The sequence below is a fragment of the Convolutriloba macropyga genome, chromosome 5, assembly GCF_964194025.1.
Source record: "Convolutriloba macropyga chromosome 5, txConMacr16.3, whole genome shotgun sequence".
Taxonomy (NCBI): Eukaryota; Metazoa; Xenacoelomorpha; order Acoela; family Convolutidae; genus Convolutriloba; species Convolutriloba macropyga.
Genome location: NC_134472.1, coordinates 2,885,937 through 3,100,046, shown reverse-complemented (window position 1 = coordinate 3,100,046; position 214,110 = coordinate 2,885,937). Strand labels below are relative to the sequence as shown.

At 34.9% G+C, this 214,110-nt stretch overlaps 3 protein-coding genes across 6 annotated transcripts; 2 read left to right on the top strand and 1 right to left on the bottom strand.

The window, feature by feature from the left end:
- The first annotated feature begins 54,254 nt into the window (after window positions 1-54,254).
- LOC142339043 (glycine receptor subunit alphaZ1-like) lies at window positions 54,255-168,483 on the top strand. 3 transcript variants are annotated; one of them, XM_075388699.1, is made up of 9 exons: window positions 54,255-55,198; window positions 120,637-120,834; window positions 126,602-126,773; window positions 145,868-146,039; window positions 151,000-151,238; window positions 157,058-157,123; window positions 157,452-157,463; window positions 159,987-160,218; window positions 168,047-168,483. In XM_075388699.1, the coding sequence occupies exons 1-9, from the start codon at window positions 54,713-54,715 to the stop codon at window positions 168,183-168,185; spliced, it is 1,716 nt and encodes a 571-aa protein (XP_075244814.1). In that variant the 5' UTR covers window positions 54,255-54,712; the 3' UTR covers window positions 168,186-168,483. The 3 variants fall into 3 exon arrangements, with proteins under 3 accessions (XP_075244814.1, XP_075244815.1, XP_075244816.1); XM_075388700.1 differs by lacking the exon at window positions 157,058-157,123 and having other exon boundaries at window positions 54,256-55,198; window positions 168,047-168,482; XM_075388701.1 differs by lacking the exons at window positions 157,058-157,123; window positions 157,452-157,463 and having other exon boundaries at window positions 54,257-55,198; window positions 168,047-168,480.
- A 27,070-nt stretch (window positions 168,484-195,553) lies between these two features.
- Window positions 195,554-206,279, top strand: LOC142339042 (uncharacterized). Its single transcript, XM_075388698.1, has 2 exons — window positions 195,554-195,831; window positions 205,671-206,279. Exons 1-2 carry the CDS (start codon window positions 195,699-195,701, stop codon window positions 205,958-205,960), a joined length of 423 nt encoding a protein of 140 aa, XP_075244813.1. The 5' UTR covers window positions 195,554-195,698; the 3' UTR covers window positions 205,961-206,279.
- On the bottom strand, window positions 206,172-213,413 carry LOC142339041 (uncharacterized). Of its 2 annotated transcripts, none has more exons than XM_075388697.1 (4): window positions 212,830-213,413; window positions 210,685-210,911; window positions 208,842-209,110; window positions 206,172-206,566 (listed from the first exon to the last, which is right to left on the bottom strand). In XM_075388697.1, exons 2-4 carry the CDS (start codon window positions 210,839-210,841, stop codon window positions 206,273-206,275), a joined length of 720 nt encoding a protein of 239 aa, XP_075244812.1. In that variant the 5' UTR covers window positions 210,842-210,911; window positions 212,830-213,413; the 3' UTR covers window positions 206,172-206,272. The 2 variants fall into 2 exon arrangements, with proteins under 2 accessions (XP_075244812.1, XP_075244811.1); XM_075388696.1 differs by having other exon boundaries at window positions 211,425-213,409.
- Window positions 213,414-214,110: the final 697 nt, after the last annotated feature.

Here is a 214,110-nt window from a genome sequence, read left to right as displayed (position 1 = left end):
TAAAATCAAGTCTGACCTTTACATTTATCTACCAAAAAAAGCAATTGAATGTTTAATCTTGTGAAACTTTCTATGAAAAAATGAAAATGCTTTCATGTTGAATATGTTGCCTTATGAAAATAAGTAGCAATCTTTCAAAGCGACAATAATGGTCCAGGGCGAGCAATAATTATTCAACTTGGAACTTGATTCGGAAAAACCAGCAACATATGACTGCTCATATTAATTCTAGGACGGGGAAGAAAAGGATGCAGTAATTTTCCAAAGAAGAGAATGATCCGCCAAATGGTCTTCAAATTCAATCAATCATCTTCAACGGGTGTATAAATAAGAGCTTTAGAAACTGTCATATATTTTGATCTCGCAATCAAAAAAGAAAATGTCGCAATCAGAAAACTTCCACCTAATTGTGGATTAAAGAATCATTCTTCAAGAGTATATCGAATACCCAAAAAACTAAGGCAAGATAACTAAATATATGAGGATCCTGATGCTCGACAGATCCTGATGCAAGAACGGTAACTAAGCAAACATGTTGAGAGACTAAGACTATCTTCAAAATTATGACTCGAGCAAGGGTAGATCTGATGATAAAGTCGTGGCACCAATAGATGATGCAGCTTTTTAAAAAATGTGTGCGTTGGACATTTTCGAAGCACAAATGTGGATTAACCCTTGAAAAAATCAAAAGTTAAAACGTTTTTGAATGAACCTATTCGAGGTAATATCTACAACCCAGTTAAAAATACACCGACGGAGTTCCCAGTCGTATCCAATGCTCTAAGTCCTCTTAATGGAAGAGATTCCTTCGGTTAATCTGATTTTAATGTTACTGAGACAACTGCAGAATCTGAAAGAACTTTGAAACAGTGCTGAAAATCATTCATAAAATGCATTTGATAACCGGAAACGATTGAATGACAAAGAGTCACTGCAAAGAGGTTGCTCAAACGCCATTTTTCAGAAATCGATCACACTCTAAAAAAGTTCAGTTAAATTTGCCTAAAAAACACTTTAATTTACCTGAATCAAATTTACTTGAAATCAGAGTTGTTCATGTTTTTTTATTGGTTCTACTGCATGTCTGTTGTTTTTTTATAGTTTCACCTAAATTTTATTTGATATTCGAATTTTATGGCATTCGACCCTGAGTGAAAAATGCCCTTTCTTTTAGATTATAGCTCCTTTTTTATATTTTGTTGAATAAAATTATTCTTTTTCTTATTTTACTCAACAAATAGAAAAAAGCTATGTATTTTTGTTCACCAGTACCTCCGATTATTTTAACTTAAAAAATACTGCCCCATACGAAGGTCTCGTGGAAATTTTATAAATCCTAAAAATGTTTGAAAAATAGTGTATGATAAGAATTGTAAACTTATTTTTTTTCTTTCAAGCTCTAAAACATTTATAGATATGCCTCATGAAAACGCCTTTCTTGTATCAAATGACAAACTACAATTCAATGTTTTCAAAAACCACTTTTCAAGAAAAATGTTGCTTCAAATTTGTGCATTAAAATTTGAAAAATTTTGCAGGCAACTTACCTATAGTGTGCAGGTAAGCAATTGTGCAGGATCATTTTAACAGCGCATGGCTTTTTCTGCACAGCGATCAGGTAAAATTACATATACAGTTTTTAGAGTATAAAATAACAGTGCTAACGCTCATTAAAGCATGAGGAAAAAAATCGCTAGAAAACTGTTATCTTCACACCCAACATGGAATGTATGTCAAATTAGAAGATTAAAATTTATTTCCAGGGAAAGAATCAAAGCAAAAAAGGTGCTTGGTTTTCAGGGCTAACTGGATTATCTAGTCTCAAGGATAGCATACACGCACCAAACTCCAAGTCAATATCAGCACTAGGCAAGTCAAAAAACAAGTCTTGCAAATCTGGCAATTCTTATCTAAGGCTTGGATAACACTTGGAAGTTGTTTCCCAAGTCAGAACCAACTTTTCAAAAATTTGCAATAGAAATTTTCAAAATTCAAAAATTTTTATAACGTGCCACGATTTCGGGATTAAATTTTAATCACTTTCCCGAGGTGCTTTGGAAATAACCGAAAACATTTAACACTTTCAAGTAGCACCTCAGGGGTCAGAGTAGGCTATAATAAAGTGCTTTCATATGTTTATGGGCCGTTTTCCGCCGTTTCAAACTGACTTTTTTCTCTGAAAATCAGTACTTCTTGAGTTTTTTGATATTTAGCAAATGTCCAACAACATCACAAGAGGGCAAAATATTTAAATGAGGTATGGTAACTATTGAAATTGAACTGTGTTTTTGCAATGCGAATGTACTAAAACTCAGGAAAATGAAGAATCCGAGATTAAAAATCACTTAAACTAGTAATGATGTTTCTGTTCTACTGTAAACTCAGTTGCTTAGCAAGATTAAATGGCGCGACTTATCACGAAAAAGCAAAAAAACCAGGAATTTTCTGATGAAGAATGAGAAAAATGAACAAAGTAAAATTTGCAGGGAGCGAGAAGTTAATGAGGTAGGATTAAAGAGTATATTCGCTGGCGAATGAAATTTTTTTGCTAGTTTTATTAGTACTCAGAGAACAATTGAAATGAAATACTTATTTACAACATTTGCCTCATGCCAAGAAAATGAATAATGCAATTCAATTTACAATGTATTGAGCATATAACAGAGTATGAAGTAAATAACAAAATTGTAGATGACAAATAAAACAATTGCTGGTTATGATAGCTAAAAACTTATATTTGCTGATTATCATATCTAGTGATAAGTAGTAAATTAGAAAATCAATAAATCTTTTTATCGGAATTTCCTATGATTTAAATCCAGTTTTCGGCATCCCAATTTTGCTGTTTCCTTTCATAATCATAATCAGAGTAACTCTGATTAACACTGGCCAAGTAGCCTATTCATGTGTCTGGTAGAGATACTTGCCCAATCACCAATTTTGAAGAAAGGAGAGAACCCACAAGAACTTGTTCTTCATGAACATAATCAATAATTGATGTTTGACAGGACTGTCGTTGCGGTGCACTTGTAGTGTGCGTTTCAGCAATCTGTGTTTGCGGCGCAATTGAACGGTTTGGAGTCGTACAATGGATTTGCGTCGCAATTGTATTTGGATTTTCCACAATTTTTTGTCGGCACAGTTGATGAATTTCGCAAAATCGAAATGGGTCAGTTTTCTTAGATAAAATTGGTTGTCTGTTGTCTTCGGGGTCTTTTTGTTGCCTGCGTTCACACATTGTCAAACCCACAGAAAATTAGGGCATTCCGGCGTCTTTTAGAAATATATACGTCAGAAGCACTCGTGTCCCGAAATTATGGCTATTGAAGATTGTGAATTTATTGAAATTTTAGCTCTGTCGGTGTGGTTATCCTGTTCGATGTTTAACTGAACTCCGGCTCAGTTGATTCTCGCGACATGATTGAGCGTTGAAGATTTGAGTTTTTCGATGAGACCACGCAAACTGACTCTAAAATGCGTCGACAAGTTTTGTCTTCTCAAATTCACTTCTTCTTAAGTTCTTAAACAAGTTTCGTCACCTTGTGTTCGGTTGTTTAACCTAAGGGTATAGCTCGGCGTTGAGTATGTTAACATAGTGGAGTTGCGCGTTCTTTACTCGAGACGCATTGGCAACGTCACTGTTCCTCACTTTTACCAAATGTTTATCTAGCTCTGTGAGAGCCGAAGTAGTGGAGGAATCTTTTTCAAGCACAAATCTGGGTGTCAAAACTTTATACAAGCCGTCGAGTTTTTTCTTCGACCGCTTGTTGGCTGGTACCTTCCGTGCTAGTTTCACATGAAGGAAGAATTTGCTGCGCGCAAATAGATTAACTAAAATTGGAGGATAATGAACCAGCACGTCGGTTTTGTTACCCACCAACTATTTGAGCTTCATTCATGGCGATTTCAACTTTGTTGTCTTCTGTTTCGAGGCAAATTCATCCCTGATCAACAAGTTATTCTGCGGCCGGAACTGTTTTACTCTTTAAATAATGTTGTAAAACATTCCAGTATGTTAAATTTGAACTTTGATGAGAGATAGTTACGTTTTCTAAGAGAGTATGAGCTTATCTGCCAAAATGAGCTGCAAAGGGATTGACTTTAATCGTACGTTGTTTATATATACGCATTTAAAAAGATTGAGTTAATTGCATGTTTTATAATGAAGTCTTTATCTATGTTTAATTTGACACACGAAAGTGGGCATTAACCGTTGGTGTCATTCGCTCAAACAAATCAAAGGCTTTATAATAGTTAGCAGGCACCTCGCACATGTCAAATTTTTCTGATTAAAAAATGAATGCGGTGGTTCTCCAATTAAACAACGGGCTTGATCTAGTTGGTGGTACTCCATGAATAGTTACATAGTCTTGAAGAATTAATTACACTTCCTCCAGCAGATTTTTCAAATACTTCTGCAAACTGATATTTAGAATAGCGTTCAATACATGCCAAAAACATACTTCAGCTCCTTTTTAATTCATAAATGGCTCCAAAAATCAATTTGAATTTCCTCATCAGATTTTATGAAAAGCTTATGTTAGCCATATAGAAGCTGGTATTACAGTTTTCCATTTATTACCTAATTCAGTGCATTTTTGGCTTTTCAGAAAACGTTGAGTGACTTCTGCGAATGAAGGGACTGATTGAACGGCTCAGGTCCCATTCACAGTTGATTACAGTGTCTCAAAATTCCGTTAAACTGCGTCTCTGCACGTCAAAATTGCCATAAAAGACTACGTAAAGAAGTGAATCAAAATGGACTCGAATATCTCTTCACGAGATAGAGCGCATTCTTAAGTAATATTCCTCGTCGATGACATAAGGGTCGGTTGAAATGCTACTCTTGGTGAAGATTGGAGAGACACTATGCAGCCGTCGGTTTTTTTCAAATTGTGGAATAACGGAGTGAATATAGAGGCAGAATTGAGCAACTGTTTTGCAGCGTGATTGAAAACAGAAAGCAATGTTGAATTGAAATTGTGGGTGTGGGAGGTATACTAATGTGTCGGAATCTAATTGAATTAATTTATCTGCTGTTAATTATTATTTGGGGGTGCTGTTTTTAGTTGTTAACTTGTACAAAAATGTGAGGTATGATTGTCATGTGATCATAAGCTTGCACTTGCGTCACGTATGCGGGACACCATAAATGCTACGACAAATTCGGTGCCATTTTTGTTTTCCACGGGTGCTTTTTGATTCGGTTGGTGCTAAATACAGTCAAAAAGTCCATCTTCTGGCGTCAGGAATATGGTCAATGTGAAGGTCAAATCGTAAAAATCTATTAATCCAACGAGTCAGTCTGCTATTTTTGGATTTACTCGAACAGTGTTCTTTCATGATTGATGAAAGTGCTCTATGATCAGTTATAACGGTGAATGATTTTTCAAAAAGATAGATAGTTCAAAAAGAAATCTGTAATTCCAATTCATTTACATTATTTCGTTCTCTATTTTATTTAAGCGCAACTTGAAACTAATTGTTTTCCAGACATCTACCGTTTGATGGGGCTACCAAACCGGCGCGTGAATCTGTTTCTATAATGGAATGATAATGTGCTTTTCCTGTGCATTCTACTAATTGTTGTTTGATTTTTTCAAAGTGAATAACGTGTTCATATGTCGTGTTCAAATAAATTTGTTGCCTTTTTAAGTAATGTTCTGAATGGGTGACCCAGGGAGGCAATTTTCGGTAAAATTTTTTTAAATGACAAAAAAACTAAAATGGAGCGCAATTTCGTAAGAGTAGTTGTTGGAATAAGTGATAAAATTGCTGCGGTTTCGTTTTCGAGGGGCAAAATACCAGACTGATTGAAACGATACTCGAGCCATTCTGTTTCTGCCTTGCCGAAACGGCATTTTGCTATGTTGATCCTATAGTTATCGACATCTTTTTTTTGCAATCAATCGTACACTAGAATCATATGAATTTGTAAAGATCCACAGCTTATAATCAAGAAAATATCAACCAGAAAACAATGCGTAATCTTTAATCCCACGAACGTATAATCAAACGCTTTTTGAAACTCAGCAGGCATTTTAGTCAGTCCGTAAAAACCAGTTTTTATTGACCACTAAAAATTAAAAATTCGATGGCTTCCTCATCCGGGTTTGAATTTAGTTTACTGTACGCATTTTGCAAACTCAAACTGAAAAGTATATTATGTGAGATGAGTCAAGTTCAATTAAATTTTGTGTGATGCAGTTTATTAAATTGTCAATAATAGGCATTTGATAATTGTTTGTGTGCATGAAACTGTGTAAAATTTTGGAGTCACGAGCTAACTCTATTGATTGATCAAGTTTGATAGTTATGACATTTGATGAAAACAATTTTGATCCGAACAACTAGATAATATTTCAATATATCCATTAATAATTTTTTAATGATTTTTGCTGTTTCCTTTTGATTGTAGATTACTTGGGACTCTTTTTTCATTGTGGTGAGTAGTGGTTAAATGTTTATGAAATTTCGATTGAACTACAAACTTATTTGATTTACCAATGCGAGTCACCAATTCGGGAAGATCTTTGTGAATATGTTTTTTGTGCAGACATTTGTGTTGTAGAAGATCAACTGTATTAACATTTGTTTGTTAAATTGAAATTTTAGTTGACGAAATGCATTTCTCTCTAATAGATTTTCATGCCCGTCTCTGACAACAATAATATCAACTGGATACGCTTCGAGATCATTAATCGTATTTTAGGACTGTATCTTGCCTTTTTTTGCTTTTGGTTTAATTGAATACATTCATAACTCTCATGCATTTGCGCTGCGAATCCAAATAGAGGAACCATCCTTTGCGACTACACGGTAGATTAGGTTTTCATTTATGATTGTGCATACGCTACCTGAATCCACCATTATCATCGTTTCGATAGTTCCAATTGTTACTTTTTTATTGAAACGTTCAGCCATTTTTGATTCCGAAAGAATGTGGCTACACAATGATCATATGAAGAGTAATTTGAATCAAAGTCAGGTTCATAGATTTCGTGTAGTTTTGTTCCGTTTTTTTTCAATTTTGGAATCGTTCCTTAGCGTAGCTGGCCTTCACATACAACCCCCTGAGCTGTTCTTTTTGCGCATTTGCATGTCCAAACTGCTTTTAATTGGGCATTGCGAAGCTGACGGTCATGTTCAGCTTCAGCATTTGTGTGTTCTAACTCCTGTTCATAAATGAATTCCGGTGGCAAGTAACTGTGGTGGTTGTAGTAGTATGTCAGCTTCTATTCATTTTTTGGCCCAAATTGTCATTTTTAGACGTATTTTGCATGTTTCCCATCTCAATGGGAGTTCCACAGTTGTTTCTTCCCAAAAGAGTTCTACGTCATGGTGTAATTTTTCTGAACCACGCACTGCTGACTGCGCCATGTGGTGACTAATGAAATTGAACTATGTTTTCGTTATTCGAATGTACTAAAATTTTGGAAAGTGGGGATGCTGTGAGAATCCAAGATTGAAAATAACTTGATCTAGTGTTGATGTTTCTGATCTACTGAAAATTGTATTTCTTGGCAAGATTGAAATGCGCAACTTATCGCGAAGAGGGGAAAGAAAGGAATGATCGTCTGATGAACAATCAGGAAGGAATAAAGGAACAGGATAAAATTTAAAGACAGCGGGAAATTAGTGAAATACGATTGATGAGTGAAATTGGCGGCTAATGCAGTTGGTGCTAATGTTATTAGTATTCAGTGGATAATAGAACTAAATTAATTATATGCAGCATTTTCGTATCACAAGAGGAAACACCGTAAGGGTGCCCCTGTTGAGACCAAACCCTTACGTTTGATCCAGCTGGTTTTGATCCTTTACTACAAAATAGAGCAAAAATGAGAGGACAATTCGGCCTGGAGGAAGAATATTCCAGCCAAAACGACCAAAGTACTGCCCTAGCGCCTATTGATCTGCCCCATTATCAGCTTGCTCAGGAGCCAATGTTGCCTTCCATTAGTATTAGTGTGGTTTGTTATGATTTTGTGTGATAAACTAAGTTAGTACAAAGCATGAATTATTATGACGTTTTCCAGACCTGTTTTCGACTATAGACTTTGACGTGCCAACACTTGGTTTTAGACTTGCCAAGTCTGAAATCGGATATCAATTTAGAAATGCCAAGCCTGAATTCAGACTTGGAATTGGAATTGCCAAGTCTTAAATCAGAAATGGATTAGATTTGCCATGTCTTAGATCAGACACGGATTTAGACTAGCCAAGTCCTAAATCAGTCTTGAATAAGATTTGCAAAGTCTCCGCCAAGTCTTGGATTTAGACTTCCAAGTGTACAATTTGATATGATCTTGCTTCTGAATCAGTATTGAGACTTGTAATTAGATTTTCCCTGTACTGAAATTGACGAAGCATTGGGGACGGCTAGAAACTGCTGGTTTTGACATTGTTTAATGTAATAACTGACTGCACTACCAGTTCTCAAAGAACATTGGTCTATTTATTCATATAAGGAATACCCTCCTCACTTGTGTGCCCTATAACCATAATTTCCAACTGAAGAAATGTTAATTGCAAAAAATGTGCTGATAGAACACAAATTTTTTTACTTTTAGTATTTTTCGTAATCAATTCCGTATACTATGCATAATTTACCATATCCAAATCTTCCATTAGCAGCTACGCGAAAAAAATTTAGAACGTTAAAATGGCCACCAATTTTTGTGCTGCACTTAGCGAGAAATTAGATTCTCAAAACCATAGACATTTTTAATTCCACCTTTTAACGAGATAGATTTTTCTAGCGTTATAGAAAGTTGTTCTAATGGGTCAAAAATGTCTCAGTGGGACATATTTTAGAAAAATTATACCTCAATTGCGGAATTCCTGTTCATTCCATTAGAACAAGCACGTTCGTTTTTTGTCACAAAGTTTTTTTTAAATTATTATTTATTGCCAAGATCAGCTTTGTTATCAAAACTTTTGGCACCAAGGAGGAAAAAAACAACAAACCTTTTCGCAAGAAGCACGTAAATAATTTTTTCAAAGGTTTTTATTGACTTCTGAGATGGCCTAATGATGTTGTTTTTGAGCTTGCATGCGTTTGATTTCGCTCCGAATTATTAGTACACGATGGGTTTCTCATTATGGCTACACAATGATCATATGAAGAGTAATTTGAATCAAAGTCAGGTTCATAGATTTCGTGTAGTTTTGTTCCGTTTTTTTTTCAATTTTGGAATCGTTCCTTAGCGTAGCTGGCCTTCACATACAACCCCCTGAGCTGTTCTTTTTGCGCATTTGCATGTCCAAACTGCTTTTAATTGGGCATTGCGAAGCTGGCGGTCATGTTCAGCTTGAGCATTTGTGTGTTCTAACTCCTGTTCATAAATGAATTCCGGTAGCAAGGTAACTGTGGTGGTTGTAGTAAAATGTCAACTTCTGTTCATTTTTTGGCCCAAATTGTCATTTTTAGACGTATTTTGCATGTTTCCCATCTCAATGGGAGTTCCACAGTTGTTTCTTCCCAGAAGAGTTCTACGTCATGGTGTAATTTTTCTGAACCGCGCACTGCTGACATCGCCATGTGGTGACTATTGAAATTGAACTATGTTTTCGATATTCGAATGTACTAAAATTTTTGAAAGTGGGGATGCTGTGAGAATCCAAGGTTGAAAAAAACTTGATCTGGTATTGATGTTTCTGATCTACTGAAAATTGTATTTCTTGGCAAGATTGAAATGCGCAACTTATCACGAAGAGGGGAAAGAAAGGAATGATCGTCTGATGAACAATCAGGAATGAACAATTGAACAGGATAAAATTTAAAGACAGCGGGAAATTAGTGAAATATGATTGATGAGTAAAATTGGCGGCTAATGCAGTTGGTGCTAATGTTATTAGTACTCAGTAGATAATTGAACTAATTTAATTATATACAGCATTTTTGTATCACAAGAGGAAACACCGTAAGGGTGCCCCTGTTGAGACCAAGCCCTTACGTTTGATCCAGCTGGTTTTGATCCTTTACTACAAAATAGAACAAAAATGAGAGGACAAGTCGGCCTGGAGGAAAAACATTCCAGCCAAAACGCCCAAAGTACTGCCCTAGCGACTATTGATCTGCCCCATTATCAGCTTGCTCAGGAGCCAATGCTGCCTTCCATTAGTATTAGTGTGCTTTTTTATGACTTATTGTGATATACTAAATTAGTACAAAACATGAATTATTATGACGTTTTCGAGACCTGTTTTCGACTATTGACTTTGGTTATTTTTGTCGTTTTCCGAAACTTTTTTTTGACGTGCCAACACTTGGTTTTAGACTTAGCAAGTCTGAAATCGGATATGAATTTAGAAAAGCCAAGCCTGAATTCAGACTTGGAATTGGAATTGCCAAGTCTTAAGTCAGAATTGGATTAGATTTGCCATGTCTTAGATCAGACACGGATTTAGACTAGCCAAGTCCTAAATCAGTCTTGAATAAGATTTGCAAAGTCTCCGCCAAGTCTTGGATTTAGACTTCCAAGTGTACAATTTGATATGATCTTGCTTCTGAATTAGTATTGAGACTTGTAATTAGATTTTCCCTGTACTGAAATTGACGAAGCATTGGGGACGGCTAGAAACTGCTGGTTTTGACATTGTTTAATGTAATAACTGACTGCACTACCAGTTCTCAAAGAACATTGGTCTATTTATTCATATAAGGAATACCCTCCTCACTTGTGTGCCCTATAGCCGTATCAATTTCCAACTGAAGAATTGTCAATTGCAAAAAATGTGCTGATAGAACACAATTTTTTTTTACTTTTCGTATTTTTCGTAATCAATTTCGTTTTCTATGCATAATTTACCATATCCACATCTGCCATTAGCAGCTACGCAAAGGAAATTTGGAACGTTAAAATGGCCAACAATTTTTGTGCTGCACTTAGCGAGAAATTAGATTCTTAAAACCATAGACATTTTTCATTGCACCTTTTAATGAGATAGATTTTTCTAGCGTTATAGAAGGTTGTTCTAATGGGTCAAAAATGTCTCAGTGGGACATATTTTAGAAAAATTATACTTGCAATTGCGGAATTCCTGTTCATTCCACTACAACAAGCACGTTGTTTTTTTGTCACAAATTTTTTTTAATTAATATTTATTGCCAAGATCAGCTTTGTTATCAAAACTTTTGGCACCAAGGAGGAAAAAAACAACAAACCTTTTCGCAAGAAGCACGTAAATAATTTTTTCAAAGGTTTTTATTGACTTCTGAGATGGCCTAATGATGTTGTTTTTGAGCTTGCATGCGTTTGATTTCGCTCCGAATTATTAGTATACGATGAGTTTCTCAACCTTCTGTTTCTGATTTTTGTCCTTTGTCTTTTACTTAGCTCTTCGGTTTTTATTCCGCGCTCATCGGGTGAGAAAAAGTTTATGTATAAATAGTAAAATCCTCACAATAAATCTAGCAATTTCCCCCCTGTTTGAGCGTGTTTTAGTAGTCAATATTGCTACAATGGACCAGACTCCCTTCCGATTTGGTCTGTACTTAATACAAGAAATGGTCAACTAGAGAACTCCTGCTAATAAAGTTGCTGCCGATGCCCAAATAGGGGTAATTGACAAAAATTGTATGAGTATACTGAATGCTACAGTCATCCCTTTTGCCTGGAAAAAACACGGGGTGGTCACTTGTCTGGAATTCTGGAGTATGTCCAAAAGTCGCTTTTAATTTTCGGTCTTGAAGAAATTGAAGTTGCTCTAGGCGATCAGAGATGAACTTTAATGGCTTGCAGAATAAACCAAACAAAAATAAGTATGTCTGGCATTTTGTTGTTGACTACTTTTTTGGCTTGTTTTGCCGTTTAAAACACCTGTTTTGGACTGCTTTCGACCCACAATGTTATTGACTATTTTTTGGCTAGTTTTGCCGTTTTCCACACCTGTTTTCGACCTTTTAAGGCTAAATTTGTCGTTTTCGGGGCCTATTTTTAGCTATTTTTGACCATTTTTTTTGTTTTTTGAACCTCTTATTGACTGTTTTTTGGCTAAATTTGTCCGTTCTCCGGTCATAATTTTGACAATTTTTTGGCTAATTTTGACGTTTTCCGGACCCATTTTTGACTTGCCAGGACTTGGATTTACGCTTAACAAGCCTGAAATCAAACATGGATTTAGAATTGCCAAGACTTAAAGCAGACTTGGGTTAGACCTGCCAATTCTCAGCCCGAACATGAGTCTAGACTACCAAGTGTAAAATGTGACCTGATCAAGGTTCTGAGCTGACTCAGTAAAAAATGAGACTTGTTATCAGAGTTCCCCAGTTCTGAAATTGACTTAGCGTTAGATCCTCTTTGAAGTAGCTGGTTTTGATTTTGTTTTAATGTCAATACGAACTTCACTATCAATTCTCAAAGAAAATTGATCTATTTACCCATACAGGAAACTACTTCCTCACATGCACACCTTATAACCGTATCAATTTTCAACTGTCAATCGGAAGAACTGTGCTGATAGACTACAAATTTTGCTATTGTTGTATTTTTCGTAAAAAATTCCCTTTGCCACGAAAATTTTATCATAGGCACGTTTTCTGTTAGCATTTACGCAAAAATAATTACAATGAGAAATATGACAGCAATTTTTTTGCTGCTTATGGCGAAAAATTAGACTCGTTATTTGCTGAAAAATATTCTTCTTGTTGTTATGAACGCAAATATAATTCGGTGGTCTTTTTTATCGAGAAAGAATTTTCTAGCTTTCAGAAAAGTTTTCTTCTAATATGCACTTTTTGAAGTGAATGAAAAACATAGCTGTAGAGTAACAGTTTTCAATATTCCTACAATGGATCAAGCAATCTCCCCTACAATTGGGTGAGTTTTTATAATATGAAATTGTCATCTGTATAGCTCCTGCTAATAATACTGCTGCAGAATCCTGAATAGTAGTGGTTGACAATGATTATATGAAATTACTGAATGCTACAGACATTCAATGTGCCTGAAAGGAGCGATTGTCACTTTTCAGGAATATGTCAGATAGTAGCTAATATTTGCTAGTTTAGAAATCTTGAAGAAATTGAAGCTGCACTAAGCGATCAGAGAGCAATATCAGCTCAAATGGCTCGCAGATTAAACAAAACAAAAATAAAAGTGTCTGGCACTTTGTTCCGACCCACTTTAGTATGTAGTATATGTTTACTCAAAAGTGTTTTTTTGTTCGGTTAGTTTTGGCCGATCAATTTTTTCAACAAAGCAAGTTTTGTCAGTTTTGATGAACTTGTAGGAAACGTTTCATAAAGTGTTGTTGCTTTGTGTTCTAAAGGGTCTGAATAAAACTTCTCATCCAATTTTTGGCTCAGATTGTCGCTAGTATTTCGAAAAATTAGCCTTTTTCTCATCAAAAATTGCAAGAAATGAGTTTTTTCAATCAAAACTGCTTAAATTTGCCCGAAGTGAAGACCTGCAAATTGCTGACACAGTTTGCTTCAACTCAAGAGAGTTTGTTTCTCTGTTCCGTTTGAATATTTTCTGGGTTTCAAATTTTGTCGGTTTTTAGCTAATACAAATCAATAATTAAACAAACAGCATCATTTTCTTGTGCAATAAGTTTTTTTTGCCGAGTTGTCTATTTCCATTACATTGCGCATCATGACTTTTTCCTAATGAACAAACAGTAATAACAGGGCTAGTTTTGGTTGTTTTGAGGATTTCTATATTCCAAAAATATTCCCGAGTTCAGTGGTTGTCGCTTTTCTGAAACAAATTGTCGCTTTTTTGTGTTAATCACAGAAGAGAACAATTCCCATAAAAGTCGGCTTTGCAAGGTGGCTTAATAAACAATGATTAGCAATTGCCAGTTAATTTTTAACTATTTGGGCTGAATTTTATTGTCGTTTTGATTTTTAAGTTCCATTTCTTTCAGAAGAAACAATGGATTAAAGAGCTTTTCCACTGTTTTCCCATGTTTTGGTCGACTTGTAGCTTTATTTCAGCAAACACTGAATGCATATTCTTTATTTTTTAGTTTTAATTTTTGTTCCGGCTTTATGCTTTAAAGAACTGTTTTCTAGCTTTGATGCTACTAGTTTCACTGCCAATTTTGCATGTTTTTTGTCACAATACCACGTTTCTGATACGTCATTTTTCACTTTCTTAGTGTTCAGAACTTAGCCACAATTAAAATATGATTCTTTAAGGATTAGGATATGGTTTTATCGGCTTCCATACAGTTTTTCAGAAGAATTTAATGGATATTTAACAATTTTATCAAAAATTGTCCTTCGTAATGTAGTCGTATGAGAACGTCTGAGTTATAAAAAGTCGCAATGGGTTACAATGGAAAAATGCATGAGCTCGTTTACTGTTTTTAGTTGATTGCTGATGGTTTTCAAACCTTTAAATGTAATTTTTTTAAAAAAATTGTTTAAGACTTCTTTTTTAAACTTTTTTGTTTTGTATTGTAAATTTGTTACCTAGTCTCATTAATTATAGGTCACATAACACGCTGTTGGCGAGAAAGGCAAAGTTGAACATGTCTAAGATTTCAAGTGAGTTCATTATGGTAGAAACGGCTTCGACGCTGCTATTTCGAATAATTTTTTTAATTTTGTTTTTGACTGTGTTTGACGTTTTTTTAATCGTAGGACATGTTCTGATCAAAAATGTCCTCCTTACCTTTTTTAGAGGAATAAACAAACATTTTTTTTCCTGCAAAATATAGCTAATGATTTTTAATGACATTTAATCTAATTGTTTTCGAAAATTTCAAACGTTGTTTTTACTTTCTCCTTTTTTTCTTTTCTTATTACTCAATCTCATTATTGAGTAGCCGAATTTCACTTTTATGGCGTTCAAAGTACGCACAACCAAACGCATCTTATTTTCAGGTAAACATTATGGTTATAAGGGCTTGGACACCGTTTTATCGCAAAAATTAACTGAGTTTATATTTTTTCTGTATTTGTTGTTCTTTGGAGTCGTATGAAAAAAATCCTAATGACAACAAGACCCAATGTCCTATCTTCAGGAGTTATAGATAATTGTATAACAACGTATTTAGTGACATTGGTTCATATCTAATGGCTTTCAATACTTTGAAACCAATTGAATTTGAAAAAATAGTGTAACTTTTAAGTTAACCGCTCTTGTTGTTTTTGTCTACATGTTACCGAATCTCAAAAAGGACTGGTTCCTTGTTTTTAATAGTGAAAGAAAATGAGCTAGTTATTTCGTTTTAGAATTTACTGACGCCATTTAGTTTTTGTTAGTTAAAATTTCTACTGAGAATGAGTCGAATATGTTATTAATGTTTCTTATTGTTGTTGTTGTTTTGTTTTGTTGCTTTTCTTCTCTTGTATTCTTACTTACGGCAAATATCATCGGCCCATCAGTGTGGCAGTTTTTTAGTCCACTGAAGGATTTGAGTTGGACGCAGTTTTCATTCATACACCTTTTTTTTCGAAAAAAAAACTTGAAACTTTGAAAGTTTTCTTTCCCTTCCTCATTTGGTGACAATTAAGCTGAAAAAGTGGATGAGCCGGGTCTGAACATTACGTGCGAACGCAGATTACCGCGCCTCTTTGTTTGATTTCAAATCAGCTGAAAAATTATTTCTGTGCAGAAAATTTAATTCTATGAAAATTTTATTTTTATGCAGAAAACAAAAAAATTCCAGACACAACATTGTAGAAAATCGAATACTCCGCTTAGCATTAACAGTACTGAGTCAAATTATTTGAATTACTTACCTGAACATCATAATTTATTAGCTAGACAAAGGTTCAAATACTAAGATCAGCTGCCTCACGCAATTTTGAAAAATTTATAATTTTTGTACTTCAAATCAAGCGCGATTTCTATCTAAAAACACAATCTAAACTGAAATAGGACGGGTCTTATGAAGCTCTAATTATGCTCAGTGCTCAGCTCTAATTATGCTCTAATTATGCTCTTATGCTCAGTGCACGTCAAGAAGGAGTGAGTGGGATTGAAAATTGGAGACTCCGGAAAACAGGACATCTCTACCTTGAATTCATGAGCTCTCGAACGCGATTTGTGATCACCGTCAATTACCCGCGAGGAAAGGTGCGAAAGGAGATAAAAGATGAAGTTTAGAAAACAGGATTATACCACCGAGCAGTTGATCTTCTACCAGAACAAAACTTCAACGGGTTATTCGGGTTCCATTTCCTAAGCGCCTCATTTGTGAAGCAATTTTCCGTTTCCGCTAGCTAGCTCACTAACTCAACCTCAAAAATAATCTTCATCAGAAACACTGGCCTTACCAACATGTCCACAAGTGCTCGAACCTAGCCGTTCATGCATACAAATTTGTGGGGTTGGATATGATAGACCATAACTCAGGGAAATATAGCGTTTTATGGCTTCCATTTACTGAGAAAACTCGATTGTATAGACGGCCCGAGGAGACAAGCACACCCCTGTTGTTTCTCGCACCTCTACCGCCACTACACTTTTACATTGAATGCTCGTTTTCAATCAGTTTGTGATATCTCACCTAAGTTAGTATAAAGTAAATAGAATCCTGGAAAGCTGAAAAATTGGTACTGAATTGAACTAAAACTATAGCTTTAAAAACATTCAATTGCTTAATATCAATCAGTGAAATTATTTTAACCTTAGTTTTTGCTATGACAAACAGTTCCGAACATCTTTAGTAATGATATAACAGTAATTGTTTGGTAATTTCCTGATTTGGTAGCTTACGAAAAAAATAGTAATATTTTATATTGAAATAACATTTTTCTCCAAAAATGAGGAAATTTGAGAGCTGATCTAGAAAATAAAAAACTTATTTGTGGTTCCTGTAAAATTTATCTTTTAGTTTTGTTCAAGTTGCATGTTTTATGTCCCTTTATTCACTAAATCCTAGTTCACATTACTTTTACTGCCACCCGGCGCCCAGCGGGCATTAAGTGCTCTTAGAGCCTTTCAGCTCTGTTTGAGCTCAAACTGTTTTGGAGACATACTTATGGAGTGAAGGGCTGTTCTTAGAGTTTGAAGACATCCCCACTGTTGATCGCTCTGTTGCGTCCCCCCCCCCCCCCCCCCTACTGTTGCCAACTCCAGCCCCCTTCTCTCCATCAGCCCCCAATTTATAATAATTTTCTCAATTTTTTTCAAGCTTTTTGAAAATTTTTGTCATGTTTTGAATTTTTTCAGCCCTTGGTGTCAAGGAACCTCCTCTAGGGTTTTATAAGAGCTATCTGCATAGTTTCTAGTGGTAGTAGAATGGTTTCAAGACTTTAACATCACGAATTTTAGAGTTTTTTTGACAGAACGTGCAAATTTTTTAATTTTTTACATTTATTTTTCGTTTTTCACGTCTTTCCAGACACAGGATCCCGGAAACGTCCTTAAGCGTTTGTTAATTAGTTACTGAAAAAAATCTATTTGCCATGTAATGGCCTTCAATTTTTTAATATGACAAATTTTAGCAAATTTTTTCGACAAAATTTGCATTCTTTCACCTTTGATTATCAGAAATTTTAGCAATTTCTTTAGATGACTTGCCGTTTTTTCAAATTTTTTGAAGTTTTGTCATTTTTTAGGTTTCTCCAGCCTCAAGAGCCAAATAACATCCTCTAGGGTTTGATTATAGGTTACAACATAGCTTATTGGTGTAATGGAATGTTTTTCAAGATTTTAATATCTGCAATTTCAAAAAATATTTGCAATTTTTTCAAGTTTTTTGAATCTTTTCGAATTTTTTTAGCTTTTTTTTTCTGGCACTATTGTCCTAGAGACCACCTCCAAGTCTATTTCTTCTTATTGTCGGAAAATATTATCATGTTACAATTTTATGGATCTTTATGAACTAGTAAAACTTTTTAAAGCCTGAAATAGAGATACTGGATAGTCTCTTGAGACAATAAAAATGTTTTGAAGATTTTAATATTTTGAATTTTAGCAAGATTTTGTTAAAATTTGCGATTGCTTTCAATATTTTTGGTTTTCTGTCTTTTTCTGAGTTTGACGATCATTACTGGCCCACGAAGTATTTCAAGTTTTGCAGATGGGTTACTTAACATAACTCCAAAGAGAAAAATTAGTTTTGAACATTTTTACTGCGAAATCTGGAAACTTTGCTCTTAAATTTTGCATTTTTTTGCAAACATTTAAAATATCGTTTTTTATTTGATGTATTTACTAACAAGGCTCGAAAACTAAAGTTTGCAGAGGTTGAATCAAGCTAAAGCTAGCCTCACTAATCCGTGGCTAGCTACTGACGGAGACAACTGCTCGCCGGTCGTTTGAGACCAATTCGCCCGACTTTAGTCGGTTATGTTTTTTATATTAAAAATTGCTTTTGTAAACCAGTGTTGGATGACTTTTGGTGGTCCAGCCTTTTCTCCCAATTTTTCCTATCTGGCGGGCTGAGCAAGTACCGATGCATAGTTCAGCGCCTTAAACAAGTCGCTAAGACGAACAGTTTGCAAGATACAGAAAGAAGGAAAGGATTAATTTACTCGCTGAACAGTTGCATATGAACAAGCAACGTGGACAAATAACGAGATCAAAGTGACCTTACTTTTCAATTTGCCCAATAATTTAATGACAACCACGACTTGATACAAGTTTGTTAAATACATGCATGATATAGCAAACAAGTTATTCAATTAGGACATCAATTCAAAAAAATAGAGTACCAAATGTTGAACAATGTTCTTCGCTTCAGTTAACAACTAATCCAATCAGCCCATAAATTGACACCAGATATGATTTTTTCAATTTATAACAGAAACTTGTCACTTCAGCTTGGCTAGCATTCTCTAATTTGGCGGGAATTATCTGCATTATCTTTAATTTTTTTATTTAGTTTACCACCTCTAAAACGTATTGAATGGGGCTCCAATTTATTTTTACAAAACGGTTCCCTTAGCAAGTTAAGAATCCCACTTCTAGTTTTCCTGTGGTTCCATATTTGAGTGAAACAAATTGTTGTAAAAATATTGCTGGTGTAGACCATTGATTGATTTCAGAACAAATTTAATTTAATCGTATATGTGTAGCTCGTAGATAGTTAACAACAAGTGCCTCATAAAAATATCATCGCAGTGATTATTTTTTCAAAAATATTTTCGTTTTATAATTTTGTGCAATAGGTAGACGTTAGAAGCGCTGAGTAGGTACAGCAACCGTGAACCAATGCACCATTTTGAATAATTGGTGTCACATTTGAATATTAGTACGAAAGTATTTGATTCCGAGGAACATAATGTCTGAGTTTTGCTAGTATTCCACATTGTTTACTTAACTGATTTTGCACATGACCGATAGGAGCTCGAAAGGAAAACCTATTATGTAACTTTACACCAAGATATTTACAGGAAACTCCTCTAGGGTTTGGCAATAAGTTGCTGCATAAATTATAAACATAATGGAATGTTTTTTATGATTTCAACAACACGAATATTAGCTTTTTTTTCAAAAATTGCAATTTTTTTCAATTTTTTTTGACATTTTTGTCTTTACTCGTTTTTTTCAGCCGAACAGAAAATCTCCGTGAGGATTTGATAATAATTTACTGGAAAATGTTTTTTTTCTGTTTTATTATCACAAATTTTAGCAATTTATTTAGGCGATTTGCCATTTTTTCAAATTTTTCAAAGTTTTGTCATTTTTTAGGTTTCTTCAGCCTCAAGAGCCAAATAACCTTCTCTAGGGTTTGATTATAGGTTACTGCAAAGCTTCTAGGTGTACTGGAAGGTTTTTCAAGATTTTAATAACTGCAATTTTAAAAAACAATTGCAATTTTTACAAGTTTTTTGAATGTATTCGAATTTTTTTTCGTTTTTTCCGGCACCAGGGTCCAAGAGACCTCCTCCAAGTCTCTTTTCTTATTTTCGGAAAATTATTATCAATTTCCAAGTTTATGGATTTTTATGAGCCATTGAAATTTTTTGAAGCTTAAATTAGAGATTCTGGATAGTCTCTTGAGACAATGAAAAGGTTTTGAGGATTTTTTATTTTGAATTTTAGCAAAATCTGATTAAAATTTGCGATTGCTTTCAAAACTTTTGTTTCTTATGTCCTTTTAACGAGTTTAATGATCATTACTGGCCCACGAAGTTTTTCAAGTCTTGCAGATGAGTTACTTGACACAACTCTATTAACAAAAAATAGTTTTGAACATTTTTACTGCGAAATCTGGAAGCTTTGTTTGTAAATTTTGAGTTTTTTGCAAACTTTTATATTAACTTTTTTTATTTTGATATTTTTACTAACAAGGATAGAAAACTAAAAGTTGCGGATTCGAATCAAGCTAAAGCTAGCCTCGCTAATCGGTGGCTAGCTACTGGCGAAGACAACCACTCGCCGGTCGTTTAAGAGCAATTCGCCCGACTTTAGTTTTGTTTTTTAAATTAAAAATTGCTTTTGTAAACCAGTGTTTGATGACTTTTGGTGGTCCAGCCTTTTCTCCCGATTTTTCCTATCTGGCGGGCTCAGCGTGTACCGATGCATAAATCAGCGCCTTAAACAAGTGGCTAAGAAGAACAGTTTGCACGATTTGCAAAAGGTCAGCAGTTTCTGGATTAAGAAAAAAAGAAAGAAATAATTTACTTGCTGAATAGTTGTAAATGAACAAGCAACGTGTTCAAATAACGAGATCAGAGCGATCTTCTCTTTTAATTTGCCCAATAAATTTTTGACAACAATGACCTGATATACATTTGTTAAATACATGCATAATATAGCAAACAAATTATTCAAATCGGACATCAATTCAATGAACTAGAGTCGCACATGTTCAACATTGTGGTTCGCTTCAGTTGAAAATCCAATTAGCTCACAAAATGACACCAGATATGAGTCTTTCAATGGGAGAATAAATAGGTAGACGTTAGAAGCGCTGATGGGAGATAGGTAGACGTTAGAAGCGCTGATTACGTACCGCAACCGTGAACCAATGAACCATTTTGAATAATTGGTGTCACATTTGAATTGTAGTAAGAAAATAATTGATTCCTTGGAAGATAATTTCTGAGTTTTGCTAGTATACCACTTATAATGTAATTTTACACCTTGATTTTTGCAGTAACGCTCAACTTTGATGTCAGCTTTATTCAAATGGAAACCAAGATCGGCTGAACTTTTTTTCAAGTTTGAGTTGAACTGTTTTACTAAGAGTAAGCGCAAGCTTAATACTCTCAAGCCAAACATTTATGCTATCGTTTATGGTTCCAAAATTGATTGGACTGCACAGATAGTTCTCATAGCTCACACCCAGTCGCTCAAAAAAATGGCAGATCAACCATTTGTTTTTGCTTTACTTGATGCATTTACAATAGTTTGTACCTGAAATCTTTTGGTGTGATAATCAGGCAACGTCGCAAAACAAACAACAACGAGAGTTTTGCTGTTTTGCATCGAATTTTATGTAATATAGGCGGTCATTCACAATTACAATATCAAGAGTGCTGCAAGGCAGTTTTTTTTCAATCACAACACGGAAATCGGCTTCTTATGAAATCAAGATCACAGTGAATTGGTTTCGAAATGCTCATGAGACTCCAGATTAATTTCCTGTTCCTCAAATCTTGCCTCGTGGATTCCTAGAGTTTTCTGATGTCCATTTTCAATGTTTGCAAGCAACTGCATTAACTATACAAAGCAAGGTTCAATAATTTATAAATAGTATGTAGAAAAACGGCACACGTGCTTTTCACTCAGTTCAAGTAGTTACCTAGGTTGCCTAAACAGAGAAAATTGTTACTTTTAATCCAAATACAATTTTCACCATAGCTAAACTAAAATGGACTATATCCCTGAATAGTGGAAAGTGATAGCGGGACTACAACTTTCGAATTAAAAGTAACCCAATTCAAAAGTAATGTCAACCATTTATCTCACTACCACATCAAATGTCAACCATTTGTCTTAATAATTATTTTTTTCTATTAACAAAGACTTTACTACGAACAAATTCATGAGCGACTGAGGTCAACTGGGTCCCATTAAGCCAGGCTATATAGTTTAGGAGAAATACACAAAAAAGATCTACTTCTCCGAACTGTTCCTTCCATACGTGTTTGCAGTTTTAAAAGATTGATTTGATTGTTGGCACCGGTTGTCCAGAAGGCAACAGGCGCGAACAATGCTGGAGAAGTTTTAGATTCAATTCCTGTTGATGATAACGAGCAAATTGTATTCCTTGACGTAAAAATTTGTATGCCAATGTGCTGGTTGTAGAGGTTGTAAAAACTGTCATACAAGAAGACTACTCAAGCTCCCTGGCTGCAGAGATCCCACGAAGCGCAATGAAAAATTTGTCAAAGACAGTGAACACAAATGTAATTTTTTAATGTAATGAAGTCTTTTATGATCAATCAGATGGTCTAGTTACGGAAGTAGTTTTGACTGAAACACTAAAAAAGGTGTGTGTGAAATTTTGTGCAAAACACAGAATTAATTTAAAATCTGCTTGGACGTGATTAAAATTGGAATTGCAAAGACTGCAACTAGAGAGCACCTGTCCGAAGAAAATGAGTAGAAAGGGTTTTATGCAAAAAATAGTTTCATGAAATTGCTGAAAAAAACTTAAAAAACGAATATGACAATATGCAGGACGTTGTTTGGATTTGTACGTATTGTAGGATTAGGCAATCAGCGGGAGACAAAATTGTTGAACAGGTTTGTGCCTGAGTTTATTTGCACACTTATTGGCGAGCAGGACGAGTTCTCAATCGTTCTCAAGACGTTAGAAGCGCTGATGGGAGATAGGTAGACGTTAGAAGCGCTGATTAGGTACAGCAACCGTGAACCAATGAACCATTTTGAATAATTGGTGTCACATTTGAATTGTAGTAAGAAAATAATTGATTCCTTGGAAGATAATTTCTGAGTTTTGCTAGTATACCACTTATAATGTAATTTTACACCTTGATTTTTGCAGTAACGCTCAACTTTGATGTCAGCTTTATTCAAATGGAAACCAAGATCGGCTGAACTTTTTTTCAAGTTTGAGTTGAACTGTTTTACTAAGAGTAAGCGCAAGCTTAATACTCTCAAGCCAAACATTTATGCTATCGTTTATGGTTCCAAAATTGATTGGACTGCACAGATAGTTCTCATAGCTCACACCCAGTCGCTCAAAAAAATGGCAGATCAACCATTTGTTTTTGCTTTACTTGATGCATTTACAATAGTTTGTACCTGAAATCTTTTGGTGTGATAATCAGGCAACGTCGCAAAACAAACAACAACGAGAGTTTTGCTGTTTTGCATCGAATTTTATGTAATATAGGCGGTCATTCACAATTACAATATCAAGAGTGCTGCAAGGCAGTTTTTTTTCAATCACAACACGGAAATCGGCTTCTTATGAAATCAAGATCACAGTGAATTGGTTTCGAAATGCTCATGAGACTCCAGATTAATTTCCTGTTCCTCAAATCTTGCCTCGTGGATTCCTAGAGTTTTCTGATGTCCATTTTCAGTGTTTGCAAGCAACTGCATTAACTATACAAAGCAAGGTTCAATAATTTATAAATAGTATGTAGAAAAACGGCACACGTGCTTTTTACTCAGTTCAAGTAGTTACCTAGGTTGCCTAAACAGAGAAAATCGTTACTTTTAATCCAAATACAATTTTCACCATAGCTAAACTAAAATGGACTATATCCCTGAATAGTGGAAAGCGATAGCGGGACTACAACTTTCGAATTAAAAGTAACCCAATTCAAAAGTAATGTCAACCATTTATCTCACTACCACAACAAATGTCAACCATTTGTCTTAATAATTATTTTTTTCTATTAACAAAGACTTTACTACGAACAAATTCATGAGCGACTGAGGTCAACTGGGTCCCATTAAGCCAGGCTATATAGTTTAGGAGAAATACACAAAAAAGATCTACTTCTCCGAACTGTTCCTTCCATACGTGTTTGCAGTTTTAAAAGATTGATTTGATTGTTGGCACCGGTTGTCCAGAAGGCAACAGGCGCGAACAATGCTGGAGAAGTTTTAGATTCAATTCCTGTTGATGATAACGAGCAAATTGTATTCCTTGACGTAAAAATTTGTATGCCAATGTGCTGGTTGTAGAGGTTGTAAAAACTGTCATACAAGAAGACTACTCAAGCTCCGTGGCTGCAGAGATCCCACGAAGCGCAATGAAAAATTTGTCAAAGACAGTGAACACAAATGTAATTTTTTAATGTAATGAAGTCTTTTATGATCAATCAGATGGTCTAGTTACGGAAGTAGTTTTGACTGAAACACTAAAAAAGGTGTGTGTGAAATTTTGTGCAAAACACAGAATTAATTTAAAATCTGCTTGGACGTGATTAAAATTGGAATAGCAAAGACTGCAACTAGAGAGCACCTGTCCGAAGAAAATGAGTAGAAAGGGTTTTATGCAAAAAATAGTTTCATGAAATTGCTGAAAAAAACTTAAAAAACGAATATGACAATATGCAGGACGTTGTTTGGATTTGTACGTATTTTAGGATTAGGCAATCAGCGGGAGACAAAATTGTTGAACAGGTTTGTGCCTGAGTTTATTTGCACACTTATTGGCGAGCAGGACGAGTTCTCAAGATTTACAATTTCAAAATCCAAACTATGCAACATACGATAGAAAAAGTGAATGAAGAGGAAAATTTGGTTTTTCTTGATATCAACGTAATCATGAGCAACCGTAAGGAATTTACCTGTCATTGTTATCACAAACAAACTTACAGCGGAAAACAAAGAATTTTCTCAGTGGTGCACCACCTTAGCATAAAAACGTGATTCAAGGACGGTTCACGAGGTCTCGTACGCAACAATCACTTGGTTCCCCCAATCAGGTGCTTGGAAAGAACCAAATGTGCGGGATTAGAAAAGGGTTTCCAGTTGAATGGTCTTCAATAACTTCAATAACAGTGAACTAGATTTTGCATTAGATAATAACTGGAGGTAAACTTCAATAAATAACGAAACAAAAAAATGCATCAAAGAGAATGGCCAGATTAGATCTCATAAATAACAAACAATTTTTCCAGAATATACAAAACCATAAACAAATTTTTGCAAGCAAAATGAAAAAACAATGTGATTTACAAATTGTTTTCTCAACGGGAAAATTAAGACTATGCCTCCCCTGTTTGAAACTATCTTTCAGCAAAAAACTGAAACCTGACATGGTGTATAAAACAAGATATAACGGATGCGAATCCATGTAAAGTGAGCAAACATCTCGGAATGTTATCACTAGATATCACAACTTCTAAAGTAGGATTCAGGTGGCTCAACATCTTGATGAATGTTGTGGCTCCACGAGTGGCATTGAATGAAACATTCTGGATGCCTGTCGCACAGTAGAAGAACATGACCATCGAAGCTATTTACATCAGAAAATTCAAACGGCTATCAGTGGCCAAAACTTACGCTAAAAATTTGTTCAAATGAATTTTGACTCAATTATAGGGCGAGAAAAAAATATTAGCAAAAGTCAAAAAAAAATTGACAAAACGAAATTTACAAAACCCACACAAGAGGAATTGTTTGGGTCTGGGGCAAAATTCTGGACTACACTAGAAATACAGAAAGATGGCAGAAGTCGAAAAATCCGAAAGAGCTGATATAAATACGAAGTTCTAGAGAAATAAATTGTGGCTGTTTTTTTCGAAATGATTTAGATATCTCTTGATATTTAAAATTGTTTAAATTGTGGTCTCAGACAAATGTTGATATTTGATATTTTTAGTTGATCCCATAACAATTTGTGAAACGCCTTTACGTGATGATGAACGTAATGAGCGAAAACGTTCGTTTTAGAATTAAGATTTAACTTTTAGTTGACAAATGAGTATTTTGACCTGGATTTTTTCGCTATCCTATTGAAATATCGCTATCCTATTCAACCGAGTCAAAAACAGAAAAAGTTAGGCACAACAGAGACTCCGACCTACGAAAGATAAAACAGTTAGATATATACGTTTCCATATATAGACTGATGTGGAGAAAAAAATTATATAACATAACTCCACAAAATGGGAATATACAATACGTACGTGAGATTAATATTCTGTACAACTGCTCTACCTGGACATCCAACAAAACGATTGCAAACTCTGTGAACTCATTTCACAGAAATCAACTGAGACAGTGCCTGAAAATACACTGCCCGAAAATATTCTAAAATGAAGATTTGTACATCAAAACTAGAATATTACCCAATTCAGACATCATCGGAGCCCAAAGAAAGGATCATCTGGGACATATCTTTGCCGGAAAAACACCAAAAAGTGATATTATATTCCATCTCAACACCCTGGAGCCGAATTTAAGAAGCAACCACCTTGCAAAACTGCTTAAGACATATCAGAAGGATATCGGCTCCTCGAAATTTCACTACGGGTACACAGCGGCCGCAGCAAGACAACTGTGAAGACAGATTAAATTTGCAAAGAACTGAACTGAGCTATTCAAGGATCCTAAGAACTTTTTGTTTGCGACTCCCATTAGTTGCAGAAAAATCGAAATGAACAATATTGCTGATTGTTTCGCTGTCCTATTGAAAATTTGCTATCCTATCCAAACGAGTCAAAAACGGAAAAAATTAGGTAGAACAGAGATTCCGACCTCAGAAAGATAAAGAAGTTAGGCATCACACTTGACAAAGGCGCTGAAATCAACCCCGGAAAAAAGCTTTCCTGGCCATTTACAATATAGACGAATCTGGAAAAAAAAATATATAACATTACCCCACATAATCAGAATATAAAATACGTACATTAGATTAATATTCTGTACAACTGCTCTACCTGAATATCCAACGAAACGGTTGCAAACTCTGTGAACTCATTTCATAGAAGGCAACTGAGACAATGCCTGAATATATACTACCCAAAAATAATCTAAAATGAAGATTACTACAACAAAACCAGAAAATTGCCCATTTCGCACATCATTGAAGCCCAAAGAAAGGCTCATCTGGGACATATCTTTGGAAGAAAAACACCAACAATTGAAAATTTATACCACCTCAACACCTGGAGCCGAAATTAAGAAGCAACCACCTTGCAAACCTGCTAAAGACATATCAGAACGATCTCGGCTCCTCGAAACTTTACTACTGGTACACAGCGGCCGCTGCAAGACAAATGTGAAGACGGATTCGATTTTCAATTTACTGAACTGAGCTATTCAAGGATCCTAAGAAGCTTTTTGTGAGAGACTCCCAGCAGTTGCATAAAAAATTTATATGAACAATATTGCTGACTGTTTCGCTATCCTTTTGAAAATTCGCTACCCTATTCAAACGAGTCAAAAACGGAAAATGTTAGGTACAACAGAGACTTCGACCTCAGAAAGGTGAAGAAGTTAGGCACCACACTTGACGAAGGCGCTGAAGTCAACCCCCGGAAAAAAAAACAGCTTTCCTGGCCATTTACAAATATAGACGAATCTGGAGAAAAAATTGTATAACAATGCCCCACAGAATCAGAATAACAAATAAGTTCGTGAGATTAATATTCTGTACAACTGCTCTACCTGGATATCCAACAAAACAATTGCAAACTCTGTGAACGCATTTCACAGAAGGCAACTGAGACAATGTCTGAATATACACTACCCAAAACAATCTAAATCAAGATTAGTACAACAAAACTAGAAAATTGCGCATTTCAGACATCATTGAAGCCCAAAGAAAGGCTCATCTGGTACATATCTTTCAACAATCAACACCATTAAGTGATGTTTTATACTATCTCAACACCCTGGAGCCGAAATTAAGAAGCAACCACCTGGCAAACCTGCTAAAGACATATCAGAAGGATCTCGGCTCCTCGAAACTTCACTAGTGGTACACAGCGGCCGCGGCAAGACAAATTTGAAGACAGATTCAATTTTCAATGTACTGAACTGAGCTATTCAAGGATCCTAAAAGCTTTTGTGGGAGACTCCCAGCACATGAACAATATTGCTGATTGTTTCGCTATCCTATTGAAATTTATTGTCCTATTCAAACGAGTCAAAAACGGAAAAAAATTAGGTACAACAGAGACCTCGACTCAAGATGGACAAAGAAGTTAGGCACCACACTGGACAAAGACGTTGAAATCAACCACCGGAAAAATAGCTTTCGGGGCCATTTACAAATATAGACGAATCTGGAGAAAAAAATGTTGAACATTACCCCACAGAATCAGAATATAAAACACGTACGTAGATTAATTTTCTGTACAACTGCTCTACCTGGATCTCCAACAAAACAATTGCAAACTCTGTGAACGCATTTCACGGAAGGCAACTGAGATAATGCCTGAATATACACTACCCAAAAATAATCTAAAATGAAGATTAATACAACAAAACTAGAAAACTGCCCATTTCAGACATCATTGAAGCCTAAAGAAAGGCTGATCTGGCACATATCTTACGACAAACAACACCATTAAGTGATATTTTATACTATCTCAACACCCTGGGGCCGAACTTGTGAAGCAACCGCCTTGCAAACCTGCTAAAGACATATCAGAAGGATCTCGGCTCCTCGAAACTTCACTAGTGGTACACAGCGGCCGCGGAAAGACAAATTTGAAGACGAATTCAATTTGCAATGTACTGAACTGAGCTATTAAAGGATCCTAAAAGCTTTTGTGGGAGACTCCCAGCACATGAACAATATTGCTGATTGTTTTGCTATCCTATTGAAATTTATTATCCTATTCAAACGAGTCAAAAACGGAAAAAAATTAGGTACAACAGAGACCTCGACTCAAGATGGACAAAGAAGTTAGGCACCACACTGGACAAAGACGTTCAAATCAACCACCGGAAAAATAGCTTTCGGGGCCATTTACAAATATAGACGAATCTGGAGAAAAAAATGTTTAACATTACCCCACAGAATCAGAATATAAAACACGTACGTGAGATTAATTTTCTGTACAACTGCTCTACCTGGATCTCCAACAAAACAATTGCAAACTCTGTGAACGCATTTCACGGAAGGCAACTGAGATAATGCCTGAATATACACTACCCAAAAATAATCTAAAATGAAGATTAATACAACAAAACTAGAAAACTGCCCATTTCAGACATCATTGAAGCCTAAAGAAAGGCTGATCTGGCACATATCTTACGACAAACAACACCATTAAGTGATATTTTATACTATCTCAACACCCTCGGGCCGAACTTGTGAAGCAACCGCCTTGCACACCTGCTAAAGACATATCAGAGGGATCTCGACTCCTCGAAACCTCACTAGTGGTACACAGCGGCCGCGGAAAGACAAATTTGAAGACGAATTCAATTTGCAATGTACTGAACTGAGCTATTAAAGGATCCCAAGAAGCTTTTGTGGGACACTCCCAGCACATGAACAATATTGCTGATTGTTTCGCTATCCTATTGAAATTTCATTATCCTATTCAAACGAGTCAAAAACGGAAAAAATTAGGTACAACAGAGACTCCGACTCCAGAAAGATAAAGAATTGCGGCACCACACTGGACGAGGGCGTTCAAATCAACCACCGGAAAAAAATCTTTCCTGGCCATTTACAAATATAGACGAATCTGGTGAAAAAAATGTATAAAATTACCCCACAGAATCAGAATATAAAATACGTACGTGAGGTCAATATTCTTGTACAACTGCTGTACCTGGATATCCAACAAAACGATTGCTAACTCTCTGATTTCATTTAACAGAAGACAACTGAGACAATGCCTGTATATACCGTACCCAAAATAGTCCAAAATGAAGATTTGTGCAACAAAATTAGAATAATGCCCAATTCAGACATCATCGAAGCCCAAAGAAAGGATCATCTGGGACATGTCTCTACAGAAAAAACACCAACAGGTGATATTTTATACCATCTCAACACTCTGGAGCCGAACTTAAGAAGCAACTACCTTGCAAACGTGCTAAAGACATATCAGAAGGATCTCGGCTCCTCGAAACTTTACTACTGGTACACAGCGGCCGCTGCAAGACAAATGTGAAGACGGATTCGATTTTCAATGTACTGAACTGAGCTATTCAAGGATCCTAAGAAGCTTTTTGTGAGAGACTCCCAGCAGTTGCATAAAAAATTTATATGAACAATATTGCTGACTGTTTCGCTATCCTTTTGAAAATTCGCTACCCTATTCAAACGAGTCAAAAACGGAAAATGTTAGGTACAACAGAGACTTCGACCTCAGAAAGGTGAAGAAGTTAGGCACCACACTTGACGAAGGCGCTGAAGTCAACCCCCGGAAAAAAAACAGCTTTCCTGGCCATTTACAAATATAGACGAATCTGGAGAAAAAATTGTATAACAATGCCCCACAGAATCAGAATAACAAATCTGTACGTGAGATTAATATTCTGTACAACTGCTCTACCTGGATATCCAACAAAACAATTGCAAACTCTGTGAACGCATTTCACAGAAGGCAACTGAGACAATGTCTGAATATACACTACCCAAAACAATCTAAATCAAGATTAGTACAACAAAACTAGAAAATTGCCCATTTCAGACATCATTGAAGCCCAAAGAAAGGCTCATCTGGTACATATCTTTCAACAATCAACACCATTAAGTGATGTTTTATACTATCTCAACACCCTGGAGCCGAAATTAAGAAGCAACCACATGGCAAACCTGCTAAAGACATATCAGAAGGATCTCGGCTCCTCGAAACTTCACTAGTGGTAAACAGCGGCCGCGGCAAGACAAATTTGAAGACAGATTCAATTTTCAATGTACTGAACTGAGCTATTCAAGGATCCTAAAAGCTTTTGTGGGAGACTCCCAGCACATGAACAATATTGCTGATTGTTTCGCTATCCTATTGAAATTTATTATCCTATTCAAACGAGTCAAAAACGGAAAAAAATTAGGTACAACACAGACCTCGACTCAAGATGGACAAAGAAGTTAGGCACCACACTGGACAAAGACGTTCAAATCAACCACCGGAAAAATAGCTTTCGGGGCCATTTACAAATATAGACGAATCTGGAGAAAAAAATGTTTAACATTACCCCACAGAATCAGAATATAAAACACGTACGTGAGATTAATTTTCTGTACAACTGCTCTACCTGGATCTCCAACAAAACAATTGCAAACTCTGTGAAGGCATTTCACGGAAGGCAACTGAGATAATGCCTGAATATACACTACCCAAAACAATCTAAATCAAGATTAGTACAACAAAACTAGAAAATTGCCCATTTCAGACATCATTGAAGCCCAAAGAAAGGCTCATCTGGTACATATCTTTCAACAATCAACACCATTAAGTGATGTTTTATACTATCTCAACACCCTGGAGCCGAAATTAAGAAGCAACCACATGGCAAACCTGCTAAAGACATATCAGAAGGATCTCGGCTCCTCGAAACTTCACTAGTGGTAAACAGCGGCCGCGGCAAGACAAATTTGAAGACAGATTCAATTTTCAATGTACTGAACTGAGCTATTCAAGGATCCTAAAAGCTTTTGTGGGAGACTCCCAGCACATGAACAATATTGCTGATTGTTTCGCTATCCTATTGAAATTTATTATCCTATTCAAACGAGTCAAAAACGGAAAAAAATTAGGTACAACACAGACCTCGACTCAAGATGGACAAAGAAGTTAGGCACCACACTGGACAAAGACGTTCAAATCAACCACCGGAAAAATAGCTTTCGGGGCCATTTACAAATATAGACGAATCTGGAGAAAAAAATGTTTAACATTACCCCACAGAATCAGAATATAAAACACGTACGTGAGATTAATTTTCTGTACAACTGCTCTACCTGGATCTCCAACAAAACAATTGCAAACTCTGTGAAGGCATTTCACGGAAGGCAACTGAGATAATGCCTGAATATACACTACCCAAAAATAATCTAAAATGAAGATTAATACAACAAAACTAGAAAACTGCCCATTTCAGACATCATTGAAGCCTAAAGAAAGGCTGATCTGGCACATATCTTACGACAAACAACACCATTAAGTGATGTTTTATACTATCTCAACACCCTGGAGCCGAAATTAAGAAGCAACCACCTGGAAAACCTGCTAAAGACATATCAGAAGGATCTCGGCTCCTCGAAACTTCACTAGTGGTACACAGCGGCCGCGGAAAGACAAATTTGAAGACGAATTCAATTTGCAATGTACTGAACTGAGCTATTAAAGGATCCTAAGAAGCTTTTTTGGGACACTCCCTGCACATGAACAATATTGCTGATTGTTTCGCTATCCTATTGAAATTTCATTATCCTATTCAAACGAGTCAAAAACGGAAAAAATTAGGTACAACAGAGACTCCGACTCCAGAAAGATAAAGAATTGCGGCACCACACTGGACGAGGGCGTTCAAATCAACCACCGGAAAAAAATCTTTCCTGGCCATTTACAAATATAGACGAATCTGGTGAAAAAAATGTATAAAATTACCCCACAGAATCAGAATATAAAATACGTACGTGAGGTCAATATTCTTGTACAACTGCTGGATATCCAACAAAACGATTGCTAACTCTCTGATTTCATTTAACAGAAGACAACTGAGACAATGCCTGTATATACCGTACCCAAATAGTCCAAAATGAAGATTTGTGCAACAAAATTAGAATAATGCCCAATTCAGACATCATCGAAGCCCAAAGAAAGGATCATCTGGGACATGTCTCTACAGAAAAAACATCAACAGGTGATATTTTATACCATCTCAACACTCTGGAGCCGAACTTAAGAAGCAACTACCTTGCAAACGTGCTAAAGACATATCAGAAGGATCTCGGCTCCTCGAAACTTTACTACTGGTACACAGCGGCCGCTGCAAGACAAATGTGAAGACGGATTCGATTTTCAATGTACTGAACTGAGCTATTCAAGGATCCTAAGAAGCTTTTTGTGAGAGACTCCCAGCAGTTGCATAAAAAATTTATATGAACAATATTGCTGACTGTTTCGCTATCCTTTTGAAAATTCGCTACCCTATTCAAACGAGTCAAAAACGGAAAATGTTAGGTACAACAGAGACTTCGACCTCAGAAAGGTGAAGAAGTTAGGCACCACACTTGACGAAGGCGCTGAAGTCAACCCCCGGAAAAAAAACAGCTTTCCTGGCCATTTACAAATATAGACGAATCTGGAGAAAAAATTGTATAACAATGCCCCACAGAATCAGAATAACAAATCTGTACGTGAGATTAATATTCTGTACAACTGCTCTACCTGGATATCCAACAAAACAATTGCAAACTCTGTGAACGCATTTCACAGAAGGCAACTGAGACAATGCCTGAAAATACACTACCCAAAAATAATCTAAAATGAAGATTAGTACAACAAAACTAGAAAATTGCCCATTTCAGACATCATTGAAGCCCGATGAAAGGCTCATCTTGGACATATTTTTCGACGAACAACACCAATAATTGATATTATATACTATCTCAACAACCTGGAGCCGAAATTAAGATGCAACCACCTTCAAAAATGCTAAAGACATATCAGAAGGATCTCGGCTCCTCGAAACTTCACTATTGGTACACAGCGGCCGCGGCAAGAAAACTGTGCAGACAGATTCAATTTAAAATGAACTGAACTGAAATATTAAAGGATCCTAAGAAGCTTTTTTGATGAGCGGCTCCCAGCAGTTGCAGAAAAATTCCTATGAACAATATTGCTGGCTGTTTCGCTATCCTTTTGAAATTTCGCTACCCTATTCGCACGATTCAAAAACGGAAAAAGTTAGGTACAACAAAGACTCCGACCTAAGAAAGATAATGAAGTTAGGCACCACACTTGACGAAGGGGCTGAAATCAACCCCTGGAAAAATAGCTTTCTTGGCCATTTACAAATATAGACGAATCTGGAGAAAGAAATGTATAACCTTACCCCACAGAATCAGAATATAAAATACATACCTGAGATTAATATTCTGCACAACTTTGCTACCTGGATATCCAACAAAGCTATTGCAAACTCTGTGAACTCATCTCACAGAAGGCAACTGAGACAATGCCTGAAAATACACTACCTAAAAATAATCTAAAATGAAGATTAGTACAACAAAACTAGAAAATTGCCCATTTCAGACATCATTGAAGCCCAAGGAAAGGCTCATCTTGGACATATCTTCAACAAACAACACCATTAAGTGATATTATATACCATCTCAACACCCTGGAGCCGAATTTAAGAAGCAACCACCTTGCAAACCTGCTAAAGACATATCACAAAGATCTCGGCTCCTCGAAACTTCACTATTGGTACACAGCGGCCGCGGCAAGAAAACTGTGCAGACAGATTCAATTTAAAATGAACTGAACTGAAATATTAAAGGATCCTAAGAAGCTTTTTTTTGATGAGCGGCTCCCAGCAGTTGCAGAAAAATTCCTATGAACAATATTGCTGACTGTTTCGCTATCCTTTTGAAATTTCGCTACCCTATTCAAACGAGTCGAAAACGGAAAAAGTTAGGTACAACAGAGACTCCGACCTAAGAAAGATAAAGAAGTTAGGCACCACACTTGACGAAGGGGCTGAAATCAACCCCTGGAAAAATAGCTTTCTTGGCCATTTACAAGTATAGACGAATCTGGAGAAAGAAATGTATAACATTACCCCACAGAATCAGAACATGAAATAAATACGTGAGATTAAAATTCTGTACAACTATTCTACCTGATTATCCAACAAAACGTTTGCAAACTCTGTGAACTCATCTCACAGAAGGCAACTGAGACAATGCCTGAATATACACTACCCAAAAATAATCTAAAATGAAGATTAGTACAACAAAACTAGAAAATTGCCCATTTCAGACATCATTGAAGTCCAAGGAAAGGCTCATCTTGGACATATCTTTCGACGAACAACACCAATAAGTGATATTATATACTATCTCAACAACCTGGAGCCGAAAAATAAGATGCAACCACCTTCAAAATTGCTAAAGACATATAAGAAGGATCTCGGCTCCTCGAAACTTCACTATTGATACACAGCGGCCGCGGCAAGAAAACTGTGCAGACAGATTCAATTTAAAATGAACTGAACTGAAAAATTAAAGGATCCTAAGAAGCTTTTTTTGATGAGCGGCTCCCAGCAGTTGCAGAAAATTTCATATGAACAATATTGCTGATTATTTCGCTATCCTTTTGAATTTTCGCTACCCTATTCAAACGAGTCAAAAACGGAAAAAGTTAGGTACAACAGAGACTCCGACCCAAGAAAGATAAAGAAGTTAGGCAACACACTTGACGAAGGGGCTGAAATCAACCCCTGGAAAAATAGCTTTCTTGGCCATTTACAAATATAGACGAATCTGGAGAAAGAAATGTATAACATTACCCCACAGAATCAGCATAAGAAAAAAATACGTGAGATTAAAATTCTGTACAACTATTCTACCTGAATATCCAACAAAACGTTTGCAAACTCTGTGAACTCATCTCACAGAAGGCAACTGAGACAATGCCTGAATATACACTACCCAAAAATAATCTAAAATGAAGATTAGTACAACAAAACTAGAAAATTGCCCATTTCAGACATCATTGAAGCCCAAGGAAAGGCTCATCTTGGACATATCTTTCGACGAACAACACCAATAAGTGATATTATATACTATCTCAACAACCTGGAGCCGAAATTAAGATGCAACCACCTTCAAAATTGCTAAAGACATATCAGAAGGGTCTCGGCTCCTCGAAACTTCACTATTGGTACACAGCGGCCGCGGCAAGAAAACTGTGCAGACAGATTCAATTTAAAATGAACTGAACTGAAATATTAAAGGATCCTAAGAAGCTTTTTTTTGATGAGCGGCTCCCAGCAGTTGCAGAAAAATTCCTATGAACAATATTGCTGACTGTTTCGCTATCCTTTTGAAATTTCGCTACCCTATTCAAACGAGTCAAAAACGGAAAAAGTTAGGTACAACAGAGACTCCGACCTAAGAAAGATAAAGAAGTTAGGCACCACACTTGACGAAGGGACTGAAATCAACCCCTGGAAAAATAGCTTTCTTGGCCATTTACAAATATAGACGAATCTGTAGAAAAAAATGTAAAACATTACCCCACAGAATCAGAAAATAAAATACATACCTGAGATTAATATTCTGTACAACTATGCTACCCGGATATCCAACAAAACTATTGCAAACTCTGTGAACTCATCTCACAGAAGGCAACTGAGACAATGCCTGAATATACACTACCTAAAAATAATCTAAAATGAAGATTAGTACAACAAAACTAGAAAATTGCCCATTTCAGACATCATTGAAGCCCAAGGAAAGGCTCATCTTGGACATATCTTCAACAAACAACACCATTAAGTGATATTATATACCATCTCAACACCCTGGAGCCGAATTTAAGAAGCAACCACCTTGCAAACCTGCTAAAGACATATCACAAAGATCTCGGCTCCTCGAAACTTCACTATTGGTACACAGCGGCCGCGGCAAGAAAACTGTGCAGACAGATTCAATTTAAAATGAACTGAACTGAAATATTAAAGGATCCTAAGAAGCTTTTTTTTGATGAGCGGCTCCCAGCAGTTGCAGAAAAATTCCTATGAACAATATTGCTGACTGTTTCGCTATCCTTTTGAAATTTCGCTACCCTATTCAAACGAGTCAAAAACGGAAAAAGTTAGGTACAACAGAGACTCCGACCCAAGAAAGATAAAGAAGTTAGGCAACACACTTGACGAAGGGGCTGAAATCAACCCCTGGAAAAATAGCTTTCTTGGCCATTTACAAATATAGACGAATCTGGAGAAAGAAATGTATAACATTACCCCACAGAATCAGCATAAGAAAAAAATACGTGAGATTAAAATTCTGTACAACTATTCTATCTGAATATCCAACAAAACGTTTGCAAACTCTGTGAACTCATCTCACAGAAGGCAACTGAGACAATGCCTGAATATACACTACCCAAAAATAATCTAAAATGAAGATTAGTACAACAAAACTAGAAAATTGCCCATTTCAGACATCATTGAAGCCCAAGGAAAGGCTCATCTTGGACATATCTTTCGACGAACAACACCAATAAGTGATATTATATACTATCTCAACAACCTGGAGCCGAAATTAAGATGCAACCACCTTAAAATTGCTAAAGACATATCAGAAGGGTCTCGGCTCCTCGAAACTTCACTATTGGTACACAGCGGCCGCGGCAAGAAAACTGTGCAGACAGATTCAATTTAAAATGAACTGAACTGAAATATTAAAGGATCCTAAGAAGCTTTTTTTTGATGAGCGGCTCCCAGCAGTTGCAGAAAAATTCCTATCAACAATATTGCTGACTGTTTCGCTATCCTTTTGAAATTTCGCTACCCTATTCAAACGAGTCAAAAACGGAAAAAGTTAGGTACAACAGAGACTCCGACCTAAGAAAGATAAAGAAGTTAGGCACCACACTTGACGAAGGGACTGAAATCAACCCCTGGAAAAATAGCTTTCTTGGCCATTTACAAATATAGACGAATCTGTAGAAAAAAATGTAAAACATTACCCCACAGAATCAGAAAATAAAATACATACCTGAGATTAATATTCTGTACAACTATGCTACCCGGATATCCAACAAAACTATTGCAAACTCTGTGAACTCATCTCACAGAAGGCAACTGAGACAATGCCTGAATATACACTACCTAAAAATAATCTAAAATGAAGATTAGTACAACAAAACTAGAAAATTGCCCATTTCAGACATCATTGATGCCCAAGGAAAGGCTCATCTTGGACATATCTTCAACAAACAACACCATTAAGTGATATTATATACCATCTCAACACCCTGGAGCCGAATTTAAGAAGCAACCACCTTGCAAACCTGCTAAAGACATATCACAAAGATCTCGGCTCCTCGAAACTTCACTACTGGTACACAGCGGCCGTGGCAAGACAATTGTGAAGACAGGTTCAATAGCATCATCAGGTTAGAAAGTTTTTACAACTTAAATATTGAGTATTTACATTTAAAATGATTTAAACTTATCATTGAGCTTGTCACCGCGGCAAGGCAACTGTGAAGACAGATTCATTTTTATTTGAACTGAACTGAACTATTCGAGGATCCTACGAAGCTTTTTTTGAGCGACTCCCAGCAGTTGCACAAAAATTCCTATGAACAATATTGCTGACTGTTTCGCTATCCTTTTGAAATTTCGCTACCCTATTCAAACGAGTCAAAAACGGAAAATGTTAGATACAACAGAGACTCTGACCTAAGAAAGGTAAAGAAGTTAGGCACCACACTTGACGAAGGGGCTGAAATCAACCCCCGGAAAAATAGCTTTCTTGGCCATTTACAAATATAGACGAATCTGTAGAAAAAAATGTATAACCTTACCCCACAGAATCAGAATATAAAATACATACCTGAGATTAATATTCTGCACAACTATGCTACCTGGATATCCAACAAAGCTATTGCAAACTCTGTGAACTCATCTCACAGAAGGCAACTGAGACAATGCCTGAAAATACACTACCTAAAAATAATCTAAAATGAAGATTAGTACAACAAAACTCCTATGAACAATATTGCTGACTGTTTCGCTATCCTTTTGAAATTTCGCTACCCTATTCAAACGAGTCAAAAACGGAAAATGTTAGATACAACAGAGACTCTGACCTAAGAAAGGTAAAGAAGTTAGGCACCACACTTGACGAAGGGGCTGAAATCAACCCCCGGAAAAATAGCTTTCTTGGCCATTTACAAATATAGACGAATCTGTAGAAAAAATGTATAACCTTACCCCACAGAATCAGAATATAAAATACATACCTGAGATTAATATTCTGCACAACTTTGCTACCTGGATATCCAACAAAGCTATTGCAAACTCTGTGAACTCATCTCACAGAAGGCAACTGAGACAATGCCTGAAAACACACTACCTAAAAATAATCTAAAATGAAGATTAGTACAACAAAACTAGAAAATTGCCCATTTCAGACATCATTGAAGCCCAAGGAAAGGCTCATCTTGGACATATCTTCAACAAACAACACCATTAAGTGATATTATATACCATCTCAACACCCTGGAGCCGAATTTAAGAAGCAACCACCTTGCAAACCTGCTAAAGACATATCACAAAGATCTCGGCTCCTCGAAACTTCACTACTGGTACACAGCGGCCGTGGCAAGACAATTGTGAAGACAGGTTCAATAGCATCATCAGGTTAGAAAGTTTTTACAACTTAAATATTGAGTATTTACATTTAAAATGATTTAAACTTATCATTGAGCTTGTCACCGCGGCAAGGCAACTGTGAAGACAGATTCATTTTTATTTGAACTGAACTGAACTATTCGAGGATCCCACGAAGCTTTTTTTGAGCGACTCCCAGCAGTTGCACAAAAATTCCTATGAACAATATTGCTGACTGTTTCGCTATCCTTTTGAAATTTCGCTACCCTATTCAAACGAGTCAAAAACGGAAAATGTTAGATACAACAGAGACTCTGACCTAAGAAAGGTAAAGAAGTTAGGCACCACACTTGACGAAGGGGCTGAAATTAACCCCCGGAAAAATAGCTTTCTTGGCCATTTACAAATATAGACGAATCTGTAGAAAAAAATGTATAACCTTACCCCACAGAATCAGAATATAAAATACATACCTGAGATTAATATTCTGCACAACTATGCTACCTGGATATCCAAAAAAGCTATTGCAAACTCTGTAGACTCATCTCACAGAAGGCAACTGAGACAATGCCTGAAAATACACTACCTAAAAATAATCTAAAATGAAGATTAGTACAACAAAACTAGAAAATTGCCCATTTCAGACATCATTGAAGCCCAAGGAAAGGCTCATCTTGGACATATCTTCAACAAACAACACCATTAAGTGATATTATATACCATCTCAACACCCTGGAGCCGAATTTAAGAAGCAACCACCTTGCAAACCTGCTAAAGACTTATCACAAAGATCTCGGCTCCTCGAAACTTCACTACTGGTACACAGCGGCCGCGGCAAGACAATTGTGAAGACAGGTTCAATAGCATCATCAGGTTAGAAAGTTTTTACAACTTAAATATTGAGTATTTACATTTAAAATGATTTAAACTTATCGTTGAGCTTGTCACCGCGGCAAGGCAACTGTGAAGACAGATTCACTTTTATTTGAACTGAACTGAACTATTCGAGTATCCTACGAAGCTTTTTTTGAGCGACTCCCAGCAGTTGCAGAAAAATTCATATGAACAATATTGCTGGTTATTTCGCTATCCTTTTCAAGTTTCGCTATCCTATTCACATGAGTCAAAAACGGATAAAGTTAGATACACCAGAGACTCCGACCTCAGAAAGATAAAAAAAAGTTAGGCACCACACTTGACGAAGGCGCTGAAATCAACAGCCGGAAGCAAATAGCTTCCTTGGCCATATCCAAATATAGACGAATCTGGATAAAAATTTTATAACGTTACCCCACAGAATCAGAATATAAAATACGTATGTGAGGTCAATATTCCTGTACAACTGCTGTACCTGGATATCAATCAAAACGATTGCAAACTCTGTGAACTCATTTCGCAGAAGGCAACTGAGACAATGCTTGAATATGCACTACCATAAAATAATCAAGAATGAAGATTTGTGCAACAAAATTAGAATAATGCCCAATTCAGACATCATCGAAGCCCAAAGAAAGGATCATCTGGGACATGTCTCTACAGAAAAAACACCAACAGGTGATATTTTATACCATCTCAACACCCTGGAGCCGAACTTAAGAAGCAACCACTTTGCAGTTCTGCTAAAGACATATCAGAAGGACATCGGCGCCTCGGAACTTCACTACTGGTACACAGTGGCCGCAGCAAGACTACTGCGAGGACAGATTCAAATTGCAATGAACTGAACTTAATTATTCAATGATCCTAATAAGCTTTTTGTGGGTGACTCCCAGCAGTTGCAGAAAAATTCATATGAACAATATTGCTGGTTATTTCGCTATCCTTTTCAAGTTTCGCTATCCTATTCACATGAGTCAAAAACGGATAAAGTTAGATACACCAGAGACTCCGACCTCAGAAAGATAAAAAAGTTAGGCACCACACTTGACGAAGGCGCTGAAATCAACAGCCGGAAGCAAATAGCTTCCTTGGCCATATTCAAATATAGACGAATCTGGATAAAAATTTATAACGTTACCCCACAGAATCAGAATCCAAAATACGTATGTGAGGTCAATATTCCTGTACAACTGCTGTACCTGGATATCAATCAAAACGATTGCAAACTCTATGAACTCATTTCGCAGAATGCAACTGAGACAATGCTTGAATATGCACTACCATAAAATAATCAAGAATGAAGATTTTTACAACAAAATTAGAAAATTTCCCATTTCAGACATCATGGAAGCCCAAAAATCTCATCTTGGACATATCTTTCGACGAACAACACCAATAAGTGATATTACATACCATCTCAACAACCTGGAGCCGAAATTAAGAGGCAACCACCTTCAAACATGCTAAAGACATATCAGAAGGATCTCGGCTCCTCGAAACTTCACTACTGGTACACAGCGGCCGCGGCAAGACAAATGTGAAGACAGACTCAAATTGCAGTGAACTGAACTTAACTTTTCAAGGATCCTAAGAAGATTTTTGTGAGCATCTCCCAGCAGTTGCAGAAAAATTCATATGAACAATATTGCTGGTTATTTCGCTATCCTTTTCAAGTTTCGCTATCCTATTCACATGAGTCAAAAACGGATAAAGTTAGATACACCAGAGACTCCGACCTCAGAAAGATAAAAAAAAGTTAGGCACCACACTTGACGAAGGCGCTGAAATCAACAGCCGGAAGCAAATAGCTTCCTTGGCCATATCCAAATATAGACGAATCTGGATAAAAATTTTATAACGTTACCCCACAGAATCAGAATATAAAATACGTACGTGAGGTCAATATTCCTGTACAACTGCTGTACCTGGATATCAATCAAAACGATTGCAAACTCTGTGATCTCATTTCGCAGAAGGCAACTGAGACAATGCTTGAATATGCACTACCATAAAATAATCAAGAATGAAGATTTTTACAACAAAATTAGAAAATTGCCCATTTCAGACATCATGGAAGCCCAAAAATCTCATTTTGGACATATCTTTCGACGAACAACACCAATAAGTGATATTATATACCATCTCAACACCCTGGAGCCGAATTTAAGAAGCAACCACCTTGCAAACCTGCTAAAGACATATCACAAAGACCTCGGCTCCTCGAAACTTCACTACTGGTACACAGCGGCCGCGGCAAGACAATTGTGAAGACAGGTTCAATAGCATCATCAGGTTAGAAAGTTTTTACAACTTAAATATTGAGTATTTACATTTAAAATGATTTAAACTTATCATTTGAGCTTGTCACGATTTCATATGTACAAAAGTTGAAATTTATATTAAACGAAATTTTGCTCTCAGTTCGTTTCCCGTTTTGTAAATTTTTTCACTGTTTTCCATTTCTTATACTATTTTGTTCCATCTCTTAGAATGGCACTTTTAAAATTTAGCAAGCGACGCGAATTCGGTTCCATGGACAAGTAAGTTTCGAAACAAAGCCACATGTGTGCGTGTAGACTTTTATTTGAGTGTTAGCTCTCTGCTCCTGTATTCATCCCGACTGTTAAGTGCCGGCTTTCACTGCGCAATATAAATGGGTTCCAGTGTCATTAATTTTGCGAGTCGTTGCAGTGATCAATGGCACGCAAAAGTTCGTGAAGAGCCACAACATTCACTCACATGTCCATCTGGGAAGTCTTTTTTTGATGCTCCGAAATCCTTGTGGCGATATGTCTGCAGGTAGTATTTATATTTGCCCGTTTTGGTTCGGGTTGCTCTGAAAAAATAAAAAAAGGTAAATTAAGAGAATGCCCCTCCCCTAAAAGGGTAGTCGGTCAACTCGGGGGCAGCACGTCAACTCCGATGTGGTTTTTTATATCCTGACAGTAGTTAAAAATTAAAGCATCAGATGCAAAAGATAGAGAAATTAAGCATCAAAATAGATATGGTAAATAGTCATCAAAGTATGTGTAGTGATTTTGAATCAAGATAAATGTAAAACATTATTATTATTATTATTATTATTATGACTTCGTGGATATGCCACTGGAATGTTATTTCCGCTGTTAGGTTCTAGGATGTGCACGACAGTTTTCACAGATACAAATGAATGTCCATGTGCAAGGATTCTGCTCATTCCACATTCAGGACAACAGTCTTCCTTCCTCTACAATGGTTCCTATTGACGCTTCTAATGCAGGGCGCATAGACCGTGCGCCACGGAGGCAGAGTTTGGAGCTACGCAAAAGAACTTATTTTGTTTCTAATGTACGTGATCACGTGCGAATATGAATCTTGTTTCTTATCGCTGATCCTGGAAGCCAATCTCGGTATGGCTTTTGATGACGGACCAGCTCCTTCTGTACATGAACAGAGGGCAGAAGGTGCTGTGTAATAATAATATTTGATTTGGAGCTGTTGTTGAAAAAGGGAGTTATTATTTTCATTTTGATAGATTTGAACCAAACGAAATGCTTTATGAAGACGGTGCTGGGAGGGCCCCGGATCAGCCAATTTTCACCCAGTGTTCTCGAGGAGCATTTCCTAATTAACTTTTTGTGTTTTAAAGAGTGCCAGATCAAATGAGTTTGTCAATGTGTAATGAGAAGGAGCCTGAAGCATTACCTGCGCATAGGTGCATTTAAACAAGGAGGGTTGACGCATTTGGTAAACCGCTAAAATCGAAAACCAACAAAATTTATGTTCATAGGCATTTAATTTTCTTGGTCTCAAAGTAAGTAATAAAGTAATATAAATAAAGTTCCATTGTAATGAAATGTTCAATTTTATTGTACATCAATGCTTTATGTTGCATTATAGTGTCAGGTCTTTCAACAGAATAAAATTTGGGTTGAATTGGTTTCACAATAACCAGTTGCAAATATTGAAAAGAGCCCCAGTGACTACTTTTTCTTGGGCGGTGGTTTCTTCTGATTATAAACTATCTTCTGCTCAAAGATTTTGTTTTGACCTCCGCCTGGCTTGTGTTTGACATTGTCGAGGCTTCCACACTTTGACTGAACAGTCACTTCTTTTCTGACGGGAGTGTCGCTGTCTTCGCCATAATGCTCCTTAACAACCGTTGGTCCCGAAGGATTAGCAGCATCTTTCTTAGGGTTCTGATGCAATGCTGGCATCTCCTTCGGTTTCTGCTGGGTAGGATGGTTGCCCGCGTTATTTTGACCATGAAATCCACTAGACAAAGGCATTTTCTGTAGCGGTCTGAATAATTTTTGTGCGTAGTTCACTATTTTTTGTTTGTCAATTTCTTGAGTTAAGTATTTCAATGGCACTTATTCAACGTGCGTGAAAAGTCGGAAGTCACATTGATCGGAAATGCTGGCGGGTTTTTGTACATAAGTCAATATTACCCTTGTCTAAATTGCGAAAGGAAAAGTGCATATGTTTTGCAGAACTCTTCGAATCTTTTCTGCTTTGACCACCAGCTCAGTGGGTATATAAATATGCCAGTAAAAACAAAGGGATTGAAAGTGATTTATGATGTTCAAAAAGTTTTACGTTATTCTGAAGGATCTTTTCCATTTGTGCGACCCAGTACGTTATGCACCCCCAGTTACAGAGCACGTGTCATTACATTGTAAATCATTATGTAAAAATATGGCACGCTCGCCTGTGGGGTGGAAAAGATCCATTCTGAAAAGAATACTGCTCTCGTCAATTAATTTTAACGTTTGTGCCCCCCACCCCAATAATTATGCCCCCCCCCCAGTTGCAGAGCACGTAACATTACACGGATAATCTTTATATAAAAATATCTGGGGGTGTGCCAATAATGAAATGGAAAAGATCCCCTCAGAAGTTATTTTTTTGGATTTATTCTGTTTTTACCCCACCCAAAGCTTAGTGGGCATATAACTCTTATGCTCCTCAGACGAACGTGCTTTTGTTGCAGTGTAATGTGCTTTATAACAACACAGTTTCTTATGGATTAAAATTCCTTTTTTATTGCGCTTTTACGTTTTAAGTAAGGGTTTTTTTGGCCTTGATACTACAAGTTTTCGCAAAATTTTTTGATTTTTGGAAAGTTTCACATCTTTGAGGTTCTTTTCCTTGTCTTGTCAGTATTGAAAAGTCAGATATCAATTTTTTAGCGTTCAAAATTGAGGATATCAGTTTTTAATTGAATAAATTTCTGATTGTTTTAATGGCACTTCTTCTAGCAGCAATCATTAGAATTTTTTATTTTTGTCTTTCGTTTTCTTCTTTTGATAGTTGTATGAAAATTTCTGGATAATTGCAGGTCTTATTGTTTTTCAATGGTTGAAAAAATGAACGTGTTTTACTCTTTTTGTTTGGTAGCTATTTTTTTAATGTCTTTGCAAGCAAAATTAAAAAAAAAGTTAAAAGTTTGTTTCAACTTTTCAATATGCTGTTCTTTATTGTCTACTTTCTGCCTAGTCTCATTAATTACAGGCTGAATATCGATTTATTGGTGTTAGAAAGGAACGATTGAACATATCTAATGTTTTCACTGCGTTGCATAATGTTTTGTTTATCTTTTTTTTGCTTTATAGTCGCACAGTTTGTTTCATATCTAATGGTTTGTTTGGAACTTTCGACCTATTAAATAGTTTGTTTCATATTTAATGGAGTGCTTTGGAACTTTCATCCCCTAATATGAATTTTCGGAGCAAAGCACTTCAAATCATCAAGTCTGAGGAACCTGATAGCCGACTCACAAGGAAGGCGATTGATATTCCCCAACTTCAACATCCTGTCTGTGCCCGGAGCAAGAATACACGAGAATAACTTCATACCTGCTTGCAACGATTAGATTTCATCGTATTATTAATTGGAGGCAACGACTTGTTCAACGAAAATCACTCCTCTAAGGCATCCTCCCAGGAATTAGCAGACTAGCTGTCCCTACTTGCAAATAGTCTCCATGAACGAGCCTGAAAAGTTTGATTCGAATCCCCCACCGTCTCAACAATCACTCACGAAGCAAAGGAGTGAACGAAATCCTGAACAAGAAGGGGGAACTTCAACATCCATCTTCACACCCACTACCTTGTCTGGAATCCAGAAAATTCTGGAAAAAAAAGATTATAAGGAAGAAGTACTGCATCACAACTGATAATAGGGGACACTTACGAGACGCAGAGTGTAAAGGACGTTGTATTTGCTGCTCGACCAATTCCTAACCACCGATGCCCCCATTGGGTTCTACAGGTAATACTTTTTTCTCACACATTGCCGGTGCCTGCTTGGGTTCCACAGGTGTTTACTTCCTTTGTACCTCTAAACGCAGGTGCCCGTTTTTGGTTCCAACTGTTTAGAGATCCTCCCACGTAATATGACCGCCGGTGCCTCATTGGTTTCTATAGGCTATGGAAATCAGTAGCTGCAAAACGTGCCGCACAAATATCGGCCTGAGAGAACCAGCTTATCACTGTATTATGTGAAGCAGACATGCATCTAACGGTGGGTTGCACTGGACTTAAACCAGTGAGAATCAATGGCTTCAAAGCTCTTGGAAATCATGCTATTCTTTTCTGTGATGACTGCATGAATCGGAAAGAAGACTTCATCAAGATGTCAAAATTGAACAAAGTCTCCCAAGAATTATCTGAAAAGCTAGAGAGCCTCGACAACGTCGAAACTGCAATTCAGCAAAGAGTCGACCAAGCGCTCGACAACTACGAACAAAAAAAATTGTGAACAAAGCAGTTGAGAAACGATTTAAGCCGGAACTCTCACACCAAGCTTTACGAATATCAATCATGTAAATGGAATTAACATCCTAGCGCAACAAAATAATCAAACAATTCATCCCCTGAAAAACTGCACATCGTCAGAATCTTCCCGTTATGTTCTCCAGCAGCACCTCTTTTCACGTAAAGAAAGTTCATACCCACAAGAAACTGTGGAAAGAGAAACCTACGTCCTACAGAACAAAACTGCACCAAACCGAACAAAACTCTTAGATGAAGCGGAAAAAGACAAAGTTGACTACCAAAACCGTTTATTCAAGTCGAGAAATTCTAGTATAATATAAACACCTGAAGAGCATGACGAGGACGTCGTTGTTTCCCAACCAGCTCGAGCTCGACAGGAAAGTAGCAGTTGAACTCAAAGACAGAGTAGATCTACTGAACCGATATTTTCAATCAGTTTACTCAGATAGAACACCACACTATGTAGAGATCGAAGGGAAGGAAAATGCGGATCCCGAGGAATCAACTACCTCAGCGTCTCGAAGAAGAGAAAACAAGAAGCTCTAGTGATGCTCGACGTCCTTAAATCACGGGGCCCTGATGGAATCCCCCTCAGTTCCTGCAAAAATTTTCGAAGCCAATGGGAATAAACCTCAACCTTTCGGACAGTCAAACGACTCGGAAGGCTCAGTCAGGTGGCAGATAGAAGCGTTCTCGCCAATTCACAAAGCTGAATCAAAAACATCTGCAACTTTTTACAGGCCAGTCACACTCTTAAACGTCATCAGTAAAGTTTTCAAAAATGCGTACATGAATCTCTGAACATCTTCTTCATGGAGAAAGTTGCACCCCAGCGATCCGGTTTCATCAAGAAGAAATCAGTATACACTAACTTGCTAAACAACCTGAACAAATTGTTTGCTGCAGTCGACGACACTGGCACCAACGAAGTAACTTCTTTCTACACAGATTTTGTGAAACCATTTGATAAAGTGCCCCACGCGGGACTAATTGTCAAATTGCAGAGATTGGGTGTAAGTGGATGCCTTCTTCAAATACTGACAGACTATCTCAAAGAAGGAAAATACTTTGTCAGAATAGGCAATAAAAAGTATATGACACTGAACATCAAAAGCGGTGTTCCGCAAGAATCCATTCTTGGGCCTCTGCTTTTCTTTATCTTCATAAATGACCTCACTGGCGTCTTCAAAAGCTCTTACTGCCTGATGTTTACAGACAATTTGAAATTCCTCAGCATAAACGCTTCGAAGTTGGAAGTGATCTTGGATCTAAAGACACTACAAAAAATGGACCACTGAAAATTGCATGGAATTTGCAAAAATGAAGAACAACTTCAAAGGATCGCACTCTACATCTGCCCCTCAATGATGAAGAACTTTTACCGGCTGCAAATGCAGTATAGGAACTTGGAGTATATTTCTGTCCAGAACTATCACGTCAACGAGAAAATAAAAAACGAATAAAATCCTGTATTTCATACGGAGGAACGGGGCTGCAAACACGAAGACATCCCCAAATTGAATCTGTACAAGACAATGATATTGCTGGTGCTAAGTTATGCTCCCGCTTTCATACGCTATCAAGAAGCATTAATAGCAGTTTAGAAAATTTGAAGAAAAGAGTACTCGGCTGGGCATTCAACGACAAGTCAGCCAACTGCCATTTTATCTTGGTGAAAGCGAATATACTACCAATACTATTGTACCTCCTGTTACTAAACCTGCCTTTACCCTCAGGCGTGTTCCACGATAGCGAGAAAAGGAAGGAGATCATGACTCCTGCAACCAAAGCCATAGCGAGGGCAACACAAATTCGATTTGCCCACGTCCAGAACAGAGAGAATGCGAACCGAATTTTCGTTTAGAACCTGCAGAATAGCGAACCAACTGCCAAGAGAAGTAGACTTCTTCAACCCCATTGGACTCAAAAGAAGACTCTCGCAATTCCTTTGGTAAATATTTCAAATGCATATACTACGAATTGGATCCCTGTACGTGGCAGTTTGCCTGTGACCGTCAGACGTGCAGACTAAGATGGAGAAGATTCTGAATGAACGGGAGAGATCCCTCCAGCTAACCTGGGATTCCACTACAACAACAACATTGATAGTCTAAATATAACATCCCAGCCTTTAATGAAAAAACTTTTTTCGTCTTTCTTGTAATATATCTTTGGTATTGCAGATCTAGAAAACGAATGCGGCTATTTTCTGGCAATCTGCCAACTATGTTAATTGACTAGTTGGTGCCCACCAGTACGGTATGCTCCTCCCACGTGGATCTAGGGAATGAAAATAATATGCACCCACTAAGCTGGGGGGACAAAGGGAAAAGATCCGAAATTCGAATATTCCAGGTCGAACCTGAATATTATCAATAATCGTTTTCACCAAGAATTTAGTCCTTTATAGCGTGATTCTTAATAACGCACTCAAAATCGGTGTCTGAATTCAACAATATGGTTGTTGGATCATGTGTTTTACTCTCCTTATCGTAGTCTAGCAAAGAAAATCCATAGGCACGGTAACCACCGGTGATCAAAAACTGATAGGCACGGAGACGACCGGAGATCAAAAACTGATCATTTTTAATTATCATAATGTAATAGTTGATTTTATTATTCCGATCGCTTTTTAACTTTCATGAGCCTTCAAGATAACAAGTGTAGCATTGCGAACAGCAATTAACTGATGGGGTGAAATTATCACAACTTAACAAAACCAAAAATATGGAGGGATTTTGATAAAATAAAAGTTGGTATCTTCATTGAATGGACAAATGCAATTCAAGCCAAAATTAAAGCAGAAGATCTAATGTGATTGCCTTCAAAGTTTGCGGTACTTCCACTTTTTGTATATGTTAGGTGATACCCTCGAAAATGACGTTGAGCTAGTATTTTTTCTATTCTGCTTTAGCGTTGCAGATGGTAACCACCCTCTTTAACAAGGGGTTTTCTTTTAACTGACACAAGAAAACTAAGTTATCGATGTCTACTTCGAGTGTAGCAAATGAAAGAGCAGTGCGAGACTCTAACAAACAATTATACCAAAAACGAGACTGTGCAAACGCAATCTTATTTGGGTGAGAATGACGATGTTATGCCTATGCAACATTTTTTTAAGCAAATTTGACAAATTGAGTCCTTTGACAAATTGAGACAAGTTTAAAGTATAAGTTGAAAAATGACTTCCTTACTCTGAAATTGACTTTTTGAATTTAATTCAAAGAGGTCAAGTGAGTGTGCGACACTATTTGTAGGTTATTTAAGAGCAGCTAATAGAAGCAGCAATAAGTTTTTCAGATTCATAATCAAAATATAACATCTCAGCATTTAATGAACAATCTTTTTTCGTCTTTCTTTGAATCTCTTTGATATTGCAGATCTACAAAGCTAATGCGGCTATTTTCTGGCAATCTTTCAGCTATGTTTCATATTGTATTGTCTGTGTATGTGGTTCCTTCCGAAGACGTATGATATTGTGAATAATTACAGATCTCAATGGTTTTTTTTCGGTGAAATAAACGAACCTATTAAATGATAAATGATTCCATTTGATAGTCAATGTTTTCATATCACACTATTCTTGATCAGTGACGGGGCGATGTTGATGTTATTTTTTTTACGCACAAGAAAATTAAAGAACAAGAAAATGGGTCTTTCCCATTATAGCCCCCCATGAAATTATAGCCCCCCATTATGGTATAATTACCATGTTTGGGGGGGGGGGGGCTATAGGTTATCTGACCACTAAGCGGGGGGGGGCTATAATGGGAAAGACCCAAGAAAATTAAGTCGAACGAAAACATCGAAAAGATCATAATGCATTTGGTCTAAAAGAAAACTAGTTGTCTTGGAGATTTTGATGTGAAAAACAAGCATTATCAAAAAAATTCTCATAAACAATCAGTATTGTTTCAAAGTGGCCTCAGAGGAGTGCCAATCGGTATAGCATATGATCATACAGAAAAACTCTTGATGTACCACCGCCAAAAGAGTATTAAGGGTTAAATGTTTTGAAATTATCTGTTCGCATAGCATATCTGGACATCTGTAGTAGTAAGTCAGATGGAAATTCTTACAATGCAAAAAAATTGATCCCGGTTTTTGTTTTTGAATATTGAATATTTATTCTTGTTTTGCATGGTTTTGAGCTTTAATTATGATTGTGGTTAAAGTTAATGTTTTTCGCTTCTATGATTTGATACTCAGAGCTCGAAAAAGTAGAAAATTCATTGAAATTTTTATCTGCAGTTTTTCTGTTACTGATAGTATTTTTCATCACAAATTTTAGTAGGAGTTTTTCGTGTGATGTAAATCGATTCCATTCAGTATTGAAGAATATGAACTTTGTTTATCAGCAAAAAGTTATTTTGAAAATTGAAATCAAAGCGTCCTACAGTGTTAATAGCCGCCCTATCTTCTCAGCCGGCTATTATAGCGCTCCTTTTTTTTACGACTCGAAGAGGAGTATTGGAGAACTCCTTTTTTAAAATCAATTTTATTGGAGTGATTTTTAAAGCGGGAAATGAAACGCGTGAAAAAATATGGAGTGATTTTGGCGCTGAACAAAAGTGAAGAGCGGAGCAAAAAGAGAGTGGTTTTTGTTCATAACGCTGTTTTTGAGAGAGCGAGAAATTGATGTGCGAAAAAATTTTCTCTAAGTGAGCGAAGTTTTTTTTGTTCACATGCGGCATTTTAAAGCAATTTTTTTTATTTATTTTGGTTAAGAGGTTTGGTTATGATTTTGTTTTGATTTTAGGCTGGTTTCGGTAGTGGTTTGATGGTTTCTGGAAATTCATATTAATTTTATGATAATTCGGAGGTTTTTAATGTATTTTGCTGATTTTCGGGCTAATTTTTGCGTTTTTTTGACGATTATTTTGTTTTACTGGCTCAAATGGGTATTGAAGAAACCCCTTCTATTTGAGCAATTTTATGATAACAATTGGTTACAGTTTTGTGGGTAAGAATTATTTTTTGTTGAGAAATTTGACAAAAAAATGGCGAAAATTGGAACTATTTTTCTTAATTTTTTGCAGTTTTTCGTTTTTTTTTCTGTTTTTAGCTAAGTTTCTTTTCCTATTATGACTTGCCTATTGTTTTGCGAGCATCTGGATACCCTATTGGCTGAAGGGATTTTTTTTGGATTGATATGTTTTTTGAAATATTAAAAAATTTAGTAAACTTTTTCCAGTTTTTCAGTGAAAGTTGTTTTTAAGAGCTTTTTTTTCATAATTTAGCCTAAAGTATTTTTTCAAAATTCACATAAGTGGTTTTTTTAGTACTTGTTGTTTTGATGAAGTTATTTCCACTGAGATAGTTTTTTCGGGATCTCAATTTATAACAAAATTGGATCAGAATTTTTATCATATTTTAACAGATTTGATTTTATTGTTTTTACTTTTTTGTTTCATGACTTTGTTTCAAGATAATCATAAGTTAGTGAAGGCACGTTTTGTTTGATGAGTAGTTGGATGGCGTTCAAATGGATTTTCACTTCGAGTCGTTTCCGGAATTCTTCCACTTCGTCGAATAAAAAAATGTTTCGCTTTACCTCATTTTGCCGCCTTTTCAACATTTTGCGTGAAATCTTTTTGACTTCTCTAGGCTAGTTTCTCTCTTCTCTCATTCTGCTAAAAGTGATTTTGAACATCAGTTGCTCAGCAAAGCAATTCAAAATGAACAGAGATAGTACAAAAATGGATGTCAGAAATAGAAACGGGATAAACCCATAAAGCCCAATTTTAGATGCCCGCTATTTGAACGTCGTTCCTATAAGTCTTATTTACCATCTCTAATGCTTATTGTTATTGATAGTAGCCCCTGTAGCCTCTCTCTAAGAAACAGAAGTATGTTCAACTACGAAATGCCATCAAAATAAATCGGACTTAAAAAATGTTTTTGTACAAAAATCTTTTTTTTCAATATCTTCTGTTATTTCAATCCCAATCATGCTTATTGGAATCAACGGCGGCTATTTTCCGGCAATCTGCTGGGTATGTTTTTCTTAGAAGACAATCTTGCTGCTCTTAAAAGAAACACAAAAGCTGAGCTAGTTCATTTTTCATGAATTGCTCTTTCAAGAAATTATGAAGATAATGTTTTCCACGTTTTCAAACATGTTGAAAAGCTGTAAGCTTCTTTATCTGAAAAAAAAACTGAATATAATTTCTAGGAATCTTGTACTATTCGAGCTCAGTCTCGGGAACAAATGGTATTGGATCTGAGCTCTCCTTACATTTACTTATACATTACTCATTATGATTTTTTTCTGAATTATAAACATAAATACCTTCATTTTGAGCCTTGAAAGTACCGTAGATAAGCAAAGGCCCTGTTCACTCATGATTAACGTGGTTACCGTTCAAATCCATCGCGCTTTAAGATCAATTCAGCTAGCCTTAGTTCATGTATTGGGTTGAGCTTTATATTCGGGTTAGATTTCAATCAGTTTAAATAAAAGGGCTTCGACGATCATCCATTAGTACTTTAATAAAAGGTGATGTAAGGGATAGTTCAGTCACTAATCGTGACAATGAGTAATTATAAGACAAAAGCATGGAGGTAGTAATAACTTTGTCTGTGAATTCCTTTATTTTGTTTTCGTTAGTTGCAAAAAAATAAAAATTGTGCATTGTTTTTAATTCTTGAAATGAATTATTGTATCATGTTTCAGATGGTATGTATTCATTTAATAATCGGTTGAGTGATGACCGATTTGCTTTCTACCATGCTTCAGTTCGGAGGTGGAATGACTGGATGAAAATACATTCAGAGTCTTATTGGAGAACTTCAAACTTGGTCGCCTCACAAAATGCTCTAAATGACAGCTTATCAAGTAATTCACAATATACTGATGTTGATTACGATGATCAATTATCAGTTGATTACGCGGCTTTCGAAGCCTTGAGGAAATTTCGTGAAGAACATCAAAAAGGAAATCAACAACGTAATTCAGAAGCTGACGTTCGTTTAATCGATATTCGACATGCTAATGATAGCGTGACAAAAGCGTCAGAGAAAGCGCCTTCGGAAGATACACAATACAAGTTGAGACAAAAGAGGGCGGAGGAAACGTACGGTGCTGTTAATAGTATGAAAATATTAGTGATGGAAAATGAAATTGCACATAATTTTCAGTCATTTGTTGATCGACATAAGCCACATTACTGGCCCGTGATACCTTTCAATTTGTAACTTGTGGTTTTCAAGTTTAGAATAGTTGCTTTTACTTCAAACTCTTTTAAGATTTTTGAGCTATTTCAGGTTAAGGACCGCACAGCAGTTTCGAAAACGAGATGGCTAATAGCTTTTCGTTTTTGTTTTTTTTTTTCATTTTGGTTTGGATCTGTTTTGTTTTGGTCACCATTTTTATTTACGCCTCCAATTACAATTGATATTGTATATATCATGTTACTATGTAACAAATAGCGCATGGGCCCGGGGAGCGTGAAAGTTATATGCCTACTAAGCTTGGGGGCAGAATAGATCATTTGGTTCTTGTAAATGTAACTATTTTCAAAGACTTGCTGCGGTTGCACACAGCGGAAAGAGTTCATATGTCAAATTGAAAGGGAATAGGAGAACCTGTCTAATAATCTAATTTTTATTAATGGAATTTTTCCACAAAGTAAATCCCGCAGTTCATTCAAGTACGTGCTTTCAGTTTTAGGTTGAACTAAAACAAACTCAAAACGCTATTTTGGACATTTCATTTTGTAAAAAGCTCAATATCGAAATTTCTGTTATTTTAGTTCCTTTTAAAGAGCAAGTGGAATTGAATTATTTTTCCAACTTGAATACGCGTTGAATTTTAGCCAATCAGAAAATGCATTAGACAATGTTGCTTTTTGAAGTAAACTTGTCCCCACCAAATTCAATACCATTGGAAAATATTCAAATGTCCCTTTTTTTTCTTGTTTCGCTTCTTTTTTTCCTAATGAAAGTTTAACTTGAGCCATGAAGGTCGTTTACTGGTTTTGCGAAGTTGCCATTACTTTTCTATGGCTCTCGTGCATAAAAACAGAAGAATCGGAACTGTTAGGAGAGATAATTAAATCAGCAATTCACCCGAACTTATCTAAATACGACAGTAAAAGAGTCCCGTGTGCCCCTACCCCTTTGAACATTTCTGTTAATATTTTTATTGAAAGTTTGCGAGACATCACGTCTCAATGCACCATTGATTTCTACTTGCGGCAGTTTTGGGTTGATTGTTTTATCGCTAATTCTGTCAATTCCAAAAGTACAGTCCAAACAGATGATAGTTTTGATATGAACCAAGCCCTGCATCCCGCTGATTTTACAAGTTTCAACTCCCAAGAGCAGACCGTTTGGCTTCCTGATTCTTACTTTTACCAGGTTCGAGAGTCAGAGTTTGGACTTGGTCAGATGCAGCATTTTATTCGGGTTGATTCTTTTGGTGGAGTGCTTTTGAGCCAAAAGGTTAGATTTTATTTAGAATAACTTTTGAAGAACCGGAAGCGTCCAACATTCAATTTTGTTGAATCGAAGTCAGCGTTTTTTTTTCAGCAAAAAAGGATACTAAATTCCAAGAACTTGGTGTTAAATAAATCATGGTTATCATAGCACTTTCTAATATATCATTCTTCAGTTGCAAATAGATTTATACAGGGTACGAACCTGTTCATACTGGTTCAATGATTCGACTTCAAGACGGCTTATGACTTCAAAGATTAGGGACAGTTTTAGATTCCCGCTCATTTAATTTATCGATGAAAAGTTGTTTGGCTGAGTTGATTCTATACGTCTTTTCGGAACCGTGTGAGATTTTAATAAAATAACTTGGAAGAATTGGTTTAAAAATCCAATTTGGTGATCTGAATGCACGACGAGATTTAAGAACAGCCAAATTTAAGAAACTCCAGCTTCAGATAAACAAACAAATGATGAGTGTTCAATTGCTGAATCGTAGTTTGAGGCAATTTTTGTGGGGGATCAGATATTAGGCGAAAACTCAATTAGGAAAACGAAATTTTTGTAGCCAGTAGACAAAAATCATGAGCTGAAGTTTTGTAGAAATTTGGCGAATAGCAATTAAAACACATAAAAGAGGTACTTCAGGATCGACTCGATGTTATAAAATTGTCAAGTGCCTCTAACCGTTGTCTTAACAAGTAAAAGAGTTGTTAAAAGTACATGCAAAATGTATAATTCTGTTCAATGTCTTGCATCTCTTTCTGTATTCTGTGTCATCACGGCCAATGATTTTGGTCTTTAAAAAGTAACAGCGAACGAATTGGGAATGTTTGAAATACTTCTTTCAATAGCAGAATGTAGATAATTTCGGTTGCAGAAAAAGCACAAAAAAATTTGAGGAGTTTTGGTTGAACAACATCTTCTTGAAAACAATCTTTTTTGATAGAAACTGTTCTTTTTTGATAATTTTCTAATCACATTTTCTACGAAGCCAGTTGTTAGTCACTCAATTTCATTATATTACCGAGCGAATATTCCAGTACCTTTCTTTTAGTTTTAATTGGTATTCGCTTTAATTCCACAAAACCTTAGTCCAGAATTTTACCTAATGGCCACAAAATAATCTTTCGCTTTATCGAATTTTTGCCTAATGTCCTACGTCCCAATTATTGTAAACGTTTGTCTTTTCAATGCACAATTTTTTCTTCACCGTTTTTGCGCTTTTCTAGAACATTTTTCTCAAAATAACTTTTTCACGCTTGACTTCTTAATTTTTCATGATCTCATTGCTTTTATTGCAAGAAATTTTGTTGCTAACATAAAGGGTTTTTTAGCGGTAAAAATGCAAAGATGTATTTTAGTAGATAAGTCGTCAGTGTGTTATCATGGAGGCGATGGACTCGAAACCTTTGGGTGACGGGCTTGTGGTGACCATGAAAAACGTCTAAGCAACTCTCCCTCTAAATTAAATTGCCCCGCCTGTCGTTCGGGGTCAATTCACCCTGTTCATGTTTTAACCGTGATAGCGACTTTAAATAGCGCTATAAGAGCAATTACAATTTTAATTAAACTAAAACTGTAAAGGTTTTACTTTATTAATTATAGATGCTCATATTTTATTGACAGGAGGGGAAGCAATGAAAGAAATGTGAATTTGGAGGTTGAAAGCAATAAAACAAAGCAGCATGAATTGTTATTTTAAATTTTTTTGGGGGTGTAAAAGTTCTATGCCCACTAATGGGGGGGGACAGAATAGGTCCAATTTTTGGGGGACTATCGAGAATTTGTGTGGCATAACATTCTTCATTAAATGCATTTGCACTAGATTTTGAACATTTGATCTCTTCTGATGCTCGAAAGGTATTCCTGTAGATAATTGAAGCTAGACAAAGTTTTTGCTCGAGCGCTTTGAGTTTCCAACCTCCACAACTGCTGTTTTGTGGATATTGCTGAACCAGTTTAATTTTAAAGCGGCTGAATTACCTGTGCCGAAATTTCAATTTAATTTTTTGGGTTTATAAGCTGTAATGAAGCAATTTGAAACTCCAGTAATTTTTTGTGCCTCTTGCAAAGATTACATTCGGACCGTCTGCTGAATGTGGGCTGTAAAAAGCTCGCGGTCCGCTTTTTTGATTCCAAATAGTCAGATGCATAGAGATTGTAAACTCAGTCAAGGATATGACTTTGAATCGAAGATTTATCGAAAATAAGTTTTCAAGCATTTCACTTACCTCAATAAACCTCAATGTATTTTTTCTGGTGCCCTCTGTTGAATCTTGGCCCGTTATGTATCCTTTAGCATCGAACGGTCGCTTGCCGTTGCTGTGGGGCTACTTAGATGCAGGTTGCCGTCAGTAGCCGCAGAGGGCGTTACCAGGATTTTGGAATTGAAACTTATAAAAAGTGCCAGAATGTTCCGATTTTCAGCTAATTTTTCTGAATCTTTTGAGCTTGTACTCATATCAGGTTAATCCCGTTTTCTGCAACGTCAAGGTAACTACCAGCCATACAACTTAGCTTAAATGTTACTGAACGTTAGTGCTGCAGCGCTTCGCTTAAAAAACGTTTTTGTGTTTTTACTGTTCAGCTGCAAGTATTTGATCTCAATTCTATATTTCGGGTCAAATGTGTTTTTTTTCGAAGAGTACTTTGAAATATGCAATGAATAAATAGGACGTTGTGAGGGCCCTAGGGCCCGTTGCCTGTTCTTTCCGAGTATCAATTGTATTTGTTTCCTGTTTTACTGTCAGTTTGTGTTTTATGATAAAGGATAAATACATCTTCTTTTTCCGTTTGATACAAGTTTATGGATACCGAAAGTATACAATGCGATTTAAGTTAATTGTCGTTATTGCATTGGCAATCATTTTGTGTCTCAAACAGTGTGTGTCAGTAACCAATAAATTTTAGTTGTTTTTCAACGTTTACGTTTGCAAAAGTGGTTGTGGTGTTTACTGTTCAGCTAAGCAAGTTTTAAAAGCGAAGTGCATCCATTATATCAACTTTGCGTTGTTTTTGAAATGCCGAAGTCTTGATGTGTTCATGTTCCAAATCTCAGAGCAGTGTCGTGCGCTGCTTATTCATTCATGTCGCTTAGTAAAAGTCAATGCGTGACTGCATAAAGTCAATGCGTGACTGCTAATCAAATTTTCTACGAAGTCAGTTTTTAGTTACTCAATTTCATTATATTACCGAGCGAATATTCCAGTAACTTTCTTTCAGTTTTAATTGGTATTCGCTTTAATTCCACAAAACCGTAGTCCAGAATTTCCCCTAATGGCCACAAAGTAATCTTTCGCGTTATCGACTTTTACCTAATGTCCTGCGTCCCAATTATTGTAAACGTGTGTCTTTTTAATGCCAAATTTTTGCTTCACTGTTTTTGCGATTTTCTAGAACATTTTTCTCAAAACTTTTTCACGCTTGACTTCTTAATTTTTCTTGATCTCATTGCTTTTATTGCAAGAAATTTTGTTGCTAACATAAAGGGTTTTTTGGCGGTAAAAATGCAAAGATGTATTTTAGTAGATAAGTCGTCAGTGTGTTATCATGGAGGCCATGGACTCGAAACCCTGGGGTGACCGGCTTGTGGCGACCATGAAAGACGTCTAAGCAACTCTCCCTCTAAATTAAATTGCCCCGCCTGTCGTTCGGGGTCAATTCACCCTGTTCATGTTTTAACCGTGATAGCGACTTTAAATAGCGCTATAAGAGCAATTACAGTTTTATTGAACTTCATTGCTGCAGCTCTTCGCTTTAAAAGCGTTTTTGTGTTTTTACTGTTCAGCTGCAAGTATTTGATCTCAATTCTGTATTTCGGGTAAAATGTACTGTGTCTTTTTTTTCGAAGAGTACTTTAAAATATGCAATGAATAAATAGGAGGTTGTGAGGGCCCTAGGGCAAGTTGCCTGTTCTTTCCGAGTATCAATTATATTTTTTTCCTGTTTTACTGTCAGTTTGTGTTTTATGATAAAGGATAAATACATCTTCTTTTTCCGTTTGATACAAGTTTATGGATACGGAAAGTATACAATGCGATTTAAGTTAATTGTGGTTATTGCATTGGCAATCATTTTGTGTCTCAAACAGTGTGTGTCAGTAACCAATAAATTTTAGTTGTTTTTCAACGTTTACGTTTGCAAAAGTGGTTGTGGTGTTTACTGTTCAGCTAAGCAAGTTTTAAAAGCGAAGTGCATCCATTATACGAACTTTGCGTTTTTTTTTGAAATGCCGAAGTCTTGATGTGTTCATGTTCCAAAACTCAGAGAAGTATCGTGCGCTGCTTATTCATTCATGTCGCGTAGTAAAAGTCAATGCGTGACTGCATAAATTGGCGTTTTCGTTTTTATTGCTCTTCGGGAAAGTGCCTGTAACCTATTTAAATAGATGCTGATGAAGTAATTGGGTCTTTCTCTATATTCATTTTTTTCTATACGAAGTATTTCGTTCAGTGTGCGATGAAAGTTCTTAAAGAAGGGTGTCCATTCACAAACTACCATTAGCTGGATTTTATGCGATTTTTCGCTAGAGATTTTGCCTTAACAATTGGACTTCTCGTGTACTCTTTTCGCGGTTGGTCTCGCGATTTTTACATCTAAATTGCTTTCATTCAAAAATTTGAACGGCTTACCGCGATTACCGGCACTTTTTTTTCTAATAGTCAAACCAAAATTGCGAAGAATTCCCATTTCGTTTTTCGACTTAAAGCTTAATTCTTAAGTCCCTCTGTGAAGTTATTATAGCAGTCCATGACTCAAGCTGGCAACATTAGTTTAACGAGGCTTTCAGTGTGTCAGGCCTTCTGTGATACCCTAGTGAAAAATCACCACCTATGTATTTTGAAATATATCATCTTTTAGAGTCTTTTGTCCATCATCTTTTGCTTGATTTAATTGTGGCTTTTCTAATTGAATTGATGGAGCAGATGCTTTCGTAGTCCATTTAATTACAAAGATAATACAAAAAATTGAAGTACGTTGCTAGCCTTAGTTTTGGATCAAACACTGGAGAATTATACATTCTTCAAATGGCAGTCTGAGCTTAGAAATTACTGCCCTTTTTGCGCAACGACAGATACTGATTCGATTTGTCTAGATTTCTTGGAACATGAAAAGTATAAAAAAATTCAAAGTTTCAGTAATTACACTTATGTAATTTTTTGTAGCAAAACAACGTCGTCAAATATTTTCATGGCTAGTTTTTTTCAGGTTTCTGTTGGTTGTGTTATAATCAATTGTCCACCACTGGCATCTATTATTGACAACAGTGCTTGTAAAGTGTTTAAAATTTCAAACCTTCATTATTATGTCTTTTTAAAACTGGATGTGCGAGTTCAATAATTGCCGCTTTGATACAAATTTTTAATGAACCTTCGTGTCACCGTCGATTTTTTTTCAAACTTTCTTTTTTTCAGACTTTGCCGAGCGAGGAAATTAATATTGCATGAAAGTAGTCTGCACGTTATTGATTAAATTGTATTGTCAACTTTTGTCTACCTTTTGTGCTCGGTATAGATCTTTTTTAAGGAAGCTCAGGAAATCGAATTACATGTGATTGTTGCATAATAGATTTATTGCATATATTTAAGCGGCATTTTGAAAGATTAACTAATTGTCAAATTTTTCACAAATTTTGTGATTCGTTTTGCCTCATTAATTGTTGCTTGCATTATCAGAGCTGGGTTAGGCATAAGTTAACGAACCATGCTAGTTCGGGACTAGGAAATTGACTGCCATGATGGAATTTCCATTTTCTGCTGTTGTTGATTACATGTAAAAAGAGGATTTTTTTGGTGGTATATCGCCGCTTGAGCGAGTTTTTTTTTTATAACGAACTATGTAGCGCAGCCTTGATCATGCAGCATTTTTCTCATTTGTTTTTGAAATACTCATTGAAAAAAGGTACAGAAGCTGTAATGTATTTTAATGGCGATTTGCATGCGATTATTTGGAAGGCTTGAAGTAGAAATTTTAAGTATTTGAATGCTTTTAAAAAGTAGTGCTAGACTATCCTAATTTTTACGGAGGTATTTGGTTTTAAAAATTACAGGAAAGAATTCCAATGCTAACTTGGTTTCAGGAAAAGGACAAGGTTAATTGACGTTTTTAAGATATTTGACCATTCTTCTAAGCGATGAGAAAAAGGAAATAAACTAATCAATAAAAATTTCAAAGTTTAAGTTATAGGATAAATTTGTCCCATCAATCTAAATGCTTGCGCGTTTTATCTTTGGCAGCTTTGTATGGAAATATTTCTGTTCAAAAATTTTGAGGCTTCATGAAAATGTGAGCAACATTTGACTGGCCGTCTTTTTTCATCAGTAAAGTTCGCATTTTGGATCATATCAGAGGTAGGATATGAAAGCTCTCAAGAGTAAATTCCATTATGAAAAGAGAAAATTAAAAACTTACAAATAATCTGTCCCTCATACATACATAAATACATGCCTAACATACAAGAGCGCAAAGCATAGACACACGCCATACCTGCACAACTTTTCGAAACGTAGTAATATGCAGACCTCACCTCAAATTTCACATCCCGAGGCATGCTGAGACCATTCCCAGTACTACTCTTTCACTGGCATTTTCTCCCATCAGTTTAAAATTTGGAATATTGATACCACGCTGCTTTTTTCAACGAACCTCCTCGCCACTTTTAAGCATTTTATTAAAATCTTAAAATGCCATAAAGATGCCCTTAGAATAAGGACCTGATTAGTCAATTTTTTTGAGATCAAACTTTTGGACATCCCCGCACTTATTTTGTTGAATCTAGAGTTTATGCTAATTTCATTTGGTTTGTTGATTTGTTCTTAATACAAGCTTCAATTCACTTGTTGAACAATTTAAAGGATTCGCTAACCGTTAATTCTACCTCTTCTTTGAAACAATTTGTATATATTTTGATTTAGGAAGCTCAAAATTTGGGGCTCATTAAGTTTTCTGAAATTTGCTTGTTTTATTCTGAAGTACCATATAAAAGTGTCTATACTTTCTTTGATCTTTCAGCAACTCATAATTATTTAGCATTACATTTATCAGCCATTCTGCTTTTTTTTGTTTTTGTCAATTTTTGTCAAAAGTTTGCTACTAGAGATTCTCTGTTTTCATTTCTGTTAGTTGCTCACGGCGCCTGCTGGGGCAGATGTTAGATAGATGTGTGAAATATTTTTTGAAGAGATGGCGACATCTGACAAAATGCTTCCCCTTATTTGCAAGTGAAAAACTTGCCATTTTCGTTTCTGCATTTTTTTTTTGGTTTCACTTTTCTTGATTAGTTCTTCAAAGACTGGATACAAATTTTTCTAGATGTTTTTTTTCACTGGACAAATAAATTTCTTTATTCGCAATATATGATATCTTAGGCTCTAAGAGTGGCGTGCGTTTTTGAGCAATATATTTTTTAAGAGATGCTGACTTTTTAGTTAGGCTGATGTCTTTTAGCTGTTTAAGTTTGGCTAGATTTAGTGAGGATAGGTTTGCGGATGAGAATTCTCTGTTGTATTACAATAGCATCTTATTGACCCTTTCAATTATTGAATCAACAGTTTTCCAAAAACTAGACAAAAAGGAATATTGTATATTATTTTTCATGTTTTTCTTTGTAAATTACTTTAAAATCGGATAAAATTATAATTGTGACTATAATACGCATTAATTGGGAATTTGTTATTGTCATATGACAATGAAATTTGTGAATGTTTTGTTGTATCAGTTAAAATTGGCATAGATTGTTTTCGTTCTTTTTTTCGGGGGAATTTTTAAAAATTAAAATTTAAAAACGAGTTTTGTTCTAGCTTTAAAAATGTATGGGATAAGGTGTAGGGTAGTTCTTATGAAATGTTGATGCCAAGAAGTAAGGAAGTCGAGGGGTCTAGGTTTGTTTTTCACATACAGATGATAGATGAAATGATGTTCGTAATGCTGTACTCCAGCATAGTGCTGTTCTTCATATATTTAGATAGGATATTTTATTGTTCCGACCCTCTTGAGGGGGGAGGAACTATATACTCAACTGGTTTTTTTTTTGTTCCGTGAATTTTCGCCGCTCGATATATTCATCGTAGAGAGTTGAGACTGGTATCATTAGAAAGCTCGTCCAGCGTAGAATATGGAATTAAAAAGATTTTTTTAATTTTCGTTTTCTACAGGGAGTTATCGAGGCTTAAACTTCTGAGAAAAGAAGAGTGAATTCACGTTGTTTTTCACATTTTCCGGAATTTTTGCCTAAATTTTCGTCAATTTTGCTAAAATTTGTTATAATTTTTAAGAATAGAGTCGTTGATTTTATTTTTGAAGACGAACAAGCATTTTTGATTGTTTTGATTTAATTTTTTGGTCAAAAAATCTGGATAAACATTTCAAAATTTAGCCTTTTTCATCAACAACAGCACGAAATAAGCTACTTTAGTCCACTTTGATTAAATTTGCCTACAGTACACCCCCAAACAACACTCATACAATCTTTTTAGACTCAGAGGGGGGCTATTTCTACTTCAGAGTCCGCAGAGAGTGCCTTGTAGTTAAAACTTTGCCGTTTTTTGCTAACTTCACTCGTTGATTATCAAAAATGCAAAATTTATTTTGAGTTTCAACTCAGAAATTATCTATATCTACAACATTCGAAAAATCAATTGTTCTTAACGGACAATAAGTATTAACAGGGGTAGTTTTGGGCCATTCTTGGACTTTTACAATAAAAAAAAATCGGGTTGTAATCAGTCGGTCTTTTTTTTTTTTAAAAAAAAAGACTTTTTTTTAATAATAAAGAACAGAACATATCAAATCAAAGCTCAGGAGTGATAGGTCCAACCAATTCGCTTGCTAAACAGCTCCAGGCTAATGCATTTAGTTTTTTAATTGAAAAAAGTTTATGGTCGTTTCTTTTTTAAAAATAATTGACTTTTCAATAAATAATGGCTTAATTAACTTTTCCTCTATTTTTTTCTTAATTTGTTCAACTTCCAGCTTAGTGTCAGCAAAAAAAGACTGCTTCTTCTTTCTACTGAGTTAACATTTATTCTCGGTTGCAGTTTTAAGCCTGAAATTATTGTTTTCTGGCTTTGATACTACAAGATTTTAGATTTTTGTTTGTTTTGATATTTGCCAGTTTTTCACGTTTTCTAATTTTGTCACATTATCACATTATTGACAGTTCTCATGTCACCTTATTAGCATTCAAATTAAAGCACAATTGAACATATTAAAATCCTGAAAGATATAAATAATCGTTTTAATGGCCTCGACGCCTCTTTCTTGAAGAAATCAATTGAATTTTTTAATTTTGTCTTAACTGTCATTTATACTTTGTCGTTTCGGTCGTATGAAGTTTCCTGTATAGTGATAGCTTTCATTGGCTTTTCATGGAAGAATAGAAAAACCGATATTCTGATATTAGCAGATAGCTGATGGCTTTTATGACTTTCAAACCCATCGTTTTCCAAAATTAAAAAAAAAACTTTTTTAACTTCGCAATTTTGTTCTTTTTATGTTTCTTTTTGTTACCTAATCTCGTTAGTTGATTACAGGTCAAATATGACATTATGGGTGTCAAGGGAATAAAAGGGATTGGTGTCCCAAAATCTTTTTGTTAAAGATTTTGTTATGACCTTACTGGCTTCGACACCGCTTTTTCACAAAAAAAAATTAAATTAATTTGATTTTTGTCATATTTGACGTTCTTTTTGCAGATGCAAGAAATATTCTGGATAATTACAGGTCTCGAGGGTTTCCTTTTCATGAAAAAACGACGATATTTAAATAGCTCTTTTTGTAATTAATGCCTTTCATGACATTGAATGTAATTTTGTTTCGAAAAAAAAATTAAAAGTATTACATACTTTAGCACTTCGCTTTTTTGTCTACTTGTTACCTAGTCTTACTAATGAATGGCCACGTACTACATTATAGCTGTTTGAAGAAGGCGCAATCAAATATATTTTGAGTGCCAAAATTTGGCTTGACGGTTTTGACAGCGTTTTCTGGCAAGTTTCAATTGAAATTTTGTTTGTTCTTTGTTGTTCTTTTTAGCCGCTCTAAAAAATGAATAAGGTCAGGTCCTAATGCCCTTCTATAGAAGCAGTGGTAATCGCAAATTTGTGGTAATATTAATTTATTCCTAATGGTATTTATTACTTTGAAGTTAATTGTTTCAAAAAAATAAGTTAATTTTTTTTTACTTTTCTGTTTGTTCTTTTTTGTTTAATTGTTACCAAACCTTTTTATGGACTGGTCGCATATGTTTTCTGGTGATTTATAAGTTATTTTTGTTTAGTTTCAGGTTTATCTGACGGTATGTTGACTTTTTTATTAAATTTAGTTTTTAAGAGGGACATAAATTTTTTGATGTAATTAATGTTTGTTGTTGTTGTTGTTTGATTTTGCTGTTCGTTTTGACTCGCTTTCTTAATATTGACATATTACAGCAATCTAATGCATCAATTTTTACTCCACTGAGTTATTTGTTTTGGAGGTTATCTTATCGTTCATACAGAATTTTTTGAAAAAGACTTGGGCTTTTTTGGGATTCGCAAAAAATAATTTTTGGGTTTTTCTATCTGTTCCTCATTTGGTAGACAATTATGCCAAAATTGTGGATGGGCGGGGTCGGAACCTTATGTGCCATTGCACATTACCGAGCCGCCTTGTTGACCTTTATGTATCAATGTCATGACGTTAAGATTTTTTTTGGAAATGTGAGTAGATTGTTATCTGCATTTTTTATTACAATGCGGAGGCCCTAGTTGATTTGCTTTTCTACCTTACACAAATCTAAAAATTCAGTAGTGCATCGACCGACAAACTTTTCAGCAGTAAATGAAGTCTCCGTTTCCCGATTCTCTTTTGAAAACGCGTGATAGTTTGATTTCGAACTGCTAATATTCTTGACAATGTTGAACTTTTTCTCAAAAGATAATTTTTGGTCCTGAAAAACAAGCAGAAACTTGGCTCAGCTATTGTGATCTATGCTCTTATTTTTTCAGCATGAAGTTTAAATATTGTTCAACTCTTTGAGTCTGAAATTTTTGAATGGCTTTTTTTGAATAATCAATTCATTTGCTTCAAAGTAATCAGTATGTTTTGATAGAAACTTTTGAATATTTTTATATACCAGTTTTTATTTTTTGTGACTGGAAATTCAGGTCGAGAGTTCCAGCGGAGGGTAAAACAGTGGTGTAAAATGAAGGGCAACTTTTTAAAATTAAGTGTTGTGGAGCGCTTTATGGTAGCATTTTTTCCAAATCGAGTTTTTTTTTGTAGTAAAGTTGAATTATTATAACATTTTTGGTTAATACTCTGTCGGAGGATCTTTTCCGTTCATGCCGCTCAACGTTTTGTGTGCATATTATTTGCACCCCCAGGCGCACGTTCCATTATTTTATATCGTTTAAAATGAAGTGACATGTCCTGTAAATTGGGGCGGATAACGTACTGGGGGGGGGGGGGGGGGGGGCACAAACGGAAAAATTCTTGTAGGCGATCAACTTAAAACTCTCTACTATATTAGTAAACTATGTACTCTATGTGTAGAGAACACGTTTCTAGTAATGTAAATTCAGTAAGATAGAGTTATGCTCAGTCTATTTTATCGGAGAGTTACTGTTTAGCACGTGTTATTTGGACAAAGTCAAGTTCCCACTTTTTTGGCGGGAAGAGTTTCAACTTTTCTAATATTGGCTTTGACCATCTTGAATTGATGCATCATCAACAATTAGCAACAATGACACATAACTGAAACTTTGTAAAGCTTTCCCGTTCAATGCTTCATATGCAGGTATCTATTTGATAGGTGGTTTTTAATTTCAAGAACTTGGTTTTTCTATCCATGTCTCGGTTAATCTATCTTTTTTTTTATCTTGACAAGATCTTGTTTCTTGATACACATGCAGCTAATACAAGATTCGAGGTTAGAGTTCGTTTGGCACAGTTTAAGAATACAAATTATGGTTTTTGGTGAATCCAGGTAGGTATACACTTTGTTTCTCTCTAGTCTCACCGACCTCGAAAGACTTATTAAAGTTGAAAACGGCTAGTAATTTTTATACAAAAATTTTTATAATTTATTAATTTTTTCGGAAAGGGTAATTTTAAATGTATTGTTGTTTTATTCCTTTGGTTTGTAAATACAAAAATGAGTGGAATTTTTTGCCTGAAAAATGTTTAGTACTGTGTTCAAGAACAAAGAGCAGACTTGTGGCGTCAGATAGAATGCTCTTAGTGGCCCTTTTAAATTATGCCCTAATTATTTAGAAGTTGATCAACATAAAAGACTCACCTTGGTAATCAAATTTTAAAAACACAGAAGCTGCAAAATAGTTTTCGAATTGATATTTCTGGGAGAAAAGCCTTGCTATTTGAAAAGAATTAACTTTTATTCATCAAACTAAATTCAATATACCGAAATGCTGTTTGATGTCGGTTTTTCCCAAGGAGCTGGTTCTGTTATCAATTAAATATTAACTGCTTTTGTCAAACTTCTTGTCGTTAGCTTGGGCTTGAGTTTTGTCAAAGAGATACCCTAAAAAACAATTGCATGCAGAAATTAGTATCATGCGATGTTATGCGTGTTTTGTACGAACCTTCTTTTGAATTCTGTTTTGTTAATCACGTTTTCTTTGCCTTCATTCAAATTTCGTTTAATACAATTTACCTTTTATTGAATTCTCTCAGCTTGCTCGAATCTTGCAGAAAAGGACTAAAAACTGATACCCCTTTGGCCAGAGGTTATTTTCAAATGTACGTTTATCCATGTACGTTCACATGTACGTTTTCGTTGTAAGTTTTATCATAATTTCTTCTTAGCTAAACTAACTGCCGTAAAAAGCTTATTGACTAAAGCAAGCTGTCAGAAGAAAATTTTCCTCACATTTTAGCCATAATCAATTTAAGCTGGAGCTGGAACCGCTAATCAATTACTCTGAAAAGACTTTGTATTGGTCAATCGGAGACTGCTAAGTGAATTTTTCATCGAAACAGATGAAAGTGTCTTCATATTCATTATTGTGTATGGTGTTGAGATTAAATTTGTTTCATTTAAAATGGGGAAACTTAAAATGTCATCTTGGAATCGGACGCGTCTATGGTTCTGCGTATAAAATCCGACTTTTCAAATCAATTCATCTCTTAACATCGGTCACATTGATACACGGTGAGTTAGCTCTCTACGCAAAAATGTTATGATGAGAAATTTTTTAATTTCGAGTTTTAATATCATTGTTCCGTTTCATGAAATGAAAACGTTAAGTATACACGATTTTCAGCTTTTAGGATTAATAGCTTATCGAAATTTATAATTATATCAAATGTGACTGACGGCAAGAATTTGCATCCGGTAATCGCGAATTTCATTTCCTGATAAGTGACTTCCTGAATAAAAATCTGCAATTACCGGCTTGCAAGATGGTATTGGGATTTTGGAAACCAATGGAATGCCGGAGGCTCAAAATGGACAGAAGTTACACATTTATGTAGAAATGGATTAATATATATGCAATGCTGGCTTTTTCTTCTCTTAAGGGTAAATCGAAAATTTTTCCTGTTAGAATATCGATCAAACTATAGTCTTAGACTTAGTGAGAATTAGAAAGAAAGTTTTACTTACCAGATTAGAAAGACAAGCAACATGACTTCGATCAAAGAAATTATATAAATGAATCGTCAAGAAATGGTGCTGAGAATCAATATTCGGTTCAATTTGGTGAATCTAGATAACTATTATTAGAGTTAGATCAAGTGATGTAAAATCTTCCCAGCATGTATTAAATGATGATGATATCTCCGGAAGTGTGAATGAATTCTTAGAAAAGTGCAAATGCATTCCATTTATGGTTCCCTTTGCGACTGATTTGCAGAAGCAAACCATATTGGGTAACCCTTGCGACCCCCACTATAAATCACGGTGCTAAGATTAGTTTTGTATCTTGACTTTTTCACACTGATAATGGGTAAATATACAGCTGATTTTTGAGTCCTTTTTCATCCCCAAATTCAAATCACCATCTTGATCTAATAATCAGATCTCTCCTGTAAATCTCTAAATTCTTCTGTAAAATATCATTTTGTTATTCTCTCATTTTTGAGAAATTAATTCTTTTACTTAGTTAAAAACGCTTTTATTCCGCTTGCGAAAGTCCATAACCCAACAGGTTATGGGCCCAGCAATTTTCTAAGTCATAAAATTAATTTCCAAAACAAAACTAATTTGTTGTTGACAGTCATAATCCTTTTCTGCTTAGTACCTTTTCTTTTCACAACTGTTTTGCCTGCTCAAACTTCAATGGATCAACAGACAGTGAAGCTGCTGACCTACACAGGAAAGGCACAGGACTTTCCAATCTGGAGCACAAGATTTGTGGCGATGATGCAGACGAAGGGACTCTACAAATCACTACTGGGGACAGAGGAGCAAACCAATGAGCCTGCGCCACTGGCCAATGGGGCAACCAATGATGAGAAGAAGAACCACAAGGTGCTGAAGGATGCATATGAGAAGGAAGTTGCAGACATCAAGGAGAAACGGAACAATCTGTGGTGCCATCTGGCACTGACTCTAGATGCAACAACCCTCATGCTGATGAGACATGACTGTGTGGGAGATGACGGCATTGGAGATGGAGCAAAGGCTTGGAAGCTTTTGCAAGAGATTTCAGAGTGTGGAGACGCCGACAGTGGTGACTTTAGTGGCACAGCTTGCTCGACTGCAGCTCGAGGATTCTGAGGATTTGGACAGCTTCTTCATCAGAGGACAGGAGTTGCTCACAAGGCAAAAGAAGCAGGGGAAGCTTCTCCGAGACCCTCTTCAACGCCTTGGTCCTCAATGGTCTGCCAATGAGGTATGAAAGTTTTGTTATACAGGAAAGCTTCAACCCGGCAACGAACTTCACAGAGTTGAGGAAAAGGCTGCAGAACTTTCATGAGAGCACGGTGCAGAGACACAAGGGACAAAGTGGTTCAGTGGCACTGGCAGTGAAGCGTGACTTCAAGAAGGGACCCACGAAAGGAAACTGCTTTGTGTGTGGGATCCCTGGACACTTTGCCAAGGACTGCAGGAAGAAGGAGACAGCACAATGCAGCAAGTGTGGTGAGAAGGGTCACCTAGACAGGGCATGCAAGAGACAAACAGATGGAGGCAAACATGAGTCAGTGGCAATGGGTCAAACATTGGCTACACCAGACGAGGAATGCTGGGCAGCTCTTACCCAGTGGAAGACAGCAGGCATGCTAGTGGACAGTGGTTGTACAGATCAAATAATTACGAACATCGATGCGTTCCTGGACTTTTTGCCCATTCAATCAGTGGTCAGAAATCCCAACGGAGAGGCTTCCAGAGTGGTGGGCAGAGGCTAAGTGAGGATCAGCATACCCTCAAACAAAGGGGAATTCCAATGCGAACTCATAAATGTTCTGTGTGTGCCGGACTATTCTTCAAACCTCCTATCAGTCTCAAGATGCACGGAGTGGGGACATAGCTTCACTTTCGAGAGAGGAAACAGCTGCATGAAACTCCAGAAGGGAACTCGGTTAAAACTAACACAAGAAAATAATTTGTTTTACTTACCCTGCAGCGTTCTAAAATTCAAGATGAGTTCCAACAGCGTGAAACTTGACAGTGGAAGGAAGTGGCACAGACGATTGGGTCATTTGAATCAAGCGGATGTGGTCAGGAATGCACCAGAGACAGTGGGGGAACTCGATGATGTATGCAAACTCGATGATGTATGCAATGTGTGTGCATTGGCCAAGATCACAAAGACTCCAGTACCAAGAGTGGCAGAGACCCAAGCAGAAGAGAAGCTGGAGAGGGTGTTCACAGACGTGATGGGACCTTTCAGAGTAGAGTCACTGTCAGGGTTCCGGTTCTGCATAGTGTTTGCAGACCAGTACGCGAAGTTTGCGTTTGTGGACTTGCTTAAGGCAAAGAGTGAAGCACTGGCCAGCCTGAAGAAATTTGTTCTCAGTGTGGGGACGCCCAAGAAGCTGAGGCAAGACAATGCGAAGGAGTTTCTCTGAGCAGTTCAAGACGTACTGCTAAGATGCAGGCATTCTACAGGAAAAGACCATACCAGAGACGCCACAACAGAATGGGTTAGCTGAGAGGTGCAACAGGACACTGCTGGAGATGGCAAGATGTTTGCTCATTGACTCAGGACTTCCCAAGATGATGTGGGGAGCAGCAATTCTTCACGCAGCAAGGATCAGAAACTTGGTTGTGAGACGAGAAGAAAAATGACCAGCAGAGCTGATGAGAGGTATAAAACCTAGGCTTTCAATTAGTAAATTATCTATTTTTGGTTGCACAGTCTTCATGAGGAAGAGGGACAGAGAAGTCAGCAAACTTGAACCCAAGGCACTGGAAGGAAAGTTTGTGGGTTACACTGAAGGAGAAAACGGATACCTGGTGTACATACCCAACACACGCAAGGTGATGGCTGTTCGAGATGTGATCATCAAGGAGTCTGAAGTGGGCTCAATCCCTGACAACAAAGAAACGGCTGACCTACTAGATGATGGGTCGGAACTGGGAATCTGGCACCCAGATGATGGTCATCAAGATGATGACAACAGAGAACGACAGGACACATCTACTGCAATAAAGGAAGAGTGGCATGACGCAGGGAGCGTAAATACTCAAGAAACAACACTGAGACCAGAGGCCTCAGATGGAGAAACAGCACTAGATGAAGGATCTACTGCAACAAGAGGGAGTTACAGAGACTCAGAGTCACTGGAAGACAGTGACACAGAAGACTTCTCACAGTTAGAGACAGTTGGCTTCAATGAAGATGCACTAGAACACGCGGACAGAGCAGAGCCCAGACGAGGGACACGAGCAAGGAATGTTCCGCAATTTTTTGGAGAAGTCAGGACCCATCTTGCTGTGACTGAGGGCGACTATGTGGAACCCAAAACAGTCTACGAAGCCAAGCAAGGTGACGATTGGGACCAGTGGCACCGGGCAATGAAGGACGAGGTCAAGGCACTCCAAGACAACGAGACTTGGAACCTAGTGAGACCACCCACAGACAGGGACGTCATACCGGGCAAATGGGTCTACAAAGTGAAATTGGGACCCAGTGGTCAAGTGGACAAATACAAAGCGCGCTATGTGGCAAAAGGCTTCAAACAAGTGGAAGGACTGGACTACTTTGAGACTTTTGCGCCTACCTGTAAGCCAGAGACATTCAGGATTCTACTTCAGCTATCAGCGAAGCAGGGCCATGTGATGCACCAGTTTGATGTCAAGACTGCTTTCCTGCACTCACCAATCGAGGAAGAAGTATCTGGAACAGCCACAGGAGTTTGTAAAACGCGGATCAGATGGGGAGAAGTTATTATGTCGACTAAATAAATCAATTTATGGTTTGAAACAGGCTGCTAATAACTGGTACAAAGAGCTGGCAAACTTCCTACTGAGACAGGGGTTCACCAGAAGCAGGAACGATCACTGCTTGTTCGCAAAATCAGAGGCAGAGGATCACACCTTCATCTTGGTCTGGGTTGACGACATCATAGTAGCATCAAGAAGTATGACAGTGGTCTCTGATGTCAAGAAGGCACTAGAAGCAACCTTTCACATGGAAGACAGAGGGAGACTACACTGGTTTCTGGGTCTAAGAATCAGACGAGAAGAGGGCAAAGTCACAGTCGACCAAGAACGCTACATAGAAACAATGCTTGAGCGGTTTCAAATGGATCAATGCATACCCTCAAGAACTCCAGCTGATTTGAATTTGAAACTTCAGACAGCACAGAACGGAGACGAAGACGTGGACCAGAGGATCTACAGAAGCTTGGTTGGATCACTTCTGTATCTGGCCAAACAGACGAGGCCAGACATCATGTTCACAGTCAACATTCTGTCCAGACACATGAATGCACCTACCAATCAACACTGGATGTGCGGAAAACGACTTCTGCGATATCTTCAAGGTTCAAAAGGTTTAAAACTTACGTACACAAAAGAGGCTAGTTATGATTTAGTGGGGGAAAGTGATGCAGACTGGTCTGGAGACGTGAACGACAGAAAATCAACAACGGGCTATTACTTCAAGCTCAACGGACGTGGCGCAGCACTCAGCGGGGGTGTCAAGAAGCAGGCCACAGTTGCTCTTTCTTCATCAGAAGCAGAATATCAGGGCATGGCAGCAGCAGTTCAGGAAGCACTCTACCTGAAACAACTTCTAGAGGATTTTGGCATCCAACAGAAACGTCCAATAGCAATTGGAGAGGACAACCAAAGTTGTATCAGACTTTGCCAAAACCCAGTCATGCACAAAAGGAGCAAGCACATCGAAACAAAGTTTCACTTCATTCGTGACAAGACGGAGGATGGGACTATTTCAATTCATTACGTTCCTATAGACAAAATGGCAGCGGACATCTTCACGAAGTCCTTACCCGTTTCGAAAGTGGAAACATTCAGAGCAGTTTTAATGGGAACAGACTCTACGCAATCAGCTCAAGTCTGAGTGGGGGTGTTAGAATATCGATCAAACTATAGTCTTAAACTTAGTGAGAATTATAAAGAAAGTTTGACTTACCAGATTAGAAAGACAAGCAATATGACTTCGATCAAAGAAATTATATAAATGAATCGTCAAGAAATGGTGCTGAGAATCAATATTCGGTTCAAATTGGTGAATCTAGATAACTATTATTTGAGTTAGATTAAGTGATGTAAAATCTTCCCAGCATGTATTAAATGATGATGATATCTCCGGAAGTGTGAATGAATTCTTTGAAAATTGCAAATGCATTCCATTTATGGTTCCCTTTGCGACTGATTTGCAGAAGCAAACCATATTGGGTAACCCTTGCGACCCCCACTATAAATCACGGTGCTAAGATTAGTTTTGTATCTTGACTTTTTCACACTGATAATGGGTATATATACAGCTGATTTTTGAGTCCTTTTTCATCCCCAAATTCAAATCACCATCTTGATCTAATAATCAGATCTCTTCTGTAAATCTCTAAATTCTTCTGTAAAATATCATTTTGTTATTCTCTCATTTTTTGAGAAATTAATTCTTTTACTTAGTTAAAAACGCTTTTATTCCGCTTGCGAAAGTCCATAACCCAACATTTCCTACGCCTCCTAGATAGAAAGGGGTGGTACCATATTACAGTTCTCGAAAAGTAGTTTTGGTCCACATAACTTAATTTTTTTCCAAAACTGAAATCCCTGAAAATTTTATAATAATAATTCAATTCGTTGAGTCATTATTGTCAATCAACAATTGTCATTGCCAGTTTATACATCAACAAGAACCGCAATTAAGGCTCAATAGCCTTTACAAATCTGAGGTCCTCGAAAGTCTTCAAAGAAAAATTCATTCAAGCAGGCATTTTCGAAAATGTAGTTTTCAGAGAAACTGCGGGAAGAAGTTTGAAAAAAGATTTTGATAATATCTCTTGAAAAGTAATCTATGCTGATAGGTATAATGGAGCATGAAATTGTGCAAAAAATGCGACGAACAACTACACAAACAAAACCGTTTTAAAGATTCTAAAAGAATTGATTCTTTTGTAATGGATAATCAATAGCTACTAAACGAAATAAGACAAAATCTCTTTAGGTCACAAAAATATTAACTAAAGAAATTGCAGACGTTGAACAGAATACTATTCTCTAATCAAAATCTATAAAACACGTTTACTAGCTGGAAGAAAAGACCTAACGAATCTGCAACCTAACACAACCCCTTTATGGCCATTAAGAGTTAAACAGAAGAAACACAAAAATTTTCTCAAAATTGGAATTTAACGACAAAAATAACAATAATTATGACGCTAGTGTATTGAAAACCAGTAACTTCTATCAATAAAACATGAGAACAGAAAGGAATCTATCAGAAATTTTCTGAGAAGCTTGACCAGACAGACGAAGAAAAGTAGGAACAAATCAGGAAATTTTAGAAATTTTAAAAATTTTAATGAAATCAGGAAATTTAAAATTTAAAAAAATTTCAACATAGTGGTTTTCAATGTAAACATACCAACACTGGCAAATTATTACCCAATTGTAATAGATTTTTGTTCCGAGCCATTTTTTGTTTTCTTCTGTTTTGGTTTTTTGTCGTGAGTTTCCGGCGAAGTGTACTAAATACCATGATTTGTTTTAGTGGTGAATTTATCCTGTTGTATGAGTTGGTACATGGGCAACTGATACTTTTGTTGACTTTAATACTAAAAATTTTCATTAAAGTTCATTTGTTTCATTAATTCGTTTTTTGGTCTTCATGGTGTTTTGTTACTGAGTTGCAATAATGATATATCTCACTGAAGTTCTCACAAGTACTTATTGTATGTAAATAATTTTTAGAGTTCATAGCTCATGGTATTGATTTCTTTGAAACTATTTGTTTTAGTAACAACTTAATGTTTTTATCAAACTTTTGTAAATATTATCAACTTTTTACTTATATTGTATGGCTACTGAGCAGTAAAACTGACAGGTCCACTGGCGTTCTTATGTGTTCTATTTGATAATAAAAATGCTGAAAAGTTTATGTTTAATGGCATTGATTACTTGGAAACTATTCGTTTTAGTAAAAGTTTCTTGTTATCAATAAAATTTTGAGAGTTTTGTCCATTTATTGTTCTTTTGTTTATCTACTTAGTCCCAATACTGATAGATTCATTGATGTTCTCACCAGTTTCAATAAAACTCAGGATTGTCTCTTTCCCATTGTTTATGGTGTTGATTAATTACTTTGAATCTATTTTTTCAGTAAAAACTTTTGTAAATTCTTAGCCAATGTTTTTTTATGATTAAATGTTTTTTGAATAAGTAAATTTTGAGTTCTGACAGTGTTTTTTTGTTGCGTTGATCTTCAATATCATTTACTAAAGTCGACATAAGTGAAAACAGGTATATCTGAATCCCAATTTCCTCTTTAAGTGATAGCTAATCATAGTTATAAAATTTAATTTCTTTAAAATCTGATTTTTGTCTTCATTTAGACTTATCAGTTATTCTGGTTGATAACAGGACTGATTTTCGTGTCTAAGGAATTATAATTTTAGTTTATGACCAAATGGTTTTTAATAGCCGCACAGCGATAGCTGGGGCTATTATTGGCCTTCTCTTGGTTTTTTACAATTCAAAGAATTTGAATTGTATTGGGGCGCTGTCTTTTTTTTAAGATCTGTTCACACAATTTCATGATTTTTGAAGTCAAATTGGAGTAAGGATTTTGGTCACGCCGAAACAGGAAACGGAGTGAAAAAGCGAGTGGTTTCGCGGCGTGAAATTTTTTTGCTCTAATTTTAAAGTAGAGTGAGAATACGGTGTTTGAACAAAAATGCGCTTTATCGGTAGTGGTTTTTTTTCACATGCGGCAATTTCTCTTTGATTTTTACTGTTTTTTTTCGATTTTTTGGATCGGATTTTTTTCTAAATGGTTTTTCCAATCCATTCATCGTCCGTTCTAGGTCTAGTTTTCTGTTTAGTCAATGAAAATTCTTTGAATTGTACGTCAGGACTTGTCCTGCTATGTTTTTTTTTTGTTACGACCATATGACGTCACAGCCACTTTTTGTTCATTCGTTCATGCAATTTCAACTGAATTGCATGTGTGACGTCATTTTTTGCTCTTAATGGAGTGAGTTTTTTTTGTTCATGCGCGTGATTAAATTTTTGGTCACACTTGACTTACCTCACTCTCAAAAATGACTCCCTCACTTTGAAGTTGACTTTTATTTACTTTAATTCAAAGAGATAAGGTCAAATGGGTGTGTCACTCTAAATGAAGGTTATTTGAGATCAGCTAATAGAGGCAGCAATAACTTATACAGATTTTTAATCAAAATTTAACAGATCAGCCTTCAATGAAAAGACGAGTTGTTTTTGGTCTGTATTTTTTACTGTTTTTTTTAGACTGCCGATCTTACGAATCTATTGCGGCTATTTTCTGGCAATCTGCCAGCTATGTTATAATTTTTTCGAAAAATATTAATATATTTTGAAAAAAAACTTGCCCATCATTTTGTTTTGTCAACTTGTTTATTTTCTCATTTCACAAGAGGTTCTAGTTGCTTCATACTGAAAGATATACTTGTTCATTTTTATCTATGCGTCAGTTATTAAACAACCGAGACAAGACTGTGCATGAGCGGGGTCGGAACATTGTGTCATTGCACATTAATGAGCCTCCATGTTGCTTATTAGGTAATAGTGAGTCAAACAACAAAAATTCTTTCAAATTAAATTAAATTAATTTGTTCCTTCAGGCATCAAATGGTACCTGAAGAGGACAGCTGAAGAGCGGGAAAGCTCATCTAGCAGCTGCCCCAAGAAGTATGAAATCAAACAAAGACAAGGAAACAAATAAAGACACGATAAATACAATGAATTGCGGAGTTCAGATTCAATTTAAAACCGTCAAAAAAAGTTTAAGTAGATACTACCTTATATAACTTATATATTGGTGCAACCCCCGACGGCATGCAGGGCGCCTCACAGCGCTGCCGACTTGAGAGTCTAAGTACATTCTGAAATGATTAGAATGACTTTCGAGTGCTCAATTAAGGCCACCTCGTGAAGAGAGGTTCAGTTCCACACCTTTGAGCACTGAAAGACACCCCGCACAAGCCAGAGGTTGCACCAACTCAAGAACAAAAGCAATACACTTTATGAGACTGTAGGGTTTATATTAAGGAAGTAACAAAAATTTTAAAACTATTTGAAAACTAAATCCACAAGTTGTGTATCGAAGAGTAGAATATTATCTATAAAATTATAAACAAAAAGGTCTATTTGCGATGTTGTCATAGGCTTATCTACATTTAAGCCAAAAGAGAGCAAAACGTTATACAACTTTCCACCTCTACACTTTAAAGAGTTTTTTGGAGCGAGTTCTTAGCTCTGAAAGACTTTAAAACACCAGCTGCTGATGCGCGCGTATTTCTGCTTATGCTGCAGCAATTAAAGTAATCCTTAAAAATATATGGACAGTATCCATTTTTAGATCTTAGCACAAATTTAAGTAAATCATAAATATGAAGCTTGAAGACATCGAGAACGCCTTCTTGGCAAAACAAATCCTCAGCGGAATCAAATTTCCTTTTGAAGTTTATCAGTCTCAAAAACTTCTTTTGCAAAAACTTAATTCTATTAAGTTTAACTTTGCTGCTGCAACCATATACCAGGCAGCCATATTGTATTTTTGGTTTAATATAGTAATCATAAAACTTTAGAAGAACGTGTTTCGGTAGAAAGTATCTCAGTCGGCTGACTAATCCTACTAGTTTTGAAACCTTTTTACATACAACGTCTATATGTTTTTCAAAAGTTAGGCTATTATCAATCTGAACTCCGAGGTATTTTCCACAAACTTTTGGAGCCCAGTGTAATCTTGAAACTGGTGCCAATATCATGTCGATATGTCTTCAATTTGCGATATAGAATTACAGAGTTTAAAATCGAATTCCATGCTCGACCGATTCAGCTTTTGAAAACTTAGGCGTAATTTAATTTCAAACGCGTGAATGTTATGTTGCAAAGGAGAAAAAAAGACTTCGCGCAAGAGCTCTGTTTGTAGACATAATTGTCTTTCTATTCAACTCTTGGTTTGAATTGATGAAGCGAAGTCAACTAATTTTAATGGATTACCTGAATACATTTAAAGGTTGTCTAGTTTAGAATATTGCCAAAGTCACGTTTCTTTTTTGGTCCCTCACCACATCCAAAGATTGACCGCTTTGATATGACAGGATATTGTTGTCTCCAGTCTAATATATGCTGACTTAAATATTGAGTTAATATTAATACGTCAGTTACTTACTTTGTTTTTATTTGCTGGCGGCGCATATTCGCGTCTCATTTATTTCTTATTCAACCTTGAATATGTTCTGACTGTCTTCAAGTATCTCAAGGAAATTGTTGAGACATTTTTAATTCCTCTGAATCTTGATTGCGACTGGCACAATTGGTGAGGTATAAAGACGTCACTCCCTAAGTGTCAGCCTGGAATTTGACCCTTAGAATTGCGTGCTCAAAATTCGAAAAAAATTAAGTGAGGTACTGGTATAGAATAAGTGATGTGACGTTTTGAGAATTATAATGCACGTAACACATCGCATTCTTGGCCCCCAAAGTCCTGTTATGTTTATCAATTCGATCTGAGTTATGTTGATCAAGGCCTAGTTTATGTGCTAGAAATATTTCGTTTTTAGTCACTTTGTCATCGATGCCGTCTTGTGGTTGGAATTGATATTTAGAGAAGTAATCAGTTCCAATTGTAACTAGTTTAAATTCAATCTGAGTTGAACTAAAGATTGCTATCGTTTAACGATTGAATGAATGATCTTTGACCTTTTTGAATGTTTTTGGCGGTGGAATTGAAATGTTGCGAGTATCACACGAAGAACAGGTTGAGTATTTGAATGACGCAAAATGTACGCTCATTAAACTTGAAAACACAGAATTCCCCAAAAGCATAAGAGTACTGCAAGCACCCCTAAATTTAATCCAACTTGTTCCTGCTCTTGGTCTATAAAATAACGATTCACTCCCATCCTAATTTCATTAGTAGTTTAATTTAATAATATTTGGATAGACAATTTGTTTACCTTATGAATAGATTCTTTAATCTAATATTGAAAAGACCTTATTTTTGTAAATTAAACTCTTTTTTGTTGTTTATCATACAAGCAAGCCGATAGAAGTTCTTGACGGGATCGCTATCCGTCCGCGTGTTTTCTTTTCGGTCTCAAATGGTTCCGTTTGGCGCAGAAAACAAGACCAAATACGATTTAAATTCTTCCCTTCATTGAATGTGGAGGCACTAAAAATATTGTCGGAAAGGAACTATGTTGAAAGACAATGTTTTTTAAATTGATCAAAAATGTAAAAAATGGTTGTGTACAGACAACATGACATCTACATTCATCGATATATCCATTTTTCAATATCGGATTTATTCAGGACTGTTATTAAAAAGTAGCAAGTGAATTCCAGTTGTCCTTAGCTTTGAAAAGAATTGTTTTGAAAAAATTATCTATTTTTTATTCTATTTCTATTCATAGTCCTTTTTGACGGCTTCCAGGATTATCATCAATAATAACAATTCGTTTTGAAAGGCATTTTTTGGGCATTCAGTTTCATTAGGACTCATGCCCTACCTTCTCAGAAACTACGGTTTTTCAAAACATTTTACTTTTCAAAATTTGTTCCGATATGTATTTCTCTGACATTTTGCTCTGTTTTCCTTCACGTTGTTTATAGATTTTTTTAACTTGCAGCAATTATAGCAAATCTGGACTTCACCTGTTCCGTCTCTTTATGTTTTTAATAATTAAATCGTCATTTTTTCAGGAAACAAATGTTACAACTGTATTTGAAAATAAATTAATTTGTTAATTCCTTGTTGATGAACGGTCGTGTTTCTGTCCAAAACACGAAAAAAAGAGGTCTTAAATGTTGTGTAGTAAAGTATATCGTCCTCAGTTTGACCCTTATTGTACGTAGCTTATCGTTATATCAAATTCGATATTTTTTGAGAATTTGATTTTCAGCTGTGATGCTCATACTTTAAGTATATTCTTTCTTGGAGTGTTAAAAAGAAAACTACATCATAAAACTATCACTGTTTTTAATGTGCCCCAAAGAGATTTATTAAAATAAGTTCACAGTTATATAAGTTAGCACAAAGTGTTGTAATCAAGAAAAAAATCTCAAGATGTAAAGAATGCTGATCCCTTCATTATTTCAATCGCATATTTTTTACTGCTATTTTGTCATAAATTCTTGTACGCATTTTTTATGCTTTTTGTTTTGTTTTTATTTGTTTGGTATAGAATAAGTGATGTGACGTTTTGAGAATTATAATGCACGTAACACATCGCATTCTTGGCCCCCAAAGTCCTGTTATGTTTATCAATTCGATCTGAGTTATGTTGATCAAGGCCTAGTTTATGTGCTAGAAATATTTCGTTTTTAGTCACTTTGTCATCGATGCCGTCTTGTGGTTGGAATTGATATTTAGAGAAGTAATCAGTTCCAATTGTAACTAGTTTAAATTCAATCTGAGTTGAACTAAAGATTGCTATCGTTTAACGATTGAATGAATGATCTTTGACCTTTTTGAATGTTTTTGGCGGTGGAATTGAAATGTTGCGAGTATCACACGAAGAACAGGTTGAGTATTTGAATGACGCAAAATGTACGCTCATTAAACTTGAAAACACAGAATTCCCCAAAAGCATAAGAGTACTGCAAGCACCCCTAAATTTAATCCAACTTGTTCCTGCTCTTGGTCTATAAAATAACGATTCACTCCCATCCTAATTTCATTAGTAGTTTAATTTAATAATATTTGGATAGACAATTTGTTTACCTTATGAATAGATTCTTTAATCTAATATTGAAAAGACCTTATTTTTGTAAATTAAACTCTTTTTTGTTGTTTATCATACAAGCAAGCCGATAGAAGAATTTTCAAAATTTGTTCCGATATGTATTTCTCTGACATTTTGCTCTGTTTTCCTTCACGTTGTTTATAGATTTTTTTAACTTGCAGCAATTATAGCAAATCTGGACTTCACCTGTTCCGTCTCTTTATGTTTTTAATAATTAAATCGTCATTTTTTCAGGAAACAAATGTTACAACTGTATTTGAAAATAAATTAATTTGTTAATTCCTTGTTGATGAACGGTCGTGTTTCTGTCCAAAACACGAAAAAAAGAGGTCTTAAATGTTGTGTAGTAAAGTATATCGTCCTCAGTTTGACCCTTATTGTACGTAGCTTATCGTTATATCAAATTCGATATTTTTTGAGAATTTGATTTTCAGCTGTGATGCTCATACTTTAAGTATATTCTTTCTTGGAGTGTTAAAAAGAAAACTACATCATAAAACTATCACTGTTTTTAATGTGCCCCAAAGAGATTTATTAAAATAAGTTCACAGTTATATAAGTTAGCACAAAGTGTTGTAATCAAGAAAAAAATCTCAAGATGTAAAGAATGCTGATCCCTTCATTATTTCAATCGCATATTTTTTACTGCTATTTTGTCATAAATTATTCTTGTACGCATTTTTTATGCTTTTTGTTTTGTTTTTTGTTTGCAATCAGTTGTCACGAAATTCCTCAGTTAGTCACAAATTCCTTTTGACTAAACATGATGTTAATTTTGCTCGCAAACGAAGTTAGCATTTATATTAGTCCTGTCCGTCTTTTTTATGCTACTTTTCGTCTGATTTTTTGTGCGAAGAGATAACACAGGTAGCGTACAGCGGGCATTAAGAGCTCTTTGAGCCTTTCAGCTCACTAGTCTCCAGGTATGCGATTCTCAGCGGTTCTTAGAGGTTGAAGAACCCCCCCCCCCCCCCCCCCCACGGTTGCCCCCCCCCCACCCACCATCAGCCCACTGTGCACCCCCCCCCTTGTCTAGCTATTGACGAAGCCAACCGCTCGCAGGGTGTTTCAGAGCAATTCGCCCGACGTTAGTCGATTATGTTTAATTACTTACTTCATTTTACTGAAAAACAGTTTAGTGCATACTTGAGACAATTTTGTCCCATTGATAATGTAAGCCACATAATCGAAATAATTGACAATTATTTTAAAAAATTGATTCGGTTTTCAGTCTTTTGCTTTTTTGAAACAAAGTGGTAATGCTATGAATAGCTTCAACTGAGAATGGATTCTCTGAATGCACGTGACGTGGAGTCGCCTTTTCCTTAATTATTTTTTGGTTTGTATTCGATTATCTAGATAAAACATGAAAACGTTTGTTTTAAAAACTATTGTAACTCTACAGCCACCTTTATCAAGGTTTTTGACTAAAATGTTCTTGCTGAGAAAATTAGAGATTTTGAAAACAGTTATTTTTGAATCGGAAATCGTCAATTTGAATTTAGAATCGTTTTAAAAAATCTTTAATTTCTGAAAGAGAAGATAGATGACGCTCAATAGAAAAAGATTCAAGACGCTCAATCAAAATCGCCAGTCATGCAAAAGAATTCAAACTTAAAGGGTTCGTTATTAGATACAACACGTTTTTTAAAACCTATTTTGTTAATATTTATAATTTAAGTGCGACTAATTATTTCCTAATTAAAGGTTACTCCGTTTTTTGGTTCCTCTGAAATCTCAAGTATTTTTAACTGTTGTTTCTGTTTCAAACTTCAGCTTTTCCGTAGCAGCTTGATCAAAACAGTGTTTGGTGCTTAAACAAACGTTTCTGAAATATCATTTTCGATATATTGATTTGATATATGTTATGCTTTTAAATGCGAATGTGGGAACATTCTGTGCCACGAACAGAACAAGCGATCCTTCTTGTTTGATTCTGTGCTCATATTCTTTCGCGTAATTTTCATCTTCCGTTACTGAAAGATCAAGGGGCATGCATAGTTCGAAATGAACCAATTAGAGCATAGCGCAGCAGCTTTTTGAGGGTTACGTCTCATCCTACGTCTGGCAGTTTTAGGACAGCTGCGAAGTTTGGCCTTTCAAGTATATTCAACCAATTTTTTCTTTAAAATTTTAAGATTTTGCATTAAGACTTTCAGTGCGAATTTTTCAGTGTGATGGTGGAGCTGCGATCGGATGTACGAGAGCCAAGCTAATCAGCTTGCTTCGCTGACAGTGTTTGCGTTGTTTACAAAAACTCGGCGTTGTAGTTGCTTTTGGCGCAATATGTGGAGGCTACTTTTTGCCTATCGTTGTTCCTTGGCAACAGTTCTTAAGTTTTTGTAACATTTGATTCACAAATCTTCTGCTGTCAAGATAATTCAGTGAATTCATCGACCTTCTCGTACTGAGATCACATTATTATTTAGTTTATGGTTAATAGTTTTTTGTTACACCGGTTGCATGTGATTTGCCGGTACAACATTTATTATATTAGACACAGTTAATTTTAATTTTCTGGTCGGAAAAGGATTGAAGTTATAAGTTTCAATTTTGTGTTTGTAGGACTTTTTAAAGATCAAACAGTCCGTTTTTCCGTGAGAATATTTCTATTTCTTAGTGAATAAGTCCGTGTGAATTATTTTGAAACAATCCGTATGTATTCCAACTGTGTAGCATATTGACGTTGTTGTGTGCTGAGCTATACAGAGCAAAATTGGCACTGTTTCTTTCAATTTTTTGACATGTTATAGCTGCGAGTTATCAGCTGGACATAAACAGTCACTAAAACAAGATATTAAAGATTTCAGAGTGGTGACGTAGATAGCAGAGAAGGTATGTTGGGGGTGGGGTGGGGGGTGGGGGGGGGGGGGGTTGATGGGTGCCTGGGTCGACGCGTACGTAATTTGTCATTTCAAAAACGGATAATGTTCATTTTCACTTGTGGTGAAATTTTCCTTTGAGTAAAAGAGTTCTTTGTAACATCATTTCAAAGCCCGAAGTAATGAACAGTGATTATTGTTGCCTCCTGATGATTCTACTTCAGGCCTTTGTTCGATTTTTCCATTTTCCACCTTTCAAAGAGATACCAGCCATAGCTGCCCAAATTGGAAATATGCGGCCAAATTTTCAGGGTTGTAGACTGCTGATCAAATAAAAGTCTAATAATCTGCCAAGGATAATAAATATGAAGGAATTGTTTGTAGGAATTTGTCCACATTCTGCTGTGTTTCTGAAATAGTTATGGAATTATACCCCCTCCCTTTGGGGACAATTTAAGGGCCACCCTAACGTTTGTGGATATCGCTGATTAACAAATTGCTTCCGTTGCTCTATTGACCTTGTTTTTGTGTTCTCTCCCCTCGGTCCTCTGTTCCACAATTGTCTGACTGAAGGAGTTTGCAGAAAAAATTGGTAAGAAATAGTTCTAGTTGTCAAAGTATTTTGCACGAAGTAACTGTTCTTCATTTGCTAGATTGAAATATCGAAGCAATATTTTTCCATGTGCAGACTAACCTAGGCCGTCTAAGTACACTAAGTACATGCTTTCAAGATAAGTAGCACGTTTTTTCAAGGTAATTTAACGACTTTCCACCCATTCTTATAGATTAGAGGCAACACTAGTGCTCTTACATTTATGTTCTCTTTTGTCGTTTTTTAACCAACCTCTATCTTCAACTGTTTCTAACTGGTAGAACTGTTTAACTGAAAACATATCGTGGTATTACTGAAAACATATCGCAAAACTGAATCTCGATTGTTTCTGGAATGCTTTATTTAACACTGCTCAGACACTTCCAGTTCTTGCTGTCCTTTTGCATGCATTTTCTGCCATCAATTGAAAACTGTTTTGATGTTTTTGACATAAAAATCTTAATTAATTCCGTGGGAGCATTGTCTAAATTCTGAAATAAAAGCTGAGCAGAGCATGGTTTCCACTGTTTGAGCTAACTTTATCTCTGTTTGATTAATAATAAAGCGTCAAAATTTAACTGAATTTAGATATTTCTTCAGCTCTTTTTTTGCCACCAATTTTGTAGCCTTGATAGGAGGATAAAAAAGTGGGCGAATAGCAGAATAGATCGAAAAGTGGGCGACACAGACTAATCTTTTGTCCCAAAACGAGGGAGTGTTTTTTCCAGACTCAATTTTTGAGCATGAAAAATTAATTAGCAGCTGGTACAGTTGAATTTGGAGTCATAAAGAGGACAGTTAGGTTTGCAGTTGACTGTTTTATACTCTGGAGTTGATCTCCTCACTTGGATGTATATGAATTGAGGAATGACATGGCTCCTCCGCCTACCAATACTCATGTATCCTAAGACGGATTGGTTTTGAATCGGACCCTGGATTGGATGTTTACGCCCTAATTGATTGTGGCGTTTAATGCTATTATGACAAATGGGTCACTTTTATCTGGTCACTTTTCCCATAACCAGTACAAGTTTAGAGTCTTTCCCAATATAGCCCCCCTCTCAAGCTTAGGGTTAATTTAACGCATATCCCCCCACTACCGTAAATATGTCATAATAGGGAGGAGGCTACGTATTTCGTGAAGTGGGGAATTTAAAGGGTTTTTTGTACATACAATTAGCCGAATAGATGATGCTTATAGATGCTATAGAAAACACACAAGAATAATAGATGTTGGTTGTTTCTTAAAATTTATGTTTTTCTTGCCAGTTGAGCTAGAGCCAGTTGAGATTCTAATTTTAGTTTTCTTTGAATACTTTGATAATATTACTTATTTTGCTTGGAGTATGTGTAGAAATCGCCAAAGTTTTAAGGTGCTTGCATGCGATATTGAAAATAAAAGCTTTTTCAAGTTCTAGAAATTGGCCTAGAAGAACTATTGACCTTTTTCGGCTGCCAGAATGGCGGTTTGATTTCTGTTATTGTTAACAATGCTAAAGTGCGCATCGTAGCCACCTGCATTGTTTATCAATTAGAAAACCTCGAGATCGAAAAAACAGAATTTCTGATGAAGTGTGACATAAAAACACTTTTACTGGGAATGGAAATGAAGACCGCTAAAAGAACAAATATATGGATTTGTTTGACGCGAGTGCAAAACGAATTAAACGGTACACATTTGTAAACTTTGATTTATTTCAACGTTAGCAAAAATTGTTCATAGTTCAGGGAGTTAAAAAATAGGGTCATGGTTGTTGTACTCTAATTGTTGTTCACTCTCCTGGCAAAGGCGCTACAAATGTTTCTCCTCTTTTTTGTAGCATGTGTTGCGATGCAAGGCAACTTAACCGTGACCAACCCCAAGAGATTTCACGCTTTTCTGTTTTCTTTTCCGTCTTACATGTACGGCCATTGATTCTGTGCATCGTAGTGTGAAAACAACTTTGACGACAGGATTTTTTGGCGGATTCCGGGAGGAAATTAGCCCCAATTTTCCTTCTCTTCATCTGTGGTCTCACTTTCGATGTCATATCTGTAATTGAACAGTGCTTATCAGAGACCCCATTAACGCTTGAGCGATAAAGATAGCATGTAGAAAATCGATGTTGGTGTATTTAGTCTAATTTGGACTGATATATTTGACTTTGACTTTCGCTTACTACCGCTTTTGCCTTTTGACCAATTCCCCGATACCTGTTGAACAAAATATTTTCACTTCATTGACATGTGAACTAACAATGTGCGTTTATTTTTCAATAAAAAGTTGTTTTGGTTAAAGCCATCTTACAATCCCTAATACTGCTTGCGTAGAGTGAATATAGTCCTTATATACCATTTCAAGTGTGTAGAATATCAATAATAGATGGGCATGTTCTATGAGGGAGGGTGCGGGGGTCCTTGTTTTCGGTCCCACCGAGACGTAAATGAACTATCAGTTATTTAGGGCTACTGCATTTCACTTAGGGAAAGCCGGGGTGGGAGTGGGGGGATGGGTGATTCTAAAGTGAAAAGAAGTGAAAGTACAAATGAGATATGAGCAGTAGTGATTTTGAACTGTCAAGTGTGCTGTAAATTATTGGCAAGTCTAGACAAAAAGTAATGATGTTGAATTTGCCACAGAGTTTAGTGCGGTTTACTTTATAGGGTACATGTCCCTCTTTTGTTTTGTTTGTGTTACTTACCTCAACAATATTTGGGTATAATTTGGCAGGTTTATTTCCTGCAAATTTGCGGTGGCTATTTAAATGGTATTAGCAGAATTGTTTTTTGGTTAGATTTTGAGCAGGGTTTAATCTCTACAGCTTTATTTTTAAAAATACATACAACTTTTCTGATAGATTTTCATTGTCAACAGTTTGTGGACGCGTTTTGGAAGGAAAACTTAGTTGACGTTTCCATAATGTGGTTCCGTCTTTACGAAGTGTTTGATTTCATTTAACATTTTAAAAAATCATTTGGCCTATTGCAAGTCCAAATATTTTAGTTGAGTTGCACCTATATTTCATTGCTGAAATATTGACGCTGTTTCAGGCGACGCTGTGTCAGCCGAGATAAAAAACTAATTTGACATCAAAGCCAACCGAGAAATAATGATATTTTTGTAGTTAGCCTTTATTGCGTTGGTTAATAAACGTGTATGATTGTGGAGAAAGGTATATGCATGACTGTAGTGGCCATTAACGGAGAAATGCTCTCAGACACGTCTCGCTTTCCAATTTAGAATGTCAGCCTCAAACTAATGAATGCGCACGCACTGTGAATTTTTCCCCTTATTTGCGAGTTTCTATGATTTGCGAGCTTGTTTTAGTGTGACCAAGAAACCACTTATTTAACTTTTTAAAATCAATCGTCGAGCGCTGCTTAAGAACTGTGATTTTAAAATTTTGGATGTTTTATTGAGAATTTTGCTTAATTGCTCTTACACGATGTTTGATGCTATTGTAGTAAATGTGTCTTTATGAAAAATTTTAGCTTGAAAAATTTTTTGCCCTTTTCATGAACTTTCTTCGCTCTCAAATTACTTTTCCACGCTTGACTTCTTAATGTTTGCGGAGTTTCGGACCCTTCTGGTGTCTGGCTTTTGCACCTGTTATCTTTTCTTTAGTCTGATCCGCTTTCAGAGACAACGACTGATTTTCAAGAGTTTATTTTGCTGTGTGTCCTTCTATAAGCTTGTATGATTGTTAAATAAGAGCTTACAAAAGTGTGGTTTATACCCGCATTTATGATCAAAGCTAAATGTGGCACGATGAAACTCATGTATGATAATGAATGAAAAGGTTTGGCATTGAAAGTTATGAAAAATCAAAGTTAGAGATATGACTTTTACAGCGATTATGAATATGAACTTTATAAATTTGAACTAAATAACAAGGGGAAGGATTGGGGGGCTAAACGGTTACGGACCGTTTACACTCCGGCAAGCAAATACTCCTATATTTGTATAGCTTGTCCTCTAAGCTTACATATATAAGATGTTTTTTTTACACTTTAGAGAAAGCTTTGCAACAGTATGAGGTTTTTCGTTTTCAAAAGCATGCAACATAGTTCACATGTTCCCTGTTCTTTGTAGCTTAATTTAAAACAGGTAAATAAAAAACTATATAACGAGATACTCGGGGAGGGAGAAGTCTTGTGCTAACGTTTTAATGTTGCAGGTATGGAAACTTTGGTTAGCTGATTGTTTTTATTCAATCCTTGGGCTCGAAAGCAAATTTTACTCTGTTCTTTAAGTCTCTCAAAAAAGACTGACGCAAATCCTTCGCGGTCATGTCTGTCTCCCTTTGGAATACAATTTGTCGTGTGACCGATGAAAACAGCACAATGAATTGAGATGCAGGCATTCGGGGCTTGGATCGTCTCGGCTAGGGACCCTGCTTCGTTTCCCACCCCATTAATACATTTTTTAAACATACTATAAGTTAGGCAAGTATATAAATTTGCAATGCGAACGATATGCATTTATTAAAAGCTAGCGCAGCTTTGGTTGGAAATTATTACGTAGATCAACGAAAATTTGTTGCATATAATCCAATCATCAATAATTTGTGTATTGTATCATTTTTAGTGTTATCAGCTACATTAAGGGCTCGGTATTTAAAATTTGGCAAAAACTTATATTTTGGTAGAGCTAGCAGAAACGATTGTTGGGCTTAACTGTTGTAACGAGATCACAGTGCTCTGAAATTGTTACCATTTCTTAAATGCGTTTTTGGTTTAATAAAGTTTTGTTTTGAATTTGTTTTGAAATGCTTGACTTCTTGTTTTCAAGCGATTTAATTGGTACCATATTAATTGCTCTTGAACGAAGTTCATAACAATTATTGTAAACGTGTGTGTCTTTTTATGCAAAATTTTCGCTTGAAAATTTTGGCTTTTCGGGTGACTTTTACGCCCTTGACTTTTTGCGTTTCGCGTGATCTAAAATTCTCTCTCAATCACAATTTCAAGCAGCTGAACTCAATTGGTGGCAATTTAATGCTAAAAGTCAAATGAAAAATGCGCCGAAAGTGGTGCCATTTTTTACTTTAAATTTTAATGGTGGTATATGTTAACCTCTAATGTGGTTATTTGAAGCCCACTATTGAACTTCTTAGTCCCGTATAGGCTCCCCTTCCCTCCGACGTTTAGTGGGTTATGTTTTTGATCAGAAATCTCATCAAAAATGCCCGATATAGTTTAAATACACTCAAAGCAATTAAGTGGACTGTAATGATGTGTAGTCCTTTTTTGAATTGTAATCCACAGAGAACTATTAATGAGCACACTGTTACATCCAATTGACGGAAATTTAAGCGTGACATGACGCCTGTTGTTCATAAAAGTTTGGTCCACCTAAGGATTAAAACTTGTTGGGACTTTCAGTGCATATTTTCCCTAAGTTTGAGCTCGACATAATCCGCCTTTTTCGAACGGACTCTGGCGCTTGTGGGGGCACAATTGTGATGTCGCTTTTCCTGCGATTTTGTCTGGAGCTGTTCTAAATCGAGAACAAATGGTATCTGCTCTATTTCAGTCATAAATTTGGATAATCCAGGAAAACTGGTTACGTGTGACGCGTTTATTGGTTTTGTCCTTTCTTGTGAATGAGGGAATAAATTGTGGACTTAATGCAGCCTCGAGGTCAATTGTGGTATATAACTTAACATAATTTTTTGCGGTGACCATAAAAAGCTCAGTTACTAATATGAAGTTGGTATCATTATTTTGGGCTTTAGTTTTGTATTTCATGTCGGCGTAGGATGATTATGAAAATATTTTTAGCGGTCAAATTGTAGTTTTATAAAGGCACAAAGTGCATTAACTGACATTGAGTAGACTTGTTTTCTTTTTAGTTGTATGCAAATCCTCTTATTTTTCTTGAGCTGTAGAATGTGAAAATTATGCTAATAATTTTTATCGTGAAATTAGAAGCTCTTTGTGCGTGTATGTGTCAAAATACTAGCCAAAACGGGAAATATAAAATTAAATCGGCAGATTTCTGTGTTACGGGATATTTTTGCGGGTAACAATGATTTTCCTTAAAAAGTACCTTCTCAGCTACAGTAAAACTTATATGCATTTTGCTCTCATAGTTATGATGCCAAAATCCAATTAAAAAGGATACATGACTTTGGACACGAGGTATTTTTCAACTGTAATGGGTGCTTTTTAACTTTCAGAACCCTATGTTAGGCGCCTAAAATGTTCTCGCGACTTTCCCTCATGCGACAAGCGGCCTCTAGAGGCATGCAAAAGACGCTTAAGAGAAGGATGGGAGGTCTACACACGTTCCCCGAAAGAATCCAGAGTCTAGAACCGGGAGTGACCGAGGCCTGGAAACGAGCCACCATTCCCCCCCACGAGCGGGCATTCATGCTGGGAATGATTGTGATCTCTTTGATGGGACCTTACTGGGGATTTATTTTGCTCACAGACCCTAACTGGGGCCCACTGCCATTCAAAGATAACCCTGAAGGATGGAAAGGGAACCATATTCTTGAAGACCCGGGAGTTACAGACGAGTAATGGTCAACCAATGGGGGGAAATTTGTAAAACTAAAAAGAAGATGGATAACCACTTACTAATGAGCAGAAAGACCTGTTTGTTAGGTAACATGTTTTGGAGACTGCTGAAATTGTATACTTATTATCGCTCAATTAATTCACTATTACAACTGAATTCTTTCTTTCAAACCGGATATTGATTTGATTAGCAGTTTCTGTTCTTCAGCGAAGCACTAGTTTTCAGGCGACAATTTTCCGCAAGAAATGATTACGTACTTGTTTACGCGAGGAATTTACATACTTGATTCGTTGCTGAGATTGTCATAAGTGCAATAGAAATTATATAAAGAATATCAGAACTGGGATTTGATGACCTTCTAATGATACTCAGTAATGCCTTAGAGCAAGGCGAATCATCTTTTCACAAGAGGCTTTGCGAAGAAGACTGTCTTTATCACGTGTCCCTCATTGTGCCTGCCCCTAGCGTCGCCCAAAATTTTAAAGTGCACATTTTGAAACAAATTGAAGAATTTGATTTTCAGAGAAATTGTGAAGGAGAATTGAAACGGACAATTAAATAGAGGTAACCTCGTAATTGTACAATTGTCTATGAAATATTATGAACAGAAAAACATAAAGATGACACCTTTTTTCGCTTTTTTTTTCATAATATCTTACTTATCCACCCGAATATTCGTCAGTTTGAAAAAATTCAAACAATTGTTGACACGAAACGTAAAGTGGTTGCAGTCATGTAAATGAAACTGATTATATAGAATCAATCAAAAGTGAATATTGTTTTTATAGCAGTCTGGGTGGTTAAATAGAGTATTGATGTAACACAGGGTAATTGCGAGAGAGTACTGGTGCAGAAAAAACCCAACGCAGTCTAAAAAGGATCGTATCCAGTTTTTTTGTCTTAAAACTTCTAGAATTATTTTGTGTTCACTTAATCTCCTTGGTCTCTTAGCGTCTGAGTTAACATTTATGTTATTCTCTATGCTGAATTACCTCCCAAGCGTATCTCCCCAGACCGTGAGTTCTTGCTGTGCGATCATTTTGAAATATGTCGGACTCTTTTTTCTGGAAGATAATTTTAGCGCATTCTGGAAATCACCAGAAGTATGTTAAGTAATTGCTCTCGAACGAAATTTGAAGCAATCATTGTTGTTTTGTGTGTATTTTGCTGCAAATATATCCTCGAGTATTTCTTTCTAGAATATTCTTTCGCTCGCGCGAGTGATTTGACTTTTTCTAGATTACTTTTGTAAAAGAGGAAGTACACTCTTTAGTTGGTTAATTGAAATCGGTGATGAATCGGAGCTGCGTAAAACTATTGAAGATAGCATCGAAAAGTCGATGAACAAGTTCTTTCCAAAAATATTGGACACTCTGAGAAAAGAGCTGAGATCAACCATCAATAGAATTGTTGACAATAAAATCAAGAATCTGGAGATTAAACCAAATGCAAAGATTTTTTGAGACCGAAAAAGTTTCGGTGAGAAATTTTTCTGAAAAAGAACTTCTCGACTGCTACAGCAGATTTGAGAACTAAGTTTTTTAGCAACTGAGGGAGTCATATGAGGAAAGTTCTTCATTAGTCAGAAATCTAGCACGGCCTGTAGGAGTTGAAATCGATGAAAGAGATCTCTATAGCTCATAGAATACCCTCCAACAATTCAAGTAAACCACTAATTGCAAGATTTTTCCTCGAAGAGCAATTTACTCAAATGAATTGCTGGAAAAAAAGCGAATAGAAAAGCTCAGTAATATCAAAATGTGAAAGTTTTGAAGATAACAGCAGGGCCAGGGTGTAAACTTCTTAATGTTGATGAAAAAGGATTGTCATTTTCTGATGTGTGGCTGAGAGAAGGAACGCTATTCTGTTATTGGATAACTGACTCTAAGGTGATTAGAATATACGGCACCTCTTTAAGGGTTTAATCGATCTATGCTACAATCTACAAACAGTATTGAATTGTTTTCGGAATCAGAGATCGAAGTTTTTAGGCATAAAGAAGACAACTTTGGGACTTTCGGCATCAGCACATGAACAAAGATCCTCTATTGGATTTCTGTAAATGCAAATGACCAGGAATCATCAAATTTCTAATTTCAACAATCTCGTCGCGAATTCCCAAACGAAACAATAATTTTCGTAATACCCAAACTATTCATACCCAAACGTTGTATCTGTCCAAAATGTAATTTTTAGGCTACTTAAATGACTTCTTTGTGTGACTAAAATGTGACTCACAGTGATTTGAGTGAAAGTGTTCTTGTTACTGGTCATTCTGAATTCATGGTACAGAGCCGTGAAAGCTTAGGCGTGGTGCTTTGATCCAAAAACTTATTCTTAAATGAAAAGCTGATCCACGAATATCGATGAAGCTATCTTTACAGAAATCTTTAACTTTGAAATAGTGTTTAACTTTGGGGTTAGTGTTTGTTTATAATAAACCCTGAAACAACAAGTTGGAGTTTAAAGTTTTGAGGTTTTTTGGAAGCGAATAATTCAGTATCAAAATCTACAGTAACAGTAATTTATTTGGTGAAATGAACCTCGACTTTTCTATTAATAACCTGATAGTTCGCAGCTATAGAAGTACAATACTTGTTAAAGGTTTTGACTGTTGTTTTTTGGAGTTTAACAGGTCATTTCTTGAGGTGGCTGCATTTTTTGCTCCTTGGAATAATCCCAATCTAAATGGTTAAATGATAGGTTGAAAGTTTTAAGAACAGAAAGTTAGGGTTGCATGGTCATTGAAAATAAATTTGGTCATTTTTGACTGTCTAGCGCGAAATAATTGAACGAATAATAGACAACCGGTTATGAAAGTCAAAAACTGTTTGTTGAAAAGTTTTGTTTTAGATCCAAGCAGTTTTATTGATGCCTTAATTGAATTGACAGGAAGGGTAAGACTAAATAGCCAACGGAATATCGCAACAAATGTCTTCCTAGACTTAAAGGCATTTGGTGCCCTAAATCATGATTTTCTGCCTTTGAAATTAGAAAGATATGGCATGTGGTAGACTTTTGGAATTGTTTAAATTTTTAAATTTACCTTCTTATATACATAAATGATCTACCTAATATATGTGAAAGTGTAAGGATGTTGCTCTTTGCTGACGACACAAATGTTGAAGCTATAGGATGCAGGCTGGAAACTATAAAATCGATGAAAGTAAATAACTGGCTTGTAATTAACTAGACAGTGCTCAATCTTGAGAAATCTTGCAATTGAGCACTGGGACTACTAAGTCCATTGCTGTTGAATTAGATCATAAGCTTATACCATTGAAGTCAGTATGTAAATATCTTGGTATACGTCTAGATAGTAAGCTCTCATTCCAAAGTCATTTAGATTTTTGCGAGCAAAACTAAAAAAAGTATGTGGTGTTATCTGATTTGTCCTTTTTTCCCAGGAGGCACTTGATGGATAAATACTTCAATACCAATATTACCACAACTATTCAATTTGGCGCTTTAATTTTTTGGTGCCGTAGCTAATCTGCTCTCCAAGTCATCTATGGATATCAAAAGAAAATTTTTATTTCAGAAGAAAACATTTGATGAATGCGAAGAATTGTTCATAAACAATTCGATCAATCGTTTGAAAATTTTGAAATTTCAAAGATTTCCCTTGATTTTTGAAAAAGTGTCAAATCACTCAGTTCTTCCATAATCTGAAATTTTATCATGGATATAAATGGCAACTAATAAAGCTAGTTCTGATTCAATGAGTAAAGTGTAGAATTCTCATCCTTATTTTTGGTTTGTTTTCATTGAAATTAATGTCATTGTTGTAAATTGGCAGTTTGAAACAGAAGCTTAATCAGCCTCTTACACTGTCCCTGTAGTTGGCTTGTTTATCTGTAACAAAATGAACTCTTTCTCACCTGATGTTGCGGGATCAAAATTGTTCTTTTATAGTTGGAGCAGCAAACTATTCGCGGCAGTTTACTACTGAAGTTGATCTCAGAAGAGGTCAGCAGGAGATTCTCTTTTCACTTGTTTTTTTTCGTGTAGGTCTATGGTATTTTTTACAAAACTCGTTGAAAGTTGTCTTAGTGGTCTGTGTGGCTTTCGGTGTTCAGAGATTCCTTCATTCTTGTGTTTCTTTGTGGTTTTTGAGCGGATGGTTACGGCTTCAAAAAGTAGAAAATCAATTCTTGCCAATATTGTCGCAAGTTTTTTGTCTGCTTTTTCTCGGACTGCTTAAGATCAAGCAATGTTTCTCGTAGCTATTTAAGTTTTTTGTCTTTTTCAGTTGTCATATTTTTCTAGTGGAACGGAGCAGATCTGGTCACGCTGGCGAGCTAAATCAATATTTTTTGTAAATTTTACCGAATACTGCTAATCTTCTGTATTTGAATTCTGCAGTTGTTCTGCAGTCATATGGGAAAGATGAAAATTATGTTGATTATTCAAGCTACCAATAACTTTGAGATCCTAACCTGAAGGCCGAGATTTTTCCCCATAATTGAAAATTGTGGGACGAATACTCTCAAGCAGTTACCTGCGACTCCTGGAAAAAGAATAATGAATTGGAAAAAATTCAAAAGTATTTTAGATATCCTTTTTTTGTTCTCTGATAACTGTAGCCAATATGATGCGATAACTGTTCAGTTAAGTGTCTGGAACCTAGACTTCAGTTATTTCATTGGCCATTTTTATTTTAAAGACAACAAGTTAATCTAAAATTAATTCTGTGATGTTCTAGTTTTGAAAAACAAAAGTCGATGCTGCAAATTCATGTTGAATATTTTGCAAAAGCCTATTTTTAAATCTATGTTTTGGATCATTTATGATTCTGATGACGTAGTTTACAACGCACTCTTACCGCTTTATCTGCGCTCTGATCAAAAATTGAATAATTACTGATTATGAGTGGCTTCAATAGTCTTCCTTTTGTTCGAGTTTTTGATCCGGTGATCTTAGTTCAATCAACTTGTTTGGTGGGGGAAGGAATTTTAAATTTCAGTGGTCGAAAATCAAATGTGGGTTATGAATATTTATTAAAACGGAAAAAGCTCTTAACTTGAAGAGGAGCTTTTATGACATTTTCCCCTTCTGAGGACATGTGCTAGAAACTTTTATGGATGAGCGAATCTTATCTAAAAAGAACGGATAAACGTTGTGAAGTGGCCGTAAGATTATCCTCATAAAATCTGTTACGCCCTTGCAAAAAATGGATGGTATTGTGTATGCTCTTTCTTCATCAAAGGATGAGAGGCAAAACAACATGTTTGTTTTATCACGGATATAATTAAATATTAAATGGTATAAATATATGGTATTAATTATATAATTATATGGTATTAATTGTATAGTTATATGGTATTAAATGATATATTAAATGGTAAGTAATAATTGATGCATGAAGTTGAATATAAATCTAAAGATTTAAGGTAAAATCTTTTGGAGAAGTTACTTTGTACGAATATACTTTATACAACAATTAATAATAAAGATAGCTCAGGAAATTTAAATACTCGAAATTGTTGGTGCTCTGCAAGCATAGAACTAAACATAGTCGTCGAGCGATGTCAATGAAAATGTCGGTAAAAATTGAATACTTTGTTGAACGATTGAAGTATTTTTGTCTCAACCTTGTAAATATCTACGATTAAAGAGTTTGAAAGAATTATAAATTCCGCCTGTGCTTGCTTTCAACTCATTTTACCCAAAAAAGTTGCATATGTGCGGTTAAATCTACATGTAGTTTTATTTTTAATGAATCGGTTTCAATATCCATTATCTTTCGCTTAAAAGCTGCCGGAATTTGTGGCGTATGTAGAAAGGTTACAAGTTATGAAGGCGGGTGGATGTTAAGTTTTTTATGCAAAGTCGAGACTGAAAGTAGAACTGGGAATTTAAGCGCCGATTTGAAGAGAATAGCGATACTCTAATTTGCGTCATTTCATGTAAATAATTGGGTCGTAAATGGGAACAAAAGTCGGAGGTAAAAATAATCATTATACCTAAGTGCAGATGTGTCTGCTTACGATGAAAATTAGTCTACTGCTCTTGAACAACAGGAGCGATTTGCACACAAATTATGGCGCTGAAACTAAATTAGACGCAGTTTTTTGGGCTCGTTATCGCTAATGCTCAAATCCCAATTTCTTGTTGTGGTAATTAGTGCACCGTGTTCTGTTTTAGTTTTGAGAGCCAATTTAAATTTTTGGCGAGCTTTTAGAAAAAAGTCAACTAAAAACCAAACATCTAAACCATGCTAGATTATTTTTGCGACTTTTTGTTGTTTTTGGTCTTCGAAAAAAAAAACTGTTTGAAAAGTGACTAATTGTTCATATCAATGAAAAAAAACTAGTTCGCCAAAGTTTCGTGGGAGGGGTATGGGTATGCGAGCAAACTTTTGATCTTGACATTTTGTGAGTTTTTTCTCTTTAACTGCTGACGTCTGTAATTTTGGGTTTCTTCTACGGCAACTTTTTTTGCAACAATTATCTCAAGCATTGTTTGTAGCTATGAGTAAACTCAGTTAGCATTTTTTAACTGTTCAGTTTTTTTTGGTTCATTTATCTTAACTCTGATTCTGTTTTTGTTCCGACCCCTCTTGAGAGGGGAGGAACTGTATACTCATAAGGGTTTTTGTTCAGACAATTTTGACCGATCGATATATTCATCATAGAGTGTTGTGAGTGGTATCATTAGAAAACCCTTCCGTAGAATAAGAAAATGATTTTTTTATTTTTGGTTTTTACAGGGAGTTATCTAGGTTTAAAGCTTTGTGAATAGTAGACCATGTTTCCTTTTTAATTCACCTTTTCCTTTTTTCAATTTTTCGTTATTTTGGTAAAATATGTTAAAATTGTTAAAGGTATTGTTATTGATTTTATATTTAAAGATAGAGGAGGGTTGCTGAATTGTTTGATCCGTGTTTTTTTTCTTAAATTTAAGCTAAATTTATGCATACAGCTACTTTTACTCCCGCTGGCTCTAAGGTCTTCGAATTTTAATGTTGCAGTTTTGGCAAATTTAAACTCGATAATTATACGAAATGCATGATTTATTTTGACATATTGAAAAATTGTTTTTAAAAATTGATCTATGTCGCAACCATTTAAGCAATTCATCGTTTCTGTAGCTGTGCAGCAATATCAGGGCTATCTTGATCAAACTTCCATATATATATTGAGAGTGCTCTGTAATTAGCATTTTGCCGTTTTTTGCTACCTTTGCATGTTGATTATCAAAACGCAGTTTTTATTTTTGAGTTTTTAACTAAGAAATTATCTATATCTTTAACATTCGAAAAAATTGGTGTTCCTAATGGCTGAACAGTATTAGCAGGGCTAGTTTTGGACCAATCTTGCACTCTTACAATCCGAAAAAAATTCGGATTGTAATCAGTCGGTTGTTTTAAAAAAAGTTTGATCATTTTTTATTTGATTAGAGAACAGAACATTTCTAATCAAAGCTTACTGGTGATAGGTCCGATTGGCTCTCTGAGTGGCCCCAAATTACTGTATATAGTTTCTTACTTGACAGCTTATAGTCGTTTGGACTTTTAAAAATATGTGATTTTTGAGTAAATAATCGCTTATTGAACTTTGCCTCTATTTTTTTCTTAATTTTGGTAAACTTGTAGCGTAGTGTCAGCAAGGAAAAAATGTTTCATCTTTCTACTGTAAAAAAATTTAACCTTTATTGCGGTTTTAGGCCTTAGGTCAGGGTTTTCTGGCTTTGATACTTCTAGAGTTCACAATTTTGTCAATCAACTGTCATTTTTTCAACTTTCAATTTTGTCGTCAACTGTCAATTTTGTCTTCAACTGTCATTTTTACTCTGTCTTTTTAGTCGTATAAAATTTTCTTAAGACTTTAAGGATAATTAAGACATAATCTGGATAATTAAAGGCATCAAAGGCTTCATTTGGACGAATAAACGAACCTATTTAATTAATTCATTTTGTAGCTAACGGCTTTCATGACCTTGTAAATAATTTTTTTCTGAAAATACAAAAGTATTACTTAAGTTTGCTTTTATTCTTTTTTGTCTACTTGTTTCCTAGTATCATTAGTGAGAGGTCACATACCAAATTATTGTTGTTCGCAAAAGCACAGTCGAACATATTTTGACGGGCAAAGTATGTCTTTATGGCTTCGACAATGTTTTCTGGCAAGTTTTCATTGAATTTTTGTTTGCTGTCTATTTTGTTGTTCTTTTTGGTAACCGCAGAAAAATTTGAGTAATGACAGATCTTAATGTCCTCCTATAGAAACATAGGTAATCATAAAACTGTGGGATGTTTTCAGTTGGTTTTTATTGGTTTTTGTTGCTTTGAAATTAATTGTTTTTTTTTTAAAAATGTGACCGAATTTTTCAAATTATATGTTTTTTTTGTTCTGTTTTTGTCCAATTGTTACCGAGCCTTATTATGGACTGGTCCCATATTTTTTGTGAAGTTCAGGTTATGTTGTTTTGTTTCAGTTTCATCTGACGCTATTTTGCCTTTGTTATCAATTCTTTTTTAAATTGACATAATTTTTCGGATGTAATTAATGTTTGTTATTGATGTTTGATTTTGCTGTTCGTCTTGACTCGCTTTCATAATAATGGCAGTTCTCATCAATCTAATCTGGCATTTTTTTACTCCACTGAAGTGTTTGCTTTGGAGGCGAGTTTTGGGGTTCTCTGTCTGTTCCTCATTTGTTAGACAGTTATGCCAAAATTGAGTATGAGCGGGGTCGGAACCTTATGTGCGATCGCACATTACCGACCCTCCTTTTTTGAATAAAGCTCCAAGAAAGATTCTTAAAAAATTTTCCCGATCGATCTCATTAACTCGCTTAACATTGCGGTGGGTTACTACGAAAAGTTGTGTTTACATGAAAGTTAAGGAACACGTAAATGCTTAGCCAAAAAGTATTCGATAGATTTTAATTTTCAAAACAGCTTCTCAGCCTTATCGACATAATTTTGTCATTTTTGCGTCCTAATTTGTAATATGGAATATTGGAATTTGATAATTTCTTTCAGTAGCATTAAATCTGAACAAATCAAGGTTCTGAATGAGATCCAAAAAACTAGTTTATGGGACAAATTACTGTTTTATCATTAGTAATAACGGCTTGTACTTCTAAGAAGGAACGAAATCGAATTGATATTCACCAGGGGAAAGAAATATAACGACAATTCAATGAAAAAGTGTAGAAAGTTAAGCTAGAAAAAAGTTTTTTTAGCTAAGAATGAAAACTGAAATAGCTCAAGAAAGTTTAATAACAAATAAAGTAATTTTGATTGATAATTGCATCATTGGCAATCGACATCACTTTTTCTTCAACCATTTGATCGCACCTCAGTTATTAATTTTAATAATATCTAAAATAAATTGTACAAATTGAGATCAGAACTTTTTTGCATTTTTTATGTTGAACAATTGCAAAACGAGTTATAATTTCCAAATTAAAACGTGATTATTTTAAATGTTTTCAAACCGTGCCAAAAGGATATGTTTTTCAAAAAAAAAATCGTTTGCTGAGAAAATATAATGATGTTCGAGAACATATTTTTTGCTTATGCAGAGTTTTCAGTGCTGAAATTGTGAGGTGTTTCAGGATGAAAAATGGACACTGTAATAATAAAGAACTTCTCGAAGCAAGCGAAAGGTTTCGGTGTGTGGCAATTTCAAATGTGATATTTGTATAGCTTTTATTTTGTTCCGACTAAGGGCCAAGACATTTAAATTCAACCGATACTGAAAACGTATTTTGATTTTTGGTTGTCGCGATTTTATTATGCTGATTTGAAAGTTTTCACCTCTTCGCTGTTTTAGTGATTTCCAAAATTTTTTAATGTTTCTTCCTTCGCAATTTTTGTCTTTTTTAAAGAGTATTGTTCAGCACAACAATGCCGAAATACTTAAACCCAATTAAACTGTCTTGACTGCTATCATAGGTTGAATGATTTTATAACGCTCCAGAAGATGACTTTTTTCGAGTCTTTCATTGTTCCGACCCCTCTTGAGGGGGGAGGAACTATATACTCAACTGGTTTTGTTCAGTGAATTTTTGCCGATCGATATATTCATCGTAGAGAGTTGAGACTGGTATCATTAGAAAGCTCGTCCAGCGTAGAATATGGAATTAAAAAGATTTTTTCAATTTCTGTTTTCTTCAGGGAGTTATCGAGGTTTAAACTTCTGAAAAAAGTAGAGTGAATTCACGTTGTTTTATTCACATTTTCCGAAATTTTTGCCTAATTTTGCGTCAATTTTGCTAAAATTTGTTGAAATTTTTAAGAATAGTGATTGATTTTATTTTTAAGGACAAAAAAGCCTTGTTAATTATTCTAATTTAATTTTTTTGTCAAAAACTCTGGATACATTTTTCAAAATTCAGCCTTTTTCATAAAAAACAGCACGAAATAAGCTACTTTAGTCCACTTTGATAAAATTTGCGGGCACTACACCCCCAAACAATACCAATACAATCTTTGTAGACTCAGATGGGGGCTATTCCTACCTCAACTTCCGCTGAGAGTGCTCTGTAATTAAAACTTTGCCGTTTTTTGCTAGCTTTACTTGTTTATAAAAATGCAGAATTTTTTTTTGTTCTCAACTAACAAATTATCTATATCTACAATATTCGAAAAATCAATAGTTCCTAACGGACAATAAGCATTAGCAGGGCTAGTTTTCGGCCAATCTTGGACTGTTACAATCCAAAAAGAATTCGGATTGCAATCAGTCGGTCTTTTTTTGAAAAAAGACCTTTTTTTTTAATAATAAAGAACAGAACATATCAGAAGAACATATCAAATGAAAGCTCAGGAGTGATAGGTCCAATTGGCTTCCTAAGCAGCTCCAAGCTAATGCATTTAGTTTTTTACTCGAAAGTTTATGATCGTTTCGACTTTTAAAAATAATTGATTTTTAAACAAATAATGGCTTAATGAACTTTTCCTCCATTTTTTTTTCTTAATTTGGTCAACTTGCAGCTTAGTGTCAGCAGAGAAAGAATGCTTCTTCATTCTACTGATTTGAAATTTATTCTCGATTGCGTTTTCAAGCCTGAAGTTATTGTTTTCTGGCTTTGATACTACTAGATTTCAGATTTTTTTTGTTTTTAGAAATTTGCCAGTTTTTCGTTTTCTAGTCACATTATTGCATTACTGACAGTTCTCATATCACATTATTAGCGTTCAAAATGAAACACAATTTAACACATTAAAATCCCTTAAAATTGGATTATCGTTTTGACGGCCTCGACACTTCTTTCTTCAAGAAGTTAATTGAATTTTTTAATTTTGTCTTTAACTGTCATTTTTACTTTGTCATTTCCTGAAATTATGATAGTTATAAAGTTATGAAATTTCCTGTATAGTGATGCGTTTCGCTGGCTTTTTATGGAAGAAAAGATGAGCCGGTATTCTGATATTAGTAGATAGCTGATGGCTTTCATGACTTTGAAAACAATCGTTTTCCAAAACTAAAAATAAAAAACTTTTTAACTGCGCAAGCTTGTTCTTTTTGTTTTTCTTTTTGGTACCTAATCTCGTTAATTACAGGTCAAATATGACATTATGGGTGTCAAGGTAAGGTGTCAAAAGGGATTGATGTCCCAAAATATGTTTTTTTAAAGAATGCGCTATGACCTTACTGACTTCGACACTGGTTTTTCATAAAAAAGTAAATTAATTTGATTTTTGTCATGTTTGACGTTCTTTTTGTAGACGCAAGAATTATTCTGGAAAATTGCAGGTCTCAAAGAATTCCTTTGGATGAATAAATGACCCTATTTAAATATTTCATTTTGTAATTAATGTTTTTCATGACTTTGGATATAGTTTTATTTCGAAAAAAAATCAAAATTATTAGATACTTTTGCCGTTTTCTCTTTTTTGTCTACTTGTTACCTAGTCTCACTAATAAATGGCCCAATACTACATTATCGGTGTTTGAACAGGGCGCAAACGAATATTTTTGAGGGCCGAAATAGGGCTTGACGGTTTTGACAGCGTTTTCTGGCAAGTTTCAATTGAATTTTTGTTTGTTGTTTTTTTGTTCTTTTTAGCCGCTTAAGGAAATTAATAAGGACAGGTCCTAATGCCCTTCTATAGAAGCATTGGTAATCGTAATCCTTTGGGATATTTTACTTGATTTCTAATGGTTTTAATTACTTTGAAGTTAATTGTTTTAAAAAAATAAGCGAATTTTGTAACTTTACAGTTTTTGTTCTTTTTTGTCAAATTGTTACTCAGCCTTTTTATGGACCGGTCCATATCTTGTCTGGTGATTTATAAGTTATTTTGTTTGGTTTTAGGTTCATCGGACGGTATGTTAACTTTGGGCTTTTTTGGGTTTTTTGGGCTTTTTTGGGCTTTTTGGGAATACTTGGGTTTTTTGGGTTTTTTGGGATTCCCCAAAAATAATTTTTTGGGTTTTCTATCTGTTCCTCATTTGGTAGACAATTATGCCAAAATTGTGGATGGGCGGGGTCGGAACCTTATGTGCCATCGCACATTGCTGAGCCGCCTTGTTATTTTCTCGTTTCTTGTATCTCTTTTTTTGGAAACATTGTATTCCTCGTTGATTGTGTGGAGAGAGTTTCGATGTTCTCTGTTTTTGGAATTCAACGAAAAACGTAAGAAACGTATGAAAAACGTAAGTTTTTCTTTAATTTGAATCAAAATTTCGCATAGTTTTTCTCTGATTCTCTTTAAATAATGCTCTTTTGGTTGGAACGTAAAGGAAGCAAAAATGATTTTTCCGTGATTCTCGAGAATATATAAAAATGAATTTGTTTTTCCTATCAAACTAGTTCTCAAATTCAGATTTTGTTTTGAAAAAAATATCTTTTAATTAGTTGAGGTGCAGATTAAATCAGAAGACATTTTAGATGCATGTGAAAAAATGCGGGTCTTTCCCATTATAGCCCGCCCCCATGAAATTAAAGCCCCCATTATGGTATAACTATCATGATTGTGGGGGCGAGGGGCTATAGGTCATTTGACCCCTAAGATGGGGGGTATAATGGGAAAGACCTAAAAATGCAATGGCATTGCGCATCAACAGAGCTGGTAAACTGCTCCCAACTGAAAATAACTTTTCTTAAAAGCTGAAGGTTAGAGAGCTTTTGTAAAGTGCATTGTTTTAATAAATAAGTTTCCTAGCATCCACCTCATTAACGTGTTTATGCCCTCTTAACGCGTGGAAGTATTCTTTGTTAATGTAATATGCGTCGAAAGACCGTTTTGAAGGTTGCTTTTAATAATTTTTGAAGTTCCAACAATCCCATTGAGTTCGTCATTCAAGATACAGACTTCATTTTGCACTGCCTCAGGCTGTGAAATTGAAGAGACTCTTATATCGATGTTTTAAATCCTCAAATTATGAATACATATTGGAAACTTGATTCCCGGTATTGTAATTTTGGTCTTAGCTGAAATGATTGTTTTTTATCCCCTATGAGGTTTATATGAGCTCATAATGTTAACGACTGATCATATACTATTTAAACGGATAATAATGTGCTCTGTATATATAAAACACATAATTTGCTTTTGGGGGTACATAAACATAAACGGTACGGGTGGTTGTGTTTTTTTTGGGGGGGGGCGGTGTCGAATATATTTATATTTTGATAAGCAAAAATAAACTACACGTTAAGCTGTCTGAAATTATTAAGGTATAGATAGATGGGTACTATTATATGGTATAGCGTGCATGTAAACTGTCTGCTATAAATAATACACATTTTCTATAATTTTTCGCTAGCCCATAAGAAAATAACCTTTTGAAAAATGATAAACAAATGAATAATTTAATCGCATCTTTCCCTTAATCTTGCTTTTCTTAAGCGTGAAATACAGCCTTTCAAAATAGAGGGGGTTTATTTATCTTAGGTGGAAAGAACATTTACATCAAAAATGGATTCAAATCGATTCCCTTGGAAGGTGTTTGCGTCAATGCTCGAGAAGCTCTTCATTTTTGGGAGAAATAATGCCAAAAGTTCGTGAATATCGATTACAGGGGTAAATTTCAGGGCAAACACAAGCTTCCTTCCTTGTCAACCTCTGAATTAATACACACCGAGTGTCCAGTAGCTAACGTTGAAGTGGGTTTATAGGTCAGGTGGACATGAACAACCCGTTTTCAGGGCACAGTAAATTGTGCAGTCCCAGAAGAAGCGCTCGATAACTTCGTATTTGAATCCAGTTTTTATGTCAGTTCGTGTTTATTCGTGTCAAATGTCACATAAACTTAACTTGGTCTAGTTGTAAGAACTTCATATTCTTTTAATATTCTTCTCAGTTTTTTGAAACTGGTTATATAAGAAGCAAAGAGTCTTCTAAACATTTACTGAAAATTGGAGTAGCTGTCAATCTTGCTGTATTTGTCGAATTTCGTGAAGCTATAGGGTGCTAACTTAAGTTAGTTCAGTATAGTTTATCGTTGATAAAAACCCAAAACTACCTACTCAGAAATTTCTCCTGAGATATCTTAACAAAAGAGTCAAAAACATTATAGCACTTCTGTCATCTAAGTTATATGCGTGTAAATTGTTTTCTTCAGGATTCATTTAGAATAATCGAACTCTATTAAAAGTTGCGTGCTATTAAAAGTTGCGTTGACTTAAATTTTTTCTGAGCAAGTTAGAACGAATGATTTGCTACATTTCTAGATCAACTATAACTTTTCTAGTTCAAGTTAACGGTACCCTAAAACCAATACTAGATAATTTGTGGAACATTTTCGGTAGACTTTCCAAATTTTGTTTCAATGTTTAAGGCAAATGTAAATTCAGTCGCTGTTGAACAAGCGCAAAAGATACACTCATTGACAAAAATAACTACAATAAGTGCAATTTGCATGATAAAATGCTTGTTTCTGAAGTTAATTTCTGTTTAATAAGTTTTTTAAGTTGTTATCAATTGGCGCACAATTATCAGAAGTCTGATAGAACAAAATTGGCAAGCATAATTACTCATAAAGCCCAGATAGATGATAGCCATTTTTTGGTATGTGGTGGTAAGATCCGTCCTGCGTGAGATCTCTTCAACTTGACGATGCCTTCATAAACTTCAGCAAGATAAAAATTATTTAAAAAAGGGTCCTTTTACCTTTTGAAATTGGACTATGTTTTTTGAAAGTGTGTATCCTATTTTGATACAATTATAGTTTGACTGTGTAGGTTATAATTTTTCTTCTTTTTTGCCTTAAAGTATGTTAGTCAACGTTGCTTTTTGTTTCAAAACCACACGTAGGCAGGCAAGATAACAAGCGTAGAGGAGCAAAGTTGTAAACGCATCTTCTAACACGTGCTGAAATATGACGTATCTGTCGAACTTAAGTTTATTGGATCTTTTCCGTTTGTGCCCCCCCCCCCAGTACGTTATGCTCCCCCCAGTTACAGAGCACGTGCCATTACATAGTAAATCATTATGTGAAAATATGGCACGTGCGTCTGGGGGGTGCAAATAATATGCGCCCACTAAGCTGGGGGGGGGGGCACAAACGGAAAAGATCCAGTTTATTTGTCGAATTTCTGACAACTATAGGGTGCTAACTTACGTTAGCTACTTATAATTTCATCTATAATTATAAAATAATCGAAAAGTTTTTTGTTTTGATGGAAATTAGCAATTTTTTTTTTAGGGAAACCACTTCTAAAACATTAAGCGTAGTAATAGTATTCTGTAAGATCTTTTAACTTTATTGGATTTGAAGATTTTCTATTTCCCTATAAAGGATAAGGCGCGAAAACTTGTGATCCATTTTTGTTTGCGAGTTGAACAGTTCTTTATATTATTTACTATATAGTTTGTTTAAACGCAAAGCACGCTTATTCATTAATCATATTAATTGATACATTCCGGATACAATACACATCATATTTAAGTTATATTCCAATTGTTTTCGACCACAAAAGAAAACAATCAATGATTGCAATCTAAAACTGTTTTCATATTCTAGCCATTCCAGCTATTTTCAAATGTGATTTCCAGAAGCATTCTGAAATCATTTCGTAATCTCCAATATACACTTTTATGAAGTTGATTTTTTTGTCGCTCTTGTGTTCTTCTCTAACTTTATTCTTTCTAAAATTGTTGTCATTCCTCGCAGTTAATTGTACTCACAGCAATCAAACAAAGGTATTTTAAAAAGATGTTTTTTGACAACACGGCATCGATTTTCCGATTTCAAGATTCCGATTGTTGTTAAATTTCTGTGAAATCGTTATTATAGCTCATCGAAGAGGATTTTAAGGCTAAAAGGGAACAAAAAAATTGATATTTATGAATTTTTAACCGCAGCCGCTAGTTATATCCCAAATAATGAGCACAAAATTATGAGTGCTCTATACGTTTCCCTATTTCTCTCACAGCATTTGATGAAAATCGTGATCAAATGCTGATTTTTTGCAGGAAACTTACTATGGGTGTAGTTGATCTACCAACTGGAATGGCAACGGTTGCCTGTTGTACTTAGAACTGTTGGTGGTTTTAAACATATCCCAGGAATATATCCTACTTGAAAATATTGTCTGTTGATTAAATAAGAAATCATATGCGTAGTTTCAAGTCTAGTTTAAAAGATCTTGTCAAAATTGATCGAGCTCATCATTCTTATGAGAACCGGTCTTGATTAATGAGAGGCTTTTGTTGGGGTTTACACATTTTCAAAACCCTCATTTTTGGAAAAAGTTTAACAAGAGCAGGAAAAGGGGATCTGATCTGTTTTGCCCCCCCCCCCCACCTCCCAGCTTAGTGGGATAAAACCTTTACGCCCCCAAGCGCACGAGCTAATTTTTACATAGTAACGTGCTAAATAACAACATATGAATTGTAATTGGGGGCATAAGAAACACTGGGGAGGCCAGAATAGATCTGAAACTGATTGTTGGGTCTACGTTCATTTGAGTAAAATTCGCCAAAATCCTATGCGGTGTGATCTTGTCAAAAGTTATTTTTGATTAATGAATGCGAGAGAAGTTTTGAAGACCAATTAAAAAACCAAAAGGCTCTTTATCCCATTGTAATCCAAACGTGTTCCGAGAAGGCAGAACATTTAGGTTGGTTGATTCGTGCAAATAAAGTGGAGAAAATTTTTTATGCAAAGCAAGAATGCTTCACATTATGGATACCAAGCTGTGTCTTGTCATAGGAGAAATATTGAAGTTTGAGATTGCCAGAGACTACAAAGTGTGTCATAGAACAATTGCCGCTTTTCTTCAACTAATTTGTGTCGATTATTTGTTTTGAAGAACTTGCTGCTCACTTTCGGGGAAATATATTTTTTTACTGTGTTGAGTGCAGTTAAAGTAGCTGTATTTGAAAGAGCTGTAACTTCACATTTTATTAGACGCAATGCATTCCCATGATTTAATTGTTCTTGCGGATCCTGATATGAGTAGTTGCAAAACTGCTAATTGTCTCCTTACTTTCAATTAGTAGGGCGAGGGATTTTCAGACGTTGATCGCCAATAAGGCTTTCCTTCATTTCACTCTAACTGGCACGTTGCTAGCTATCGTGGTGGATCTTTCCCGTTTCTGTTTTTGAGCAAGCACGGAAAACACTGACAAGTTTTCGTCACTTTTGTCGGTTCCCTCCGTCAACTTTGTCTAGACTATTACTGTTGCGCTTGGGCACAATGTCTAACTGCCACCATGGATCTTTTCCGTTTCTGCCCCCCAGCTTTGTGGGGGCATATTATTTTCACCCCCAGACGCACGTGCCATATTTTTACATAATGATTTACAATGTAATGGCACGTGCTCTGTAACCTGGAGGGGGGGGGGGGGGGGGGGGGGGGCATAACGTACTGGGGGGTCACAAACGGAAAAGATCCATGGTGGCAGTTAGATATTGTGCCCAAGCGCAACAGTAATAGTCTAGACAAAGTGGACGGTGGGAACCGACAAAAGTGACGAAAACTTGTCAGTGTTGTCTGTGCTTGCTCAAAAACTGACATCGTAGACAAATCCGACATAAATTTTTAATTTTGAAGCATATCTGATATAGTTTTGTACACGGTCACTTGTTCGCACACGTTTACAACTCTAATCATTAACCTTGATTTTGAAAAACAATGAATTTTTCGAATGAATTTACTCGATAAAATATATTTTTTGCAACGCAATGAGATTCACAACATTATTTGTTCCAGTTGTCAACAATTTTCATTAAAATTTTGTGCTCGTCAGACAAACTAATGAATGTGATGTTCATAACTGATAGGCAGTAAATTATCACGTTCGCATTGATTTCATTAAAATAAAGTTATAAATTTTTTAATACTATAGTTTTTAATTTTAGTCCAAATAAATTTTGTACATATTCTACCTGTTAAGTTTTGTAATTTTACGTACCATTATTGAACTATATTGTTTAGTAAGCGATATTTTTATGTAGCTCAGCAAGCATGTTCCCTCTCTCTCTCTCTCTAACCTAATTTGAAAAGGAAAATCTTAAACCTTTGATGTTGATTTAGAACTTAGAACAAGCTCTGTGGTAGAAACGACCAAGAGATGAAAGTCTATAACGAGAGGAGAAAGTGTTTAAAGTGGCTATTAAGTATCCTTTTGGCAGATGCTATTCATTCGTTTATTTGTTTACTTTGACAGGCCCTTTGAAAGTGGCTTTATTGATGATCAAGACACCACCTGGTGCAGATTCTTTTGAACTTGGTACCAGTCTCCAGTACCTTTTGATTGGTCACATTTTATTGTACCATAGAGAGTAAGAACAATGAGCGCATTTATGTTCAGGGGTTATTATGGAGTGTACTTCACACCTTTATATTGTCTTCCTTTGTTTTCCTTCTGCCTTTCAATCAGTTCTTAAGCTGCTTGTATGTCTTGATTTGTCGCTTATGCAAAAGTAGACAGCAAAAACATGTTTTATTCTTTCATGCTGTGATGAAGGTTTTCGTCTATTTTGTTTTGTGCTGCATATGTGTCATATGAATGATTTGTACGCTTTGTAATGTAAGTAAACTTGCAGCGATTATCGACAAGAATTCACTTTTGGATTGTATATGATTATTTTCTAACTCTGCCAAAATTTTCACAAAGATAACTATGGACGTTTTAGATAACGAATTTTGTTGAAAAAATTGACGGACACAGCGAATTTTGTAAAATAATTCACACTTTTTTTGGAAAATTTTTTTCTGGTTGCAAAATCCAAAACACGTAAAAATTGTAACTTATTTGCTTTAAAGGTATAAGTGCGGACCATAATTAGTTCCTTTCCCAGGCCTTTTAGAGTCTGAATGGGGCACTGATGAGGTTAATCAAACGTTAGAGTTACTGCTGGGTTCTGTCGCTGGATGCTTGTTTTACCCACTAGTCTGTCTAATGAAAAATAATCTTGGATAGCGCACCCTAGCCTAGGTTTTTTTTCTGAGATTAGATTTGATTAGAATTGAATTTCCAAACGCTGTATAAAAAATTACAATACAGTACAATCAGCGTTTGAGAGACATTCAAATAGGCCGGAACCTGTCGAGTAGTGTCCTTACAATAAAATTGAACAAAATGAAGCAAAACCTGAAGAGCTAATTTACTACATGGCCTCTAGCAGATTGTTTTAAAAAGGAATTGGTTTCTTTGTATCTAATTATCCCTAAGTTTATTTAGAAAAAGTAAGAAATTCTGTATCGGATAGCGTTAACATTTTTTTGTTACTTTGATGTCCATTTTTGCGAAAGCATTAAATATTTTACGCAGTCGTGAAAGATTTCCTTCAGAGATCTTTCCTTCAGAGGCAGTTTTTTTTGACAAACCTCAAAGCAAATTATGTTCCAGAAATAAAATTGACAGATTTGTTTTCATAACGCCCGTTTGGGTTAGTACCACAGGTGTCAATTGATGGGCTTAAAATAATAAGCTAAACTATTTTAGAGCAAAATTTTTGCTGTTGAGAATGAACAGGTCTTCAGTTCATAAATCAGAGTTCCAATTTTTAGTCCTTGTCCCTGCGTTTATGTTGTCATCTCAGCGTAAATTGTAGTAAAAACAGTATCCTCGAGAAAAATCAATGCTTGCGCATTATCAAATCTGACATCTCAAAAATGAGAAAGAAATTCTTATCAAAAACTTATTAGTGAACGATGAGTAAATAATTAGTGCTGATGTCGTCTAGTCTATATAACTTAAACTGAAAATTTAAAAAGCAACTGCTATTTGATCGTAGGTGTCAGATTCTTCCACAAGTTATTCTTGCAAGGTTTCTACAAGTATTTTTTAAGATTAAATGTCTTGCCAGATATTGCAAAAATAACTCGGCCTTGTATTTTTTTTGCAAAAATCTTACAAGGTTAACTTTTGTGTTCGAATATGGTGCACAAAGAAGATTCTCATTACAACAATAATATGAACAACTCCTATAGTCAGTATCTTTTTAAGATAATTTTTCATAAATGTCAAACAGGTCATGAAGAGTTGTTGTTGATAAATAATATGAAAAAACCAAAATGTTAGTAATTACTTGTATGTTAGAAAGGTACTATAGATTGATCTTCATTTTACACCTATGCCAAAATGTAAGTAATGACTTGTATGTTAGAAAGGTACTATAGATTGATCTTCATTTTACGCCTATGAGTAAGCCATTCGAGATTAGTTAACCTTTAAGAGTTGTACAAACTCCTACAAAATGGTCAAGCAAGATTGTATATTGTGAAAATTTCGTGCAAGTTTAAGCTAGAACATAAATCTGAGTATAGCTCAAAAAAGGGGACTTGTCAAATGCAGTCAAAAACCAAAAACTTCGATTTAAGAGGATATTAAGCAATAAACTGTCATAAAAAACACATTTTTTAGTTGCTTCTTCTTTTTCAGCCAGTTTCTCCATGTCAATGGAGAAACTGCTAAAGGGACAGGACAACAAAAAATCTCTCAAATAGGTAGAAATAAAGAAAAAAACAATTTTCCTTGAGACTGTTAGTATCATCAGCTATCATTGAGACGCTATAATGATTTTTGTTTTCACCAGAAAATGTATAAGACCTGTTTTTAACTGACACTATGTTACAATAGGTTGTGCAGAAGAAAAAATATTTTAAAAATGGCAGACTGCCGAAAAATCATTCATACTTGTTAAAAATATATAATCAAATCCATAAGAGCCATTAGTGATCAATTGAAAGCTTTACATGTGCTTATTTATAATACTTCAGTAAGCGAATGTTGCCTTTGATCAGTGAGACTTCGTCATGCAGTCGAAAAAAGACAACTAATTCAGGCTAAACACACGAACTCAATAAAAGTTATGAAAACACTTTGTGGAGGGGAAAAAACTTCAGCTTCCCTCTGAAAACATAATATATAATAATTCGACTTCATTCCTACGTGAATGGGATCTGTCACTGAGAGAATCTTAATGTGAAAAATTTCTGTTTTGTATTAATCATTGAAAAAGAGCGAAAAACGCAACAATTTGTTTTGAAAGACAAGAAGGGGTCACAATAACATACGAATTATTCGACAAAAGAAAAGTAGCTATGCTATTGCTTCGCGGCTCACAAAAACACGTAATTTCAGATGTTTGGAGTTTCAAATGTTAGCCAAATTGATTTTTTGGGAATAATACATCTAAAAAAAGATACCTTGCTGATAATTGTTGATTTAAATTATCGAAAAGACGCAAAATTTTATTTCCAGAATGCTCTCATAGGAAACGGAAGTTAAACAAACTAGACCTCTTCTGAGTTTACAAAGATTGTGTCAGCAATTATTAGATCTGTAATTCCGGCTAAAAGTGGACCAAAGAAGCATATTGGGTGCCATTTTGTATTAGAAAAGACAAATTTTGTAAAATTCAGCAAAAAATTTTAGCAAAATAAATCAGACCAAACATTTCAGCAGCAGTCCTGTGTTTTTAAAAGTTAAATTAATAATACAAACGCATACAGTTTCAGCAAACGAAAATTTGGGTTAACACTGCGGAAAATATGAGAAAAGACAACGAAACTCAGTCAAATGTTCACAAAATTTAAACCTCGATATCTCCTTTGAAAAAACGAAATTAAAAAAATATTTTTTTTAAATTATATTATCTACGCTCCACGGGACTTCTATTTATAAGACGACCACCTTTGATGAATATATCGATCGGCAAAATTGTTGAACTAGTTGAGCATGTAGTTCCCTCACAAAGGTGGCGTGGGAACAACAATTAATTCTTTTTTTTGGAAATTCACCCGAATCAGAAATAATTCGTGCATAATAGTACGATTTAGCAATACCAAAAAGTTGCTACTGGCTAAAACTCAAGTTACTAAAAGCTCACTCTCACATAACCCCAAGAGCATGGCGACAATTACCTCTGTCAGGGAACAAAATTTTGACTTTTTTCCGACTAAGGAGGAGTCAGGCAAAAACGGCCTTCTTATGATAATTAACAACTTTTTGCATTGTTGTAATAAAAAACTGAACTTCGATTATTTTTGTTGAAAATAGAATTTTGTTGAAAATAGAAAGAAAATAGAAATTAGAAAGAAAATGAAATGCCAAAACTCTATTTTCAACAAAAATAACCAAAGTTTATTTTTCTTTTGGCCGATCGGTATAATCATCGTAGAGTTGCTTACGAAGCTACCTTTTTCAGAATTAATGAAACTTTAGATAATATGTAAAATTGTCGATTAAAGCTATTGTCACCAAAAAATTCAATCACTTTGTATTTGAAACAATGTTCTTTCCCGTACCTTGCTAACAGTGAGTTTCAGCGTTGTACCATCGACTTTCAATAGTAACCATTACTGAACCAGTCAAATAGGAGTGTAAATACTTCTGCCAGTCTGCCCATAGTCGATTAAGAAACATTCCAGTCTTTCCTTCTTCGCAGCCTAATTTACATTATTGGACAAAACTGCACAGAATGTTTCACATCAGACTGTACATACAAAGACCTGACAGACTGTACATAGCAAATTTTGAAACTTTCGAATAACTCGATGTCATGCATGAATATTTTAAAATGGCGATACCCTCACGAGCTATTTTATAGCTATTTCTACTAACTACACCACAACTACATCACTACACCACAACTAACTCGCACATCGACCTCCGCCGACCTCCACCAACCTCAGCCACCGAATTCCGCCACCGACCTCCGACGACCTCAACCGTTTCCACCTGAAAAATGTGAATGCACCAATGTATATATTTAAGTAGTTCAAGCTTCGGGCTACGGGTTGTTAATCCAAGTGTTAATCAGTCTTTTTATGTTTATCTTTTTCCAGTGTTTGAATAGTAGACTCAATGGTCTTCATATGTTGTGTATTTCAGATCTGATTGAAACTTGTTTTAACTGTTTACCCCTGTTGCCACTGTTTACACCTGTTGACTGAATTTGATTATTGTAAGGATGGAAGTTATCGTTGAACTGCATGAGTCTTTGATTGAATGTGAAGATAGAGAACTAGTGTTATTAATTGCGGATACGGAGCCGAGAAATTGCCACGGAACTTTGACGTTGAGGAAGATCGATGATGAAAGGAAACATCGTAAAAGACGGTCGCCCAGTTATGAGAATGTTGTGGTGAGTGAAAGGAAAGAAAAACGTTTTCAGTGCGCGCATTGTGATTACGTGTCACGTGCGCAATATATAACTGCACGACATGTAGCCAGAATCCATCACAATATTATCAAACCCATGAAATGTGACCTGTGCGAATTCAAGACAATTTAAAAATCTAATCTCAAGAGACATCATGAACGTATGCATAACAAGTTGAAGTCGGAGTCATCAGAATCGGAGTCAAAGATTAAGTTGGAGTTTAAGTCGGAATTTAAGTCGGAGTTAAAGTCAGAGTTTAAGGTGAAGTCGAAGTCGTCGGATTCTTCCATTGTTCCTTTAAATTAAGTTAAATCCAGTCTTCATTGTTTATAGTTTGAATGATACTTGTTTTAGTTTTTACTTTGTTTATTATAGTTTGTTTACCTATTGGACAGTGGATTATTAAACCCAAATTAAACAGTGGATTATTGGATAGTTACCCAAATTAAACAGTGATAACTTATAGACTGTTGAAATTCAGAGAACGAAGAGCTAAATTATGTGATTGCCGGCCTTCCGGAGCGCCATTTGGCCTACAGAGGTCAGATTTGCAGGACACATGAGAAGGAAGGACCTAGCATTCGATCTTGTGTCTAAAAACAATATGTTTTACAGAAACCAGTTAGGGTTTCATCTAAAAAACACGCGAATGATTCGTCGAGAGGATTTCAGTGATGTCTGTCCCTACCATTTTGGTAAAAACGGTGAAGGTTTTCGGCATATGGCTGCCTTTGTGTTTAAAGTTTGCAAAGAGTTCTTTGATGATTGCTCAAAAATTGTTTACTTTAAATTGTTTACTGTGACGGTCGAATTAAAAATTTCCAGTCCCATCGCTCTCTTACTTTATGCTTTAACTTATTTGACCTGTGTTCGTTATTCTTAACAAATCAACGTTTAAACAACAGATCCCTTCTTTGCTTTTGTATTTTTCAGGTCTACGTTAATGTATTGATCCTTTTCCTTGATATTCTGTATCATCTTCAATATGGAAAAGATGAGCAACGGTTTGTGAAGACAGGGAAACGTCGGCTTCGTCTTTGGCGGGTCTGCAGTGATTATAGTGGGGAAAATTCTGAAGTTCACCCGCCACCGACCTTCGACGATCTCCACCTACCGCCGCCACCGACCTCAGTCAGCGACCTCCTCCACCGACCTGCACCGACCTCCGTGATTAGTGGGAATATTCTGAAGTGCGTTTCGTTACTTGAAGCAGATACATTTCGAAAACTTAGAACTTCGAAAACATTTATAGAACTTCGAAAACATTTATAGAACTTTGAAATCAGTTAGTGAAGTCCATTTTGATGCATTTATTATCCATTTCTTGTGTGTCAGTGAGCATGAATATGAGCATAATTCAATTTCCATCTCGTTTGTTTCGTTTCTATTAAGTGCAAACAAATACAGTAGTGAACGTTTCTATATTAGGTAGTAGTGAAAATGCAGTAGCAACAAATGCAGTAGTGAAAATTTAATTGCCTCTTGAGACGGAAAATAAAAGCGGGTAAATTGATACGCGCCTTTATGCGCAGATAATTGTCAGCTGTTAATTAATGCTACACAGGCAAACGGAAGAATAAACTTAGTCATGCCCAGACAGATAACAGAGGCTGAAAACTTTCATGCTCAGAAACAAGTCAGTTTAATGACTCATTGACCTCCAAAAACCAGACTGTAAGTTTAATAGTGGGACATGAAAAGAGCAATGGGCCGGACAAACTCCAGTATGGTTTTTGCTCTGAATCAGCAATGAATTGCACTGCTAGAGTGGTCCGGGTTCCCAACCATTAGCTTTAACTCGGAGGCCATATCAGAAAGTTAAAAATTTTGTCATGAATTCAAAACTTTTCGCAATTAGCCTCACAATCTCTTCTTTTGCTACCAATGTCTTACGGTTTTGGTACTTTCGGAAAAAATTAGTACAAATTAGTGAGTGAATACTAATCTCGAGTTCTTGTGAGCTCTTACCAGATAACTATCTTGAACGACAGAGCTGTATTTTAAGGTGGGCATTAAATCTCGCTTATTTAACCATTTAGCACAAGTTAGTACGAATATTGCAAGATAACTATTGTTTAATATCTGGGGAGTCTGTTTTCAGGGAAAGCTATTATTTAGCCAGGCAGTCAACAAAATTTTCAAATAGCCAAATTTTTGTATTCAATTGTCAAAGAATTTGACCATCGCCAGAATTACATTTTAATACACCCCTAATTGAAAGGTTCAAATTTTCGTCTATAAAATTTTTGCTTGCCAGCGGAACGTATGTAGCTAAATTTGACCAGTCAGAAGTTGTAATCTGCAAGCTGGACATAAATAGCCCACGTGAAAAGAACGTGAATAAACTCTGTGAAAATGAATATTTTGTTTATTTGGTTCATTACAACACTATTTCAATTTTATCACATGGTCGTGTAGGCTTTCAAACCTTTGATCATAACCCCATTGCGGCCTCGCACTCAGGGATTTCGATAAACATAAAATGACTTTGCTTCAAGTCCCTCTATATCGCAAATTATTAAGTTTCGAATGGTCGTTTTGCAATTTAGACCTAATTTTCATGTCTGTGAAAAAGGCGTCATACTACACACCTAAGTTCAACCTAACGTTTAAATGCATAAATTTTCGTCGGCTGCTAGTTTTGACTTTATTTTGGCTTCATTTTGATTACTCCTTAATAGCAACACCTGCACAAGGCAAAATGTTAAACTTAAACCAATGTTATACCCCCAGCAAATGTATTTAGGTAGTTATCTAGTTTGCTAACTTCCAGGTATACTTTAACAGAGTTAAGACCATAACGTGAGCACAAAAGCGCCCGAAGAAAGAAACCCCCATATTCCACACAGGAAAAGCTGATAAAATTTTGACATTGGTATAGGAATGAAGTTTACTGAATGTGCGAAATCTTCTGACTAGAAAACAATTGTTTCGCTCCTGATTAAAACTGAAATCAGCAGTAAAGTTGAATGCAAGGATTTTAGCAATGATAAATTAGGAATATAATGTTATTAGAATATGATTATTGACTCAATTTTGAGTTAAATTGAATATTTTGTCAGAAGGTGAACAATGATTATGCATTTTAAACTACATATTTCGAAGTTGCTTGATTACTGAATGATGACTTGAATCATCAAAGCTTGCGCACATTAAAAACATGTGGAAATGAAAAAAGCAATGTAAGTCCTCGATAACTCAACCATTAATGTCAAACTTTTTGCGACACTACGCCGCAACACGTACATTTGGCACTTTTCGTCCAAAAAATCGTGGAAAAAAGTAGCACTACTTCGTCACTTTTGTCTATGATTCATGTCACTACCTTCCATGGTCTTTTTTGAATTCATTTTTCCTATAGCTACAGTTCTTCTTTTAAACTAATTACTTAAGACATATTTCAGAAACTAAATTTTGTTATCATATTATGATTACGTTCTCATGATCTCATTAAAAATCAATTAGTTATTCTTTGATTTGTGCTGTTCAAAATTTTTCTTCAAAGTCTACTCACAATGTCCCGGTGTGCTCTGCCTCCGGCTTGGAATCAACTCAGCTGCTTAAAAGTAAATTGAGTTAATTCGATAGAATAGATAAACAAGTACAGGAATAAATTAATTGAACAACAGAAATTAATTCAAGGTACTAAGTTGAAATTATCAAAAGATCCCAATCTCTCTAAGCCAATTTGAACAAGCAAAATTGTCTATTCTAATATCAGCCTCACGAATATCTCGTTCTTGGCTCTCGACGTTCTTTATGAAAGTCTTTCTTCTATTAAGAAAGACCAAATTTACTCGACAACAACTACTTTCTCTCTCTCTCTCTCTCTCTCTCTCTCTCTCTCTCTCTCCCTCCCTCCCTCCCTCCCTCCCTCTCTGATTTTGTTACTCAAGTTGAACTCCTCTACAGTATCAGAGTTATTTTGAGCCTTCTATATTTCTGCTGCCAAAGCAAACCACCGCGGTGTTTTACTCTTCCTTAGCAACTTTTCGAATCACCGCGTATTAGAACGAGTGATCAAACAACTTTATTCAAACCGCTGCTATGGAATATATCAAATGCGTCTGCCTTACGTGAAGTTTGTTATGACTTCAAATGAACAATTGAATGATCTGAACGCCTTCTTTATACATTGCTGACTACTACTCAAGCTATTCAAACTAAAACAAAATGGGTATCAGACTTATGACGCTACCAATTAATCAATCAGTCAAACTATGAACTCAAGATTTAATTCTTATTTTGGGAAGTTTAGTGTCCCCCTATGGATGCTATCTCACAGATTCCCCAAAAATGACAACAATGGAACTTGCCCCGAGGATTGTACTAACTCGCTATCAAGTTTGACCACGATAAGGTAAAAACTGGGTGATAAATAGCTTTTATAAACTTGCCCCCCCCCCCAGAAAATCCATGTTGCTTCCCATCAACTTCTACCTGCACCCGTTTTTGTTCCACATAAATCTGGATCTCGAAATGGCGTTAAATTGCAAGCCAACAGTCTTACTAACAATTTGTAGGAAACTGATTTTCGAGACTCACTTTCTATCACTTTCAATTGGGACACTTTTTTTGATAAAAGTAGGATTCCCCAAATTCTACATCTGCTTAATTGACAATTTGTTAGCAGTTTTCGTTCGATGATAGCCCAAAAAACAAATCATGGACATATTTAATGAATATTTTCAAACCTTCTCAATTTAAAACTAAGTTCATCTTACTGTCACTGTTTTCCACTCTCGTTTGTTACTCTAATCTCAAAACATGAGACGTGAAAAGCGCTGACAAAATCGAACAAATTTGCTTGTTTTCGGAAACGTTTTGCGGCGTAATGTAGTTACAATAAGTCAACAACGCATGTACATGTACATAAACAAACATTTTGCAGTAACAGCAAAAGAAGATCTGAACAAAAGAATTTTCTCCTAATGTTAATGAACTATTGAAAATACGTCCTCAACTATTGGCAATAGGCCAGATTAAATGATCTATACTAATAGTTACTAGTTAAATTACTTTTCGAACAAAAATTTTTTTCAACGGCTTACAAATCATTGTAAACGATAGGGGACAAAACAATGAAATAAAAAAAGAACAAAAATGTAGACAAATATGGAAAAGAGGAGAAAATAATATACTGAAACTATGTAGTGGACTATAAAACGTTAAAAAACATAATTTTTCTGATTATGATTCAACTTAGTGAAAGGACAGGAAAATGTTAAAAATACGGCAAAACTGGCCAACTCGCGAATCTTTTTTGATAATGGAGTAATCAAACTATAAAAACCGTTAGTTGATCATTTTACAATTCGAGAGTTGCAAACAGGAACTTTAAGAGCAATTGCGAAAAATAAGGTCGATAAGGGAGAAAACTTTGAAAGACAATGTGCCGCATGTGAACAAAAAACTTAAGATAATCTAAGAAATGTTTCCAAAGTTAAAGTGTCTGAACTACTTGTTTGTGAGTAGCCGCTTTTAATTTTGTCTAACTCAAGTCAATGCCTAAATTAGACTGATGATTAACTTGAGAAACCATCCTAAATGTGTGAACATGTGTAACAAAAATCGAAACAAGAGAGGTTCTACAATACCAAAAATGGGCCCGAGTTCTAATCAAATTTGATTTTTGTTCAGGTGAAACTAGTGACCCCCTGTGTGATAAACGTGGCCTACTTCCCCTTTGACGTGACTCACTGTACTATAATGATAGCTTCATATGGACACACCGATGCCTCTCTTGTGTATTCGTGGGACGAGAAGGGAGTCGCCCTCTTCAGAGAGAACCTGGATGACAATGGATTCCACTATCTCTACGCACATCTCACCACAAAGGTTCGGAACACTTTTCTTAATCTATAAAATGTAAATTCAAAATTTTAATAACCATAACAAAAAAGCCTACAGTTTAAAAATCATTTTATAAACATGAATAGTTTGATCCTTAAAACTACTAGTAGAAGCATGTTCTAAAACATTGCCCTTGTCTGTCTGCACCTAAGTTGAGCTATTTTTTTATAAGTTGAGCTATAAATTTATTCTGAATCTATTGGAACAATTGTTTTAACAGGTCGCCGAAAAAAAACAGGCAATAAAAACTGTTTGCCCTCTTTTTTGAAACAGATGATTCTTTTTACATTTATAATGCCATTTCAAGATAAAATCTTTAGAAGAAACAACACTGGGCGTCTGATTGAAAGAAACTAATATTTCAAAACCAAAAGATGTATTTTTTTATTCGTTTTAAAATTTGCGTTTCGAGCAGTGTTTCTCAAAGAGATGTTTTATGAGTGTCCAATATCTCGTTGCAGTTGTAATTGAAACAATCTGACTAGATATTCAGTAAAAGCAGCGCGGCTAAATTACTGGCTTCAATTATTTACTTTTTCAGTGGTCGTTTTATGATATTTGTTCTAAAAGTCCAGACAATATGTTAGAATTAATTTTGAAGATTGACTATACTTTGTCCATAATTTTTGACGACCTTTTTTAATATCTTCGGTTGCATTTTTTGAACTGACAGCTATCGAACTAATATATATTCTGATTTACATTTAGGCTCCGTTTGCAATCAAAATTGTTTTTAATTCTTTTCAATTTTTTGTTCAAAAATTTAAATTGTTTCAAGAGTTATGAAATGTTAGACGGCTGCGAGAATACAATCTAATGTATATTGTGCATAAGATAAGCTTGACATAGGTCAACAAAAAGCTGTACCCATTCAACGTAAGGAAATGAAGCCTTGAGATAAAAAAAAACATGACAAGGAGTTATTAGAGATGCGCAAGTGCGAGAGCTTAAAACCAGTTTGTGTAAAGGTAAGCACACTAGACTTGCAAGCAAGAGATGCTGGTTAGATTCAAATAGTATCAGTCCATTTTCACGCTAGTTGCGACAGTTTAGACCCCCTAACATGAAATAATAGATAAATGATATGCAAAAAGACTTTTGATCCTTCAAAACACTTCTGAAAATAAAATTATTGATTAACTTAAAATTATTTCAAAGATCTTCTATCATAGAAAGTTGTGAACTTGCTCAAGATATGCCGAAATAACAGATAAATGACATTCGACAAGACTTTTGATCATTAAAAACACTTCTGAAAATGAAACTAATTTTTTCTCTTTTTTTCTCATTGATTCATGGTTAACTATTTAAACGTCAAAGTATTTTAAAACAACTCAGACTGCAGAAAGTTTTTTTTATTGAGTCATGATATCCAAAAATCCGGTATTTCAGTGAAAGGCTAATTTTGTTTTTCGGATAAAGTGATAAAAATATGTGTCTCTCCTGTTTATCATTCTTGTCATATATCAATTTTGCTCCCAATTTTGCCAGTTTACTTTTCTTTTGTTTTGTTTTGACAGTTTTGTTCTGATTTTCGCATTAAATGGAACAAAAATTGGATGATAGAATTTAATTTTCAAACCCATATTACCGAGTACCTTTGTGTTTTACGAGAATATCCACAGAATTGGTTTTGTTCCTTAAATTAGATTTAATTCAATCGAGATATGTTTCTTTGTTGTTTCATTTCCTATCGTCCTTGGAGGATTTTTTAAGTTTTTAAGTTGTGTTTTCCTCCCAGAAGCGAAATTTCTACCGAGGGCAGAGAAACAAAAAAATGAAATCTTAGTTTACCCTCAGAAGTCTTCAAAAATTGATAAACAAAACTAAGTCACATGCTGCAAATTAACAAATTTTTTATCGAATTCTGATTCTGACCTTTTAGCCTACTTTCTATATAATCTAAGTGACTTTTTGGAGTAAATTGATTGGTTATCATCGCGATAAGTCTCGAAGGAAAAAAAGTAAAAGATACCCTATCTCTAATTAGACGGTTTTTAAAAATATTTTGGATCAAAGACAGACAAATTCGATTAAATTATTGTTCCAAATCCTATTAATCTTTTGTTGGCTATTTTTGAAGCCTTCTGTTGGCTTTTATCATATCCGGTTTCCTAAAAGAAGCGGAAAATAGAAGCTCCATTTTCAGTTATTTCTGTTTTTACTTAATAAGGGAAACCTGAGAACCTGTTGTAAACTGATTTAGATTTCCAAGGTGCGGTGATGGAGGCGGAAACATAAAGTGACTATTTTGAACTTATTTCTTATTCTAAAGGATTTTCTTTCAGTGCTTATTTGTAAAGAACAAAAGTGCTTATATAGTGCAAAACCACCACAAGATAGAACCATTAATAGTTCTTCAAAATTTAGAACGAAGGAGTTTTATTGCATAATAGGAAGGTGAATTTTGACTCAAGACATGAACTTTAAATTCACTCGATTTTTGTGTCGCATTTTTTATTTCTTGCTCGACAATAAAAGTAAAAGTATAGCCGCTTTTCTCCTTCAATATTTTGAGCGATAACAAGAAAAACAAAACATGATGCTAAGCAAAAAGGAAATTCTTGCTTAGATATTTTAGATTTGAATTTACGCCCACTGCAGCAGATAATGAAAAAATCAAATTTTGCAACCTTAATTAACATCGTGAGCAAAATTAAACCAACCCAACCTGATAGAAACAAAAAGTCCTATTCATACATACTGGCAAGCATATTAATTTCAGTACAGACTTGATATCTGCTGGAAAGTTCGAAACAACTATGGAAAATTAAAATTGTATTGCAGTGTTCCACGAAATGAAATTGGTTTGGGACATGGTCTGAGTTAAAAGTCTCATTGAAGATGATGTGGGGTCAGAAACATGCATTCGCACATAAAACTCGTGTCACATAAATCTCACCTTGACATGCCGAAAAAAACTTGACATGCCGAAAAAAAATCGGTGGTTTGGTGTCAGTTTAATTTTAAAAAATCATTTTGAAACCGCGCCAAATTGACGTTTCAATCTAATTTTTGTAATTTTGAAAAATGAGCGCTGATAACGTTAATTGGTGCTCTTTAGGTAACACCCCCGCTGAAGCAATTTCTAATTGATCCCCCAACCGCCGGTTGTTTAAAAGTAATTAATCCAACGTTGATTTAAATCTATTCTGCCCCCCCCCCCGGGTTATAGTGGGCATATAAGTTTTACACAGCCCCGGGTACACTCTTACATAGGTGTCATTTTCGTACATATTAACGTGCTCTGTAGCAGCATTCAATTTGTCGGTGGGGTCTTTAAAACAAAACACGGAGGGGGATCAGAATAGATCTCATAAATCATTCAAGATTGCTTTTCTATAGAATATTTATTTCGCAGCCTATATGAGAAATATCCCAAATCGTCAAAATAATTTCCTTAGAAACAGCTAAAATCTACGAAAATAGCATTTCAAATCTTGATAGGGGTGTTTTTGAGTAAACTTTTAACGGAAAAACGTTTTCGGAGTTTTGGAGTGCACAAGCAAACTTTATACATTTTGACTGTAACTATATTTTCAGGTTTTCAAAAGGCTGCATGAATTTTATTTTCGTTGGCTTTCCGATACGACTGTGATTATTTTCTATCAATTTAGACGAGAAAATGACGTGTCTATGATAACGGTTTTCTGGAACCACGAATTTTTCCCAGTAGTTTCGAAAAAACTAACTATTTTTGGTCACTGATAAATCTCGCTCTGTTACATTGATTTAGCAAAAGGGCGCCCGCTTTGCAGCAAACCGTAACCCTTTCAAAGGCATCAAAGGTAATTAACTACTTGCCATATGTTAATTTTAAATTTTTAGAGTAGCATTTTTAACAACTCTATGCGTATTCAAACATCGGGTTTTTCCTATTATAGCCCCCAGCTTAGTGAACAGATGCTTTTAGCGCCTCCAATCATGGTAAATATACTATAATGAAGGGCTATAATTAAAAAGACCCTAAAAATAGTTTACTTCTCTACAACTTTTTATAAGTGTAAAAACTGGAGTGGGTTTGTTGGCATAGACTGTTGAAAACAATTTTTTTTCGCGGATAGGGAATTAGCGCCCAGTTTTTATAGAACAACCTCACGAGATTTTACTCAGCTCCTTTCATCTTTGTATTAGTTCAAATAATTCCTGAAGGAGCTGACAGTTAAAAATTGCGTAGAGATTCTTCAATAGATGAAAAAATTTGAGTTCTCTTGATTTTATCATTTTGAAGAAAAAGCCGAACAAAAAATGAGAATTATTTTCAAAAAAGTGCCGTTGGTAAAACAAAATTCGACACTTTGAAAAACTTTTTCTGGTTTGATTTGCTGAGGAATAAGTACTTATCTAGTTTAAATGCACCACAAGGTCGTTAACAATTCTCCAAAAACTGGAGCAAAGTACTTTAATTGCCTTAAAGAATGACAATAAGAGCTCTAATTTAACTGAATTGCGCGTTTTTTCCGTTGCTAAGTCGGGAAATATGCCTCGTGTGAACAGGACTCAAACCACTCAAGACAATCGTTGAGGTCAAAACGTTTGTTAACAATGAAACAATGAAGCAATCGGCACCAGGAACTTTTATTCTGTTTGCTGTAAATTCTGTACATAAACATTGGTCAATCTCAGTTTGAGCTCTAAACTTTTTGTTTTACTCACAACTGCTAGTTACATCCAGTTCCCAGTTGGGACCCAAAGTTTTTCTTTGCAAAATTTTATGGAACTCCTGAAAAATTGAAATCTGTTATCCGGAATGATTAGCTTGAGGGAAACATGCTTTACATCTTCCGCATTTTACATAAAATTATAAGAATGTGTCTCAAGAAAAAATAAACATACTTTTTTGAAACAAATTCAGATTGTCTATTTCCACTGAGCATGAAGTCACTATCATTCTTGGCAAGGAGGTAGAAAGGATTGGTTTCTCATTTACTGATAGGTAGTTTACTATTTTACACTACCTACTCACCCAGCCACAGGGAGATTGTTTGAATCATTGTCACCTGAGGAAGGGGGTGTTGATAAATTTTACATAATTTTTTTCTCAGACAATGAGCGGGGAGTAAAAATTAGAAACAATGAGCGGGGAGTAAAAATATTGAAAAACAATACAACTGACGGAAATTGGAAAGACGATACGTATCACTCCTTCGTTAACTAAATATTCGAAGAGAGGTCAACCGTATGTATGGTCAATATACAGCATCAAGGCTCATTTTATGAATGGTTTGTTGTTCTTTTTCATCTGATTGGCCAAAATTTTGATAACCAAGCTGATTTAAATTGAATTTGAATCGCCCAAAAATTTACCGATGTACTTAATTTGATAATGTTTTTTAAAGGAACTGTACCATTTGTGCACTCATATTGGAATCGTTTTTAAGCGAAATGTGTTAAATTTTGTCTCGAAAAATGCTGCTAATTCAACGTGTAACTACTAGGCATGTAAATAACTTAACTTGTGTACTTTTCAAAACCAACTAGAATATAAAAAGGTCAGTTTAGTCGAGGAAAAAAGGTTGTTTGGGACCATTTTCAATTTAACTCTTTTTTTGTTCCGAATTCATCCAGCATTTTGCTAATGCTAACAACGATCCGAAGATGAGATGAACATTGCCAGTGCCTCAAAACAATCATTGCATGATAATATACGAGAAAAATTTAGCCGCACAAACTGAACTTCAAACGCACAAAAAATTGAGTTAAAATTTTGATATTATTTCATAAATTCCGGAAGTCTTTTGTTTTATTTTAGACTGGAGTGTTCGACACTGGCAACTTCTCCACAATAGAGGCGAGGCTTTTCTTCGAGAGGAGATACAAAGTGTTCTTTGTCCAAGTGTACATCCCAGCTGCTCTCATAGTGTTGCTGTCTTGGATTGGATTCTACATCCAGAGAAATGCAACCCCAGCCAGAGCTTCGATCGGTTAGTTTGACCACCCATTTGAATGCTCGAATTGAAAAAGCCAGTCTTTCCCATCTGCCACATTATAACTCCCCGCGAAATTATAGCCTCCTCCCTCCCTTTGTGGTATGTTTGCGGCAATGGGGGTGTCGAACGATACGTATGTTATATGACAATAACTAACTGATCTCATGTATAGTGTGTATCTCATGTATAGTGTAGAAATTGAAACTTAAGAATAACAGAAAAACGAAAGTTAAAGAAATTTGAACTAATCTTTAAATTTTCTCGATGAACCGTAAAAACCGAAACCGAAATTAGACCAAAGAAAAATATCGTTATTTTTACAGATCAAAATTAGAGTTACGATTTGATTCTCTCAAACTAAGTTGGTACCAAATTTAAAATAAAGATATTATTCGGACCTGATAATCTTAGTAAACGAAACACCTTGAAAGTACACTAAAATTATTATTTGAAGATTTAGGCATGAACAAATGACCTGGAACGCATTTTTCGGACCTTACATAATACGTACGGATATCCAAAAAGCCTAGAAACCAGGCCACATTTAGGGCCCTTAAAAGGTATTTTCTCAAATGATTAGGCTAAATTAAGCCCGCAGGACACAATTATCTCAGGATATGAAAAGATAACCAAGTATAAATAGAGCTAATTTTTAAGCCTTTTTCTTAACCCAATTTCCTGATTCTAAATTCACTTGATTGTTATACAACCTTCGTTATTCTCAGTAATAGTCTTTCCTTAGTTCGATTTTTCTAACTTCTTAGGATTATTCGATAGAGTCGGTGTAGACTCGGAAAACAAAACAAATAGATAAATAGAAAATTGTTAGGAGACCTTTTTGTAGTACACTCAGTTTGATTCTAGCATAGTCTAGTAATTTCTTTATTTAGAGTTTGGCTTTAATTCAAAACATAACATAGCTACTTAGGAACATAGGTGGTTTTCCAGAGATCAATGACTATTAGGTTAGGTTAAGATCTCCTGGGACTTGGACATCGAGAGAGCGACTGCAGACACCTTCAAGAAGAGAGTTTATAAGAGTATCAATTGCCGCGCTCCTTTGGAGACTGAATAAGTGAAGTCACTCTGAGGATGCGAGTAAGACTAACCCATATAGTATTGATGGGCGAACCAAGTAGACATTTAACACGGTCTACAGTAACTCTGAATTACCTGATGGGCAATAGATCTTGCATTCTTTTTTCAAGTGGTTGATACTCGTCTGGTTGGGTTGTGGAGTGAACTACGACGAACTTCGCTTCATCTGCAATTTTAGTAGTGTTTGGGGTCACAGGTTGATCTCTTAGTATAACTTAGTTGCATTGAGAACTTGGTATACTTCTCAATCACAGTACCACCTATTTTATAATTGTTTTCTTTTGTCCATACACTTAGCTCGTAGTTGAGGCTCGTGAACTCTGAATCCAACTTTATCATTACTTTTTTAAAGATACTGCTGCCTCCAATCTGAATCTTAGGAGTAATAGAAGGGCCTGGTATAACCCTCTCTGTTATATAGGATAATAGGCTTGCGAAGTTACTACTACTCTAGTTCTCTGTTTTTTTGAATATTTAAGTATATACAAATTGTTGGGATTTGATTAGGGAATCTCCCCAACCCAGTTTTTCAAATTTTACATATAGGTGCTTACCAACCATTAACCGATAGTCAAAAATCGAGCTGGACTTTCAAAATAAGGACTAGTAGGCCGAAGAAACTTCATCATACCTATCCAAAGTTAATAGTTATCAGACTTTGGCTTTATTCAAAATCAATTATAATCAGATTTTTATGATCAAAGTGCGTTCTTAGATCCTGTAGTGGTCTGTGTAATTTTGAAAGCACATCATCCTTGGTGCGTTTTTGGTGACCTGATCATGAGTAATTTTGAAACGAGGACCTCGAACTGGGAAATAATGCTGTACGTGTATAATAACGGCATTTCGCCTTTATGTATATGCTTTGGCGAGCGACAAAGTTGTCAAGGGTAGCTTTGTTGACTTTCGACCGTTGAGCTTTTGAAGTATATTGCTTTCTGAGCTTGACAGCGACCTAAGCACTCTATTATTGTAAAATCTCTTTTCAAACGTTCTAAATTGAAGTGTCACATTCTATATTTAACACCGCTTTGAAAGGCTTAAGAACTGCTTTGAATTTGAATGCAGTTTTAATAGCGTTCACACTTTCACACGCGAGAATTAAACATATTGTACATTAATTTTTGCTATGTTCCCAAAGTGTCAAGAACAATTTTAAAAATCCATTTTGCGGCAAAATGCTGTCTGTGCTTGAGTTAAATAGGTAGCTGTAGAATAACATGTCTAAATATACTAATTGGTGAAATTCGATTTAAAGCAGACCCAACCGTGAATTAGATCACGGTTGTGACTAGCAAGAGTTGACCTAAATTTGGCAGGAATGATTTTAATAGCGCTCGTTAATGTGGGTTTGTACATAAATTTCCGACCCTCTCATCCATTAAGTTTTGATGCCAAAAATTGTCTTAATCACTAGTTGAATATTAAAGTTTGATAGGCTTCTAAAACTGACATAAGTCTCCGCAGAATTTTATGAATTAAACCAGGTTCGAATTTTTCAGCTCAAGAGGATATAAGAGTGGGTCTGCAATTGAGGGATTTTTTTTTACAAATTCTCACCATTGCAGCCACTTTCATTATTTTACCAACTTAGTAGTCCACTTTTACGTATCACGATATAGGACAGGAGTGGGGGTGGAGAACTCTTAAGTCGCCTTTGAAGTCCTCCCATTGCTGTCTTCAGCCAACTTATATCACAGTTTTGGCCTGGGAGATGGGCTCATTCCTCAAAAATCCATCAGTTGAAAACCGACCCATACAATATTATATACCCTCCGAATAAATTGACCACCCTCACCTCAACGCCCTTATTACAAAATTTAAACCCGCTCCCAGATAAAAACCCCCTTTGGCAACAAGATGGAAAAGCGTTTTGGGAGACCACTTGACCCGGAAACATGAACCAATAATTGTTAACGGAAGTTTTCATTATATTAATCACCAAATTTTTTCTCCAAATAATCGCCAAATAGAGATCTGAAAAAATGGAAGTCTAAAGGGAAGTAAAGCCGAAACAAACAGTGGGAAAGTTATTAATTAGAAACTTTTTAACTTGTCAGAAGTAGCTCTCAATCTAGTTTTACAGTTCCGAAAAAAAACTCATCATTGAACAATATAACCTCAGAACATCCATCTCCCAAAACTGTCTGAGCAATAGAACGATTTTAATCGTTCCGTTGTGATAAGATCTGAAAACAACATGATATGGACTGAAGCTACAGCAAAAAATTATTCAGTCATCATGTATTTTTAAACAAATTATTTTGTTCAGAACACCAATATCAGTTCACGCAACGATGGGAACACAAAATAAAATTAAAAAAAATAATAAGTCAAAATAATTAGACTGGGCAGCATGACAGGAATTAGTAGAAAAATTTGTACTAGATAGTCTGTCTATGTTCTATTGCCAACAGATTTGTTGGGGTTAGCAACTTTGTCTGATAGTTTCATTGACATCGGTTTCGAGAAGCAATCTTCTATGTGCTTGAGTTTCAGCCTCTTTAAGACATTTTAGAGTTCTCTAATTCAACTTTTAGAGCATGTAGCTCTTGGAAAGTAAAGATAGCTCGGGGACTTTTCAGGCTCACACAAAGATGAACTATACTGAACAATGTGTTGGTCTCTTGGTCCATCAAAGGAACTCCTTCGCTGAACTCCTTAACTCACACCAAATTTGGTCATTTTTGCTTATGGCCACTTGATGTGTTTTTCTAAGCAATGCACTCAATGTCTCTAGCTGAGATTTGTTTTGTGATGCTTGTTTCAAGGGCATGCAATAAATTAAGTTTAATAATGACTTCTTTCGGTCGACATTCTGTTATCACTCTGAATGTTCCACTGACTAAGGTTGCCCTGAGTTTTAATATTTCCAGTCTTGCTTTTTTGCGATTACTTAGGATTACCTTACTTAGACCCGATTCAAGGGTTATAACACTGTCGAATACTTTGAAAAATGTCAGGGATGGTAGCGGAGAACTCCTATATCCATCAAGGGCCTCCCTTTGCATCTTTGCAGACCACTATAACATCAGAATTTTGTTCAGGGATAGAGTTGCAATTCTCCGAATCCTATGGCTTGAAGATCGACGCTAACAACTTTTTGGTCCTCTTAGTTATTTTCCACCCGTTAATAATACAATTTTAGTACAAACGATTTAAAAAATCAACAATTAGATAGTTTTTCATTGGTTACAAAGACCATTGAATCTACAGTTTTACGTTTCTGAAAACAGCAACTCATCATTCAAAAATATCACCTCAGATGACTCATCTCCCAAAAATGTTGAAGCGAGAGAGCGATTTTAATCATATGGATAACAGGATATGAACTGAAGCTGTAGCAAATTGTGTGTTTAGTTGTCATGTATTCCTAAAAACACTGTTATGCATAGAATACCCATATCAAGTCAAGCAACAGTAAGAACACAAAAGTAAATGAAAAGTTGATTAATCGAATAAACTAGAAATTTTTTGGGTTTTGTTCCTATAAATGTTGATATTTTTTTTACTTGACAGCTGTATTCTCTATGGTCTAACGCAAAAAAATTTTACAGTATGAATCTTATGTGGGAATTTCAATTTTTTCGGTTTTCGACCCCTTCTATTTTTTTGACTTTCAGCTTCTTCAAGTCATTTTTGATTGGCCTACCTCAACCTGCGAAGTACGTTTTTTTTTGGTTTTGCAGGGTAAAAGGACCTTGGTTTTTTAGTATTTAAGTATCACGCAAGTATTAGCTCTTCTGACAGCCAATTTGGTCTCTATTGGTCTTTAATAAATTCCTCTATATCAGACTTTCTTGTAATGATTGTCTCAAGTGCATAAAAAAAGACTGCTTTTATAATGACTTCCATCGGTCGATACTTTGTTGTCAGTCTGAGTATTACACTGACTATTGATTGGTTTTTTGATAACCGAATCAGTGGTTATGAAACTGAAGCGATTTTTAAACTGAACTCAAACAGCACACTTCATTCTTCCTGGCCGTTTATAAAAGAGCCTCGACAGATTTTGTTAGAAATCATTATAAAGAATTTCGGGCCAAAACGCGGCTTTTTTGACCACTATTTTGAGAACAAACTTAGAGTTTTGTTACATTTCGCCTCCGTGGCACGGTGTATATTCCGGGTAAAGACTTTTCCTAGACGAAAGATAAGATCCATTGTTTATAGGTGTACTCTACAAGATGGTAGGCAGGTGTTTTTTACAAAATTAAAAACCCGCTCTCAGACAAAAACCCACTTTTGCAACAAGATGGAAAACGTTTTGGGAGACCACTTGAACCAATAATACTTAATGGAACTTTTCTTTATATCAATCGCCAACTATTTTCAAGATCTGACAGAAAATGGAAGTCTAACAGGAAGTAAAGCCAAACAAACCATTGGAAAATTAAATAATTAGAAAAATTTTTTTTGTTAGAAGTAGAACTAATTCTACAGTTTAGCATTTCTGAAAAAAACAACTCATCATTGAACATATTACCTCAGAACAATCATTATCTCAAACTGTCAGAACAATAGAACGATTTTAATATTTCCGTTGAGATAAGAACTGAAAACAACACATTATGAACTTAAGCAACAGCAAAAAAGTGTATAGTCATTGTGTATTCTTGAACAATTTATTTTGTTCAGAACACTAATATCAGTTCAAGCAACAAGGGGAACACAGAATGAAATGAAATTTTATTAAGTCAAGATAGTTAGACTGGGAAGCACGGCGAGAAATAGTTCTATAATTTGTACTAGTTAGTTAGTTGTCGCTGTTCTATCGCCAACAGATTTTTTGGTGTTAGAAACTTTGTCTGAGAGTTTCATCGGAATCAGTTTCGAGAAGAAAACTTTTATGTGTTTGAGTTTCAGTCTCTTCAAATCAGTTTAGAGTTCTCTCTTTCATCTTTTAGAGCATGTTGCTCTCTTTTTGGAAGGTAAAAGTAGCTCGGACAAATTTCCGGCTCACACAAAGATAACCTATTTTTATTAATATTTCAGTCTCTTTGTCCTTCAGAAGAACTCTTTTGCTGAATACCTCAACCCGTGTCATTTGTTGGTCATTTTCGTTTCTGGCCATTTGATGTGTTTTGCTAAGCAATGCACTCATTGTTTCTAGATGAGATTTTTTTGTGATGCTTTTTTCAAAGACATGCAATGATTTTGGTTTAAAAATAACTTCATTTGGTAGTTTTTTTTGTTTTTATTCTGAATTTTTCATTTACTAAGGCTGCCCTGAGTTTTAGTATTTCCAGTCTCACTTTTCTGCTGTTACTTAGGATTGCTTTTGTTATACCCGATTCAAGAGATATAACACTGTCGAAGTATTTTGAAATAGGTCAAGGATATCCCTTAAAGGCCAACTTTTGCGCCATTAAAGACATCTTTTGCATCAGAACTCTGATCATTGATAGAGTTGTTTTTCTCAAAATCCCATGGTTTGAAGTCCAACTCATAGAAAATTTTATGCTTTCTTAGCAATTTGCCACCTCAGTTAATGAAACAATATTGTCACAAACGGTTGAAGAAAACTACAATTAGATAGTTTTTTAATTTGTTAGAAGTAGCACTCAATCCATGAATTAACGTTTGTGAAAAAAAACAAGTCATCATTGAAAAATATCACCTCAGATATTTCATCTCCCAAAAATGTTGAAGTATGAGAACGATTTTAGTCTTTCCGCTGGTAAAAGAACTGTAGGCAACAGTATACAAACTAAAACTGTAGCAAAAACTGTGTTGAGTTGTCATGTATGTTAAACAAGTTGTTATTCATAGAACACCCGTATCAAGTCAAGGATCAATAAGAGCACAAAACTAAATAGAAAGTTGATGAATAAAATAAACTGGAAAAAATTTTTAAGGTCTCGTTTCCATAGATGTGGATTTTTTTAACTTGATAACTTTACTTTTTATGGTTTACCGGAAACAAGTTTTCTAGTATGAACCTTTGCTGGGAATTTCACTTTTTTCGGTTTGCTATCACTTCATCTATTTTTTGATTTTAAGCTTTTTCAAGTAATTTTTGATTGGTCCCACTCAACCTTCGGATCAGAATTTTTTGTATTCGTAACGCAAAATTAGCTGGGTTTTTAAAACTTTTGAGTATTGCGCACACGCAGGGATTAGCTTTTCTGACCACTATGTCAGTCAGCGGAACTGCTTCAGCAAATTCTTTTCTCGCATATTTTTTTCGATTGATTTTTTGACCATTCGAAGTGCTTTATTGACGGCTGCGCTCGGTTTCTCCGTATTAGTTTTTCTTGTATTGTTTGTTTCGATTGCAGACGACATGATTGGTTTCATAATGACTTCTTTTGGTCGACATTTCTTTGTCAATCTGAGTGTTACACTGACTAACGATTGTTTTATTGATACCCGAATCAGTGGTTAATAAACTGCAGCAATTTTTGAACTGAACTCAAACAGCATTTCTTTCCTCCTTGTCATTTATGAACTAGCCTCGACAGATTTTGCTGGAAGTTAATATAAAGAATTTAGGCCAAAACGCGGCTTTTACTGATCACTATTTCGAAAACAAACTTGTAATTTTGCGCCATTTTGCGGTCTGTATAGCAGTGTAAAGATTATTACTGTGTGAAAGATCCAATTTTTGGTAATTATATTTTTCAAGACGGTAGGCAGGTGGTTATCACAAAATTGAAACCCGCTCACAGAAAAGAAACTTTTTTTTGGCAGCAAGATGGAAAGCGTTTTGGGACTCGGAAACATGAACCAATACTATTTTGATGGAAGTTTTTGTTATTTTACTCTCTAATTGTTTTAAAGTTTTAACAGACCGTAGAGACCTAACCTGAAGTAAAACCAAAACAAAATATTGGAAAATTGAATATTTAGAAACTTTTGAAATTGTTAGAAGTAGCACTCAATCTTCAGTTTTACGTTTAAAAAAAATCATCATTAAGCAATATCACCTCAGAACATTCATCACCCAAAACTATCGAAGCAAGAGAACGATTCTAATCCTACTGTTGAAATAACTGAAAACAACCCGATATGAACTGAAGCTCTAGCAAAAATTATTCAGTCGTCATTTATTGTTAAACAAATTGTTTTGTTCAAAACACCAATATCAGTTCGAGCAACAATGCCAGCACAGAAAAAATTGGAAACTTAGTAAATCAAGATGATTAGAACGGAAATCATAACGGGAAATAGTTGTATAACTTGTACTAGATAGTTTTTGTCTATGTTCTATTGCCAACAGATTTTTCGGTGTTAGCAACTTTGTCTGAGATCCTCATCGACATCAATTTCGAGAAGCACTTTTCTATGTTTTTCACTTGGAGCCTCTTCAAATCAGTTTAAAGTTCTTTTGCTCAACTTTTAGAGCATGTATTTATGTTTTTGGAAAGTGGTGGTAGCCGTTTTTGGAAAGTGAAGGAAAGTAAAGGCTCACACAAAGATTACATATTCTTACCAATACCTCGGTCTCTTTATCCTTCAGAGGAACTGCTTTGCTGAAATCCTTAACTAGCATCATTTTTGGGTCATTTTTGTTTCTGCCAATTTGATGTGTTTTGTTAAGCAATGCACTCAAGGTCTCTAGGGGAGATTTGTTTGGTGATGCTCGTTCCAAGGGCATAGAACAATTTTGTTTTAATAATGACTTGTTTTGTTCAACATTTTGTTATCTGTCTGAATTTTCCATTGACTAAGGCTACCCTGAGTTTTAGTACTTCCAGTCTTGCTTTTCTGCTGTTACATAGGATTGCTTTACTTATACCCAAGTCAAGGTTATAACGTTGTCGAAGAATTTTGAAATAGGTCAAGGATACACCTTGAAGGCCTCTTTTTGCGCCTTTGCAGGTCACTATTAAATCAAAATTTTGATCAGGTATAGATTTGCAGTTCTCGAAAGTCCATAGTTTGAAGATTGACTCAATCAAGTATTTATGCCCTCATAGCAATTTGCCACCCAAAGTTGTTAGTACAATTTTGGTAATAACGATTGAAAAAAATAATAATTAGATAATTTTAACTTGCTAGAATTAGCACTCGATTTACCATTTCACGTTTCTGAAAAAAAGGACTCTTCATTGAAAACTGTCACCTCAGATGATTCATGTTGAAGCAAAGAACGATTTGTTGGAAAAAGAACCGAAGAGAACAGTATTTGAACGGTAAGTATAACAAGAAATTGAGTTGAATTGTTACGTATTCTTAAACAAACTGATATGCATAGAACACCCATATCAAGTCAAGCAAAAACAGGAACAAAAAATAAATAACAAGTTGATGAATCAAACAATCTGGAAAAATTTTAAAGGTCCCGTTCCTATAAATGTGGAAAAGTTTTTACTTTAAATCTGAAATGTCTGTGGTCTACTGCGAACAGATTTTACAGTATAAAATCTGTCTGGGAATTTCTTCTTTTTCAGTTTGCATTCCCTCTTCTACAACGTGTTTGACTTTAAGCTTTTTTATGTCATTTTCGATTGGTCCCACTCAACATCGGAGTAGGTTTTTTGGATTTTGTATAGAAAAAGAAGCTTGTTTTTTTTATTTTTGAGTATCCCACAACGATTAGCTGTTCTGACAGCTAATGTCTCTATGTCTTTCAGTGGAACTGCTACAGTAAATTCTTTTCCCGCATCATTGTTTTGCCATTGATTTTTTGAGCAATCGAAGTGTTCTATGAAGCACTGCACTCAGTTTCTCTAAAACAGATTTTCTTGTAATGCTTGTCTCAAGTGTACACAACAAGATTAGTTTTATAATGACTTCTGTAGGCCGACACTTCGTTGTCAGTCTGTGTTACACTTACTCGAGATTTTTTATTGATACCGAAATCAGTGGTTAAAAAACTGCAGTAATTTTTATACTGAACTCCAACAACACTTCATTATTGCTTCTCGTTGATGAAAGAGCCTCGACAGATTTTGTTGAAAATCAATATAGAGAGTATTGGGTCAAAGCACGGTTTTTCTGATGACTATTTCGAGAACGATCTTGTGGTTTTGCTCCGTTTTGCATTCTGTAGCACAGTGTATATTCCAGGTAGGGACTATTGTCGGGTGAAAGATCCGGTTTTTGATAAGTGTACTCCACAAGACAATAGGCAGGTGGTAAACTTTCCAGAAAAAGCTCATTCACAATCATAGCGGAAGATGATCAACAAAAATGCTGGATAACAAGTACTGAGACATCTAAATCCCGCACACAATCGCAGTTACGACTGTAGACAGCAGCAACCAATTGTTTCAATGTCCGAAAATTGCAGGAAAAACTCGAAAGAAGGCTGGGTAATGTTTGCTACAAGAGGCATGGTCGGTCGGTCCTACGTTAAATGCAGGAGGGTTGGTAGTTAATATACTAGAGTAATTAATTTATCTTTTCAGTCTCCTGTCACAGACAAACAAATTTCTATGACTAAACTCGGTTTTCGTGTATCTAAAGATACTTACGAATTGAAGATTTCACGACATGATAACCAATGTGGAGGTGATCAGAAATTGTGACTGCTAAAAACTATTCAATGTCACGTATGCGAAAATGCTAATGATTTTAATGTCAACAAGGAGGCTCGGTAATGTGCGTTTGCACATTAAGTTCCGACCCCGCTCATCTACATTTTTCACTTAATTGTCTACCAAATGAGGAAGAGATAAAAAAATTTAACATATCAACATATCGTTCAACAAACTACTAAAAGAATAAAACAATCTACTCTAGAGGGCCTCTGGGACCTGTGGCTACCATAATATGACTACCAGAAAAGACGGCAATAAAAATCTAATAGTTACAAATATTAATTACGACCAAAACTCCTTGTCCATTTTTGAAAACCACTAATAACCAAATCAAAATGGCATCAGATAAAATTTATACTCCGAAGATTAACGGGCACTTTTTTGAAACAAAGTATGGGACTTTTTCTCAATGCAATTTGGCAACAAGTCGACTAGAAATGAGCAAAAGGGGTAAAGTTTTTTAAAATATTGTTGTTTTTTTTTTTAAAAAAGAATTAAAGTCGAACTGATTAGAAACATTACACGCCAAATGAAATTATTGAGAGAGTCTTTTATACCTCAATAGAGAACGACTGAGGCCTTTCATTATCCAGGATATGTCATACGACTACAAAAAGAACGGCAAAAACAGGCAAAACTAAAATTTTTCACGAAAAATTATGCACAAAAATGATGTCCCCCCAATCAATTAAATATTAAGCTGATCACTAAAAACAATAAAGATCTTCGTTAGGATTGTTTGAAAGTAACAACATTTGTAAATCAAATGACGCCCAATATGGTGATACTATGAAAAGAATACAAAAACCTACAAAAAAGGGTCAAATATGCAAAAATTACGAAAATTGGTTTTTATGAAAACTGGTTGTTCGAAGAAGAAAGACCATTTGAGGAAAACAAAACCGTTATGAGAACCAAATTGTTTTTCAATAGATAAATGATGTGAATTGTATATGGAGATGCTTGGCTAAAATTTAACAGAATAAAAATTGGCAGATCTCAAAAATCTATCTCTTTTTTTTTTTAAAAACAAATATTTTCAAAACTCATAGCCAACAAATCTTTCGACTAAAAGAGTAGACAGTTTGTCTTGCAACTACTAAATAAGACTGTTGTTGATGAAACTAAATCATAAAACTGTAAAATAACATTAAATACAAGCTGAACTGATAAGTTTTACAAACAAATTTACGAAACCACAGTTTTGAAGCCATTAAACTTCTAAGATATTAACCGCGAGAATAGAACGTCTTCATTTGCGTCTCCTTTGACCATCATAACATCTTTTTGTAAAACGAATATCACAAAATGACAACAAAAAGAAGCACAAAAACTGAAAAGTATCTAAACTTCACAAAATTCTTCTGAAACAAATTGTCTAAGCCCTGAAGACACGAAAATTTTGTATGAAAACTCGTAGTACCAAAAGCAAGAAAACCTTCTGTAAAAACAATCGGCTACAAAATTAGTTTGTATTCTATACGGAGGATAGGTTGACCTGTTTTTGCTGAGAATAAGCAATATGTTGACTAAAATAGTATAAAAAATTGACAAGTTCAAAAAACCACAGAAGTTACCTTAAAACAAATACATTGAATAACATAAGAGACATTGGGTAACAACCGAATGAATAGAAAAGGTTAACTTGCTTCTCTTGAGGAAGAATTTTAGAACTTTGTGTTGTTGAACTTAAAAATCAGACTGCTAAAAGAATAACAGTTGAAAGCAAAAGACAAGAATTCAGTTAAATTTTACTAAAACTCTTCCTCAAAGCCATAAAAACCCTTTGGTTCTCAAAAAACAGACTGTATCTACGTTTGGCCTCAAATTTACGTAAATGGGAGTTGTGATTAACGGAGCCGTGAAAAAAAATATTGTCAGTGATTAACATTAAAAAAACAAAAGCAAAATATTGTGAAAAATGGCAGCATGAAAAAAAAACCAAAAAGTCTTTGATTCTAGGAATCCATGATATTGTCGAACCTCTCCCTGATTTTGTTGCGCGCCCAACAAACAGACCAAGTGTTCCAAGTGTTTGCGAATTAGAACAATTGTTGATTGGAATTCTTCAAATACTAAAAAAAAGAAGGATGCATTTTGTATAATTATCGAGTTAAATCTGCAAAAAACGTCAAAGTTTTAATTCCAGAAGACTTTCATACGGCGCCTAATTGGAGCTAGCGCTCTTTTTCTGATTAGGGAGTCTGTTTTTTGGTTTCTAGGTCACTAAGTCTGGCAAACTTTGACAAAGCGGGCCAAAAATTGCATTTTTCGTGCCATTTTTGATATTTTATTGTGATTTTTGAAAATTTGATCAAAAATTTTAGCCAAAAAAAAACTTCAATCAAACAATTCAGCAACGCTATTCTATCTCTAATGGTAACAACAAAACTATGCCGTTAAAAATTTTAACTTATTTTGAACTATATTAGCGAAATTGTGCCAAATTTTAGCAAAAATTTTTGAAAATGTGAACAAAAACAGTCGAATGTTCACAAAACTTTAAACCTCGATAACTCCCTGTACGAAACGAAAATCAAAAAAATCTTTTTAGTTCCGTATTTTACGCTGGATGAGCTTTTCAATGATACCACTCACAATTCACTACGATGAATATATCGATCGGCCAAAATTGACTGAACAAAACAAAAACCAGTTGAGTGTATAGTTCCTCCCTCCCCACTAAAGTGGGGGTTGGAACAAAAAGCGAATACCGCAGCGTAACTATACGCTATATCGCTATATGTTCACAAGGTGTGGGTTTGCTTTCCGGCGTAATTTTTACACAGGAACGATTGTTTGGATACATGTCTTCTAAAATGTAGTTAATTTTCCAGTGAAGAAGTTAGACAAATAAATTTGAACTCAATGAAAATTTATTTATCTTTTTTTTTATAAACTCAAGGATTTTTGTAGGGTACTTAGAGGACAAATTTCAAAAGATGCAATAGATCGCAGAGGTTTTGAATAATTACAGATTATTGTAAAAACTTTTTACGCTCAAACAATGAGTAATCGCAGCGGATGGAGTTTTATTTTGGCCCAAATTTTGGAATTAATCTTTCCCTACTTTTGCAGCAGATACGGATTAAACTTTTTTGACAGATTTAAAATTTTTGTGAAGCCTGTAAAACTTTCTACTAGATATTTCTTTTTCTTATTCAAGTTCCAACAACCCAAGGGCTCAAAATAAAGTGTAGTTTGATAACTTTTTTTAAATCCGATTACCATGGCTTCAAAAATTTCAAAAATAGGAAAATCAAAACTCTGATAATTTTGAAGCCTTTGAACATTCTGATTTTCCAGGTTACGTTTTTTTATGATTTAAACATCTTTCAGCAAAATTAAAGTTTCTATACACTTTTTCTACGTCAAATTTTTCGTTGAGAAGAAAAAATCCTGTTGAGCATGTATTCCCCTCACAAATGTTGATAGCAACAAATATTTTTAATAAAAATCAAGATTTTACACTGAATATGGACGGGCAGACTATAATTCGGGTGAATATGCATTTCTGGGATCTAGAAAATATTAACGTCTAAATCGATCAAATGGGGCATCAATATTTAAGGTGAAAATATTAACCGTTCAAAATATCCCTCCCAACTTCTTTGATTACCAATAGTCGCATTGTTTTTAGTTGTGCCCATTTATTTCAATAAACCATTCAAAAATGGTACTAGAGTAAACAAAACGTTTTAAAATTCTTTTGAACTCAGTTTACTTTTTTGTTTTATCTTTCAATCATTTTTTCTCTTTTGCAAAACAGGTGCTGTGATTGGAATTCTACTTCACTTTTCTTTGATAATTTATGCTCAAAGAAAATTTTATGTGATACGGATATTCATATTTCACCAAAGTTTTATCTGTGATCAATCGCAAGAAATGTTGAAAGTGCTGACCATTTTTGATTTATTCACGCGGCGAAATTGTGTTCTTCGGTCTTTTCATGCGGAAAGTTTCCTTAACCGCGGTCGTTTATTGATACAATTAATATAAAATACCGGAAATGTTTTTGTTTTCATGTCGACCAACTTTGAAGCTACGATTAATGAAATCAAACAGAATATATAGCTTAATATGTACTAATAGCGTGCATTTCTCTACTTTTTAAAGTAGTCAACAGGTCAGGGACTTTGAAAGTTTTCTTATCTCAAAAGAGTACTCCAATTGAGGCCCTGTTTCTTATGGCGAGATTCTGAAAACTGAAATGGGCAATTTTTTTCGAAAATTTACAACTTTTGTAATAAAATAATTCATATTTTGCAATTAGAAATTTGCAAACTGTTTACAAATTAATGTAAAAATGCAAATATTTATAGATAATGTTATAAATTAGTTAATTAGTTTTCAAATGGGTTATAAAATATTCCAAAAAATTTGCAAATTGTTTACAAATTTAAGTAAAAAATTGCAAATTTTTACAAATTAATGCTAAAATTGGGTAATTACTTGCTAAAATTACGTTGATATAAAGCATCTTTTGCCAAAAACTTGCGTTTGTAAATTTTTTCAACATATCCATTAAATTTTGACTGGAGTGTAACAAGGGGGAGGGGGGGGGGGGGGGACATCGCCCAAGGTTAATTCAGCTGTCAACTTCAACTCACTGAATAATACATTCTGCCTTATTCATGAAGTCACTTCAATGAAATAATTGATCTGAAATTTGATGGTTTACCTGAAGTTCTCCCTGAATTTTCGATGCACCGCATTCAGATGTTAATGAATAGTTATGCGAGCGCAGGTTATTAGAGTTAATCCACCTAAGAGGCAGGGTAAAATATCAGAGTCAGTTTTGTAACTTTTGGCGTTGCTTAATTCCGATATGAACTTGACCGCTAAATTAGTTGCAAATCTCTACATGAATTATCTGATTATATGTTTCATTTCAAGAAATATTTGTCATGTCATGTTAAAAAATCCGTTTGTCTTTTACTACTGCGACTGACTATGGTTGACTTAGTTATTTTTCGGGACAATATCCAAAAATATCCGATCGAATTTCACGATCGTATTTTCGTAGCGCATTCCTTTAATACATGCAGTGATACAAAAATTGATAGAAGGATGAAAGAGGACAACCTAATGTTATTTGAGCATAAGATAAGCTTGACATGGCTCGGCAAGAAGCTCTTCTTGTTGAGATCACCAATTTCGAGATCTTAAGACCAGTATTCGTGTAATGGTTAGCACAATGGGCTTGCACATAAGAGACGATGGTTCGAATCTAGAACTTGTCCATTTTCACGAAAAGGCGCCGGCTTCAACCCTCCCCTCCCCTCCTCTAACAAAAAGAAAGTAATTCCAAAACTTCTTTCAAAACATAGTGCAAATTTGATACGCAAAGTAGTGATTTGTTCTCAACTTAGATTAAAATTACATTAATAGTACACGATTAAGATATTATGATTATGAAATTTTTCGATGACTGTAAAAAAGAGGGACAATCAGTTCCATGTACTCAGGTTACAGATGTCTAAGCCAGCAAATGAGTTTCGAGATTATATTTATTAAATCCTTTAAACCGTCTCAGGGAATATAACTGCAAGTCAAAAACAAATTATTTGTGTGAAAAGATAATTCAAAGATAAATGAATGCTACCGAGTTTAAGTAAAATTTGTTCGTGCTGGAAGCATTATTTTTCTAATACATCGGCATAATCAAATATTGAAAAATTCTAATAAAGGACCCTGTGATCACCGTTTATTGGAAGACGAAATATAATCATATCTCCAACAAAATTGCGTCTGTGATTGGGAATAAACTCATATAGGTGGACAAAAATATACTTTCTATCATTTCCGTTTTCTTTATTGCAAAATTGTTATTTTGTCAAATAGAGGCAGATCACAGCTAATATGGTGTCAGAATTTTGATGCAACAATAAAAGAATACAAAAGCGTTCGGTTTTGACCAGTGGCAACGAAAGTTTACAGAATAAGACTCCAAATACAGTTCGAAAAGCGGAAAATTCTTATATTTTATCTGAACGTAAAATAATTTATTCTAAGCTAAAGCGTTTTTTTGCACTCTTAACTCCTCTTCCTCATAACCTCATTTTCTGTTTTTTTTTTAAAAAAAATCTTCAATTTAGCTGGAACTACGAACTACATGTTTGATGTCGTTTTTTGCTCTGTCAATATTGAATATCAGTACGTGGCCAACGTCTGAAAAATTGAGTATATATACTTGATTTTGTCACTTATTGTCACGACCCATAGCCTAAGATCAGAGTTGTACGCGTGTGTGGAAAGCAGTTACACTAAGCCCTCTTAGTTCACAATTTGCTTACAAATCACCCTTATTCCATGATACAGTTCCTAATTAACAAAATGAAGAGAACTTAATTGTCGAAAGGGTTTTTTTTCTGAAAATTCTTCGATTGTAGGATAGCAATAAGTTTTCTAAAAATTTTTGTGCTTAGTGTGCCGTTTGCTTAATATGCGAAATGCTCTGTTTTCTGATTTTCTGAATTGCACTTTTGGTTTTACTAATTTTTCCCCTGTTTTTATTATTTTTTCATCAAGTAAACCCTATGCAAAATTTTCTGATAAATCATATTATTAAATAATAAACAAGAGAACATTCGCTAATAGTAAAAATGCGCGTAGATGCACAGTATAATTGCGGTTTTTATTTTCTAAAACCAGCAAATTATTGATAAGTATAAGATAATCAATTACAAATTTTCGGCTAACAAATTGAGCAAAAATCAATCAAGAAAAAAAAAGAATCCAAAATTTCACTTCTCCCATGCCCCTTTTGAGAGGCAATTCAATCCCTACCCCTTTGAAACCACTGGGTGTTCAAATTTTTTTTTATCGAAATGCGAAGACTTGAATGTACTTTTTTCATGAGGACGAAAGGGATAACTGTTAATCAACGGAGAAAAAAAACGTACATGTAAATCGAGCCCCTCTGTGGATACCTGCTCTAAAAACTTTTTATAGCTCTTCAAATTTTTTGTTGGTTTTGCAAGTTACAGTTTTTTCTGCAATTTTTCTTCCTAATTTCATCAATAGGAGAAGGTAGAAGCTCCACAATTTGAACTTTCAGCAGTTTTTCATTTATAACTGCTTGCAACTGTTTTTCTTTTACAGCTCATACAGCAGTTAAATGATTTTTCCAAGCTTGGGAATGGTTGATATCGTTTGCGAAAATTTTTGATTAGATTTTTGGAGATTCAGTACTTACCAATTTAATCAAATTTGTTTTCATTTTGTTTCAAAAAGCATATTTGCGCGATTGTATATTCTGTCATCTTGTACTTTCTTTGCAAAAATGTACTTTCTTTGCAAAAATGTCAATGTACTTTCTGTCAATGTACTTGTATCAATGTACTTTCTTTGCAAAAATGAAAATTGTAAAATAATTCTCTACAAAACCTTTTTTTTCGAAGTTTGTTCGGACGGTTCAAATTTGTTTTAACTATTTTTTTTAAAAATTGTTTTCAACAGACTCTCACGAACTTTTGATCAGAATCACTGAATTATGCAATAGCATTGATCAAAGTAATTAATAGTCACATTCTTCAACATTACGGTTGGGTTGAAAAAAACTTATTGCAAAGATTTGTTTCAGTTACTATTTACAAAGTAATCCAAAAGTCGCCACTTTTAATTTAGTTAATAAATACTAAAGAAATTGAATGTAGGTTCTACCCGGGTCAACGATCATACAACTTTCTTTGATTTCGTACTAGGTCATATATGATTCTTAGTTATCATACTAGGTCATATTTGATTTGTATGAATTATTGGTAGTCATACAAGGACCATATATGATTTCCTGGAAATCATACAGGGATCATACAGAAATTTTCAAAGACTAAAATCTGAAGTTGAAAAAATTTCTTGGAAATCATACAAGGTCATATATGACACATAAAACATTGACTGGTGCCACAAATTCTCGTATAATGTAGTCAGAGGACTTATTAAATTATTATATCGCATTTGCAAGCCACATTTGATTCTTTGTGTGCGCTAAAAGAATAACTTTACGGTTCGAACCTATCCAGAAAACAAATTTGAGGTTATATGAAAATTTTTTTGTGATTATTTTTTAGAAATTAGCATTTATAAGTATAAACTGGCTTCAGAGTATGTCAAAAATTTTGTTATCTATTTGGACTTACTCTTTTATTTAGCGCCCAACTTTGCAAATGATATTGTACGTTAGGGTCTTATGGCGGATCACAATGTGATGACGGGGTATCACGTAAGTGATGCCCTTTCGAATTAAAACAAAAAAAACCAAATTGTAACTTGGTATTCGTACTAGGATCATATATGATTTCTTGGTAATCATACAAGGATCATATATGATTTCTTTGGCTTCATACAAGGATCGTACTAAGAAATCAAGTATGGACAGTATGAAATCATATATGATCCTTGTATGAAACCAAAGAACTTCAACCCGGGTATATATTCAATTTGTAGCTCGTGCACTGAGTTACTTCATGCTTGGGTTTTACAACAACTGACTTTGTTCAGGTATCACGACAGTGCTGACAATGTTGACTTTGGCGAGTGAGAGCAGTAACAAGTACGACAAGAACATCTCCAACACCATCAACGCCATCAACATCTACGTCTGGGTCTGCTTTGCATTCGTCATCCTCGCCATGGTCGAGTTCGCTCTCGCCGACTACTTCAACAAACCAAGGTCTGTCTCCTCATTCTCTTTCAAAAATAATCAATAATAATACCCGTGTTGAGAAAAAAACGACAAAACCGAAAAAGAAGCGTCGTTTTCTGGTCGGTTTTTGGTCGGTCTCGTTAGTTCTTTTTTTGTATGAACTGTTGGTTTTTGTCGTTTTTGATGTTTTTGTCGGTAATTTATGTAATAAGTGTCTTCTATTGTCGTTATTGTCGGTAATTTAAGAAAGTGTCCACAATTTGACGTTTTTGTCATTACCAAAGAGCAGTATTGGACTTCAGTAGTTTAACCTCACAATTTATTTATTTTCAAATTGACAAGTTAATTATTTTTATAACCAGCTGGTTAAAGTTAACCATTCAAATAAGGATATTTAAAATCTTATAATTTAAAAAATATTTCAAATTAAGATACAGAGTCCACGTTTTCTGCTAAGCATAAAGTATGTTTTTGAATAAGCTAATATTTCGTTTGAATGGTACAAGCTTAAATTATTGAAGCAGATGATGTTTCAACTTTCATTTAAGTTTTGTTTGAGATCTTATCTTCACCATAATGATGTCAGATTAGCACACAAAAGTGACACTGTCTGTCTCTCATTCCTATGGGTAAAAATTCTTCAAAAATCTTTAAGAAAACTTTGAAATAAAATTTCAGTTTTGAGTTATATTTTTAACATATCCCAGATGCCAGACATGCGTGCATTTTTGGTCTGGACTTACTTCATTCCTTCTGGGACCTCAACGTGGATCTGATAATTCAAAAATCAACTCAAAAGATGCTGTATGTTTGAGATTATGTTGAATGTATAAAGTTTCATGTGTTGACTGATAAATTTTGATCTAACCCGTTATTCAGTAGTTTTTAGAGGGTTAAAATTTTGAGGTGTTGATCTGACATAATTATGGCCAATTAAAATTTCAGGCAAATGTTTTTGACAGCATTCAGAAATAATCACTATTGAAACTTTAATTCACCATAATTAAATAATAAAATCTTAACAAGGAGGCTCGGTAATGTGCGTACGCACATAATGTTCCGACCGCGCTCATCCACATTCTTAACTTAATTGGCTACCAAATGATGAAGATCGTTCAACAACATAGATATCGTTCAATAAACAACCAATGGAAAATAATAATGCCACTTTAGAGGGCCGATGACAGTTTTTGATAGTAGAACTACTAAAAAGGACCCATAAAAAATAAAAAAAAATAAACATTATTAACGACCACAACTCGATGTCTACAATAAAAAAATCATAACAAAATTAAACTCGCGTCAGATAAAATCTAAACAAAACAGTTTAACCTAAACTTCATTAGAAAAAAATATTCGGCCGGTTCTCAATGCGACTGGTTAACAGGTCGACAAAAAATGAAAACATAGCAAAGAGGTGCAAAGTTAAAAATACGTTTCTATTTTTGAAAAGAATTAACTTCACAGTTATTAATGTCATTAGATATCATCTGAAATCACTGAATTTTTCATTTATATCTCCATAGGAAGCAATTGAGACCTACCAGAATCCAATCTCCAATTGCGCAAAACTTTAAAGCCAATCGGATTTACGATTATTGTTATAAACCAAAAAGAAAACAAAAACCCTCTAAAATGTTTAAATATAGAAAAATCTCAAACATCTTATGAAGTCTCGTAGTAAAAGTAGTAAAAAAGCCAAGGAACGAAAGTTTGAAGCTAAATCTGTTACAAGGGTTAATTTATAGCTCACTGCAAACGCGTCGTGACCTGTGTTTACCAAGACTGAACTATAATTTGACCAGAAAACTATTTTAAAAAATGACAAAGCTCAATAACCCAAATTTGTTTTGGAAACAAATACTTGCAAAAGCACAACAGATTTAAGATTTTAACAAAAAGCAATGGATTAAGTTTCAGCACCTCAGGACAGGAAGCCAATTTGGCCTATTAATAATGAAACAACGCCACGACCCCCACGAAATAACAAATACATAACAAACACACAAAGAAGCCAAAACTTCAAACAATTTTACGACATCACACTATTTAAGGCACTATACTTATAAGATGATACCCGCAAGAACTGTAAATAATCTTTTTCTTCTCACCCGAACATCAACGAGCCTTCCCTATAACAGGACAACGTAGACACTACAACAAAAAGAAACCCAAAAATTGAACAGTATATAAATCTCGAAAACATTTTTTCTGAAAAAAGGTGGAAAAAATCAGTCACAACGTATAAAAAAGCGCAATGAAAGTTGATAAATCATCAAACGTCATTGAGACTGATAATCAGTGAGATTAATTTACATGGTGACCAAATTGAAAGCAAAAAAGGACAGTTAAAAACAACTGTTTTAAAAATTGTAATTTGTAAGTCATTAAAACAAACAGCTATGAACTGAAATCTTTATCTAGTTGGAGTTATACTTCCTGGAGAAGCAATTGAGACCTATCGTTATCAGTTATATGGTGGACAAAAAGAAAAGGAAAGACAAACATAGAAAAAACAACAAAAAATCGTCGAAATTTTGCGAGATAATTTGGTCTCAGCCCAAAAAGCATAAACTATTCAACAGAAACAGTTAATATATACAGATACGCATTTTTGCAACGCCGTTCCGGTTTCCTAATAAACTTTCTTACAATTAGATTTGCCATTAATGTGATAATTCGAGAAGGAAACGAAAAAAAAATGCGATTATGCTCAAAAATGAAATTGAAAAAAAATATTTGAAAACGCGTAGTATCAAAACAAGGAAAACATAAGTTGAATAAAAAAACCGTTTCCAACAATAAAATTTTACTCACACGGAATTGGTATTTGCCTGTTTTTACAGAGGCTGCGCGCGAAGTTGAAAGAAATAGGATAAAATAATTACCGATCTTTTCTCAAAACAAATATATTCAAAGTCATAAGAGACATTAGATAACAACTGAAAGAATTCTCTAGGTTCACCTATAACTCCTAAAAAATTAATTGCATCTTTGATTGGGGCCACTATGTCGTTGGGCTGCAAAAAGTATCACAAATGAAAGCAAAACTCAAGAAGTTTATAAAATTTTTACGAAAACAATTGGTCAAAGCCATAAAAACCATGAGCTTAACTCTTAAACCATGTTATAATTTAGTTGGACATCGTTTTTGAAAATATTATCTGTCATTAATTGAGCCCTGATTTGAGGTTCTTGTCAGTTATTTACATAAAAACATTTACATAGCGGAAATGCTTTGAAAAAAGGTCGCGCCCCATTTAAATCTAAAAGTTTTTTATCGTAAGGATCAAGATCAGCCTAGATATTGATGTGTGTCAAACAAAACTTTAAATTGTTCAATTGATTGCGAAAAAGATCAATTTTAATTGAAATTTTCAGTTTGTCAAAAAATAAATAATGTTTTTTTTTGTAATTATCGAGTTTAAATTTGCAAAAAACTCATAAGCCAGCGCGATTACAACTAGCTGGTTTCTGAGCTTAAAGTATTTCGACAGCAGTTTTAAGGTGTCTTTTTCCAGCAAATTTTAAAAGTGTGGGCTAAAAAAAGCAAATGTGGTCCTATTTTTCTCTGAAAAAAGTCTGGTTTTTGAAAAATTTAGCATAAATTATAGCCAAAAAACTAGGATGGAACATGTCAGCAACCCTCTGTTATCTTTAGAGATGAAATAAAAGGCGAAAAAAAGCAGTATAGTTAACAATTTTTACATTTTTTTAGTAAAATTGACAAAAGTTTGGTCAAAAATTACTGAAAATGTGAATAAAAACAGCAATTATTCACAAAACTTTAAGCCTCGATAACTCCCTATAGAAAGCGAAAAATGAAAAAATCTTTTTAATTCTTTATTCTACGCTGGATGTCTTTCTAATGATACCACTCACAACTCTCTACGATGATTATATCGATCGGCCAATATTGACTGAACAAAAAAAACCCATTTGAGTATATAGTTCCTCCCTCCCCACTAAAGTGGGGGTCAGAACAATTTTTTATGATGAAATAAATTTTCCGCTATTTATCTCTAAATGCATTCAAAAATGAACGCTTTAAGTTTTATTTCAACATAAATAAAATATGTTTGTTTTTGCGTAATTGCAGCCGAGCAGCCTTTGGTTTTAGTCTGCAGTGCATTAACAGTAAATTGTTCTCAACTGTCCTTTTCTGCTATTCCTAACATTTCAGACTGTTCATTTTGAGAGCTTGAATGCTCTTTTTGGCAACCTTGGCCACGTTTTTGCGTCTGAAACTTTCAAGTGGTACCATCATTGCAGCCAAGAGTGATCAGGTTCAGGTTAAACTGAAGATATGGTTAAGTGAGAGCTCATCCTCACCCAATCAGAATCAAGCAAGTAATTGATCGAAATATCAATTATAGGCGTGTCAATAACACACCTTACCTCTCGGCTATCACTTCACTCTCGGCTAGCACGCCACACTCTCTCGGTTGTTATTGCTGATTAACAAATGAAAAATTAGAATCCTCTAAAAAAACCCTGAATTTCCAGTTAGAGCAACAAGTAATCAGTTGAAACAGTAAGACAGCAGTGCCAACGTTAACCAGTCACAATTAAACTTAATGTTGTAGTCAAAACTATTTAATCGACCCCACAATCGTCTGTTTTTTTTTAATAAATTTAATTCCAAGTCACTTCTACAGGCTCCAAAATATACAAATATGTCCAAACCTATCATTTTTAGCTCAATTTTGTATTTCGTTTTTTCCCTAAAGTTTTGTGAACGATAAGGCCTAGAACAGGCGATTGAAATGCGAAATACTTTTAAGCGGTCATTTGGTTATATCTTTTTTGTAGTCTGAAATTTTTTGATTCCACTAAAATACCGACATACTCATAAACAAAATATTTTTTTTATAAAAGCAAAGTTTCATTTCACATTTTTTTTAAATAAAAGTAATGCTTTTCCTGAGAAAATGTTGTTGAACTGAATCCCAGAAGTGAATGCAAGTGAATGAAAACAATTTTCCAGGTACAACAAGACAAACAAGCAGCGAAAAGATAGCACCGCAGCCACCCAAGGCTCAGCCAATGACAATAACAGGAAAGAGAGTTTGAGTAACAGTAGCAGCAGCAACAGCAATAACAGCACTGCTCTCAAACTGTCAACTGTGGGTTCAGTCTACAGTAACCCCTCTTCAATCACCCGCAGACCCAAAACAGGAGCAGCTGCCACTGGATTCCTCTCCGATAATTCAGCACCCAGAGTTTGTAAGTGCCAGAAAACTTCTCTATTATTCCCATCAGGAGGGAACCCGGGTCGAATCTCCGCTCTAAAATCTTACTATTTCGTTGGAAGAGGGAGAGCGAGAGGTGGGATGGGGGTCTAATGGGTTGAAAAGATGTACGATTGGGGCTGCAATGGGGGATTCTTGAGGAATTGTGGGCCAGATATGGGCTATGAAAGGATGTAAATGTAAGGCTGCCGATAGGAGTAAAATTGGGTAAGCGTAAGGGTAATTTGTACACTCACACTATTTTATACCCCTTCGTAGCTAGCCCATTGCAGTGCCAGAAAATGTACGAGTTTTTTTTTCTGCACTTTCCTAAAAACACCTCCCAGTGCAGCCCCACTCTTACATACTTTTTTTTTGGGGGGGGGGGGGATAGTTCGACTCGGAAGTGAATTTTAATTTTAAAAAAAATTAGCTATAACTGGACTTTTGAGCTACTTTTGGGGATTGTTTTTAGATTGAGGATTATCCATCATTCATACAACAGCTTGTTCACTAAATTTGTTCAACGTGTTTTTGTTTTCCAAAAGAACTTATAAAATGCGGTTGATTCTCAAAAAGTGTTAAATGTCACAAGACCTGCGAGGTTTTGAAAGATTAAATTGCGCCTTCATTAATTTGATATTTTTCGAAAAAATATAATATTTGCCGGTTACTTTGGGTTACTTAAGACTTGTTATACGTTATTGAAACAAAAAATTATCAAAGCTCTGCTGAAAGCAAGTGGCATCATTAATTTGAGTTTGCCAAGGCATCACTAACTCTACTTAATATTAAAGGGTAAAAAAATGTTTTTGAAGTTGGAAGGCGCATACTTTTTTTAAAAAAAGCTGAGAGGTTAAAACTACTGTAAACACGTGGCATCAGTAATTTGCCTCTGCCGAAAATTAAATTTAACTGCTTGAACTTTAAGGAAGAATCAACGTCACTGAAGTTCCTAAGCAAAGACTTCATTGCATAAATGCCGAGCGGTACAAGAATTTTCTATCGGCCTAACCAAGGTTCTAAATTTCAATAAGAACATTTGTTGTAGAATTTGTTCACATTGGAAGTGATAAAAGACTCAAGGTGACCACAGCTCAAAACAGCGGAGTAGAGAAAAACATTTTTATTTATCTAAATTTTGTTAAACCATATAATTCAAAAAGTCCAGCCAAAATATCAATTACCTACCAAAGCGCTGATTTTTCCACTGAATCTAGGTTAAAAAATGGCGAGGATCGAGAATATAAATGCAGAAATTTTATTTTAAAGTGAAAAGAATTTACCTATGAGATACCTTTTCATAATGAACAACGTTATATAAGCATTAGTGGAAACCGATTCATTGATTAAAATATTGTGTTAACAATGTCATCACTCTGTTCATGTGAATTGTGATTAAATCGGCCAACAATTTGTTTCAGAACTATATACAAAATTATGAGCAACATGTTTCATTTTTGTTTCAAAACTTTGACAAGCTTGATATCTCAAATCTCGAACAGCATGGAAAAAGAGATAAAATGAATAGAAGAAAACAGAAAAAAGTAATAAATATAATTTTGATAATCTTTTGATCGAAAAACAGAATTGACTTACGCCTGTCTGGCAAAACTTGATTGATATTCAAACACGCTCTACTATGACTATGATCTATTGTCAATCGAAAAAAAATCTAAATAAATTTTTCGAAAGCAATTCAATTAAAATTGAAATTTTCAAGCCTTTGACGGTTTTTAAAGTCCCTTGAAATTTAACTCTTAATTTTATAAGATTTAAAAAACGGTATCTGTTTCATATTTGTCACTGGGTTAAATGGGTGATGAGGAGAAAATTATTAAATAATGATAGATTAAATGAAACTGTCATACCGATATTTTTTGTTTTGTACCTCAATTTCATTTGAAAATTTTTGATTTATTTGGTTTTTCATATACTCAAACATCTACAAACAGTTTACTAGAAAGCTAGTGGTTGATAAATTGTCCTCTTAAAAGTAAAATATGCCATTAAAATTGTGCTGTTGAAGTCCGAATTTAGAAGAAACAGTTTCACATCAGGATTGAGATCGAGATTTCTTGATCCAAAAGCTAGTAAAATTTATACTGTTGCTTTGCTTTTTCCACAATGAGCCATACAAAATAAAAAGTTTCTGCTTTGATTTTACCAATAGTATTACTTGGTGCGTCCATTTAAATGTGCTTAACAATAGCTTCACAAAAAGGTTTTGAAGTTTTTAACGAATTCCCAACGCAATAGATTGAGCGGTGATCGTGCCGTTATTATAGTGATGGAAACTAATTCAATTCGACCCAAATCTGACTATTTAAACACTTGGTATAAGTAAATCTGTTTTTTTTCGAGGAATCATGTAGTTTAACAAACATAACCGTTTGGTTAAATACTTACATACTCAAAATTATCAATTGACCAATCATCGTGAGTTACTTATTAGATATTAAATAAATTACTCATAATGAGTGGTCATTTATTTGTAAGTATTTAACGTAACGATTATGCGTGATATTTTTGCTTGTTTCAACTCGGAAATTTTAGCCTTTAACGGAACGGTATTTTTAATTGCGGTATTCGAAAAAAGACATATTTGTGAGATCGTGCTAACAATCTTGCAATGACATGTTAATCTTGCTAATGAACAAATATATTGCAAATTACTCCACGATAAAGTTAATTTTATACGGTCTACGAGGTTAAATTTTGTGTTCAGCTCCCCTTCTCAAATAGTTTTATTGATGAAAGATCATTCTTTCAGCTATTCGTCTCTCGAAGAACAAATATTTTTTCGTATCGAGTTTATTGCAAACCATCAATTAATTAATTATGGAAATCTATCTTGGCCATGAATTCAAGTTATCTTGATACAATTGATGTATAAAAAACGTTCTGTTCGCGTCTATTTGTAATTAACTTAATATTTGTTCCGACCCACTTTAGTGGGAGAGGACCTATATACTCAAATGGGTTTTTTGTTCAGTCAATTTTTACCAATCGATATAATTTCCGCAGAGTTGCGAGTGGTATCATAAGAAAACCCGTCATGAGAATATGAAATTTAAAATACTTTTTATGAATTTCGTTTTTTACAGGAAGTTTTCGACATTTTAAGTTTTGTGAACATTCGTCCGAATTACGATGCTTTTGTTCAATTTTTTCGTAATTTTTTCCCAATTTTCGTGAACTCTGCTAAATGTTGTAAAATTTGTTCAAAATTGTTAACAGTAGTGCTATTGGTTTAATCTTTAAAGATAGAGGAGAGTTGCTGAATTGTTTGATCCGAGGTTTGTACCTAACTTATTCTAAATTTTTCAAAGTTCGGACTTTTTTTCGTCAAAAATGGAACCAAATATGCTTTTTTAACCCCTTTCTTAAAAATTTAAATTTTAAATCAGTGCTCAATTATTGACAGATAATATTTGATAATAAAAAGGCCGAGAAACATATGTTATGGTTACAGAATTAAGCTCATGGTTTTTATGACTTTGACCAAATCTTTTCCAAAAGTTCTATGGAATTCTCATGTTTCTCTTAAATTTGTTACACTTTCTGTAGTCCAATTACTCAGTATCCCCAAAGTAAGATTCAATTAGCTTCTTTAAGAATTATGAATCAGCCCAGATAATGGTTTCATTTGTTATCTAGTGTCTCTTTTGACTTTGAAGATTTTTGTTTTAAGTAAATGTAGGTAAAATTTTGACAGCTGCCACTATTTTATCTTGTTTCCTTCAATGTCTAGCGTAGTCTCAGTAAAAACCTGTTTTCTTTGAGTTTTATTTTAATATCTGCAACTGTTTTTTTTAGTAATGGTTTCTTGGTTTTGATAATTTTCTGTGTTTTCAAAAAATTGACTTATGGTTATAGTTGCAGGATTTGTGGGATCATTTAGATTCCTTGTCGAATCTCTCTAAATCAAATTGAAAGAATGCAGTGTTGGAAGATTGCAGGGGTGTCACAAAGGCACAAATGAAGATTTTATTTGTTTTTGTTTAATAGTTTTTGCTTTCTAAAGCTGAGGCACAACTCTTTCGCAAAAATTAGTGATTTTTTTTAATTTTAACAATTTTTGTCTCTTTTTTGTTTTTTTTTACGAGATAGACCTGAAAATGATAGGTCTTTGAATTCCCCAGGTTGTGAAATTGAACCTATTTAACGATTTTAGTTTAGAGCTAATTGTTTTAATTGGCTTTCAAATGAACTTTTAAAAAGTAAAAAGGTTTTTTTCAACTCTCTTATTTTCGCTCTCTTTTTCGTCACCATGTAACTCAACTTTAATAATGAAGAGTCTCGACTTTTTTCAAACGTTTCTTGATTGATGGCTTCGACCTTTTGTTTTCATAAGGTTTCTTTTTTTCGATACTGTTTAGTTTTTGTGTTTGTTTTTGTTGTCATTTCTACGTAGTTTTTTTATAAAGAAAACCCGCTGACAATGAAGCAAGTGATGGTTTACAGTTCTTGCAGATATCATCTCATCATTATAAAGCCTTCAACACTGAAGTCGTGAAATTGTTTGTGAAGTTTTGGTTTCTGTCTCTATGCCTCTATTTTTTTGTTATTTTGTAGTAGTACAAGTTAAACTCCATTATAACAAACGGAATTCGCTTGCTGAAGGGTTGCAAGGTAAATCATTTTTTTTAACTGAATTTTTTTTCTGTTATCGCTGTTTTTGAAAATATTTGTTTTCAAAAATATATTTGGATTTTCGAGCTTCGCCATTTTTTGAAATCAAATTTCGGTCGATTTGTAGCCTGTTATCTGTGAAGGCAGGTCTCAAACAGTTGCCCTTTGAGCAATAGTTTAATCTTCATAGCAATTCTAAATTCAGCCATTTGTTTTTTGGCGTTGTTACCACAAGATTTCATAAAACCGTTTTGATTTTCTTATATTTGTACATTTATAACAATAAAAATAAGTCATATCTACTAGCTTTGAAAACTTTTGCATGTGAATGTTTTCAATGTTTTTAGTGACAAAAGTATGATTTTAGCGGTTTCACTGCCATTTTCGCGAAAAGTTTGATTATTCTTATTTTGCCGATCCTTCTTTTTGTAGTGGTGTGACGTAAAATTAATAATGAGACGTCTGAATTGCTTTTTGTGGATGTATAAATGAACATTTTTGTGATTTCAGTTAATTCATAATGATTTTAATCATTTTGAAATTAATTGTTTTCAATAAAAGAATCGTATTTTTAGTCTTGGCCCCCATTTTGCTCTTTTTCGTCGACCTGTTACCGAGTCGCATTGAGGACAGGTACCATATGTTTTCTAATGAAGTATAGGTTGATTTGTATCGTGATGGTTTTAGCTGATGCGAGCTTGATTTTAATTTTTTTTCGAATTATAACGTCGAGTTTTGGTTGTATTTAAGGTTTATTATTTGGTTTTTATGAATGTCTTTTCTGTTACTCTTATTAACAACAAAATTCATCCGCAGTCCGAAGTGGCATTATTTTATTGCATTACTGGTTCGTTGAACAATATATATTTTTTGAAAGTTTTCTATCTCTTCCGCATTTAATGGCCAAACAAGTCAAGAATATGGATGAGCTGGGTCGGGACACTATGTGCAACACTCATTTCCAAGCCTCCTTGTTTCGTTTCTATACTTAATTAAGCAACGTTGTGTTTCAGTGATTAAAAAGTTAAAGTTCATACATTGCCTCTAACTGTTCATTTCATTACTAAAAGTTCATAAAATTCGGTGTTCTTTTTTAAAAGCGGATCAGTACAGTGGTTTCTGGGTTTTCTGTAGCATGCACAAAAAAGTGCTTGACTGTTATATTTTTCTGTTCTTCAGTGCCTCACTTTAATGAGGGCATATTATATGCTGCCCCCAATCACACCTGCTTTTCTACAATAACAAGTAAGTATTTGTTTGACTCCTGACCTTTGTCATTTTGAGACTTTTGCAGAAATCACATTACACATAAAATAAATAAATTACACCAATATATGACAGTCTATTCCCCATCCCGGGTCGTCATTCCTTTCTAGTCATATAAGGATCTAATTGTAAAATACTTATCATAACTTATTTCCTAAAATGAGCCTTTTATGAAACGTACGAAGTCATTTATGACCCTCATATGACCGTGTATGCCCCCAAATTTTAGAGACAACTTCAGCAAATTATGTTTCATAACCGGGTGTTTGTTAATTTATAAAAAAAGCTGTTGTTTGTTTTGAATTAGATTTCAACACTGGTGAGTTACGCGTGTTCTATACACGACACCATTTGATATCACACACCTATTTCTGTGAATAGTATAATTGAACAGTTTTGTTTACTCCATTTCGTACAGTATATTTTCCCCCTGATTATGATAGATTTAATACACATGTGTAACAAGCCCTGCCTTCCTCAAAAATGATTGCTTATATATTTAGTTTGTAGCTTTCTATGTTGTGCAAAGTTTCATTGTTGTGCCAAACTTTTGGATTCAGTCCCGGAACGACAATTAAATAATAAACGAATAAACAATTTCAACAAAAAATTTACAAATGAACAATGTCAACAAAAATTACGAAAGTCAATCAATCCAACACATTTTAGGTGTTAGAATGAAAAACGATAAGCTTTTTGTTCCAACCATCCATGTTTCTTCGGGGGATTAGGAATTTTTTTAACACCCAGGTCGAAACCTCCACTTATGAAGAGACCTATAATGCCTGAGGGGAGGTACAAAAAGACTTGTCGAGGACCCGGTTTAAATCGAGGTAATTTCTTTTCGTAAGTCCAGTCAAATTCTCTCCATATAGAAAAATGAGTTAAACTACAGAGTTCCGCCAACACCTGGGTTCGATCTCGTGACTTTGTTCAACCGTAAGCATTGGTTAGAGCTACATGTCCTTTGATTTGAAGGGAGCTAAAAACAAAACATTGCTACGGTTGCGAGCGTAATTCCAGGAAACATTTTTTTGTCAAGCAAAGATTCCAGGACACGTTTAATTGTCCAGCCAAATTCCAGGACACGTTTTAATGTCCAACCAAACAACAGAACACGTTTTACTGTCCTGGCAAAATCTAGGACACGTTTTTTTACCAGCTAAATTCCATAACACGTCTTTTTTGTCTAGCCATATTCAAAGACGGTTGTTTTAGTTCCAGCTAATTTCAAGGACATCTTTTATTTTGGATCCAGCCGAAGTTGAGGACATCACAAATTATTTTCATGCCAAAAATTTATCCAGAACTGTCTTTTCATGCCTTATAACGGTCGTTCCAAGTCTCGGCTAGGGCACACCTAGTTTTTGTCAAACCATTTTGGCCGATCGATATAATTTGCGTAGAATTACATTAAGTTATTATAACCTGAAACTGTCGTTATAGAGATTTTTTCAAACTTTAATTTTATATAGAAAATTTGATGCTTGAAAATTTCAAAATTGTCCACAGTTTGCAGATTTTCACGCTTCCTCTATGAATTGAGCGGAAGTTAAGTAGAGGTATTGGACTCTTGAAAACTTGAACATCCTCTTCTGCAAAACGCATTCAAATGTTTTCTATTTTTTTTAAAAAAAACTTGAGTTATCTAAATGACCTTCAGAATTCTTTGGGCCTTCTGTGTCATTATTTCGGTGCGACAAAACCGCTTTAATATGTCCACATCAGCAAACCCACAATAAATTGGTCGAACAACTCAGTTTTTAATGGCAACTCCTGACCTTATATTTGGAGAAGTTTCTCAAGATGATATTTGGAATCCAGTTTGTGAGCTAATGAGAATGTCGGGCTTCGACAGCCGAAAATATCAAGAGCAACTCACGGTTTGCTCGTATGTTTGCTCGTTATAATAATCATTAATTTGGTTTATCTTTATGCGGAAACAGAATGTAAAAATTTATCTGATCGGTTTCAAAGGCTTGAAATCTTTTGGTCTTTCAAAACATAGACAAGAGGAGTTCAAGAGTATAAAGATAAAAGAGATGTTCGACAATTTGAACAAAAATCTGCAACGTTTGCAAGAAGAAAAGTGAAATTTCTGTCGTTGTATCTGCCTGAGTCACTAGCACGCTTTTTCACCTGCACAGCCAATCACTCAATCTATGTTTTAGAACTTCGTTTTCCCAAATAAACTTCGGGTCATCTTTAAAATCTTTACAATCTTTAAATCAGATTCAGAGTTGAACTGTGTGACTGTGTGCTTCAGTGTCCTTTTTTGTAACCACGCAGTGGTTTCCTCTCCACAACGCGCTTTTCACAACTGGGGAACATGTGCAAGGGCGAGGTTATCTCCGGCGAATGAGGAAATTCATTCGTTGTGGTTTATTTAATAAGCGATCGAAAAATCTCAATTGCATCTCTGTAGATGAGCAGCATGATCATCTACATTATCTATTGGCGAAAACCTCAAAAAAATTTAAAATTTATGAGAAAATGCCAATCTGAGCTGAAAATTAAACAAAAAGATAAACAAACTCAATCGTGCGAAGCTTTTGTATTTTCCATGAGAAAACTTTGCTGTAATTTCATATCGCCATTTCATTTTGTTTTTAGGGTCAACGTCGTTCTCCGCGTAGCTTTTTGTGTCTTATCATAGAATTTATATTTCGACTGGGGTGAACTCAGGCTTTTGCGCAGCAATGCTTAAAAAAATGAAAAGACCCAGTTCAGTTTTGGGTTGGCAAAAGAGTTACGATTTTATTTACACTACTCGTGTATATGTACCTGGCACTATTTTAAAATATAATGTGTACGATTTTGTTCACCAACCGTATCAATTCAGGTGTGACCAAAGGCCGTAACAACGCCACCACTCTCTTTCCCTCCACTCCAGTTGTGAACGAAGTGCTGCCAGAGGGAGAACCCCTGAATGGGACAACGCCCCGTGGAGGAACCCCCCGCACCCCCTCGAGTAGAACCCAGTTTGGGCGCAAGCTGACTATTGCTAGTATTGCACATAGTCTGAGAGAAATTAAGGAGACGGAAGTGCCACGTACTGTAGATAAAGTGTCCAGGTTTGCAGTACCGAGTATAAAATATTATATTATTATATATGATTTCATACAAATCAGAAATCATTTCCTGGCTCTGGAACAAAACTTCGCGGAAAAAAATTTTACCCCTTCCAGATAGAAAAACCTCAAAAACTATCAAAAAGGAAAAAAATCCTCATGGAAATAAACGCTCAATTGACCAAGATAACTAAAAATTGAGCAGCGCTTTTGGCCATGCATTAGTGGACCGTGAGACTTGATATGTAGATGCCAAACAACCAAAGTTTTAATAATTTCTCGTTGCAATAACAACAGTTGCATACAAGACATAAATGAAAGGCATAAACGTGTTTAAAACAAACATGTAAAATATTCAGATTATAACCCTAAGGATAGATATCTACATGCTTTCAAATGTTAAATAAATTAATCAGTTTTGTTATTAATATAATAACAATAAATATGTGGCTGTTCGTTCTCATAGGTATAAATAGGATTTGAAGGCTCCTATTTGTCTTTTAAAGAGTACTTTCTTGTGCTGATCGATCAAAAACTCGGTTAAAACATTTTTAAAGCAAATTTTACTGTTAAAAGTTCGTATTGAAGAAGGTAATTTGTTCCTTTTACGCTTTTCAAAGATTTGTTACTCCACTTCGTTTTTGTTCTCTTTTTTTGTAATAATTTGATTTGTTCTCTTGTTCTGTCTAGCGTTTTGGCGACTAATAAACCTTTTAAAAATTTCGGATGTTTCCCAGTGTCTTATATCTGTTTGTAGCTTCATTAGGCTCATTTTGAGGTAAACAATTCGGCTGACATGATACGAACCTTAATGAGAAGATCAGTGGAGTGGAAATTTTTTTGTCGAAAAAAAGCAAACTTTTATTCTTCAGTTAATTTGCCTATTTATGCGGTTTATGTTTTTTTTTGCGGTAAGAGTTTGAAGAAATATTCCACTGAAAGAATTACGAGACTACAACATTAGAAAGATGAGTTTCGTCATTAGAATACGAGTTTATTACTATCTTTCTATCGTCACTGATACTATATAAACAGTGGCGATAAAAGAGTGTAGTAAACTTTTAGTCTAATCACGGCCAGAGTGCGATAGAGTTATTTAACTCGTATAATCGAATTGAAAGTTGATTTAAGCCCTACTACACGGTTGTTATCGCCCTCTGTAAGTTATTCAACAACTCCACTTTACCTCGAAGTTTGATAACTTCTAAATGACAGTAAAAACCGTGGGGTAATATTCATTATGACTTGTGTAAATGTTTCCAATAAAATCCTATGGCCTTGAATTCACTGTTAACGTGGGGCTTGTTCAGTGGAGTTTTCTACCCACGGTTTTCTTTGCTTTTACAATCAGTCTGTTTTTTTTTTCGTGGAGGTTATTTTCCTAAACCCTTGTATTTGATTTTACTGGAGGCTTTATCGAACTATGATTTCAAACAATTCTTAGCTATTCATACTATGCTCGTACCGAATCCAAGTTTGAATCAGTACCATGCACGTCCAAATGCAATTCTTTATCAGTACTGATTCCTGCCATTTTTTTAATTTGCAAAACGTGCGTTCATACTGATTTTACAGTAGTCAAACTTGCGTCAATTCTGATTTTTCTCGTGCCAGACTGGAGCAATTCTCAAACAGCCCGGAAATAGACAGAAATTAGTCAAGAAGTCGCTGAATATGGCCAGGTTGAGAATTTTTTCATAAGTGAATTGGCCTCAAGCGATCCAAAAATTACAAAACACCAACAAACGTCTTTTGTAAAATTCAAAATAATGACATCGTATTGAAATCAGAATTGAAATAGTCGTTTTTGACTTCAAACATGATAGTGTTAGTTTTTGAAGACCAATTTGACTATGAGTTAAGGTTTTTGGGGTCAAAACAAAAAAAAACCTTAGAAAAAGCGAACACATCGAAGAAACATATGAGCATCGTATTTGAAAATAAAGTTATCAGTGTTGATTTTGTTCCGTTTTGGACCCCAAACACATTATGAGCACTGTAAAATACTTAACAAAAATCAGTATTTTACTATAATTTTTAGACTGTAGCTTTACTTTATCCCGAAAATGAAAACTCAAAAGGCTTGTGGTGAGTCAGATATTCTCTAAGAATCTTTTTCTTAATCGTTTTCTTGAGTAAAAAAATGTTTCTAAATTTCTAATTGATGGCAAAAATGTATATATAAAATGCACTTTTAAAGCGGTTTAATTCCCCCAAACTTTTCTCTTTATGTTTTTGTAGAAAGATGTTTTCATTTCAACTTCGCTTTTTTATTCAAAATGGATTTAAATTTAAAAGGAATGAGAATGCATTTTCGAACTCAACGAGGTGCCTTTATTGGAAATAAACTTTTTGTCACTGACATCCAGATTTTTTTCATCTGAGATCCAGTTTATTGTCTTAAGATTATTGCCAATATATTGCTTATATATATATGACCCAACTTAACCTTTCAATAACTGTGCTGGCTCCAACCACTTTTCCTAGTGGACACAAAGTGGGGGAGGTTTACTTTGACTTCACAAACACAATTTGCTAATCACCTCTTCAAAGCTAAATTGTTTCGTAAATTTCCTAAACATCACATGTATTGGATGCTGCATCGCTTCCACCGGCCTTTCCACCGGCTGCCTCGCTTGAATTCTCCAGTCGAGTAAAGCTGGGTTGCGCCTACTGGCTTTAAGCAAGATATCGGTTGTATGCAAACTGAACATATTAAGCGTGAGGAACAAAATAAGAGGTAAGATACATGATAATGAGTACGCGAATTGATGCAAATAGACTTGTTATAGATCCCAAGCCTATATCAATAAACTAAAACTCTAAAGCAAAATTAGTCAACCATTTTCTTCTCTTCTCAATTTTATGAAAAGACTTAATAATTCCAGGCAGGGACATGAAGGGACAGTCCTTTTGAGGTCTTTGAATCAAAAACAGTATTTGAGAATTTTAAAACAGTTCTTTCAAACAAAAAATTTGAGAAACAGTCAACCAGCCCAGACTTAATCTATCATATCTACTGAGCTTACTTAAAACGTACAATTTGGAAAACAGTATACAATGAATAACTTACAGATTTTCAGATTCTAGTTTTATCTGATCCCGGAAATGAAAACTCGAGGACAGTTTTTGTTTCGAAGGCAATGTCTAGGACGTGTTTATTGTCTAGCCAAAATGAAAGAGGGTCATTTATGTTCCAGTTAAAGTCGAGCCAAAGTTCTTTTCATACCCATACCGAACTCCAAGTGTAAACCAATGCTGTGTAAATGCAAGTCTCCCATGAAATATGATTTGCTCGCATTCTCGGTTGAAATTTGCTTCTTTCAAGCCATATTATCAGGGCAAATGAGAACTTTTCAACAGTCATGGTGGCACAGAAAAGGGAACAAACGTCTAGGTAGCGGTAGAGCGTGGGTTCGATCACCGTACAGACCTTTATTTTTGCAATTGGTCCAAGTCTAACCATTGTAAAATCAGACTGAACGCAAGACTGATCAGTCAAAAAAGCGACATGAATCAATCTATGATTCAATATTGATCAAGAATTGCAATTATACTGGCCCAGTACTGAAACGCACTTGGAGTTAGGTACGGGTACGCAATATCTTTCGAGCGTCCGAGGTCTTTAGTAATGGTCGAGGATTTTGTTATTATAAGCCGAAATACAGACTAGGGAAGCTCAACCTAATCAAGTTAACCCAAAAACTTATACATAAAAAACTCAAGCCAACAAACAATTAGGGCAAAACTGGGGTGTCAAAAATACTGATTTTTTGTCTCAATCAGAAAACTTCTACTGTAGCTTATTGTGTCTAACAGTGTTCTGTCTAAAAAGAAATCTGATGATCATTTGCAGTGTTCAAAGTGTGTCAAACATTACAATAAACTGATATAATTTGTCACATACAATTGAAACAATGCAGATTATAATCAATGTGTTAGTTTGCAGGATTTTGGGACATTCTATATCATGTAAAACTGCCATTTGGTGTGATTTTATTATAACCGCGCTAAGTTCTAAAATTTTACAACCACTAGCAGAAGTGTAGTCTGTTCCGTGGAGGTCAAACCAACCGAATGTTCAAATAACATTATTTTTCAACTGATAGCCAATATTCGATCACCATTCATTTCTTTCTGTCCAGCAGCTTCAAGACTTTTGATCGCATTGTTGAACGAACCCTCAATGATATTTATTTTAAAAAAATTCCAACAGGGTCCTAAAGCAGAACAAATGAAGGCTTAGCTTAACAAAATGCTGTGCTCAACCAAACTGTGGTTTATGCGTACGATTTATGTAAACCACAATCTATGCTTTTTAATTTTGTTTTGATGAAAAATGCTTTTGTTCACCTTAAGCTTCACCAAAAAAGTTTAGTTTGTTCAGGGCTATAAATTGACTGATAACAGACCCATGAAAAGATTATAGATTAAAGCAGAAAAAAATAGAAGATTTCAAGTGAACTCGAAGAAAAGACTATTGCTCGGTCAATAGCATAGATTCAATTTTTGCTTGAAACATAGTGTTATTAGCATTTTTTGTCAATATGTTGTCAGCAAGAATCGAATTAAATAGCTGAGACTTCTTGTAAGAAGCTATTTGCGAAAAATAATTTTTGCATGCTGCATTTAGAAAACAAACATTGAGAATAGGTAATATGCGTTCGTGTTTGATGTTCCCACCCTTCAAATGGTAAACAATGTCTATAGTTTCGTTACAAAAAAACTTGCTGTGGCCTCTGACACTGATCTCAGTTAATTAAACTACAAAATGCTGTGAAAAATTCTCAGAGACTAATGCTCGGTCTAATGCTCAGAAATCCACTTTTTCAATAAAGTAATCAGCTTTGTTCTTGTTCCAACCCCCCAACAGATGAGGCTAGAAACTTTTTACCAGCTCTAATTGTCATTTGATCAGTGAAATATTGCGCAGGGAAAACAAAAGTTTTATTTTTGAAATTTTTTTTCAAAAACTGAATAAATTTATGAAGAGAACTTTTCAATCATTTTGTTTCTCAAAGAAAAAGAGGCTCAAAATTTTCAAAATATTTAACTAATTGTTCCTTTTCAGGCAATCAGATTGCGTTTTCTTCGATTTCTCCTATTTTCCTAGGTGCATTTACTCTAAATTTTATTAATATCCGTCATCATCCTCCAGTCGGCTGACATTGCGTTGCTATTATTTCTCATTTAATCCAATTTGGATTTTGGCGTTTTTGTCTGCTAATTTTTATTTGCTGTCCTGAACAGGTCAGAATCTTCCCATTTTCATTCAGAGTTTTGGATTGTACGTCAAAAGTTTTCCTGTTAAGCTTTTTGTTCCGCGTCAAACAAAAAAATTTTTCAGCTGTACCCAATTTTGTTCTTTTATAGGCATTTAGGTTTATTTGGTTTCAGCTCACTCTGCTCAATGTGCTTCTCATTAGTAGTCGCTCAACAAAAACATCTAAAGTTAAAAAAATGCAATGTCGAAAAACAAAATCAATAATGGAAATGAGACCATCCACTCAAACCCAATTTTAGATGCCCATGATTTGACCTTCTCCGAAATAGTTATTGTTACCATGTTTAACGCTTATTGGTAGCAATACTGAGCCTCTAATTCTCTCATCAAGAATTGAAACCACAGATTTCGTAAAGAAATTTAAAACTTCTGTTTTTTTTTCAGAAAATAATTATAAACCTTCAAATAGTTTATTCTACTGATTTATTTTTGTTTCAAGTATTCAAACTTGTGAAAATGAAGACACGCTCTAAATTTGCGAAAACATTTTTTGCGACAATACTACATGAAAATACAAAAAAAACTAAAAGGAAAGTAACCACTCCTGGTTGTTTGCCACAGTTACAATAATCAATCAATGGGATTGGTCCTCTGAAACAAACTGACCACAAATAACTTTGGCAACGACTTCAACTAATTCGTTTTAATTTTGCCTATTTCCGTCAGAAAATTTTGACATTCAATTTGAGAAAAAGCTCCTGTGAGAGAGAGAGAGAGAGAGAGAGAGAGAGAGAGAGAGAGAGAGAGAGAGAGAGAGAGAGAGAGAGAGAGAGAGAGAGAGAGATGTCAAAGAAAGTTTACCACAGAATTCTTGACAAACAATTTAAAGTTTCATTTTGGACAAACTAAGTCAATAAAATGTAGTTTTCTTGTTCTTTCTAAACTTCTCAACTTATTTTTGAGCTATTTTTAAATAATGAATTGTCTTCATTTATTTATTTTTTTCTATTTTTTCTCTCATATAGTAAAAGGAAGACCTTTGTCATATAATTGGCAACAAAAAAATTAGAGATATAGTGAATTTCATTTGAATGCTGTTATTTGTTTTTCCAAAAAGACCACTACAATCATTCTGGAAACAAACAGACCGTCTTTCTTAACAATCCCTAGGATTTGATCTCTTAGACCTATCATTTATTCTTGAGTAAAAGTGCTTGAAAAAACAGTGAAAAATTTTACCTTGAATGATTCAGACTAACTTTTACTGTAACTGATGTCAATTAATTAATTAGATGGTTGTCATAGTCATATTGATAATCAGAAAGACTAGATGTTGGCTTATACAGATAGAAGTATTTGATCACCTGAGATAAAATTGTGTTCACAATTTGCTTTCGACCGGTAGTTTGAGAGAAAAAAGCGCGTAGAACCCCATGTTTCTTCGACCCGTATAATCGTTTTTGATCATTTTTAAAATTAATAAAATATTGTTTTTAAACAATATTTTTAGATATTGACACTTTGACCGTTTTTGAACATAATATAATCGTTTTTGATCATTTTTAAAATTAATAAGATATTGTTTTTGAACAATATTTTGAGATATTGACACTTTGACCGTTTTTGAACATAAGATAATCGTTTTTGATCATTCTTAAAATTAATAAGATATTGTTTTTTGAACAATATTTTTAGATATTGACACTTTGACCGTTTTTGAACATAATATAATCGTTTTTGATCATTTTTAAAATTAATAAAATATTGTTTTTGAACAATATTTTCAGATATTGACACTTTGACCGTTTTTGAACATAATATAATCGTTTTTGATCATTTTTAAAATTAATAAGATATTGTTTTTGAACAATATTTTGAGATATTGACACTTTGACCGTTTTTGAACAAAAGATAATCGTTTTTGATCATTTTTAAAATTAATAAGATATTGTTTTTGAACAATATTTTGAGATATTGACACTTTGACCGTTTTTGAGCATCATAAGATAATCGTTTTTGACCAGCTTTTTTAGGATATTTCTGGGTTTTTACAAACAGAGTTGAAAATAACCCTGTCTGACAATTTCTAATTAACGTATCTTTTTAGGAAACAAAGACACTGAATAGCTGCACTTTGTGTGATTTGCTAATTAGTTATGATAATTTTATACTATAAAAAATAAAAGTCATCTAGATGCTCGATATATCTTTAAATTAAAAATTGAGAAAACATTGAATTCAAAAATATTGTCTTTCATCATTAATGTGATTTTCAGGAAATTGAGACGACATTTTGTTCTTTATACGAAATAAATTTTTCAATTAGGTAATTTAAGGCCTTTTTGAAACACTCCTAAAAATAGCGATCAAAACTGACAACAAACTCAAAAACCTAAAAATACCTTTGTTTACTAAAAGTTACCAATGAAAGACAGTCAATACCGATCGTTTCCTGCAAGAAATTGACCGGTCTTGTCAAGCTGAGAATATTTGAATAATTTGTGTGGCGAAATCGCTCCCACGTCGACTTTGGTGGTTTTTTCCGTACAAAGACAAAGCGTCGCTTCTTGTGTACAAAAGTATGACAATTGCGCTTTGTTTCTGCAGGTACTTGTTCCCAATTGCATTTTTGATATTCAACGTGCTCTATGCTACCTACTACGCTATCAGCATACAGATTTACAGAACACGCCTCGGTGAAGACATCATGGCAGGTGTGAACAACTCAGACAGCCAGACAGAGTGACCTTGAATGACCTCTGCAAACGTGCACCTTTTCAAGCAGCATTGTCGTTTGACCTTGAATTCAACGCTGCTGTTTCATTTGACCTTGAACTTCAGTTGACCTTCAGCATCATCCTCAGTTCAAGCTCTGTATATAAATTGAAAGCGAACTGTTCAATGTTTTTGCGATTGTTTGTTTCCTTTTTCGGCGTGACAAAATTATGAATTGCTATGCATGTTGAGACAGCATTTTATATTGCGTTATGACAGTTGAAATCGGTTTATTAAAAAGAATACTTTTTATACCTCAAAAACTATTTCCATTTGTCACTTCTAATGTAGCACAAAGAAAAATTATAATCCGCGGCAAGATAGTCCAAAATAAATGAAGTTCACACGGAAGTATGAACGAAAATTGGAGGAAAAGGAAACAAATCCAAATCTTTCCATATCTGTGTCTCTATTCCCGTTTTGCTACATAATTTTATTCAAGATACAAGCTTCGGATGTTCTATGAACAACAAATAAGAATAAAAACCTTGATTTGCCCCCGAAAATGCGGTGAAACAATATTTCTAATCAGAAAAAAATATTGTATACTTATCAGTTCCGCCGTGATTTATGTTTAAGCACTTACAATGATGTGTTCATATCGGAAGCATATCACGTTAGTTGAAAAAATTGGCTAATCCATTGTCAGTAGATAGAACTGTGTCGCGTATTTCACACCTATTTCTTTCACCCCTATTTTTGAACCTCGATTATCTAACCCCTCTGTCATTTCATCCCTCTATCATTATTTCACGCCAAAATCTGTAATAAAAAACTGGTACAATTACCATTTAAAATTAGGGACACATCGCGTTTGGGTAAGGAGATTAAAACCCCGTGAGATTCGGGATTAATATTGAACATAAGAGATTCCTTTGTTTTGGAGAAATATCTTGGGGTAAAATGCTTGCGGCCTGAATGATACAGGGCTGAACACATATTTTGTTGAAATATTGGGGGTTAATTGAATTGGGGATTGAAAAAAGAACCTAGGTGAACATCTGAAGTTTGCGGAAGTATTTGCTATGAACAACTATGTCATTACCTCACACCCTCACTCCCCACTCGCGAAACCAAATAATGGTTCTGTAGATATCTAGCATGAAATTTTTATAGATTCAATCGAATGTTTTCAGTTCAATTCAAAATAATTTTAGCTTAGCTTTTAATTCACTAGAGACAGTAAGCGTCAAAGAACTTAAGTCTTTTTAACCTTAAATTCTTAATTCAGACAAATTATTTTGAGACATACAAATAGCGACATATGGTAAAAAAATTACCATAAGATTTTATAAAACCAGTTCAGCACAGTTCATCCAGCACTAAATTTGTCGAAAAACAAAAGCAATTTATGCTGATGTTGCGCAAAAGAGTTAATGCAAAATCAGGCATTAGTTGAAAACCGACGGTTATGGTGCAAGATCTTGCTTAATCAAAGCATGAATTTTTCAAAAATCTTGAATGGTCTTCAAGATAAACGTCATGAGCAAGAATTTCAAAAGATAATCGTCGAAGTCGGACTAAGGGTAAAGCTTTGATTGGTGGATAGTATCCACTCGAGGGATAAGAAGAAATCTGTCAACTCTACCAAAGATGATGAAAAGTTGAAGACTCATTATTGCATAAATACCCAAAAATCTCTCAAAGATATTGAATCACACTTTATAAAGTACAAAATTAGAAAACGCTACTATTGGAAAATCCCAAATTTTGCACTTGTTTTTTTTGTAAAGAACGTAATTAACTGTGCTAGTTGAGAGGAAAGGCGTACGAGTCGCACACCAATGATTGAGAGTTCAATCACCTGCCTCCATGAAGCTGTATGTGTGAGTATGGGTTCTCACTCAAACATAGCTGCAGGTTGCCATGAGGCTTCATCTTTTTCATTTTTGTGGGCTAGGGGCTCCATATAGATGCCATATTTACAGCTACCTAAATGTAATCTAATGTTTAGCTATATTCTTTAAAGCTAACAAAAGATTCTCTAAAATTGAAATTGTACAACTACATAGTCTCTCTTCTATTTGATTGTTCGACTACTTGGACATAGAGGTGTTAGAAAAAAAATCTGAGCAAATACATAGCCAACAGATTTTTGCTTGCTTTTATTCTTTTATTTAACTTTGTTTTATGAAAAGACTACACAATAATTATCGCGTAACTATACGTCTTATAAAATTGTTTTCGTTCCTTAAATACTTTTCCATCGACTTTTCTTTCCATTGTTGCTTTTTAGATTAATTAGGTTCATTTTTTTCAATTTGTTTAAACTTCTTCAAAAATTTTAGAACAACCACATTGAGTATCAGGTTGTACAGAAATCTGACTATAGTAGTAATAGGGTGAGCAAGGCTCCCCGGGGGGGGGGGTGTAGACCCCATGTATTAAGATAGGGTATAGGAGCAATTTATGAGAGAGGGTCTACACTAAATGTATTAAGATAGGGTATAGGTTACATGTATTAAGATAGGTTATAGCGGCGCCACGTATTAAGGTTAGCGGGCGCCACGTATTAGTAATAGCGGCCGCCACGTATTAAGATTAGCGGCCGCCACGTATTAAGATTAGTTATAGCGGACGCCACGTATTAAGATTAGGAATATGCTCCGCAACGTATTAAGATTAGGAATAGCCGCCGCATCGTATTAAGATTAGGAATAGCTGCCGCAACGTATTAAGATTAGGAATAGCCGCCGCAACGTGTTAAGATTGGGAATAGCCGCCGCAACTTATTAAGATTAGGAATAGCCGCCGCAACGTATTAAGATTAAGTATAGGGACCAGGGTATTAGTAGTATAGTGTGAGCAGATCAGGGTCCATTTTCGGAGCCGGTCATTGGCCTTTCCGCGCAGGGAATTGTACAGGCGGGGAATTGTACAGGCAGCGCGCACGGGAATTGTACAGGCGGGAAATTGTACAGGCAGCGGGAATTAACGGATAATTCCCCTCGCAGTAAATTTCAACATGTTTATTGGTATAACCAGCGCAATGTATTAAGATTAGGTATAGCCGCCGCAATGTATTAAGATTAGGTATAGCCGCCGCAATGTATTAAGGTTAGTTATATCCACTAAAATTGAGAGAATTGAAAATTTTTAAAACAATGAATTATGAAAGTACAAAAAGACAGACACAATATTAATCAAGTACATTATAAGTAATTTTAAACACAACAGAGAGCGCTCACAATATGAAAATTGATTAAATAAATTACAAGTTCCGGGGTACAGTATAAATTCCATCAGATAACACTTTTCGTTTAGGATAAAAATATGAGAGTCCTTTCTTTGTTTGTTCATAGGTTGCGACGCAGTGGTTAATTGTCCGAAATTCACTATTTGTAGATGTTAAATTGATGATTTCTTCCATCACCCGCCGATATTTTTCCAATGGTCCATCTCCGGTCTCTTCCAATGTTCGTTTGTTTAGTCCTTTGCTGCTGAATTTGTACTTATCCGATTTGACATCGTAGCAACAATAAGTTTTGCTACAGAGACAACTCATTTCAGTACATCTAAAGTCTTCCTTGAAAAGACCTGGTTCACGCTTATCGTGCTTTTTATGTTTATCACAACAAGTTCTAGGGAAGAAATTTTGTACAGCATCAGCTTTGAAGGAATCATCACAATGGTGTTCCCTCAGAGCTTCCCACTCTGCTTTTTTAGATGAGCGAATGCAATCGTACAAATTATCTTGCGCTAGAGGTAAGTATAAGGAGTCAGTGTCCATTTCTAACTCTTCTAACGTGTCGACATCGCAAAATTTATCAAAAAAAATTGTAATAAAGCTCCAACATACGTAATTTTGCGTACTGAAGTATAAAAAAGCCGACTATTATCGGTTCACGGTGCTCAGTTTTTGATTTTACAAGTTCAACTTCGTGTAGTTCTTTTGACACACTGTTAAGTCTCTTAAACAATTTCCCGTTGATAGCTTTGTGTGTCTTTTCATCGTTCAAGTATTTTGTCTCTGTATGTCTGCTTCTGTCCATGATTTGGTAACCATAGGAACTATTCCCTAACAACTTCATTGTTTCTGCTACAACGCTTGATTCAGGATTTTCATCTCCAACTCTTCTAGCATCAACAACCGATTGGACAAAATTGTTGAAGCATTTTTTGGGTGTGTACTGAACGAAGCGATAAATTTTGGTGCATTTTAGCCCAAGACTAAGGTAAAAGTTGAGTAAAGGTGTTATGACTGTTCCATTCTCCCACTTGAAGCTTGAAATTAACATGCGTTGCGGTTGCTTGAGTAAATCGTTATCAATTGCATAATCCCTCATATAATCACCAATATCTGCTCGACTAATATTAAAGTTTTTAAAGATTGGTGGAAAGTTCGAGAACTTGTATTTCAACCCATCTGGAACTTCGAGATCACACTGAACGTAACCAAATAGTTTATCTTCTCTTATCTTTGTAAGTAGAGATTCTTGAGTCAGAGGTAGCTTGAATGGGAAATTGTTTCTCACCTGAATTTTTACAGATTCATCACCTTTGACAGTTTCCCACCAGTTACATTCCCATATCTCAACAACTTTATATCCTTTGTTTCGCAAATAGTCTCGTCTTAGTTCATCGTATTCCCGTTTCTTTAATCCTTTCTGAGTCTCTTCCTCTGACATGCTTGCTCTTGCTTCCTGACATGCACAAAAGTCAAAGTAACAACCCATTGGTTCAAAAATAGTTTTACAGTGAGCACAAAATCTGTTTACATTAAAACAATCAATCTTTTTCTGAGTTCCAGTTGTGTAGTAGCTTTCAATAGTGCAGTTAGGACGCTGAGATTGTAGGTACGACATAACCATGTTCTCAAATTTCTTCGATTTTTTTTGTCTAGCTTTAAACTTCTGAGAGTCTGAATCAAACTCCCATCTAGTGTAAAGCCAAGTGGGCATTTCTTGACACATTGAGAAGGGGTAAAGTTGACTGGCGTCTATACCCACAATTGATTTGCAAAGGTTTTCTGTGTTTCGAATATAGGTTTGATCCACAATCGCTTTTCTAGTAAACACAATAGAGGGATCACCGGTCATATCTTCGCGTATTTTATCACGTAAATCTTTGTCTGCTTCAACGAAAGGATAGAATTTGCTAATAGTTGATTTGTGTAGACAAATATTTGCTAAATTAGGTAGTGTGCAACCCAGTTTTAACATATCAATCCCTTTGTTATGATAGAATTCCATCATTTTCTGCATCGCTTCTAGTGTCGGGACAACATCTTTGTTATTATACCACCTGACAGAGTCTTGAAAAGTTGTCATTTGTTCGTGCTCCCACACAATTTCCAGGTAATTGTAGTTGTCGAATCCCGAGGGGGGCACTACCTTCAACCTAAGGTTTTTCAGAGCCTCCTGTTGGGAAAGTCATCTATTCAACAATTTTGCGAAATCCGTAAATTCTTTTTCCAAGGGATTGTTATCTCTCAACTTACTAAAAAAACATTCGTAAGGGGGTAGGAAAGTTACATCCAATTTGTTTGGTGAGTCGAACCATTCATAAGGGAAAAATCCTTTGGTCTCATTGGTCTTGTAAGCTTTGAGGAACGAATCTAGTGATGTTGCTCCACCAAGAAAGTTTAGAATATCGAGAAACTGAACATCACCAAATTTAAAGGATACAAAATTATTAGCTTTTTTAATAATCGTTGGTTGAATATCGCACTCGTGAATGAGGTTAGGGTAGAAAATAAGACTTGATAAGATTCAGATCATATTTCCCGCTGTTGAATCCAAATACAGGTAAAATGCTGACATAACGTTCAAAATGTTGTTGTAGTTCGAGAAATTGATTTTTCTGAATTTGGAGGAATTGACATATCAATTTCTTCTTCTTCGATATATTGAAATTCAAACATTGGAGTACTCTCATCTTTCCTTCCATTTAGCTTCTCGAAAATAGAACTTACTCTGTTTTTAATTGCATTTTCAATTGAGGAAAATTTTTGCAACATTTCTGCTTTACTTCTGCTAGCTAGTTCTTCTAATGCATCAACAAAAGATACAATCTGTGTCTTGGGGTCTCTGTTGCAAAGGAAAATAGGTTCTTGAAATAAATTAGAGGAAATTGACACAGATATTGGTTCATGTTTTCCTATCCAAGTAGTTGTATTGGTATCTTTTAGTTCATTAGATGGAACGCAGATTGATTTGAAGTCAAATACAGCCAAGTTTTTGAACAGTTTTTGTTCTTCCTCATATCCAATTCCAAAACCGTCAAGTTTATCGAACAAAGTTTCTCTCAAAGTGTAAACACTCTTCGGATAAATGTGCTGTATCTTATCTTTACAAGATTTCACGTGACGGTGGAAATTACCAGCACGCTTAATAAAGATATCACAATTAGGACAGCGGAATTGTTTGAAGAACGTTTTGATATCATCAACATAGCAAATGTGGTTGTTGTAGCGCAGTAGATTAATGTTTTTCTCGTACATCTCAATACATCTTCTGGCAAGTTCACCTACAAAATCCCCGTCCTCAATGTCAATGTCATAAATGAAAATGTTGTGTTTTATAGCGTTTTCAACAAACACAAGGTGATCCATTGACACTCCTCTAAAGTTAATTGCGTCATGACCAGACTCGTGGAGAAAGTCACTGAACAACTTAGCTGCGTTTGTTTCCAGCTCAGCTGATCCATACAAGTGAACAGCCACAGCTCTAAACAAGCAAAGGTAGTCCTTGTAGGTTTCTCTGTATCCATTCGTAACAAGACAATTTACATCGCTTCTCCTCAACAACTGTTCAGGTATAACAGCATCTAAACATCCCATTGGGATATTGTTGAGAAGAGCACAGAAAACTGTTACATTCGTAGTTAGTGCATACCGCCATTTTGTGTTTGCCCTTTCTTGAGCACAAGTCTCAATCAAATCCAATTTCTCTACTCTATCCTGAAGTGAGACTAAGTCTCCCTTAGAACAAAGTAAATGAGACTTCTCAAAGAAGGTGTTGTTCTCATGAGCATAAAAGTATCGGTATTCGTCTGTGTCAACATTTCGTAAAAAAAATCCCAGGATAAATTTATTTTTGCAGCACAGTTAAGCTTTTCAAACACTTCCTTCAGTTTTTCATTAATCTCGCTGGGATCAAGTCTCGACAATTTAAAATTGAATACTCTATGTCTCCCATTCTCCATCTCAGTATTGTCAAAGAAGTGTTGACAGGCACTAAGTTCCTGCTGTAACTGTTCGTTGTTCCTATCCAATTCTTCCGATTCTAGAACTTCTTTCAAGCTTTCGCTGGATTTGGTTCCAACTTTGGTCGATGTTCGGTGTTTCCGTCTCTTATGTTGTTGAAGAGAATAAAAACTTGGAAACTCCTCCAAGCATATAGTGCACACTGTACTAAGCTTCTTTTCTTTAGGAGCGTGATGCTTAGCAAGGTGGTAGTTCAAGTCCTCTTTCCTCTTTGTGTAGAAATGTGGACACTTGGGACATTTTAAAATCCCACTATCACACGATTTTTTGTATCGAGCCATTTGCTGCTTGACAACCATTTTCTCGCACTTTGCGCGTTTGACAGGTAGATTTCTATCAAGAGAAGGCATTGTATTGTTGTGATCCAAAATAAATTGAATAAATTTAAAGTAAATTGCCGAGCAACTGTATCTGATAACAAAGTGAGAATGAATACAATTTTTGGTTTTTTAGTTAGAATAACTTTTATTCTAATTATTTCCATATAAGGAAATGACGTAATTTCTATTTTTAGTAACATTACGCAATACGAAAGTTCAAGAACTTCCTACGAAGCAGTCACAGTGTTACATTCTACATTGTATTTAAATCCAGAAAACATCCAAAATGTGTAACCTTATTCCTTGGAGGAAAATCGGAAATCTTAAGTTATATTTATTTGTCATATTGCTGATTTGTGTTACTTTTTTTTACAAAACAAAACTATTCATCCCAAAACAGACTTCTTAACAAAATCTATCTGTCAGATGTTTGCTCACTTAGAGAATACAAATATTATTGTAAACAAACTAATTTTGTAATTTCATCGATAAAACACTAAATGTGTTTTTACAATAATATTAAAACATTAGAGAAGAAAACTCCTACTTAAATTGAAGATAACATATATACAATTGACGTTAACGTGATTATATTACAAACTACAAACCAATCAGATTTTAGTATTAAGAAACTTGTTGTAAAAGTTAATGATATCGTTTTGCTTATCTCAATCTCTCTTTTAACATTTTTTTATTTTAATAGATTAATACGTGAAATTTTACTCATATTTGAAACATGTTGATCAAAAACCACTTACAAATATTGGAGAAAATTTACAAGAGAAAAGAAGGTATACCTGATTCATACAAAATTGACGAAATTGATGTAGATTCATATTTTTTTTACAATTTTTTGGACATTTTCACAAAATCCAGCAGAATAATCCGATTTAGTAAAGGACTTGAGTATGCAACGTTCTCTATTAAAAAATTTGAATATGAGGAGTTTATTGCGAAACAGTCTTTCGATTTATCCTCAGAATTGCATGTAAGCAAATACGAATTGTTGTTCATTTTGAACTCCGTCCCCGATATATTGGAACAGTACAGAAATATTTCACAAACAAACTTTGTTCCTCTCCCAGAACCAATAACAATAACTTCTTCACTACAGAGTGCTTTGTACTTCCATTATTACAACGACTACAATGCATTGGGAGTACTGATCAGGTTCGGAATTCGTTTATCTAACGCCTATATACAGAAATTTGATTCCAAAAATGGAACATTTTCCGAGATTGATCTGAATTTTGACGAATTGGAAAAAATTTATCAAAGCTTGATTTTTTTGGTAAATTATGTCACTTCATTTCAATTTAATAGATCATTTTAGGTAAAAGCAGAGTCGGAAACCTGTATGTATCCTTCACTTCCTACCTTGTTACAAAATTTCACCCAAATTTGGATTTGAATTTCAGTTCCGTCCAGAAATTTCAAGCTAAACGTCACTTTTTCTCATAAAATCTTCCATCTTTGGTTACTGTTGTCTAATTGGACAGAGCACACTATATATAGAGGTTGTTGATTTTGACATTATCATTTGATCCAACTTCTCTGAAAACATCATCACTACTTTCTCACATTATACTAACTACTCCTCAACATTTTATCCTGCTATCGAACTCCAACATTCACTTTCTTATTGTTTAAAAATACTTACTTTAGTTCTAACTTTTGTTTAAATCTAATTTATATATCCTGTTCCCTTCCTAAAAAGGAAATTTGCTGCTTTATAACTTTCTCTCCACTGATTGCTTTTATCACGTTCTCGACAAGAATCTTTTCATCCATTCTCATCACTTTCTAACAAAAACCTCTTCTATCATTTATTCCAAAATGGAGTTCACCGTTCAAAATAATAACCTTCTGTACTCATTTTCTTTTACTGGGGATATTGCTTGGATAGGAGTTCGAGATTTATCAAACGGACTGTATGAGTCTCTAATCACTTTACCCATTACTGTGTGGCACATTATTGAGCACCAGCGACAACAGTTTGATACATATCATCAGGGACAGGTCCCAATCACAGAGAATCAGCTCGGAACTCACTCAATGGGACACGAAGTTGCTGGTGTCAGTGGACACCACTATCCTCACGTTAATGGATCTGATTTTCCTGCCAACTACGTAGCTGGAAATATTCAGTACACATTTCCTTGGGAGGAAGGGCAAATTCCAAACAGTTGGTTCACTACACCGGATGTAGGTGAGGTATCAGGGCCGGAGGTGGAAAATAATCTTCTCCAAATAGCTTCAAGAGCTCATAGTAGAGAACATATCGAGTTGAGTATCAATACTAGTACCACAACGTCATTTTACGATCTGGAAAACTTTGATCCAGCGCAGTACTATGGATCTACTGACATGTCAACTACACCCTCGATGACAACCCCATCGATTGAGGAAGGAACAGCTCACAACCATATCTTTTTGAGTGATGTACCTAATACCCCAGTCACTGTTCAACCAACTCAACTACCTGGTAGAATTGAGCAACAAAGAGTTTCGGTAATGAAATTCAGAACTTACCAGAATATGTTATTGAAACTCTTTTCGAATGATTTCTATGTTCAATTTTGTAAACTATTTTGTATTTGTTCGTAAAAATAATAAAGTTTCTGAATACCTTTTGGGTGTCTCGTATTAAATTTACATTTTCAATTTTATAATTTTTCAACTACTTTTTTCAAGTTTTCCAGAATAAAAGATTAACACGAAAGGTTACTTGATAATTTAGGTACTTGGTTATTGTTGAAAATTTGTTTTTCGACAATTAAGAAAAATACCGAATTTAATATTGATATTTAAGAAAAATGTCGAATTTATTTTCGATATTTAACAAAAAATGTCGAGAAAAAATTCGATTTTTAAGAAAAAATTACTGTTGCAAATCAGATTTTTAAGCTGCAAGAACAAATTCAAAACTTGTCATTTTAAAAATTATTAAAATTTTTGTTTTTTGCTTAAAATCATACCGTAAAACTAAGAAAAATGAGAAAAAAATTGCACATTTTGCACGCACAATTTTTCAGAGGACAAAAAGTGTAATTGTGAGACGCAACAGAGTATTCACTAGTAAGCAAGTAAGGTTTATAATCCTTAACTGATACGCAAATGAACAAGGCTTTCTCACAAAATTTTTAATAAAAGTCAGGTAAAACTTGACACATAACTGCTGCCATTCTGTAACCAAAGTGATTTTGGAGTGATTCTTTTAAACTACCGTATAAGGAAATAACGCAATTCAGTTCAAACGCAGCGAAAATTTCATTTGAAAAATGACACAGTTCAAGAGACAGCAACTCAGAAAAATCCGTTGTTTTACTTGTTCTAAATATTTCAAACACTATTACTCGCTAATACAACACAGACGTGCTAAACATCAAGATAAATATGCTGCTCTAGTTCAAGTGTTTGCACAACTTAAAATTTCTGACTAAGTTTCCTTTTAAGGAATTTTTGCAAAATGACGCAATTGAACTTTCCATATTTGGAAATGAAAGAAGGATAATGACATCATTACCAAATAAAGGTGATCGGAAACAATAGAGGAAGTAAAATTACAAGTCAAATCATTCAATTAATTTCTCTCTGTCACATTAAGTTGATAAAAAGTCTCTCTCTAAAGTCTCTCCGTTTTACTCGAGTGCTCCGTCTATGTTTACCGATTCTCAACCTAAAACTGGAACTGATTCGGTTCCATTTTATATAGACTTTGGTTCTAACCCAAAAAGATTTGGGAGATTTACTGTGTCCCAGATTTTTAAAAACGGACAAAATTATTCAGAACCAACTTTCCAAGTCTTCAAAAAAGATAATTCTGGAACATTTGAGAAGTACCAACAACTTCGAATAGGAGATTACGAATTCAAGAAATTCTGTTTCCTCAAGAACAATATCCTGGATGGGGAGTTGGAACTGAGTGAGCACCCGACTCAATTTGATAAGAACCCATGTATGGAGGATGTGCTTTAACGATGTCACAAAGTCAGAGAGGTCAGCATAGGACGAAATCGACGAATATATGTGACTTTCATTCAATACGTTCAGGAGAATCCAGCCTCCATTTATGTGCAGATTCTGCTCTTTTGTCGCAAGGAAAACAATGAGTTCAAGCAGGTGACTTATGTCAGCTACACTTTGGACGAGTTCAAGGAACTGATTCAAAGTTTGAATGACTTTTCTAACATTGAACAATGTACATTTCAATAATAATTGTTGTGTGATTTTGTAATATGTCTCTGTCTTCTCTACAATAAATTTTTCATTTTAAAAATCTTTGATCTGAGATTGAGTTGGGATATTGGTTGCTCAAGAAACATTTTTTTGAGTCTCAGAGACAAGTCAAAGGTTTTTCACGTTAGACTTCATTACGAACTTAAAAGATATTCCTATACTGTTCTTGAAGCTCAAAATTTTCCCAAATTAGAAAATTTGGACATAGAGTCCCAAATTTCAGAATTTAAGTGGGTTATTCACAACGGATTACACAGAACAAGTCTTATATATCGTTCAGATAAACAACAAGTTACCATTTGACAACATCGTTGGAACGAATATCAGTGGAATTTTCTGACAAATATTGAATTAAAAAAAGAAGAGTACGAGAAATTACTAGAGCATCTCCCTACACTTTTATCTTATATTGAAAAGTTTAAGAAAACTTGCATTGACATGGATGAAGGAACGCGAAGTTGATGGATATTGTCATTCCTGTCAACATATTCAATTGCTACGGAAGCATCCTTTCAAAGTTTCCAGAAAATGAAAAACGCAAAAACTGTTTTTAGCGGCCTGTAAAATTTGGGACGAGAATATAAATTTGGAGGAAATTAACCAAAAATTTCCTCATGGAGGACTTATTGGTTATGGAAATTCCTTTTTAAATTTTTTGTTTGCTAGATTGAAAGTTTTTTGACTACATGCTATACTACACGATTCCGCTGGAGCGGTTAAAGCAACTACAAACAAGGGACCAGGATACTGTTACATGTTACCAAATTTTCTAAGCTCATGTTTCTTGGGACATTTAACTGGGTTAATCTTTTGTGTCTTTATTAAATTTTATCATCCTCAAATTTTCAAAATGCTAGACTGTTAATCATTTTTCTAATAATTCAACCTAGAAAAAAGAATGTCTCTCGTTGTGTTTGATATTGAGTGCTTGGACGGGAAAATTGTCAAGGAGTTGGGTGTTTTCAAGGATGGAATTGTATTGGGATACAGTTTCCTCCCACCCAAAGACTTTAAACCTACTTTTCAAGCAAAGTGGAACACTAAAAATTTACATGGGATTAATTGGAACAATGGAAAACTGGAATACACTGAGTTGTCATCAATCATTCACCAACATTGTTCAACTACAACAGAATACTTTGCAAAAGGGCTAGAGAAGTGTAACCTTCTCTCAAACTACTTGTGTAAAGATGTAGAGAATCTAGATGATCTTGGTTGTCCAAAAGTTTCCAAACTTCTCAATAACTCGGATACTGACTGGGATTTTAGCAATTATCCGTATCGACACAAAAAGACATTTCACTGTGCAGAGAAGAAAGCTTATGCTTACGGAACTTGGACTCTGGATTTTTTTGAAAACGTATAATATTTGTAATTTCTATTTGTAATTTCTATTTGTATTTGTGATCATTTTGTAATTTATTATTTTTATTTTACTACTTTTGAAATCAGAGAGAAGTTGCATTCCCAGTTCAAAAAACTGATTTTCCCTTAAAAATAAGGTATAAATGACCGAGCATACAGATAACGGTTTAAATTTAGGTAATTTTGTCTTTGATGATAATGACCAGGAACGACAATCGTGGAAATGTTTTGGACAGACTTGTAATAGATCTCTGGTGGTTTTTTTGTCCCAATTTTTCGTTATTTTGTTAATATTAGCGTGCTGTATAGTAAGAATAACTCTTGCCGAAACCTGTGAAGAAACAACAGTTGGGATTGCTATCTTATCTAGTACAGTCGGTTATATTTTACCTTCTCCTAAACTATGAACAAAATAAATTCTACTAAGGAACGCATTTTTATTTCATTGGTGGGACCAAGCGGGTCTGGAAAATCTCATCTTATCCATGATTGGCTAATTATTGGAACTTTTCAACCCGATTTTGATAAAATTTACAATTTTTATCAACATTATCAATCACTTTACGGTCTAATGTCCAAAAACATTAAGAACATTCATTTTATTCAAGGAGTTGACTTTGAGTTCATTCAGAGTCTACCCAATAATGGAACAAAATATTTGATGATTTTTGATGATTCTTGTGAAGAAATCTCAAGCTCGAAAGAATTTGTCAAAATCGCGACAGCTGGAAGACACAAAGGACTTAGTACAATATATATAAAGCATAATCTTTTTCATCAGAGTAGGTGGGGAAGAGATATTGAGTTACAAAATACTCATATAGTTTTATTCAAGTCTCCTAGAGATCTTCTCCAGATTACCACTCTTAGTCAACAGCTCGGGTTAGGATCACAATTAAAAGATTGGTATACAAAAGCTACTTCAATCCCGTATGGTCACTTACTCATTGATCTGACTCCGAAAACAGTCGAATCTCTTAGATTTTGCAGAAACAGTGGTTCTATTCCCACTATTTTTTTTCTCCCTAAAACGAAACAAGAGATTACTTTTTTGAACGATGAACACACAGCATCTCTCTACGCTGATAACGTTCCAAACGTATTCCCAGAACTTCAAGAAAACGTTCCTAAGAAATTTTCCAAAAGATTTCATTCAGTTTCTAAACGAATGCATAGTAAACCTTGTCGGGGGACAACTACAGGAAATACAAAAACAAGACGTAATAAAGTACAGAGACGAAGTTCATCAACTCGTGCTAAAAAGAACCGGAATAAATAAAAGAAGAGCAATTTTAAGTTCACGAAAAGGAATAGAGCTCATATCAATTTTGACACCATCTATCATTAATCGATTGTCTTGAAATGGAACAGTTTGTTTTGATTCCTCAACACCTTTACGAACAAAAATTCAAATTAGAAGTTAAAAAGTTGGACACTTTTGAGCAGAAACCAGTTTCTGTCCCAACACATTTGAACCCTAATTACAAGGAAATCAGCAACAAAACCAGATCTTTAAAGAACGAATCAATTGTAGATCAAATTTTGAATTCACCGCGAGTCAAGCTATCTCTCAACGACACAATTTTATTAGATGGAAGAGATACAGAAGTAGCTTTTGCTAATTTTATTTTTGCATTAAAAAGAAAGAACGTTGATTTTCCCGACATATATTACACAATACTTGATGCTACCGGAATAAATCCGCAAAAAGTAATAAACAAAGATGCCAAAAGCAAAGACAGAGGGAGCTGGATTCCTTTCAAAATCTGAAAAAGCCAAGCTACAAAAGCTGTATAGAGATGGAAAAGCCGCATATGGATCAATTAAAAATCTACAAAAGGCAAGTGGGTTATCCAAAAAGAAAGTTGCCTACTTTCTACACAGTAAAGATTCCTACACAAAGTATCGTCATGCAACACGACATTTCAAAATATTACCTGCAATTGCTAAGCGAATCAATGAGATCTGGTGTTTCGATCTAGCATTTATGGATAAATTATCGGATACTAATAATGCAGTGAAGTATTTATTAGTATGTGTTGACGTCTTTTCTCGTTTTGTTCGTGTGCAACCAATGAAATCAAAGTACTCTACCGATGCAGTTGTAGCTTTCAAAAAAATGTTGCGTAAAAAAAGTATGCCAGCGAAAGTATGGGTTGACCAGGGAACAGAGTTTAGTGGTGAGTTTCGAAAGTTTTGTATGGACAAGAAAATTAAAATTTACTCTACTAGAAGTGAAACGAAAGCTGCTGTAGCAGAACGAGCCATAAAATCTCTGAAAAACATTATTTATCGCTATATGGAAGAAAATGGTGACAAATACATGAGAAAAATGGATTCCTTTGTCAAAACTATGAACACAAGAGTTAATCGCTCAACAGGTAAAGCTCCAAAAATGTAACAAACAAAGACTTTTTGTCAATTTTTTACAGAAACCCAATTAACCAATATAAACGACCACGTTTTAAAGTGGGTGAAAATGTTCGTACATCAAAAAAGATATTCCATTCACAAAAGGTTATAAATCACAGTTCACAAATGAAATATTCAAAATAGTTAAAGTTGCTTTTTTTAAACCGCCAACCTATAACCTTTGTGGAGAACAAGGTGATGAAATTCTAGGTAAATTTTAAGAACAAGAGCTTTCAAAGTGTATCATTTAAAGATGAGTTCTTTCACTGTTGAGTTGGTTTCCAATGCGTCGTTTGATTGTTACCCAAACAATACACTAAGTTCTTTCACGAATTTTCTACCTGAACAAATTAATCTTGATGGAGAATGGGAGGTAGCGATAACAGAACTGTCGTATCCTTCCTTGTACCAAAACATAACAGAGGGTAAGTTCTTCTATCTAGATGAAGCAACACCAGATACAAAACCATCGGATTATTACACACTTGATCCAGGTCTATACCCCTCGATCACTGATATTGTCAATGAAATGAATGGAAAAATTCAGGAACGTGAAAAATATGAAAAAACGCCCATCAAGTTACACGTTAACAAAATTACACAGCGAATTTCTTTGAGTCTTCCAAATCAGAACTTTTTACTTGTCATTTTTAGTGCCGATCTTTGTCATGTCTTTGGATGCGAAGAAGCTGTTTATGGTATGGGTGTTTTCATGAGTGGTGGTGGTCCACATATTCCCAAGTTTCCTTATGACATTGTACGAATACACACCTTAATGATATATAGTGATATTGTTGAATACAATATTGTGGGTGATACAAAAACTGCTCTTTTACGATGCATTCCGTTTATATCAAAGAATGGAGATATCATCTCAACGGGACAAAACATGAATTATCAAAATTTTCCAAACTTACAATTTAAAAAAATTCTAAAAAACTCATTCCACAGTATAAAACTGGAGCTCAGGGACTCTTATGGTGAAAAAGTTCCTTTCAACTCTGTTGGTGTGACAAGAGCGGTACTAATGTTTAGAAAAACTTCTGACAATCATTTTTAGATTTAAAGTTGTAGAAAATGGTTGCTGATAGTGATTTACCGTATTTTCGTGGTTATTCAAGACAGAGGGGAAGAGGATTCGGAGCGTTAGCACAAACAATTGGGAGGACAGCTATTCCATTCTTGAGGAGATATGTTGTCCCAGCAGCAAAAAGAGTTGGTGCTGATTTGCTTGATATAGCTGCACCTGAAATTGGAAATGTTCTAACTGGAAAGAAAAAATTCAAATCTGTGGCTGCAGATGTTGGAAAGAAAACATTACGTAAACAGCTAGGTGGTTGAAAAATTAGGAGGCGGCGCATAATTCGAAGAATTCCCCCAAAAACCAGTCGACGTCGTCGAACTAGAAGAGATATTTTTTCTAAGCTAAAATGAATACTAGATCAACAAACGATAGCAAATTTCGTTATGGTCACTTTACGAACTCTTGCTTGGAGATTTTTGACAAAATTCCTGTTTTGGAACCAATTGAATCTTCTCACGTTCAAATCAAAGTTGGTTTACAAAAGGGAAGATTGTTTGATGACTTTATGAAAAAAGACGAGCATGGAAAAGCAGATATGGGAATGTCTTTCAAAGATGATGATTTACATTATCTAACTCACGTCAACAATTTATTGCACTCGCTCTTCTCCAACTGTGATGTGTATCTGAACAATCAACAGGTTTACAACTCAAATGGTCTCTATGGACACAAAGCTTAAATTTCCAATGAATTTAACACTTCCACAAAAAATAATGAAGGTATTTTGGCTTGTCATGGATATGAATTTGAAAAAGAACCCAGCGATTTTGAGAAAAGCCCTTTTATAGATCGAGAGGAAGAACTTTTGCTGAAAAATGGAACTACTTATAACGGTAAATTAGCAATTGATTTGTTCCAATGTGAAAAGTTACTGCTTCCAAATACAAAATTTAGACTGAAATTGATTCGTGCAAGACCCAGTTTTTACGTGATCTCCTACAATCCTCACGTCTCCCTTAAAGTTCTTGACTGTTCCCTGTTTACAGGACGTGTTGTTGTTAACGAAGTATATCACTAGACTATCAAATATCAATTAACTCATCAACCTGCTTGTTACAACTTTATGGAAACAATTGCACGCACATTTATTATTCCTTCAGGACAGAACCAGTTTATTCAGGAAAATGTTTTTCACAATGCTCCAATCAGAAGAGTAGCTATTGCGATGATCACAAATTCAGCATTCACAGGACGTTTTCAAGAAAATCCTTTCCATTATCAGAAATTTGGTTTACGAGAACTAAGAATTGTTCGAGGAGGTAGAGCTATAGTATCAGTTGATACAACCAATGACTGTAGGGCATATGTAACAACAATGAAAGCAATGAATTTTAACGAAGAGATTCCCGCGTTACCACATAATCTATTTCAGAACCATTACGTGCTTGTATTTGATCTCACTTCACTTCAAGATGCTGGAGAAAGTATTAATTATCCTGAGCTCAGCGGTGAAAGTATCCGATTAGAAATGTTTTTCGACCGCCCGCTAAGAAGCGTGACAGAAATAATTGTTCTAGGAGAAAGGATGTCCACTGTTAAAATTGATCAGTTCGGAACGGTTGCTAAAAATGTCTGAAGATTTTTGCGTTAACGAAAATTTTTTCATATTTTTTTCAGTTTTTTATGGGTTTTACATCATTGCTTTCTGCATTGGAACTTTTTTGGGTTATATATTATCGCCACCCAGTTGGCATTCTCTTCACCAAATAATTTCTTAAAATGGACGTTAACTGGGGGAGAACTAATTCAAACTTTTTTGTTTACGTTCCTCTCCTAATTTTTCTGGTACTTCTTTTTATAATTATTTTATTCTACCCCCAAATCCCATTACAATTCTGTTGACAAAATTAAAAAGTCAAGCAACCTTTTATTAGAGCAAGGTAAAAAGTCCAATGATTGTTGCTTTTTTGAAGAGAATGAGTCTTTTCAGCTTGACTGTACAGTTAGAAATTCGTGTGTTAAAGGTACTTGCGAAATAAAATAGAGAAAAATTGTTTGTCATGGATAACACTTCCCTGAGACAGATTATTGAACGAATCCCAGAACTCAAATACCGCTATATTGGATCGTTTCCAGCAGATTGTGTTCCAAGGCTAACCACATTCAGCTTTGCTATCATCAACACTTCTCCGAGCATTGAAGCTGGAGAGCATTGGATAATGATTGCTCGACTCAATCGAACTTATTACTATGCTGATTCTTTGGCTCGTCCAATCACAAAATACAAATTTTTGAATAAAAAGTATCAGAAAATGATACAACAACCAGTTCAGAAAACTGATAATTTGTGTGGATTTTACACAATATTTGCAGCATTTCAACTATTTAAATTTTTTCAAACAAAACTGAACAAGGTTCATGACGTTCATGTTTTAAACTTTATAAGTAATTATATGTGAATTAGATAAATTTAATGTAAAATAAGTCGAAGTGTAATAAAGTCGACAGTAATTTTTTTCTAAATTCCTTAATTCTTCGTTAGTTACTCAAATTTTTGTTGTCGACTTTATTAACTACTCGGCTAAATGTACTTTAATACTCTTTTCTTTTGTACTATCATCATGTAAACGTTTGATTAATTTTGTATTTGCATGTGCTTAATTTGTACTGTGTCTGTTATTTTGTACTTATTAATTCAATTTTTTTTCTTTTATTTAACTTTTTTCCATGTTATGAGCGCGTAAAATTCCACTAGTACTGTGACAATACCAGATCAGCAAGAGGTAGTTTTGATCTACCGACCTCTTGGTTATGAGCCCAGCACGCTTCCGCTGCGCCATCTTGCTATTTAGGGTCGGCTATACCTAATCTTAATAAATTGCGGCGGCTATGCCTAATCTTAAGTTCTTGACTGTTCCTTGTTTACAAGACGTGTTGTTGTTAACGAAGTATATCACCAGACTATCAAATATCAATTAACTCATCAACCTGCTTGTCACAACTTTATGGAAACAATTGCACGCACATTTATTATTCCTTCAGGACAGAACCAGTTTATTCAGGAAAATGTTTTTCACAATGCTCCAATCAGAAGAGTAGCTATTGCGATGATCACAAATTCAGCATTCACAGGACGTTTTCAAGAAAATCCTTTCCATTATCAGAAATTTGGTTTACGAGAACTAAGAATTGTTCGAGGAGGTAGAGCTATAGTATCAGTTGATACAACCAATGACTGTAGGGCATATGTAACAACAATGAAAGCAATGAATTTTAACGAAGAGATTCCCGCGTTATCACATAATCTATTTCAGAACCATTACGTGCTTGTATTTGATCTCACTTCACTTCAAGATGCTGGAGAAAGTATTCATTATCCTGAGCTCAGCGGTGAAAGTATCCGATTAGAAATGTTTTTCGACCGCCCGCTAAGAAACGTGACAGAAATAATTGTTCTAGGAGAAAGGATGTCCACTGTTAAAATTGATCAGTTCGGAACGGTTGCTAAAAATGTCTGAAGATTTTTGCGTTAACGAAAATTTTTTCATATTTTTTTCAGTTTTTTATGGGTTTTACATCATTGCTTTCTGCATTGGAACATTTTTGGGTTATATATTATCGTCACCCAGTTGCCATTCTGTTCACCAAATAATTTCTTAAAGTGGACGTTAACTGGGGGAGAACTAATTCAAACTTTTTTGTTTACGTTCCTCTCCTAATTTTTCTGGTACTTCTTTTTATAATTATTTTATTCTACCCCCAAATCCCATTACAATTCTGTTGACAAAATTAAAAATTCGAGCAACCTTTTATTAGAGCAAGGTAAAAAGTCCAATGATTGTTGCTTTTTTGAAGAGAATGAGTCTTTTCAGCTTGACTGTACAGTTAGAAATTCGTGTGTTAAAGGTACTTGCGAAATAAAGCAGAGAAAAATTGTTTGTCATGGATAACACTTCCCTGAGACAGATTATTGAACGAATCCCAGAACTCAAATACCACTATATTGGATCGTTTCCAGCAGATTGTGTTCCAAGGCTAACCACATTCAGCTTTGCTATCATCAACACTTCTCCGAGCATTGAAGCTGGAGAGCATTGGATAATGATTGCTCGACTCAATCGAACTTATTACTATGCTGATTCTTTGGCTCGTCCAATCACAAAATACAAATTTTTGAATAAAAAGTATCAGAAAATGATACAACAACCAGTTCAGAAAACTGATAATTTGTGTGGATTTTACACAATATTTGCAGCATTTCAACTATTTAAATTTTTTTCAAACAAAACTGAACAAGGTTCATGACGTTCATGTTTTAAACTTTATAAGTAATTATATGTGAATTAGATAAATTTAATGTAAAATAAGTCGAAGTGTAATAAAGTCGACAGTAATTTTTTTCTAAATTCCTTAATTCTTCGTTAGTTACTCAAATTTTTGTTGTCGACTTTATTAACTACTCGGCTAAATGTACTTTAATACTCTTTTCTTTTGTACTATCATCATGTAAACGTTTGATTAATTTTGTATTTGCATGTGCTTAATTTGTACTGTGTCTGTTATTTTGTACTTATTAATTCAATTTTTTTTCTTTTATTTAACTTTTTTCCATGTTATGAGCGCGTAAAATTCCACTAGTACTGTGACAATACCAGATCAGCAAGAGGTAGTTTCGATCTACCGACCTCTGGGTTATGAGCCCAGCACGCTTCCGCTGCGCCATCTTGCTATTTAGGGTCGGCTATACCTAATCTTAATAAATTGCGGCGGCTATGACTAATCTTAATACATTGCGGCGGCTATACCTAATCTTAATACATTGCGCTGGTTATACCAATAAACATGTTGAAATTTACTGCGAGGGGAATTATCCGTTAATTCCCGCTGCCTGTACAATTTCCCGCCTGTACAATTCCCGTGCGCGCTGCCTGTACAATTCCCCGCCTGTACAATTCCCGTGCGCGCTGCCTGTACAATTCCCCGCCTGTACAATTCCCTGCGCGGAAAGGCTAATGACCGGCTCCGAAAATGGACCCTGATCTGCTCACACTATACTACTAATACCCTGGTCCCTATACTTAATCTTAATACGTTGCGACGGCTATTCGTAATCTTAATACGTTGCGGCGGCTATTCCTAATCTTAATACGTTGCGGCGGCTATTCCTAATCTTAATACGTTGCGGCGGCTATTCCTAATCTTAATACGTTGCGGCGGCTATTCCTAATCTTAATACGTTGCGGAGCATATTCCTAATCTTAATACGTGGCGGCCGCTATAACTAATCTTAATACGTGGCGGCTGCTAATCTTAATACGTGGCGGCCGCTATTACTTATACGTGGCGCCCGCTAATCTCAATACGTGGCGCCGCTATAACCTATCTTAATACATGTAACCTATACCCTATCTTAATACATTAGTGTAGACCCTCTCTCAAAAATTACTCCTATTCCCTATCTTAATACATGGGGTCTACACCCCCCCCCCCGGGAGCCTTGCTCACCCTATTACTACTGACTATGACAAGAAAGCGACAAGAATTTCGATGAAATTGGTTAAAACAAGGTCAAGACATTCTTCTGAATATGACGACTGATCACTGGGATTGCAGGGCAGGCAAAATGATTTTCCGTTCTTTTTTAAAAAAAATGCAAACAAAATTGCTGATATTTTTCCGTACTTCTGTAACATTGATTCCTTCGCTTTTCAGAGTATCATTGTTAGTTTTTGCTCACGCCTATTTTAGATGTTTCCAGAAAATCAATGGAACAAACTGATTTTTTTCTCACAATTTTTTTTACAGAAACCAATGAACAAAGTCTCCACAAATGCAGCGCAAGATAATGATTTTAAACTGTAATTCAAATTATTTTTAAAACCAGAACTATTTATCCTGCAAAATTTCTGATTCATAAATAATTTTATTTTGACACGTATTGTTGTCAGAAAACGGGAAAAAACCTGTTTTGACTTGAAGCTGAGAAGCATAAATCAGACAAAAGAGGGCTGATTTTGGATATTGTAAAAAGTGCTAGTAACAGTCCAGATCAAAAATTAGCAAGTAATTGATACTTCATTTGGACACAAATAAGTGTTATTGAGGGCTTAAGAACTGCCAATTATTCTTCGATAAAAAATTTAATGAGAGAATTGTTTTTGGAAAACTACTCTTATTTTTTTATTGCCGTCTGCTGTATAATACTTTCTGCAGAAGATAAAGTATCTGCGTAATTTATTTATGGTAACATTGCTCTTCTAATATTAACCTCCTAATGTGAACGATTTGGGCATTTAAGTGAATTTTTTTGCTTCAGCTAATCCTTATGAGAGGTAATTACAAAGTGGCTATTTGTCACAGTGCGAGTTAAGCTGACGCTAATAAAATATGAAATGGCGCTGTGTTGAGAGGTTCTTGATGCCTCTTTATACTCTTTTAGCTACTATAGTTGCCAAAATAAAGTTTAAAATTTCTTAAAAAATTTTGTTTCAAAAATTTTCTCTGTAACAGCATAGGATGACAACTTGATCAAAACTAACTCAACGAAATTACGTTTAAAGATCCTGCCAAGAGCAAACCATGTTGAGTACCTTTTTGAATTTTTCAACTTTTACTTTTTTTTTTAGCTTTTTAGGATACTTGTAAACACTGTATTCTAATAAATCTGAACTCTGAATTTTGGTTTTTTTGAGGAGCTATCGAGGTTAAAAAATTTGTGAACATTTCATTTGTGTCATTGATTTCATTCGTTTTTGTTTACATTTTCCGCATTTTGTTCAATTTTTGTCAATTTTGCTATACAAACTGCCGAATTTAATAACAATCATGCTAAGATTTTCAATTTTAAAGAACGAATAAAGTTTCAAAACAATTGGAGCCAAAATTTTGTCAACAATTGGCTAGATTTTCCAAAAATCAGTCTTTTTCAATCAAAATGCATTCCTATAGCAACCTGTTTAAATTAGGTGGACGTGCAGACCTGAAAACTGCAGACAAAATATCTTCGAATCCCAAAAGTGTTAGTTTTACTTTTTTTCTCTGGGAGTGTTCTATAATAAAAAAAAATTGCCGCTTTTTTCAATTCAACTCCAAGATTACCTAAAATTTATCATTTGTTTTTGAGATAGTGACTTTTTCCCGTCAAATACTGTGTTTAGCTGACAATTGGAACAATTGCCAGTTTTCAGAGGACATGACTGCGGCAGTCTTAAGGCTAGCTTTGCTCCATTCCCTGGTTCAATTTGTATGGGTCATTTTACAGATCTTTTGACGTGAAAATGGGGCCTATTGAACATGTAACACATCTCCAGTTAGAAATCAATGTTTTTAGGGCTTCAACACTTCATTTGCGTAAAAATGTGTTCTTTGAGTCTTTATTTGTTGTTAATTGTAGCCTTAAGACTCAGTCTCAAAAATGACATGTCCAACTGGCGTTCTATGGAGCTAAAAATTTTCCAACTTAGTTTTCTTTGTTGAGAGCTTATTTGTTTAATGTTTCAGAAATTTTGTTTGCAAAACCAAAGAAAGTGGATTTTTGAGATTTTGTCATATGTTTATCTTATTTCTGCCAATTTTTAACCCTGTTCCAGATTGCAAAATCTTCTACCGAGTTATAATTTAGTTGTCACTAGTTATCTCACGTCCAAGGTTTTCAGAAAAGAATTTCTAGCGTTGAGACAGAGATTTAAAAATTAGAATGAATTAAGCGTTCGAAAAACAAAACATGCAAAAACACAATATAGTTGTCGATATCTCTTTGGCTAAAATATAATCTTTGAACTGTAAAAGTTTTGCTTGTGTTAGAACACTATGAGGTATTGTAGAGAACCCCAAAGTTCAATTAGAGATTCAATCGTAGTAATGGTAAACTGTAGTTGTTATTTTTTAGCCTTAATTTTATTTTGTAGCCTTAAGACTCAGTCTCAAAAATGACAAGTACAATTGGCGTTCTATGGAGCTAAAAGTTTTACAGTTTGGTTTTCTTTGTTGAGAGCTTATTTTTTTATGGCCTCAGAAATATTGTTTGCAAAACCAAAAATAGTGGTTTTTTGTAATTTTATCATATGTTTATCTCATTTCTGTCAACTTTTTACTCAATTCTAACAGCGAGATTGCATAATCTTCTAGCATGTTATAATTTAGTTGTCACTGCGTTTTAAGTTTTCGGAGAAAAAATTTTCTGGCTTTGAGACAGACATTTTATTTTTTATTTTGAATATTTGCACATATATCCATTTTTTTACATATGTTTTTTTTTGTCTTGTGATCTTTCTACGTTTAAATATAATCAAACTTATCTAGCGTTTTTAGTGATTAGTTTATGGTTTAAACGGTTTCGACAAAATTTTCTCTCAAAAATTATTCGAAATTTTGACTTCTCCCTAAATTCGTCGTATGATGTCTTTCACATGAATACAAATACTCTGGAGCAGGAAATTACCTGATTTGAAAGTAATTTCATTGCTATTCGTTTTGATGGTTTTGATATTTCTTTTCAAAATTATCTTCGTTTTTTTCTGTCTTTATTCGTTTTTCCTTTTTCTGTTAACTTGTAGCTTAGATGAATTAATGGCAGTTTGCATCCTTTTTTTGTGAACTGTATTTCAATTTTTATTATAGAGGTTTCAATCATGAAAATTTTGATTCAGGATTTTTCGCCTGTATTTGAGTATAATTTCATTTGTGTTGTCTCACTAACTAATTTAAAAACTAATTGACATTGGATGCGGGCGCATATGTAATTTATTGTTCAGTTAATAGCATAGGATTTCATTGGCTTCAGCACTGAATATTTAGCAAATTTTCTTCAGAATTTGCATTGTTTTCAGTTTTTGTTTTCCTTTTTTAGTCAAAAAACATAATCTGGAGAATGTGATGTGCAATCGTTTCTTCTGGCGTTTTAAATGAACTAATTGAATGATTGCACTTGAAAGCTAATGTATTTCATACCTAAATTGTTTTCCAATAAAGATAAACCTATTTTTTGACTTTTCCCCTTAGTTCTTGTAACCTTAGTCTACTTGTAACCTAGTATCATTTGAGGCAGGTCCAATATCTTGTTTAATGAGCTACAAGTTAATTGGTTCAAATTAGGTTTTTGTTGCAACAATAAATTGACATTGAATAGTGTTTCTAAGAATTTGTTTTGGCCGTATTTAAGGTTTGTTTTAATATTTGATTTTTTAAATCTTGCTCGTAGTCTTCTTAATAGCATCGCTGCTCTAAAATTACATTGTTTAAATTGTTTGAGGGTTTGAGTTTGAAGAATTTTTTTTTCATACTTCTATTATTTTTGAGATACATATAATTTGTTGAAACTTTTGGTAGATAAATAAATCAAAAATTTGGATGAAAGCGGGTCGGAACATTACGAGCAAACGCACATTACCACGCCTTCTTCTTATTTACTCTTTATTACTCAATTTCGAATTTAGGGTTAGTTTTTGCATATTTGTTATTTACGCAGCTGTTGTTATCGCATATGAAAGCTGAGAAGGGTGGAAGTTTTACTTAAGTTTCTCCCCGAGATTTCAAAAAATGCGAAATTCTCTTCTCTCTCCGCCGATTGACTCAGATTTTCAGGATTTTTCAACGAAACAATTTCAGAGGGAACAACGTTGGCGTTCAATGACCATGGTGATCCTCAATGGCATGCCTGCGGAATTTTGAAATTTTTGATTGTTTAAAATTTATGAGAAAGATAAAATGGTACATCTATAAAACTTAGAACGAAGCAAACGATCGAAAAGTCATACATGCAAATACACATGAAAAATGCGTTGATATCTCCATGGTTAAAATATAATCTTTGATCTGCGAAACTTTCGCTTGCGTTAGAACGCTATGTGAGATATTGTAGAGTACCCCAAGCTTTCAATTGCAGATGTAGTGTGTCCCATAAAGTTGAAATAAGCTAACGTTTCAAAAGTCAAATGTTAGAGTTTAAAGGTCAAAGTTCAAAATTAAAACGTAGAAAAAATTGATGAATGAAAACTTAATGGAGAAAACATTGATATTCGAATGAGCACATTGATGCTCAATTGCACGTTTTTGGCGTTTTTCGAACGTTCGCTTATTTCAACTTTATGGGACAGGCTATACAACCCTAGTGATGGTAAACATGTTAACATTCGAATAACCACCATTGATGCTCGGTTGATTTCATGCTCAATTGACACAAAAAGTAGCATTTCGATGTTCATTGCAAAGTCTAAAGTCTGCAGTTTTGGAATATTCGTTTTTGTTGGGGGACACTCTGCACTTTATTATTATTTGCTCTTTTGACATTTCGTCTCTTCGTCATTTCATATAGCGTGTCCCATAAAGATGTAATAAGCGAACGTTTCAAAAATACTGTCTACATTGCTCATTTGCATGCTCAATTGCATGTTTTGGCATTTTCGGTCATTTCAAATTTATGGGACAGACTACAGTCAGTCCCATAAAGTTGCAACGCTATCGAACGTTTGAAAGGTCAAAGTTCATTTTTAAAACATGCAGATGTATGGCTAAAAGATGCTCATTTGCATGCCTCGAGCTTTTCGAACGTTCGCTTGCGTTGCAACTTTATGGGACTTACTATACCTGAAAATTTTGTGCATCTTTTGTCCTAAATTGAGTTTTCACCGTTTCGTTGCTGACATAAATATTCAAGGTCAAATGCGTTTTCTTAGCTTTAGATGTTGATATCAACATTGGTAAGAACTTCGAACTATTGAAGTGAACAGCAAGAAACGTTAAAAATGATTACGTTTCTGATACGGTCTCTTTTCCTGGCACTAATTGCCAAAAATTTTCCAGGCTCTATATTTTCCAAAGCGTACCCGACTAACTATTACTACGATAGAAGATGGAATAACAACTGGTACGGGACGAGGTACGGGTCGAGCAGTTATTACTACCCTAGTTATTACTACTATGACGGCTACTATTCTGGACTCCCGACATACTATAACAACTACCCGAGATACGGATACGGGTCTGGATACTACGGAGGTTACTGGGGAGGTTACGGTGGAGGGTACAGAACAAGCAGATACTATAGAAACAGGTAAATGCACTATCGTCAGCAACATGAAGTGGAAGGGCAAGCGAACGGTTCAAATTATTAAATTTGAAAATGGCAGTTGCCAACATTTCAGTTTTTTATGACTGGAGTTTTTCGAACGTCGTTTGCGGTGAAATTCTAGGTGGGACTTACTATAGCGTTTACGAGAAAGTATTTAACTCTTGCCTTTGACTTGAATAGTTGAATAGGGCCTCAAGATTTTTAGGCACCTATTAAGTGCGAAACATTGAGACTTACATTATATATTAATACTGCTGAGAGGTTTTTATGCAAGCTATGTGCACACAGTATAATTGTAGCCAAAAATTGAAACATTAGTGAGCGTTTCAAAGGTCAAAGTTCAAATTTAGAACATGCAGAGATTGCCATATTGATGTTCACAAGCATTCCTATAGTTTTTCGAAAGTTGGATTGGGTTAGAACACGATGAAACTCGCAATATAATGCACGCTATAAAGACTTAACCGACATATTGTGCGTTAATAAAATCAGTTGTTCAAATGTATATAGTAAGTCCCATAAAGTTGCAACGCAAGCGAACGTTCGAAAAGCTCGGGACATGCAAATGGGCAATGTTTTGCTAGATATCTGCATGTTTTAAAATTGAACTTTGACCTTTGAAACGTTTGATAGCATTGCAGCTTTATGGGACTGACTATACCGAGAACATGGTTGGTCCAATCTATTGATCACATCAATTTGGATGGGATCTTGGGATTTTGGAAGGACATTTTCAATCCTGGTGAAACAAAACTTTATACACCCTGCCAAGACATGCAAGGCATTGGTTGTCCTAACAAAAGTTGGCAAAATTTAGCACCTTTATGGTGGGAAATCTTGACAAGATCTTGACGAAATCTCGCAAAAAGTTCCTTATTGCTTGAAAGAATATGAAGATACAATTTGGTGCATAATTTTTTCAAGATATTTAAACAATCGTTTCACGAAGATATTGTACAAGTTCACACATTCAGTGTTCCTACAAAGTCAAGTTATGTAGCATATTTTCTGAATTTCGAAAATTGCGTAGATTCGAGTTAACAATCACTTTTGACAAGACTAATGAAACCGTTTCATTTCACATTAAAACATGTATTTTTGAAGTATAATTCGGAATCATTGTCGAACTGAAAAAATTGATGCAATCGGTAAGTATGTCAGGTTTTTTCCACAACAAGGGGGTTGATAACAATTTCAGTCACTTTCAGTTTAGTTTTGTTCCGACGACAAACTTTTGAAAGAGGAACTATTTAGTCAAATGCTTTCAGTCAATTTTAGCCGATCGATATAACTCACAAATAATTGTAGTGAGTGTGAGTGGTATCATTAGAAAGCCCGTCCTTCGCAGAATATGGAAAATATTTTTTTGAATTTTCTTTTAAGGGAGTTATCGAGATTTCAAATTTTGAACATTTGGCCAAAACGCGTTGCTTTCGTTCAAATTTTCATTATTTGTTTCAATTTTTGTCGACTTCTCTAAAGTATGTTGTGTAAAGATAAAGGAGGGTTGCTGAATTGCTCAATGAATTTTTGGCGAAAATTTGCTTTTTTTTATATTGTGAAGTTTTTGTCAAAAGGGACCAAGTATGATTTCGTAGCCCACTTTCGTTAAATTTGCCGGAAGAAGACAACTAAACACTGCAAACATAATCTGCGTAGCCTCAAAAATGAACCTCGATATAGTCTCGCTGGCTTTAAGAGTTTTCTGGAAATATATTTTCAGTTTTTCGCAATATTTGATATTTTCAAAAATTTCGTTTCAAATCTTTTAACATTTGAATAATTGAGTGTTTCGTAGACCCGCAACAGAACTTTATTGGGTCGCGGCCTAAAAGTTACCGCCTTTGCAGTTCATGTTGATTACTGTCAAGAATTTTTTACCAGGGCTTATTGACAGAGATGCTATTGCGTAGATATTGCGTAAAATCAAGATAACAATCAGTTTTGACGCGTCACTTTCATGAAATCGTTTTATTTCACTTTTAAACTTCTATTTTTGAAGTAAATTTTAGTATCTTTGTCGAACTAAAAAATAGATGCCATCGGTAAGTATGTCAGGTCTTTTCCACAAAAAGGTGGTTGATACATTTTGGGAGTTATAATTTCAGTGATTTTTATAATTGTTCCGACAACCCACTTTAGTGGAGGAGGAACTATATAGTCAAGAGCGATCTTCGCTCAGTCAATTTCGGCCAATCCATATAACTCAATCATCGTAGAGAGTGTGAGTGGTATCATTAGAAACCCGTTCTGCGTAGAATAAGGAATTTAGAAATTCTTTCGAATTTAATTTTCGAAAAGGAGTTATCGAGATTTGAGGTTATTTTGCGGAAATGCGTTGCTTTCGTTCAAATTTTCATTAGTTCTTTTTAGCAATTTTTGTCAATTGCTTTTTGGCTACAGTATGTTGCGTAAAGCTAAAGAAGGGTTGCTGAATTGTTCGATGAGTTTTTTTGGCAAAACATCGCATTTTTGAAGTTTGAAGATTTCGTTGCCCTGTTTCTTTAAACTTGCAGGAAGAAGACAACTAATCACAGCAAACATAATCTTCGTAACCTCAAAAAGAGACATGGTTATATTCCCGCTGGCTTGAAGAGTCTTCTGGATTTATAATTTTTCCAGTTTTTCGCAACAAAGTTTAAAACATCTATTTCGCAATCATTTGAATAACTGATGTTTCGTAGACGCGCAACAATATATTGAGGCGTGGCCTCAATATTTCCGCATTTACCTTTCATGTTATTTACTGACAAGAATTCCAAATCAGGGCTTAATTATTGACAAATGTTATTAGGAAAAAAAATGAGGCCCCACAAACATATGGAAATAAGCAGACGGTTTTTATGGTTTTGATCAAATAAATTCTTGAAATTTATGCTTTGCTCACTTTTGTAGTCGAAATATTCAGTCGCGCCAGCCAAAAACACAATTGGTTTCTTTAGGAGGTTTAAATGAAACTAGAAAACGGCTTCAGTCGTTTTTCTAATGCTTCTTTTGACCTTGAACTTTTTCATTATGTGATCGAATTCAAATTTAGACGTAGTCTCATCAAAACAGGTCAAACAGAATTTTGCATGAGTCACAGCAAAAGTTTTTTGTTTTACTAATGATTTCTTGGTTCTGATAACACGAGTTCAGATTAAAAACTTGGTTTTTGGGCAATATAGCATTGATTGAAAATCTGGCTTTTGAGCATAATAGCAGAATTTATAAATTTGTTTTGTTTTCTTGTCGTATTAGCTCATTGACAGGTCCAATTAATGGAAAGCAGAGTTGAAAATGCACAACGTTGATTAAAGGCGCAGCGGAACATGAAAACTGTTTTAATTAGTTTATGCTTTTATCGGGCTTGAGACTCGCCAAATCGTGTCGATTCTTATCTTAGCCTGTGTTTTTCATACAATTACCTGATGATGAAAGGTCTCAATTGCTTCCGCAAGATTTATAATCGAACCTGTTTGAAGATTTCAGTTCATTGCTAATTGTTTGTGACTTTCATATGAACTTTTTAAAAAAAATACTTTAACTGTCTTCATTTCGTTCTCATTTGGATCATCATGTAACTCTAGCTCATCAACAAGAAGATATAACTACTTTTCTTGATTCAATTTTTATTTCTCTGTTGCGTATACGTTTTGGCTGATGGCTTTAATCATTTAACTTCGTGAGAAATTTTTCGATTTTTTTCAATTTTTGGGTTTCTTTTTGTCATTTCTTTGTCTGCTTATAAGGAAGATCCGTTCAGATGTTCAGCTGAGAAAGAAGTGATAACTTATAGTTCATGCAGACAACTGCCTGAAACGGAGTGAGGCTTTTGCTTGTGACTTAGTCTCAATAACAGGCGCAATTGGGATATGCGCCTGTGATTGATGAGTTAATGCACAGACATGTCTGAAATCGTTCCTAGTGAGCTATAACTTAAGCTTTGTAATGGTTTTAGTTTCAGGAATTTTTTCTCGGCTTTGTTACTACGAGATTTTTAAAACAATTTTAGTTTTTGTATATCTGTACATTTTATAGGATATTTTTTGTTTTTCATTTTAAAATTTAAACCTTGATACTAGGTCCCATTGGGTTTGAAAAAGTGCAAATAATGAACATTTTGTCATGTTATTTATGACAAACAATGCGTTGTACAGTGAGAACGCTTTTAACGGCTTCAATGCATTTTTCGCGTATTGTTTAATTGAACATTCTAGTTTTGCCGATTTTTGACAGGCTTTTGTACACTGCATAATGACAGGTCTCAACTGCTCCCTTAGGATACGTAAATTAGCAGTTTGGCGACTTCAGCTAATATCTAATGGTTTTAATCAATTAAATTAATATTTTAATTCTTCAAAATTAGGAACATTTTTCGTAGGAACATTTTTCGTCTTCGCCTCTTTTTCGTCAACCTGTTTGCTAGTCGCATTGATGACAGGTCCCATACCTTCTAATGAAGTATAGGTTAATTTAAACATACTTTGTGCAAACGCACATTACGGAGGCTCCTTGCTCGAATTTTATATTCACATAAACTTTTCCAGGGGCTGACAAGACTGATTTCAACCTGAAGGCACTCAACTAGTTTGTAGGTACACAACGCGAAAGATAAGTAATCTTTACTATGGGCGAGTACAGGTCAAGTATTTATACTATGACAAAAAAATTAATCCCACAAACGGGTTCCAAAACCTTGCTTCAGATCGACAAAAATGTTTAGAAAACGGAGGGCAAGAATTTTGTCAGTATTTAAAGGAGGACAACTCTGCAAAAGTCTAGCAAAACACTTAGAACAAATATTAGAATAATCTTCAGTGAGAAACAGAAAATCAGCTCGTGAGCTGCCTATCTATACGTTATTAAAATTAACCACGATATGCTCAAGAAAAAGTCTATATTGAATGAATAATTTATCTCTGACGATACAAATTTGAATAACGTAAAGCCAAAAATGAATTTTATCGCTTTGTAACTGCAAATTTCTTAACTTATGAACAATTCCAAAAAAATTGTTTATGCGGAGCTGGAAAAATAATTTCTTGACTTTTGGTCATGTTAATCTAACGACTCAGTTTTAATATATCATTTGTTGTTACGAAAGAGACATTTAGGTAGATAGTTTTTGCTCTCTGTCTGTTTAGTTTTCTATTTTATATCTACATTTTTTATTACCGTAATTTAGTGTTTTGATATGCTATGAACGAGAAAACAAGATAAATTTTTGTAAGATTTGCCGAAAATAACGATTATATAACAATGCATCCTCAAAACCAGTAGTATGACTAAATTGGACAGTTTGTCAAAAAAACTTGACGCCAATTGCTCACTTAGCATATCATCTATATTCGGATAATTAGCAAGACTGAATACTCGGTTGTTTTTATGAATTGTGTAAATAAACTGCAGATCAAGTGCAATCTTGTTTATTCCTAAAAAGAGCTGCTGTAAAAAGTTTCATTCTAAAGTTAAAATTTCTAAAGTTGTTAGGAAGTCAATGAGGTGAATATCTTGGTGTGACGTTGGACAACAAATATATGTATTGTGCCAACTAGAAATCCTCAGAACTGTTCAAAATGGAACACCAGTTCCATCCAATTAGGCTCCCGCAATGGAATAAGTGAATAAAAAAATCAATTTTATAGCGGTTTTCATTTTAAATGTTATCAACAAAATCCCTTCTACGTCCTCAATCTGGGACCATTTAAGAATTAAATTCTCTTAAATCTATATAATTCCGTTTTAAAAATGGATTATAATTGCTTCAAAAACCTTTGAAATGCATTGAAAATTGAGATACGAAACTCCATTAACATATTTTTTTTACTATAGTTTGTCCGTTCGTTAATCGTTATATTGTTTTAAGTTTAAATTAACAATTCATGTATCTTGAAAGTTTTAATTGATTATTTCAAGTCCTTCAGATTTCAATCAGTTTCAGTCCATCCGCTCCATGCAGTACGTTCCCAACAGCAAGTCTTTTGGCTCAACAGGTGCTCATATGAAGAAAACGAAGATCTGCATCTAAAATAGAGAACAATATGCTTTAAAACCTTAAAAAAAATTTCAAAAAGTTTAAAATTAGCAGTTTTTGAATAAAATAACGAAATATACCTTCATAGAAGATGTCAAAGTTAGATTAAATGTGCTCATTCTTTGAAATTGGTTTTCGACTCTAAACAAGGTTTCATTAAAATTTGGCCAAACCAAAAAAATTGAATTGAACATGAACTCACCGAACTGCAAAAGAATTATATGAACTCGAAAGCTCAGATCAAAAGAAGTGTTATAGATCACTCAAAATAATCATTTCTTGCAATTTCTCAAGTCATTAGGCTAAGAAAACAGAAAAAGTATAAAAAAAACTTCATAAATTTCTTTGAAGATCGTTTGCCTAAAATCAACGGTTATTGAATTAGATAAATTGAAAATTTAAAAAATTCAAATTGAACTGTTCGATTTTTGGGCTGCTGTTTGATCTCGATTTAGTCTCGATTTGGTCTCGGTTTTGAACTGGAAAGAAAAATTTGTAAAGCCAAACAAATAGAAATTTATAGCCGATGTAATATGAACTAACCGATTTTGCTCTCTTGGTCTCGATCGGGTCTCAATTTGGTCTCAAGTTGATCTGGATTTGAACCTGGAAAGAAAAAATGGCAAAACCAAACGATGTTAATTTATAGCTAAACAATTTGAATTGATTTTAAAATTTCTAAATGACGAAATCTTGCACGGTTATGATGTTTTAGCAGTTGTGTTTTCGCAAAGCTAAATTTTGCTCAGCTCTGATTGGCTAAAAATCGCTCGGGAGAAATTAAGGCAACTCTTAAATCGCTTTAAATCCGTTTAAAAATTTGCTTGCTATCGTAGCTGCAAGCTTCTTTAAATATACCACATATATCGGCAAAATGTAGTCTTAGCCTAAGAAAACTTCCATGAAATTGATTGCTTGCTTAAGTTTTATGAGCCGGGTTCCTATTAGACTATCGGCTAGCATCTTATGTCAGACTCTTTATTAGGAACAAGAAAAATTGTTTGTAACTGGAAATAGAATGGCAATATGAACGGCAATATGAACATTAAAAGAGAAAAAATATGTTTTAAGAATAAATCATCTTCATTGTTACTCGATAAGTATTAGAGGGAAAGAAATACTAATTCTTAATGTTTTGGCAAAATGTTATCGAGATCTAGAAAGTTTTGCAGCAAAGTCAAATATATGGATTTTATTAGATGATTGAAGAAAGACCATGGACAATATGTCGCTCAATATGTTAAAAAGCATTCAAATTCGGCAATAAATGTTTAAATTTTCTATTAAAGAGTAATTGTAAGCTAATAATGAGAACTCAATAAAGTGAACACTGCACATGTATATTTTAGTCTGGGAAAACACTGTATTTTTATCTATAATCTGCAATGTAAAGTAACTGAAAGGGAAAAATGAACTGTTTTTTTTTCATCCTGGGCATCACAGTAATTTGAAGTAAACAACAAGTACTTTAGGGTACAATTCTAGGGCACTGCAACCATTCGAGACTTTAGTTACTGGTTTATTTAGATCAATGGAGGACCGGGACAGAATTTGTTCCCCCCTTTTTAATAGTGTTTTCAAAAATAAATGCTACTTTTCAGCTCATTTGTACGAATTAACCCAATATTGTAATAGCTGTTGATACAAGAGTTGTTTGCTGAATTTTGGACCACTCTATATTAACTGACGTATTGTGTGAGAGTTCAGCCTCAAAGTTATTTGAGTTCAGCTCTCTGGTTTCGTCCCCAGAAACAGCACAGCTAAATGCTAGATGCTGATCATTATTTTAAAATGGTTTTGATGCTGACCATTTCTCTTTTGCCTTGCCATTCCGTATTCTTTCAGAATTGTTTATTAGTTGTTTATTTGATCTCTTAGCAACAAGATTTCAGAAACGTGAATTAGAGAAACTTTACAAAACGCATATTTGTACATTTTTTTTTACGATAGCAGCATTTCAACATTTCTTCGCGTTTATACGCTGCGCTTGTATAATGAAGTCATCCACCAATTCAGCAATCATTTTTTGTCATAATGCTGAGTGCACTAGTTTGCAAATAGTATATTCGTGTTTTTTGCAGACAGCGCGACATCATCTGGTTACAAATATTGTTTCCTTTTGTTTCTACTTTCAAAAAGCAGTACGTTAACCGAGGACGATAGACTCCAATTAAGCTTGAATCTTCTCATTCGTGTTCGCGGAGAAAGTAACCATAATCAATAAATTTCAGGATTAAGTCCGCCCCAAAAACTCCCAATCATCCTAATATTTTATTGCTCACTATTAATAACTAAGTGATTATTGGCTGAAAACCTATTTCGTTCTGTTAGTCGTGTTTTAGGTAACTGAAAAACGGTTAAATTTCTTAATCTTCAAATAATGAGACGCGAAACTTCCCCGAAACTAATTTCCAATAGGCTTCCTTTCATTTCAGTATAATCAGATCGTTGAAAACTGTCTTGGAAATTGCGGACTATAACCAATGGCAACAATAGTGACTTGGGCAATGTAAGAAATTTGATTCCCTATATAGTCTAAAATTTAGGCTTTTTCCATTTCTAAATTTAAGACAATTTGAATCGAGGTTGTAACATTTTCTACATCACCACTGGTGCTATTGAATATAGTCCATAATTTCCACGATACTTAATTACCAATTAGACCGAAATAAAAAACGAATTAAAAATTATCAATAATGGGCTACCAACTGTGGTTTGCTTACAATTTTCCCAGAAATTATTTGCAAAGGATACTGTAAGTAGAATGCATTGATTTTTCTGGGAATTTGTTTACTTTTCCGAAAGGTATCACAATCATTCCTTATTACATGCTAGAAAATTTTTTCCTCAGATAATTTTTAATAACTATCTAAATCACCAGTTCGAACTGAATATTGACTCTAGGAATAATTTCTTGACGTTTCAATTATATAAATGTGACTTCAAGCAATTTGCTCTTTCTGATTAAATGGGTAAGTCAGGCTTTTTTCCTAAAATTTATAACTAACATACTACTTTAATCAGTCAGAGGAAACTGATTTTTGTCACATTTATAAAAACGAATCGTAAAAAAAATGTGCTGGGTCGTCAATTTATGTTTAGAGATTATCTGACGATAAATTTTCCTTGCATGTATTGAATGATTATGATACACCCGAAACGTGAACGCGTTCCTAGAAAAGCTTAAATGCATATTATTTATGCTTTGGCATCCCTTGTGAATGACTTCTGGGAAAAATGAAGCAAACTATTTTTGGTTTCTCTTACGACCCCACACCCACTATAAATCATGGTGCTATGGTTAGAATTGTGTCGTTTTCACATTGGTAATAGAAATATTAGCTGATTTTCGAGCTCGTTTTCATCTCTAATTGCAAATCAATATATATCTTGATCTATTATTCAAGTCTCTTCCATAACCTCGTAATTTCTATTATAAAATATCATTTTGCTATTCGCTCGTTTTGGAGAATTTAATTCTTTAGTTAAAAACGCTTCAAAAATGCGAAAGTCCATCTCAAGAAACAACAGTGACAAGATCTTGTCAGTGTTGACTGCGCTATCTCTTAAAAAGGCAGTGCAGACAAATGAGATGGATAGTTGCAATTATAAAGCTAGTCTGAACTAATCACATTTGGATGCAAATTCGGGTATCCTATTGTGCTGGAGTTTTAGTCTTAATAAATATTGAAGCTGACAACAGCGTCATTTTCGAGTAACTTTATTTGATAAAACGTAGTACTTTTTGCAACGTAGTGCTCCATTCAGTTTCTGCTGGCCAATAGCAGTCTTGTTTACATTTCAGGTACCCAAACAACTCTTACTACAGAGGCGGAACGCGACACGGAAGAGGATACAAGGGGGGCAGAAGGGGAGGGCGAGGAAGAGGACGGGGAAGAGGCCGAGGTGGGAGAGGAAGAGGTCGAGGACGAGGTGGAGGAGGTCGAGGTGGAAGGGGTGGTGGAAGAGGTGGACGGAGAAACTAAATGGCACGCAATCATCCATAATGCAAGTTGTGTTGCTGGCAACAAACACATGCAGAGATTACGTCATTTGATTGGTGTTGGTTGTCTTATTATGGCCAGGATTTTGTGACTCAGTTGGCTCCAAACTACTCATAACTAACTAATTAACTATAATGTCTCAAGGAAAGTTTCCTCATAACTAGGATATTCATAAACCTGAATATTTTGTGCTTTGCATCGTAAGAAAGCTGCTGCTCACAATTTTTCTGGACAAAAGTATTTGGAAGGAAACATCCCGAATGCATCGTATCTTGTCTCGAGGTTTGTGATTTAATAAGAAACTGTCTGATATTTATAAATTCATTTGTAATGATGCTCTGTATCAAAGATATCATATGTAAAAACAACCTCCAAAAATCAAAGTTTTGAAAAATAGTTTATTTCAAAAATCTGAATCAAGTTTTGTCTTTTTGATTTGAACAGCGGCACTTCTACACATTTCAGCATAATAAATTGAAGATAATGAAGTGATATCCGAATAGTAGAAAGACGGGAGGTTGTATTGTTGTTGGTGTTGGGTTGTGGGGGTGGGGGAGAGGGTGGGGGTAGTGGTCGCTGTCGGGCTACGATTGATGACCTTGAGAGCGGGTCTGTAGAACTGGTTTCGTCTTTTGACTATTTTTACTTCTCTGTCCAAAAGGTCGCCCATCATTACAGGAGCACCGGCTGTGAAAAGCTGAAACGTCAATAGGTTCAAGTTTAACATAAGGTATCGATTTAAAAACCACGGAATTAAATACACATTAACATTAACTACGATCATCATAATTTTTTGGTTGAGATAATTTCAAATCAAGTTCCCCGGGGCGTCAAAACATGAACATGGCCCATGAGGCATGAGCAAATGCGATAAATGCGAGGCTAATTAACAGTTAAATGGGGCTGGGGAGGGGTTTGGTGGATTTTCGTTCTTTAACTCAATGGGCTAATGGTTATCAAAAAAACTGCATAAGAATAAGAATGGCCAAAAAATTTAGATTTCAATCCACATACGTTAGCAGATACGTGAAAAAGGTGGCTCGAATAAAAGGGCCATTTTTAAGAATTGTAGTCATAGTCACAGGAATTACTACGCATTATCAATCATAACTAAGTATCGTTAGTATTGAAGCTTGTAATAACTTCCTTAATTACTTCCCCTTTCCTAATAGCGCAATGAGAAGTGTCACTATCACACGGTATCATTAATATCCTGCAGATTGGGTTCCCTCAATCGCTTTCCTTAATTTCACGCTACAAAGAATCACCACCACTTAACTCAGTGGGGGGGGGGGGGGTATTTCCCCTACACAGGGTTTCTCAACCTTTTGTGGAGTAGAAAGGGGGATGTAGAAGGGGCTTTGAGATGTGGACACGCACTTTGCGTTGTCAATTAGGCATGAAAACATTTGGGGGTTGTTCTCACGTTGATTAGACTAGAAATAGAAAGAGCCGGGTATTGTATATAAGAGAAGCTTTGCGTGAGCTAAGCTGCCGTGCATCAGAAGGCCGAGAGTGCAAGTTTTCGATTGAGCTGATAATCAAGAATACAATTCTGTAATTGGCAAGATTTTTCAACTGACTTTTCGATATTACGTGCAGTAACATTTTTATTAAGATCACTGTAGATTCGCTAAAAAGGTTTCCGTAGAAAACTGATTGATTGTTGAATTATGGTGCATTTATGCATTTATACCCCCCACCCCCCCCCCCCCACACACACACACACACACACACACTGTAGAATCAATAGAGCCACTATTTTAAATTGTACGGCTAATCGAGCAAGCGGATACTTGAGCATCGATTTTTCAGTTGTGAACAAATGGGAACTGTTTTGAGTGTCAGGTGTATTGCATTTAGTGTGCTAATATCTCGAGGGGGTGATTGGGAGAGGGTAGATCGAGGAACGGAGAGTAATTTATGTCACGCACAGATTATTAATACGGGAATCAAGGAGAACCCTTTTAAGAGGGGCGAGGGTGGGGGCAATGGAAGAAAATGGACCGCAACAACAAAGTTGATATCATAAGTTTGCGTCAAACGTCACAGACGCGTAGTAATTGAATTTCGAATATCGAAGATGTCAATGATCTGATAACGATGTCAAAAATCTGTTGTATTCTGTTAGGGGGTCTAAGCAGGTGCAACTACTGTGAAAATGGACCAGTACTGGTTTCGAACCTGCATCTCTAGTGTGCTACCCATTTACACCAACTGGTCTCAAGCTCTCGAACTTGGGCATCTCTTATAGCCCGTTCTCACGTTCTTTTCTTGTTCCTCAAGGCTTCATTTCTCTAGCCACGTGAGTTGAACAAGTAGAACTTCTAGTCAAGCTATGTCAAGCTTATCTTATGCACAATTTAATTTAGGTTGTTCTCTCTCAACTCTAACATATATATTTGAGCTCTAAAAGAAAAAGATTTATGAAAGAGTTTTTAAATATATCTCAGACCTTAAGATTTCAAAAGACTATCATCATTGGGTACAAAAGCACTAAGTAATCTTTTCGAAATCCGGGTTATTTTTTTTTCAAAATAAAATGCTGATTATTTTGTTCACAGTTTGTTATGCATGCATGTCGAATGGTTATCTTGCAAGATTCTTGCAAGACGATGGCTATCTTGCAAGATCTTGCAAGAAAATCTTGCAAGACGATGCATCGTCTTGCAAGATCTTGCAAGAATCTTGCAAGATCTTGCAAGATAACCATTCGATTTCGACTGGGGCATCCTCATTGTTTTGCGGAAGACTGATAGTCACCAAGTTAAACATCATGGTTATGTTGAGAGTCCAAGTTCATTAATGTTCCACTTTTTGAATAATTGGTGTTTTTGTATAAAATAATCTTAAGTTTTCCCGGGAGTCTCGGTACTCCATATCTTGCTGCGAAAGGGAACTTTGCGGTATCTTTCAACAAATCGCGAGAACCGAAGCGCAGTAAATTTTTTGTAGAGTTTGAAAAAACTTACAAATGGAGTTGCAGCTGGAGCTGTGCACACTTCAAGTTGGGCCAACTTCTGCTGAGGTTGTTTGGTGTGATCTTCAGCTGAACAATTCTCATGTGTAATGTGATCAAGTTTTCTTTTCAGCAACTGTTCACCGATGTTAGTTGTTTTTGTAGTCATGTGGAGGTTTGAGGGGAGTTTGGCGGATAATTGAGAGTCGTCAATTACCGCTGAGGAATCGGGTGATTCTGTGTCGTGGTCATCTGGCATGTCTGACAATCGTGTCTCTGGGTCTAAACGTCGAAACATTTTTAAGTAGAAATTTTCAACATTCGTGTGAAAATTAGGAAACGGTATGTGTTTGAAACTGAAAGTCTCGAACATTTGAGGTCAATTAAAATTTGGATCTGTCTCATTTTTGTCGTGAATATTTTTTTAATGATCAAAATGGCATGTGCGAAGTAAATAATGCGCGTTTTAAAACGGATGATGGCTTTTGTAGACTAACAAGAGCTAAGATTATACCCCAGTGATTGTGGAATTTTTATCGTGTAAGATCTGATAAGATGCTGACTAAGAATTTTTATCGTGTAAGATCTTATCAGATCTTACACGATAAAAATTCCTCTTATCAGATCTTACACGATAAAAATTCTGGTAAGAGGAATTTTTATCGTGTAAGATCTGATAAGACATCTTATAAGATAAACATTCCTCTTATTAGAATTTTTATCGTGTAAGATCTGATAAGACATCTTATAAGATAAACATTCCCCTTACCAGAATTTTTATCGTGTAAGATCTGATAAGAGCGAATTTTTATCGTGTAAGATCTGATATGACATGTTTTAATGTTTTCAATATAATCGTATAACGTAGTCAAGGTCCTATGAAAGTAAAAAACGAATCGGTCAGCTAACCAATTATGAAACAAAAAAATGCTTGTTGATTCTGTTTTGGTGGCAGTTTTAGTGTGAGTCTTAGCTGGGTACTATGGCTAAACTTAGCAGTCCAAGATAGTTTCGGTCTTTAAAAACAATTCAGCCTAGTTTGATAATCACCGCTTCGGAGAAAGCCCCTGCCACTCAAATAATCTTTTTTACAATATCTTATAAGTCTTACAAGACAGTATAAGATATTTTTCTTTTTGTTGCTCTGGCACTTAAGTGTTGCATGCTGTAGCTTTTCGGCTACTGCTTGAGAGCAACTCTGAATTGTCTTCAATATGAAGAATATACCATACTTTAGGAATTTATATAAGAGGAATTTTTATCGTGTAAGATCTTATAAGAAGAATTTTTATCGTGTAAGATCTTATAAGAAGAATTTTTATCGTGTAAGATCTTATAAGAAGAATTTTTATCGTGTAAGATCTTATAAGAGGAATTTCTATCGTGTAAGATCTTATAAGAGGAATTTATATCGTATAAGATCTGATAAACGTCTTATAAGATTTCATAAGAAGATGCATCCCCTTACAGGCTATTAGCAAGATATTTTGTCAGAAATTTGTCAGATCTTACACGATAAAAATTCCACAATCACTGGAGTAGCCATTTATTTATGCACCATTATCTATTATATTATTATTATCATTATCATTATATTTAGGCTGCAAAATATCAATAATGCATTGGGTCAACAATTTACGGGAGGGGGGCTAAGGAAAGAACAGTCCCCAATTTTTTCGTACAATTGCCGTTGTCAACCTATGTTCACAAAAACACGCTCAATATTTCCATCAAAAATTTCTACATCATTATAGTTAATGTTGATGAACGGGTTCACAGCGGCGGGTATAAAAACATGCAGATAGATTATTTATGTTTGAAAATGCAAAACTCGGCTAATATATTCTAAATTTTACCTTTTATCTCCAATTTCTGGTTGTCGTATTTAGTAGCACCATTTTGTGATTGTATTGCACCGAATCCGCTGTCATGTTCTTCGTGAACGGCAATTTTGCACGTAATCTCAACTGGGGAAGCCTGCGTTGAATCTCTCGAAAACTGTTCACAACTCATCTCTGCCTCTGTTTGAATCTGACTGTTTTCACTCTGTTCTCACAAATGTTATTTTTACTTTGTCTCTTCTCTAAACATAAATAATTAAATCACAGCATGAATCAAAAATGCGTGCGTGTGAAATAATTATGTCACGGAATAACTGCAGAAATATGTGTGTGTGTATAGGATGTTATTGTTATAGAAAAACATATGGCGTTTGCACGCTCTTCAGGTTTTGTTTATGAAAGAACGCAATAAAGTTTGTTATAAAAACAATTCAACCACAAATGTAGCGGCTGCTATTTCTCAACGGTGAGAAAGAGAAAAAACAATGAAAAGAAAGAAAAAGAACAATCATTTTACTGCAATGGGGGGGGGATACCCTACTGATTAAAAAAATCAAAATCCTGCAAGAATCTTGCAGGAATATATTTATGAACTCAATTCATTTCTTTTAGAAATTGCTGTTTATTGTTTAATTTGTAAAGAAATTTTCAGATTTCAAAAATGATACACATTGGCACAATTTGGTGCTATAACTAACTTGTAACTTGTTCAAGTTTCCAAAATTCTTCCATGAAATATTAAAATTCATACTTACTAGTTCTCGAGTTTCCTGTAATCTGGCGAACAAATTACTAAACTGCTTCCTTATTTGTAATTAATTTTCCGCTATAACTGGTAAACAGAACAACAATATTCCAATTAAAACAGTTTTGGGGAGCTGCTTATTATGGAAATAACTTCCAATATGGAAATAGCGTGAAAAGTAAACAAACTGGAAAAACTATCTCTGTTGGTTTAAAATGACCAGGGGTTTTGCCTCAGGGTTTTGTAATAACCAGGCGCAGTTATGATAAACGAACCAGCAATTTATAATTATAACAAAGTAAGCCGATTAAGCCCCGGGGTATCGGTCAAAATGTCTACTATTTCGTCCACAATAAATTACGATTCAATTCAAAAAGAAAGATCAGAATTTCACGCTGATATAAATTTTAATCAACTTTTGTTATAACTTCACCTTGTAATAACTTCAGTTATAACTTCTCTCGATTCTTGACTTGTTAACAACTAGTTATTGGCTATCTAGGTCTTGAAAAGATAACAAACTTCGGTCTAGATTGCTTGTTAAACAACTGCGGTTATAAATGTAAACTTAAGCCAATCAGGATGATTCATAAAAGGTAAACTTGCAGAAGACAGAAAGTCGCTTTAGAAGCCTAGCAATCAAACAAACTAAACATGGGCAATACGGATGCAACTTTTGTAAACTGTTGTGCAAATTTTGAAAAGATTTCACGATATTTACCAAATTCTAGGTCTGTTTAAGTTATGGTTTGATCCGTATTAATATGCGTGGGTGTAATATACGTTTAAGCCCTCGAGCAGTAGATTGAATATCAAGTATTTTTTCTCAATATTTATCAAATTTTAAGGATTTTGTGAAATTTGTTTTCCGTAAAAATTTAGCAAACATAAAAAATTTTGCAGTGCAGATCGAAAATGCGGAACACTAAATAATTCTGGATTTAATAGACCTGCTGTACTTGACAATGATGGACGTTTTTGTTGTCAAAATAGGCAAACAATAAAAAGAGCAAATGTCCTTATCTTCGTAATACAATTAAGATACACATAAGCAAATTTGTAATTTGAGAGATTGTTGAGCATATGCGAATATTATCTGATGATTAAAGTGTCTTTGTGTGTGTTTAAAAGCTTTTCCTTTTCCAGGGATTAAAAAATGCTTTTCCAAAATTTATGAGGTCAAAGTGCGCGGACAGTGTTTTAAATTTTAAAGACCGGCGCTGCAAGTAAATTCCTTCACTGGTTTTTACAACCGCAATATTAAAGGGATTTTGTAATAAATTGCAAACTAATTTGTTACAAGTTGCAAATAATTTAAAACGCAATAAATTAAGGAAATCCTATTAAAATGCGAAATTCCCGGTGAAATAATTCGGGTGTAGGTTGTTTTAAATTAATAGGCAATATACAGTTACCTGTTATGTATTAGTTGTATCTCTTGTGAAATATTCTTATTTATTGTACAAATTGAAATAAAAATGATTATAATTTTAAACAGCAATACCCCTCGCTGAGCCTTCGATTTTCAAAGTGGGGGAAAATTGTTGATGAAAGGGTAGAATTACCCCCACTGAAAAGCACAGGTGCTGAGCTGAACAAATAATCTAATCACGATAATAAGCCGGCTGCTTTTAAATAATTCACATTTAATTTACTCCAAACGAGTGAACACTGTACAATCTTAGAATATCTTTCTCTATTTCTGCTATTTCAAATATTGATCAGCTCTCAACGCGATAAATTTGTGAGCAAAGTCGCAGAGAGTTTGAATAAATTTTGGATAAAAGTCGCATAAAAGTGAACAAAATTGGGTTAAATATATACACAAAACCCAATTCTCACCTCTTGAAGGGGCTCAAAAATCATTAATTCCTGATTGCACGACCTGTGTAGTTGCAACTAGTGTAAGTTATAACTCATAACTAATGCCCCCTTTACAAGCGCGAAAGTTGTAAAAGATTATAACTAATGAAGTCTGGTAACCTAATTACCCGGGTTATTTATTCAGAGAGTATAACAAAAGTCTCCTGCTATCGGGCTATTTAGTTTATCTGAATTGATATGATATGCTAATTTTGTTGCCACTTTTTCCTCCTTTATTTCCTCCCTTTCTCTCGCTCATTTTGCCCAAAGGATTCCATCCATCGAATTGAAATTAGGGAAAAGTAGAAAAGAAAAGTCACTTCCCAGGCTGTGGGCTAATTTGATTGAGCTGATTACAAATAAGTCAATTTTAATCTACACTTTTGAGATCTGATCGAACATGACACGTGAACAAATGGAAAGACGTTGTCTATGATAGCTGGCTCAGAGTACTGATACTATGTGAAGAAATGCATAGTTGAAATAAATTCATGACAAGCAGCGAAATGAGAAAGCCGGGCCGAGGTGCCAGAGTTTTTTTAAATGCGCTGAAATGAACTGGATGATCTTAAAATTGATAAATTCTGTACATTTCAGCTCCTTTTATCAGCGCATTCCTTGTAAAATTTTCAGGGGCTTTATTTCAGCTCCTTTCCGGTTCATTTTTGAAAAAAGAGCATTGCATGCAAATTTGCAGCATTTTATTTTTAACGGATGGTTTCAGTATATTATAAGGAACCGATTTGTACCCCTCATTTAAGCCTGTCCCATTCACTATTTTCAGAACCTTTTAGTAAACTAAAAAAAAAATCCACAAGGCTTTAATTTTAGCG

Coding starts and splice junctions, on each gene's coding strand:
- LOC142339043 (XM_075388699.1), top strand. CDS start 54,713: ATGAAGGTCGTTTACTGGTTTTGCGAAGTTGCCATTACTTTTCTATGG. Junction 151,239..157,057: donor TAATTCAGCACCCAGAGTTT/GTAAGTGCCAGA, acceptor TCTGTTCTTCAG/TGCCTCACTTTAATGAGGGC. Junction 160,219..168,046: donor ACTGTAGATAAAGTGTCCAG/GTTTGCAGTACC, acceptor TTGTTTCTGCAG/GTACTTGTTCCCAATTGCAT.
- LOC142339042 (XM_075388698.1), top strand. CDS start 195,699: ATGACGGCTACTATTCTGGACTCCCGACATACTATAACAACTACCCGA. Junction 195,832..205,670: donor AGCAGATACTATAGAAACAG/GTAAATGCACTA, acceptor TTTACATTTCAG/GTACCCAAACAACTCTTACT.
- LOC142339041 (XM_075388697.1), bottom strand. CDS start 210,841: ATGAGTTGTGAACAGTTTTCGAGAGATTCAACGCAGGCTTCCCCAGTT. Junction 209,111..210,684: donor CCAGAAATTGGAGATAAAAG/GTAAAATTTAGA, acceptor TTCGACGTTTAG/ACCCAGAGACACGATTGTCA. Junction 206,567..208,841: donor CTCCAGCTGCAACTCCATTT/GTAAGTTTTTTC, acceptor TTGACGTTTCAG/CTTTTCACAGCCGGTGCTCC.